General features: G+C 42.6%; 7 protein-coding genes and 1 long non-coding RNA gene across 10 annotated transcripts in view; 1 reads left to right on the top strand and 7 right to left on the bottom strand.

Moving 5' to 3' along the window:
• Positions 1-1,995: 1,995 nt before the first annotated feature.
• On the top strand, positions 1,996-16,587 carry phyhiplb (phytanoyl-CoA 2-hydroxylase interacting protein-like b; the record flags this gene model as incomplete). The annotated part of the gene is made up of 5 exons (XM_083988623.1): positions 1,996-2,206; positions 11,324-11,520; positions 12,693-12,867; positions 14,467-14,584; positions 16,044-16,587. The coding sequence occupies exons 1-5, from the start codon at positions 2,101-2,103 to the stop codon at positions 16,585-16,587; spliced, it is 1,140 nt and encodes a 379-aa protein (XP_083844749.1). The 5' UTR covers positions 1,996-2,100.
• A 161-nt stretch (positions 16,588-16,748) lies between these two features.
• Positions 16,749-37,328, bottom strand: LOC310997723 (protein FAM13A-like). Its single transcript, XM_083987513.1, has 21 exons — positions 37,220-37,328; positions 36,079-36,280; positions 35,504-35,725; positions 34,485-34,665; positions 32,270-32,432; positions 29,264-29,412; positions 27,531-27,758; positions 27,170-27,284; positions 26,819-26,907; positions 25,971-26,043; positions 25,354-25,449; positions 23,611-23,818; positions 22,598-22,847; positions 22,165-22,297; positions 21,646-21,727; positions 21,087-21,322; positions 20,829-20,912; positions 20,559-20,663; positions 19,371-19,585; positions 19,015-19,116; positions 16,749-18,560 (listed from the first exon to the last, which is right to left on the bottom strand). Exons 1-21 carry the CDS (start codon positions 37,241-37,243, stop codon positions 18,434-18,436), a joined length of 3,084 nt encoding a protein of 1,027 aa, XP_083843639.1. The 5' UTR covers positions 37,244-37,328; the 3' UTR covers positions 16,749-18,433.
• Positions 37,329-38,960: 1,632 nt separating this feature from the next.
• Positions 38,961-46,303, bottom strand: LOC310998295 (monocarboxylate transporter 9-like). Of its 2 annotated transcripts, none has more exons than XM_083988274.1 (6): positions 46,013-46,303; positions 44,391-44,648; positions 42,575-42,718; positions 41,552-41,647; positions 40,218-41,096; positions 38,961-40,008 (listed from the first exon to the last, which is right to left on the bottom strand). In XM_083988274.1, exons 2-6 carry the CDS (start codon positions 44,587-44,589, stop codon positions 39,824-39,826), a joined length of 1,503 nt encoding a protein of 500 aa, XP_083844400.1. In that variant the 5' UTR covers positions 44,590-44,648; positions 46,013-46,303; the 3' UTR covers positions 38,961-39,823. The 2 variants fall into 2 exon arrangements, with proteins under 2 accessions (XP_083844400.1, XP_083844399.1); XM_083988273.1 differs by lacking the exon at positions 46,013-46,303 and adding an exon at positions 44,768-44,941.
• A 4,256-nt stretch (positions 46,304-50,559) lies between these two features.
• On the bottom strand, positions 50,560-64,815 carry LOC310998382 (coiled-coil domain-containing protein 6-like). The gene is made up of 9 exons (XM_083988394.1): positions 64,554-64,815; positions 63,175-63,324; positions 61,310-61,438; positions 60,625-60,728; positions 59,560-59,720; positions 56,948-57,104; positions 55,843-55,943; positions 54,633-54,754; positions 50,560-51,743 (listed from the first exon to the last, which is right to left on the bottom strand). Exons 1-9 carry the CDS (start codon positions 64,806-64,808, stop codon positions 51,543-51,545), a joined length of 1,380 nt encoding a protein of 459 aa, XP_083844520.1. The 5' UTR covers positions 64,809-64,815; the 3' UTR covers positions 50,560-51,542.
• Positions 64,816-67,196: 2,381 nt separating this feature from the next.
• On the bottom strand, positions 67,197-161,911 carry LOC310998495 (ankyrin-3-like; the record flags this gene model as incomplete). Its single annotated transcript, XM_083988585.1, has 51 exons — positions 67,197-69,267; positions 70,317-70,408; positions 71,453-71,566; positions 71,700-71,783; positions 72,106-72,180; positions 72,546-72,708; positions 72,841-74,314; positions 76,620-76,763; positions 77,166-77,297; positions 77,636-77,710; positions 78,622-85,911; positions 87,141-87,222; positions 88,751-88,777; positions 89,330-89,449; positions 89,980-90,105; positions 90,201-90,429; positions 91,959-92,055; positions 92,435-92,642; positions 92,919-93,130; positions 93,399-93,553; positions 93,726-93,950; positions 94,896-94,928; positions 95,710-95,819; positions 96,587-96,637; positions 97,503-97,605; positions 100,129-100,140; positions 101,629-101,752; positions 106,288-106,344; positions 106,553-106,625; positions 108,189-108,284; positions 108,379-108,477; positions 108,597-108,695; positions 109,576-109,674; positions 109,851-110,048; positions 112,055-112,153; positions 114,595-114,693; positions 116,309-116,506; positions 116,629-116,727; positions 116,907-117,005; positions 117,232-117,330; positions 117,873-118,070; positions 118,662-118,760; positions 118,894-118,992; positions 120,319-120,417; positions 122,217-122,240; positions 122,752-122,937; positions 124,151-124,249; positions 125,249-125,347; positions 127,448-127,546; positions 127,841-127,942; positions 161,789-161,911. 50 exons carry the CDS (start codon positions 161,909-161,911, stop codon positions 70,337-70,339), a joined length of 14,178 nt encoding a protein of 4,725 aa, XP_083844711.1. The 3' UTR covers positions 67,197-69,267; positions 70,317-70,336.
• Positions 161,912-206,544: 44,633 nt separating this feature from the next.
• On the bottom strand, positions 206,545-209,945 carry LOC310997850. Its single transcript, XR_014595955.1, has 4 exons — positions 209,889-209,945; positions 209,394-209,478; positions 209,037-209,129; positions 206,545-206,670 (listed from the first exon to the last, which is right to left on the bottom strand). It is a non-coding gene; the product is annotated as an uncharacterized lncRNA (long non-coding RNA).
• Positions 209,946-215,507: 5,562 nt separating this feature from the next.
• ubac2 (UBA domain containing 2) lies at positions 215,508-223,837 on the bottom strand. Of its 2 annotated transcripts, none has more exons than XM_083987654.1 (10): positions 223,654-223,837; positions 222,570-222,694; positions 221,797-221,916; positions 221,272-221,378; positions 220,643-220,766; positions 220,465-220,512; positions 218,959-219,067; positions 217,882-218,024; positions 217,597-217,743; positions 215,508-217,315 (listed from the first exon to the last, which is right to left on the bottom strand). In XM_083987654.1, the coding sequence occupies exons 1-10, from the start codon at positions 223,682-223,684 to the stop codon at positions 217,208-217,210; spliced, it is 1,062 nt and encodes a 353-aa protein (XP_083843780.1). In that variant the 5' UTR covers positions 223,685-223,837; the 3' UTR covers positions 215,508-217,207. The 2 variants fall into 2 exon arrangements, with proteins under 2 accessions (XP_083843780.1, XP_083843781.1); XM_083987655.1 differs by lacking the exon at positions 215,508-217,315 and adding an exon at positions 217,410-217,505.
• A 4,218-nt stretch (positions 223,838-228,055) lies between these two features.
• Positions 228,056-243,793, bottom strand: part of dachc (dachshund c) — a gene marked incomplete at its 5' end in the record, with an annotated part of 23,518 nt that continues 7,780 nt past the window's right edge. The window contains 10 exons of the mRNA XM_083988252.1: positions 228,056-228,255; positions 229,551-229,655; positions 229,845-229,973; positions 230,704-230,854; positions 231,437-231,633; positions 234,524-234,658; positions 234,768-234,888; positions 236,354-236,535; positions 239,873-239,983; positions 243,145-243,254. Of these exons, the coding sequence (XP_083844378.1) occupies positions 228,218-228,255; positions 229,551-229,655; positions 229,845-229,973; positions 230,704-230,854; positions 231,437-231,633; positions 234,524-234,658; positions 234,768-234,888; positions 236,354-236,535; positions 239,873-239,983; positions 243,145-243,254 (1,279 nt within the window). The 3' untranslated portion in view covers positions 228,056-228,217. The remainder of the gene's footprint in view (positions 228,256-229,550; positions 229,656-229,844; positions 229,974-230,703; positions 230,855-231,436; positions 231,634-234,523; positions 234,659-234,767; positions 234,889-236,353; positions 236,536-239,872; positions 239,984-243,144; positions 243,255-243,793) is intronic.

Here is a 243,793-nt window from a genome sequence, read left to right as displayed (position 1 = left end):
CAGTTTGATCCTTGTTGGTCTTGTTTATGTTTCTAATCGCAATCCATAGACTTTTCATGAGCTCATCCTTTAGTTAATAGTATTTTCAATAGATGTTATGCAATCACGCCATCAGGGTAAGTCATAGAGTAAATATTTAAAAGTAGACATAACTCCTCTAATGCGTATCAAAAATAACCCCCGCTTTCAAAATAAAGATCATCTCATCTGTTGATAGTGAGTCTAGCAGCATCCTCTGCTCAGACACAGATGGCCCTGTGTTTGCAGGGAGTGATCAGCATGCTGACCTTCACTTTTAATGACTTGCATTTCCCAGGCAGGAAATTTGAGCCAGATGCAGCGTTATTTGGCCTCATAATATCTGAGCGTGGAATATATTCAGGCCTTCATTGGTGCAGTCTAATATGTTTCTCACTGAATCTGAATGCCACAGTGATTATGAGCTTACTCGGACTTTAATTCGCCTGCCCGCCACAACCCCATTTTATAATCCTGCAATGTGCATGAAAATACTCACCAGCGAGTAGTTTACTGTATCTCAAGTATGAGGAGTTAAAAATGAAATGTCTATACATACTCGCCCTCCTCCTCCTCCTCCTGCTGCTGATGCTGTGTCAGTGTGCCTCACGCAGGGATGAGTTAGGGAGGCTTCCCTACTATAATTCGTGATTCAGTACAGACTATAGTGCTGCAGTTCCTCCTCTGCCTGTTAGGAATAGCATGACTCAGGGGTCCCATAGGCGCAGCTGCAGAATCCGCTGTCCGCAGAATACATAAACAGTCTGTCGCCTCTCCTCGGGGGTGCCTTGTATAACACTGAGAGAGGCAAAAACAAATACAAAGTGACACCGGCTCACTCTTGGTAGCTCCTCCTGTGGACTCAGAGAGGAGGAGAGGAGACTGCTTTAGGAAATTTACCGATGAAGATGACACCATGATGATGAGAATTCACTTGTGAATGGCCAAAATAGTGTTTTTAAAGAGAGGCCTGCAGCTGTAGTTATGTGTGTGTTAAGCCAGTTTACCCTCGCACTTGACCTTTTGTGCCTTGGCAATCCTGTCTCTGTGGGCCACTGATAAAGAGGGTGTAGTAGTCCTAAGGGAGATAATTGCACGCACGCACACACACGCGCGCGCGTACACACACATAAAGTATGACTTCAAGGCTCCGAACTGACGCTGTTTTCCATTTTATCATGTGCCATTATGTCTTGAGCACAAGAGTGATGGTCTGTGAGGCAGACGAGCAGGAGGTGGATGCTCATTAATTATGTGGCGCATTAAGTCGGAGTCATCCCCCAGCTCATTATTGTGTCGGTCCATTTGCACCTGCGCTCCTGCGATGGAGGGCTACACCTCACCAAATAAGGACATGTGAGAGACCCTTGATGGGGGTGCCGTTGAACGTGAAACAGGGGGAAGAACGGGAGTGAACGTGCGCGGTGTGTATTTGTGTGTGTGTGCTGGACGGTCTTGCATGGAGACCTGAACCGAATAGGGGGAACACCGGGTTAATCTGGTTACATAAGGAGCCATTGAATTTGCGGAACGTCTCTGCACTAATCCGCTGAAGTATTCATGTTCAACTGTCCCGCGGCGGAGTAACACACAAGACACACACACATTACACACACACTTGTGGCTCTGAAAGGCACAGTGGCGCTGCATGCATGAGGAGCGCATGACATAAGATAAACGCACCACAGAGTGACTGGCATCTCTGGCTTCCAGGCTGCTGCTGCTGCTGCTGCTACGTTTCATTGTGTCTCTGCAGAAGCTGATATGCTTCACGTTGCAAACCCAAACTGTGGCGGTTTCTGCGCTGTTGTTCGCGCCCGTGACGATTCCGCTGACGCGCCACTAGCCGCACCACCCAGGAGACAGAGAGGAGAGCTGTGAGCGGCGGAACGAGCAAAGGGCTGGCTGACTTGCTGACTGACTGACTGGAAACCACGTCCCTCTCTTTCTCTTTCTCTTTCCTCCTTCCTCCTTGACCATCGTGGACAGAGAAAGCCTGTTGGTCGTGCAAGTCCCACGGACGATATTTGGCCAGCGACAGCTCCTCACCACCAGTAGCATCATCCAGGCTCTTCTGCAGAGATGGAGGTACCAGGCTTGGCGCACAACATCACCAGTCCATTAAGTCCCTGCGAGGGGATGATCAAGGACCTGAGTTTAGACGCCATACAGTTATGCGAACGAGATGGTAAGGATGGATTTTTTTTTGCTTTTGCTTTTCACATTCCCGCATTGTGTCGGTGCATCAGGCCCCGTTCTTTATGCCAGAGTCGGTGCAACGCGTGCACACTGTTTGTCATTGGGTTGTAGCTGCATGCTGTTACCCGTATTGTGTGTTAGAAGGGAATAGGGGCCGGTGGCTCCGCCGGTTTCCTTGGATGGATGGATGGTGCGCTCGTGCGTGTGTGGAATAGCTGAGCGTCTTTACAGTGGTGCCAACAAGGTTTTCTTCATTCATAAGATTCAAGAAGAAAGTCCCCGCGCAAAATGCCTGCAAACTGCATTATGCAAAACAATATGAAGCGATGAATATCTTTATTTCAGCACCACAGACATGGACAGAGGCCGGCTGCCACCGCGCCTAACTGCTGCTTCTGGTCTTTTACTAGGGGAGCTGGCTTCTTCAGTTTATTTGCTCAAAGCACATGACAGCTTAGCTATAGTTTTTTATTCTGTTATGACTGTTTTTATTTTTTACATCCTATCATCAACTCACTAAACTCCCCCCTTTATACTTTAAATTTGTAATTAATCAAGTCATCCACCTTAATAGCCTGTGGCTGACTCGCCAGAATTAAAAAGTTTTCTGGGTATTTACCATCAAATAAAGAGCTGATATGAATTTGATCACAGATTAGAAGGCATATTTAAGCCAGTTTTCCAATGTCATAATGGATAAGCAGTTTTTTTCTCCCCCAGAACATGAGCAGGCTTAACCCTGATGCGAATATAATGGTGTGGAGGGGGGAAAAAAGCAAGTCATCATCAGGAGAGAATGAGAGACTCAAACATGGCTGCACCCACATGTGCAGGAGCGGTGCAGCCCTATACACACCCATCAGTGAAATTACAAACCATTGATTCCACAGGCAAGACTCACAAAGATCTGGTTTTTAATTAAAATTGTAGATTGATTCACGTTCACAGCAATCAAATTATATCTCACCACCTTTTTGCGTATCTGAATGGGTTTCATTTTCTTATAGCTCTAGCCCACCAGATTATCTTGGTCTGAATGTGGTTTGTGAAAGTGTCCATGCAGTCAGTCAGTGGTCTGTCTTCATTGAGCCTTCAAATGACCCCCAGCATCTGATCTTTAGTGCAGTCGTTGAGCCACACTGACTCGTTTTCTCATCTGCTAGAGCTGCCTCTCATAATGTAATACAGCAGGATGCATTTTATATCCTCTTAGTGCTTTGCTGGCCTGATTTTAAAGCTCTAATTTTAATAATGGTGTACAGACTAGGGCTGGACGTCTCTAATGGACCCCTGTGCCAGCATTGAGCCTCCTCTGCTGCAGGTTTACCGGCAAGGTTTTTTTTTTTTTTTTTTTTTGATAAGCCTGGTGTTTGCAGCAGAACGGCCACTTTTCTATTTGTCAAGAAGCTTACCCATTGTAAATAGTGCGTGTGACACCCACAGACTCTGTTTATTGAGCAGCACAATTGGTGGTTGTCGTAAACTCTAGAGATGTCAGTTCAGATACAGAACTTTATGTCTTATCATAAGTGCAGCTGAAGGATGATCACTGCATGCCAGTGTAAGTCACTTGTGTTTCCTCTTAAGAATAATTTATTAATGAGGACAACATACTTGATCTTTATGATGAAGAGTGAGAAATTATTACTTATTGCTAAGCAGGTGATCTGCTCCCCTTGGTTTGACTTTTTCAGTGAACAGTAAGTGAAGAAACATATGATGATAAATTCACATTGGATCTTATAAGCATTCCTGTTATTTTGACCACTCCCTAAACTCTGATGTAGCAGTTTCTAAATTGACCTTCAGAAATATGGTATTGTTCATACTTTCTCTGCCACACCCGATGGATTGGACTTCACATCCCAATTTTAGCTTTCTTGGAAAAGGACTTTTATTATCGGGTCAATACGCACATTCTTCCAAGGACCATATTCATTTCAGTTTCACATAGCTTTCTAAATTTATCTCCCAAATCCATTAATATTTAATTGCCAGCAGGAGAGGCTTATGTGCCTATGCTGACCTAGCAAATGGAAATGCATGCAGCTTGGGTTCAGTCTGTGGGAAAGAGCTCTCTTCGCACACACACTGAGGACTGTTTGAGCATTTCAATGCACAAAAGGACTGTGTGGGCTACAAGTTGTTTCTCTGTGTATCTTGTGTTAGAGGGGGTGTTGCAGCCTTAATGGTTCAGTTTAGGGATGGGGTTGACATGAATGAGTAGGGGGCAGGGAATGTTTTTCCAAGAGTGATTAGCAGTGGGAAAATTTCAAAATCTTCACTTATGAATAACAAGCTTCTGCCTCTGTTGTGCAGAGATCTGGCAGACACAGAGACCTGCCTCTATTATGTTGTTGGCTACTGGATACAAATTTGTCACCAATCTCTGCCAGGCTGACTTAGACCACCATTTTGATTTTATATCCACAGTTAGCGTGTACTTACAGGGGGTAATGAAATACACACAACATGTCTCTGAAGACCTTTGCGCTGTGGCTGCTGACATAATTAAGTTGGCTTGATGGATGACTGCCATTTATGCACAAGTACTGTGTCTGCACTCTGTGAAATCTCTCTGCCCAAAATACTGCCACTCCAGCTGTGACACGCTCAGTCTGCCAGCTTGTGTTTGTATGTGCGCATGTGTGTCTGTCTGCGATAGACAGACAGATAAACAGATAGAAAAGCCTTAAAGGTGCCCCCACGCTGAGCCTGCCAATTACTTATTGAGAATTGCATTGTTTCCTCAATGCAGCGTCACAACACTTAAACAAAAGGCTTACTTTTAAATCCCCACAAAATCACAGTGAAGAAGAGAAACGGCATGACGAGAAGTTTTACGAGATTAAGTAGTAGGTATTGGGAGAAATGATTATGCAGGGACCTTTTTTATATCATTATTCCAAATGCATTTCAGATGATGATGAAATATTTTTGTAGCCAATGCTATTCTAGTAGTGTGCCTCCAGTGATGGTAGCATCAGTCCAACACCTGAGTTCTGACTGATGAAACTCAACAACTAAAGCATGGATTGCCATGAAATGTGAATAGATATTCAAGATCCTTAGAGGGGACAAAGTCTACTGTTTTTATTGATCTTGACTTTTGTCGCTGTTTTTCCCTGTGAAATGTCTCAACTATATTTGGATGGATTGTAATTAGTTTTGACATTTTGATATCCATGTTGGATACAGTTTTTATCCAGCTCTACTCTTTCCTTACTGGATCCACTAGGAGCCCACCACATCCTGCTATCTGTACTCCCAGATATAGGCATCTCTGAGTTTGAACCCACTGTATCTCACTGGGTGTTTCTTCAGTGTGTCATGGCAATGATCCATTTCTTTATTCACTCATTCATTCTTTACATTCATATTATCACAGGTGAGCAAAAAGATTGTTACTGGAGCCCCTTCTTCTTTGAATATACACAATCTTCTTGCCTTCAGTTTTCTGCTGCCATGGCTTCATTTATCAATATGCAGATGACACCCAACTACTGGTCCTTCCCAATAAATGGACCCCATGGTCTCAGCTTGTCTCTCGGATGGATGGATGGATGAATGAATGAATGAATGTCTCCTCTAACTAAACACCCCTAAGACTGAACTCTGAATCATTCCAGCCACCAGTCTGTCCATCACATTCTCAACCTTAAAATCGCCCCCACATCTCTCACCCAAACCAAGGCTGTCAGAAAGTGAGTGACTCAGTTACCCTTCTTTAACCATGTTACATCTGTCACCGTTTTGCAGTATGAGAAAAATAAGGTCCTGACTAAGATCACCAGACGACTCTTGGTACAGGCCATGGTTATCACTACAGTGAAACCTGCGCTGATGGTCCAGAATATACCATAAAGTGTCTGATCAGCCCAAAAATAGCACGTCACTCCTCTGGACCTCCACTGACCCATGGCCACCTGAATCATTACTTTCCTGCAGATTAATTCTTCTGCACCTATCTACTTGAGCCCAATCATCCAGGCTTATTCTCCTTTTTGGCAACTGCATTTCTCCAAGGAACTTCATCTAGCACTGCAATGCCTGCACACAAAACAATCACAATTCAGATCATTCTCATTGGCAACATGAACAACAAAAGGCCACCAGATTAAGGGCTGGCCCTCCTATCTTGAAGAGATTTAGTACTTACCCCTTACTTCAAGTTCTCCTACTCTACTTGAGCTTAAGTGCTGTCCTTGACTCTTAGGTCTCTTTGGATAAAAGCAAATGAGTGAATGCAAATACCTGCAAATGACACCGACAACAGCCAACTTACTGCTACAGTAATTAGCCAATGTAAGCATGCTCACATGATAAGCTAAAGATGATGGACATTACTGTAATATGTTTACATTGTCATTGTCAGCATGCCGATTTGGGCATTTTGCTCAAAGCACTGCCGAATCAAAGCACAGCCTCATGGTAGTAGGCTCTTAGTCTTTCATACATTAGTACCCCCTGTGATAACTGTTACATGGTGGACTTGAGTAGAGCTTATCCAATATGTTCCAATATGGGGCAACAGCAGGCCGGCCTTATGACATAAAGCACTGACTGAGTAAGCTGGCATTTTAGCTTGGCCAGTGTTCAATGTGAACAGTTGTGCCATGACTGTGCTGGCAAGAGGTACAGGTACCAAGCAGTCATTTATTAGCTGCTAATGTGTTCACTTTTAATTGACTTTACTGTGATATTCGGGACTGGCTACAGTGTCTAGCGATGAAAATCAACTTCAAACATTCAATCTAATTTTTTTTCTGTCAGTGGCTCACTGCTGGTGCATGTCCCTCTATAAAGAAAAGAAAGCTGAAAAAAAGCTGAAGGATTTCACAGCAGCCTCTTGTTTGAGAATTCAAATTCTATGCAAATGGGGAATGATGACTCACTCCGGTTTTCGATCTGTCCTCCTCAAGGGTCTTTTCTTTCATTTATTTGTAAGAATAGGGATGGGTCAATCGTGAATCGACAGGCCCTTTTTAACAACTAAAGTTTGTTATTAAAGTGTCTTTACTACGTCTTTGTTTGCTATTCAGGAGCGTATTGATTTGTGAAAGGTGGAACACAAACTGGGTAACCCCGATGAACAGGGCATTGTCTGTCTCACCCTGAGAGAAAGATGCTTTTCTTTTGGCAGCTTCTCCCGCTCCGAGCACGGTTCTCAGCCTGTGAGAGAAACAAAGGAGTGATTTTCAAAAGCCTGCAAACAACAGTACTGAGTGTCTGTTGCTCTGCTCATGTCTACAGTTCAAATTTAGACCCAGCACTGCAACTTAAAAAAGTAGGAGGCTCGTCTGTCTGAAATGAGTGCCCACTTGTGCAGTCAAAAGCAGTCAGCGCTACTATCGTTGGCCAGTTCTTTTTTTCCACATTGCGTACATGCCAGAAATACTTTCCAAATTGATTTTTCAGCATTAACCTTGACTGAAAGTTGAGTTGTTTTATAATTAAGAAGCGTGGACCTTCAAATGGAGCACCGTCGTCTCACATGGTGGATGCTTTTATCACCAACCACCAGTGTAATTTCGAGTATTGTCTCGATGGCCTGAATGGAAATCTAATCACTTACCTCTCACCAGTAAACCAGCGCTAAGAAGTAATTCACAGCACCAAGCCAGGTGTGACTGTAACAAATCCTACCACAGAGAGCCATTAGGATGGCCCAATGTATGCATGTTAACAAGATTTTTATTGATCCTTCTGCATCCATTGCTATTCTACACTGGCATTCGACTGCACACTGAGTAAAAAGGCAGTACACAGTAAGGTCCATTTGATAGGGTTTTAGCAGAATGGGGCTGTCCATTTGCAGGAGTGCCAATTTTTTCCGTGTGCAGCATTTTCTCTTAAGCATGTACAGCATATACAATGCTCTTACGTATCAAGCAGACTGCACTCATATGTCATGTTGAACCCCCCTGTGCATGTGTGTGCACAGCATGAGTAATCTGTGTTCCTAAGCTGCTAAGCAAGGGCTCAAAAGCTGACTCTCATTTTGCATGATCATGATTAGGCAAAAACCCCCCCACCTCATGTGTAGTGTTATAATGCAGTGCAATAAATAATAAAACCACAATAACAACAGATAGACTTTACAGTCTGATTGGTTGCATGGTTAAATTATGACTCAACAAAATGAATATTGGCTACTGCTGCGCAACCTGGATGCGAGGATGAAGAGGCAAGAGCGGTGGTGTAAAACTGGCATATAAATTTAAGTCACTCCAAGGGTTTAGACCTCCCATTTGAGACTGTAAAAGGTTTTACTCTCTCTCTTAATGCTTGACCTTCATCCCGCTTGGCTTTCGCTCCTCCATCTTTCATGGTGTGCTCTCAGGCTCCCGGAGGATTCAGAGCAGAGCAGAGCTGAGCCACTGTATCTCACAAAACTGTTGTGTTTACCTGCAGGCAAGACAACCTGTATTACATGAGGTTAATTGTATGCATTCGTTTTGAGAATGAATCATCGGCTTGTTGGCATTTATTCTATCTATCTTTATAAAATTAATGTTTTTATAAACTGTTTCCCTTCAAGAAAACATATAGAGAAAAGGGGAACTGTCTGTCTTGTGAGCATTTCCTTTTATTTAGCATCTAACACTTGTTTTTCTCTGATAACATCACATTCAGCTGGACTGAGTTGCCTTCAGAGTGTCATGTCGGCAATATCTGACTGTGTTCGGAAAGCCCTACTGTGCCTCCATTTGCAGGTTCGTTAGGAGAGCATTAGAGTAAACAGGGGCTACGTCAGCACCGAGGAGTGTTTGCAGGAGGTGGGAGGGCAGAGACCTCCTTCAGTCTCCTGTTGGAGTGTTTGAAGGGAAAGATTATTGTTGACATTTTAACATTTTGAGGGGCAGAAGACGAAGAACTTACGGTGCTTCAGGCAAAACGCAGCAACTGAGTTAGCAGGTTTTTCATCTTTGGTGTTTGTTTGGTTTAGGTTCGTGTTTACAGTCATACACTGCAGGTAGCTTGAGGATGAGGATTTGGAATAGAAGGAGTATTTTGAAAGTGTATGCTAAGCCTAATAATTCCTATAGATTATGCAGTAATATCCACATTTAAAATAAACCTGTACTTTGTGTGTTACTCAAACATGGTTTAAAAAAAACTCATATCTCACCTCCTGTGGCTATATTTCATCTTTTCCTGACACAGATCTTGGAGAGTGATAATAGGCCTTGTCTTTGTCAACAGAAAATCACATGAGTCAGACGTTACAGGCGCTGAGATCACTGTCTGGTCAGTGTATTTTCTGACAGAGGTGTGCACCGTCATGGCCTGTGTTGACCCTCTCAGTCTGAGCCAAACGTATCCGCTCAGTGGGGTTTAAGTACAATGAGATGGTCTTTAAAGTTGGACCAACAGCAGGATCAGAGTTTTTTCTTTTTACAGATCAAAGTAGAGAGGACTAGAAGTGCCCGGATAATGTCTGAGAACCCAGCATAGTGCAATTAGGCTGCGGATGTAACTTTTGGCCTGTTTACATGGTTACATATTCAGGAATCCCTCCAGTGCCCTTAATGTATAGATTAACCATGTACAGTAAATCCAGATAATATATTTAAAATGCACTGTCTTGCTGTGGTGTAAAGATTTATAACATACCACATTTCCACATTCAAGTCTATAATGTAGAGAGATTCAGCTGATCGTGAGCAGCAGTGTTGTCCAAGCACGTCACAATAAGAGGCCTTACTATTTAGGTTAAAGATGATTATTTGTGGTAATCAGCTAGTAGTGATTAGGTGGGGGGTGGGGTCTGGTCTGGTCTGGTCTGGAGGTGGTTTGGTGGTAAAGACCATATATTTGTCTCTTATGGACTTAATTTTAAAAGGGCCATAAATCATGATCTGAAAATGAGCCAAGAATATAATTGCAAGGCAACTCTCAAGGGCAAGTAGCACACTGAGTGTAGGGATGACCTTGTGTCTGGCTATTTCCCAAAGTGAATCTATCTTCAAATGCAGCTCAGTTAGATAGTTGTGTGGAGGTGAGACAGGAGCGTCCACACAGCCCAATTATGGGATTACTCTTTTATCTCGCCCTCTCTCAGCTGATGAGTGGAGATGGATGTCCCATGCTCCGCTGCTCCTGCCATTGTTTCACTCTCTATAGAGTAAAGTCGTGTTTGTGCATAACTCCCAAATTCTGCATTCTTGTATTTTACTCACTCTCGTGTTTGGACCCCAGAGAGCGCGTACAGAAAACACATTGTTGCCATGCCAAGTGGGCGTCTATAGTCTATATTCATCCTAATACTACAAAGCTCTCATTCAACCATTGACATTTTCACTGGCCTCAGCGTGCACTCTGGGTTGTAGTCATTTGCTACATGTTGTGTCACTCACACAGACCTGACTAATGGATGAGGGAAAACAATGTTGTAATGGCCTCTCTGCCCAAGGCCAAGTGGGGTAGGAGTGGCATGACAAAAAAAAGTGTGAAATTGAAGTTTACTCAACTTAACTGAATGGCTGAACTTCAATGACTTTCACCACTACTTTAATTGAATATTGCTGCCGGCTCATGTGAAGAGTGAAGAGTTGCTCTCTCTTTTTTTCCCCCTCCCTGCTGATTATAAATGAATTCATCTCTGTCCAGAGAGGAGATTCAATCAGCAGTGTTTGAAATATTTAATGGCACATATGCTCTGGGAAAAAGCAGTTAGGTGTGTGTGTGTGGTGAGGGACTGATGTGTTTCCATGGCAACATATATGGTAGCTGGCAATGCAGGCACTTCTTTGTGCATGAGTGTCGTGATATGGCCGATATACCACTGTGAGTACTTGTCTGTGGGGTAATTACTGGGAGACTGGTATGGAGGGTTTGCAGTCAGTAAAAAGAGAAGAGAGAGACAGAAGCATAGTTTCTTAAAAATAAAAATCAATCATTGTCCGCAAGACATTGTGAGCAAAGATTCAAAACTGATATTTATAATTATATTGAATTTAACTGAGCTTCACTTGCCAGAGCACTGATCTGTGTTCCCGGAGGATTCCTACAGTCAATACCAACTATATGATTTTGTTTTGGTAAATATTGTTCTATGTTGCTCTATATAAACACTGCTTATTGTTTTTTTCCTCCTTCGCAGGCAGTAAATCCCAGGACGGCAGCATCTCTGAGATGGAGGAGCTTCCTGTTCCTCAGAACATCAAGATCAGCAACATCACCTGCGACTCCTTCAAGATCTGCTGGGACATGGAGGCGCGCAGCAAGGAGCGCATCACACACTACTTCATCGACCTGAACAAGAAGGAGAACAAGAACTCCAACAAGTTCAAGCACAAGGTAACGCTGGAGTCAGCCCAGATGAACGGCAGCGCCACGGAGACATGACTCAACAAAAAGCCTCTTGTTGTAGTCTCAGAGAAAGGAAGGAATTTGTCAAGAACAAGAGGGTTTGCGAAAATGTCATTCACCGCTCAAATCACAATAAGCCACTGGAGCACAAACTGGGCAACGTGCCAGTACAAATCAAGATAAATCTTTAAGTACTCTTCAGCAAATCATAAAAATATGATTAAGCCCCTCAATAATCCAATCCTTTACTTAACCAGGTAAAAGTGCACTTGAGATTTAAATCTATTTTTTAGCCAAGAAAGCAGCAAAAATATACAAGCGCCAGTTCAGCCGACATGGCTGCAACTATTCTGCAGTGTCATACAGTATTAGTGATGATATTTTTCAATGCTAAAGATCTGTAGGTTTGATCATCTTTGGTCTGAAACATGTAACACTGATACGCCAAGTTTTGCCTTCAGATAACCTTTCTTTTTCCATGCTAGAGGCAAAAAGGCTGATTTCAAGGTGGTTTGGTTCAAAGACTGCACGGCGAGCCGTTGCTCCGAGCTCTAATAGGCTAATATCACTCACACAGCCTGAGAGCAGCAGGAAGACGGCCGCTCCTTCAGTGGTAGTCACTGATCTGGTTTGATCTTAGAGGCTCCTTTTATCGGTGCACTTCCTTTCCTCCCGTAGTCACTTCCTGAGCGCTGTGTAGTTAAGTTAAGGGTTTCTCCTCTGATAGCCGTTGCACCTGTCTTACTCTTTGTTCATTTCTTCAAGCTCACCCTCTTTATCTCTATCTGTCAGTCCCCTGATGCACTCTCTTTTCTCCCCAGCTCTCTGTGCTGGACCATTTGAGATGTTTTGGTTCTTTATCTTTCTTGTCTCCCTCTTTTCTCTCTCTGTGTTTGTTTCTTCTTACTTGAAGTATAAATCATTTGCTTGGTTTTGCCTCTTATAAATTTGTGCAGTCTGTCTACTTTCCAGGTTGAAGTTTAGAAAGTTTTACAGTTGATAATGTTAACATCCTGATTGTGAAATGACCCTACAAGCAGGTGTCCGCAAATCCCTGCATGAGGCTGAAAGAAAGCCATTAATGGAGTATTTTCTGACTCATTCCTTCCTGTCGTCATTCACCTCCCGTTGCCTTCCCTCCTCTCCCCCTTCTCTCTCAGGATGTTCCTACCAAGCTGGTGGCCAAGGCAGTGCCCCTGCCCATGACGGTTCGGGGCCACTGGTTCCTGAGCCCACGCACAGAGTACACCGTGGCCGTTCAGACCGCATCCAAACAGACTGACGGGGACTACGCCGTCTCCGAGTGGAGCGAGATTATCGAGTTCTGCACTGCTGGTGAGTAATACAGCTTACAGTGCCACGCGAGTCCATATGTTTTCAAGAAGTGTGACATCATCGCTGCCTTTGATTTTGGAAGTGACCAAGTGAAACACAGAGCACAATAGAAAAAGGGGGTTTTAGTGAGAGAGGGCTGTGATGGTGGTGCACAACACACAGTGTGAGGGTGAATGTTGAAGGGAGGCTAATTTAGACTGAGTGGATGGAAAGATGGATGGAGAGGTGGGTGGAGGAGGGGATGGGGAGGAAAAAGAAGGATTAGAGGAAGGAGGGGAGCAATGCTGTATATCTTCTGATGCTGAGGTCACTAAGTTCAACATCGCTGGCGAGAGGCTTAGTGTGGGGGAGGGGAGAGATGATGGCATGGAGTGTTAAGGGCAGAATCTATAAGAGAGGATGGGGGGGGGGGGGGGGGTAGCTGTGGTCGAAGGCACACACATCTTGTAAGTCACCACATTAGCATGCTTACTTTTTTCTGCTAAGCTGATGGGGATGTCTCAAGCTTGTCATAAACCAAAGTGGGATTGAATATCTGAACCAAATTCATCCAACCGATGTCAAAACATTTCACTCAAAACCAAAAAAAAAAATGTTGTGCTACAGGTGTTGATCATCAAAATCATTATGAACCATCGTCAGGGACCGTGTGTGTTTGTATAATCTCATGGCAATTAACCACATAGTTGTTGAGATATAGTAAGCTTGGACTGTACTGTGTGTGATGGAGGCAAAGTACGAAAAGATTAAAGATGGTTTAAGATGCGGCTAAGACCTTCCATTAATATGAATAACAGGCTAAAAAAAACTGCTGCACCACTGAATGACTTGTCCTTCAGTCTGCAGAGGTTTAAAACCTGCTTGACATTACAGTATTAATCAACCTTTCATTTCTATTCAGTTTGACCTTACTGTTGCAGTAGAGAGCGGAGTATTTCTCTTTTACCCAAATCTTCTACACTGGTGTGTGGTGTTCAAGTGCTTGTGCCAAAATTTGAACAGAGGGAAAATGCCTACATCTTTTTTAAGATACATATAGGCTTTATATATAGATATGCTTTGGATAAACTCCACACCCATTTGGCAGAGCTGCTTACACGGTGGTGGGTGAAAGTAGATTTTATTACAAGACTGACTGAAGATGACTTTGGTGTTTGATGCTGAGTCACCTCAGCCTATGAATATAAAGAAGCTGGGGAGGGAGGGGTCTGAGGATCCTTGAGTACATTCAGTTTAAAAGAATTAAACTCTTAATGAAATCACTGGCATTGAAATTGCTACTGACATTTGTTAACAAATGACTTTTGTAACTAATGACATTTGTAAATTTCCGATCCTCCTGATCATAACCTGGTCAGGCCCCTCAGGTCGTCCGGCGGTGGGTCTGTGTTGGCTGTAAACAGAATTAGATTCAGCTCTGGTCGGGGTGCTTTCAGTCACTGTGGCCGTGCTCTCTGGAAAAAAGGCTGCCTGCTGATTTCCAGTCTAAAGCACATTGAGCTTACTTGTAATAAAACGTGCTGTGTGAATAAAATTGGCGTTGTCGGCGATGACAGCATGATTAATTCTCTGCATGATTTCTGTTGTGTCTTTGTCCAGATTATTCCACCGTGCATCTAAACCAGCTGTTGGAGAAGGCAGAGGTCATCGCCGGCCGGATGCTGCGTTTCTCCGTCTTCTACAGGAACCAGAACAAAGAGTACTTCGACCATGCCAGGTAGGCAAACCACAATGACGTAGTTTTTTTAATTAATGTATTCCACTCAAGAAAAAGCTGCTCGTAGCCAGGGGAGAAAAAAAAAAGGAGATTCAGCTGAAGAGTGCAGCTGCATGGAGCAGGTTGCTTAGTTCCCTGAATCCACATTAGTACGTCAGACTACTGTAGCAGCAGACTCTGCCCAATATTAATCTGAAGAGTCATAATCTGATTCTTCCAGTGATTTCCTCTGCACACTTCCAGTACAGCACAAAAAGAAAACACTGCCCTTTTTTTTCTTTCTTTGGAAAGCACCAGAGCCTTGTGTACTGTAACTCTGCCAGACAGCAGCAGACAGTTGTTAAGGGGGATGCAGGAGAAAGAAAAGAGAGAAGAAAAAAAAACTCGCTTGTGGCAGCAAAAGTTGCACAAGTCAGTTTTGATGTAGGAGGAGTGACAGCTAGAGGAGGAAAATATAGCTGGAGTAGCCTGTTTTAGTTGTTTGCTGAGATGCTGTCACAGTTACAGAGTACACTGCTTTTTTGTCTGCCACGGTGTGAGTGCATTTTCTCCTACTTCCTGTCTAGTCCTCCTACTGTAATGGTGTTGTCTCTTCTCCAAATGGCCTCTCTCTGTCCTCTCCCAGGGAGGAAAAGCTCACAGCCCAACAAAGCACACACTCTCTGTACTAAAGCCACAGCTTGTTAGCTCCCTTTTGTTGCCTTACAGCATGACGTCATGTGGACAGTCCTATCCCTTTTGCTGAGTTGCAGCTGCCACAGCGTCCTCAGAGCGTTTCTGTTGAACTGCACCACCGTGTGGGCAGCGGCAGTACTGACGTTACGGCTTGACGAGGCCTCTTGATCGTGTGACCTGGGGTTGGAGCTGAATAATTCCATAATGCCCACAACAAAGCATCAATTATGGATATAATGACCATCTCTGGAGTGATAGCAGTATAATTGTGATTCATAATTGGAGCTGTGGAGCTCAGATTGTCTCTGTGGGGGGAAGATTCGCAGCTGCCACAGAGGCAGTCACTGCTTTTGAATGTTCAGCTGTTAATTTGCCGTCTGAAAGCTGCTTTTGCTTTCTGGCAGTTTGTTCGAGATGATAAAGAAATATTTTGTTTTCTCAGTGAAGCAATTTTCTCTCTCTAAGTTTCAAACTAGACCTAATGGTCTAACATGATTACAGCTCCAAAAACTACATTAGCATTTCATTCACAGCTCACTCTGTTTACTGCATCTTACACCATCAGATCATGTGTCATACTGTCTCTTTATATCTTATAATATCATAATGAAACTTTATAAAGTGATGCCACTGCTTTTTAGCAATTTGAAATGATTTTTATTGGATAAGGGAGGAGGCGTATTAAAACAATATGCAGCTTTGTTACAGATTGACCCTGAGGGGAAACTGATTTGATGTCTGCAGCCTTTTTTTTTTTAAATCTTTTTTTAAATCCAAATTCCAGGGAGACGCAAGAGAACCGGATGGTGCCATCAGTGAAGGACAACAGCGGCAGCCATGGCTCCCCCATCAGCGGCAAGCTGGAGGGCATCTACTTCAGCTGCAACACAGAGTTCAACACAGGCAAACCTCCGCAGGACTCCCCGTACGGCCGCCAGCGCTTCGAGGTCCAGGCCGACACGCTCTTCAGCCCGGACACCAACCTGTACTTTGGAGACTTCTACTGCATGTACACGGCCTACCACTACGTCATCCTGGTCCTGGCACCGAAGGGCTCCAGAGGCGACGAGTTCTGCAAGCAGCGGCTCCCGGCGCTCGACATCACCAACAACCGCTTCCTCACCTGCAAGAAGGAAGAAGAGGGCGACGGCGGCCTCGTCTTTCATCACGCCCAGGACGTCATCCTGGAGGTGATCTACACGGAGCCCGTAGACCTGACGCTGGGCACGGTGGCCGAGATCAGCGGGCACCAGCTGATGAGCATGTCCACAGTTAACGCCAAGAAGGACCCCAGCTGCAAGACCTGCAACATCAGCGTGGGACGCTAAGAAACGGCCAGATTGTAGGAGAGGAAGGGAAGGACTAGAGGTGACTGACCTCTACACACAGGAACACCCATGTACTGATGAAGCAGACCAACACATGCATGAAGCAGCAGATTTAGTAGGCTCCCAGACATGCACACCCAACATATCTCTGACACCGCTCTGTACTCTCAAGAGACCAACATTCCCAAAGAAGAGTGGAGAAAAATAGAGGAAGGTACACACACTCTGACACCTGCACCATTGTCTCCTCATCTTTTAAAGGGTTACCCTAAATGTTGAAAACATACATTAAAACATATCTTAAAATATCCACACATATAAGGGACTAGCCAGCTGAGAAATCTAAACCTGGGACAACACGCATTCATCCATCCACCCTGCAAGTCAACACTGGTGTACTGACCAAACCCTTTAACTGTACTACAAAAACATGGGCTGCTTCTGTTCAATTTCCAGTTTTTTAATTTAATCTATTGTCCCAATATTTTGTTAATGACCTTTGCCTTGTTATTGTTGATATGCTGTTGATGGAGCGTCCACAGTTTGTGTGGACAAGCATTTTGTTGTATCCACTTACTTTGACTGTTTGTCTTTCTATAAATGTTTTGTTCTTATTCCACAGTAGTCAAAAAAAAATCAGACTTCTTTTTACCTCCTACTAGTGGCACGAAATGGTACTACAATTTTCTAGGGCTGCAGCATCAATAGTCATCTTTCTTCATACCAAAGGTATTAAAAACCAGACATAAAACTGCTGTGGAATCTAAACTAATGCAACAACCTCTAAAATGCGTACTCACTGAAGTGTGAATTCTCCATTAAACTGTTAACCTTTAAAAAAAAAAAAAGAAAGAAAAAAAAGCATGATGCAGTTCTGTGCAGTACGAAAGCTGTCAGTACCTCTACCATAGCAACCTTTTCTGTAACATTTGCTCTTATTTTATTGTAGTCAGTGGAAAGAAAGTAGAACCATAAACTGTGTTTAGCAGAATAAATGTGAAAAAATATTTATTTTTATTGATACATTCATATATATATATGTATATATATATAGAAAATTATATAAACCAGAAGTGCACAATGTCAAAAGCTCTGATCATTGTCAACAACGGCATTTAGTGGGAATTAGCTTAATACAGGCAAACTGGGGGGATAAAGACGAGTTCCACAGCAGATATAACTTGCACTACAATGCCGGGGTTCACCAACATTCACATATTTTCCAAGGTGAACATGTAAATTGAATGGTCACGATTTAGATCAACCATGAAATTCTTAATGCATATCATAGCACAATTCAGGATTTAAAAAACTGACATGCACAAAAACTACAGGACTGTCTCACTGATTGCATATAAGCTTACAAGTTTTTTTTTGCCAAGATAGCACTTCTTAAAAAAATGCAGTTTCCACATTAACAATGGACAAACAAATGTCCAGAACTAGTATTTTGGCAAGGGAAAAAAAGCAAAGTGCCATAATATGCATACAGTATTTAATAATTACTAATATGTAACTAACATCAATTTGTTACAGCTCTTCATCCCTGACACAGTTCAGTGCTACATAACATACACTTGCTACATCAGGTTTATAATAATATACGTCATGAATGACATGGGATGTGTTTTTGGGACTAAAAAAAAACAAAAACAAAAAAAAACTGCAGTTGCCCAGCATTTCAGCCAGATTGTCACCAATGTCCATCACTGTTTCCCCTTATGTAAAGTGCATCAACATAATGAGCATGGCATGAAAAAAAGACCAGACCCATCATCTTGATTTTTTTTTATAAAGATATGACTGAGTCTTGTGAGGTTAGATAAAAGTCCCACTGTGAGTCAACTCAACTGCTCTTGGTTGAGTCCTGTTGTTTACTGAGCAGGGCCTCCAGCAGACGGACCTTCGCTTTGAGGTTCTTATACTGGCAGTACTCCTCCGCCATTGGTCCACGGTCCTCCTTCTGACAAGCCCTGTTATAAATACACAGAGGAGAGAAGATGCAAACAAAAGGCAAAGCTTCTTTTTGTAGTTTCCAAACAACCTGCAGCAGCTTCCATAACTGGTTGATAGTCCCTATGTTGCCTTACTCAGATAGCTTTGTACAGTGTGTATTGTATTCAAACTCTTACTGTATTTACTTTGGAGGACTAACATGTACAGTACAAGGATGTGTACAGTTCAGAGCAAACGTCTTCTATCTCTTCGTCTCTTTCCTGAGCTCTCTGTGCTGTATTAACGTTATGTGAGTGTGCATTACACTGTCGTACCATTACGATGGAATTTCTTTAGTGGATGTTTTTTCTTTGTTTTTCACAAGGCATTGTTGAAAACCAAATGTTCCAAGTTTATTAAAAGACAAAATAAAAATCAAAAGCCAAGTAGTTTGGATGTGCTGTGTGTGTTATTTGTGTGTGTAACCTTTACCTGCCAGTCTGAGAGTAGAAATGGTCCTCGAACTCTCGGAGCACTTGGTGCAGCTGCCGCTTCTCTGATCGAGCCGTCCGGAGATGATCCAGTAATTCATGTCTGTATGAAGAAACAGTGAAATTATTCTTCTATCTTCTAAATATACCATTCACCTTTGCCCTATAATTAACTGTAACTGTGATGACAAATAGGTGTAAACTAAAGCAAACAAAATGTCAACTCCCAGCACTTTTCATCCTTATTAGAAAAAAAACAGGTTTTCTTGTAATCATTTCAAATCAGGTGACTTAGCAATTAACTCAGAGAGAGGTAACATTAACAGTTGATGCTACACAAACATGCACCATCCATACCTGGAAGCTTCATGTAAGGTTGCCATGGAGATGATCTGCGGCTGAAAAGCCTTCATCTCCTCCAGCGGCGACACCAGAGGTGTTTCGGGCAACTCTAGAGAAGAAAGCTGCCGCGGCTCGTCTGGGGAAACACACCGGGGAGTTTTCAACCAGAGAGGCTGCTGCCTGGGGCTTCGCTGTTTGGGACAAACCTCATCTGAGCCCTCCTCCTCCTCCTATGTCAACAAACACACACACAGAAATCACTTTCATGTCAAAGCAAATAACTGATGAAAATTATTAAGTGAAGCAAGCACATAAGAGCAGAGTTCAGGGTCACTTGTCAAGCCTTTACAGAATTAATACAGTTTTTCTGGCCTGTTGTGATCATATGGGACAATTGGCACTTCAATCAATTTTCTACATGGTCGAATAACAGAAAGATCTGAAAATGACGAGTGACACCAACTAACCCCGAATATTAGTTTCAGAGGCACTTGTACTGCATTTATTTTACTGATTGAACTGAAGTGTTTCAAAATAATTTGAAGCATCCCCTTTTCTGGCCACCAGATGGCAGTAGAACAACACTGTTCTGCATTGGCCTCAGAGGCTACAATCAGTTTCATCCTCACGGGTAAAAAATTCTGTATTGAGTACACTGCCCATCCAAAAAAAGTCACCGCTTGGATTTAACTAAGCTAATAGGTAAGAGCCTCCCATTGGATAATTACTGCATGGATGATTATGTTTCAGCTATGTTTCAACTTATCTAACCCTAACCGATACAGTCTCATTTCTTACAACCATGTCAGAAGACACATCCTGTGGTTGTGTGAAAGATGTTAATCTGTTTCAGAAGGGTCAAATTATTGGCATCAAGCAAATAAAACATCCAATGAGATTGCTGAGACTACTAAAATTGGGTTAAGAACTGTCAAATGCATTATTAAAGACTGAAAGGACAGTGGGGAACCATCATCTTCAAGAAGGAAATGTGGTCCAATGTAACCACCGAGTCCAGACCTTCACCCCATTGAGAATCTTTGAAAAATAAATGCAACTCTGGATGGAAATAAATGTTTGAAGCTTATTGAAACGATGCCACAGCAAATGAATTCCGCAATCAAAGCTAAAGGCGGTCCAATGAAATATTAGAGTGTACGACCTTTATTTTTTGGACGGGCAGTGTATTAGACAGTTACTCACAATGGTGGTAATGACTGTTGAGGCAGCAGAAAAAAGCAGCAGCTGCTTGAGAAGCCGGTACCGATCGTAGAATGGTTTCATCAAAGTCCGCTCCTGCCTGGTGCTCTGAGAACATGCAGAGAGAAGGAAACCAATTAGTTACTGGTGACAATGTTCAAATAAGAAGAAAGACAAACTAATAACGTCAAGAGAGAGAGAAGAGATGGAAACTGCAGAATTGGAGCCATCAACAAGGAAATAATGAACACATGGAGGCAGGTCTGGTCTTACCGGTCGGCCATGCAGATTCTCAAAGTACAGCAAACACTTCTGCATGCTGCTCTTCTCCATCGTCATCTGGTAATGGGTCATCTCCTGCACATGTAGGCACAGGGGAAATTATAAACACAAAACCAGTCTAATCAATAAATCTCATAAATGATAATAAGCTGTTTCTGTGTTTCAGGAAGCATATAAACCAAGGGAATCTGACCACCAAACTTCTATAACAGTATGAATGTGTGCTGATGGCATTTCTGCAATATCAACCTTAACGTCATCAGGCAGTCCCAGCTCTTGTCGTCTTTCCTTTAGCCTGTTGGTTATAATGTTGACGGTCTCCTCCACATTTGGCTTGGTGTTGCTGTTGTTGTTAAGTTGCTGCAGCTCAGTTCCTGTGTGTGCTGCCTCTCTTTGGTCTATGTTGATCCTTCTGGTTTCAGCTGGTGGGTTAAAACGCCCCTGTCCTCTCAGACCACTGTCTTCTGACTGTTTCAGCTTCAGCTCTAAATAAAGAATGGTTCAGAGGAATATGATAGCATGAAAACATGGAACTAGTAAATCTAATACTTTCTTTTCTATTTCTACTAAATTATATTTATATTCACTGATGCATCATTCTAAACAGCTGAAGCAAAAAACTGTAGCTTCAAGTACATTTAACCGATAATGCCTAATGAGGAAGATTTTAAATGCATTTCTTTTCCATGAATTGAAATAGATTTAAATCATATTTACACTTTATTTTTACATAAAAAAGACAATGGACACATCTTACAACACTGCAATCACTAATACACATGTCTGTCAGTGTGGTTTCGTAACTGACCTTTAAGCTGCTTGCGACTCTTGATGAGTTCCTTCATTAGTCTGGCCACTTCTGGGTGAGCTGTCTTGTCATTATGGGCTGGCTGAAAAACAATAACAAACGCTCGTCATGAACTGGACATGGACTGTCTTTTATACAACTGGGTCCATTTTTCTGAGTCTAGTTGGCTTTCAGGTTATCAGTACCCTGTGTGCTGCAGCAGCTCTGTTGATCAACCACTGGCTTGTGTAACAAACTGTAATATTTCCAATGTACCAGCAGAGGGAGTAATGCACTGCAGTACAGCATGGTGTTTGTGGTTAGCATCAGCATCATCGGTTAAGAACGAAAACAGTAACACACCCAGTCAGTATCATGTCATCTACAAAAAAAATGTAACTATCCCACGACCCTGAGAGTGTTGGTTATTTGTTTTGGTGAAAGGCAACTCTGAGTTTTACACTCTAAGGAAATAACCTCTAGTCCAATAAAGACTCAACAGATTCCAGCTGTCCAAGTAGCTCTGATTTCCTTCCTCACCTTATAATGTTTTTCCTGTTCAAACCGGTCCTCAAAATGCCTGATCCTCTTTCTCAGGGAGTGGATGTGTCTGTTGAGCATTGAGATGGACACAGAGCCCTCATCTGGTTCTGTATGGATGCTGCAGCGAGCCCTGAAGACAGAAAAAGACACTGCACCGTTCTCACTCTGCATATCTAGTTCTTATTATAAAATAACAACTCCTATTTCTAAAAAGCATTTAATTATGAGCAATTAACAACTCCTATTTCTAACAAACATTTAACTATGAGCAAGTGAAATTCAGAAATCCTCCACTCTGCCACCTCATTAGCATGTGATAATTACAGGTCAAAGCAGGTCCAACATTGCATCAAGAACATAAAAACTGACACTATCATATGTGTGAGTCGCTGTTTCTAAATAAAGCTGGTGAGAAAAATAGCAATCTTACATGCGTATGTGCTGCGAGCATGGTGGAGAAGGGGCCGTATCTGGGTCTAAGTTGTAGCGCAGGCTGTGGCTGAGGTTTGGGCAGCGCGGTGAGGGAACAGGGCAGTCGGTCGTTATAAACCGAGAGAGTAGCGGGCTGGTGTTAGGGCCCGTCGGGCTCGACAGGGTATCAGCGCTGTCGATTTCCGTAGGAAAAGTGGCAGTGGAGAGGACAGGACTGGATTCCGATGAATGAGGGGATGGCGAGTCTGCTGTAAGAGAGTGAGCAAGAACAAAATATTAGCTACAACCTAAATCTGTTTTGACATCATGTGAGATGGTAGAGAAATTGGTAGAGAAGGGAGCTCGGACTGAAAACAGTGACTAAGATAGAATGACAGATTGCTCTCTTAATAAATACATGTGGAATCTTTCCAGGGAAATTATTATTAACACCACATTTGGCATTTATAATCCATAAAGTTCTCTCAGTCTTCTCCAGAATAAAGACATAAATAGGTGTGATAGGCATGATATCTACTTATTTATACCACTAGCCACTGTACAGTGAAGCAACAGCATTGCACCTTGGTGCACTGTTACTTATCAAGAAAAGACACACCCATCTGTGGGAAACGAAGCTCGTAGCTCAGTGTTTAGATTTACTGACTGCTCTATTACTTGAGCCAAAGTAGTTACAGCAGCTAGCGAGATGCTCTGAATGAAAACAAAACAGATGATGAAGTGGACACTATAAATAAATAAAGAATCTAATACAGTACATATGGTGTATGGATCTTGCACTGACAGGTTAATAGGTTTGATTTCCGATGAGATCCCAACCAGGCTGAAAGAACTTTACTATTACTTTGAAGAGTAACAAATTTGTGACAGAGGTAGCAGTGAAATCACTGGCAATGTGCCATCACAACTTTCACACAACTTTTTTGGTTTCTGTAAGACAAAAACAGTGGAAATTTGGGAACTTGAATATTTTCATTTCGTTGTACCAGGACGTGATTGTTATTATCTTACCAGGCTGTGAGGAGTCGACTGTGTGATTATCTTGGGCAGGCGGTGATGGTGGCAGGTGGAGGAGCAGCTTGTGGCTGAAATACAGGCTCTGTTGTTCAGTAGAAAGAGGCTGCTGCTGGCTGGGCAGGTTGTCCCCTACCTGGGGTTCTACCTGGGCTGGCGAGGGTCCCGAGTCAGCCTCCAGAGCTTGTAGCTTGAGGGAGGGACTCTGGAAACAAAAGCAGAACATGGCTAAAGGCAGACGAGCCCGAGACAAGAAATCAAAAAGACGTGTCGTAGTTTCGCGTGAAGAGGGTCGTCAGCGCTTCACATGCTGATCGGACATCTTTAAAAGTCCTGGAAAACCATTGTTACTTGCTCCAATTAAAGAAATTCAAAAAAGATCTGGATCTGAGGCTTGCTTGGTCAGAGAGTTGCAGGATGTGGTGGAATGATGGGATGTCCTCCTGGGAAAGGAATTAGTCAAAAGGCAGAATACAGCTCTGTGAGCAGGCTGGTAGTTTGGTAGCGGCGAAGGATGAGGAACAAACTTCTCAAAAAACAAATCTTTGATCTTGCCAAGCTCCCGGTCAGATGCAAAATCAGATAGAGACGGTCATTAAAAAATGGATTTTCCTCTGTCGTGGCTCTCCTCAGGTCTCTGTGCAGCCAGGAGCTAGTCAGCCGACCAGCCAACCAGGCGTTCAACCCGCTAGACGTGACTCCCGCTGACTTTGGTCAGTCAGTGAATCTGATTCCTAATGTGCATCAGCTTCTTCCAGCGTGGGATCCCTGGTGAGCAATGTGCTTTCCCATTTACCAGTATCGGCGTGATTCCGAGATCACCTGATGCGTGCGTTTGTGGGTGTGTGTGTGTGTGTGTGTGAAGCGTGTGAGAATACAGCAGCAGGCCCCCCGAAGTGAATTCCTACATCCACATGCTTTTCTTTCTGACTGGCATTCCCGGCACTTCAGCTGCTGAACAGCCTCCACATGGATTATTCATCATCCACCGAGGGAGGAAGGGGGGTCGGCGGGAATACCGCTCATGTCGATGCATGTGGTGTGGGTGTGTGTGTGTGTGTGTGTGTGCAAGGGAGGAGAGAGGTAGTGTATATGACGAGGCGTTTCCAAGGCAACGTTGTCAGACCGAGCTAAGGATTCTATTTGATGGAGCTGCAGAGAGTCACGTAGCTGTGGGGCTCAGTATGTGTGTGTGTGTAAGTGGGCGTATATGCAATAAATTCTGACGGCGCTATGCAGAGTGAGAAAAAACATAGCTTTGTAAATGAGCTGTGCCAAAAGCATCCTGGTTTCAGTGAGTGGGTTAAGACTTTCAAGCAGATTGGATTTAGGCAATTTATTTTTTGCTCATCTCGGCAGTCTGACATCACTTTGAGCATCATCATCCTCCACAGCAGCAGCAGCAGCAGCAGCAGCTACAGGGTCGTCCTCTCCTCGCTCACCCCCATCCTCGGCTGTTCATTCATAAAAAAAGAAACGCCTTGTGCGTCACAGGGAGGAGGTGGACGGACAGAATGGAGGGAGGGAGGGAGGGAGGGGAAGGAGGAGTGAAGCAAAACACCCACAAGCTTCAAGTTCACACCTAGCAATACACACATACACACACAGGTGCACATGTAAAAAAAAAAATACCACACAATCACTGGAGGTATCTGCGCTCTTGTTGTCATAGATACCCTCAACCTAAAAAAAAAGTGTTAATTTGTGGACCTAAAACCACAGAGGGGAAGGAGAACTTACGTCAGAGCTGTTGTTCCTGCCTCTGTAATCATTGTCAGGAGAACCACTACATCCTCCTCCTCCTCCTCCTCCTCCTCCTCCTCCTTCTCTTCTCCCCTGAAGGAACAGACAGTACACGGCACGCACTGATGAAATCTCATTCCCAAAGCCCACTTAATGACACACACCCATGTGTCATCAATGCACACACAAAAATGTAGGTTACAGTGACACATATATAAGATATCTTGTTGAGTAGTTTCTTTTGGCACCAATATATTTTCAAATTAAACAAATGTCCTACACATTAGGAAGCAGTTAGCATCGTTGTTATCATCAACACATTAAAGAGCTTAAACTAAATCATAACTGTCAAGGACATTGTGGTATCCACCTACATAGTTAGTTAGTATGCTTGGTGTCATTAGTGAAAATCTGCTTTCCTCCATTTGTGCTGACAATTTAACCAAACACTAATTCTAGTATTTGATTGGTTTTTAGGTACATCAGTGGATTACATTTTGCTAGTTCAAGTCTGAAGCTACAACCCTTAACACACATAGTGATCCTCACTGACGTAGTCATCCAGGGAAATGATTTGAAGTTGGCAACCGCACGCTTCACAAAGGTCTGTTTACCTTCCATTCAGATGCTTTGGTTTTGTCTTCTGTCTTGTACTCTGTGCAACTTAGCGGACTGGAAAACAAAATTCTGTCAACAACAGGCATATGCAATAAAATCACATTAAATTATTTTAAAAACAGCAACAACAACAACAAAAACAACAAAAAAAGCTTCTGGTAAAATCAGTCCTTATGTCTCCACCACACATTGTTCACTGTCGGTATTTATGATCAATAATGTATCAAATCTGTTCACAGCCAGTGCTCAGTGTCGCTCTCAGGCCAGACAGTCATCTGGCTCTGCCATTAAAGTTATTGCTTATTCATGTCTGACTCTAATGAGGCATAACTGAGATGAACTGTCCTGCGGCTCTCTGGAAGCAAACAAAAAGTCAGCAGCCACCATGCTAGGTCAGCCTAATATAGCTAGCAAGTTGGTCTGCTCCACGTGAAGCCCCGTGGCAGTCGCTGCTATGTGGACCGGAATCATATCAAAACCATGACTGTGAGCAGCACACTGCTCCCATAACCTACTTCCCAACTAACTGCAGGGCTGAGAGATGAGTTGAACTGAGAAATGAAGTACACGAGTGGAGGATGTCAGAAACAACTGTAACATCCAGAGGGATCAGATAAAATTAAATCTGATCCTTAAGAACAGCAGTAGTTGTGGAGCAGTTAAAGTACTGCTCCACAACTACTGCCACGGCCCCTTTCACAAAAGCTCTTTGATTCGTTTTATTAAATGCTACATGACAAGATCTAAGAACAAACACTGTTAAAGAAACAGTACAAAGTACAAAAAACACAACTGCAACAACATGTATTCATGTTTAGTCTTAATGTAGAAGCTTTCCTCTCACCTCTCTGTACGATGACTCTGCATTTGAGTTTTTGTCTGCCCCATGCAGGGGTCTGAAATAGGGGATGTCTGCCTTGAATCTGTGGGAGCCTGAAAAACAGTTTAATTTATGTCATACAACCCGATGTGCTAAAAGATTTTAAACAAAAATAAAAGTGTAATTGTGCTAAACTACACACTCCACTGAATATAGTGGATTATATAGTGGAGCCATGTACAGGTCTAGAAATAAATGTAACAAACGATAGGAACAGTTTACATGCAGATACTCAGATAAGTACTGGAGATCCAGTTTAATGGGCTGAAGAAATGGAGAGAAGGAAGATATTTAAAAAAAATCAACAATACACACCATTACACAGACAACACTGACTGCTGAAGATGTCCTTCTATTCTCTAAGTCATGTACTTCCACTTCCTCCTTTTCTGTTGATGCAGAGGTGAGAGGTGACATCTGTAAAAAGGTCCTGTTGATAAAAATAACATAACTCATTGAACTGGAGAGGAGTTACACAATTCCAAAACGGTGAATTTATGAAAACTGACCCACTGTGCATTTCATTTTTAATAAGGCAGAAAAAAAGTAAAAACTAAAGGGTCAAATGTTTCTGTTCAAAGTTCTGTGAATAACATTTGTGACAGTTGCTGCTGGCTAACATCACCAACATCATCTGTGTGTGGAAAGAGAGAACACTAACAGGAAAGACACTCACCCTTGTGTGGTACACACCGACCCCGGTGGCTCCCCTTGGACCTTTTGTGACGGTCCACCCTGGTGCAGATGTTGCTCTGGCCCTGGGTCAGTGGGGCAGGGGAGCACATGGCCTGCGACAGCACTTTCGCCTCTCTCCTGCAGAGTCTCCTGGTCTGGAGTCAGTTTCTGAATGTCAGCACTGACGTCAGAGCTTGGTTCACAGCGCTTGTATGCCAGTGTGTCAGGACTATGGAGAGACAGAGACACAGAGACTGAGGACTGGAGGACATGAGGAGGAAAGAAAAATATACATTGTATGAATCCTATTTAAGTTAATAAGTTGTTATTAATGAATTTATCAATGGTTAATAAATCCCTTGCTTTATACTGTATATCAGGGGTAAACTGTCCTGTCGCTCCAATGTTGATAACATCATTCATACTGTTAATAAACTGATTTGCTTCAGATGCTCTGGGGCCCTTTCATCCAGACTGCTTTGACTGAACCTTCATTGTAAAGGTCTTTCTGAAGAACAATAGGGCGTAACTAGAAAAACACAACATCCAGTGTGTCAAAGAAATGTCACACCAGAAGATGATAAATACCACTCAGCAGGGATTTGTTATAAACTAGTGGCAACCCACACATTTATTTTCAATTGATGGTTCATTTGTTCTGTATAAAACCATAACCCTAAAAGACTTATTAACTGTTAAAATTAAAATTGTCAGTACAAAAAGATACATCTATACATCTATAAAAGCTTTATAAATGGTGCCCTAAGGGAAGATGTTAACAAACTGTGAAAACAGCCAAATGAGAATGACATAATTGAAAATTGGATCAAATAGATTGCATGACATGACGAATAGAGAAATAGTGATAGATAGACTGGAAGACAGGTAAGAACTCATAAAAATCCCAACTAAAGCTGTAGAATATTAAACAAATTGGAAAGTATCACATGATATCCAAGCGTTAATCCCTGAAGAAACTGCTGGCCTCTGCAGGAGGCAGCCTGGAAATCAAACATCCAGCAGGACATGAATCAGCAGTGTTTAATCTAATGGTTCACTACGATGTGTCTCACAAAGCTCTAATTAGCTGCTACCAGCAAAAACAGGGGGCAGATGATTTGCCGCGATGTGAACCAAAAACAGCCCAGCAGTCACGTACTTGTTTAAAGCAGCGTGTGACTCCAGAACTTTGACCTGCCACAGACGGGTCAGTACAGAAGAAACTAGAAACTAGTAGTGATTGTTGATTAGGATATGAATCAAAGAATGAGCTGAGCAGAAAGCAGGCTGCATTATGAACATGAATTACTTTTCTGCTTCAAGATTCCCTCCCTCAAAAATACTTCATCTTAACAGATGCTGGTCAAAGCGGCAAAACAACAGAAGGACCACCTGGGGAAGAAAAAACTGCACACAACACAATGTATAATTACTGTATATGCTGTCAGAGCATACAGAGCTGTCAGCAGAGACACTACAACTTTTACGTAGTCATCAAATTCTAGATGCACAAATTAGTCACACCGCTGATCTCTCTGTTGATAGAAACTAGCATGCGAATAGTTTCATGCATTCCTGACCCCTGCTGCAAAGCAACTACATTTCTGCTCTGGGTCTAAGACAGCCTGGCATGAGCTCACTCACTTGTGGCAGACTGTAGACCCATGGTTGCTGTCATTGATGCTGAAGCAGACAAGGCAAGAAAACATCCTCTGCTGAAACGCCTAAACTCACAGCAGTGTTAACATACGAGCCGCATGTGGCAGTAAACAGCTTGCTGCTTCGTGGGGCCGGAGAAAGCCAAAGACATAATGGAAAGAGAGCACTGATGGTAAGTAGTCAACAACACAAGTGACACCCGGAGGCAGAGAGCTGACCCACCCCTTTCAATTACCCATGCTCACACACAAACACACTACTACACACTACCGCAGATATAAAGTCACAAACAGGAGCACGTAGTCATATTTGGGGTCAAGAATGCCAGACATAGACAGGAAATGCATCTCAGCAATCAGAATTGTTGCTGAGATGTTCAACACTGATTAGAAAATAGTCATGAGTATCTACCAACATACTCTAATCTACTCATACATTTCTTCACTTATAATTTTATAAATTTTTGAAATGACATGAAATGATAAGAATCAACTTCTTTCTTTCCTGACAAACTAGAGTTAATATGGACTGTGACACGAGTGGGACGAAGAGGTCCAGACATGCCAACGCCGGACATTTTTAGACAAAGAACAAGTGGGACAGTGACAGATCCCCGGCTGACGTACAGAAGCAAATAACTGGAAAAAGGCCCCAAAACATTTTCAACAAAGGAACCGTGAGAAATGTGGTTGTTGTTCTTGTTCATCTGCTGCGCTGCTCTTGTCATGACAAAAAAACGCCAACGTGTATGGTAGCTGCTATCTATTTATCTGGATATATACACAAACAGATGGAATGATGCAGCATCTTCTGCCTACTGAACTGAAGAGAGTGGGAAGCTGTAAAACAGAAAAAATAATTGATATTTGTAACACACACAAACACACAAACGTGGCTTGGTATAGCTTCTACTGGGCTGGCGCTCTTCCTGCACAGGTGGGACAGATTTTACAGTGTAGGATCTGATATCTGTAAGCGGTGCGTGTCCACGTTTTACACAGATGAACTTTTTTTGGGCTGTGGGCGACACGGAGATCGTGCCTGAGTGTCTGGTTTTATTTAACAGTGTGAGGGCGAAGTGATGCACGAAAAAAACATTCATCTGGCAGGTGGGTCGCCGGACTAGGTGGTGCTGTGTGCATCAACGTGAGCTGTGGAAATAAATAGATTGGCTGTGTCTGCTGGTGTACTGCTATGCACAGACCTGGACACCCACCAACCCTCTCCCATGACAGCTGGGAAAGACACACACGCACATTCCACCTGCTGGACCGGTGCAACTCCGTCCACAAGATGACTCCTGACAGGTGACGGTTAGTTTAATTATGGGCAGGTCAGTCTGACATCTGTCTGCCAGACTGCTGCCTTTGAATATTTCTGTGACCTTCATGTCTCATTTTCCCTTCAGTCCACAATAATATTATCAGTAATACCCCAGGCTCGTTTTCGTACTGCATCTTCATTAACCTGAATACCACTGAGGACAGATCTATTTCATCACATGAACAGAACCACAGCGGAGGTCTGCTTCAAATGACAACAAGAAAATGTTTCTATCTCCATCAACATCAAGCAGAGCTCCCTCCCTTCCACACACAAACACAAGATGAAGATACAGAGATACAGGGCACACAGCTCTACTCACACACATGGCTGACAGCCACGGAAATTAGTCAGCAAGTGCACGTGAACGCCATGTCGCATGCTGACTGCGGGCAAACGAATAGAGAAAGTATATAAAAGTCATTTAAAGCCTGTATTGACAACCTTGTGGCAACCGACATTAATAAATTAAAAATAGAAAATAGCACAGTAGCCTTTACATTCTGAGTGAGACAATTTCCCCACAAGCAGATGGTTTTCAGTATGTTGACTCTGTCTGGGGGACCAATTTGTCATTGTTCTACTTCTCTGGTCCTTCCAGCAACAAAAGAGTGATGCTATTTTTACTTTCCATTAGACTGAAAGGACGGTGAGCTGTAAAAGCAACCACGCTTTTTCCTGTTGACTTCTGATACTGGGTGTTACAGCTTGTGTAAGCAGGTGTTTCTCTTGTCGCTGACCAAGTGCTGCTACCTGCCTTTAAGGTAACAATTTTCTTCGCGATGTCACCTCTGCTAACGTCAAATCAAAACACTTTACAGTAGGCTATTAAATGAATGACTTGTGGTCTAATTTTCCTAACATCTCATTACGCTTGTCTGGACCTTTAAACTTTAATTGGAGTTGCTTAAATTTGAAGGATTATGTCATCATCACAGCGCTGGAATCCAGAATCACGCCTTTGATTATTGGATAATTGTAGATGATGATAAAAGCAGGCATTAGGTTGAGTTAAGTTGTACTCATTGCTCATATGCTCTAATAAGCATAAGGTATTGAGGCATTAGAGAAACCTAAATAAGTTAAATATCACACAAGGATGCAAAGTTGATGACAATACCTGTTGAGAGGAGACTTTATCCAAATTGTTTGGTTAACAGCACCGGTCACTGAGGCTGCGATGTTCCCTCCCTCCAACCTCTCCACTCCACTCTGCTCTGAATGACGGCTGCTGGGTCGGACCTACCAAGAACAACAGCAGTGAACAAACACAGGCCAGGTAATGAAACTTCGACGCAATTTTTGCCACACCTGCAGTTACTATGTTACTACTGCTGCTACTTTGTCACTTTGAAACTCCACAAAAAGGGATCAAACGGCCTCTAGAAACAATTCTGCTTTCAATTTAAAGGTGGTACATGTCTCCACAGTGGCATGCAAAAAATATATTTATACAAACTTAGTGTGTACAGCAAACAAGAAAAAATATTTATAATTCTTTTCTAAGTGGTTCTTTTAAAAGGGACTGAAAGATTGGCATTATCCACTGATGATGTTTTATTTGTTTGGTAAGTGCTGTGATTACTTCCTGCATACTGATGTAGTTAAAATGTGCAAAAGACAGATCATGATATTGAATCAACAAATATATTATGGTTCACCTCGGGGTGGTTGATGTAACGGTATGTTCAGTGGCTGTACATCATCATTTGTTTTGTGTCTGAATTAAAATAAAATAAAATAAATATTATGGTTCACCTCAAAGTGCGACAGGGCAGAGAGAGTAGGAGGAGGAGGTGAGGAGGAGGCCATTGTGTTCTCGGCTTGAACTGGGAGAAGAACCTTCTGATGCAGGAGGAGATGGAGTAACAGGCTATTACACACTGTCTGCTCTTCCAGCATCCTGGGTCCTGCTGGTACACTGCATAAAGAAGAGATGGGAAATCAATGATACACTGTCACAGGTACAATTTTAATTCAAAATGGTCCACTGTCTGCTCTCCCTCTAACAACCTTAACGGCAAATGGCTCCATCTAGTGGACGGAGGCATATACAGCAAGATGACCTGCTCTGCCTGCATATGGTGAATTAAAATCACACTTTGAACAATACATTTCACCATAACAAAACAGAAATAACAGTCAAAAGAGAAAAAAACTAAAATTAAGGCAGAACAAAAACAAACCCATAAATATCAGACATATGTGGAAGCTTCACATCAACAGCAAGTGCTACTTCAGACTCTGACCAAAAATAGAAAGTCTTACATATTAACCTATAAATAGTTAAAGTTGTATGGTAATATGTTTTGCTGTTGTTGACATCATCCATTCTAGGATCTGTTTAGGTCTTGTGTATGTATGTATACATAGTAGGCAAATGTCAACACAACATACGCCCAGGGAAGAGAATGTGAAAAATCTCAGTATTAATAGACATGTGCCTATGTGGCAGGCGGTTCAATTGGCATGACAGGACAGGAGCAGCCTGTCACATGGATTACATAACAGAAACATACAGTGGCGACAGACTGTTTAGGAAGAGGCTCGGATGACAAATACGCAGGAGTTGGGAATACATTACCAAAGAAGAAGTCACACATGCTACATGGGAAAAACATGTGCTACAATGTCTGTCAGTCACTGAAAGGGTTGTGAAGCAAATGTTAGGAATCATGGAAGTAAACAGTATATTAGACAATTTCCAATCTGGCTTTAGAAAAAAGTGCAGTGCACAGTGCAAACATTTTTCTGGGGCGGAGTTCAGCCTTTGATACAGTTTTACAGTAACACAATTCTTCTCAACAGGCCCAAGAACCGGGAACTTCCTCCCTCTCTGTCAGAACAGCTGACTCAGTGCTTCTTTAAAAACTGTACAGGTTTGAACAGCCTGGCATTTGCACTATTACATTTATATCTACAGTGTTATTATTGTTCTCATCATTGTTCAGATGGATGTTTTTTGCAGAATGAATCTCTTATTCATTCTCTGATCACTTTCATTCAAACTGTTATACCCTTCCTGTCTTCCTCTGTTGTTGTTGCACGACATGTTCTAAATCTCTGCAGCCACTGTAACCCAAACCCACCCCCAACTTTTTTCCAAGCATCTGACGCCAACTCCACATCCCCTCACTACCTCCTCTTCCTCTGACTATAATTGTCTAAGATTTTCCCTACATATGCTGAAAACTGTGACGAAAACCACATTTCACTGACATGTCATTAACTTTTATAGGAAAACAAGACTGACTGTAGTAGATGAGACTAGGAGATCAAGGGACGGCCTAACCATGTTGAATCAAACTAAGTATTTTCCATAGTGGCAGAAACTCAAACAACACAAATCTAAATAGTAGTGTGTTGCCCCAGAGAGATTGTATTTGTTTACAATGATGGCAGAGCTCTGTAAACAGGAAATGAGAAGCAACTGACAAAATCCTGATGGCCTAAGTAATATCTGTCTGTCTTTTTGCGTGTCATGTTGTGTTATCATCATAATCCACACCCATTTCCTTGAAGGAACAAACCAGACTCCACCCCAACTTAGTGGAGCAGCTGTGGAAAAATGAAGCTGACACACAACCACTGGGGCTGATGAATTAGGCCAGACATAGATGGTTACTCATGACAAACAAAGTATTTTTTTTCTACATCTGGATCTGACAAAGACGAGCTTGAAGAGAGACCACAACCGTTCCCTTCATCGTTTGCACGCTCATATGTTATAAGCTGCAGATTGCTCTTGATCAGGCCTTCAAAGAAATCTCTCCAGTTTCAAAATGAAGCATGAAAACAACTGTTACAAACTGCGTGTAGAGAAGAGCTGCGTGTTTCAAAGTTACAGTGACAAGTCACAAAACTTGTCTGCTCAAGGTTAAAGTCAGAGTGTACCCAGACTTCACAGAGGAACGAACTGTCCTTGCGCTAGTCTGGCGAGGATTTGAATGAGGCATTAATAACAACAACTTACTGGAATATACAAGGCCCAAAGATGGTGGCCAGATTTTCCACAGGCATGTGATTCAACTGGCTGTGAGCGGCCACTCTGGACAAGAAGTGGATGAGGTAAGACAAAATAATGAGGTTGTCTGCAGGGAGGTGGTGAAGCTTTTCTCTCAGAGACTGGTTCATCGCTGTCTCATCTGCAAATCCTGAAAAATAAATAAAAAACACGATAACAATATTTGTTAACATACACCACCAACACTAGAATCTTGGAGTGTCTGTGTTTTTTATGTGTATTTTGTGGTTTTGCGTGTGTTTCTGTGAAAATGGACAGCTTCAATGAAGTATCAATGTGTGGGGTTCATTTATTTATTTTTGTTTTTTTCATCTGGTGTACTTTTTTTTCTCTTGTGTATTTTTTTTAGGTCTTTTTTTAACATCTTGTGTGTATGTAAAGGTGGTGTTGAGCCTTTGGTTACAAATAAATAAACAAATGAAGTTTCTATTCTACTATGTTCTATTCAAAGGTAACACAACATGTAATCTGCATTATTTTGTACATGAACTCACATTCCTGATGGCCTCTGTTTTGTCTGTCTATTAAGGCAAGTCGTTTTTTTTATTTCAAGCCTTTGATGTGTCTATTGTTAATGTTCTACACTGAGCACAGGTGGCTGAGAATAATTTATACTGTAAACCTTTCAACTTGTTCCCCTTAACTTGGCTCTCTAAACACACAGGCCAAACAAAATAAACAATACTGTACAATACAGTTTTCATGTCTAGCATTGTCTTCAACACGATCAAAATTAGACTCCTTTGTAGTTTCAGTCAGGCAGATGCTTGCCAACAACAAGTCAAGACCGACACTTTCCCTACTATTCCACTCTCCTGTCCCAGCAGTTTAATGTAATGCTTGTAGTAGCTCTCAAGTTAATGGAGCTCTGAAGTGTCATGCTTTAATCTAAAGAACATCAATAACCACATTTAATTAGGCATACAGTTATATTCTCCACTATACAGTTCAGCATTATTTCCAAGTACCTCTTCTAGTACCAATTAGAGACAGAACTAGCTGGTGACGGTGGGGCTCTGGAACTACGGGGGTGGGCAGCTCTCGTAGGAAGAGTTTGAGGAGCGAGGCCACAGTGGGGACATCTCCCTCATTCTCCAGGTCCACCCTCTCTCCATGGTCCCACCGCTGTCTCAACTGCCTGGTCCGCGCCACCGAGCTACACAGACGGAACAGACCTCTGTGATGCATTCCTGTGATAAGGAAATAGACGTATTCAGCCAATCAGCCAATCTGTAGTTGGGTTCTTGTATTGCCTGTGTTGCTGTATTGCCTGGGCGGTCGACCTCTTGTGGTTTTATGGCATTTGTGACTTGTCTTTTCTATAGGACTCTGTCCTTTTCTATTGTTTTGTGAAGCACTTTGTAAACTTGGGTTTTTAAAGGTGCTATATAAATAAAGTTATTATTATTACTGTTGTACATGAAGGTGATGTTAGAGCATTGTTAAAAAAAAAAAGTGAGTGAAAGAAAGAGGGAAGGGATTGTGTCGGACAGTATAAGATACTAGTTAATAAAAGAACAGCAAAAGGATGTGCCACTATTACCATTCTTATCCAGGAAGTCCACCATGTCTCTTAGCACAAGGGGTATGCCACAGACCATCTGCCCTTCCTCCCTCAGCATTTCCAAGGCAACACCAAACACACACCTGCAGGCCAGTTCAGGCTCTGAAACCAGGGTGGGAGAGATGAGCTCTGGCCCGACCTTCGCGCTGGGCCTCAGGATCCTAACTGAAGATGGGTCGTTCTGCATGGAAAGAGGACATGGGCAACAGATGACTCAAATACAGAAATCATTAATACCTCATTACAGTAACAATCCTGGATGATCTAGAGGCGTCTATTTGCTTGACAAGGACAATCACCTATTACAACAACACCTGGTCCCCATTCATGCAATTTAGATCCCTTCAAACACTACTCCACACTGTTCATCCTTTTTTCCTTTTTTCTCTCCAACAAATTCAACACCCTTCAATATGCCTGCTCAATACCCCTTATCACAACTTCAGGATAGATAGATAGATAGATAGATAGATAGATAGATAGATAGATAGATAGATAGATAGATAGATAGATAGATAGATAGATAGATAGATAGATAGATAGACAGACTCAGGTCCATTATAAAATAAAAATATATCATTATATGCCACCAGGAGCTTTTTCGTTTTTTAAAACAATATACTTGCACCACAGATGAGCTGTATACAATGAAGTACAATGACCAAAACAAAGCTATCTTGACATCATCAGTGGTTTTGTTCTGTCTTATTTTGTTTGTTCTGTAATTGTCCCTTGTCCCATACTGTACTTTTCTTACTGTCCTGAAATTATGCAATGCATGTATTCAATAATAATAACAACAATAGTAAAATAAAAAAATAAAAAAACTGCCAGTCACAGTTATTGGCATATTTCCCCCGAAAACACAACACGAAATATTATATATTCAACAAGTAACAGCAGCAACTCGTGACTAACGTTGAGTGAGGTGTAGCACTCAAACACAGCTTTCTTCCATGTTATAACAGTTTGTCTTCTTTCGTGTCGAGCAGCAGCAGCAGCCATGATAACACAACGGTAAGTGAGGTAAGTTAACGTTACTCCCCCTGGCTCTCACGATATTAGCAGGAAACCCCTAGAAAAATGTAAGATAGTGACGGCTGGACGAAACCAAACTTACACAGAGTGACACTGAAGCTCCCATTTTTCAGCTCAGCGGACCGGGACAGCAGCTCTCCATGTTTCACTCGTAAACGTGTTTTCTCCTCCTCGACATGATGCTGCCTTCCCCCGCGAAACTCTCGGGAAGACAAACGCGAGAGGAATAATCGTTTCCATGGTGCTTACATCCCAACTTTTAGGCTCAGAATAAGTAAAAAATGCTGCTTTTAAAATGATGGAGCAGCGTTAGCATACCTCTGAACCGTAACGTTGGCTCCCTGAAGACGGAAAAAAAGAAGAATGTTTATGTTGCTAGTCACGTGTCAAAATGTAACCATGGCGACCTGAAGTGGGGTTGCCAGGAGAAGGACAAGCAGGAAAGATGCTCACGGTAATAAAGCACACACACCAGCTGACTGTATGAATACTCTCCTTATACTTAGAGTAGCATGCAAAAGTTTGGCCACCAAAGATTAAATGATCTCCAAAAGGCATAAAGTTACAGATGACACATTCCCTTTACATTTTAAACAATATTTTTTTATTTTTTTCCCCCCATCTTTTTTCCATTTTCAAAATGACAGAAAAGGGGCCGCAGCAAAGGTTTGGGCACCCTGCCTAGTTACTACCTATAGTTAGTAGCACCCCCTTTGGAAACTATCACAGTGTGTAAATAGTAGGCTAAATAGCTTGTCAGATACCTCGGTCAAAGTTCATCTGAGAGCTCAAGTCTCCTGGATGCCCCGGGTGCTGCTTTCCCTTTCTCACTCTGTAGAAATCAAAAAGAATACACTAATATTGCTTAAAATATTGCAAAAGAGTGTTTCATGTTTAACTTTATTCCTTTTGGAGATCATTTACTAATCTTCCACTTGCTTAACTGTTCACATTAATGGAAAATTTGACCAGACTGGAAACTTTTGCATGCCACTATCCTATCGCCAGAGAGGGGGTTGAACTTTTCACATGAGAGGAATATGAAATCAATATTGTTCATTCAATAAGGCTTTTATATTTTCATGGCAGCTGCTTTGCCCAGCTGGTTCTGATAAACATGGTGGCGAAGTTATTTTTTACCATTTCTTTAGAAGTTATAGTTCACCTCCGTGTGAACATGTGTTGCAAACATACACGCTCGATCTTTAATCCAAATACATTTTTATTGGCACTTTTAAATAAAAGAATAAATCGGAAATACAGACATAAATATCATAATACTGGCATAAAAAAATAAGAGTAGCTAAAAAGGTGACAAACAAATATACTGTATCTTAGTACTAACTGTACCTCATCTGCACCTTTGTCGATATCCTCTACAGACATGGAAAGCAAACACTAATGTCCAAGATTCACTCCTACACCTGATACTGGAGCTATCAAAAAGACATTTGTAGTGGTCTATTTAACAACATTCAAGTGATTCTAAAAGTCTGTTGCTCTTTAATTACAGTTATCACAATAATCAAGTTCCAACTTTAAAAAAAAAAGAAAGAAATGACAGCCCTATGGCCAGTTTTGTGCATATAAATGTCAACTAGCACATATAAACTTACAAATAATGCTAATACAAAAGTTTTATCAAACGATGCACACATATAAACTTGTGCATGTATGCGAACATGCATGTGTAGACACATACACACACAATGCACACATGAACATACAGTACATGTATACACAACATGATGGGAAAGGACCAGCCTGGTCGAAATGAACGGCAACAGAGGTGATGATAATCATGCCTCAGGAGAATCAACGTGCTTTCAAGGTTGGAATTGCAGTAGGCTCTCTTCAGTGTTTTTACATGTTTTTGAATCAGCCTAACTTATTCGAAAAGTGTCTGTCTGATCCATAAACAGGAGGTATGTGAAGCTCAAACCATGTAAAAAAACATATAAAATGAGTCAATGCACTTGAAAACAAAAATCTATAAAGCAAGGCTTTTGTATTGTTCCAACAGGCATTATGTGTTGACAGGCATTGACTATCATTGATGCTTTGGTAAGATAGATAATGGTGCAACTGAGATATATATTAAAACCAAAATACAAAATAAAAATGTGTTGCTAAAATTATGATTATCAAAAAAGGCTCCCTCCTTCATTCAAATCCCTGTATTCTCTTGGAGATTTTGTGTAGGCCTATTTGCAGAGTGGTTTTAAATGTTGTTAATGTGTAAAATTAACCACCATTTTTACTACTTGTTTTTCCTCCCAGCATTAAGAATGGCACCATTTCTCTTTTTTTCAGCGCTACTGTGAGGTTTACATAAACACAGTGTAGAATTTGGGAGTTGAACAGTATTGTTCAGGTTGCCTCGTAAAATGAGGCAATAATAATAATGATTAAAAAAAAAATCAACACAGGCATCAGACTTAAACCTTTGAAAGATCTGCAGTGTAAGGTCTGAGCCGGAGAAATGCAGGCAAAGTACAGAGAGAAAGCCTGTATTTCAAAACCTCTGCAAGTATTTTGGTATTTTAAAATCTGGCAGCAGAAATAAGGGGGGAAACCCCTGTTTACTCAAGGAAAAAAAATCCTGCTAGAGGCGGTTCAGGTACAGTTCATCAGCGGTAAGTTGCTGGGGCAGTAGGGACTAGATCCTTCTGAAAAGTGCGCATATTCAGGCTACAGAGGCAACTTTGTCACAGTTGCTGGTGTAATGGACGTCTGGTCGGTCTTTTTCGGCGGGTTTCCTGTTCCAGCAGGGAAGGGTGAGCAGAAAGAGAATGCATGCTCCCAGCACAACGACGCTCCCACTAAAGTAGAACGCCAAATCGTAGGACTGTGTCCAGTCGAAGAACCACCCTGGAAAGTGATGAGAAAAACACACAGTCAGCAAGGATTCCTGCCAGATGCAGCACTCGGCTAAATATTGACAAACTGGCTCCTAATTGAGAATGACAAGCCCTTTGCCTTGTTCTGCCTGTCTGCCGAATTTAACATTTTGATTTTTGAAATGTCTCTGATAGCATGACCTTACAACAAGTCAAGATTGACACAGCCAGCTCTCTTACCTACAACAGGGGGTCCAAGCATGATCCCAAATCCCCCGAAAAACATGAGGATGCCATGGGCTTGGGTCAGCCTGTCCAAACCGACGATTGTAGTGGTAACGTAGGAGGTAAGGGACCAGTTTCCAGAGAAGAAACCCAGCACGGCAGTTAGGATCTGAAGTCCCAAATAAGTCTTAGTCATGGGGATGAGGAAAAGTGCCAGACCTCCTGCAAACATGGTGAAGCCGTACAAATAGATGCCGTTGATCCACCTGATGTCCACCAGGACACCTAGCGCTAGTTTACCCACGCAGGTGGCGATGGCACCTATTGATACCAAAGGAATGACACTAACTTCTTCAATGAGTCCTTCACTCTGCGCCACGTCTTCTATAAAGAGCACAGGAGGGAACGCCCCCAGGCTGAACAGGAAGACACCAATACAGAAGGCAACCATGGCTTGGTCCTGCAGGATCTCATACATGGAGTGCATATACCTGGAGTAAGCCTGCTGTTTCTTTTTGATGACTTTCATGATGGCTAACCCAGCCAGGAAGCCGCCGCTCTTCTTCTCCGTCTGAATGGCCAGGTCCTTGGAATCGATGGTGATGAGCAGCTCTTTCACCATCAGACTTTTCTCCGGAGTGGTTTCGATGGAACCCGCTGCGATCTTCAGGTCGTCCAGCTGGGGCTTCTCAAAAAGCTGCTCCTCTGTGTTTCGCGACAGGGCGGCCTTCTGTTTGAGGTAGTACCCTGGCATGTTAAGGGGCCTCATGAAGCCGGCACATGCCATGAGGTTCAGCGCGACAGCACCGATGATTAGCAGGCAACCATCCAAGCCGTACAACACAATCAGCTCGTTCTGCGCGGAGGCGTAGATGAATGCTCCAACGCTCGTGCCTGTGTGAGGTAGAGGAACACAGGATTTCAGTACTTGCGCAATGAAAGTCATTTTATGTGAGTCCAAGTATTTCAAATGATTTTGATGCCATGAATTTTTATTAGTAAAAAAATGAGGTAATCCTGATGAAATCTGTTGCAGTCGTCTATCATCTCTGTCTTCCCTGACCATATCTGTCTTTTTTTAAACTGCTACTATTGGAGCCAAAGAGTAACCTAACACCAGCTCTATACAGCATCAGAGTATAAAGTTATTACCAGTTTGGATTCTCATCTGAACCCGATCTGGTCACTGGTCACCTGTGCACATTCCTACCTAACAGACCACTCTCCCTTTGCTTCCCTACAGATGTTTACCTTAGCTTCAAAAGGCTCCCAGGCAGCTCATACATGAAAGAAGTACGGAGAACTGGTGTGCACACTGAGAGCTCAGAGCACAGAAGGGGCAGCAGTACCTGTGGTGACAATGCCAAGGGCAAGGCCGCGTCTCTTGTCAAAGTACTGACAGGTGATGGTCAAGGTGGCTGCGTAGACCAGACCACAACCCAGGCCTGTGGTAACAGAGACGACAAGGACAGACAGGAAAAGAATTTCCATTAGTTCATTTGAAAGCGGTATCAGCTTCTCACTTCTAAAAATATATGAGAAGATGAATTAAATTGCACAGTGCATAAAAGGGAAATTGTGTTATGTTTCACTTAAATTTCTTCCAAATATGTATATTTGTCTACTACTTTGCTACTTTTTACAATGATATTTGATATAAGGACACGGTGAGAAGTAAACAAGCTGCACGTGCATGTACAGCTACAGCCAGGGTCTAAGAAGGGCATCTCTAAAAATAAATGACTGTCTTCAAATATGCATGGCCGCCCCTCTCCAGTACTGCCTGTGCAATAGACAGTGCTGACTGTAAGGGGTTCACCAGGATTAAACAGGCTGGGCTGTCACTTAATGCACGATAACAGGTGGTGTTGGGCCTACGCAGACTAAGACTGGTGAGGGTGCAGAGGTAATAAAGGGTCACACTGGGATAAGGCTAAGCAGTAATGTGTTTTTTTTTTCTGTCAACATCCCAAACGATGCTGCTATCAAATAAACGGCACAAAGCTCAAATGTTTATCTTGTCTCAGGGCCGACTGTACAGTAGCTGTGATATTCATTAACTGATAATAAAGGAAATTGTCAGCCTTTGATGTTACATAATACTGTAGTTGGACTTGACATGTGCCCCCTGCTTGTGTGAAATGATTATACAATGTGTTACGAGATTGTCATATGTTTGAAGGATAAGAAGCTTAGTTAACTGCCACAGCAACATCAAACACATTTTTTTCTCAGACTGACAATAGCTTAGCCTGCACCTTACAGTCTGTCTGACTGTCAGGTTAATTAAGTCTCCGGGCTGTTTCCAGCATTAACCTTGCAGGCTTGTCTTTAGTACACTACAGTATAAAACACACACAGTGATTCCTTACCAACCACAATCCCATAGGAAAAGATGAGGAACTGCACATTGGGCGCAAAGGCACTGAGCATCAGGCCGCCTGCCACCATTACCCCGCTGAAGATGGTCACCGGGCGAGCGCCAAAGTTGTCCACACAGGCACTGCACACAGGACCTGAGGGAGGAAATGGTGGAAAGACAGACAGGAGAAGAGGAAAAGGACAAAGAGAAAGAGAGAGAGTTGGGGAGTGGGAGATATACACAGAAAGGAAAGGTGAGTGGCAGAGGAACAAAATATTCAGGAAACAAAACTGCTTGATTTGCTGTATTGTGGACAACAAACACGGGTTTCTGGGAAAATCAGTGCTCATCTTACAAAACACTGACATATCACATTAGGTTCAAGCTGGCAACCTGTCAGACATGCTGTCACATCACTGAAGAAAACCATGTGAGGTCCAGTGTTTATATTTTACTTGAACCAGAATTATAATTTAACTCTTTGATATCCAGTACCCTTGAATTCCCCTTATAACTCAATTAATGTTTGGAAATTGCTGGCTCATTTATCATTTATCATTTATTGATCTCATTTATCACCTGCTGTTTGTTTTTTATTTCCCTATACCACCTTTAGACTACAGGTACAAGGTGTATGTACTGAGTACAACGTTCATGTTTTCTCACTTCTTCCTGACTCCTCCAGTATCCTGAGGTTGCTTGACTCATACACTATGTGACATTTACAGTTTCCTTCCCCTCCAACCGGGGGGAAGACCCTGCTGTTGTGCAGCAGTAACTGCAGTGCTGCAGCTGTCTGATAGCTGGGACACGTGTCCAAGACTTGGCCAGGCCCGAGGCCAGACTGTCCAGTCATGATTTTCACTTCAGCCCTTTGAGAAACAAGACAGCGAGAAGTCGGGCTGTCAGGGAAACTGAAATGTCAGCCAAGACCACCATCTATCACTGCTCCTGTCTGCACAACATACATTAGTGGCTTTTAATGCTCATGTTTGTTTATTCACACTGTAGCTTTAACTGCCATTTTTTTAGACTTCTCTTTTCTCTCTTTAGCCTTCAATCGAGTTCAAGAGAGTTTCTATCCACAGTCTTGCTCAACAAACATGTTATTTGTTAAATCTCCCTGTTTCCCCCTGAATCTGTTTCTCAATCTGTCCTCCCTTTCCTCCCTCCGTGGTTAGATTACAGGCTAAGTGATCCTCCTACATTCATGGCTTGGATGACTTGCACTTGCATTGGCCTGCTAGAAAATCAATAACAGCAAACTCTGCTCTGGGAGCCACAAAGTGCTCTTCGTTGTGACAGCATTGTCTTTTTTTCCCCCCTCCATCCTACTGAAACATTACAGTGAGGAGAGCTCCCAGACACCTGTGGCTATAGTAAATGAATTCCTTGGAGACTTTGAACATGTATTGTGTCTGCTGTGTTATCAGTGGCATCATGCGGTATGATAATTGAGAAGGAAGTGGTGCGACAATAGGTGTAAAGGTGAGCGTTTAGGGCTCTACTTAAGAACTAAGCAGATACAGTATCTCTCACTCAATCGCTCATGTCAGCAGATATACTGCCCTAATGACATGCTGTGCCAAAATATCAATTTACGACTCACCATATAATCACCAAATGCTGAAAACATCATTTCAATTAAAAAAAAAGTGATGAAAGATTACACAAGTTTCTCTCAATTTCCATCTATCTCTCTAAACATGACTGTCAGACCCAGAACTCCCATCCTGTTCATCTGCTATTTAGTTTGGCTCTGATTCAGATTTTTTTAACCACACAGTGAACCCATGTCAAGCGTTATTAAATTGCATGCTACTCACTGGCAATAAGTCCCACTCCAGCCACAAGGGAGCCCACCCAGGCTGTCGTGCCCTTGCCCTCCTGGAAGGCATGCAGCCATTCGGGGTAGAGGACACCCACTGACTGGGGCGATCCGTAGGCCAGGAGCTGAGCCAGGAAAGAGGCGCCGACAATCGCCCACCCCCAGCCTCCGTCCAGCACTTGATTAGATGGTGCCATGGTGCTGAGATTACTGCTGCCCTCTGGGATCTGCTACAGCTGTGACAGAGCAGAGGTTCCTGGGGAAGAGCATAACAACAAAACAGCAGAGAGAATAAATGTCAACAACAAGAGAAGATGACTGTGTGGAGCAGAGGACGAGTCACCACCACCACCACCATAACACTACAACACTTACACAGAGCCTTGATGTTGTGAAGGCTGCTGCAGCACTTGGCCTGGCCAGACAGGCAGGTCACCTGTGTGAGGTTCCTCAAAAAAGACTGACTGCAACTAAGACATAGCCAGCTGGCCCTTTTGTTCCTTTCTCTAAAACCACACCTTGGAGGAGGAGAAAGTAAGAAAACTGCACAGCTAGGTAACCCCCCCCCCCCCCCCCCCCCCCCACTTCCCTCCTCCTGCACCTTTAACCCCCCCTCCTCCTCCATGATTCAGCCGTTGCTCTTAAAAGACACATAAGGGAGGCCTGTCTCCTGTGCTGACCAAGTTTTTCAGACCTCTTTCATGAATAATTTGTGGCCCAGAGCAACTTTATACATCCCTGCAGCAGCAACAGCTACAGCAGCAGCATCAGTTTGTTTACAGTGAGGCTTCATGGTGGGGGAAAAAAGTTGGTGCAAAGCTCTTCAGATTTCAGACTTATTTATTGACAATGTGGGATTTCTGCGTGTTGCCAATAAATACTACTTTTTTCTTTCCTAAAATCGAAAACAATAATATCCTGGAGAAAATGACTCGGCAACATCACCATGGACCAATTCTCATCATGTCTCCTCGATATTCATCGACAACAACAACTGTCACGTGTCACACCTTATTTTTTCAATACGAGCGTGAGCATATTTTGATGTTTCTATTAAAAACACATGCGGCACTCACCTCAGCATCTACACAAACGGCAGCAGGCGCGTGCAGAGCTGCGCGCTCTACGTGAACTTTCCATGTAGGATGGTTTCCCGATTAAAATCGCTGCTTGGCTACTTCAAATGACAATAACAAGAACGCGGAGGGAACTGATGCATGTCAGTGTGAGCTTGAGTCTAGGCTGCCCGTGTCTACACAAAGCACCCCGCATCATCTATGCGCATTGAGCGTCCGTTTCAATCTGCTTTGTAGCCGGCGACAAAACCGGTTCAAAGCTGTTCTTGCTGGTCCAGCAGCAGCAGCAGCAGCAGCAGCAGCTCGAACGCAGCACCGGGAGGAAGAGCGCTGCTTCCTCTTGCGCGCCTGGAGCGCACAGCAGACAGAGGAGCACACAGTCTCTCCCCTCAGAGCTGAGGCGGCTGAGCTCTCTGAGCTACACTGTTTGTTTTGTTTGTTGGTTTGGGTTTTTTTTCTCTCCAGGATACATCTTGAATTTTAAATCACTGCAAACTCAAGGAGGAGCGTGCACAAGCACATGCACAAACACAAAACTGTTTACCTGACGGATGTCCGGGCCGTAAAACACAAATGAGAGTCTTATTTGGGTTGTTGATATAAAGCAACATAAAAGTTCGAATGTTTTTATAAAAAAAGAAGAAGAAGAAGAAAGGTATCTAGAACTGGAAATGAACCCACACTAGGCTACTTCTCTATTTATCTGTCTGCTCTGGTTGAAAGTTGCGGGTTCATGTGCTGACAATGTGAGCCGGGTGTATGGGCCACTTCTCTCCAGGAACATTGTTAATATCGCCATCAGGCCAGTCTGAACCGGTTGATGGATGGTAATAACAACACCACGGAGCACCAGCAGGGCGCACTGCCTGGAGTTCTGTCCTGGTGAGCGCTGGTTGATGCAACACATGCACAAAAACTATTCCATCTAAAAACGTTAGCAGCCTTGGCCTGAACAACACCAGTTTGATTAAACCTTTAAGACTGTGATAGAACGGCGCACAAAAAATCAGTAGCGTGCACGACAGTCTACCGTGCTGCCATCATGAGTTAAAAATAAACCTGCAGGGAATCCTGCAGGAAGGGAGGTAGATGTCTGCAGGATGTGCTGTGTTTAATACAGCGACTGTTACAGGACTAAAGTAGGCTATAATGGCACAATTACATCCCGGCAGAGTGTATCTTTAAAGTATATTCCAATTCTTATTCAATTTCTACACATTCAAAATTCTTTTAAAATGTGTTTTATCAGCTTTGACTAAACAGCACCTCCTTTCTGCTCAGAGAAAAACAAGGACTAGACACATATCCAATTACTTTGAAACGAACATTCACACTGTGATGTGAGAGCGGGAATAGTTGCTCCTTGTCACATGCAGTAGCATCATAAAGTTATACATCCGTGTGACTGCACCCATTCGCATAACCCCAGGTCAGAAAAGAAAGTGCGGCCATCTCTCCTCTTCTCTCTCCGTCAGAACAGTGAATGGACAGAAGAATCCAAGGAAAGGCGAACTTAAAAGGATAGGAAGCAGTGTAGGAAGGGGTGGTGGTGGGGTGGTTGGTGTGGAGAGCAGATCAGAGGTCAGCCTGGTTTTTCACAATGATTGCACCTAAAACTCTTCAGGAACTTTGATGCTTTTTCCCATAGCTAAGGTCTGCTGCCAGGAAGGGTCTTACAGAACAGATTTAGGCCCTATAATCCTCTTCTGCCTGAAAAATGAAGGGAAGAAAGAACAAGCGAGGCACAGTTAATTGTGCTCTACACTGGCATTACATTGACATGTTGCTCCAGACCAGTTTCAACCAGACATAGTGCATGTAGGGGACAGTGTGTATGAATCAGAGAGGAGGAAGGGTGGGGAGTGGATTACAGAGCCGCTATGATACACTTTGAACACCACCGACTACAGCTACAATCAATGTCAGTGCTGCATTCCCCACTGCTTGCATAAGTTATTCAATACATTTACTGACACATTTCCTAGTGTTGTATATGGCCCAGTAAGTCCACTGGGTTAGAGAAGTGGTAGCGGTTTAATAACCTTGATTTTTTTGCCCTCCTTTTCAATTTGCAGAGGTAATGAAGGCTGGAAATTAATTATTTATAGAGGCAATATAACTTTGAAAAGCCTGTTTGTTTCCTCTAATCATGATTTATTTGATAACTAATCTATGTTCAGTTGTAGCTGACAAGTCAATATCTCATGTCTAAGAGGACACGGGCCACATGAGGTCAAATGAAGTCTACTGGAGAAAAAAAAAATCCGGATCCACACCTTGTTCATCACAGTGATCCTGACGTTACAACATCAGGTGTTACCAGTGTCTCAAGGTGCAGACACTGTAGACCTAAAAAATTAATGGCCTAGATCTAACTGGCAACAATCCTAGATGTACTATTAAAATTGCAACTTTGTGTCCTCCTGGGGGTCAGTGATTCACAACCGTCAGGATTTAGACTTCATTTAAAGTTTGATAATTGCTACAACTGTTGGTGACATTGTTCATGTGATTAATTAATTATATATAATCAATGATAACAAGCCAAAGACTGCTGCTGTCTGATGTTTTGGATACAGTTGGTTAAGATAAGTTGCATGTGACTGATTTAATTGGTGACTTGCTGGAGGATGTTTTGAATCACAACATTAAAACATCAATGGTGTCCTGCAAGGATCCATGTTGGGGCCCATAATGTTTGCTCTATACAATGATATATGAAACGATTCAGCACTGTTGTCCAAGTTGATATCCATGATGCTGTTTTTCACTGCATCTGCTAGAAATCAATAACATAACCACACGCAGAAACTGGAAAGCCAGTTGGCTATGTGACAGAATATATAAAAAATGATAGTTAAGTTCAATACAATTCAATTTGAGCCTTTTCAAAATAGATTAGGACAATCCCAATAGCCTGTTTTGTAAAGTCACAACCCGTTTTGGGGGTTGCCTGTAAGAATTATGGAGTTCACCAGTGAGATTTCATGTTCAGAGTTGAGCAATGAATAGGTAACTTTGTGCAGTTTAGACCCCCAATTAGGACTCTAGTTGGTATGCTAAGGACAATTTTAATGCTCTTTATTGAGGCGGTTCTATTGGAACAAACAAACCTGGACTGAAGGCGTACACGTTTCGTACCAGCCGATTGTTATTCATCATAGTACAGCTTGATCAAGCAACACTGTTTTGCCCATGAACAAGTGTCTGGCCTCTTTTCATGTGTCATGGACGGGCCATTTCAGAATTTGGGTAAACAGGGCAAATTTCTTTTGAATTTGGAACAACCTGCTAAGACATGTTTGTTTATTTTTGCTGTAGAGCTCACATTACACACACTTCCCAGCAGTCTTTCATGGGCTGACCTGATATCCTTTTTTTTTTCTCTGGCACTTTTGTGACACCTGAGAATGAGCAACCTGCAGCTCATTTACGCAAGAGGCTTGGCAGGTGTAAACCCACAGAGCCACCCTGCAGTCTGGATAAATCTCTCCTGGTGCGCCCACCTAGATCCATAAAGCTGCAGAGGTGAAAGGCCACTTTAGCGCCCAGCATGGCCACGCTGAGCCTCCAGTCCAGATTCCTGCTTGGATTAGTTCAGGTTGCTGGCTTCAGCAGCACGAGAGCACACTGCAACATAGTAGAAAAACACAGGAACCCACTTAAGTTGTATCAGAACTCACAGCAAGTATTCTGACAAATATATAGTCATGTCACTGTTACGATGGGGTGTATATTTTCATCCTGGTGAGTTTGAACTGACCATATGTGAGCATGGGCTTCAGTTACCTGTTGAGACACAATAGACACCTAATGTGCTGCACAGACCGCCATCTCCTCCCCGTCGTCCTCATTCCACAGGTTATTGCACCCAAATTACAAAGGTTTACCATGTTAAATGATCCCGGAATGATTGACTTATGAAAAACACTCCTCCGGTCTGAAGCCAGTTGGAACCAGCTGAAACCATGCAGACTAGGAAATGAAAGTAAGATACTGGCACAAAATCATGAGTCACTGGGGCTGATGCGTGTTAAGAGGCTTATCACATGATGAGGTTCTGCTATAATAGACAGAGGAAAACTGATTTGTTTTCAGTTTATGCGTTTAATACTAGCAGCAAAGGCTTAAGGAATGAAAACGCCTGTCTGTTAGCTAGTCTGGCCAACCCTTGAAAACATTTCCTTAGAAATAGCCAGATTGACAAAAATAACATGCCAATTAGCAGGACAAAAAAAAGAACAATGCAGACGGGTGGGAATGTCATTATTTTAGCATTATGAAAAAATAAGTTGACCTGGTGCGATAGACAAAAGCTCAGATTTATCTTCAAACCATTAAATAGCTGAGATTTTTCAATATGAAATGTCAACCTATCATTAAAAGGAAAATTCAAGGGGTCATTAAGTTGGTAGGAAACAATAAATGTTACACTCTTCTACAAATATGTTGGAAATGTGACAACTGGTACTAGGATGAAGAGTCAGTGGATCACTTAAAGAACCAGTAGTAATTGTCCATTTCCACCTGTGCTACAGTTGTTGAAATATTTCAGGAAAACACCATATAAGGTTACAAAAACAACAGGAAAAAGAAAAAAGCATCTAGTCTTACCAGTTCTGAAGCGCCAGGAATCCTGGGACATCACTTTAATATGTTAACCATTACACTGGAGCTTCAACTCTTCAGTTGCCTCTGAGCACATATAATGACTTGTAATGAAAGGTGATTCCTCCAGTATAGGAAATCTTAACATTCATGGCCTTTCCAGATTCCTGTGAAGTCTGATGGTGTCAATTTATCTAAGGCAAATACATTTTCCATCAGGGGCTGTGGGAATTTGTTGAGAGGTCCTTTTTCCCAAAAGGAAACATTACAGTGAAGTTATATAATCAAAAAAAATTCAACTTGTCGACTCTCCTGCTGTAAAATCAATCATCAAGAACACACACAACAAAATAAGAGCTGATAGTTTCCATAAAATTGACGATTAAAATCAGTTGTCATCTCAAGAGCTTTAATCATACATAGAAATTTAGTTCAACAGTACCATTCATTTAGAATGTTTTAGCAGTATGTATATTTAGTGTAAAGAGCATTATGTTTTTTTTTTTTCCTTTTTCTGATGAGGAATATCCATAAGGATGATAGAAGCTTTCAGAAATACACCAGAGAGAGAGAGAGAAGAGCAGAGAAGAGACTGAGTACATGACTAAGTTGTAACACCTCAGACTACATTTTTAAACACCTCAAAAGGCGACATTTATCTGTGGTTTATGTACCAGCGTCCATCCTCCTTGATGTTTTTTTTTTTCCTTTTTCATTTTAACTGAAGAGCAGCAGAATCTTGAACGCTTTTTCAGAAATTAAAATAACTGTGGCACGTGCCCCATTTGATCAATGCCCTATAATGGAGAAACTCCTAGCAGTCCGTGACGACACCTGTTGTTTGACCTAAGCTGTTAAAACTTGGGGTCGGGGTGAATTGTTGACACTGCTTCAGAGACAGGAGGAGGGGGTGAGCTGGAGTGGTGGACATTACTGCAATTGAGTGTCATATTATAGGCTTGAAAAGAATCGACCACGTCCATCTACCAATGCATCTGTTTCCTTAGCCATACATCCATCCATTGATCCAAAACATCCAATCTATCAGAAAAGACCACCATGAAACATACTGTATGTGCTGTTTGTGCTATCTTAGAAGCGCCACAACAACAATTCCAACCAGCTAAAGTCCCAAGCAAAGAAAACAAAAACATAACATGTACAAGACAGAAGGTGGAACAGATAATTGGCCTACAAATCCCAGAAGCGATTATTTTTCTGTCCATCCATTCCTTTTTAAGAGTAGTTAAGTAACGCCACGTGTGGATTTGGCAGGCGGCTGGCTTCACCGAGCCGCCGTCTAGTTTCTTTCCCCTCTAAAACTTTTGAAGCTGCTTCTTTTGTGGAGTTGGTAAAGAGTAAGAAACTTGACTTCCAGAGCTGGTAATGATGGAAGCTGCTGTTGCGGTAGCGTCGTGGCATTCAGTGGGCGCACTCACGTGCAAAGACAGAGACTGTGTGTGGCGTTAAGGCTGGGAGGGAGGCTGCTGTGCTGCTGCTGCATGCTGCGACATAGCTGCCGGGGAGGACATGGACTGGACCATGGGCTGAGCTGGTGGGGGTAGTGGAGGCTGAGCCTGCTGGGCCCCTGAGTGCGTGTTGGGGGAGGGTGGGGGCGTTGGACGTTTGAATTTGTCGGGGCTGGTGCTTCTTCTTGGGGAGGGCCTCTGAGAAAGAGAGACAGAGAAAACATAAATAGGTGTTATTTCAAACAACAAACATTATTTCAAACAACATGATAATCTGTTCACATTTTTAACAGAGCGTAAAAAGAGGGGTAATTGTAGCAATGCTTGGGCAGTGTTTTCTAGAAAACAAACCACTGAGGGAAAATAACATTGTTAGTACCAAGGTCTCTCAGTGATGCTGAGCTACTGGTAATGACCTGACAGCTGAAATTCCATTCACAGCAATGAAAAGAGAAAAGTGGTTCACAGAAAAATTAATCTGTCTAAGGTTCTGATCTCCCACAGCGAATTATTGCCCCATTTAACTCCTGGGTGGGCTGCAGGGTGACGGAGGAGATGTGGTCTGTACTATCCACATGCATCAAAAGAGAATGAATGACATAACAGGGAGAGAAAAACCAGAGACTTTGTGATGCAATACCACGGAGGAGTGGGAGGAAAGGATCAAGCATGAAAGAAACAGTTTGGTCAAAAGTTAAAAGACTAATTGCTGTAAATTTATTTACAAGATTACTATACAGAGCAACTAGATCAAACTAGACGTGACATAGCAGTGAGACAGTTACTCATTAAATCATTCAACAACAAAAAAAATGGGGAGAAAAACATATTTATGAAAAGTTGGGAGCACCACTTCATGAGCGTATGTCTCCATCGACCAGTCAAATTGCAGAAAATATGGTCACATTATTGTCAAAATGTCATCACTCCCTTATTTTTGTCCCAACAGGTATTTGGATAAATTATGTCATAACTAGGTAATAAATTGAGTTGCCACTAAATATGCAAATTGTGAGGTCAAGCTGACCTTTGATCACCGACATCTAATAAAGAAATTCCTTCACAGTGTTACTGAGAGACTGTAATCCCGACAACAGGGTGAGTGTAAAGACTGAAGAAAAACCTGGAAAAAAGGATGCTACGGCCGCCACAGAAGCACCGAGAGGAACTTGATGTGCCTCAGTTTGCAGTGCACCATGCCTTAGCAAAAGGTTAAAGAATTAGTTAAAAGTGTTTCAGTTTCAGTCAAGACTCAAGTCACAGTGACCCAAATAACACCTCGCTGGCAGTGTTCCCATGAGAACGGGTGAGACGGATACTTCATGATCTCAGGAGTAATGAGCATGTACAGAGGAGCTGGGTCAGAGAGGACTCTTCTTCTACACTCTTGTTTTTAATCACATCATCAAAATGGCTTAAAAGCAGCAGACAGCCATCTGACTAACAGCAACAGGAGCCCGGCCCAGCAAGTGGAGTCTTTCCAAAACATGAAGTGCGATGTCATTTCAAGATCAACATTGGTGACAGTTGTGTAACCTGCAAAAACAACCAACACAGTGGCTGACCTTCATTCAAGCATCATTTGTGTAAAAGGAAACAAACTGCAAGTTTTTTGTCTTGCAATATTTGCACATAAACAAAAAAATTTTGTTATCCAAGTCTCTGAAGATGTAAAAAAAAAAAAAAAGAAGAAAAAAAAAAGAAAAAGGTGCATTCTTCTGCTCAGAAATGTGGGCTTTTCTTTTTGGGCATGCTGCTCATACCCAGTACTGCAAACAGTGGTCTACTTTGTTCATGTACTATGCACAGGGTGGACTGTAACAGGGCTAAAAGGTGGTGTAAAAAATCCAAAGAATGTTCCTAAAACCTTAATGATATTTGCATATCCCTTGTTTTAATTGGAAAAAGTAGAATTTGAAATATCCAAACAGGACTTGCGTCAAAATGAACATTATAGTGTCAATTACAATGATTGAGTACAATCATGTCATTCAGTCTCATCTCTCTGACCAAATTCATTTTCCCTCTGAATACTGCACTCACCATTTAGGTTGCACTTCTGCCTTGAATAAAACTATCTGGGAGTTCAGACTTGAAAAAGTGTTATGAAAGCAAAGGGAAAAATCCCAGTGGGCCTTCACATCAGTGGGCTGGTGGACGATCAAAACAATCTATAAAGGTTTAACTGGCCTTGTCTGTCAGTCTCTCTACTGGCCTTCTCTCTGTGCCTACCATGAGACTTGACAGTGTTTATATGCCTGGGGTCACAATTAAAATTTTATTTCTTCACTTCTTTCTGTTGAGTTGACTCCTTTTGCTTTACACCCATGGTAAATGTGGAAGATGTTTGGCAAAAAATTGTAGGTAGGTCAAGGTGCAGGACTGGGTCAAACCTTGTACCAGACTATCGATGACCAAGGTGTGACATTGAAACATATCACATAACATAACTATTTTTGACAGCTGTAAACACATTACGTCACTTTTGCCCTCTGCATTAACTCAGCTGGTTCCATACTCTCGTTTACACTATTTCAATAAAGATTAATTTTGAATGAAGCTGTTCTCATTTACAAGACAGAACAAGTTTGAAATAGTGACCAAATATGTGACTGCATATCAACTAGTACTCACGTCTGGGTACACTGTGCTCTAAAACACCCTCCCTAATAGAACTCGTTGGTACCGGCTCATTTTGAAAGAGCAAAGGCCAATAGGAAAATTGGCTGACCAGTGGCGTTCAGCTGACCAATGGCGTAAGTTGATCAGTCAGCTCGTCTCAGTCAGGCGTACGGTGCACAACATTTGCATTTATGGCTGTCGGCCCTGCTGTTGTGGTGCAGCCAAAAAGAAATTTTATACAAAAATGATATCTGATTCCTTCATCAGCCGTATGTTCATATTTAAACTCAGGCACCTAGGATAGTGCTTGGATCGCTCTGAAATAAATACTTGTGCTCTGAGTTCAAACTCAACACAGCAGGAAATCCTTTTAAGAATCCTTTTAAGAATCGAAACAGATGCCTGTGACATCATGCAAACTTTAGGAGATACTTAGTCTAAGATGTGTGGGTGGATTTTATTTACCGCTACGGCGTGAGAGGAACTTCCGTGGACGTGCAGGGCAGGAGTGTTATAGTGGGAGATGGCAGCTCTGGACAGTGTAGCTGGAGGGGTGAAGCCAACTGTGTGGCTGCCATATGAGAGACCTGTGACAGATAGGAGGAGAAAATAAAACACACTGTACGTACTCTTCTATTTAATTGAGAGTCAAAGTACAGCAATTCTCGTCTCACTTCGTCACCTCTTTACACCAGTTACATAATTGCTTTGTCCTAGACTGATAGCTATACGGTAAGCAATTTATACTTGGCCGACATAACAGAAAAACAGCAGAGCTGTGGCACCTCAGGTGTGTTTTTATCACAGAGCAAAGGCTGTAATCTGATGTCTTGCTGAAACAACAAACATGACTCAAAAGACCTTGAATGGCTTCATTTTCTCTGAACTTCATTTTACCTTTAGGGAAGTGTCAGACATTCAGAGTTTAATTTAACTTTATTATATAAATCAATAACTGTCAACAGCACAAATGTGTGATTTTTACGTTTTGTGTCTAGCAGCAGCAGCACCTCTAGTGCTCCACCTGTGAAACTCTTTCTGACAAGCTGTAACACATGCTTAGCCACTCAGTATGAATCTTAAATCGCTTGGCGATCGTTGGCAACATCAAACAACTGCAGTGATACAAACAACAGCAGGAATACAACTGCTCCGAGTGAAGCGTTTTAAGGACTTCCTTTAATATCTGATCAATCTAAAAAAGCCTAATCATGTTTTTGTTATTTGATTTTGAGTTCAATAAATCAGCAGAAGAGCTGACTCCATTCGCTGTGTCACTTTCTACCATTCATTTTAATCAGAAGAGTGAATTTGTTAGAAGAATAGCAAGCATGATGACTTTTCATCTTGATTTACACAGAAACAGGATTTGTAGACATGTTATGGAAGTAAGCAAGAAATGTATTTGAACGGACAGGGAGAGACCGAAACCTTTTTTGTTTTTGACTAGACATTTAATTATGGTTTCACTGACCTTTGAGATAATATACTTGTCAATGAACATTTGTTCCAGATTTGATACAGATACAGAGGATATTAATGATAAGTGTACTGGCAATCATTCATATCAATTGTATCAAAGGTGCTTTATATTGTTTTGCTGGCCACTTTCGAACAATATCTCCTGTGAACTGCTGTTAACCAGGACAGAGGCCATTGATAACGTGGTACCTACCAGGTGATATGGGTCGGCTGGAGCTGGGGGAGGGGGTGTAGGGGATGGGGCTGGACACAGTCCTTGCTCGCAAGCCCTGTGCAGACATCTCGTTGAAGTACCTGAGAGAAACAAAAATTTGGCAGATTGTTATGACAAGTTACATTTTTCTGCTAATACATTTGGTTTAAAAAATGTTTTATAATTATATAAACACCTTTGATAAGCAGCAATAAAGGTAATTCAAAAACAAGAGCATAAACAACACAGTAATGCACCTTAATAAAGATAAACAAAAAGGATGATAGGAACACTGATCCTTGCTAGAAGAGCTTGCACTGAGGGAGACAGAACAGTTTTTGTGCCAAGCTTAAGAGCCATCACAGCAAACACAGTGCTGGCTTCAGGCAGGGAGACTATCTGGGTACAACTTGTGCTGTTTGGCTGATGACAAGCAGTCCCAACAGGAATTGAGGAGAGTTTGAATGGACTATTTGCTCAAAAAAGGAAGACAGCCTTCAGCTGAAATTATCCTGGTAGCTCGGCTTCTTCTCAGTATTATTTCAGATTACAGAAAACTGGTTGCATTACACTAAGCTACTGTTGATGATTTTCATGTTTTGTTAACACTATATTGTGAGGCAATCTTAGCAGCTATGGCCTTAATCAAAACTGCATTCACAACATTTATTTTATGATAGTAAGAAATATAAACAGAGGGCTGTGACATACCAGCAGTCATAGTTAATGGGCACATGTTGTCAAAAAGCCTATACAACACGGGTAAATACTAGCTATTCCAAGAATGACTGTTGCATGCTGAGGTGGCAACTCCTGCCTGTTGTTATTTCCATCTCTCTTTCTCTCTTTTGTTCCTTCATCTTTTCATTCTAACAGGTTCAGGCCCCCCTTCATCCAATCAGCAGCGTCAGCAGTGTAAGTGGCCAGTGTAGCCAAATGCCTCTCCAGCCACTCTGCAGCATTATGCCCCAGTGTACAGGCCAAGCCATTTAACAAGATGAAGTCTCTCTCATCCATTTGCCTAGATTTACGAACACGTGTGTGCACCCCAGTGTTGTGTTGCCATTTCAGTGACTCTGCCCCGTCGCGTGTCCCCATCCTCTACCTCTCGTCGTCCATCTCCAGACTGGATTCGCTCTCTGACAGTTGTCTGCACAGGGCCTCCCTGCGCTCCATCTCTCTCTGAAGCTTCCTCTGCAGTCGGATGTTTTCCTCCCTCATGTGTCGCTCCTCCTCTATATACTGGGCACGCTTCTCTGTGTCTGGGTGGGCACATGCAGAAAAAATGACATCAATTGAGAGACATTACATTATTACATCAGTATATATGTATATCAACACAAACAATGAAAGCACTGATGCATAGCATGTCAAAATAGCTGCTTTTGTAAAACAATATAAATAAACACAATTTAAAAATGTCTAAATAATGTTTGTGCAGTAACATGATTTATTTTGAAAACAAAAGACTGCAGGCGAGTTGATGACGACCCCTATTAACACAATGGATTATCAGTCAGGTAGCATCATGATGATGTAATTTCTCTCCAGTAGCAATGCTGTCTTCCTACTTGTCTCAGCTCTGACTAGTGCTTAAAACTGGGCCGAGTGCTCCCCCTAGTGATAATAACAAGGCATAGACTACATCATTTGAAGTGACACTCCCAGGTTACTGTTTAAACTCATCTCCATCAATTCATTAATTTCTTGCCTCAAGCTGAATCAAAACATCTGACTGTCACGACAATGAAGTGTCACTAAGACGCTCCTGTTTTCATATCCAAGCTGCCTTTGACTGAACAGCTTTTCTTGTTTTATTGGCTCTGTAAAGCTCAGTGTGTCAGCAAGCTGTTTGTAATGCAATGGCCTAATACAAAATCCTCTTCCTAGCACCTAATGCTTTCCTGAGTGAGAGTGGGATCATATTGTGGGGAAACAGAGTAGAGTGAATGCTAAGTGACAAGTTTAATTAGAGAGAGACCAGGAGTTTGTGTTATTGTATCTGTGCAAAGGTGCATCATGTTACAGGCCTCCATTTCTTTTAAGCTATGGAAATAAGTATTCATATAAACCAGACAAAATGTCTCTCTCTGAAAATTGGCAACAGCTGTCTGTGGTCTATAAATAAACTAAAATATCAATGCACAGTCACAAACACCAATATAAAAAGACAGCACGTACTGATTCTTTTACTTGAATAACTAGATGGTTTTGTGAGGATCCAGCATCCTTCTGAACTGACCTGACTGTCTGTGGCATTTCAGTGGCTCCCTAAAACAAATTATTCTCACTAAATGTTTTACTAAAGTTACATCACCAGGAGGCAGGAGCTGTGAGGATCTTTTTGGTTTTTCTATTGTTCTTGCCTTTCAATAGTCTCACCCACAGAACTCACATGATCCATTAAAATGACATCATCGCCTCACAGAACAACACAGCTTCAATCTGCATCATAAATCCTCTGAATTTCATTCACATTTCAAACTGTATTGAAAACTACCCTCAGGAACATACAACTGCCAATCAATCACAGCAAACATTTGTTTACCTTTAGGGTCTAAGTGTGTTTTCAGCATCTGATCAGAAAAGGCACAGCTGTGACTGTTTTGTAAACTTCTTCCTGGTGCATTAAATGGTAAATGCTTTTTTGCTTCCATCAGCCACTCAAGGCATATTGTAAACAACAATTTTCTATCTATCACACAAACACACAAGATACATCAGTCATACATCATATCTTGTCCGAGGATGTGGACGGATAAAGGTTCAAACCACCAGCCATCCCATTAATGGACAACCCACTCAACCTCTAGAGACAAAGCTGCCTACCATTAGTGTGTAAGACAACCTAGAGTTGTATCATCTCACCCCCCAAAATGTTTTATTTACAGTCTATACTGTCACATAAAAAGCAAGAGAGAAAGCTTAAGGATGTGTAGAAGCCATGAATCAGATACTGTGGATGTGACTGTTTGTCCCCAAAGCATCCTTGAAAGAACCAAGGACAGGATCGGTGCCTGCGTGCAACTGCATTCTGCGTTTCCACGCAGTATAAATATAACACACTGCAGAGTAGGGCTGAGAATGTTGTTTGACATTATCAACAGCTGAGCTCTTTAGCAAATGACAATAAACTTACAGAAACGGTCCCTTGACGTTTTATCGAGTACGGTTAAGTGTAGTAATTGCATCCATGTCCTTTGTTTCTAGGTTACAGCTTTCCACGGATGGATTTGAGGTGTCACTTGCTGTATTGATTGCAGTACGTAACGGTAGTAATAAGGGTATAACTCGATAGATGGGCTTTTCACAAGAGAAGAACAACATCAACGGTCTGAGCAGTGAGAGAATATTTTAAGGGCTAAGACCTTTTAGAGAATCAACAGCATCAGCACAGCGGCTTGTTGCTGACCTCTGCACAGCTCCACCTCTGCACAAACTCTTAGGTGTCTGCAGGTGTAATGTGACCAGTGAATAACAAGGAGGCAACGGCGGCTGTAAACTGTGTCACCACAACAACCAGACAGTATCCTGTTCTTTCTGCCCCTATGTAAAACAAGCCAAGCCTGCTGGATGTAGGTTGAATTTTCACTTCATCGCTTATCTTATCTGAGGATCAGTTATACCAATCACATCCTTAATCAGCACTTAATCAACATCTGCCACTTCAGGGCCCACGCCCTCCCGGATCATGTGACAAGTCGAGAGGCCACTTACGCTGCAGCTCAGTGGTGCGCAGGCTTTTCTTAAGCCTCTCCACCTCATTCTTCAGGAAGCGGATATGCCGCATCATGTTCTCTGGCGAGTCTATCTCCATGGAAACGTCTCTCGGGGAGGGAGGAGCTGATACAGGCTGGTCCAACTTCTCCTGAAGGATTCTAGTTTAGGAGACAAACAAATTGCAATGTTGGTATAATTTATCGCATTAAACGAAGGAGAAGGTGACTAGCTTCTTGATACACATCTATTTGTGATCTCTAGCTCCAACACGGGTCTGAACAATAGCCTTGATTTTAACTGCAAGTCAATCAATTTTATTCTCTAATTAGAACTTTTAAACATTTCAAGCCTCCCTCATTTACAGCATACTCGGAGTGAAAATGGCTCGGAAATTACTGACAATTTACATACACAATCAGGCCTCCGGGATGTTACTCCTCTAAAAAAAAACCATCACCTTGAAAATGTGTAACCTAGCACCTGTCGCTAGTAAATTTACTCTGTTATCATCAGTGTAGCTGAGTCATTTGTTTATAGAGTGATGTGTTTGTCAGACAAAACAAAGGGTCAAGAAATATTGGGTATAATAGCACAAAAGCATTATGACTCCTGCCAAGAAAGACTGAAACATGACAACAATTTTATTGTTTTTTTCTTTACCAAAATATGGCTGAAATAATTTGATGTTGGGCATGTCAATATCTCGTGTCTTGTTTTGAGCCAGGCTAAAATGTTACACAGTAGATAGTGTCACTGTCAACCCCTCAGGTCTCAACCCTTTAAATAGTCTTAAACTACTGTCCAATTGAAAGATTTGTTGAGGAACAGATGACCCGGTGACAAAAGCAACAAGATGTGGCTGAAAGCTGAAGAAAATTTGAGTCAATAATATTTTTTATTGAATAATTCTTAAGAGGTTTTGGTTTTTAAATGTGTTTCAGTACAAATAGGTAGGAACAAAAGCTTTGAATCCAGGCCCATAAAAAGCAGATTATAAAGTGTCTACCTGTTCTGGACACTCAGAGGTTTCACACACACACGCAGTATAAGATCATTCCTCACCTTTTTTCAGCCTCCAGCTTGTCCATACGTTTCCACAGTCTGTTGACCAGGGCTTCTTGTTCCTGCTCTAATGTGTTCTCAAGGTCGATCTTCTCCCGCCTCAACTGGAGAATAAAGGCAAGAGAGGAGAGTGACGTTGAAAGCCATTCACAGACGGCACAGAAGTACAATGTACTGCAAACCAAGCATTAGACCCAATGTGGACATATGAGAGAGAGACATAGAGGTAGAAGAGCAATAAAGCAGCCATGTATTAAATAACCTAAAAAATAAAATAAGCTACTCTGTGGCGTTTCTTCTGGTGACATTAGTTCACAGTTTTTTGGTGAATGTGTCATTTGGTTACATCTCCATCTGGGCAACATGCACAGTGGCATGACATAAGCATCGCTCTGACACATACATTCAGGAGGGAACAGCAACAATGACTGCATACAAGCACATCTAGAGAAAAATCCATCATCAGAGCATGGAAACATTATGGTGTGGCTTCAGTCAGCACACACAGGTTTGACCCAGCCACAGACCAAAATGTTCTTTCCAGCTTACTCTCAATAGGAAGAATGAAGGGTGGTGAAATTTTGGCATCTCGCACTACTACAACAACTGGACACACAAATTTAGGGATGTACTGTTCCGCACTGGATCCTGAGATCGTCTTGCTGGGCCATGTTGTTGATCGTACCTGTTCCAGGGTTAGCTGCTTTGAGATGGTTTCATTCTCCATCTTCTTGATCTTTTTCATGAGCTTGTTGACCTGGAACTCCTGCTCCTGCTCCAGGTGCTGCTCCAGCTCTGCCTTCTCGTGCTGGAGCTGGGGTTGGACAAGGAGGAGGAAAGTGAATTGACAGAGGGAAAGAAGAAGAAGAAGTGGGTGAATGAAACCACAACGATGAGAAAGAAAAGAGAGGAGGAGCAAGAGAACAAGAAGAGGCTCGTGGTGAGTCATATAAAAACAATTTGATGACCACAGTGAACAAACACAGCGGTGTCAGATCGTCACATTCAGCTTACTCATTAAGAGTGCAGCGCAAAGTGGGATGCAAATGTCACAATTCCTCCTGAATCATGGTTAAACTTCTCGAGAGGGATAAACAGTGTAAAATAATGATTTGGCAATAAAGTAACCACCTCTGGCAGCTCACCAGTACAAAGAAAGGGTGCGGCTCAGCACTGATTCAAAACGGGACGGCTGTGTGATAGATTATATAAGTGATTACTCATTACAGGAAAAAGGATGCAAATTCATTTATGGGAAAAGTCTGGAAAGGGAAAGAATAACACTTGTCATTATTCTACTAACAGAAACAATGGGAATACCTAAAAACATCTCAGTTAATCATAACTCACAATGACCGCATTGACACAGCGGTAACTAAAAGAACGGGCCATCAAGTTCTGCCACTCCTAGTTGAGCCATTATTTTACTAATTAGCAAAGAATTTTTTTTAGTAATTCTTGTGTTAAGGAACCTCCCTTCAGAAAATACTGTACTGTATACCAAGTCTTCACCCAAGTGCACTGTAGAGTGGCAGATATGCTCAAGGGTGTGAAAATATACCTGTTCTTTTTCAGCCAATGGACACCTTGAAGAGATATTTTATCCCACCAGGGGATTTGTGTCCTTCAAATAGAGGCCATTTGAAAGCAACACCAGAAGAGTGGCAATGCGTGCATGTGTGTACAGTACACACTGTGTATCGAATGGTAACAGTGTGGAGGTTTTCCTTTCATTACTCCATCCACTTCAGATGTGCTTCTCCAGAGGAATATTTACACACCCAGTAAAATAAACGACCACATTTGCTGAATTCTTCCTCCATCATCATCACGAGAGTAAAGCACATGCACAACACAGGTGTAACACAAGCGTACACACACGACTGTTGAATTGTCAGCAGCACCAAGTCTACAGGTAGCGGCAGGCACAGCTCTGTTTCATGTCATGTGAGAAGACGAGCCAACAACCAACGAAACAAATCCAGTTATATGACCTTAAAGAGAGTCTGGTGAGGCATTTGCATGTCTCTCTTTCAGATTCCCACTTCTGGACATATCACCCAACCATCAGTCAGCCTACAGCTAGTGAGTGTGTGCACGTATGCGCTGGGTGCACAGTACTGCTGTTGGGAAAATAAGATGTGGAAAACAGACTGAACCAAATAACCAACAGACGGGATGAGAGTAATTTGAGAGTCATTTGGTGTAGCTAACAGCCGCAGTGAAGTCATTTTGAGTATTTCCAGGCTTCAGGGCAAGTACCTGGACAAATGATGATAATGCACTGCACTGGCTTCCACACCCAGACACACACCCAGCAAATGCATGCTGGGAATGGTTAGAAACAACATTGCTGCCAAAAACTATGCTAGGAAATCATAAAGAAAAGAAAAAACTACCACAGTGAAACTTGTTATCAGTATGACAAGCCCTCAGACAGGGTGAAAGTTCAAACTGATGTTAGGCTAATCTCCATTGTCTCTAGTTATAAAAAAAAACTACAATCAGTTAGGTAAAGATCTGCTATTTCTGAATGTGGTTCACACTCACTTGCATGAGTTTCCTTGACAGTTCATTAGTGAGAAATTCCTCCTCTTTCTCATAGTTGACCGCTAAGGTCTCCTTCTCCTTCTGTAGAGCCTGGATCTTCTTGAATAAGGTGTTGCTGATAAATTCTTCCTCTTGCTCTGCTCTTGCTTGCTGGAAAGTGGAAACAAATGGGAGAGAGTGATAGAGGCAAATGTCAGTAAATCAGACTCTTAGGGTCTTGCACACCACAAAAAAAAAAGCTTTTCAAACAGATTTTCACTTTTATCCTGATTAAATTATAACAGCCAACAAAGCATTTGGGCATAGCACAAACACACATACACACACACAAAAAATCTGCTGCAGTGAAGTCTGTCAGCCAAAGAGGAAGCTGAATTTTCCCTAATGACTCAAGAGATATTGCAGTAATCGGTGACTGACAGTGAGGGAAAGAGTGAAACATGGGGGCACTGAGTAAATGTGTTGGGGCAGATACAACAGCTAGCATTACAGTGGGGATGATACGTCTGTCTGCCCTTGTTAGTCCCAGTCTCAAATTATCCACCCTCACTCTCCGCTGACCTCAAAGCTAAAGTCTGTTTTGCAAGCATGGAGAATTTGACAGTAGCTGAATAAAACAATGAGAAGCACAATAGAAACCCAACAGCTAGTTAAGCCTCACACACATTTTAGGGGGTGGACTGGGTGCAGTGAGGCTGACTTAATGCCAACATATGAGCCAGGCATTTAGCTTGCTCGCTAAGTTTGGCCTACGCATCTATCCAACAGATCGGTTACACATTTTATGAAGCTGGGGCTGATTAACCGAGCTTGAAGACATATGACGCATCGGTCTTTGCCAGTGCTGCTGCTGGGTTATTTATTTCAAAGCCCGTTGCTGTCTCCTTGTTGGACATCATCACATAACGTGGTGACAATGTCTAGCAGTGAGTAATCAGCTGACCAAATAGCTAACATCAGTGCAGTAACTTGCATCGTGAGGTGCCCACCTATTTTATTTTATTTTTTATTTTTCTCATATACCGTATTCCAAACTGACGTTAGCTTTGGAGCTAATGTTAGCCAAGATTAGCAAAGGAAAACAAAACAAAGCAAAGTAGCTGTAGCTGGCCATCACTGCAAAACCCACCTAGCAAACGTTAGCACGCTGCATTAGCAACATACCCAGCTAGCTGGCTAATATTAGTGGAGCTAGCAAAACACCTGAAGGATGTGTTCACATATAAATACCATGAAATGCTTTAAACGTGTCAGCATTGACTATTTAGCACCAAACATAGCACTCCAGACACAGACAACCTGCTGACAAATACGATACAGTCCAGTGTCGTGAATGTTAGCATCTAGCTAGTTAGTTAGCCACAGCTGCCGTTACTCACAATGGTGACGCTAGCTTTGCGGAGGTCCCGATTCTCCTCCTGCAGGGCTTTGCACTTGAGTTTGAACGTCTCCAGCTCAATTTTAAGAACTTTATTCTCTTGCTGTAAAGAGGCCAGGCGGTTCGTCAATTCCTCCAGACGAAACTGTGAAATGACTATGCTCGGTTTCCCCGAATTTGAAGCGGAGGACGACATCGGGGTGGCCGAGCTGCTCCCCGCTCCGTCGGTGTCGCTCTCGCTCGCGCTGTCCGCCATGGTTGTGCGTGTGCGACAGTGTGGAGAAGAGAAGGCGGCGGCGTCTGAGGGGCGTGCGCACTCTTTTTTTTTTTTTTTTTTTTTTTTTGAGCAAGTAGCAGCCTATAATATAGAGCCTACAGAACCAACAACGTATACATTGATGCAGAGCAGCACATCAAAAACACATACATTCTTTGGGATCCTCATTTGGGAAATACTAGTTTGCCTTGTATTATGTTTGTCTGTTTACTTTATGGTTTGTTATTTATTTTGTGAATATAACCTAGAAAAAAGGAAATAAAAAATGCAAGGTACAATATTGCAAAGAAAATGAAATGACTGATTATGTATGTGAAGGTTGATGCCTTGCAATAAAGTATAAAAAAAACACATACAGTCAAAGCATTTATATTAATAATAGATCATTTCAAAAATACAGTAGCCTTAATAAATAAGTCAAAGATGGGTACAAAAAGGATGAAGAATAAAATAAAAAAATATCCAGGGGAAAACTTTTCAGGTAATATGTTGCTTTTTTGTTGAGTTTAGTTCGAGTAGAAAAGGGGCACACACTTTTTTTTATTTTTTATTATTGAGCAACAGAACCAACAAAGCATTGAGAGTGAAAGCATTGCCTACACTGATGCAGGACATCACATCAAAAAAACACAAATAATCAAAGCATTGTAGGCTATAATAGATCACAAAAAATATAGTTTAAAGCAGGGGTGTCAAACTAATTTTATTTCAGGGGCCACATACAGCCCAATTTGATCCCAAGTGGGCCAGAGCAGTAAAAATAATAGCATAAAAACCTTTAAATAATGAGGACTCTAAATATTTTCCCTTTGTTGTAGTCACAGAAGTACAGGTGTAGCCCATTATTAAGATGTTTACAGTTAATGAACTATCCTTTTATGTACAATTTCTTGAGAAAATAAGTGAAATTTCAACAATATTATATGCTTTCTCTGTCCTCTATGTCATTTTTCGACCCTATTGGCCCCTCTGACAGGCCGGTCTTGGGTACAAAAGGGATGAAGAATAAAATAAAATACAAAAAACAGTAAACAAAACAACAACAAAAAGAGGGTCAGTCAGAGGCTTTAGGGAAAGACTTTTCATGGTGAACCAACAGGAAGTTTAGTTAGTAGAAAAGGGGCACACGCATAACTGGACAATGACTCACCTGACGCTGCTGCACAATGACACGGCGTCGCCACACGGCCGCCACCTTGCGTCAGTCAACTCGCTCCGTAGTGCATGCCCAACTAAAATAACCAGAACTTTCTCAGCTTTTGACCGATTTTCAAACGGTTTGTTTTGTTATATGGACGTCACAGAAATGCAGGTATGATAGACTAGCCTACTGCATCTATAGTCTACTTAAAATCACGAATGATATCATATACTTTTTTATTAAAGTGACACTAAAGTAACATTAGCAAATAGTAAAAAGTAGGCTATATGGTCAAAATTTCACAAAGTTATGTATAGTTTTTTTTTTTTTTTTTTAGTGCAGATGACTGGATCACATCTACTGCAGCCAGAGCATAGAGGGCAAGTCGACTGACCCAATATGGCCGCCTGTGAGTTACGTCTGCGCATAGACCGATCCGATCCTCCCCTTATTGGCTCACGCACCACAGCAGACTGTGACCTTGCTGCTCAGGCGTGCCGGCATAGCGCCACCGCCCGGATGTCTTCAGTAGCCGACCGCCCAGTGAGTGCACCCTTGCAAGTGGGGCTGCTGACCCTGAAGCACATAGTATAATTGAACTGAAGCAATAACTCTTCATCTCTGATTGACTTATTCTGTCTGTCTTTTAAAGCAGCCTTCTTTACATGTTGCGTAGGTAAATTTGTGTTAAATCAAAGTGAAAAAGAATAAGAAAAAAAAGATAAGATCTGTAGTGACTAGTACAGGATTTACCATCTATGATAATTATTCAGTAGATTGCAGAGCATTTCCCAACTGTAGTCCACCTCTGACAGGAAACTATCATGCTTAATTGAACAGTTCATTTAGTATTTATATTAATATCAAGGACTGCAGGAGCCAAAGTAAGTGTTATCATCATCTGAATTAAATATCCACTTAAAGTGGGTTATGTGATGTTAGTGAATCATAAGAGACAGCGCTGCTTTGAAAGAACCTTCCCAGTTGATCATTAATTAGTCAACAGAAAGTAATATCCTCACAAACCCTTGTTGCCTGGCTCCATAAAAGCAGTCCAAGCATATAAACATGCAGCCCTGGAGTGAGGAAGATGCAGATAACCCTAGTTGAAGGACAGCGTCTCTCATGACATAACCACCCAGCTTCCATTACACTACTTACATAAGAAAACAATGTTCAAGGACACAAGGACAAAGCACAGAAGCAATCGTACTGCGAAATCAATGCATTTTTATTTTTTTTTATTTTTTAGGTTGTTTTTTTCAAAGACGTCTGAAACATTTGTGGTGGCATCATTGCTGCTATAGCCTCTAAAAGACCTCGAATAACCAAAGTGCTAGAATAGTTACATTTCAATGGCTTCACGCTGTTAGTAAGAATTGTACATCAAAAAATCTGCTCAGGTGAAAACACATATCAAACAAAATTGACAAAAAATTGATAGTTCAACCATATCAAAGGATCCTCTACCCCTTGATTGACATAGTAGTATAAGGGGATGTGGTACAGCACCCTACCTGACTTTCTTTAACCCCCCCACCCCACACCAAAATTACATAGTTTTCATGTCCACAGCATAGACATCAGCATACTGAGCCATCGCACCAGTAGAACACCACACTTGAACTACATGGGCATCTAATGAAAACCAATACAAAGATAATTCCTAATGTAATGTAAAGTAAAACTTTGCCAATGAGCTAGTGAAAACAATTCTATTCGACACTGCATATACAGACTCTCAAGCCTAAAAAGATCACACAGTTTCAGAGTTAAACACAATTTATTTAATGCTTAAATAATTGTTTTTGACCATCCAGTGTTTTTGTCATACAATATGCTATTTAGAGCTACAATCAAATAATGTCTTTATGTGTCCTTAATGTGAGTAGGATTTAAATTAAGGAAATACTTCACCAAAAAATCCAAAATGAAATGCCCCAGTTTTCCTTTAATACCACAGCAGCCGTTAGAAAACCAAATTGACACACTGCTAAAATGATTACAAACAGTCTAACAGTGTACAGAGACTCCTACACCTTATAGCCAATACGCACGATACAGTTATAATTTTACAGCGAGCCAGCCTACTAGCATTTACATTCAGATAATTTCGTCCTTGTAGCAGAAGCTGCCCTCCCGTTTTACATACACAGACAAGACATCACACCCTCAAGAAGCTATAGAACTTTTTTCATTCTCACCCCCATCATGATAAATGCTTTAATGGTATCCTTTTTCAATTTAAAATATAAAATCGGTGACAAATGTTTGGGCTATATGTGTACACAGATAAAGGGTTTTTATTTGTCATTTGAATACAGTGTTTGCAAACTTGTAAAAATTGTACTTAAAATAATGTGAACAGCATGCATGAAAATATGAGTACTCTGAAAGGCTGCTTTTTTGCAGGATTAGATCCACTCCCACTTTGGGAATTACTGAAATTTGATTTTCTGGAAATTTCTTCTGTTAAAATCAAACCAGCTCTTTTTTTTCATGTACAAACATTATACCTGCTCTAATAATTAATTATACAAGAACCTGTGAAGTTACACTCAAATCTTTAAAAGTGGAACCGTTTCAATAAATTTTTGAAAGCACTTGAAAAGGTTACTCTCCTCAGTGCGTTCTCAACCAGTATCCCCCCCCCCCATTTTTTTTTAAAGAATTTTACACATTGTAATTTTATATACAGAGAAAAGCTTTTGTGTTAGTTTAAGTTTTAAAAAGGAAGAAAAAAATCCCAAAACAATTTACATCTTGACAACAATGGGTTCAAGAAAAAACCATAAGGCGAGTGTTGAAGTTGAATCAGAAGTGTTCCATTAGATTTTTTTTTTTGTGTTATTGTGTCTACTTCATTCTTTACCATCCACCACGTGGACTGAGTTCTTGTGCCATCTTTGGTCACAGTTGCACCTGTGTGGTTGTCAGTAAGGGAGTCTGTCTGTCTGTCTTCGTTTTTCACAACAAACGATGCTCCTCAAAAAGGCTCTCGCATCACCAGTGGACCGATGGCACGTGTCGTCTCGCACAAAAAACAGGAAGCAGAATCATTGTCCAACGCGTCCACCGCAAGTCAGAGAGTGAGAACCTCCTGGGTCTTTTTGATTGACAGGAAGTGAGTTTTTCATGCTCATGCGTAAGTCAGAAGGGTCGCCTCCTCTCACATGAAAACCATTTGTTTGAAGCAGATAGTTGCAGACTGGACCCTTTTGCCTGAAGGCCACAGTGCAGCTCTTCAGCCCTCTGAACACTTCTTCCCAGGAAACATCGAACTTGCTTCCTGCACATCTGCAAGACACAATATAGTACATAAGACATGGAAGCACCTTTTATTTAACTGTTAACAAGTTTATAGATTACAATAGCAATAATTTTTTGATCAAAATCATTTTTAATGCCATAAATTTCCTCAAATTAAAAGGTATATGATTTTTAACCGAAATATCTTAACTTACATGTGACAATTTTAATCAAAATGGTGATATAATGGCTGATATAATACTATTTTTCTTTGGGAAAACTCTTTTCATGGCAAAAAAGTGTTGTGGTCTGAAAAGAGGACATGTTAACCAGAGCTGATGGTCCGTGGGTTGTTAGCCATATTATATCTCAGTCAGTTTTGTACAGATGGAATGATTCACCGCAAACATAACATACGGGTGAACAGCAGTAGGGATTAGCAGACTGGCCGGTGGGATAACCAGCCCTTTTTGGACGCACAATGCTGCTACGAGTTGGGGATTTAGTGAACAAAAACAGGCGAAGGAGGGCATCAGTGGGGCAATATAGTGCTGAGGTGTGTGCCGTCCCATCGGCCCTGGCTCCTTTGTAACTGTTCCCTATTCACACACACTCAGTGAACACAGGGGGCAGAAATGTTGCCAGAGGATCAGCCCATCATTTGGAGTCAGTGGGAAAGGGCAACTACCTGAGGGGAGGGGGTGTAAATTAAAGGAATAGTTTGATATTTTGAAAAAAAAAAAAAAAAAATGTTTTTCTTTTTTTCTTCTTCTGGGAATATTAAAACCACTCATACCTCAGTTATAAAAAATGCAATATCATGATTGATTAATAATGTAATTTTGATCACAGTACTGTTTGTATATATGAGACACAATGTTTTCCTAGTGGTGCTTTAAACTTTGAGAGAGAGAGAGAATAAAAAGGGGATGACTAAGTGTTGAATAATTCCTTTTAAGTAAGGCGTTACTGAGTGCAATGTACTTAATGAGAAGAGAATAAAGTACCGGTATATACGCAGACTCAAGTACAGGGCCTATGCATCAATGAGGAGAGGTGCTTGTTGTGTTGCAGAGAGAGGCAGGAAGATACTTTACCTGTTGGAGCACAACTATCCCTATGAGTGGAACTTCTTATCTCCTGACCTTCTGTCATCCTTCCGCCTGCTATTCCGTGAAACATCTCCTTGCTGGAAAAACAAACACAAAGAAATACACAGTTGAGACACAGTATAACTGTCATCTGGAGGGAGGAAAACAAGAGGCAAACAAACACACAAGCCTGTAACAGCAGAGTGAGATAAAGGAGGAAGTGAACTAGACACACTGTACAAATCTGAAACTGTTAGTAGCATCTTTATTGTAAGGAATTTGATTAGGACCAGAGCCACACACCAACCAGACAACCTGGGAGAAGAAAAATGATATTAAGTGTTAGAAAAGCAAAGAGTCACACTGTATTTTCACACCAGAGTCAAGGGACTCATTAGTCATACTGTTGACTAATCAGTTGAACTCTTCAAAACACCATTAAAACAACCCAGTCAGCATCCCCCTTTGTTATGCAAAAACAATGGACACCACACAATGTCAAAACACAAAATGCAAGGTTGCACTTCAAATGGTGACATTTTTGCCCAGAAGAGAAATAATGAGGAGCGTTATCCCAAACCAACTAATCAAGTCACAACATGACCTGTAGCACTGGGTGTAAACATGATCACATCTAACTGAGTCAATTTAGACCAGTTGTTTGACTTAAAGCTGCACACAAAGAGCAGTGACATGTCTGTCTGAGGTCTTCAATACCTTGAATTAACATCCGATGTAAATAAACTGTGCTGGGTCTTTCTGTAAACCCAATTTCTCCTAAATAAGCACCAATAATATGTGCTGTGTGGACTTTTATATACGTATGTTTCTATTTAATAAACACCACTTATTTCAAATCATAAGAAATAATATCAATGAAATACTGCAGGTTTGAACACTGCTTGGCCAAAGGACATTCATTTCTGATGGACCTGCTAGTGGGTCTCTAAGATACACACAGATAAATTTGGTGCTTTTTAACTCATACTCTTGCACGGTGCAGCTTTAAATCAAACATCTGCATTAGCTGTGAACATCCCACAAGCTGATTGTTTTTGGACAGGAGGATAACAGCATCCCAAGGCCTCCCATTTAGGTTAGACTTTGAACCACGGCACACAGTTAGGTGTCTTCTTGCCAACCTCAGACCCGTCCTCCCGCAGAAGGGGACTGCCCTGAAGGTCTCGGTGCCACCCGTGACCTCGTTGGTTTTCCGGTGTGGGTGTAGAAACCCTCCGAATAACCTTCCTGATCACCTGATCAATGCAGAAGAGTGTCGACAAAGGAAGAAAAGATCTCATCTGCTTTTGTAAAAACATCTCTACCCGTGGTGCGGTTTTAATTCAGAGCTGAATGGACAATGGAAATGAATATGAAGTTGTACGTTACTTTTCTACTGATGAGGTTACCATCATGGTCCATATAGTGTTCCTCTGTAATAGACTCGCCAGGGATATTCTTTGCTTCTTCACCCTGTAAGCATGTGTGGTTAGGACATGAACATATGCTCACAAACGACGGATTCAGAGCTAATGAAACAAAACTTCACCATCACCACACCGAAACGGCATCGCGAGAGAGACGAGCATCCATGTCAGAAAGAAGCTGAGCACTAGGTTAGTCTTCAAACAATACCACGTATATCCACACTTACAAAGAGGAGTAGAACTACCTGCAACCAAGCACAACTACTATGTTGCAAACCAGACTGATCGGTTTAAACCAAGGCAAACCAAACCAAACCAACTCAAACAAAGGCCCAGCCAAGCTCTTCTACACCAGCCTTTCAGTGTACCTTTAAAATGAGACGCCGTCTGAAGATTCTGGTGGTTACAGTCTGTTCTTCCTCTGAACCAGAATCTACACTAACCTGTTGCCGGGGGAAAGGTATTATGAGGTCGTTACATAAACACATACACGGAGTCAGGAGGAGGGAGAAGCACATGTAGGCATGAGTATTAGTTATAAGAGACACAAAGCCTTTATGTAGGCCTACTTCATCTCCATCATGGTCTGCTGGACCAAAACAAGAGAAACCTGAAATAAAACATGTTCTTTAGCACAACTCATACAATAGGTTTAGACAATTCACCTGTAATAACAGCACCACAGTGCAGTACAGTGCTTTAGTAGATACAGAGAGTAAAGAGGATCATTTTCTACACTGCACTACAACTACTGCTTAGAGTATTTTCATTTGATTGTGCTCGTCTTTGTTATTGCTCGAAACATTACCTGGACTTTTTTCTCCGACACCAGCGCTCCCTCTTCTTTTTTGCCGTTCGATGACTCCGAGGAGCCGCCCTGAGGTGAGTGCTTCGAGCTGTCGCCGTTCGGTCGGGACCTTCCTGATTCGCCCCTCGACGAGGATGTGATGGAGTCACTGGAGTTCTCTTGGCTGTTGGGTAAGAAATAAAAAAAAATGTGTTGTAGTCACAGGATACTGTACAAAAAAAACACATGATCTCTGAACCAGTATAGATTTCAAATTCAGGTTGGCAGCATATTGTCGGATATCCTAGAGGCTCACCTTTCCCGTCTGTCCAGCAGGTCTGAGCTGACACTGCGGCCTGGCGTTGGCGGCTCCACATTGACGCTGGATGAATCGCTGTGCCAACCTGAAATTGAACACAAGTCTTGTTCTGCCTGTTCAACCTGATCAAGAATCTCCTGAGCCCTGGCCTCGGTCATCTCTTCGTCCTCCTCCTTCTCCTCTGAGCCTTCTTCTTTCTTCACCTCCTCCTCCAACAGAGATCCCAGTGCCTCGGATAAGCTTTGTTTCTCTCCGTGTCCCTCCTCCTCTTCCTCATTGGATCCAGATTCGCTTGACTGAAGTTCGCCAAGCGCCTCAACCCAGGCCCGAGGGGAGAGACGGGCTACAGCCTGGTCATCGGCCGCCTGGTCCTCTTCTGATGCCCCGCAAATATCTCTTTCACTGCCACACAACCCTCCGTCATCCTTCAACTGCAGTTCTCCATCTGTGTCGCCCTCGTACACCATTTCCTCACTGCCCTCATCCACTTTTTGTACCTCTGGTTTTTCATCAATAATCTCTCTGACAGTCACTGCTTCTGTCGTGGTAGACCCCTCTCCCTCTTCATGCCAAACCTCCATCAGATTTTGCTGTTCCTCCGACAGATTCTGCACATCTTCCCCCGCCTCCGCCTCCTCCGCCTTACATGCTGCACCCTCCTTCTCATCCTCAACCTGCTCATTTATCACATCTTTCTCTTCCTCTGCAGATCCCTCCTTCTGTTCAACCAAAATGTTATTTTCCTCTGCCAGCTTAGACCTATCTTTCGTTATCAACTCACACTTTCTTTCCACATTTTCAATCAGGTCTCGCTCCACCCACTTTTCCACTAATTCGTTGCCCTCCGCTACCTCTGTTGCAACCGACTCAACAACCTTCTCTATTTCTTCTGTCACTTTCTTTTCCCCTCCTTTCAAACCTACATCCTCCTGTATCCCATTGGGGGCACCGAACCGCACCGCTCCGTCTCCTATTTGCGCTCTGTCGGGCGATGAGGGGGTTATAGATGACACTGATGACAGCGAAGGGGAAGACGTGGAGTAAGCCATGTCAATGTCTAACTCGCACATCGCTGGGAAGGAGTGCGACCTGGGCTTGTGGCTCAGCTCCATTTCATGACAAGACCTGTCCTCCTCCTCGCTCAACAGCAGCTGGTCGTTCAGAGCGATGTGGGGCTTTCTGACCTTAGGAGGGACAGGATCAGGGAGTTCAAAGGCTGGGAAGGAAAGGGCAAGCTCACAGGGTCTGGGGGGGCTCCTAGGGGGGCTGTCTGGCTCTCCGCTACCGGGCTCTATCTCCGGGCTCCAGGGCAAGGGCTGAGGCTGGGATTCGGCCAGCAAAGGGGTGTCTGGCTCTGGCTGATGGTGGGCAAGGGAAGGGTTTGGGGTGACGGGGAGTTCGGGCTCCAGGAAGTGGGGGTCGGAGTGCAGTGCAGCGGGGGACTGCAGCTCCGCTAGAATGCTCTGATAATCTGTAGGTGACAGGATGACAAATGTAGAGACATATACGCGCACCAAAGCATGCCACAAAAGAATATAACACCGAAAAACAGACACACACACACACACACACCTTAACACATACACCGTATGAGCTGACAATGGCACAGGGACTGAAGTGCAAAGCATGTATCCAGACACCCACTAGCTGAGATGGTGTGTAATAGCAGTATGACTAAGCCAAACTTAAACATATGCAGGAAAATATAATAAATACATATGGGACAATCTATGTATAATTTTTTAAATGTCAAATTGAACACAAATAAAAAATATAAAGATGTATTAAAGATATATAAAGAAATACATTCAAATTGATAACAATCATAAAAGCAATGTGATGTTTTGTCAGTAATTGTTTTTGCTTTTTAGTGAGCCTTCATTCAACAGCTGTGGTGAGGTAAGACGTTGAAAGTGGGACACATTAGTGACATAAGGCCACATTAATCACGTAGCGTGGGCTGTTACGATTGCAAGATGTTAGATATTTGCAAGATGTTAGATATTTGCCAGGGTGTTCTGTTACATGCTCACATGAGATAGCTGACAGATGAGAGATGTGGGCAGAAATTAGGGTGGAGGAGGAGAAAGATACAGGACAGAGTATGCTAAATGAATATTTCTGTCGTGGAAGGGTCAGTGGGAGTTCGAGCGGGAGGTGGAGGAATGGAGGGCGAATAAGCACACTGGCAAGCAGGACAGGGAGACAAGGAGCGGAGCGGAGGGGAGGAAGGACCGGGGCTCGGACAACGGGACCCCGAGGGAGAGATGGGAGGGAGAGGAGACAAGGACACAAGGGAGACGGGGCGGGAGGAGGAGGAGGCCAGCTGTGTTACTATGGACTCTCTGCTTGGAGAGGCAGGGACAGAAGGTGAAGCTTTACCTACGGATGAAGAGGGGAGGGGTGAAACGGGTGTGGTGGTGGTGGGCTCAGATTGGTGAGGGGCGATGGAGGAGGGTTCAGAGGCGGCTGGTTCAAGAAGCTGCGAAGTGTTGGGGGTGGGAGAGGATGGAGCTGAGGTAGGAGTAGGTGACAAAGGTAAAGGTGAGGTAATGAGGGGGATTGGGGAGGATGGGTGGGGCGAGAAAGGAAAGGCGGGGGATTGACGAGGGTCAGCAGGGGGACACTGAGGGGAAAGGAAGTCGAACCGCGGCGGCTCAAACGCCGCCGGAGGTGCCAAGTCTTTGAGCGAGATGGAGGACTCATAACTCGGGGAGCGACGTGGGGTCAAGGGATGGCAGTGGAGTGCTGTGTTAGGTGAGAGGGGAGTGGGTGGGGGCGTTGGGGTCTGTGTCGGAAAGAGGGGGCTGGGTGTCTGCAGGATGAAGGCAGATTCATTGCTTCTGGGAGTTAAAGGGATGATCACGGAAACTATGGGAAAGGGATGAGGCCAGACATGCAGAAGAGATAAAAAAAAAAAGACCAAACGTGCATTGGAGAAAGAGGGAAAAGAATACATGAAATATGGTTTAATTTGAAACATGCGTGCACAACAAGACAATGAATGAATATGAATAATGAGTGATTTGTGGAGGGGGGGGTGGCAGGTGAGGGATGGATGAGGAGAGGGCACACGGAGATATCAGCAACTATGACTCTTAACTTGTTAAGAGCTGTTATGTGCTGTTATCAGCAGTGGGTACTGCTGTGGGGAGGTGATGGGAGGCAGGAGGAGGAGTAGGAGGAGGAGGAGGAGGAGGAGGCAGTCTGGTTTCACAGAGGAAGAGATTCTCTCATCTATCCAAGGAAGGCTCAGAGGAACTGGAGGAGAACTAGGAGAACTATGCTAAACGAAGAGAGGAAAGCAGACTCTACAGGATTATATAACTTCTACTGAAGTCAGACATTAATTGAAAAACATTGAAAGAGGTATGCAATATGCTGCATGCATTAGAATGGGATTTTAACAGCGGATATTGCTCATTTGTGACAACTGGATACACTTTTGTGATTTGTAGAGGCATATTAACCCCCAGCAAGACCCAATTCATATAAATGGTTAAATACATGCCAATTCACGTGAGTGCTTTACAGTGAAAAGCAAGGCAGATCAAAGCAGAGTACTTGGTGTATAAACTGTAAAATATGAGATCAGAAATCAGGAATGGACTTGGGAAACAGCAGGCGCCAGTTGTCCAAACAAAATCCATATCTAACAGTAAATCAGTTTATCTGGAGATGTGCACTAGGACTATTTGCATGTGATCCATGCATTGGCACAACACAAAAGGTAGCAGGGAGAGGTAAGAGGTCAGCTAGACAAAGCTAAACTTTACCATCAGCCTGATCCCGGAAAACAGCGTTATCATCGGCAAAACATCTCGTGCCTGAAATGTTACCATAGTCAAATATTGGGCCCTCCAGTAAAGTCACAATATCCATCCGATTGACTTTGGTCAGCACTGTAGTTAAGGCATCCGCTGTGGAGTAAAAGAAGATGACAAAAAAAATGTAATTAAGTCACCTGAGAAATTATAAAACAAAGTTTGGAGATCAGAGAAAATCTGATTATCTCAATATTTTACTAGAACAAAATATGCAAAAACAAACAAACCATAAATGCAAATATGGTTGTTTGATGTCTGAACGGTTAAGATATGAGCATGAGTAAAAGATAGATAAAAGATAGATAAAAGGAGAGTGAAGAGGATAGACAGGAAAAGAGACAGGAAGAGCTGTCATGGACTACACAGATGTTTCGGGAAAAAACTTAGCAATTTTGTGAGCTAGCACAAGTTAATCTTCTGAAAAAGGAGACAGACAGCAGAGAGAAAGCAGGAGAGGAGAAAAAACAACATTTTTACACATAAAAATAATCTTACTTGTGGCGTTTTTCCCTTCCCGACTGACCCATTTCTTAAGTAGCATGAAGCTCTGTGCTGTCAGAGAGTTGGGGTTCTCTAGTCTGATGTGGTTGATCTCATCCACTGTGAAGTTCATCTCCCGGGCCAGCTCTGTGATGGGATACAAATAGCAACTCAGACAAATTCTCTAACTTTCAAGGACAGTTACGTATTTAATTGTCTGCCAGAGTTTACTCAGAGTGCAGTGCAAACACACAGTGGTGAAATTACCATACAGATATGTGTATTACCTGATAAACAATTCATGATGTAAATTGCTTCATCACTCATTTTAAATTTCACTTGTTTTTTAGGCTCCTCTTTTGAGGGCTACATTTAAAAGTACAATGCTTTGTAGGACATTCTGTTGGCCTGAAGATGGCAGTAAATGCCAGGAAATTTGAGAATGCGAAAGAAAGTGAACTTAAGAGTCAGAGAATGTGTCCCACCTGTCCAACTGAGTCCCAGGTGATCTGCAACGATAGCCATGCGCAAGTCTGTCCGCTCACAAGGACTTTGGGGACCTGGGGAGAAAGAAGATAATGTCTTATCAATACCATTCACATTCCTCTCCCCCTATAGAGTAATTTTAGAGAAAAATAAAGGTGTACGTATTTTTCCTTTTCTGGCCACCTCTTTATCAGAGTAAAGAAAATGAATCAAGATTGTGTTAAAAGCCTATGTGTTCATTTGCAAAAATAGCAATAACAATATTTAGCATATTACTGTAGTCTAGGTTCAATAATTTCCACAGGATGACAAGAAAAGGATATTTCACACTGGAGACATTATGAGCAACTTAAATTATGTTCATAGATTAAGTGGTGTTCTGTGACTGTTTGTGGTATGTATCCTCTAAGCAGGCAGTAACTGTCATGAGAACCACACAAAACAAAGCATAACAGGACTCTCAACGACAGACTCGTAGTTCTACAAATCTAGGGTGGAAAGGTCTATGTTAGGATCTAAAATGTTGACATGCGAAGACGCTTTTGTGTGTTCTTTGCCAACACCAGTTAGTTTAAAAGACAATTGAGAACATGGAAATTTCTATAAGAACAAACTACTATAACTTGATAGCCACCCCGCACAGACAGACAGACAGACAGACCAGGAAGTTGTCAAACAAGGGACTGGTTGTGCCAGTGGACCAGTCACTACTACTGGCATGCTCACGCTACCAAACGGGGGTTAAAAGGGGTTGAAAGAGGGGAACAGAGGGAAGAGAATCTTGCAACAAGGACAATACAGTACACAGTACATCAATGACAAAAAAATAAATTTAAATGACAGCTACTGTTCTGAAGAGAATATGTAAACACGCCACAGGCATTCCAGTCAATCCATTAAACGATCACAACGATGTCATGCAACTAAAAGTGAAATATATAAATATATAGATGTATTTTAAACATAGTGTGAAAGTTTTACAAACTAGGCTTGATCTCCGCGATGGGAGGCGTTCGAGACCCTGTGAGTCCCTGACTGCCCTCCTTCCCACCAGTCCGCCTACTCCTCCTGCTCCTCTCACTGCCGGAGGCCCTGTCCGTCGTCGCCACCTTTGCCCTTACGGACGCGGCCCCGGCCTCAGCCCTCGAACCTCTACCAGACCTGGATGAGCGGGAGGGCTGGGAGGGCTGGGAAGGCTGGGAGGCGTCCGACAGAGAGGTGCTCCGGGAGGTGCTGTCCTCCTCCGACTGCTCTGTCTGCGTCTTTTTCTCCTCGTCTGACAGGCGGTCCACCAACTTTAGCGTCTCCCCGCTAATGTCTTTAAAGTATTCGATGGTGCGCTTACAAATTTCACTAGGGTTTTCCTGCCTGTCCTGTCTACGTGCTCCCTCATTTGTGACATTGCTGACCTGATGCCTGTCCTTCAGTGGGAGCCTTGAGGGCAACTGTATGGCTGTTCTCTCTGAGTCCAATGCCCTCTTTGGCTGTGAGGTAACCCGAACTGAAACAAGTGTGCTAGCTGCGGCTGCGGCTGGGCTGCTCTTTTTAACATCCTTGATCGGTATTCTAGACCTGGGCTCTACTTTGGCTATGGCTGGCTCTCCTCTTTTCCTGACCTCAACTGTTACTGCTCGTTTGGGCTTCTGTTTGCCTATGGCTGTTCCCTGCGTGTGAAATGACCACCCTGATGCTTTGACTGGTAGCCTCGACCTGGGCTGCTTCACTTCACTTTCCTTAACTGTTTCACTTTTCTGTTCTTGTGCCTGATTACTGTTGTGTACATCTACCCTCTCTTCTAAATCCCTACAACACAGTGTTTCTATCCTGCTGGCTTTCTGAAGAGTGGGCTCAGAGGAGGACTGCAAATTAAACACCACGCTACCACACTGAATATAATTGGCCTGAACACTTGAGGACTCGAGGTTATTGTTGTTGTTGCAGTTTTCAGAAGGGTAATCTCTTCTCTCTGATTTGGGCTCAGCATGTCTGCTAGACTGACTCTCTGTACACTGACCCTCTATGCTGATGTATTCTGGCACCATCTGACCCTCTGACAGCTCAGTTTTACAATCTGTGAGATCCCCTGAGTCTTTTTTCACAGTTATCGAGGCAGCTATGCCCATCTTAATTGGAGTGCGTAATTTGGGATCAACCTTAGAGGCTGTGATTGTACATGAGGAGGCGGTCTCAGCTATGGCTTCACAGGAGGGAGCATCAGTACCGGTATAGCCAGTGTCACTGCCAGGCTGTGCAGGGCTGCATTTTGTTGTTGCTGCTGCTGGTGTTGTTGGTGTAGTGCTGCTGTCTGTGGTAGTATCTATAACTTTCACATTCCCATCTACTGTGGCCCTCTCCCCTGTTTTTGACTGAGAGGATACTACCCCCAGGATCTTGCCCCCTCTCCCCTTTTCCCCTGTTTTAGGGTCAGAGGAATGCTCACCAATCTGGAAAAATTGAAGCCTCTCTTCAACAAAGTCCCTCTTGCTCATGTCAATAGCACCACTGCGGGTCATCTCAAACATCTTCCCTTCATGGAAAGGGAAGGGGTTAGGCTCACTAGTCGGTGTGCTCTCATCAGTTGGTGTTCGAGCGGGGGTTGTGTCAGGTGTTGTAGCCTGTGATTTGTCCTCCACCGATAAACCAAAGGGCTTGGGATCCTCCTCTTTTGATTTAGCCTCATAAACTCCCTCATTATCACCCCCTTTGGTGGACCAGGGGTCAAAGTCCAGACCTTTAGTGGCAACAGTTTTGAAGGTTGAATTCAGCTCCTCTTCAAGTTGGTAGGCAAAGTAGTCATCTCCAAAGCCCTGCCTATCTGGATGTCTTCCCTCGAGGGTATAATCTTTTTCATCTCCACTGCTTTTTGCTGAGGAAGTGCTGGTTTTAGACTTTCCATTATCCCCCATTTCTTCACATTTCTCTTCCTCTATCACTTCGAGCTTGGACTGACTAAATGAGCGATCGGTTGTTTTTCCATCATTAGAGAGACTGGATGTTTTAGGGTCCTCACTCAGTCCATCATCCTCATCCTGGAGGTCGTACCCATCTAAAGAGTCTATTTCTGTTGCATCCGTGTCATGGGAGAACTCAGCAGTGGTTGCTATTGAGCAGTCAGTGATCGACTGGTCATTGCCATTTTGCTCAAAGTCAGCATCCTCCCCCTTTACTTCACCATTGATCCCAGACTCCTTTCCATTTCCATTTCCGTTTCCGTTTCCGTTTTTCTCTGTTCGCTTCTGTTTTGTTCGTTTGTCTCCTTCCTCTTTCATTTTGAAGGTGTATCTTTTGATGGGGATGGGATGGAAGACAGACTCATCATCACTCGAGTCGCTGTTATCAGCTCCGGGGGGAATCGGGGATGGAGGCTGTACCCTGATGATTGGCTCAGCTAAGAGGTGCCTATCATGTTCCTCTTGGAGGTTCACCTCCATCATCTCTGTCTCTGCCTCAGATGAAGCACAAGACCCTTTTTTCTCAGGGTCAGACTGCTCTGTCTCTAAAGGAGGAGGAGGCGGAAACTCTATATAAGCCACTCTTTTCTCCTTTGACTTCTGTCTCTCTGTATCCTGTTTTCTACTGTGACTCTCTGAGGAAGATGGCTTAGTTTTTACCTTCAAGGGCTCCTTGTAGATGAAGGTCTTTCCTTCTTCCTCCTCTGACTCCTCTGGGATAGGGCTTGGCATGCCAAGCATGGAGCCTATTACAGACTCTGGTGTTCTTGAGGTCAGACTCATTTCCTCTGAGCTGGGGGTCTCAGGGGTAACAGGACTTTTCCCAGAGCTGTCCATGAAAGTCACTTGCTCTAGAGTGTCATCCTCTGGACTTCCTTGAGGAGATGGAGACTGTTTTTGTTTAACAGTGTAAAATGCACCCCTAGTCTCATGCACTGTCCTACTCTCATGGCTCACTATCTTTTTGTATGTTCCCAGCTGCCCCGAGGCCGTTTCTTTCTCATACTGTTTTCCTACTTGGATGCTAACATACACAGGTAAGGGCTTAATGTCTTTGAAACCCTCTGTGACAACTACAGGAGTTATTTGGTCCAAATACTCTACTTGGTCAACACCATTACAGACTACATTTGACTGGCTACCATCTGATGAGTCTGTGGATTTCTCTATTGATGAGCCACGAGTAGACTTGTTGGATTCAGAGCTACTGTGTAACCTATTACTAGCTAAAGAAGGTATATGAGACCCTACCTTCTCAAATGGTTCAACAGAGGCATCTAATTTTAAAGAGGTGGATTTGTGATTTTCTGAGAAATTAGACGATTTTCTAACAGGAATTTGTGATTCCGAGTTTTTTTTTAGACTATCATTGCTATTTGGACTTTCACGAACAACAAATTCTGTGTAGATTATTTTCTTTGTCGTTTCTTGTCTTTGGGAGTCACTATTATTGCCATCTTTCATAGAATCGTGGATTATTGAATGTGGTAGTTTGGGAGATTGGGGTTTATAGCTCCCATACCCTTGGCTCTCCCATGTTTTGAATAACTTTTTATCCTCCTGATCTTTTCCACTGTTCTCATGCTTGGGTGAAAACTTACTTGAGTCACTATCTCGACATCTCCTCTGGTTTCCTGGACTGTCTGGTGTTTTTGGAACATTGGGACCAGCAAACACTTGATACACAGGTAGTTTACTTTCCTGGAGTTTCCTAATGGGAGGATTTGAGTTTGGGCCACCCTGAGAAGTCCTGTCTTGCCTCTGAGCCTCTTGCTCAAACTTTAGCCTCACTGCGCTCACTTTCGAGGAAGACATTTGAAATGGTTTAGAGCCTTCACCTGTGCTTCCCTGTGATTTGCCATCCCCCTGTTTTCTTGGGTCGGAATCGCTGAACTGCAGCAGTACCCTCCTCTCTGGACTGCTGGGTAAGCTGGCACATTTTCTGTCACTGGAGCTGAACCTGTCTCTAAGCCTCTCTCTGCTCCACTCTTCTCCACTACCCCCATTCCTGTAGGGTGACCTCTCTGGACTACTGTGTGTAGAACTTGGCCCTGATCTCGACTCCCTGAAGTCTGGTCTGCGAGATTTCTTCTCTGGAGATGAGAGCTCATCATTAAGCTGTTCTGTTTTGTCACGAAAAAACTGAGATACCTCACTGAGTTTTTCCTCTGCCTCCTTTACAGTCCTGTCCACTCTGTCCTCATACATAAGCTGTTCTCTCTCCTTAATCTGTGTGTCATCTGACACACGCATCCAAACAGATTGCTTTGGGCTGCCAGGCTCAGAAGAATACTGCAAAAGTGTCAATTTGTCATAGTTATCATCAACACTGGCCATTCTTCCAGATTTGTCAAACACATTTCTTGGTGACCTGAAGACATACTCTGTCCTTGGCCCAACTGATCTACCCTCACTATGGCTTCTGTCTGGCGAATGGAAACGAGATCTATCTCTCAGATATTCCTCTGTGTCAGAATGAGACTGGTCAAATTTCTCAGAGAGTAGCATTTTTTCAGCAAAATTATAAGATTCTCCCCTAAGCTCTGACGACTCATCCTCATTGTACTCTACAGATTGCTGACTAAGTAGCTTTAGTGTTTTGTAGGAGTCATCTGCCATAAGCTGCGCTGAACTAGGGCGACTGTCTTCCTCTTGTGACATCGGTGTGTTCACTCTGGGGGAGTCGAGGTACACTGGAAGTGATTCCTCAGGCTCCTCCTCTTCATGTCTGTTCCCTGGGTAGTAATACATTTCCTTCTCTGCATGGTTTTTTGTCTCTCTGATGATGACCTCTGTTGGTTCAGTTTTGTTGCCTTTTTCAATATGAACCTCAATTATTCTTTCAACCTTGGGTTTTGAGTTGATGTCTTCAAGGACTCTTTGTGATTCCTCATTTCCAGCCTTGTGTTCAAACAGTCCAGCCAGTTCTCTTGAAGGGTCCTTGCCAGACTGAAAAGCCTTCATTATGTCATGCACAGACATAGTTTCCTCACACCTTTCAGATGCTGCTTCTTTGCCAGGTGGTTTGTGGTACACCATCCTGGTGGTGGTAGTGATGTGAGTCTCCTCCTTTACTCTCATCCCTTTTCCCATTGGATCCTCATCAGGGCTGACTTTTATTGAATAGCATTTATTCTGTTCTGGATTTAATGTAGCTTGATTGAGATGCCCTTTAGAATCTGAGTCAATATATCTGACGGGATGTGAATCCTCCATTGCAAGTTGCTTGTTATCCTCTGGGGGCTCATAGCTCCTAATGACATGGACAACCTCAGTCCTAGTCTCAGTGATCACTGGGGGAACTGGGATGTCCTGAAAAAGGGCCTTGGGGCCCAGGCCTTCTGCACTCTGAGGGGCAGAGGGCGTCCTTTCACTCCTGGTCTCAAAGCCACTGTCTGAGAGGGGGCTTTTATCCTGCTCATGTGAGATATCATCAGGGGATTCAAGCACAGTGTCTGCTCCAAAAAGGGCATCTGCTACTTTACTGATCTCTTTTTCTGAAGGTGAAGAACGCATGTTGGGTGGAGGCATTTTGAGCTTGTGCTCTTGAACTGCTATTGTGGGTTTTAGCACACGTTTTTGCTTCTCCTTGCCCTCTCCTTCTCTCCTGCCCTCATCTGTTTTATGCTTTGTGTCATGCATTTTTGAGAAAGAGCTGCTACCAACATCATTGGTCAGGTAGTCAACCACTTTGGAGAGATTGAAATCTCTATCTGGTATTGTTTTTGATTTGACCTGAGGAACCACAGTCTCATATCTTGGTGGATAGCTCCAGTTGCTCGGTGGTTGTTCCACTTGTACTTTTGAGAAGTGAATATCGTCCAAGGGACCCCTTGCCAGAGAAACCCTACCATCCTTCACAGAATCTTTTGTAAGGATTTCGCTCACTTTAACCAAATCTTGTTTGACTTTCTCCACAATCCTATACGGCTCCTCGTCCTCTATCTTAGCCTCTTTTGGAGAATCAGACTGAAATCCTTTGTTGGCTGTGGAATTTGGGTCTGTCTGCAATATGGCTGACATTCGTATCAAGTCCTCTTTCATTTCAGCTACGTCCTTCAGAATCTCTTGGCTGGATGACAGGGGTGATGTGGTGTTTGCTTTCAGGCCAGCAGAAAAAAGAGGGGTTTTGACGGGGGAAAGAGTTCTAGCAAAGGAAGACTGCAACTGAGGATTAATCTCAGCAGGCACCGTCTTCCGTGGGGACAGGAGGGCAGCAGCTGACTTGGACACCTCGGGTAGCTTTTTAAACTGGGGCTCTGGCAGGACATTAATAACCGAGTATACTGGAACAGTCATTGTGCTGGATGTGACAGCAGTGGTGGCATTAGGAGGGGATCTTAGAGGGACATAAAGGGAACTGGAAGCTGAAGATCTCATGGACTGATATGAGGAGGATGCAGAAGAGGATAAGGACTTCAATGTGCCATAGCCCGCAGAACAAGAATTAAATGTTTTTTCAACCTCATCAAAGGCTGCATTAACACTTGTAGTTGCAGCATTGGTGGTTGCTTGTATTCTCTCTTGCAGGCTGCTGGCGAGAAGAGATGTTGGGGATGAAGAGCGGTAATGTGTAGGCGAGACAGTTCCATTGATCAGAGCCGCAGCGCTTGGAGTGTTGTTGGTTTTAATTGGTGATGACAGAGATGAGAAGAGGTTTCTTGCAGGGCCAGTGACGTCTGCAGCAAAAGAACGGACAGAGGAGAGACCAGGGACTGTTTTTATGGGCGAGGAGGAAGATGCTGTGCCACTAGAGCCCCCTACAACAGTCTTGTATGGTAGGGGTGAACTGAACATACTCAGAGAAGATTTGGGGGAGGTTGGTGGGGTCATGCCCATGGATGTTCTTTCAAGAAGAGCATTTCCTCCCCCAGAGGCAGTAATTGGAGAGGTCCTAGAAGACAATGCAGCCAGTCCTTTCATAGATGTAGGGTCTGGGGCACTTTTCCCTGGCGAGGCCAAGGGACTGGGGGAGACCTGGGTAGGGTACTGGGCTTGTTGAACTACAGTTTTTATAGGAGAGGAGATGGTTCTGTAGGATCGGATGGGAGAGGCCATGTCACTAACTGACTTAACAGAGGAGGCAGGTGATCCAGGGATGTTGGTCTTGATTGGGGAGGCAGAGTTGATGGACCAGACAGACTTTAATGGAGATGCAGAAGGTGTGTTGGATGACGAACTGGAGAGGGAGCCAAACCCAGACTTGGCTTGGCCAGGGACGGCGACAGGAACAGGCGACCACGCCTGATAAGATCTCGTTGAAAAGACAGGTTTGTGAGGGTAGCTAGAAGGCTGTGTTCTCGGCGAGCTTCGATCAGTTGTTTCTTCAACAATAATTTAAACCAAAAGCAATAAGGGAGTAAACGTAAAATGTAACGTAAAATAATTTAAAAGAAAACATAAAAACCAGAAAGAGAAATTTGAGTCAGTCAGAAACAGAATTATTCACAACAGCAAGACAGAAGTTTAAAACAACACAACAATTGAAACAGGGAGACTTTAGTCTACATGAAATGTAAGAAAGGTCCCTGATCAAAAATCCAAGATGATATGAAAAGTGATGATCTTAAATCAGTGACTAATGATAAAATATACCTGACTGAGAATGGAGTATGTATATGAACAAAAATGTTTGACATATGGTAAAGGTGACAGAAAATGACATGAAAAAAAAATCCATTGACTTTTGATGTGCTCTCATCTATTTGCCTCCTTGCAACAGTGCCTTTTACTGTACATGTTTTATTGACATGTGTTTGAATTTCCATTAGGTTCATTTCCAATGCCAGAGATGACCCCACGTGTGTATAGCATCGATAATAATACCACTTTGGTTGTTGGTTTTAAAATAAAATGTGAGGTTGCACTTTACAAAAAATGAGTCATCATTGTTCAACATGACATTGTCTTCATGTAAGCCTCAGATGTACAAGGCTGAAATGATAAAACAAAGCATACAGTACCGCAGAATTCGTATACGACTTCTGTGTATTGATAACAAGTGCAGAGTGAAAACTGCACCAAAAATATAAAAATGTTCACCCAGAAATGTACACCAATATTTAACAAATACCAAAGCACCCACTCTAATATATTCTTAATGTAGGGCCAATCAAGTTACTATAAAGTGCAACCTGTTACCACATTAATATACACAGCCGCACACAGTCTTAAAGCCAATAAGAGTGAAATGGCCACTAAAAGAATGAGAACAATTCAAAAAAATATTTTTATTCAACATGAATTGAAACATTTTTTGTTCAAATGATAAATGAACAGACACACATTGATTCCCAGTGTTTTCACAAATGTAAAAATAATTTAACAGTAACACTTTTTTGTCAACATGGGGTGGGTAAGCAAAGCATAACACACAGTAAACCATGCAGATGTTTGATGAATGACAAATGATCAGAGAGTATGTGTAGGGTGGAGTGAATAAATGATTGATGTAAAATCTCATTCTATTCTAAGGGTATATGAAAAAAGGGACCTTTAGAGACTACAGCTAAATCAATAAAAAATTTCATGAAAGTAAAAATGGAAAACTCACTCGCTGCAGGGTCGGTCAAATAGCTGTAGCGCTTACGCAAAGCTAAGGAGGCAAAGGTATGACGTCGTTCTGGCTTTTCAGTCTGAAACAAACAAAAAAGAACAAAAGATGCTTTAACATAAAATATGGTGAAATGTAGCTCTAATCTATCAGATTTAGGTCTAAATAATGATGTTAGGTTTGTAACCTTAGATATTGCATTGAAGGGATGGTGGCCTGTTTTTAGTGCATCAGTACATGCTGTTAGTGCTGCCACAAGGAGGCGCTGCAGATGCACTGAAGGGTCTCCTCTAGAGATTAATGGACCGTTTCTTTACGTCTATTCACTCACTGCATTTCTCAATGTCACTGCAATGAAATCACTACTACAAGCAATATGAGCGTTGTATGCAGTAAGCTTTAAAAATGTAACTTCTACTCAGGTATACTTGCTAATTAAGCTTTTTTTTTTGTTAACATAAGGATGACATCCTCAGATCATCATCAGTTATGGTGACATGGTGCACCTTTTTAGAATTACAATAATAGCAGCAGTTGGATCAATTTCAATTTTGGCACAGTGACAAATATTCAGTCCCATCTGCAGGAATTACAGTATGTTCATATTGGACAATTCTGGATTTTTTGCCCTTTCTGTAACAAGGCGAAGGTAATGATGTAGATTGTAGGTTGACATGATGAATGTACAGTAGCTCTACTGAGTCTCTCTAATACCAGTAGTTTGTGTGCTTTGTGTTTGCCCCTTCCAGATGATCATTTTGATTTTTTTTTTAAAACTCTGACTGACTACAGTCTTTTGGAAACCTTAACCATGCCATTTTCCTAACTGTAGTTACATTGTGTGGTTATGGTTGGAATAGTTTTTGTGTTGGCACCGAACATTAAAAAGTCTGCCATTGAACAAAATCTGGATTTAATAATCTGGCTGCAGGATTGTCCAATGTCAACATTCGGTCTGGTGAGTGAATTCATTTACGTAGCAAGAATGTAACACACATAATCACTACTACTTTTAATGTAAATGGTCAAACATTAAAAAACAGCCTTATCTCCCTTTGGGAAAACTCTTGTAAATGTGTTGGCATGCAGCTCAGAGTGTTAGTATTCTCTGTAACACACAAGCCAAGGACATGGGTGAAGAAAGGAAACCCCAGGAACAACGACTAAGTGGACAAATGATAAGCGTTAGGGTTTCATCTGTAGCTTACAAGAGATACCATAGTCCTGTATGAAACGCTCAAGTTAATAGAAAGGATGGAGCTATGGTGAATTCCTGTTGAATATGTATGTGAAGGAAGATAGAGATGAAAAACAAGCCGAGGTGTGGCACAGTAATTGGCTCCACTGGACTTGGGATGAAGACAACAATAAATAAATCCTTGCTGATTAAAACAATTGCCATTTCCACTCATGCACCACATGGGGTCACTTCAGCAATGACGTAGCTGTCTAAAAAAAAACGTGCAGTCAGAAGCATCTTTCACTCGCAGGTGCTGTACGGAGACAAAATATTTGCAACGCGCATATTTACGCCAGCGTCTGCAGTAAAGCCAACAGAAAAGGACAACAAAGAAGAAGCAGTTCCATGTGATGATGAAGAATCTGTTTACCTCATCATCAGGATCAGACTCCATATCCTGTGGTATTCCAAGATGCATTGCAGGAGAGGAGAGAGATGACACAATGGAGAGCAGGGAAGTTATAGTGAGCGGGGAGGTGGAAATAAAATTCAGGGAATGAAAATGGAGCAGCAAAAACAACAAAAGGCATCAGAAATAATCTATGAGATTAATAAAAAAAAAAAAAAAAGAGCAAAATAACAAGAGCAAAAGCAAAAATAATTACAGTTTCTTGTGATCAATCAACACCACAACAAACAAATGATAAGTGTTTTTTTTTTTTTTTTTTTTTGCATAATTCTTTTGTACCCACGGTGAGCCAGGCAATACAACGAAGCACGATGTGCATGTGTGGCTGTATGTGTACGATGTGGGGTCTTATGACTGGCACAGGCTTTAACACTAATAAAAGACACAAGCAGCAGGCAGTCACTTCTAGACCAAATGAACTCGAGAGTGGCTCCTCTTGATGTCAGGGCAACACTGCTCCCTGTCTCTCTCGATGTAATTTACATGTGGATGACATGACGTGACCTGTAAGGATGGACTGTTGAAACATGGAGAGCCTACCTTCTTGTGGGTTGGCAGTGTGATATTCAAATTGCATATGGCAGTCTGTGGAAGGCCCTTGGTTTTTGGCTCTCTCAGGAAGGAGAGGCGGCCACATGGCTCCTGGCCCAAGTCTCTGACCTGTAGAAGATAGCCAAAACATCACGAGTTGACAGTACAAACAATTTCAAACGACCCTGCAGAGTAAAGTCTGTTGCCAAAAACCCACTAGTAGTGGAAAAATTTATTTTTTTCTACGTCAACCTATTGCACTTAAAAAGGAAAATGTTTCAGAAAATATAAAGATTTAACAGGTATAATGTGTTTCATCTGTCAGTTGGTATGCACATTAAAAGGATGAGGACAAAAATAACAGGAGAGGAAAAAAAGACACAAAATTAACAACTTGTACTTGTGCTCTGTGGGAAACTTTCACTTGGTTCTACAGTGTGACACTGTGTCATTTCAATTTCACTGGAACAATGCATTAGTCATGGCAAAAATAAAACTGTTATTGTTATAAATGTGAGCTAATTAGGAAAGGATGATCATTTCTGACATAATTTGATAAGCAAGGCACATTTACAAATTAGGTCAGAACATGGACAGTCGATGCTTTTAGAGGAAGAGAGAGAAAGAGAGGGTGATGAGTGGAGAGAAAAATGCTTTACCTTCACATTGAAAGGAAGTCTGTTTTCCTTGAAGGAGTAGAAGTTAAAAACCAACTGCTGGCCACTTTTGGTGAGAGGGGACAAGTTGCCATAGCAGTCCACATGGATGGGCTTGCCTTCGAGAACCTAGAGAAGTTCATGGACCAGAAATGTAGTATGCAAATGAGGGTTGGTGAAACTGATATTGTATTGCATTTCAGTAACATGTAACTCAAGCCGACCTCGATATCCTTGCTCCGGGCCACTTCCTCAAAGTTCTCCTGCTGCTCCAGGGTTTTGTCCACCTTGTCGTCCGTCATGCAGAAGCAGCGCAGCCGAGCCTCGATAGCGTCGTTCATCTTGGCGAACACCACAAACTTGGCCAGGTACGGCACGCAGATCAGCTCCCGGTATAACTGAGACGCTAGACTCACCGTCTCAGGAATCTGGTGACAGTCTGCGAGCCAGAACCTGTGAGAGAAGAGAAGAGGAGAGGAGAGGAGAGGAGAGGAGAGGAGAGGAGAGGAAAAGGAGATGAGTATTTGTTACTCTGCACTGCACAATTATGGCTTTTTTCTATCAAACCTTTCATGGGGCTGCAACACTGCTTTAAGTGCAATAAGCAATAATTTAAATAGTAGATTAAACCAGCTGGGTCGTGTTTCTGAAGGGTGAACTCAGACACATGACAGCTGTGTAATAATTAACAAAGGCTGCTCTGTTAATATCGAGCTGCATACACTGCACATGATCCCAATCTAGTTTAGATGATTCTAGGAGAATCCCAGGCAGAGGTCACATTAGCAGTCTTATAACCAGCCATGCCTCAGCAATATATTGCTGATGTGACATTGTGCCACTCTGGTTAATGTGTATGGAGCAGAGAAAAATGTACGGTTCAATACTAAAGAGAGAATAAAGGAGAAAAACAAATCTACTGTCACATGTTTTAATCAACTCGACAAACTAGTTAAAGTCAGCCAATAACACTTTAGAGTCAGACAAGATGGGGACTTGCTTTCCTTATGTGTGGAGTGAGAGACAGACGAATGGGGATAAAAAATGCTGAAGTCAGGGGAACGAACGGCTGCTCAGAGAGGAAGTCTGAGGATTCAAGGAGCAGATTTTCCCTCGTGATAGATTTCAGGATTCCCTGCCAACTCCCTGCTGCTTTGTGCTTCTGCACCGCACCTGCCGAGATGTCTTCCAGCAGTGATAAGTCGTAGGGGCAGGACTGCAGCTAACTATTTTTTTTTCTTCAGTTGATTAATGTGTCCATTATTTTCTCAATTCATCCCCAGGTCCATAAAAATGACAGAAAATAATTTATGAGATGTAAGACTAATAAAACTCAATTGACTTTATCGATTATGAAAAAAGGTGAAGATGAATTTTCTTTTGATCAACAACCACAGTTCTGATTATTTCTCACTCTTGAAAACTGTTCTTCTGCATAAGCCACAAGTAAAAAATCAGAGAAACAAGACTGAGACTTTGCAGCAATGAGTTAGATAGATCTCTACAGTAACTCATTAATATGTCACTTTATACTTTATGCAAAAAGTCTCTAAGTATTCCAGCTTTGAAAAAATGGCCATAATGTGTTTGTTCCTTAACATACAGTAATCATCCACCTGAATATTATTTAACCGTAACCCTATTTCAATCAATCACTTAATTGTTAAGCCCTTATAAAAATGCCCACAATGACTTTCCAGGGTCAACAGTCTTCGTTAAAAAACATGAAACAACAGAAAAATGTTTATATTCATGAAATATTTTTAATAGTTGAAAAACATTGATGATTAATGGCTGACTGATTGACACTTTCAGCACTACTATACTGTGTCCATTTAGTCACCTATTTTGCTTCAGGATAGACAGTTAGCTAAAAGATTTGTAAATAAAACTTTGCACATTTACATACACTTAGCCTGTTGTCTGTTTCCTATATAGTGTGTTTGTTCAAGGTGTGTATTATGCACATGTGTGTGTCTCACCTGGCCGACACATTTGTGGTGAAGGAGACACAGTCAGTTACAAAGGACAGTGGTGTGGTCCCTGTGATGTCCTCCCACTGGGCAGGGGACGTCCCTCCTGTGTGAGACCAGACAACAGATGAGCTCACTCACTGCCTGTCCAGCCGAGCCAGTGTTTTAGCTTTAGTTTCATAATCCGCATCCTTTTATCTTCTCAGCTCTTCATCTTCCCCCTATCGACCAGTGGCCTTTGACATCAAAGTATGCCTGATGTGCCCACGACTTTTGGGAACATAGTGATTCTGAGTCACTGACTGACTAGACTGTTTCATGTATAATAAATGGATGAACAGCTACATCTGTCACAAATAACATTCATCAGCATCTAAGCACACAGTGACTGTCAAATGAAACCCGAAGCTGGACCTGCAGAGGAAATTTAAATGGTGGCACCCCGACAGTTTTTTCATGCTCCAGTGAACTGCAGGTCGACTTGCCTGTGATGCTGCACAGCAGACGTAGGCAGGGTGCAGAGTCGCCTCTGTGGCCGCTGGGATGACCTTCAGCCGATCTGGGAGGGACAGGGATGGTCATTGTGATCGGCTTGTGGAACTTCCTCCTCCTGGGCTCCACGGTGACGATGGGGCTGAAGGTGGCTCTGTTGCCGAGGACGGCCCTCACCATGTCGTCAGGCACAGGCTGAGCCTAAATGGGACAACAGGGTGACAAAAATGTGTCAGAGAGCAATGGTGCAGAATTAGTGTTTGTTCGTTATACTTTGAGAAGAAGCTCGCTTTAAACAGTTCCTGCAGTTTCTCTTAAAATAATAAGGCCAGGCGTGTCAGGCGGAATCAAATATTCAACCAAAAAAATAGGTCAGGTATTAATAAATAATACGCCTGTGGACAGTATTTGCAACGAAAAAAGAGCAAAGTCATGAAATAGATTCAATTTGAGCTGATCAAAGGAGTCTCTCTGTACCTGCAGGCCAACACGAATCCTCTTGGTGAGAGCGCCCTGTGGGAACGACGCCTGGACCATGGGAACCGTGCTGCTGGACAGCATGCCTCCATCGGGGCCCATGTGGTTCGACTCCTGCTTTATCCGCGACACAACAGCGAAGTACTGCGGAAAATCTCTGGTGACAATGCGGCAAATGCGCTTCTTCTCCAACTCAACAGGGCTGTCCAGCTCTGTGACAGAAAATAGTCCTTTAAGTTTGGCGTTAAATGCATTTAAATTATACCAGTGTCCAATGGCATTATGGTCAGTGAAACTAAACAGGCTATACACCGTGAAATAAAGAGTTCTTTTAAAAACCCTTCTGGCGTGATTATCTAGGTCACCATCTGAGATGGCCTTGGGTTATGTGGTATAGGTTTATCTAAGTGTTTCAGTAATACCATGGACCAACAAACTGTCTAACTCTTACTGACTGAAGCTGGGCTGTGCTGCCTTTACCTTCGTCCATCCCACTGAGCAGGTCAAAGAGGTCTTCTGGTCTGGCGTCAGACTGGTGCTCCTTCCACGTATCGCCGTTGTCACTCCTCAACACGATCAGCTCCCTCTCTTTCCCCCGCATTGAACCAAAATGAGGGATCTCCACGATCACAGGGCTGCAAGAGAAAAGACAGCACAATAAACCAGTCAGAAGAGCTGAGAGTCATGATCCTTTAAGTAGATATTGAATGCACCCTTTGATTTGTAAGCGGCCGTAAAACAGCGATGCATCAACACAGCACACAGAGAGAGACAGAGAGAGAAAAGAGTGGTAGCTAAGCAACCTACCCGAGGAACTGAGCCCCGGCTGGACCGACCTCCACCAGCCGGCTGACCAGCCCCTCTCCCTCCACCATGGGCGGCGGGTAGGCCAGCTTGTGCCTCTTGGCCAGGCGACAGGTGATGCGTGTGGGCGCCGTGCACTTCCTGGGAGGGATGATGATGCGCATGCCGTTGTGGCGGCTGCCTCGCATGGAGCCGCCGCGGGCGTCCACCATGAAGCTGACCAAGAACCTGAGTGATGAAAACGAACGACGTTAGAGAGGGGGGAAGGAAAACCCCTGACAGAGAGAGAAAGATAGACAGAAGCCATACCACGGACACAAGTGAGGAGGACGATTCCCATGCTGTGATCACCGTACACCCAAACCAAGTAAGGAAAGGAGAAAAAATAAAATAAAACCAGAGAGAGAGAGAAGAAAACGCAGAATGATAGAAAGAAGAAAAAAAAGGTGCTTTGAGGTCTGAAAATTGGACGTTCTCACCTTCATCTGCCTCGGTTCAGAACATTAAAGACAGTCAGAAACTAAACAGGGTGCTACTGCTAATGAAGAAAGCTGCAGAAAGTTTAGTTTCTAGTTCTGAGGCCAAAAGGTGAGACGACTGTCAAAGTTCCAGTTCCTCTAAAGCAGCACTCAGTGATCAAATATTTAACACCTGCACAGATGCTTCACCAAGATAGGGTTAATGTGATTAATATGTAATGTGTCCTATTCTTCAAATAAAGGGCATGTTTTTGGCATCCCATTAGTATAACCACTGACACATTAAAGGGTGAGGATGAAGTGGGGGGGGGTGCTCTTCTTTCCACTACACCTGTTGTTTGTGTGTTATGTACCGTTCAGTTGGTTTTCTCTATACTGTAAATAAACAGCAGTGTCCCTGCAAGGTTTAATTCTTAATGTGCACTGTGAGAAAGAAACTGTGTGTGAGAGAGAGAGGGAGAGAGGGAGGGAGATGGCACGTCAAAACTCCAAAACACGTCGACTAATACACTTCTAACGTCTAGGCAGTGCAAATGAAACACCAGACCACACGGATGAGACGAGCAGAGACTGGAGGAGGCTAAGAGGAGGAGGAGAGACAGTGGCGAGGGGTGAGACAGGGAGACAGAGGTGGAGGAAGGGAGTGACATCACTGCGGCATCATGGGGGTGAAAGCAGCGAACTCAGTCATCACCTGGAGTCATACTGAGGGAGCGGGGAGGAGAAGCTGCAAAATAAACACAATGGAGACAATGCAGGAGGCAAACCCCCAGAACCTAGATTTAGTATCAGTTTCACAACCACTGTTTGGATCTGTAAAAAAAATGACTGAAGATGAAAGGAGGGTTAAAAATAAAGGGAAACAGAAAGAAACCATAAAAGACACTGAGGACAAAATGACAATGAACAAAATAATATATAAATAGACGAGACAAACACACAAAGCGTAAGAATGAGTCAAAAATAGAAAAAGGACACGACAGATCCCCGTACTTCGTCTCCGAGTATGACAGCAAAGTTAAGTTTCGTGCGAAAGATGGCCCCATTTATTCAGATCAGGCTTAATATTTTATAACGTCATATATTCAAAGTGTGTGAATGACATAAGAGCAAAATCTTATCAGCTTTTCCAAATGACACACACATGAGCCACTGTGTCGTGAGCTCGCACACAGCCTGTGCTTTGTTTCTGGACCATGTCACTTAACTCTCTAGACTCATGGTATGACACGAGCACTTTAGAGGATGAACTGTGTTATTTTGTTGCTGTAATGTAATGTGTACAGTGTCAGCACTGCGGCGATCCCACAGCCCTGCACCATGTCTGCATTGCTTTTGCAGGGTTCGTTGAATATTGACTCTTAGGGAGAACAAAAGACAGTACAACAAGATTTGTGCAGTAAGCATATAAAATGTGCGACTTCTGCAGTAGTATATAGAAGTGTATGTGTGTAAATGCTGGTAAACATATCTCAACGGACCAGGTGGGACATTACGGTTGTTCTTACCCAGAGTGGATGGGGCTGGACACGGTGTTGTGGCTGTGTTCCATGGTGTCCGGAGTCCAGCTGTAGCGTCGCATACACTCCGAGCTGTAGTCTCTTGTCACAGCCAGATGCTGGAAGAAGACAGCGGCGAGAAGAGGCACACGAAGAGGAGATAAGACAGAGGAAGAGGAGATTCAATATCGAAGGAGAGGCAGATAAGAGTCCGAGGTGGAAGGTGAAGGAGGCGGGAGAAGGACAAGGAGAATAGAAAGGAAAAAGGTTGAATGGAGGAGATAATCGAGTGAACACACGGGTGAGTATAGAAATAGAGGATGAAAGGAATGAGGTGCACAAAGAAGACAAGAGCTAATTATTAATCATGGACATAACACGTAACTTTGACCTTATTTTCTATTTTTTTCATAGCCTTCAACACATGCATGGTTTATAACTGCCTGGTAATATTTACAGCTTCCTGACTGACTCATCTTCAAACAGCATTTATCACTGTTACCTACAATCTCAACAAAATGAGGACAAAAAGGCATGAAAAAATAACACAGTAAATGTGCTACTCTAACTTTGAAATGTGTAAATATACATTGTGCAACAATCACAATGCTTACGAAAACTAGAAACTGGAAATCTGACTTATTAAATGATACAAGTGAACACTGAGTCATGGGAACTTATGTTCACTAAATTTAGCATGGGAACGACCATTCACTGCTAGACACAGACCACCAGCAATGAATGAGATGAGAATGGCACAGACCCAAAACAAACACAATATGTACAAAGTGACCCAAACTGAAGAGAAATGGGAGCTGAACCACTGTGATGGGAAAAAACAAATCAAAACTGACGAATGAGTCAGACGTTCATGAAGACTTTATACCTTATTCAGTGGATCAACCAAGTAGGAAATGTCTTTACAGACACTCTGAAGCTTAGGGGAGAAAAGAGACGGTTCGAAAGTCACATTTTGATTCACTAAAGGTTCAATTTCAGTCAAAAAAAAGAAGAAGCAGAGTCTAATCTGTGTGAAGATGAGCTGGTACTACGAATTCAGTCATCTAAATCCAGGCAATCCCCCATAGTACGCCAGCACTGAAAAGTATCACCTTGGATATAGTTTCAGGTAGATACAATATGATATCAATTTAATGGAACTCTGCAGGATCAGACAAAGGAGAAGTAGTCGAATACAGCGCATATTTTGACCAAGTATAGTTTGAGATCTTGGGTGATGTCGTCTTTGGAGTTGTAGCTTATATCATATTAATTTAATATTGTTTACAGAGTAAGAGGTTACAGTTTCTGCTTTTGCTCCTGACCATCAAAACACGGCGCCCTGGACAGGCAGGACGGTGAACTGTGCAGAGTACTGCAGTTTTCCACCAGAAAGCAAAGGGGGCCTCCCAAAGCCCTTAGGTTTGAATAAACTCTTGGTGGAGATGCTGTACAGTTACACTCACCCTCAGCAGTTTAGCAAAAGCAAGAAAGGCATCAACGCTGCTTCTGCTATGACCTTTGTGCTAGACAAGTAAAGCTTTCCTGCACTTTGCTTTAAATCCACTCAGCCTGTGTTTCTTACCAGGCGACTGACAGAGAGGAGGACAAAAGCGTAAAAGAAAATAGGATCCAGGAACGAGGAGGAAAGGTTAACGCTCGAAAAAACAGACGGATAAAGATTCCAAGGAAAGAAAAGGTGAACATACGCCGAGATTAAGAGAGAAAAGTTGGGTATAGAGGGTAAAAATAGTAAAGAAAAGACAGGAAATATGATGAGGATAACAAGAAATTGATCTTACTGTGTCCTTCGTTGGCGCCAGAATCTCCTCAATCATCATGCTGTCTCGTGCGAACGAGCTCCGGTTGAGAGTGTTCGACCTATCCGAACTGAAGGAGCGGAGGCTACATGTTACCACGCAACCCAGCGCGGGCAACAACAAATGACGGGCAGGGGGGGACCACAACATAAAACAAAAAGCAAGGAATCCATTATTACATGCAACCTCCAGGGAATCAGGTTTTCTTTTGTGACTTATTGGACAGAGAGAGTCCAGAAGAACTACATATGGAAAATAGAGAGGAATGGTGGAGACTGCAGTCCAACAGGGATAAGATACTGCAGCAGCAGGTTATTCAGAGATGGAAATGAGTGAGGTCAGTTTGTTTGCATTAAGAGATAGTCGGAAAGAGGAAGAGGAGAGGCGGGCAGACTGCGAGGAAACACAGACAGCTGCTGTGTTCACTTCTATATAAAAGGTGTGGTTGGTGGAACATAGATACTAAGTTAACTAAGTGTATCTAAATGATGAGGCATGGCAGATTAGTGTGGACTGTACAGACGGTTTGTAGTACACCTGACTGACAGGTGAGACAAGTCTCGTATACATGACAGTGAGAGAATTAAGACGGTTAGATCCGACTCTGGCTCAAAGAGTAACAAACGCTCTGTTCTAAGATTAGCAGGTGACCCAGACCTGTTTCACAGCAGCCAAATACAAAAAGGGAAGCTGCTCTTTTCTATCAGTCCTGCTGCAGTCTTTTTTATGGCTGTGTGTGTATGTGTGTGTGTGTGTGTGTGTGTGTGTGTGTGTGGAGACGTGTGTCTATTTTTGCAGCCTCTCAGACTCGATGCGATGCTGTAGATTCCTTTTCTTTTTTTTGGTCCTGTTTGGCACAGAGGGGCTGAAATGTCTGTGTGACGGCACAGTCACTGTCCAGTCTGTGCGTTTGTGTGTCTGTGTATGTGTGTGTGTGTGTGTGTGTATAGGCGGGTAAATAACATATATGATGAGTGTGCATATGTGTGTGTGTTTGTGCACTGTACCGAGGCTGGCGAAATAACACAATCCCAGCGACAAAATAAACAACTCTGCGCTTTATTTTGTCAGAATGTGTGTACTGTACGTGTGTATTGATGTGTCGTGTGTGTGTGTGTGTGTGAGTGTGTGTGTGAGACAGAGAGAGAGTGCAGAGGGGTGGGGTGGTGGAAGGGAGCGGGCGAGAGAGAGAAGGGGGAGAAAATGCAGAGCTCAGCGTGTTTGAGTGGGCACACTATTCAGCACAGAGAGAAGCCCTTTATTCAGCACCGCCTGCCTATCCCACCATCGAAGTTACTAAGCAACTCTGTACGGCCTGAATGGACTCGCTGGCATGCCCCCCCCCCCCCCCCCCCCCCTCACCCTACCCTTCGCACCCTCACCCCCTCACCCGCTCCCCTCTGCTCTCACCAGGATACTGTTTGTTCTTCACAGACTCTTCTCTCTTTCTCATTCTGTCCATCCCCCTCTCCTCCATAAACATCCGTGCTTTTCCATCTCCTTCTTCCTTCCTGTTCTCTTTACTGTCCGTCATTTTTTAATTAATTTTTTGTCATGGCACCGAGCACATCTCTACTTCTTCTTCATGATGCTATCCCATCATCTCTACCCAAATTAACTCTCATCCTATAACCCACTCAACTGAACACTTTCTTTCACTTTCTCTCTACCTTGCTGCTTTCCTTTCGTCACCCTCCTCCCTCTATCCACGCCAACTCATTCACCTTTCCACTGATCAATCACTCTGCCTCGCTACACTTCCATTTCTCCAAAATAACTTGTTTTTGTGCTTTTATATGCCTCATCTCCATGTAAAGCCCCATGTTTCTTTCTTTTTTTTTTTCAAGAAGACACCTGTGTTGCCTCAAAGAGACAACTGTTTGAGTCATTGTGTGTCCATGTGAGTGTGCGACGTGCATGAAATGTGTCTGTATATGTGGCCAAGTGTCTGTCTTTGATGTATGTGGAGGATTTCTAGACGCTGGACGCAAAAAAATTCCCAAGCAGTCTCAGGCCATGAAGTTTCCATCTCTGCAAACCATGATTTAAAATCCAGAATCATCCAGGATAAAACTGGGACATCTCCAATTACTGACATGTAAATAGGATGAATAAAAAGATGGATTGTGATATTATTTTTTTAAATCCCTGGAAGTTACACTTGACGGCACGACAAAAAAAATAAATACATAAAATAAAGTTCCATTAAGGAACAAGCCACATCAAAAATTTAGGGAATTATTTTCTCATTCTCAGCAACACTGTCTCTTTTCCACACCTGCAGTAAGAAATAAATACATTTTCTTTCACTTCGCAGTTATGATGACTTTTGTTAGATGGGTGGGAAACTAAGGCGAATGGTGGAAAACAGCTAAAAATGGATCTTAACACAACATCACGTTACAGCACCAGAGTGACAAATCCGCTACCACAGACAGAGACACAGCAACAGTGGGTGACTGTGGATGTACGATGGATGACTTGTGGTTTGGGTTAGAGGTTTTATGGATGTAGAGTTAGAGTTTAACAGTAGTTCAGGGTCACGAGGGAGAGACACCAATCACGGCTAACGTCGCCTACTTTACTACAACTACTGCTCTTTTCTTACCTGATTCTAGGGCTAGAATGAGGGACAGGGTGCAGGGAAAACAAGGAAAAGAACAAAATAGTAGTAGTGAAAAGCAAAGCATTTGGAAGACATAGAAGCATGATGTGGCTTTCTTTTTTTTCCCGCATATATGACATTGATGCTGTGCTTTTGCATGGTTGCAAACAACTTGGCTCGAATGTTTCCAGGTTTTACATGAGTGTGGCTAGTGTGTGTTTCGTGTGTGTGTATGTATGCAGCCCAGTATAAAAGCAGACCATGCAATGTCGATGTCATAAACAGAAAGGCAAGGAAAACAAAAGAACTTGCTCAGCATCATGCATTCACTGATCAATAAAATAGTTGAGATTTTTCACAGCATTACATTCACACTCCTGCAAAGAGACATGTCAACAATTTTCAAATATATATTTCAACTTATAAACAGCTCTGTTTACTGTATATGCATTCACAGTAAAAGCAGCGGTAAAACCGTTTTAGTTTCTGTAAATGTTATTTATAGTAGATTACTAATGAATTTAACTGTGACACAAGCAATAATGAAACATACTTTATCTAAAGCATTATCTACTTGATTGTAACCATAGCAGTAAAACATTAACAGTTACACTGTGGTTATAATGGAAATAAGTCCAACAACCTCTACAGTAGTATATTTCTTTCCATGTTAATTCACATAATTACATTTCTGAGCTGTCTCACAACTTTTTTTTTTCCAATATCAGCCCAGAAGCCTCATCAAATGACTTGTTTACATGGAATCTCTCCATCTAATTCAGTGTTTCCCTTGTTTGCGGTGGCCCGCTGATGTTAGCAGCTTCCTGTCACCGTTAGTGTGATTGTTTTTATCAATCCAGGCGTCACAGTGCATCTGCCATCTGTCAGTGTGGGCTACAGAACAGTCTGGGGCTGCACAGCACTTGTCCCCGTGTGCTGCTGATGTGTTTTCAGCGGAGCCTGCCAGTTTTCCACTACATACTTTGTTCAGCATTACAGGCTGTGGCTCAGGGCCTGGGCTGAACCTCGCAATGCAGCTGTTCCCTGATCGTATCATAGGTAGCAAAGTTCAATAGATACATCTTATATCTCCTGTGATGTAGCCTACCAAGGGTCATTTATAAGCTTTGCATGGTGTTTAAATGAGGCCACACAAAACGCTGAATCATTTTGTCAGGTTGAATCATTACATGGCAACTTTCCAGCTGCCTTCTCTGGTGATTTCCATTCTTCTGTGTGTTTGTGTGAATGATGAAGTGGCTGCCCATTATATGTTCCCTTCCAGTCTATCGTGCACTACGCAATCTAGAAAAACCATATCAGATGTACACTATGTGGCATCATAAATGTGTGTGTGCCTCAGCATCAATGGTAAACATGATGTCACCAGCTTCAAAAAACACAGCCTGGCCTCTGTGTCATAAGACAAATAGTTGAGACAGCTCTGCACCTGAGCACATTCATGATTTATTTTTATATATAATAAAAATAACCGGTGCTTACCTGGCTGATCGGGCTCCTATGCTGAAACCCATGTACCCCTCCTGAGGGAGGGAGTCATCCCCCAGCTCTTTGAGGTCCTGAGGCCGCAGGTATTTGTCCGTGTCCCCGGTCATCGCATCCTCACCTGGTGAAGGGGGATGAAATCACAAGATCCCCCCCAGTTAACTAAGAAAAAAAATAAGCCATTCCGGGTGACAGAGAGAGAGAGACGATGCGGCAACTCAAGAAAGAAAAACAAGCCCTCACTGCCGACATCAGTCTCTCACTTATTTGATTATTGTACTTAGAGGAGGCCTTGGATAATTTATCAGCACCACTCAGTCGTTAAAGCCAGCATACCTCCCCCTGCAACTGCAGAGCCCAACCGCAACTTTTTTTTTCTCCCCCTTTTTGTCTATTTATCTAACTGTGGCACCAGAACAGCAACAATAACAACAATATGAAGCTGAGACCCTGAGCAGCAGCCGATGCTTTAGAGGTGAGACAGTCTTAATAATAGAGAAGATGCCATCAGAGGCAGCAGCAGCAGCAGCAGCAGAGCCACTTTGCGGTATATCTGGAGCTCTCCTGTAAAACCAAACGCAGCTCCTTTCACAACACTCAGAAGACACACACAGAGAGAGAGAGAGAGAGAGCAGCGGAGGCTCCAGCAGCGCAGACCAAAGCCCAACGCGCAATAAAAGCAAGAGAAATATAAAGCAAGAAAAAAAAAGTGCTCGACCGCAGCGCACCTCGATCGGCGGACCGGTGGACGATGACACGCCGGTCAATGAAGCCGGCGGAGCGGCTACAGTGCTTCTCCTTCTCCCTCATGTCCGGCTCTGTCCTGCCTGCAACACTCTGCTCCTTCACCGCAGCCCCTCCCCCCTACCTTCAGCACTGCCGCACTCCGATCAGACACCACCACCACAGCACCACTTGTCAAGGCGCACCACAATAAAAGCAGGCATTTCCGGTGTCATCTTTCAAAATAAAATCGGCACTGAAGATTTTTTTGGTTTTCATCATCAGAATCAGACACGAACTCACCCATGAAAATGGAAATGGCAAACACCTCCTATTCAGACTAAACCATGTGACCAAAGCAACAACATAAAAGCAGCGTGTTTACATGATTAGACAACTGAAAAATCACTAAAGAATTGAACTAAGAGTAACATCATTGTTATTATTTCCATGTTTTCAATTGGTTTCACTGGTTATTTAGACATTAACACATTTATACTGACTTAGCCTATATCACCCTGTCTCATCACTACATCTGCACCCTGCAGGAAATAAATAAATCCAGAGCTGAAACACTGATTTTCATTTCCGGTACATTCCAGAGTTGTTTTATTTAGAGGTGCAGTGAATTATTTAATGACCCAGCTCATTGGTTTACCATTTACTGGGTTACTTTTATTTCCCCTCCATCAGTCTCTCTCTCGGTTCATCTGCATATAGCTACAGTTTGTATTTGTAAGTATAAGAGAGTGATGACAAATTACCCCTGATTCCAGCTGTGAGAAAAAAACACTGTGACATTAATTGCCTCAGAAACTCTTCCCTCTGCACATTTCAGGTCAGTACATTTCTCAGTCAGTGGTGGATGCCAGAGCGAAATGCAGAATCAGGGGCTTTTGTTCTAAGACAGACAATGATCTATAATAACACACTGTGTGCAATCACGTGAGCCATCAATTTCTAAAACTTTATAAGGAGATATAAATACATACAGTAACCTGTTTTTTTCTGAGGCATGTTAAGCTTTTATTTTGATAGTCAGGTTAATAACGCAACTTCCTGCGATTTTCGAGGTGTTTCTGTCTGACTTGACACAACAGGAAAACAATCGGGCTCCCCGCTGCTGTCACACACACACACACACACACACACACACACACACACACACACACACACACACACACACACACACACACACACACACACACACACACACACACACACACACACACACACACACACACACACAACTCGAACCGATCTCCTAGATGTCTCTTGACAACACGAATAAAAAATAAAATATATACGTCTGACTGAGCTGAAAATAGACAAAATAAAAGCCTTATAATAGTGTTTAAATTCCACCGCAGCTATTATGACACTGTCAGTGGATCCTGTATCCTTTTACACCGTTGCTATCAAAACAAACTGTTAAACTGTTCCTGATGCTCTACAACCAGAACTTACCTTTGACCAGCTCAGCCATATTCACAGATCACAACTCTGCTCGTGTCCTCCGTGTTATTTCTCTATCTCTATAAATCCACACAGCGCTGCCGGGATGGAAAGTAAAATCCAGGGAGAGGTGAAGCCTATCAAGTAGTCCATTCAGTGCTTGTTGCTGATGGAAAATGTTGCCCTCTTCTCACCCCGACCGACGCACTTAACTCCACTCGGACCAAGTTGCGCTTTTTTCAGCCGCTGGTGCGCACAACTCCACCGCCTCCGCTCCGCAAAGTAATACAACTCAAACTAAGCTAAGTTTCTACAGTAAGTCTCCTCGATGCAAAATAAATAAATAAAAACAAAACAAACACACAACGTTGGGAAGAAACAGCAGAGATCCTATAACCATCTGACCATTGAGCGGCCAGGCTGGGGTTAATTCTCCTGCAGGCGGCTCAAAAAAAGCTCATCTCATTGGATTTAAAGAGAGAAAGTCTCGGTGCGTCTCTGGCTCAGCGGCACCGACAACAAACTCCGCGCTGGAAGTGTTTACGGCTGTGTGGAGAGCACAGTCAGCTGACAGGTCTGTTCGAGCAAATGCTTGGGAACCTCAGCGAAGAGGGAAACAAAAAACAAAACAACTTAAAACTTTTACCCCATGTGAATGATGGAAATCACTGAGGGAGTCTGGCTGCATGTCAGACTGGATTCAAGTACTGATGAAATAACCACTTCATGCATCTTTTTGTTTTGTTAATTCTTGTGCAACATTTCTCTGGTCTAGTCCTCTCTTTCTCCATGTTGCACACACTGACTAAAAACTTGCACAAGACTAAGGAAATTCAGAACAATTATGCAAGAGGTGTTTGACAGTTAAAGACTTCCAGGATACAAAAACACCACCTGTAGTAATAATATCCTCTAATGCCAGCGCTATAGGGATTACGCAGATACACTAAACTGTGATGACAGCAGGCCAACAACTACGAGTTAAGTTGTTATCTGAAGCTGATATAATTAGGAGCTATAGTAGTCTATATAGAAAGCATGAGAAGAGTATGTGATTGCACAAGAAGGCTACACACACACCCGTCACACTCACTTCAACCTACAGTTTAATAGGATTGGCCTCCCCCCATATAGGATTAAAGAGGGATGTGGAAACTCTTTACTGCTTCTCTCACACATGCACACACAGACTTGGCAAAAACAAACACACACACACACACACAACTAGATGTAGGAGTGCAGGTGTGAAAGCAGGAGCCATCTGAAGCCCGTCTGCTACTATTGGGTAAAGGGGAATATCGAAGGCTGCACTGCACAATGCGGATGAATTATGAACGCAGTATAAACAGTTTATGTTGTGCACATGAGGCCATGGATACTTGTGTTTATAATTCCTGTGTGGTGGTGATAATACACTGAATTATTAAAGAATTGCCGATGAGGCTCTTCATCAAACAGCTTCAGTACAAACTCATCCGTGTGCACCTGATATGTGCCTGTACGCAACTTGTTGAGTCTAGCTGTATCACCTGACACAGAAACTCCACACGCACCCACCCACACACACACACACACGCACCCCTGCTGTCCTCCCCCCACCCTGACCGTCCCCTAAGCAACGGCCCATGAACGAGCTCATCAATTTTACAGGCCTGTTGTTGGCTGTGTGGTTCCAAAACAAAGGGCACAGGACTGAAATGGGCAGCCTGAAACAATGTGACTTGTACCATAAACTTGACAGCGCTGTTTGGCTCTGTAGCGCGACAGCAGCTATTCTACTGGTGCCTTTTGATCATTTTTTAATGTTATGTAACCTACGTACAACAGAGCACAGTTGTTTCGTGGAACATGTGCAGAACTCTTCATAGTCTATGATCTAAATCATGGAGTGAGTCATGTTGTCCTTGTTTTCTTTTCCTTTACAGCAGCCTCTACAAAAGAGACTGCAGGCTTTAAGCGAGAACGATGCTTCAAAAACTGCCTTTGAGTCAGATTCATGGTTTGCAACTAGTTAAAAATAAATGTTTTTTTAAGTTGCAGAGAAAATAGAAAACTGTTTGTGAAACAGAAACGGGACAATCAAAGCTGCCAGACAACCAAAACCAGATTTGCACAATTACTCTTCGCTGATTGATTTCTTACATAAAAAGGAAATAACTGAGGCTTTATTCTATGTCTGGCAATGGCAGGCTTTGAATTATAGTAAATAGCCCAGAATCAAAACTCTCCACCTCTGTCTGACCCTCTTGAGATGAGAACAATGATATATGTATCTTATTCATATTCCTTTGACCAGCATAAAGGCAAAAGTGCAGCAATGAAGGGTGAGTATGTCCGTAGTTTGCCCGGAGAGTTTCTCTAGCAAAGCTGAATGGTAGAACAGCAAAGGTTAGCTCTCTTCACTGAAGCAGGTTAGTTCTACTGCAACATGTTAAAGGCCCAAACAGACAAACTACAGAAGAGCGTGGTGACAAATACCTTCATCAACATCAGATATAGATTCCTCATCGAGAATTTCTGGCACATTGGCCTGGACTGTGTGATTTGGATACACATACAGTGAAACATGCACATGTTAATGGAAATGACAACGCATAAGCACACAGTGACAAGTGTCTCTCTGTGTGTGTAAATCATGCAAGGTATTGATATTAAAAACCAATCAAATAAGTATAGGGGATTTCATTCTAATAAGTAATGGTTGAAAATGAGCAGATTAAAGAAATTAGCGTGGCTCCCATACCTTCATCGTCTGACATGTCGAGGAACTCGTTCATGGTCTCTGGGACATTGATTTTGTGTTTTTCTGATGCACTCTGCAAAAAAAATAAAAAGACAGTTCAATAATTCACTTTTAATTCTGTCAGAACAACATTATAAAAGAAATATACATGGTCTGGGGAAATCCTTGAATCTTCAAACCAGTTCCAAATATGATGCAATGGTTACAATGCTGTAATGGATTTTTAAAGGAATATTATAGTATGCACTGTGCACTGGACTTCCAGCAAAGCAGCACAAGCTCAGTCAACTCAGTAAATATCAAACAACTGACGTCAGTTAATGACAATTTCAGGATTTACATAACAACTAGTGTAAAGCGTGACCTTCACGTGTGTTTCCCATTTCAGGCATTTAGATGAATCTAAGCCGTGGCCTCTGTCAGAGTAATGATACAACATGTTTGAAGGCCGTATCACCTCACATAACTAGCCACAACCGGCTGAAGCTTCAGCAGAAGCATAAAACAACAGCAGAGGCCTCTGCACAGTAAATAATAGATCAATCACACTAAGGAGGAGGGAGACGACCTTGATCTTTAACTTACAAGTTGCATCTTTGTAGATGGCGACAGCTATGACTAATACACTTTGTTGCTGATTGTGCAGGATCCTCAGTGACCTCTGTGTTTGTCTCCCCCTCTTTGTCCTTTGTCCCCCCCTACCACTCCTGTCACCTCTCCATCAACACCCTGCCTCTCTTTCTTTGCCACTTTCTCACTCCCCCTCCTCCTCCCCCTCCTCCTCCCAGACACGTGTGTGGGTCAGATAGCGGTTAGTGACCTCGGCTATTTGAGGAGAAACCTTAAGCTCCAATCTAAGCCCCCTCTCTCTCTCTCTTAATCAGGACAACTTGACACATGTGACACAGCGTGACTGACTGACTTGCTGGCTGATTTTGCAGGATTCACACACTGACTTAACTTACAGTACGCTGCTGCTGCTGTAGCTGCAAGCTGTAGCTACCGGCCAAGTTTTAATTTGGCCAAAGGGTCAGTCACACGGTTCAGTTCAATACAGCTGCTCAAGAAGGAAAACTAATGTCTTTACCTGTTTTAGTCCAACACAGCGACATAAACCTCAAAGGACTGCAGACCACTTTTAAAGCATATGTTTCCAGCGAAATGCAACAACCACTGAAAATTATACTATTTGTACAAGTTAATCAAGTTAATCAATACTTAACTTGTAGTTTTTGATTGCAAAATCAGAAACTCAAATTGCAACTGCAGCAACATGCCAGAATATCCCAAAGTAACAAACACCAACAATGACGACAGGCTCACTTCTGAAGCTAAATTCAAATTAGTTTTCATATGGTTAATAAACTGTTAATAATAGTAAGTTGGTTTGTTGTCTTTCAAATTCTTTTTGTGGTGTTACATTTTGTCTGGTACTAAAAATAAAAGATCAGAAAAATTTAGATACAATTTTCCTTAATGTCACATGCATTTTATATTGGCCCGGCTCCAGAAATCAACCTATTTCCAAGTTATAGAAAATATTCATTAGAGTGAATTATTTTGAAATGTACTGGTGATGTAACAGACGTTGTCTTTAACCGTATAAGATCTCAGTGACAGGAGGACAGTGTCTCACCATGGTAGTCAGGTTTTCATCCGTCATGGGCCTCAGAGTGTCCACCACAGAGATGTACCCGAGTCGATGGGCGATGGCGAGGGCAGTGTTCTCATTCTGACCAGTGACAGACCCAACAGGAAGTTATTCACAGGAGACAAAGCGCATTCATTGGCAGTGTGTGTGTGTGCCAGTGTGTTTGTTCACTGACCACGGTGAGCTCGTTGGCCGAGGCCCCGTGCTGAAGCAGCAGGTTGATGATGTGGGTGTGGCCCTGCTGAGCTGCCTGGTGTAGAGGAGTGTATCCGTTCTAGACACACACACACATAAAAACACACAGTCAGAGACAGAAAGGAAACATTCACATAGGATGTATAAAGGTTGTATGTAAAGAAAAGATCTGAGTGCAGTTGTACTGTATGCATCTACCTTGGTTCTGCCATTAACTCTGGCACGGTTCTGCAGCAGGAAGTTTGCCATCTTTGCGTTGCCATAGTGACAGGCCACGTGCAGCGGCGTGTAACCTATCTGCATGAGGCAGAAGAGATGAAGGAACAGACGCAGACATGAAAGGAGCGAGTGGATGAGAAGAGGAGGGAAAGACAGTTACATATGCTGACTAATAACAGGCTTCATCTCGCTACACACAGGGCTCTTATTTTGAAAAGTGGATCAATGAAGATCGTTCTGGTTTATTAAGGAAATATTAATTTGTCTCCACGTCTCAATATGCTGTCTGCGATTCCAAATATAAAGTCAACACTGTATCATATTTCATGTCCCTGTTGAATTATGTGCACGGTGCATCATGGTAATGGAGAAGATCAGTGAGTGAATAACCTATCGCTGTAAACAACTGTCCTGTCAGCACAAATACACGTACGTACACACACACACATACACACACACACACAGCCTATAACCTTGCGTTATCCCAACCTTCAGCTACAGTGGGCTTGTCTAAACGAACGTGAGCAGTATGTTATTGGGCCTGTGTGTGTGTTTGTGTGTTGGCGAACGCAAAGTGTCAGAGTTTGACTGAATAATAGATCATGTATGTGTTCATGTGTATGTGTGTGTGTGTGTGTGCGAGTGTGTGTGTGTTTGCTGCAGTGTGCGATGCATCCATAAAGACATGCACACCCTCAACTCAGGTATCAATCCTTTATTTATGTAGAATCTGAGATGATTGTGAACGAATGTGTGGGTCTGTGCCCAGGACTGGGTGAGAGTGTTTTTTTTCCAACGCCATAAATAGACTGAAACTCCACAAGAAAATCCAGTTCAAATAGAGAGAGACAGGTTACGCAGCAAAGCTCAACTGCAAAAGGAGATTTAAAGACCTTTATCTCGCCATGTATTTTTAGTGTGTGTGCATCTGTGTGTGTAATATCTGAGAAAGCTTTACCTTTGTTTGTGGGTTGACATCAGCCCCGTGGTTGAGAAGGACTTCTGCAACATTGACCTTGTCCTCCTGAGCTGCCAAATGCAGTGGTGTAAGTCCACTCTACATATGAGGAGAAGACACACAAAAACACGTGTGAGAGGACATAAAAAACTGTCAAAGAGTGATCGGGTAAAAATCAGTTTGCCATTGATGAAATCAGTCAGATTGCCGTCTTGAGTGGTTGTGAATGTGAAAAGCTTGTCTACATTTCTGTGTAAATAAATAAATATAGTAACCTTATTGCACACGTTGACGTTGGCGTTCTTGGCGAGCAGCAGTGACACCAGGTCCACGCTTCCCTCCTGCGCTGCCAGGTGAATGGGGCTGATGCCTTGCCGCGTCACTGCGTTGGTGTCTGCGCCGTACTCCAGCAGTGTGGTCCCAATATCCATTTGGTTCTTTTTGGCAGCGATGTGGAGCGGTGTGTAGCCGTTCTGAGCCAGGTGAAAGATATGCAGAGGTTAGGAGGTTGGACAGAGAGCGCTTCTTTGATTTAATAGTTTGGGTCTTATTTATTTCTGGTTAGGTGTCCTCCTCTATAATGTAGTTTACTCTATTCTGAATCCAAATGCAATAAACATCATACATTATAGACCAAAGTGTGTGTGTATGATGGACACTTTGGTTAGACCAGGCTGTCATTTTCATTATACCCAATAAATGTAATAAGATAAAGAGACAACTGAGTTCTGCACCTCAGAGTGTTTTATCATCTCATTTCAGATGCAATCATATGCAGCAACAACCACATAAGTGATTCATAATAACACACTGCTGGTATTGGGTGTGACAGCATCAGTATATAACAGAGACTGGAAGAAGTCATTACAGAGATATTGGGGTAAAAGTGTTAAAATGCAACAGTTGTGTCTGCATATATACACCAATGTAACCTGGTCTCAGCTGTGATTGACCAACAGAGACCATCTATAGATAATAATAATAAACATTAAATATTAATATCACCTCCATGTTAGCTAACTTTAAAATGATTTTATGTTTATTATGGGTTGGGAGTACTGCTCCCTGAAGACCTCACACAAAAGGTTTCTCTCAGCCGGCTGAATGCATAATATACCAAAATAAATAAGGAGGGAGAGTGAGTGAAAAGACAGTGGAGCAGCTGAAAAGGGGAGAAGAAAAACTGCTCTGACATTCTTGACAAAAAAAAGTCATTTAAATTCATTGCCCTGTTAGGAAATCCATTGATGGGAAAGTGAGCTGCAGGTGAGCTTTATTCACAACCCTGGGAGGGCTTCAAGTCCACAGAGGGCTTCAAAGTGAATAAAAACAAGAGGTGGAGATGGGAAAAACAATGAGTCACATATTTCTAGAGTCTCTATAACCAAACCCTCCTTCTGTGTATGAAATCTGATTCCATTTCTTGGATTTTTCTCACACAATTTCAGATTCCTCTTGAACATGTTTTCAGCAACAATGTGAAAATTCGCCGCTTGCATCTGCGCGCAAGTGCTTGTCGACAACTCCTCAAGTACACACGGATTGATCCCTTTCCAAATGCACTTAAATTAGAACAAACACACCAACTTTAGCATCCAAATGAAAAATTTATAGAGGAAGAGAGGAAGAAAAGAGGCAGGGAGAAATGACTAAGAGAGTGGGAGGGAGGCAGGAAAAGTATAGAGGAATAAATAGAGACAGATACAGATTAAGGGAGAGAGCTAGAAGGAGGAAGAGCCACTGACAACAACAAAAGAAAAAAAGAAGAGAAAGACAGCGCACAAAGATAAATAAGTCTTTCAAGCTTTGGTCTCATCTTGCCTGATGTCTGTCTTCTTGAGTGTCAGTCAACGGCCCAAAAACAGGCATTTTCTGCCATGTTTTGCTTGCTGGCTCCGACTCACTCTGTGGTTTTGACAGACTACCAAAGCCGAGCAGGAGACGAACCACAACTTGACCATATGTCAATGACGGCGTGTGTCGGATATTTCAACAACAGCAGTAATTTAAGTGTTGTGTTTTTGTGTTTTTATAGCCCCTGGAACAGACTTCACAAAAAGAAAAACTGGGTGGTTTGAAGTAGTGACCGACTCTGGAGTTATTTACGACACGTACATCACCCGTCCACTCACATGTGCTCTCTCTGGTTTTGTTTTATGAGAAATATGAAATACAACATCCTGTGAAACCACCGAGCTCAATATGCTGACAGTATAAGCTGGATTCTGGCTACTCGAGAGATTTCATGAACTTTGCTGAGCTCCAGGAAAAAAAAGCTGCACATCCACACACAGTGTCAAAGACTAGACAAGATGGGATGGGAGAAGATGAGTTTTAGGTCTTTATACATGTCATGTTTATGTACATTAATAAAAAAAAAAAAAAAAAACTGTTAATGGTCTGGGATGAGACTGAGAGCATGATGAGCAAGGTGAGTTGAGTTTAGTAAGTGTGTGTTTATGTGTGTTTGTGTGGATACCTTAGCGGCAGCGTGTGGGGAAGCTCCCTGATCCAGCAGCAGCAGTGCCACTCGCTGATTATCGTAGTGAGCAGCTACATGCAGTGGAGTTAGCCCACTCTAAAACACCAACACACACAAACGCAGAGAGACGCATCCACACACACACACACACATACGCGCACACACAGACACGCAGGCATGCAACAAAGCACCAAGTTAGAAGATCGTGAACACATACACACACACACGCAGACACTCTGAGGACTCATATGAAACAAAGAGAATGTAACAGTATGAAGGGAGATGGACGACGTTGAGCTGATGGAAGACAGGAGAAAGGTTAGAGTTCATGCTGGAAGGATCTGGAAGAAGGTAGAGGACAGTGGCATTATCAAAAGAGACATGATGAGCACGTCCTTGCTGTCCCATGAAATGTGTCTCCAATATGTCAACTTCTCACCAAGTGTTACCAAAACCGTTTATTATCCTAGGGAGTAGGATTTGTTTTCTCAGCCATTAACAGAGCACTTACCACACTACAGACCAAAAGGGTCAAAGTCAATGCAGCAGAATCAGAGATACGGCCGTTTTTATTAGCTGTATTCGCCTAAATTGTCCAAATACAACACTGGTCCTACAACAGACGATACATAACTTTTTTTCTTTTTCAATTATGCAGTAGCTTAGTGCTCTGTAAACAATTTCAATGTGGATTTCATCTTTAATCTTTTTATTTTTTCTGAAAAGTAGCAAAAATTGGAGAGACAGGGTTTTCACAGGGCAGCGACGATGTGACACTTCATTAATATTTTTAGCAGCAGCCGGAGGAGTAGTAGGATCAGAGTGCTAGCAGCAGTAGCAGCATTTGTTGTGATTGATTAGGTGTAAAGATCCCCTGAAGACAGATTGTCAGACAGAACAATATGATGCTGAATGTTAGAGTATGTCTGATAAATTCATATCTACGTCCTTTTTCCTCAGTGAAAAATCCAAAATCTTTTCATTTCAAAGGTTTAACTTGCAGGCTAAAAATGTCTCCTAATTTAGTGTGCGCACACCGGAGGATTTCCAGTTTCCACATCACACTTGGTTGTGCTGTCACAATTACACGCTCGTAATTAGCCTTAAACCCAGATTTAAGGTGAGCACGGGGGACAACAAATGTAACAAATGTGAATACAGCCTTTAAGAGTCGAGATCTGCACAGGGAGGCTCAAACATCAAAGGGAAGTGCCTACATCGCCTTTATTTCTGTTTTTTATTACTTCTACTTTTTTTCATTTCACTGGTAAACAAACAGCTATGGTACCATATGCTCCTGAGCTATACCCAAACTATTCCATGCACACAATAAACAACTTATATCCCACTCAGCAGCAGCCAGGACTGAGTCAGCAGGACGCTCGCTGAGCCGCTGGAATGTCCGACTCATTCAACAAACACTTGAAACTACTCTGAAAAAAAAAAGCATCAAGAATACATCGTGATAATCTCATGAGCTGTTGTGTAATAATATTTTGGTGTCAAAATTTGAGGGGAAAAAGATGTCTTTGTCGCGTGTCTTTCTTCTGATCTTGTAAGAAAATCGATGTCATTAAAACGGCAATAAAGGCCCGATCTTTGTGTTTAGACTCGGTGTTACAATGGGACTGAGTTTAGCGTGACACCAACAGGCAGTGTGGAAGCTTCATTATCATACCTGACTGCCATTACGTTAAATGCTCTCAGATGGTGGCACAGACACACACAGAGAGTTAGCTAGCACTATAATCAGTGCCAGTAGGCCTGTGCTAAGTAAAGTGTGTCAGTATGTGTGTGTGTGTGTGTGTGTGTGTGTGTGTAAGAGGGTGTATGCGGAGGTGGAATGAGTGCATGTCATTAGGGTAATAAAAGCAAATCTGCCCTAAAGGTTTTTCTTTTTTGCAACAGGACAAGCATCTGTTGGCTGTGCTGTCTTGGGATCAGTCCTAAACCTGACACTCTGCCTCACAAATACCCCCACTCACCCCAATGCCCAGCTGCAGCTCGGAAGACGCAACTGAAAAGGGGGTCTGTTTACTCTGTTAGAGACAGGTTGGATGAGGCCAGGAGACAGAAAGACTTGCTGAATGATAAATGGATTGATTGATGAATTTCATTTTGGCTGTTTGTTGACCAGATCTCATCAGGAAAGTTGACTGTCTATTAATCTTTACACAGCTTCAGGATGACTCAACTGCTGCATGTACGAATCCTTATGTTTTATACTTTGTTATTTAAGGCTACATGCAGCTGCTAAAATCAAATCTTCTTTTCTACTTTATCTTTTTGATCACAGACTATGGCTCTGATCCTGACACACCTGTTGTGTGTTGCTGATGTAGAACTTTTAGCAGTCTTTCTTTTCTGTGCATAAATGTTAATCTGTCAGACGACTCATGTCTTAAAGCAGCAACACATCTGGACAGATCCTTACTGTACATGGTGGTCAAAATAAAAAAAATCACTCCCTTAACTGTGCTGTTGACCAGGCCTTCTTCTTCTTTTCTTTCTTTTTTCTTTTTATGAGGACAACTCACCTTTCCAGCAGCGTCAGGAGAAGCTCTCTTTTGTAGGAGCAGACTGGCCACCTCCATCTTGCCGTACTTTGCTGCCACATGTAGGGGACTGAACCCTTTCTGTTGAACACAGGAAAAGAATGCATTATAATGAAGAATTACTAAGAAAAGATGGAGAGTAGAGTTGGGTATTCAGACAGGAAGTGAATATTTGCAATGTTTTAGGTCAGTCCTTGCTGACCTGTGGTCGACGTGCTCTTCATAACAACATAGTTTCCCACATACTTGTGAAGAACCTATTAGCATCATCAAAGCAATGTCACCGAATCCAATAAAATTAATGTGAAAATGTTTTGAATAAAACATGTGAATCCTGTTTTTAGCAGCATCACTGATAAATAGAGACATTTTGTATTTGTCCCATAAGGGAAATTCACTTCTCCATCATTATATACTGTAATACATGAGCTACTTTTGGACGACCTTTGACACATGACAGTATCACTCACACACTGAAAACTAAAAATTATGTGGAAATGGTTTCAATTAGGCTTCATTGCTTTGTGTTCTATATTTTAGATGATCATACATTCATATTGTCTGTGCAGAACCAGTTCAGTTCAGAACAACACATGGACATGCGGTTGTTATAATGTATCTGATATCCTGAGAAACTGAACCAAAAGGACATTAATTCCTTACACACTCCAGATCTATTAACGGCTGTTGTATAATGTGATTGTGTTAATCTTGGCCTCCATCCTGTGTGTATCTGAGGATATTTAAAGACATTAGGTCATATTTTCCAGAGGAATGTGGGACTCCCACCGATTCTCATTCCACGCTCTGAAACACATGACCTCATTTGTGTGACTGTTTACAGTTACTACTCGTACAGTTTATACAGTAAATAATTATTTTAGAAAGAAGACGGACTGGAGGATATGAAGGCTACTTTAATATATGTTTTTAAATGGAGAGAAAAAGATACATTTTATCACGTAAACATGACAAATGGGTCAACTCATGTATGACTACCCAAGTTGGTATGACATAATTTCCCTGAACAGCTCACTCAGGTGATATCCCAGAAGATGTGGTGAATGTGTGTGTAAGACAGCGAAACAGAAAGTGAGCAATGGCACTACAGAGTTTACCCTTCATTAATCTGCTCCACTGACAGAGGTCACCTTGAAAGACGGCCCCCAGCAACATATCACACACATGCACAAACCAATTGCATGAAGTCGACGCTACAGTTCCTTTTGACCTCGATCGGTGCCGTTAGTGAGAAGAAAATTGACAATATCTGTCTGCGGTTTACTGCATTGATGGAGAAAAATCTCCTGGGATAGTGTTTTAAATTCCTGTGCCAACACTATACTAACACTACCACCGAGCTCAATGTGAACTCAGAAAAGTCAATGCAACAGCAATAAACATGGTTGAACTGTGGAAGTTAAGTTAACTATAGGCAGGTAAAGGATCTCATCACTGGAGACGATGAATCTTTAGACAATGATGCTTTAATTGTGTGGGTGGCTTTATATCAGGAAGACAAGTTCTAACACAACAGCATCAGATGCTATTGGAAACTGGTGCCCACTAGTGGAGAAACAAGGTATTGAAATAAGTTGACATAATTGAACTGTGATGCTGAGTTCTCCAGAAAAAATTAAGAGAAACATTCAGCTGCATCACGTTATGTACTCATGAGACCCTCAGTCAGACTTACCTTGGTTGAGGAGGAGAGTGAGGCTCCGTTCTCCAGGAGCATGGCAGCAACGTCTTGGTGTCCTTCGCGGGCGGCCAGGTGTAGGGGCGTGTAGCCTGAGGTGGTGGCAGCGTTGGCAGAGGCGCCGCACTGCAGGAGCTGCTGGACAATGTCGACTTTCCCCAACCGACTGGAGATGTGCAGCGCGGTCTGGTCGTCCTGCAAGGGGAAGTGAAGAAGAAGTGACTTTGGGGCTCAGTATTTTATCATTGTTTTGTTTACCCCCCCCCCCCCCCCCCCCATCTGACACTGTGATTGATAATGAGGCTCGGTGTTCTAACCTTGGACTTGGTCTCCACCTTGGCTCCGTTCTTGAGCAGGTATCGAACTACGTCTGCCTGCCCTGCCCTGGCTGCCATGTGGAGCGCTGTCTCACCGCGCTGGAGATCACACACACACACACACACACACACACACACACACACACACACACACACACACACACACACACACACACACACACACACACAAACAGCTTTTCATATGCAGTGAACTCTGATCATTTCAAGTATTTTGAAAACAAAGGTAATTTTGACAACATCATAAATCCTTCACTCACTACGTTAGTGGTGTTGGGTGATGCTCCGTGGTGTGTCAGCGAATGGACAATGTTCTCATGGCCCATGAAGGCTGCCACATGGATGGGTGTCAGGCCAGACTACAGGGACACAGATATGATCGTTACAATGAAACATCATTTTAAATATAAAATCTAAAAATAACACAAGCTCCATTTAATTTATAGCGAGAATGTGTATGAAGTGGTAGAGCTTGAGAGTGTTTAAAAGTCAGCAGTGTTTGAAGAAACCACCTCTGAGGTCCTAAAGAGGCAGTCAAGCAGAAGAGCAGAGTAAATGAGGTCCAGTGTGGTGTAGTAGTAGTACCTCAGTGACAGCCTGGATAGATGCTCCATGTTTAAGCAACAGCTCCATCACTTTGACTCTGTTCTTCTTGCAGGCGATGTGAAGTGGAGTGAAGCCATTCTGCATAGAGACAGAAAGGCAGAATAAATGTCAAAGCCCATACTGGTACATTCACAAAGTGTAAGGGATGGACTCTAAAACTGTGTGACTGCTTTTATTAGGATGACAAGGAGAAGCAAAGGATCTGCCAGGAAATGAATGAGCGGAACGGAAAAATGTCAGCTCCAAATAAGAAAGCATCTCTCACAATTTGTTTGACTCCCTCTAATCCGATTTTTGTGTTGGTGGAGTTTAATTCTTTACTCTACAAACAGTGGGGTCAAAAGGTTGGAGATGACTGAGTAAGAGTTTTTGGACCCCACTTTATATGATCCAAGGTTTCTCCATAACCAAATTGCCTCTACTACTATTATGATGACATTATTCAAGGAAACCTTCTTTTTTTGCTAAGCATTGCATTTCTGTAGGAGAAAGTGAATACTATGATTTTTGAATCCAGAAAAACATAACAATATTCAACCTAAATAACAATATCTTTTGTGAACCGATGATAAAACCATTCAGTCAGTAATTGCTGAATGCTTTGGTCCTTGTATCCCTACCAGGGCCTTGGCGTTGGGGTTGGCCTTCTTGTCCACGATGAGCTTGGCCACCTTGTAGTGACCACAGTGGGCGGCGACGTGCAGCGCCGTCAGGTAGTCGTTGGTGACGTCGTCCACGGGCACGTCGTGCTGGAGCAGAAGCTGGACGCAGTTCAGGTGGTCCCCCTGAGTGGCCATGTGGAGCGGCGACAGGCCGTTCTATAATCGGGAGGGGAGAGAGGGAAAGAAAGAGAGAGAGAGGGGGGAGAAAGAGAGAGAGGCAGACAGAGAGAGAGACAAACACACACGCAGACGGACACATAGAAAAGATGGACAGACAGACACAGTAAGTTAGGGCGTGGCCATGCGCTGCACAGAAAGACTGTGAAGGAAGTTGTGGAGAAGGTTACAGAAGCATTGTTATAACGAGGTCATTACAACAATGTCTATTTTGTTACACTGGTCGTCCCGCGCGGTCAAACTGTGGGGCTACGCAGCGGGAACAGGCTGTTCTGGAGAGGTCGCACAGACGTTATGGAGACAATGCGACAACACTACAGCAACAACAACAGACCTGCTCTCTGATTGGATAAAAGATCTCAAATGGTCCTGTGTGGTGAGGAAACCTAGTTCATGTAAAGAGGTGTATTAAAGTGTTATTACCAAAGTTTAAAGTGAAGTGTGATTTATTCTGTTCTGTTTTCTGTTATAACAGCCAGTGGGGAAAATGTGACATGTGTTTGTGACCTTCCCTGTCCTATTGAAGTGAATAAAAGCAGTGTCTCCTGCATTAATTGTCCCAATAGCTACCTTGGTCTTGGATAGGATAGGTGCTCCTCGGTCTAGTAGAATTTCTACCACCTGCTCGTGTCCGCTCCGCGCCCCACAGTGAAGAGGTGTCAGACCGTCCTGTGGAAGGACAGAGAGGTAGAAGAGGTGGAGATTAATCACAGCAGGGTAATAAAACTTGCAAACACTGCATAATGTGAAAAGAATCAAATCCAGATAAAGAAACAGCAACAAATGAGGTCCATGATCTCACCTTGGTCTTTGCATCAATTTTGGACCCTCTGTCCAGCAGCAGCTTGACCATGTTACTGTTGCCCCTTTTTGATGCCACATGAAGTGGTGTGATGTCATTCTGGATAAATATGAAGAACAAATAGGTGTTGAGAGTCAGCTGTCAAATCATATCAGATGGTTTATTATTCACATCGAGCATGTCCATCTACATAGTTTATAATGAAACTAAATTAATTCATTAGATATATTAGAACCCATGTAATTGTGTGCGTTTGCAAACAGATCACAGCTCTACACTCTCCTTATTAACGGGACCCAAACGTCTAGAGGAAACCTGTAATCAGTGTCAAAAGCAGCGCAAACAGCAGCACGCCTTCACACAGCGGCTGATATAAATACAGACCACTGTTGACTTCGGCTAACTAGTGTTTACTGTGGGCACAAACACATTTTCAATTGTAATAATTAATTTTAATTAGCTCTAGGTCTACACAACAATGTAAATACCACAGTAGACAAAAAAAACGATTACACTCTGCTTATATGTTTCATTATGTCAAAGTATTTCTTAAAATAAAAATGTTACCGATAAAGAGATGCATATATAACACAAATTTCCTATTCTCAAAATAACGCTTGCTTTTTGAACACAAATATAATCCAGTGCACCGCCTTGGTCCTCATTTAACCTTCTTCATCTTAAATTATGCAATTTAAAAATCCTGCAAGCTTCCCTCTTAGAGAGCAACATCTGTGTGTAACTGTATAACACAGAGATGCCTTCTCTGTTCCTACATACTCAAGTTAAGAGACTGAATGCTAATTTTCATGAAATATGCTGACATTGGATTCTCTTTCGCTGTATAATGTATGAGAGAGAGTCGTGCAACATGTTTTGACTTTGATTATTTACAGTGTCTCGGCTCTGTCATTATTTGTTAAAAGCGATGGATCAGCAGCTCATCACAGTTCATGTGGAGGCTTCTGGTTTCACGTAGGTTTTCTCTTTTGTAGCAGCAGGTGCCTTGAACTTAACATGCCAATGTTTACTAATAATGATAGCTCTGAGTACATCCAACATGTTTTATTTGTATCTTCAGTTGAGACTCTTAATCTGAAGGGTTCATAGTAAATGCACAGTGTAGAGTGAGCTACCATGAATGAGTTTTGTTTACAATGAGCTTGAAATGAAGGAGTGTAGGTCTTTCAACATGTTAAGTAGGAAAAGCTCAAGTGTTAATGACAAAATAAATGGTGTTTGAGATCCACTGAGCTGCTTCAGATTCAAGGTACTGTGCTTACTCACTCACTGTCAAACTCAAAATGTCTGATTTGAAGGAAGAACACGATAGGCCTACAGAGTGTGCACTGTGCACCTTCACTCTTATTTATCTTTAATCCTGGTAGTACCTCTCCTAAACAGCAGATGGCAGAATAAACTCACCCGAGCCATGAAGTCGACGGCAGCCCCTCTGTTCAGCAGGAGCGTGGCCACATTAATGTTGCCATAGTGAGCCGCGATGTGGAGGGGGGTGAAACCACTCTGAGGATTGAAGAAAGCCATACAGCACGCACATGCAAACAGACACACACACATACACACACGTTACATTAGAAGCTATGAAACACGCCACTTGTGTACCATTCAGAAGTGTCCTTGAGTGTTTACAGAAGTCTACAGAGGCCTACGGTTGACAACGTACAATCACACTTTATCAGACGAGGACTCATTCGACTAAACACTTTAACACTAACACCTGACTTTTCTCACAGTGGCAGAAAAAGTCCTTTTATTGAAGCATCAGACATGGGGCCAATGGTATGCTGACAGCAAGAGGGGGGTTTTAAATTCAGGATACCATGTGGGCTTCTATATGCTTCCATGATACTCACATACCACCAACCATTACAACAACACACTGGGCAAAGTACACGTAGATTATGGAGCTCTGGGGATAACAAACAATTCAATTTAGGTGTTATTACTATGAATCTCACTTACAACATCCTGATACTTTCAGTGCGCAAAAAAACAAAACAAAACGTCCTGCAAATGAACCTAATGTCCATTTGTTAGCATCTTAAATGAGAGTAATTTCCCGGCAAAACCCCCGGCTTAGCGAGCAACAGCTGACAAAGCAACAAAAGGACACTGGAAACATTCTGTTCAATGAGTGAGGGGATCTCACATTAAGTTCTCTAATCACTGAAATCCCTGTTTCAAATAACCAATGATGGAGTGGGAAGCAGGTGTCTTGTCTATCCACATATCTGCTGATATCTGGTATCCCAAACTGAAAACACCTATGTGTAAACAACTATAGGAACAATTTAAATAGATATCTTTAGATCTTGCAACCATGTGAGTAAAATAAAGTAGCCTGAAATTAAATTAAAAAATCATAAAAATCTGCCTTTTCGTTGTCAATCTGCAGACATACAGTTGCTGAGCTCTTGTGCAATTACTTTTCCCTCCATCTTCCATCAGAGTACAGAGTTGTTTACCATAACACACGAGCTTCAGATCCACAAAGCCATTTCTGGATGAGTCATACCAGAAAACGAGCAAGCCTGCCAAAGCCAGAAACGATGCCAACCAAAACAGGCACACCCAGAAGGTGGCCACCCGACTTTGGTGTGACGAGGGGGGGCTCCTTGTTACCATAGAAGCAGAGTCAAGAAAGCTTGTTGTCTTGGTCCCATGCAAAATGCTTTAGGTGCAAGGGGTTGAGGACTAGAAGTACTAAACTAAAAGTCTACAAGGGTTAGACTAAGTAATAACTAGCTAATTACACTATATGTCTCTGTTGCTAGAAGGCTGGGTTTCCTTTACAGCTTAATGGGGATTTGGTTGCCATGCAGGTTATGGACAAACCGCTGCTTTTCAATGAATGATAACCACTTTTCATGCTTACACTGGTTATCATGTTAATCAGTTTCATGGACGGCCTGCGTTGGGACACATTAGGACAACACTTTGTCAACAGTCCCAAAGAATTTGGCAAAAAATAACAGCCGGCGATTAAGCTTTGGACACCATGAAACCATTAGAATCAAGGAAAAAAAAACCTTGATACCCAAGCCTCCAGCCTCAGGATTAACTAAATCAGTATTAGTGAAACATGCGCTACTCTGGCTCCCTCCATGACTAGAGATATCGACTACATGAATGAAGCGATGAAGAGGAGGAAGACGACATTGAGTTAAAATGGAAAAAGGGGAAGTGGGAGGGCTGCAGAAACACTACTGCATCAAGTCAGGAGCACTAAAGTGTGCTTTTATTTTCAGAGTTTGTATGAGCTGCGATGGAGAGACTAGGTAATGTACAGAGTAGAGGTGTACCTCTGTTGTTCTATTCACCATCATCTACAAAGTCAAGCCAAGAGAGGAGAGAATGGGCAGTTAGTCAGAAAAAAAACAGAGAGGGGCCTCCACTGACTTAAGTGGAGGAGCAGAGAGAGGGGAGAAGGAGTTCAGTACAACATTATTGTTAGAAAACACCTATTTAAGATTTAAGTTTGAGATGTTCAGAATCTCAAACTTAAATTTCCAAACAATACATTCACACAAACTTGTGGCGTCTATACAAAATTTAGCTCCTGTTAATGTGTTGATAAAGTATTCAGATACGTATGTAGAAAGTCAAATTGTACTAATGTACTGCTCATTTCCCCTTCCTGCCAAAAAGAGCATCAAAAACAAATTCAACCAATAAAGAGGGAGAAAAAAAGCAGCAAATAACAATAAGAAACTAAGAAAAAGAAATGCATTAATAATCAAAGAAACAATTCAACAATCAAAAAGATCAAAGAGATAAAAGAAACAAAGCAACCGACTGAAGATCTGCCAGCAGAGACTGATAAACGCCGTCACACACCTTAGACTCAACGTCTGCGTTGTGGTCGTTCTGCAGGAGCAGGGCCGCGGCCTTGGTGTCATCCTTGCGGGCAGCGATGTGCAGGGCAGGCAGGCGTACCTTGCCCTTTGTATCGTTCTCCAGTAGCAAGGAGACCACCTGGTCATGGCCCTGCTGGAGCGCCACCGCCAGAGGCGTGAAGCCATCCTGCAAAGAAGAGGGGACGGGAGTCAATGATGGTATGGATTTTTTTTCTTCTTTCAAACAAGTCAGAGAGTACGTGTAAAGAGGTGATCTTTACATATCTATGTCACGATTATAAAATAAGTTGTTTCTTTTTCAAATTATTCTTTGGAAACTCTACAGTTTCCATCTGTCCATCTGTTTCTGTAAAGTTCAACCTTTAGACAAGGTAAGACAAGATAATATGACATTACTTTAAAACACATTAGATAGATTTCCATATGGGGCATCAATGTAAGTTATATAATGAACGGATGTGGTGGGAAAGGTTCCTGTTTAACACCCACACACACATGCACATTACCCTTGATGCATAATTTAGCTGAAAGCTCCTATAGTGCGTTTCTTCATACTGTGTATCTGAATATGTGTGAGCACACATATAAAGGCTACGCGTGTATGTGCTTGCAGTCATATGTCATGTTCACATGTGTGTACTACATCTGTGTGTGTGTGTGAGTGAGAGTGTATGTCCTGAAGGGCATCCCCTGTTCTAGCATGTAGACTATCAATGTAAACCAATGGACTGCAGACTGGCTTGGGTATTCCATTAGGTCCATCAGCTGTTCACGTGCTTCTGTGTGTGTATACGTGTGGTGACTGGTAATTATGTGTGTGTGTGTGTGTGTGTGTGTATGGTTTCCACAGGCTGAGCGTAAATCAGAGCAGTAATGGCAGCAGCAGCCGTGGAGGAGAGGCAGCAGGCGGAGCAAACCTCGCGTGTGACCCACTCAAGGTCACTCTGCCTCCACCACCATACACTACCAATCAATGAAGCTCTGCCTAGTCCCTCATGAAAGAGATGGGGAGGGAGGAAAGGAGGAAGGGAGGGAGGGAGGAGGGTTAGAGAAGGGGCAGGTAGAGGAGAAGAGAGGCAGACAGAGCAAGAATGTGAGACAGGATGTGAGAGGATGAGAAAAAGACGGATCAGGAAGTGAAGAAAGGACAGAGAGAAGACGATATAGAAGATACAGAACGAGTGGCATCGGGGTGACAAAAAGGAGGAGGAAGGAAGGAAGGAGGAGGGGAACAGAGGAAGAGAGGAGATGAAGGTGGTTAGTACAACAGATGTAAAGACTACACATGACGGTATGACTACAGAGAGGTGGATACAGGACTGACACAGATACACATATGACAAAACACACGCTCGATAAAACATTCACGCGTACAGTACCTCAGTGGCCATACTCTGGCTGGCGCTGTTCTCCAGAAGGTACCGCACCACCTCCAGGTGATTCTCCTGGGCCGCCATGTACAGCGGGGTGAAGCCATTCTGCACACAGCACAAACACACAGTTACACACACGCATGTTGAAACTTTGATGGCTTTTTTTTTAGCTTTGTTTTGCATATTAAAGGGGAACTATGCAGGTCTGGTCGCTTTTCTGCTGTTTTGCGAACCCTCCTCCCGGCCATGTGCATTTGTATTCAATGACGCCGGCGAGACAGCAATCCATGGAGCGGTGGATAAAGTTATTTATCATATATGCATTACGATGCGTATATTTGTGGAGTCTTATCTGGCATAAGCAAGAGATTACAGGTTACAGGGTGTGTTTGTGTCGTGGTGCCGTCGAGACAAGAGCTAGGACACCGGGTCGGAGGCTCTGATCTTGCAAAGTTGGTTTTCGGCCAAGAGACGCTGGGTGGAAGGCAGAGCTAGAGCCTCCATTCTCCCTCGTAACAAGTTATAAGTCATTTATTTAACCATCGCAATTACTCCGAAGCGGTTTAATTAAGGTAAAAATGTAGCGTAGTCAAGGTAAAAATCCTGCATAGTTCCTCTTTAACCACATCATAAAACAATATTATGTAAGATGTCCCAAAATGCCTCAAATGATGATGCTCTACTGTATCTATATACTATTGAATGATATCAATATATGTGAGGATCTTGAGATGGAGAGATACACAGACAATAAATCTCATCTACAGAGCAAAATGAAACAAGGTGTTTGAAATCCGTCCCCTCACCTTGATCTGACAGAGTTAAATACAACATGCAGGGACAGCAGTTTCCTTGACAGGCAGAAGAGGCCTAGTTGGCGTGGAGCCAGATTCTGTCAGCGGGGATCATTGCACTGAGTGATTCCCTCAATGTCATCGACTTCATGATACAGTATCATCCAAACAAAAAGTGTGTGTAGCAGCAGTCCAAGTGCATTGAAGTTATTTAATAGGCCAGAAATGTAGCTCAACAGGGGTCTTACTGTCATTTTGACATTGTGCAGATGTGCATGTGAGCGTGCACGCTTGGAGTGTAACGACCCACCTGAGATTGTGCGTTGACATTGGCTCCGTTGGTGACCAGCTCTTTGACGACTTCCGTTTGGCCGGCCAGCGAGGCTATGTGCAGAGCAGTGTTTCCTTTCTGGATTACATGGAACAACCATAGGAATGCGCGTTAAGCTCCGTCCCACCTGTCCCACCACATTGCTTATATATCAGTGTGTGTGTGTGTGTGTGTGTGTGTGTGTCACCATAGTCTATCACATCAGTATCCATGTGCCGCTGTGAATCTCCTCACACCGACCAAACTTTTGAACCACTCGCGTTCCAGCCCTGGCATCCCCCCCCCCCCCCTCTGCCTGCTTGCACTGCCAACAATGTGTCACTTCCGATGCCGCCGGTCCCGCACGCACAACGAATGAACTCTGGCTGAGCCTCGGCCCCATAAATAAAAGGCAGGATAACAGGAGGCTTTTTATGAACCTGCGCCGGTCCTTGTGAAGACACAGTCAACCCCTTGCCTGTCTCCTGGCCGTGTGACTGTTATTTGCAATGAGTGCTGTTGCGCAATACTGATGTTCTGTCACATGGCGTGTATACTACAGATAGCCACGTTGACTGAGGCCAAGGCGGTTTAAATAAAGATACAGACACGAGACTGTTTGGTGTATAACATCGCCGGGGATGAGAGCTTGTGTGCTTTTACTGATCCTAAAAGCTTTTCTAGAGAACAAAACGTTAAGACCCATTCTACAATCGGTTTGTGTTGTAGAGATGCTGAGCGCAGACTTATGCCTCATTAAACTTCTGAACACACACAAAGATAATTCACATGTTAATTAGCAAAGTATTCACCGACAAAGTATTTCATTCGTTTCCCCAACAATATAAGCTCTTGTAAATCCATATCTGCTCAAAGCAACTAACGCATGATTAAAGTTTTATGGGGTTATATTTAGTTACAGTACTGAAAGCACTTGGTAAAAGTTCAGAAAACAATCTCAGCTGTGGTTAAATATTGAAAAACTCAATGACAATTTGAAGCACAAGGCAGAACACAGTTAAATGACATTTACCACCTTCTTTCCAGTTTCCCCTCAAAGATAACATAACATATAGATTAAAAAGTACCAAGAACTGTTCGTCCAGTCCAGATTGACAACACCACTGACAACACAAATCGGTGGAGCTATCCCTCTCTAACTTGACTCTGCTTCACAAATCAAATACAAAAACAGTAAAACACCACAAACCGCAGCCCCAGAAATCACAGCGGAGTTAAATCAGCATCTCACTGACAGCCTCAACATGGCAGGCTACACTAGAGCAGCGTTTGTTATAGTGGCTAATGAAGCGAGGACAAGGCCTCCTGTTTAATTCACCCACAACAAGAGCAGCACAACATTAGAGGGGTGGGTACACAATTAACTTAAACACCAAACACCCACACAGCCTAAGTGAAACACACTGTGTTACTACATCTAGGTGTCCTCAATGGCACCGCCCCCCTGACTGCATTAAAATACAAATTGATAACCATTAGGGTGCAAGGCAGCGGATTCCCAAGACCTCAGACTAAATCCCCCAGCATCCTCGGGGTCACAATAGAGAGAGGCTTTAATTGGGGAGATTTTCTCCTTGATCTTGAATATTTCATTGTGTCCTGTGTTTATGTCAGCACTGGGGCTCATGGCCTGTGGCAGAGGAGCTGAATGAGACGACTAAATAGGAGTGAAAGCCTTCTGGGCGCAAATCTGGATAATATTTTCAATGGCTCTCCCTCTCAGCTCCTTTTAGCATCAGAGTAGAAAACGCTTCAAAAGGAGGAGGCTCTCCCTGCGTTTATTATTACACTAAATGATATCATATTTTACAGTTCATAAAATAAACACTACTACTTCTGCTGCTGCATTTGTGCACCTTGTATTATGTTACATACAATTCCCATTAATACATTCTACTGTTAAAATTACACTGAACTCCATTTGCTTTACTCCGACATGCAGAATATGTTATTTTTTCTTCCTTAACTCCCTCACTATTTCCAGCGGTTCTCCCCACGGGGATCATTAAATATTGATCCAATATTAAAACCCTGACAAAGGCTGCACACTGGCAGTCCTCATACTGGAACTGCACATAACTGCTATACTGCAGTCATGATTTGTGCTGGATCCAAATATAGACCTCCATAACCATCAGGTGAGTCACAATAGGTGACAGTGTGTGGTGGGCTTTTTACCTTCGTGGCTGCATCCACAGTGGCTCCGAGCTTCAGCAGTTCAGCAACAACCTCCACATGTCCCTCCTTGGAGGCTAGATGAAGAGCGTTCAGACCATTCTGAGGGAAAACATAATATATAGTGGAGTTAGTTTCACTCATGCACTTAAATATATAATGCCATTATGTTTGATTGTGTTTCACAGAGTGGTTGAAATCATGAAATATTTAAAAAGCACTTAATTTCTGCTGGTGCAGTAAGACATGAGCCCTTAAGCTCTTAATTTGGAATTTAGCTGATGCAGCAGTTTGTTAAGAGCATGTTTACTGTATGTGTGTAGAAGAGTAGAGTCAATATTCCTCTTAAACTCAACCTCACATGGACATTTTGAGTTTCTTCATAACACAACGTACCTGATTGCAAATGTTAATTTCAACCCCAGTCTTGAGGTAGTCGAGAACCTTTTCCAGGTTCCCTGCCCGGGCAGCTCGCAGGTAACTGGCATTACTGTCAGACTGCAGAGGGAAAAACACAGCGAAAGAGAGGTAGACAAGAGAGAGAGAGAGGGAGAGAGAGAGAGAGAGAGAGAGAGAGAGAGAGAGAGAGAGAGAGAGAGGAGGTGAGTATGTCAAGTCAGACACCGGCCACATGCATCAACTTCAGACTGTTACAATTTTGCACATAGAACAACAAAAGCACATACAAATGCCCAAACGTTACTGTACCAGGTAGTACTCTGACATCGTTTCTCAGACAACCAAAACACATCGTAACGGGGGAAACACCAGAGTCAATATCCACACACACTGTGGGTCCATTGTCCCAATAAAATCAATCTATACTGTAAGTCCCATAAAACGCAGAAAAAGTAAATCCATGAGAAAAGACCAACAGAGCCACAGTTCGAGTCCTCCTCTCGTCGTCCATCTGATCCCATCGGACTGTTTTTCCAGCTTTATGAAATCCAAATGTCCCTGATTCCCAAAGGTAGGACGTGCGGTGACCGGGTGGTCCTAACAGCTGCTACGGAAACCTCCTCTCTCCGAGAAAAACCTCCTCTGAATCCACACTAGACGTGGACTTCTGTGAGTCTATGTCGCCGTGCTACGAGAAGCAGAGCATCTTCTCCTCTGCTTGGCTGTCCTTTATTTCACTACAGAAATAGAGCTTTGCACACCAAAATAAATTGATGAGGCAAGCATGTTTTGCCCCCATAACAAATATGGTGTGCATGTGTGTATGTGTATGTGTGTAGGAGAGAGGAAGAGAAAGGGAGGGGAGGGGAGGGGAGACCAAAAGAGAGATGAGAATACACAAAGGAATAGAGATGGAGAGAGCTAAAAGAGAGAGGAGGAGAAGAAGAAGGAGGAGAGGAGGAGAGGGAGGTTGTTTTTCTTCTCTGTGTTCGTGGGAGCTCTCAGGACAACGGGTTTGACATAAAAATGACACACAGCAAACTCGGCACATTTTGTCTTCCTTCTTCGTACTGTAGCAACCTTGCAAAGAGCGTTTTTGTAAAACTCAGCAATGGAGCTGCTGAGAGCAGGAGGGAGAGAAGCGGTGACACGCTGCTTCATAATAGGAGCTGAAAAACCAAATTCCCCTGAATTATCAAAAGCCCAGACCTGCTAAATTTAGCCCTGCGTCCAGAGACATTTAGGATAAACTCAGCGGGGCCAAACGGTATGAGCACTTATCCAACATTGTGCTCTCCACCTCCCCCTTGGCCATGCTCTTCCAGAAATAACTCTGACGAACACAGAGGGATCTGACCCAAAGCCAAAATACGAGTGAACAAGACATCCAGCATCAGATTGTTCCACTAATAGGTCCAATAGAGCTGCGAGAGGAAAATATTTGTCCGTCTCTGCTCATGCATGTACGTTGGGGTAAACAAAAATGATGACAGATGTTAACTGGAAACCGCGTCATTTCCTGATTATAAGAGGCCGTTAAGCTGAACCTCATATCTCAGATCATATCTAGTGAAGGATTCTTCTTTTTTTTTTTTCCATACCCCCGTCGTCTCCCCCGGGGGCCGTTTGATGCCATTGAACTGGTGATATTTCTGTTCTTGTGGCCTTGAGTAAAGTCACGATAGGACAGAAAAGTGTGAACCAACATAATCACAGAGGAACAAGTGTGAGCCACGGGTCGAGAAAGAAATCACGTAAAAAAATATATATATATAAACGACCGCTATTAATAGCCACATATAAAATCATCAGTGGTGGACAGTAACGGAATAAATTTACTTGAGTACTGTACTTAAGTACATATCCAGGGGATTTGTACTTTACTGGAGTATTAGATTTCTTTGGTACTTATTACTCTTACGTGAATACATTTCCAAGACAAATATTTTTACTTTTACTCGAGTTAAATTCTAGGAAGGCTGAAAAGTACTTGTTACTTTCAGGTCTGCTCTTTTTTTTCTTTTTCTAAAATACTATTGGACACAAGCTGTGTTTGTCAAAGAAGGAAACCCTAACCCCTAAAAGCAAGCACATCAGTGCAGGTGGTTTCAAAGAGTTAATTCTCAGAAACAAGAGTTAAAAGGTCCTTAAAGCAGAAGTAAGTGATATATTTGTGTTAATATAAGTCTTAAATAGTTATATCTTCCGACAGCAATCACTTACATAGAGTGTTTGGACAGAAACACGGGTCTGTCAGTCACTCTGCTCTGCTCTGCTCTGAGTCGAGGAGAAAACATTTATCGTATCCTACAGTTTTTATCCAATGAGGAGAGAGAACGGCATGCAGGGCTGTGTGTGCAGCCAAGGGACGCCGTGAATGTGGTGACGTCGGGACGAGGACCGTTATGGTGCGTTCAAGGCAACCCATAACTCGTGTTTATCCGACCTGTGAAGTCGTACCAGTTCGATCTGGTGCGAGTTCACGGGTCGGAAGTTACGAGTGGCCGTTATAGTGACTTTCACCGGTAAAACAGGTCGGAAAAACACGAGTGGGTTGCCTGGAACGCTACAAAGTCGTAAGTTGTGACTTGAAGCTGTAATTTACGGTTTCAAAAGCCTGCCTGGAACGCAGCATTAGCCAAAACGACCGGATCGCTTACTTCTGCTTTAAATTCATTTTGAAAGAATTATAGTAATTCATTGATGTGAAAAATAGGAAATTTACTCTTACTCTTATTTTTACTTAAAGTAAATTTAAAAGCATGTACTTTTGGATACTTAAGTACCTTTAAAAGCAAGTACTTTTTTACTCTTACTCGAGTAACATGTCGACTGAGCTACTTTTACTTGTAACTTTTGACCAGTAGTATTTGTACGTCTCAAGTACTGGGGTCGAGTACTCCTGCCTTTAAAGAGGCATCATAAAAAGCTAAAGATAAGTTCTGCTGTGGAGGAATCACTGCTGCACTGAAATGGGCCACTGACTGGGAAAAACACAAACAACCAGCTCAGTGGCCTGAATCTCCGAACTGCAAAAAAAAAAAGTTTCAGAAACATTGTGGATAATATGCAAAGTGGCATCGGAGCTCATTTGCGTGTGTGCTAGTTTGTGTTACATTACTCAGAGTGTCAACGGCGATAAACAGCAAACAGAGGGAAAGTTGAATCCGAAAAACACAGCAGTGAATGTGATGAACTGACGGACGGCTGATAAAGAGCTGTGCTGTATATTACTCCCCCAGACTGAGGTCTCCTACATGGACACCAAGAGTCAGTGTCCTTCATGGTGACCTGTTAGAGACACTCTGGCTCTTGTCCAGTCTTCTCTCCACCAGCTCTCTGTCTCACCTCCACTGAAGTTAACTCCCGGCACTTTCTCTATGATACTCCACTCCCCCCCCCCCCCCCCCTCGCCCCTACCACTGTCTGCTACTCTGTGTCTGCATGTCGTAGGGCATCGGTATGATTCACAGTGACAGTTGTTTACAAGCGCTGCCCTGCAGGAGGGAAAACAATGTCTTTCTGATGAGAAAGCAATGCTCGCAAGAAGGAGGGAGTCAGATCGGAACAAGACCACAGGATCATTTCCCCCAAAAGAAATTCGAGACACATCTTGTAACACTCACGTTCAGTTAATCATTTTACAACTTTAACTTCTTCTTATGCTCCTTCTACTTCTGCTTCTGGTGTTTTTCAAAAGTTGTTTGCCTTGGCAGTTTTTTTTTTAGGAAGCTCCAAAACCCCTTCTATAAATAAAAACGTTCAGGCTCTGTTTAAAAATGTAGCTTTTTATTTGACCTGCATTGCAATCCGATGTCCAAATTACATGAGCAGCAGTTTTTTATTCTAAAGTAAATTGTGTCAGAGCGTCGTTGTACATTGCTGTGTTAGCACTATAAGTGTTGTGTTGCTACAGAGACGCCCTGACCAACAAATCATATTCTCACGACATAAAGTGACATGATTGTTTGGAACAGGACACAACGGAAATCATGTCATCAGTTTTATGTTTTTTGAAGTGAAAATAAAAAGCAAAAGTGACCGTTCCAAAAAACCTGTCTGAATACAGCTTTAACAGCGATGGTAGATTTTTTTTGTTCTTTTTTTTTCTTCTTGTATTGTATCTTATCATAATTCCACCTTCCTAAAAATTGTGTTAATTATTAATAAATAGACTTTCTGCAAGACTTGAAATGACGGAAATCTGACTTCAAACCGGTCATAATTTCTCACTCTGTATATCATCTCCACTCCCAGCGCCGTCATTAATTACTCAAGTCAAATGATATCCACATAATACAATATCTGTGCAGCATATGTGCATCTTACATAACCGACATGTGTCCTCAGTGTGCGCCATACTGTGTACAGCCTGACAGTGCGACCTATGACACTAAATGCTCGACCTCACAAAAACCATTTGATGTGAAAAGACGCGAGTGCTGTGGACAGGCAGGAAGCATTACAAACCACTTATATATGATGGGATATAATGGGAGTCAAACAGAAGGGCATCCAATACTGTAGTCCTTTTTTAATCATTCATAATACTCAATAGAAGACAACTGGTTTGGTTTGTACTGGCAGATGTGATAGCACAAGCAGCGATGAAATATTGAGACACTTGCAGAAATACCAACACAAGTTCACTTCAGAGAAGCTTACAGTCAGCTACTTCGCTAAAAATACAGACGTCTTACAGTATTTTCAAAGTTCAAGTTTACATGTTTTTTTAAAGGATGCCATTTTGCATTAATCTTTTAAATAGTGCTCTTTGCTTCTCCTTCTCCTTCATCTGCCCAAGTGTAAGTGCCATCAGATTAAGTAGTCTTTACCCGTAAGTCACTAGTCATCGCTCTCGTCAGTTTATCCCTTAATGCCTGCACTGAAAACCGGTGACCAACATGTCCGACCTTCCATCCGTACACCCATCTACGCCCAACATGAGGGACCTTGAAGTCTTTGTGAATGAAGCATTACAGAGGACAGGGCAGATTAGTAAGAGAAATATCATTAAGCCTCCACAGATCAGAGGTTCAAAGAAAATGGGGCCATTAAAGACTAGGTTAAGCCTGAAGGAAAGCATTAATCTAATGTTAGATAGAGGGGAGAAGGAGAGAGAGAGAAATCTGACACACAAGTGACAACTGGAAAAGCTGTGAATTACACCATCATTCCCAATTACAGACTTACAAAGTCAAAATTGCAGCTAATTTCTGGGTAAGTCGCTGTGTGTAAACTACAATTAATCATCTCAACTCTAATTAAAAATGCCCTCTGGAAACTGACTGGTGTCTTCAGATGCTCATTAAAAAGCAGAGGAAAAACTGAAATACCACACAACAATGAAACACAAGTACTGCAAGCTCAGGCTGTCCCATCAACAAAATGTAAACCCCAGAATAAAGCCTAAGATTTAAAGGCTGACACTTTAAATTATCCCTCAAATTAGATTTTTCAAGAAGTGTGCACAGTGCAGATCATCTTCAGATTCATATGACACTTTATAAATGACTTTTGTACTGTTATATCTCATTTCTCATTGACTAACATATAAGACACATTGTTGCTGACATTAGCCGATATATCTGCATGGCTAATTCAACAAGGTAACAATGCTACATTGCAATGCTCCTTGCTCTGGAGACTGTCTTTGAGCAATAAAAATACAAATTCTGAATAAAACATACGCCCTTGTAAAACTGGCTACCTTCACCCAATCAACAGAAGCCAATTAACCAGGAATTTCTTTTAGCCTTCCCTCCAGTATTTCCTCCTCTCTGTCTTCATTCTAGCCTGGGGAAAGACTGTAGCTCGATCAAACTTCAATATTACACACTAATTTAAAGCTGGTTTTGATTATACAGTGTGTTCACAATAGAAAAGTGACAGATTTAAGCATGCTTTATGAGTGTGTTGTTAATGAACATGCTTGTCTCAAGATTAATTGGACAAAGAAAATGGATGAGCAGTGGGAATAATGTGCTTACCATATAGACTGTATATGAAAAGGTGCTTACGCAGCTCCTATAGTATACACTATGAAGAAAGGAATAGGAAAACAGTATCTTTCATGATCTTAAATAGAGTACAAGCAGTCGGGTGGTTCACGTCAATCCCTTGTTTTAGATGTGGAGATTCACAGCATTTTAGATCTGTAACGCGCTTGTTCTCATTCTGCTGAATCTGTACTTGGCACTTCATCTCCCCATGACATCAACTCTGTGATAGTCTAGATGGATAGAGGATATTTAGTCGTATAAAGACCGATACCCCCGGGGATGCAGACTAGTCTACGATGATGTCAGTCTGGCACCCTGCACTGTAGCATGTAACAAACACAGCAACTCCACAGCATTTTGCACCGCGGGCCATGTCTAAGAAGAAGGGGGGCACATTTAAAACATTCATATGTATACACACTTTTTTTTGTGCAAGGAAAAAAGTATGTATACACACAAACAAAAGACAAAAACGGGGAATGTTGATGTAATCGCCGTCAGCTCTGGTTGAACGGAGCAAGCTTAGAAGAGGAGAGCCAGACCAGCAGCGCCTGCATTGTTTCACTTTATCCCCTGCTCTCCTGACAGCGCTGCACAGCTCTACCAGCACAAAGGTGGTGGGCCACAACACCCACCAGTGCCAGAGGACCTCACCCCACCAACCCCCCGCCTCCATTACCCTCATCTTTAAACCGTCATACTTCCCCCAACCCCCCTGCTCTGCTGAGCCCCCCCCCCACATACACACACACACAATATCCTGATTCCTCTCATTCTCTCAAGGCTAAATATAGAGAAGCTATTGATGAATTAATGCCCCCATTTCACTGTCAACATGCTCATGCTTAGAAAATCATTAAGCCTCAGAGAGGTATGGATGGAAAACACGCTATTGGCAACACAATGAATGGTAATCTATAAGAGGACTGTTAACATTTTAGAGGACTCCTCGGATTTCAAACACACAAAATGTCTCATATTCAGTATACATCAACATCTGTCATAGCGGTAAGTACAGTATCATGTGGCAGTTATCTTAAGCGGCCGCATCACTCTGACACGTCTCGCTCCTGGAAGGCACCGCACATTTCAGGAACACTATAAAGAGGAGTCAAGTGGTTTAATGTGTCATGTGTTGACTGTGTCCCGCCTCCTAATGGCCACTAGGAGGAACAACTGGGACTGTCACAGTGTGAGTAAGGAGGCGAATGAATGAATGAATGAATGAATGAATGAATAAATAAGTGAGTGAATTAATGAGCAACTGAGTAAACAATAAATCATTTTTGTCACAGTGAAGAAGAAACTCACATAACATTATCCAGTTCTACAAAACCTTTTGGAAACAAAGGTTGTTTCAGTTCACACCTTCATTTTCTCTATTAAAATCCACTGTTACTACACATGTGCAGTGCATGCTTCAGCATTTTATTAGCTTAAGCTGCTGAAAATGAATTCCTCCAATAACCATCAAAAAGCCTCTTAAAGGAACAGTTTCAGATTTTGGAGTGTATTCTTTATTCAGTATGATTTAGGTGTCAAACTCATTTTAGTTAAGGGGCCACATACAGCGCAATTTGATGTTGAAGTGGGCCAGACTAGTGAAATAATAGCATAATAACCTATAAATAACTTTAACTAAATAAATGTTCCCTTTGTTTTAGTGCAAATAAACCTCCTTTTGCAAAACATGTTACGGGCAGCCTGACATTTCTTGAGAAAAATACAATTGCAATTTCAACGATATTATGCCTCTTCTGACTTCTATGTAATTTTCATTCTTGGCAAATTCATCCTACGGGCCAAAAGAGGGATGAATTTGCCAAGAGTGAAAATTACATAGAAGTCAGAAGAGGCATAATATTGTTGAAATTGCAAGGATTTTTCGTATGTTTGACATCCCTGGTTTAGACCAACAACAAAAGACAGTTAACATCAAGTAGGGGAAAAATACAGCCTGAATGTTATATCTTGTGTGTTATATACAGTATCTGTGTCTGGAAAAGTGATTAAATGTAGCCTATTTCCCAAAATATCAAACTATGCCATCAAAGGAAAAAACATATAAACAACATGAATGCACTCTGTACATTCTGGATATACAGGTGCATAGGTATCTACCAGTCTAAGGACCAAAAGCCATGTGTGTATGTGTCTGTCATTCAAGATCAAACACCCACTGCTTCAAGCACAGTTCAGCTGTGTTAAGTGCAGCAGATCAGCTGACTTTCCAAGTTCACACACACACACACACACCCACACACACACCCAAACACTCATTCAGTCATACAGCATGATATGACGAGTTTCTTACTACTGAATTTTTATAACCTGGTCCCCCCATATCCACAAATCTCGACAGAGGATCTGAGTTTTCAAATTTTAAAATATCGATTAAAAATGTACGAGTAGCTACTCACTTGTGTTAGGAAGACAGCACCCTCTTCCACAGCCATGCTCACGTTCTCTCCCTCTTGTGTGAAGAGAAGTGACACCTGAGCCCTGAGTGGTCAGCCAGCCAAGCAGCCAAACCGCCAACCGGTCATCTATTCAGACACTCAGCCAAGCTCTGTCCTTATCTTAACCTCAGGACATCCATCTCACTCAGAGGAGGCAGCAGGGTGCCAGAAGCCCAGGTGACAGAGTACAAAAAAAGAAAAAAAAACACAGGCGCACCAACAGCTGCTACAGTAGAAGTGGAGGATGCAACAGCTCCTTCCACCTGCACAAGACAGAGGTATGGTGGGAGGAAAGATGGTGTGTGTGGCGGGGGGGGGAGAAGAAAAAGAAGAAGCCGCGTGGAGAGGAAAGAAGAGACGGGGGTCTTTGTAACTGCAGCGATGAGTAAACAAAGCACTGAGCGTCTTGCAGTCTTTCACGCTGCAGAAAGGACACACGCTAAATCCCTTCTGCTGTCTCTTTCTCCCGCCCCATCCCCTCTCTCTCTCTCACTCCCTCTCTTTTTTTTCCCTTTTTTTTTTTTAAATGTGTCAACACGGGTAAATCCCTGCTGCCTCACAGAAGCTGGCCCCTGCCCCAGAAAGCACCTTCGAAATGGGGAGGGCGCAGGAAAGAGCACCCTGACTTACCATAGTAGCTGAGGCTTCTCCCTCCCTCTCTGCCTCCTTCCTTTTCTTCCTCACCTTCATTTACTATGAGGTGGGGGGGTGGGTGGGTGGGTGGGCTCGGTGGTGTGGAGCAAGAGAAGGAGGAGGAGGAGGAGGAGGAGGAGGAGGAGAGGGGGGGGGCTGTCAGTGTGATCTTGATATCCAAGGTTGAGGAGACGAACTGAACTGAAAATAGCAGCTGAAACAAATACTTGTGCCAAAATGACTCGAGTGGGATATGGTAACCCCCCTCCCCAACCCCCCCACCCCCCCCAACCCTAACTTAACTCCACCCCTCCCTCCTCTCCTCTCCTCTCCTCTCTATCCCACCCACTCTCCCTCTTTTCCCTCCCACTCATTCTCTCTGGTTCACTCCCCCAGCCTCCCTCAGTCTCTGCCAGCACACGGCTCTTTATTGTCATCCTGCTTATCAGCTTTTTTTTCTTTCTTTTTTTTACCCCTTAACAAAGACCACTGTGAGTGTGCATGTGTGTGTGTGTGTGTGTTGAGAGTGTGTGTCCAGGCTGGGTTTTCTCCACCTGCATGAGGAGGGGGGGGTGGGTTGATCTCAGCGTATGGAGGCTGACAGTGTTGATTCTCTATGTGTCTGCGGCGCGGGGAGTTTACGAGTCCAGTATAAGCAGAGAACAACAACAATACAACAACAATAACACCAGACGCTATTTTCGGGGGCAAGTAGACCGGTGGGGGCCGTCCTAACAATCAATGGGGACACTTTAACAGAAGGATTAGGGGCTTTTCCTCTGGTATTAGGGACACCCTCTGTCCTCCCACCTCCCACCTCTCACCCCTCAGCGGATACACCCCGCTGTACTCAGCTGAGTGGGAAGCGGGGATGAGAAGCTCGGCCCCCACTGATTCCTCCTCTCCATTCCTGCTCAGCGCTGAGGCTCAGGAAGCCGAGTTAAACTCTCTGCGCTCTTGGAGAAATGTACACAAAGACCCCGGATCTGATCACTATCTATATGAAAAGAGGGGAAAAGGCTACAGAGGTTAAAGCGTAGTAGCATGCAGCAAAAACCAGTGTATCCCTGTTGCATGTTTGATCTCGGGTTGATACACTTGTGGGTGGTATGTGGTCTGATTATCTTATCTTGGAGGACCACCCACAACTGTAAAGCGCTCGCAAAGCTCTACTTTCTTGTCTCATTTGCTCTGTTCACACATAATAGGTCATCGGGGGACGGTTTATCAACACTGAACAGTAAAAAAAAAAAAAAAAAAAAACAGTAGGGAGAGTCACTCATAATTTTTTTAATCAGTTCAGTTTTACTCCATATTTCTCTGTTAGCAACTCCCACAAAAACAGGACAAAACAAACAACGTGTTAGTCTGTCTTCCTGTACTTTCTCACATCCTTATCCTGTTTGCGTTCACTCAAAAAAAAAAAAAAAAAAATAGTACTCAGTAATTTCCCAAAACAGCTGCGCACTGTAGCTTTTACCAAAAAAATCAAAACAAGAGTAAATAGTGCATTTACTGGGACTATTTTTAGACGTGGATTTGATGTGATAGCTGTGGAAATCTCTGTCACCTGGTGCAGCAGCGTGGTGGGGGCGGCTCACTGATTTTGGACTACACAGGAAATGTTAGTTTCAGTCTTTCCAAGGAAACACTTGTTGACAATAATAAAAACAGAACAGATGTTTGGGTAAGGACAACAAAATGTCAAATTAACTATGCTTCAGGATGTAACAACAGCCTTGACTTCTACACCTTTACTGTGGTGCAGAATAGTTGAATATAAGCACAATTCATTGGGATACTACTTGGCTAAATACACATTATTATTGTTGTTGGTGGAAGAGCCGCTCTCTCCACAGCTGAGTAAATAAATGTTGTGGTCACCGACTTCCAGCATATGGAAAATCCCAGGGACACACAGCTTTGTGGTCACTGTGTCCGTCTGCCTGCAGCATTATGATAATACAGAAGTTCATCAACATCACACCCATGTTAGTTATTTATAGCGTGAATAACAGTGTACACGTTCACACAGGCAGTCACATGCGGCTCATCCATCCCTCAGCCACCGCTTTCACATTCTGTCACCGGTCCAGCGGAATGGCACCACTTGCATTATGGGTATTTTCCAGCGCTATCAACTTTCAGGAGAGGGAGAGAGAAAGAGAGAGGAGAGGAGAGGAGAGTAGGAGAGGAGGGGGGGGCGAGAGAGCGAGTCAGAGAAATTCAAAAGGAGGACGAGGCAGAGCGACAGCGTGGTGTACGTGAGAGCTGGCAGAGGGAGTGACAGATGCTCTGGACCAGAAGAGGCGAGCTGAACATGTGATTGGTCGGTGGAATCGCATGCAGGGCCTCCTTCACGCAAAACGCCGTGCTCAGCAGCATGGTAACGGCGCGGTTGCCATGGCTACGGCAGAGGTTACAACAGAAGAGGAAGGGAGTCAAGCCTACTTCAGAAAAATGATTTCTTTTGACACAGTTTTGTCTAATTCTCATGCCACTGCCATCCAATAATCACACACACAAAATTAACTGAGCACATTTACATCGCAATTAGATGAGGGATTTAATTTTTTTTTCTTGTGCTGGTATTTGTGTATCTATTCAATTTTAAAATAAATATTTGAGTATTGAAACGGATACAAGATGTAGAAATGAAATCTTCTGGCATCTACAGTGGGTACGGAAAGTATTCAGACCCCTTTAAATTTTTCACTCTTTGTTTCATTGCAGCCATTTGCTAAAATCAAAAAAGTTCATTTTATTTCTCATTAATGTACTCTCAGCACCCCATCTTGACAGAAAAAAACAGAAATGTAGAAATGTTTGCAAATGTATTAAAAAAGAAAAACTGAAATATCACATGGTCATAAGTATTCAGACCCCTTTAAATTTTTCACTCTTTATTTCATTGCAGCCATTTGCTAAAATCAAAAAAGTTCATTTTATTTCTCATTAATGTACACTCAGCACCCCATCTTGACAGAAAAAAACAGAAATGTAAAATTTTTTGCAAATTTATTAAAAAAGAAAAACTGAAATATCACATGGTCATAAGTAACCCTTTGCTGTGACACTCATATTTAACTCACATGCTGTCCATTTCTTCTGATCCTCCTTGAGATGGTTCTACTCCTTCATTGAAGGTTACAAAAGAATTTCTGCAGCACTCAAGGTTCCTAAGAGCACAGTGGCCTCCATAATCCTTAAATGGAAGAAGTTTGGGACGACCAGAACTCTTCCTAGACCTGTCCGTCCAGCCAAACTGAGCAATCGTGGGAGAAGAGCCTTGGTGAGAGAGGTAAAGAAGAACCCAAAGATCACTGTGGCTGAGCTCCAGAGATGCAGTGGGGAGATGGGAGAAAGTTCCACAGAGTCAACTATCACTGCAGCCCTCCACCAGTTGGGGCTTTATGGCAGAGTGGCCAGAGGGAAGCCTCTCCTCAGTGCAAGACATATGAAAGCCCGCATAGGGTTTGCCAAAAAACACATGAAGGACTCCCAGACTATGAGAAATCTGTTCTGGTCTGATGAGACGAAGATTGAACTTTTTGGCATTAATTCTAAGCGGTATGTGTGGAGAAAACCAGGCACTGCTCATCACCTGCCCAATACAAAGGGCTGCAGTGATAGTTGACTCTGTGGAACTTTCTCCCATCTCCCCACTGCATCTCTGGAGCTCAGCCACAGTGATCTTTGGGTTCTTCTTTACCTCTCTCACCAAGGCTCTTCTCCCACTATTGCTCAGTTTGGCTGGACGGCCAGGTCTAGGAAGAGTTCTGGTCGTCCCAAACTTCTTCCATTTAAGGATTATGGAGGCCACTGTGCTCTTAGGAACCTTGAGTGCTGCAGAAATTCTTTTGTAACCTTCAATGAAGGAGCAGAACCATCTCAAGGAGGATCAGAACAAATGGACAGCATGTGAGTTAAATATGAGTGTCACAGCAAAGGGTTACTTATGACCATGTGATATTTCAGTTTTTCTTTTTTAATAAATTTGCAAAAATTTCTACATTTCTGTTTTTTTCTGTCAAGGTGGGGTGCTGAGTGTACATTAATGAGAAATAAAATGAACTTTTTTGATTTTAGCAAATGGCTGCAATGAAATAAAGAGTGAAAAATTTAAAGGGGTCTGAATACTTATGACCATGTGATATTTCAGTTTTTCTTTTTTAATACATTTGCAAACATTTCTACATTTCTGTTTTTTTCTGTCAAGATGGGGTGCTGAGTGTACATTAATGAGAAATAAAATGAACTTTTTTGATTTTAGCAAATGGCTGAAATGAAATAAAGAGTGAAAAATGTAAAGGGGTCTGAATACTTTCCGTACCCACTGTATTTGTGTACATGTGCCCATATTATATTGGCATATATATATACAGTGTATATTATCATATTCATCTTCGCACTGTTCATTTTTTTAATTTCTCATACAGTAAGTGTCTTTATTGATTAAACTGTCAGATGGGAACTAATGAGAACTGAGTGAGCTACAGCACTTCAATTAAATTAGATACTAATATATATTTGTATATTACAAATACAACAGTCAAGACAAAAGATAAAAATAACATTCCCACATCAAAAGCACTATAATATTTCCTGGAAGTCGTGAGTCGTTTTATGCTTGTGACACACATCCCTAAAAACATATATGCTTATATATTCAAAGGGAACAGAAATGGCTCAGAGCGAACCCAGTCGTCTCCTGGCTGCCTTTCCTCTCCCACTTTCACAAATACAAGAAAGCGAACTCAGCCATCTCAGAGGAGCTGTAACACATCACACTATCCTCATTCTGGGGAGTATCCTCGGTATTTGTAGAGAAGATACAACACACACACACACACTAACACTAACACACATAGCAGACGGATATTTACTGCTCCTGCTGCACAAAGCTCGCTCAAGGGCACAGCTCTTCTCTGTCACCTGGGACATGAGACCGCTGGGGAGGGAGGGGAGGAGAAGAGGAAGTGAGGGAGGGGGCTAAGACGGGAAGGGAGGAAGAGTAGGGAAGAGGGGAATAGAATAGGAGGAGAGGAGGGAGGGAGGGAGGGAACTTGAAAAGGAAACTGGGTGAACCCTTCAACTTGAGCAGCAACAGAATAAGCAAACCTCGGATATAATGCATCGACACCATATGTTTATCAGATTCATTACTCGGTAGTTAAATAAAAACATACAATATGGAACGACATAAAACATCTCTGAAATGCATTTTAAATCCCACCCCACTCCTATTTGAGTCCCTGTTTCGAGGCTGCTGGAGGCAATCAATTCAATTATTCCCAATTTTATTACCATAATCTACCACCGCTGCTCACATGGAGTCTCCTGTCTCTCTGCTGTCTGGGACCAGAGGTGGAAAACGCTGACCCCCCCGACGTGGGGATGAGCTTGAATGTCGCATTGGATTTCATCCAACTGATTAGTCAGCTGTACAGGTGAAACCTACACACTAGAGCAACGCGCTGGATCAATCGCTGTCCCGCCAAAAAGTCACCCGGCGACAACAGGCTGAGAGCAAAGGTGAGAGAAGGAAATACATACAGTACAGAGGAGGGGGAGTGGAAAGAGGAGGTGGGAATCGGGCTCAGAGAGAGAAAAAGAGAGGCAGAAAAAACTTGTAGAGATGAATGATGCTCATAATGATCAGTTTGCTGTGAATATCTTTGGTTTGGCTGAGCTACACTTGGTCACTTAGAGATTTTATGTTATGTTTTGATATTTCATAGACAGAACAATTAAAAGATTAGTCGAAAAAATAACAAACAGATGGATCAATAATGAAAATGAGAGGAATGAGAGATGGTGAGACAGAAACAGAACAAGAGAGGAGGACACACAGACGGCTACAGAGGCGTAGACGGAGAGAAAACAGAAGGACGAGGCTCTTGGCCAGACAGTGACAAGAGAGCAAGGAAAACTAAACAACGTATCAAAGTTTAGTTACAGTAAATCTGGCACAAAGTCAGAAGCATCCAACTCCTCCTCCTCCTCCTCCTTCTCCTCCCTGTTTCTCCTCTAGCCTCAGTTTGACCTGCAGCAGACTCTATTCAGCAGTCAAACACTGGACTCTGGTGGACGGTCTCCTGAATGACAACCGTATTAAACAACAAAACTCACAGGCATCACAGTCTCCACATCTGGACTGTTCTTTTTAGGTTTTTCATCCTGTATTTTTGTGTTTAAACTTAATTTAATGCTGGTTTGATGTCTTTCTCTGATTGAGCTTTTATAATCTGCCTTTTTTATAAATCTTAAATGTATAAACAGAGTGTCCATATACAACTGTGTAGACCAAGAGACTATTACTTACTAAGAAAGAAGGATGTCTCAACTCTCTTAACCTTTTGCCACCACAACTTGCTTCTATAAATGTCAGAAAACCGATGGCTGGGCTGGATTATAGCTGCTTTAATATAATACACAAATGAAATTGTGAATTTCTTTGCACCACTGCAAAAAAAGACCATAAATGTCACAGATTCCTATAGGCACAAAGTAGGAATTATTAATACAAATTAAATATCTTATACTGTACCAATTGGACATTCAGGTTACAACCATCCATGCCATGATTTCAATAGACCGTAGCTCACACTGCTGAGAATTGAAACCACCTCACATTTATGAGTAAAAAGACGTCCATAAAGCATCTTAAAACATCTTCTGTGTCAAAAAAGGCAGTTGTCTATACTGAGACATTTTCTTATGGGTAGGTTCCTACTCTTTGTGACACAGTAATGGGACATAAAAATGCAAATGGCAAACCAGTAGATGGACTAAAATGACTTTTCCCAGTAATAAGAGTCAATCTAGTGTGAACAGCAGCAGTGAGCAAACAGGGTATTACTGTAAGTACAACTCGTCTATATGGAAGAGAGAGGAAGGCACATGCGATAAACGCATTTATGAATTTCATGGAAAGAGTGTGTAGCTACAATGTGAGAGAGAAAGAGGTCAGTCCACTGAAAGGACTTCAGAGGAAAGACAAAAGCTTATAAAGTTGATAACATCAAGTCTCTGAAGCACAAAGCTCAGCGCCTACTTCCACTTCTTCCCGTTATAATAAAAAAAAAGTACTTTATAATGAAAATATGTTAGAGCAGCACACACACACACACACACACACACACACACAGAAAGGGATACATGCATGAGCAGGAACATTGATCAGTTCTTTCATGTAATATTCCTCCTCTCCTCACTTTCTCAGGGTGTTATATAAATTCAAGCAGCCTGAACTGATATGACATAATTAATCTAATCACATGATTGACTTTTTCCTCTTGTGTCAGTTTGCGCGGGGGCCTGCGGCCGCTCAGGCGTTCAGCCGCCTCAGATCTGTTACCAGGATGTTGGAATGATGTGCCACTGATCCAGAGACGGAGAGACGTTCTAGTAACGTAGGAGACAAGAGAAATGGCTCTTCAAGTGTCTTTCAAAACAGTATCCAAAGGTGCATGATTAAACCACTTCATCATCTGCAGACATCCATTACTGATGAGCGTCCTCCCCCTCAACTTGTTCAGATTAATTTCTGCCGGAGAAGAAGTGGTGGAGGTAGATGGACGGATCTGAAAACGCTTTAAGAATCCTCATATTTCCGTCCTATCCACAGTCTCTTAGGTCCTGTAGGTTTCCATCTCTCTCCATTATATCTTTAACAGTTCCCTTTCCTCTTCTCGTCCATCTTTCCACTGTTGCTATAATTCTATTTTTTAGGCATTTCCACAGATATCAACAAGTTACCTCAGTGTATTCGAGCTTCTACATGTCCTATCCGTTCCACTGGATTAGCAGCACAGCTGGGCTACAGTCAGTGAGAGTGCCTTGGACAGGGTGAGAGATTGAAAGTCCATCTGGCTCCTCGGTTCAACAAGACGTGGTTAAACTCCAGTCACAGTGACTTTTCAGAGTTATATAATCAACTCTGATGATGAAGATTCAGAGGAACCAGCGTATCTTGGAATATCAGCTCGGCTCACGCTCAGACCAAGATAATTTAAGTCAGTAAATTCAAGTAAGTAGATTACATTTTATGCGTGTGTGAGTGTGTGGATCTTCCACAGATACAATATAGTGTATCTACAGTGTGTGTGTGTGTGCCTGTGTGCACGGTGGTGATAAATATCTCTCTGCAGCAGATAGTGAGGCTGTTCTCCAGACTTTATGAGGAGGAAAAGGCCAAGTGTTAAAGCTGCTTCTCCACATTATCATAGAGCCACCATGACAGAGAAGTACATTGAGCTCAATGTTCCCTAAAATGGAAATAAAGAAAAAAAAATACTGATACAATAAAATATAACAATATGCCACTCAATATGTTTACATTATCAAAGGAAAATGTTGCCTCTTTTCTAGTCAAAACCTATGTTGTAATCTCCAAACTAAATATTTCCCACAGCAAAGAGCCAGAGAAGAAAACCAGGCATTCATTGTCAAATATAGTCTGACGGTGAAACAAAACAAAATCTGCTGTAAATGTCATTTATGTAGCTCCTACTATAACATTTTGATAGCTCATAAAGCTATCTATAAAACAGAGAGAGGGGCTGTTATTTCAGCCCGCGGAGCAGAGCTGAATGAAGCAGAGAGTGCTGTAACTGTTTTCGCCTGATCTTTGGCAGCCAGAGAGCACCAGACGAGAGCAGACCACGAACCATCTGTCCCCCCCTGAACCCCCCTCGGTCTCCTCACAGACACACACACACACACACACACACAATCACACAATCACACAATCACACACAGAGACAGACACATGCAGGCAGACAGTCACGAACAGGCACACAAGCCTAAAAATCGGAGCTAAACACACACAGGCACACGGACGGCTCTGTAAACATGTTAAAATTAGGGGGCGATATTCTAATCCTCCGTGATCAACCTCTGACACGAGGCCAACATGGGCCAAATGCTCCGAGCAGACATGGTGGACGTCTGACAGAGAGGTTGGAGAAGTGAGGAAAGACGAGAAGTGTTGCACATGTGATTCATCCAGTAACAACTGCTGATCGTTTTATTTAGACTTATTAAATCTGTGTATCCTCCTCCACTGATACAGAGGTTATTATAGATTACAGCCTCCTATACTGGAGTAATGGTCCAGTCCTTCCAGATCCTGGCATTTCTGCTTGGCAAACAGAAGGCCATTAGATGCTGAAACAGCCCAGCTGCCCCTCAGGCAACACAAAGTAATAGGCTGTTGAATGGGAAGGCCCAAATCCATAATAGCAGCAGCGCTCCCCAAACATGGCAACAAGACCGGCAATGAGATTGTTGAGAGTAAAGAAATTCACCTGTGTTTTGTCACGCGCTGAAATGGTCAAAATCCCCAAAAGAGAAAACACAATAATCAATACAACACCAGGATTCGTAAGTATAGTAACAAATCTGTATTTCAGCTGGTGGGATGACAGCATGAGTCCCTTTATAGCAAAGATAGCGCCACAACATCAATCCCAGAGGTCATGGGAGTTTAAGAGGCCAACTAGGTCAAACGTGGCCTGCAGGAGGATTTCAGTATATTTAAGGGGACAGAGCAGTGGAATAGTCATTCTGTCTGTCAGCTTGGAGCTTCTCATTTAGATTAATAACACCAGCAGATGTCAGTGCAACAGTCCCAGTCGCTACACTTTAGCAGGAATGGTCCCAATGTGACTATCTAAAAAGGAAAAAAAAGGGGGGAACAAAGGAGAATCAAAAGCTTTCTCTGGTGCTCTCTCCCTTTGTAATGCAGACTACGCTTATGAGCAGTGTCTCTCCATCAATTGTGCTGTGTTTAGCACAGGACATGGGACACGGAAATCGATAGAGGGAGGGGTACAGGATGATCCTGGACGTCTCTCTCTCTCTCTCTCTCCTCCTTCTCCTCTCTGGGTTGATTTTGGTTGCTATTTTCTTTCTGCGGGACAATATGAATCTGATCCACTGGCATATAGTAGCAACAGTCAACTGGGCTTTGCGTTACGCTGCAGGGCTCGGAGCGTGCAAAAGCTCACGTAGATCGCACGAGGATGGAAATTTTGCAAAACAGCTGCAGCGTCGCACAAGAACAACATGTGGCTGTTCCTATACTGTAGGTGCAGGGCTCTTTCAAGGTGCACCTGTTTTTTAAATTCAGTTATAAATCAGTCTCATGCTGTGTAGCTCACAATACACAGTGGAAAAGTCACAATGAGAGGGCAGTTTTTCCTTTATGATTTAATACACAATTTCATGAAACTGGAAGGCAAACACACAGCAAGAAATGGCTCGATTATTAAAAAAGAACCTCCACTGAAGGTTTATGAACCTTCACTCAGACGAGTTCACAGTCAAATCAAATGGGTGGAAAGAGTTTCCTATGTAACATTGATGAATTGTACCTGAGTAAAAGTCAAACTAAGCTGCACAATATCCTTCAAAAATCAGCTTTGGCTCAGTATGATGACAAACTACTATAGTCTTCGTCCCTCTGTGCACTCAGATGTGCTGTAATTGTAATGCAGACATGCACTCTGATGTTGTTTACCAGTGCTGTAAGAGATTTGACCAATGGACTGGAAGAGTGCAGCATTTTCGGGAAATATCCTTGCTTGTTTTCTTGTTGACAATTAGGTAAATTGAGAAGCACTCACAAAGCCGCTGTCAGCAACTGCTTAGGTTCAAGCACTAAGACTGGAAGCCTAAACCTGCAGCTACCAGCTTCTGTGCTGCTCACAGCTCAACAATTTATCTTGTTTGTTTCATCTGCATAAACACTGAAGCACAAAACTGACACACTGTATTTTTATGGAGTGTTGTTTGCCAGAGTTTTTCTTGGCCAGCGGAGCCTCCGTGTTCATCTCTTGCCTTTAATGCATCTCAACACGGCAAGTCAAATAGTGGGTGAGAGGAACTTGATGATATACTGTGGTTTGCATTATCACAGTGTAACTGTCAGAGCAGGTGAAATGCAACAAGCAGTAAACGAGTGCTGGCAGCCTACTGTCCTGCAAGACAGACAGTTTTTTTTTGTTTTTTGTTTTTTATCGTGGTCGGCAGCACTTTTACTTCAGACCAATGTTGGTCCTGTAGCACTAAAACCTGTGACTGACATCCTTGCGAGCCTTCCCCGCCCCCCTCTGTATCAGGGCGTGTGGGGCGACCCTCTCTGACCCCCCGTGTCTGTCCATCCATCACACACAGCCAGAGCTGAATGCTCACCAAGGCTGCAGCCCCGTGTGCTCACACACACACTCACACACGCACGCACACAAACAACAGGGATACTTACAGTAAGCAATCTCCAACAGATATTGTGTGTGGAGCAATACACTTAGCGCACACAGCAGCCCAGGTGCACGCACGCACGCACATACACACACATTTATTTTGCCTACTATGGTACATATGCATGCTCCGGCAGCTAGCGTCAAGGTCGCAGCTGAGCAGAGAGACTAATGACCTATAATAAGACACAACCTTGACTGATGGGTACAGTCAGTTAGCTTGGATATAGCAGCCAACAGAGCAGCACACACACACATACACACACACACAGAAAGTGAAACAAATAGACACACAGAGTGCCCTGTTCTCTGCAGCTCAGCACCATTGTTCTGGATCTGCTCTCTTCAGGTGGATTCTGATCTGCCATACTTCATTTTACCTCTCGCTCCCTGGCTGTCATCTCATCTCTCCTCTTTGTACTCGAGTGATTCTGTTCTTCTTTTCATACTCAACTCTTTCTGGCAGAGAAATGTCCCGAGAAAACCCGTTAACAAAGTGTGAATTGATGATTTCAGTCGCTGACATGTTTGTGACACATTTCTCACTTGGACTTGCTGTTGACACGCATGTATGTCCCCGCAGTACAGGGAGGAGATCAATACATTTTAATAGCAGATTAAGGATGGTGTGTGTGTGTGTGTGTGTGTGTGTGTGTGTGTGTCTGTGTGTGTGTGTGTTCCCATAAGGACACTTGGAGGCTTTGACGTTGTCAGCAACAACACACACGATTGAAGCACATTTTGTTCAGGCTCCGCCCCTACATTCAACTCACCTTGAAGGGTGTCCTACATACACATTCAGAAACATATAGGCTGGCCATAAAAAGTCACACACAGACACATGTTTGTGCACAACACACACACACATACACAGTTATACTACACACACACACACATAGATCTCTACCCTCCACCCATTCAATCAGCCATTTGAGCCATAGCTGCTCACTGCACCAGTTGTAAAATGGCCTGTGTCTGACTCATAGTGGCGTCATGTTGACATTGGATTTTACTGTAGAATCTCAACCCTGACAGCACGACATAATGTGATATGAGCAATGACTTTTTGCAGGCATTCAGTTGTTGACTGTAACCAAACAGACACTGATCAATAAAGCCTAGAAATCTATTCTCAGACACTAAATTCAATCAGAGATATCATCAGATTATGAAGGTTAAGACAGCACTGATATAAAAGTCACGCTGACCACGCCAGAGTACCAACAAGCTCAGCTTTTTTTTCTTTCTGTTGCTGTCTACACTCTGTCATTTCTGCTTAGTTCCAACACTTCTTCTAATTGGACACTTCAGCAACTTGTGTCCTCGTACGTGTGTCCGTGCCTTTTTTTTCTTCTTTTTTTTTCCTAACGGCTGGAGCGGCCATTTGGCTGTCAGGAGGGAAGGTCCCAGAAAAGTTAAAAGTGCACTGTGGGTGTCAAGATGGCTGACAAACAGCTGACAGCATCCCATTCAGCACACACACACACACACGGTGACATCAACCTCGTCAGCAGCAACACTAACAACAATCTGACTCATATTGCTGCGTCTCGGTGCATCAGATCAAGCTGACGGTTTGCAAAGTGTGCAATTAGAACTTCATATAGACAGAGTACAATGTAGAGTCCTGCTTGTGATACTGTGGTGTACGATTTCTCGTTGTAGGATCTAGTTTTAGCGTTGTATTGTAGGATATACAGCACTAAAGTCTATCGCAGAAACTAGGGCTGAACAATTTATCGTTATTGTATCTATCTAGATATGAACATTCAAGATATTAATATCGAAAAAGCAACGATATAAACGGTACAGATTTCCCCCCTATTTATTGGTGACTTTATGTTAATGTTGATGACTGGCAGTGAGTTCTTGTCAATAAAACTGCACTTTCCACATTCTTTGATGTTTTTATGAAAAATGCTTGGTTTTCAGCGAACCCGTAGTCATATCGTATCGTATCATATCAAGATATCTGGCATAAATATTGAGATATGAAATTTTGTCCATATCGTTCAGCCCCAGCAGAAACTTGTAAAAATGTTCATAACCAGAGCTCAAGTTAACGTCAATAGATCCTTTGTTTTTGTTTTACTGCTCAAACTTATTTTTCTCCCATTACCAACTCTAATACATAAACTCAGGCTACCTACAGGTAATAAAAGGTAATCCAATTAAATTGCCATCTTCTCTCCAAATTATTAACAGCTACCTCACTCATTCCAACAAGTAGGCTAAGACAACATTATGCATTAGGAGTATCTGTGGTAACTACATCCGTGGACTTAAATGAATGTAACTTAATGCAAAATCTGGATTTATTAATCATGATCTTCATGAAAAAGAAAATCTATCTAATGTAGATCACCACATTAAGCTGATACCTGATCTCAACTTCCAACAATATTAAACTAAGAAAAGCATCAAATGCTCACATTTGAAAGATGCAAACAGCAAATGTGACAACAGACACACTAGCAGCATAATGTTGCAGCTCTTCATATTATTACTCACTTCCCTCCAGGTAGGAAATGGATAGGAGTGGATCATACTACTACTATAGATACACAGTGATCCTTATGATGATATCTCAGAGTGGAGCGTTTGTTTTTTTTTGTTTTTTTCAAAACAACAGCCAGAGAGGAAACCAAAAATACCCAGCGTGTGATTGTCAATGTGGCAATACACATCATGGAGAGAAGCTGGCTAGAAGTTGCTGGAGGGCAGTTCTATTTTCAACACGATGGGTGTTTGTGAAAGTGTCTGCCACCAAACAGAGGAAGACGACGACGATGAAGACGAAGGGATAATGTTGAAGATAATTTTCCTGCTGTTCAGTGATGGTGCAGAAAAATTACCAATCACAGGGGGAAGAAGAGAAATAATCAGGTTTCGGTTTATGAGCGAGCTGGTGTTGGTAATGAAATGACTGTGCGAGGTGAAAGCTGATACAGCAAAGATTAAGTTTCACTGTCATCATCAGTGTAATAAGTGTTGTCTCTCTCTTGCTCAACGTATCACAATTTACGGTGTGTCACTGGTTTCCTCATTCAATTCGGTACAAAAGGCATATTTTATTTTACATTTTTTATCCAATCTTAATTAACGATAAGTTCGCAGGTCATTATCTTGCGTATAAATTGCCGGACAATAGTAAAAACCTCTAATGTGACATCTTCAAATGTCTTGTCCAACTGTTGAAAATCAAAGTGGACAAGCTGGAACTTAATTGTCTGGTGGTAATCGATTAATCTGTTATTGATCAATTCAGCTGTTTTCCTTCCCATACTCCAAACTCCAAACTCCATAGTCTGGTCTCCTCTCCTCCTGTGTTTTTGTCCTTGCTGTACAGTATTAGTGATGGATTTCGGGAGGGAGCAGTGGGCTCGGAGGGCACCTGGAGCCTGAGCACAGCATCAATCCTGAAACCCTGTTCTGCCCTGAGGGTAAAACTCATATCACAACATGTACAGACATTTCCCCCCCACGTAGAGCTGACTTTATGGAATTAAAAATGTTATTCAAGCCCTGCGTTATGAAACAATCAGTCCAAAGACTCTTTAAAAACAGAGATAATGTGAATCTAGTTCAGTTCCACGTTCAATGAAAAGAAACAAAAGATGAAAATCCACACTGAACTGCCTGAAGAAAACTTTGTAATAATCACAGTAATGCAAACTATGATGTTTTGGAGCACAAGTGCACACTTCTTTCCCTACTTTGCTTAGTTTCTATAAGAAGCAGGAGGAGGGCAAGAAGGGAGGACAGAGGAAAAAATTTAAGAAACTCTGTGGCTTTGAAATTGACGGGATTTGGGAGGAGCACAAACGCATGCGAGACATAAATCAGCACTTTGCTCTCTTCCCTGCCTCATCCTTGACTTTCAGACACAGAACCATTTGATACAGTGATCCAGTCAAACCACGGCAGGAATCCTCTGCGACCTCTCTTACAGTAAGTCTGTGGTAAAAAAAAAACAACCGCGTTATCTCTAAGAATTTTCTGCTGCTCTAGACATCTCTCAGCGAGGAGGAAGAGTCTTCATGGGGATGATGAAATGCACTTCCATCCCACAATATGCTGCGTGAGCCCTGACAACAAAGTGCAAACATGTTTGGCAAAGCTGCTTGTGAATAATTCAGTATAAAATGATAAGCAGACAGAACTCTTTGCCACTATTCTGGCTGTTCGCACAACTCCTAATAAAAACACAAGAAATGAAGCCAATGATTTCTCTGCTATGTGTGTGTGTTTGTGATGTAATGTATTGTCTAAAGGTCCGTCTATCCAGTGATCTGACACATAACCATCTGAGTAAAGAATACCAATCCCACCTTGGAGCTATGATCAACCTTTCCCCATCAGCCAGCATTACAGTATAGATTATAGCATTCTGCGCAGGCCTGCTTTAAAGTTGTGCACTACTGACCAGCAGATGACAAAAGATATCATTTCACTTCTTGATTTACCTCCCACTATTTTTCACGGTTACACCTGAGGCCATGCACACACACACGCTGCAGAATTTCCATGCTAAGATTACAACGCAATTAAGACTGCAACCTTTTCACACTAAATTACCTCCTTAAAGGTGCGATGGAGTCGTCCCCTCAGGGCCAAAAGCAAAAAAAAAAAAAAAAACTCACACTCTATATGTTCGGACAAAATGGTATTAAGCGGCAGTGTTGTTGCTGAGTCTATTAGCTGGACATTGCAAGATGTTTATTGTGCTTCAGAGGGTAAGAGTACACATTTCAGAGAAGACGAAATGCAGCGCAGCACGAGGCCCATAACAGCTTAATCCTTTACAGGAGAAAGAAGCTGAAATAGTGGCATGGTTGGATGGATGGAGGATGGAGGAGCTACAGAACCAGGGTGTTGTGACGGAGAGAGGGGTGCATCCATGTTTAGGAGTTGGGCTGGGTAGATGGGATGGATGGGAGGGGGTAGGGAGGGTGAATATTCTTTTTCTATAATACTGAATCTAGGCTTTTTTCCCCCAAGGGAGCCCTGAACACACCCCCCTCCTACCACCCACCCAGAGCTGCCACCAGCCGCCCACCCTCCCCTCCTCCTCCTCCTCCTCCCAGCCCCTCTTCCACTCTCCCTCTCTCTCCGTCCTTTCCTCTCCCTCCCCCCACGCCAGAGAGAGCTAACTGAAGAGGTGTGATTACCATCGATCTGTCCTAACACAGCCCATTTCCTCGGCTCCTGAGCCTCTCTGAGCTTCGGCCTGCGTGGCGGGGCGGGGGCTGCCACAGGGGCCCGGGGAGGGGACCACCACCACACCACCATCCTGCCCTTGCCCAGGGACAGAGGCCTTTTTCTGGGGGGAGAAAATGTGAGAACGCTAGGTGACGAGTGCACAGCAGCTGTTGACGGAGATAACGAACACACAGTCCGAGAGTCAGTGATATTAAAACAAATACTAGCTTGTAAATGTAGACTGTTAAAATTGGGTGTTTTTCATTGTTTGTCTCTTTTGCTGCGAGCGCCGCCGCCGCGTCAGGAGCTATTGGAGACGCTAAACCGAGCCGGTCGGACGACCAAACGGACGATAGCGTGGTTCTAGTTATCGCTGCGCATGATGGTGGCGTGGCAGGTGGTTAAGTGGAGGACAGGGAGACGGAGTGGTGGAGGTGGAGGCAAGCAAAAGAAAGTAATTATCAAGCCGTACAAGCGTGAGTCCCAAGGGTCAACAGAGTAGTGTGTGTGTGTGTGTGTGTGTGTGTGTGTGTGTGTGTGTGTGTGTGTGTGTGTGTGTGTGTGTGTGTGAGAGAGGCAGCAAGACAGCACCATTGCAATAGGATAAGCTTTATCTGTGAGTGTATGAGGTGCACCTGCCATATATGCATAAATGTACACACACACACACACACACACATGTCCGTGACACACCATTTGGCGCGTTTAAGAGCCTGATGGAAGAGGTCTGGCATTGATGCACAGTGGGGGATTAATAAGTGTGATGTTGCAGGAGTGGGGGTGTCGTCACACACACACACACACACACGCACACACAAGGACACTGCTGCTTCACTGACCTAAAGACAGACCTATGCATCAGATTAAAGGTGAGAAAACACAGTAGCCTCTTCTCTCTTCTCTATGCATCTCCTCCACACCTGCTCCCCTCTGGCCTCCTCTTTCTTTCTCTCCCTCTGTCCTTGGCTCATCAAGTCTCGGCGCCTTTATCTCCTTTTCTTTCTTTCCTGCTCCTCTGTCTTGCCCCCCCTCCCGCCCTCCCTTCCTCCCCCTCCCATATCATTCAGCCCTGTAATCACATCATTAAGCAGCATTACTGTATCTGTAACTATGTGTGAATAATCTCACGGTGAACTGCACTTGCTGCGTTAAACTCCTTCTCCGTCTCACCTCCTGAGCGTCAGAGGTGAGTTGGTCCCGTTTCAATGAATGAGGTGAATGATGGAGAGGGAAGTCTACTGAGGACTGGCTCGGAGACGGAGAGGGAGAGGGAGGCCGTTTTGGTATAACTTGGTGTTGTTTCAATTGGTGTTGTTAAGAGATGCTTCTTTCTTTCTTTCTTTCTTTCCAACATCTGCTCCACTGAATCTTATTATCCTCTCATTTGGCTGCTTTATGAGTTGGCATCCAACTTGAACCACAATGTTGCCTCCTCATTGGGCGTCTGATGGCCCTCAGAAAGCACACTGCAGAAAGTACAGCCCCGTATCCTGCTGAGAGGAAACATCGTCCTGATGCCAACAAAATGATTAAAACTCATAAATTGCCTTGCATTAACATACAGCATTTGTACAGCAGTGCCATTACACCACAAGCACTGGTTTACATATTTACATGCGTATTATATTCTCTGTTCCCGTAGCTGCAAGCTATGGAGTCTCTCTGCACTTACATTAGGGCTGCAACTAATTATAATTTTCATTACTGATTAACCTGCTGATTATTTCCTCACTTGGTCTATCTATAAAATGTCAGAGCGGTAAAACTAATTTTCTCATTATTTTCACAGCAAGGCTCACGAATGTCATATTTTAGAACATAAAAACTGACTCGAACCATAATATTGAATTTAAAAAATCACCATTGATTACTTTTCTCTTGATCGACCAATCAACATATTACTTGAGTGATCAATTTGACTCTGTCAGCACACACCAGTGAGGTCATTATAATCATTATATAATGAAACTCTCTCTATATATAAAATACATTTGAATATGCAATTAATGTTATAGCTAAACATTAATTTCATACGTCATTCCTGTTCAGTCAGAACCATGAAACTAGATTTTCCCTCGTTTGTAGATGTAAGAGACTGTGAGTGTGTGTGTGTGTGTGTGTGTGTGTGTGTATGTGTGTACATGTGTGTGGGTGTGTGATAGCCCACCCCATTCAAATGGAGCCAAGCAACAAGCACCAGAAATACTAGAAATGTGAATTTTTGCATGTTGTAATGTGAAATGTGAAATCCCATCAAGCGGTCCCACACAAACAGCGGGACGACACGTCGGAGAGAGCAGGGGAGAGGAGGAAGAGGGAGGGCGCACGTGGAGTGGAAGAGCGGCAAGAAAGACGCCACTCACCTTCAAATGACCTTTAGGCTTACGATCATGCTCTCTCTTCTCTTCTCTCTCTCTCTCTTGCTGCCTCTCCTATTCTCTCCATTCCTCCTTATCTCTCACTCTGCTCTCTTTCACACACATGCTTTCTCTCTCTCTCTCTCTTCATCTATTAGTCCTTATCTTCTCCTCTCTCATTCTAGCTCTCTCCAAGCTTCTCACCGCTTTTCTCTCTCTCGACTCTTCAAAAAGCACACACACGCTGCTTCATTCAGTGCCCCACGTGACTGGGAAGAGGACGTCAAATTTTAGCGTTTAACACACAACCTAAATAACCTGATGCACAACAAACAGGAAAACAGCTGTCAGTCGTGGGAGAACAGGGACCACGACGAGACGACATGGATCTTTTTTTTCTCCAGACGTAGGACAAACAAATCCCTACATGCTCTGGTTTCCAGTTACGAAGGCTCCCTAAGAGATTCCATCACCACAAACACACACACATCCACCGACACACACACACACACACACACACACCATCCCCCAGCAGGACTCTTAGTGAGGACCCTCAAAGTGGTGGATCAATAATTAGAACAATCCTTATTACATGCTCTCATTTCCCCTTAGAGACTGAAGCTAATCTAGAACAATAGCATCATATAGTGGAGCTCGTCACCCATTGGACGATCCTGCACGTTTGTGGCCATGTGAAACACAAGAGGGGATTGAATATGGACTGATCAACTTATTAACTGCGTGAATGGATAATACAATACAGCCACATAGAGAAGATGGAGCTGAAAGACATTTGATTTGATCTGCAGATTGATGAATTAAAAAAAAAAGTGGACCAGTGGACCAGAGTTTGCCTGGTACTCAAACCTTTTTGGATTTGAGGTCACACAACAATTGTTAATGGAAAAATGGAGGTCATGTGATTCTTGTTAAGTAGACACGGACTTCTCTCACATTAAGAGGTACCCTAGTGTATGTTTCTCAAGGTGGCAATGCTTTTAATGTGAAAGAAGCAACAGTGGTACTGTATTATGGGTGAATAAGTATGTTATTATCTATTTAGCACTTTTCTACATCAAAAGACAAAGACAAAGCAAAAAGATAAAACAGAATAGTTACTTACTAAAATAAATACTGTAGACTGTAGGATCCTAATAGTAATTTAATACTTTTTTTTTAATTGCCTTTATACCTTATCAAATACAGCGGTTGGCTACATTGTTTTCTTGTGAATCCCTTTTACTTAGGCAGGAATCTGAGAGTTCACCACATAGAGAGGTGATCAGTGAATGTCAATACACTGAATGGTCAATGTGAAGAGATACAGACCAACAACTAGTATCAAGATGCGATATGAATTCCTGAAAAACTACACAATTTCACAACAAACTGCTTGTTGGTTCAACTGTCATACATCATTATTCCCACTGAGGAAATGAAAACGCGATATACGCCACATTAGTTGTCATTATTTCCAGGAACAGAAGCTTGGCAGTCTCACACTGGCCGGCCGTCCAATTGGTGGCCATCTTGATGGCAAAAACACTTTTGTAATACTGGGAGGAGTTCCCAATGCCAATGCAATTAGCTGAGGCACGCATGAGCGCTGAATTCATTAACCTCCATCTTTTATGGGCTAGTGGGGAGGGGGGGAGGCGGCGATGGAGTAGGTGGTGGGGAAGAGGAGGAGGAGGGACACAACATGTGTGCCGGCTTTGTTTCAGCCATAGCAGGAAGTGAGAGGAGAGAAACGAGAGGAATGAAATGAGAGCGAATGAAAAGAAATAGAGGAGATAAATCTATTAAAATGTGCGATGATATTATGCATCCTGCCTTCATCCCTGCCTGGAGCCTGATGACTCTTTTCCCCATGGTTTATTTTTCCTCTTAGGCCCGGGCAGACTCTTGCCTTGCCACTGTTGCCATGGGCTTGCTCTGAAGGCTGCACGGGGCTGAAATCCAATTTCAACACTGCCATTCGCCTCCCAGCAGCCTTTGCAAAAAGTCGCTTCGCTTTATAGATTCACCACTATGATCCGGATTCAGAGCTCCTAATGAACAGCCACGATTGTGACGGATGATGATGACATTCACCGCTGATGATGAGTGGGACGTGCCCGTGATCTTTGGAATCAGATTTTCCAAATGCGCTCCCGATGTGAGGTTTCATAAAATGGCACAATATTATTTGACATAGTTAAGACACAACTGGCAAGGCAGGCACAGAATTTCCTCAGAAGATAAACTCTATCAGATTAGACTGTAGAAGAGCTAGCACATGGCCCACATAAGCCCCGCCAGAAACAATAGGTACTGTACTAACGCACAGTCTGTGTACCGGAACGGTGTGTAAAATTGGGACACAGCAGTAGGAAACCTGCTTAGCTCCCTCTCCCTCTCTCAGGGAATCCATTGGGGGCTCCTGGCTCTAGATAATGTCATTAGAAGTAAAGCAGCTTGGAGAATTTATGCAACAGTCTAACAGGGGTTTCCCATTCAGATGACCACTGCGGCTACTGAGTTTCCACGGGTCAGACTTCTTTTTTTTTGCCTCGCTAACTCTAATGCAAGCAAAGAAACAGAAACATTAACGCATGCACCGCTGAAACAAAAACACAGACACAGAGAGAGATGTGCTCCCCTCGCAGTCTCTCAGGTTAACATCCCATCCCTCCCAGGGCGCTAAAGGTAGGAACTGTATCTCCCTCTGTGGTGCCTCTCTCACAATACACACTGCAAAAGAAAAAAACACACACACACACACACACAGCACTAAGTTGTTAGGCATCTGTTGCAGGGAATCCTCCCCAGACACCCTGGACTCCATTAGACCAACGCTGAACTAAGTGGCGTCTGATAAAAGCAGCAGGCCTCATGTCAAACTATTTCCCAGCTCCCTCACGTGCACTTTGTTCATCTCTATTTGCATTCGTGGTGTCCAAGATCACTCCCTACAGTGTACTGTGTCCATCCTCCAACATTTTTGTGCTGTCTCTCTGAATTCTAAGTGTGAAATTTAGGCATCATATAAAAGAGGGTGCCCTCAAAGGCTCACATAATGAAACAAAGCGCTCCTTCTAACAATCCAACAATTATAAAAGTAGTTTGTGTGTGAATGAAAGAGGTTTTCTGGACACAGCCTATGTTTCAATAGACTGATAAAACAGGATTGTCTGTCAGCCTTAAAAGAGTGCAGTTTACTCAAAGGTATACAATACTCAACTGTAAAAAACAAAAAACAAAAAAAACTATGCCATACTACTGAAGGGGATTTGAAATATTTATACACACCTTTTAACTAACCATGTGTCTGAATATTCTGCAGGATTTCACAGAAACTCGACTTGTTTGGTGACTAATGCAAAAAAAAGCACCGGTGGGAGGACACCACTCCACTTTTACAAGTGTTCTCTACAAACAGTTTTGTACCTGCTTTACCTAAATATAGCATTTGTAGAGCTCTGACTCAAAGCAGTTTATTGCACAATTTGCACCAAAACAACCATATCAGTTTACAAGAGCAGCAACATGGCAGAAATAAAGGGTCTGAGGTTTAATAATAGAGGTGTAACTCTAACAGCGTGTGATTTTACAGCCATTAAAAACACATGGAGAAAACAGTATCCATATCATTCATATTTTTCTGTCTTTAATGATATCTAAGGCGCTGTTGTCTGTGACTGAGATATCATTTTATCTCTTCTACAGGCTCTGTGTGTTGGTGTCACTACTAAGTCTGTCTCTCTCTGACACAGTGAAAAAGTTGGAAAGCCACCAACAGGGGTAAACAGCACATAACCAAGGGCAGCCAAAGAAAACCACAGGAATGAAGAACTTCGGTGTGTGTGCGCATGTGGGTTTGTGTGTGTGTGTGTGTGTGTGTGTGTGTGTGTGTGTGTGTGTGTGTGTGTGTGTGTGTGTGTGTGTGTGTGTGTGTGTGTGTGTGTGTGTGTGTGTGTGTGTGTGTGTGGAGAAATAAGACTCCTGTGCATCTGAGTGAGAGTGACCAACAGGCAGCGACGGTCCACAACCCTCAAGTAAACAACAATTGACAAATAAATTAACTTTTAGTGTTGATCTGTGTTGTGCGGCGGTGTGAGAGCATGAGCCAAACATCTGCCAAAAAGTGAGGAGACAAAGACCCAGAAAAAAAAACATAAGGACAAAAAAAGAGTTAGAAAGAGAGACAGAGGAGGGTTAGAAGAGTAGATTGGTGCGAGGACAGAGGGAAGGACACCGGGCAGGGAAGAGAAAGCTTATTATACTCATGGATGGCAGTGTGCACAATTCAGTCAATACAACCCTCTGCTCTCTCCTCTCTCCTCTCCTCTGAAACATGAGCCATCATAAGGACTATAAACTCTGCTGCACAGAACAACATCTCACACACACATGCACACAGATAAAAGCGGCGTGCCACTAACGATTTAAAAGCACATTTGAATACGAAGAGAAGTGGACCTCTAAAGCCTCTTGACCTTTGTAGATCTTTTTTTCTTCTTCTTTTTTCTTTTTTTTGGTTCGGAAAAGATTCAGCCACAATAGCTTGATTCTTGTTTATGCTAAGGTCAAATAACATTGCCAGCAGCATAATTCAAAACCGGGCACCCATGGGCACAAAGTACAGTAAATGTCACTGTTATTGAACAGATCTCTCACGGTCAAATCTCCCCACATTCAATACGCAGGTTTCAGTGCAATGCGCTCTACTCAGACAGTGAAGAATTACCATTGTCATTACTTTAATACGTAACTTAATAGACAACAAGTTAACCTTTGTCTTAGTTCAATCAGTGGCAGCTTTTCATTTGCTTGCTCATCCTATTAAATTATCTCCTCGTTTGGCACGACTTTCCCCCGCTGATCTGTCCAGAGTGAAGAGCTGACATGTAAGAGAGGAAGAAGAGGAGGAGGAGGAGGAGGAGGGAGACCCACGTGCATTCTAAGCTCCTTCTCCTTCATATGAAAAGCTTTGTCATCAATAAATCAGTCGTGTATGCATTATACATGCCTGTCTGTGCATCCAAGCACACACACAGACATACACAAGCCAGAACCCACAAAAACCCACTAAAGCACTCACACACACACATATCCTAAAGCATGATCAAGTGAAAAGAGAGTGAGAGGTGGCTTTTCTTTTCTTGTGTTCTTCTAGTTATTTGCATTTAAAAAAAAAAAAAAAAAAAAATACCCTTCTAGTCTTCACAACTCCCAGCACACATCTTATCAACAAAACCCCACAACATGTTGAAATGACATCTGACAAATCAGACTCTGTGCAGGATGACTGAACAACTGACCGCCTCATTTCTCATTGAAGCGGCGTAGGATGAGCACATACTGGAGGAAGCGCAATGTGACGTAGTTTTGTTAAAGACTATTATATAGAAACAATTTTAGGAAACACAGAAAAGAGTCAACGCTCCATGTGTCCGTGCGTACAGCGCCCACCTCATCGAGGAGACCGGTAGCTGAGATCACCGCGCACAAACAGGTGAAATTCTGTTTGACTTTCAGCAATGATATGAATGAGAGACCCAAACGCACGCATACACAGAAACGCACACAAAAAAAACTCATTTGCACGGCAACAGTAAACACACTGGCATCACTTTAACACCATACACCGAGTATACAAGGTTAGAGATGCTGTTTAAAATGGACAGCGTGTCTAGAGTCGCCACGTGTCTCGGTTTATGTGCAGATGTGAGCGCGTGCATGAATGTATGGATATAAATATATATGTATGAGAGGAGGCGACCTCCAACCCCAGTTGATCTAGGTAGTAAAGCCGAGATGTTGAGATGCACACACACACACACACACACACACACACACACACACACACACACACACACACACACACACACACACACACACACACACACACACACACACACACACACACACACACACACACACACACACACACACACACACAGAGTCACGCTCCACCGGTGCTAGCGGAGCGGAGCAGATGAAGCCACCAGCCAGCCAGCCAGTCAGCCAGCCCCTCGTCTGTTACCTTTCTCTTTTGTTCCCGGGACAGTGCTCTCCTGCTCTTCCTCCGCTTCTCCTTCTCGTCCTCTATCGCATTCACATCCACTTCCCCCCGATTCTTCTTCAATTGGGAGGCCGCGTGAGCCATGATAGGTAATAAAAAAGGCTTGAGCACCACACACTACACACGCGTGCCTCACCTGAAATCCCAGAGAAGTTCAGGGGCTACAGTTGACAAAACCGGGATCTCAGAGGAAAAAATCGGGGTAGAAAAGGAAAGGGGGGGAAAGGGAAGAAAAATGCCCTCCTTGAAAAGGAGAATGGAGAAGAGTAGGGTTTCTTTTACGGATGTGTGTATATCCTGTATGTCCTTTCTTTTGGTTGTTGCTCTGGTCTGGTCTGCTCTTTCCCTCTGTCTCTCTTCTCCCTCTCTCTCTTTTTTTTCTTCTTCTTCTTCTTCTTCTTCTTCTAAAGTGATGGAAAGATGGGAGAGAAGAGACAGGCAGCTTCTCCTCCTTGTCTCCTCTTCTCCTCCTCCTCCTCCTCGTGTGTCATCCACTGGCAGTGTGAGAGGAGCGCGCCCAGGAGAGGTGAGGACAAACCGGATGGAGAGGAAAGAGACACGAGCATCACCAGCACAGAGGTGGAGGGAGGGAGGAGAGAGAGAGAGAGAGAGAGAGAGAGAGAGAGAGAGAGAGAGAGAGAGAGAGAGAGAGAGAGAGAGAGAGAGAGAATAGAGAATGGAGGTGGAGAGATGGAGGGAGGGAGGGCGGGTGCGAGGGGAATGGTAACCATGGAAATCACGCTCTGTTTCGGTCTGTCCTCTTAAATGTTTCTTTTCTCTTTCTCCTACTGCTTTTACCTCACCTGGTGCTCCACCATGCAGACGCGCATGCACGCATGTGTGTGTGTGTGCGTGTGTGTGTGTGTGTCTCTGTATCGAACACGTGTGAGCTACAGCGTGAGAAAGAGATACAGTGTGTGTGTGTTAGGATGTGAGTGTGTGTGTGTGTTAGGATGTGAGTGCATGAATGAAGCAAAGGCACCGAGGAAGGAAAAGTAAAGGACATGGTGGCGCGGAGCAACAGAAGGGTGAGTGTGTGCAATTATGCATGTGTTTGTGTATGTGTGTGTTTGTGTGTTTGTGTTTGTACACCCCCCACCCCCCACCCCCCCACCTATCTACTATCACACACACACACACACACACACACTCGTACTGTACACATACAGTCACACATTACCAGCTGGAGGTATGAGGATGGGAAAAAATGCAAATGACTCGATAAAGGCAAAGAGGGAGGGGGGAGAGACTGGATACACACACACACACACACACACACATACAGACACACACACACACTCACACTGGGAAGACGTAACCATAACTGATGATATTCAGTAATGGCCGTTTGATTGTTTCAAGTGTGACAACGAGCTTGAATTATTCAGATGTTCATACCTGAAAATGACTGAGTCAGGAGCTGAATGAATGGCAAGTGAAGGAACCAAGCAGACAACAAATGATAAATGATTAAGTAAATGAGTTAATGAATTATTGAATGACTAGACAGATAAAAAATAAATTGGGGAAATAAATGTTCAATTAAGACATACATTTCTGTGTTCCCAGTCCCGTGCCTCTCTCATATGTCAGTGTGGTCATCCCACCATCTGGGTTCATTGACACCATGATGGAGAGGTCAAACAGGACCAGGGGAGCTTTTGTTTCACCAAATCACTCGAGTCTTTGTTGAAAACAGAGGGACACAGGAGGAGGAGGAGGAGGAGGAGGAGGAGGAGAAAGAGGAGACAGAGGAGAGAGAGAGAGAGAGGGGCAGGAAAGAAGATCTACACAGAAAGTGAGAGAGCTGAGGGAACACAACAAAAGATCCTGTCTGATTCTCCGTAACTGAAGGAGCGAGGAAAGACAAACAGAGGAGGAAGAAAGGGAGAGCGAGAGAGAGAGAGAGAAAGAGAGAGTGACAGAGAGAGAGAGAGAGAAAGAGAGAAAAGAAACACCAAACGTCTCATTTAGGATGTCCTTCACATCGGCCGTGCTCACGTCTGACATGGCAGCGGGAGACAGACAGAGCATGCAGCGGCCATCTTTGTGTTTCTCTCCCTGCCTGCCTGCGTATCAGAGGCACCTATGAGCCAGAATGGGTCCTGTTGATACTCAGAGGCTGCCTCATCACATGCCTGTCTGCCTTTGACAAAACCTACTATATCTGGCCGGCCGCGCCTGTTACTGTACATATGGACTGAATTGGAACCATATGGAGAAAAGCTGAGAATGAAGAGGGGAGATGATCGGGCACCGCTGCAGCCCCCCCCCGGGGGACGGATGACAGGTTTAGCTGGTGGACACCAGTCATGTAACGACATGAGCGTGAAATTCTCTTTTCTCTTGCTCAAATATATTCATCCTCTCCGCTTCATTTTTCTTTCTTTTCAACCACAAACACACACCACAGCCACCGGCGTTGGGGGGGAGCGGGGTGGTTGTGGTGGGGGGTGGTGGTGGAGCTGACTTACAGCCCCCATCATGCATCAGGGGGTGTCACATTATGCCAAATTATCATGTGGTTGCTAGGTGAGGGCCAATCGGATGGCTTTGGGGAGGACAGGATGGATGGATAAGGAGCATGGAGAGGTAAGAAGAGGGATTGGGGAGCAGGGGGTGGGGGTACATGTGCACGAGGGTATGTGTGGATGCATGGAAAAGCACATGATGCACACGATAAACAGATACTGAAAAAAAAAACCTTTGTCCAAGGAGGAATCATGATGAATGAAGGAGATGAGACATTTTCAAATGTAGAAAAACCTATTACACTGTGCAAGAAAGAAGGAATTTAGTAGCTGCCAGTGTTAATGACTTTTTAACAATTCATTCATTGATAAAAGTCCATTCACAGTATATGATAGCCAAAAGAAGACTGAAACCTCCCGTAGCCATAGTAAAAGCCAATGCCAAGGTGTCCTATATTTCAAACACCAGCATTTTGCAGGCAAAAAAAAAAAAAAAAAATCACGGCTACTACTACAGAGCAGAGTTGGCTGGTGGCCGATGAACTCTAGAAGTGGACAATTATTGGACGTTTTCCACTGTTTCCCAGGCACCGTGCCACACAGATACAACCACAATAAAACAAACCAGCGATGGACTAATGAACCACACAAAAATAAGAATCTGTAACGTTTAATAGTCTGTTACGTCGCAAAAATATTAAATCAGTTCATTAAAAGAGAGGGCATCCATATTAGTAGCGGCCATTCGTTATTAGAGCTAAATCGTTTTTTTTTATTGATTACTGTAGTTGATCTTCATTAAGGCATTCAGAAACCTATTTAATTTATCAATTCATTAGTTGAGTAACTATTTAAGCAACAAATGTAAAAGCATGATTGGCACTGGTTTTAACAATTTTGAATAATCTCATCTTCTCTGATGTTGGTCTGACAGAACAAGCTTGTAGGTCAATTTCTGATGCTTGGAAATTGGGATGAATATTTTCCATGGATAGATATTTTCCACCATTTAGAATTTTAATCAATAATGAAAAAAACTGAAGTGCTACCACCGACAACAGTATATTGAATTTCTGTCTGTCATTCTGGGATATGACCAGGATTTCCAAATGTCAAAATAGAAATGTTATACAATTGTCACAGTGAAAAACACAAGTTCAGAAGCCAAACTCTCTAAATCCTCTTCATATGCCCCTGAGACCGTTTTTGTTTGGGTCAGTCTCTTATCTGATTTGAGTTGCGACTCCCACGGGTGCAACATGACCAATCACAGCATCAGTGTCGTTGGCCTTTTTGACCTCTGCGGCGTGTGCCTCCCATACATCGACAAAAACAAAGCAAAGAAAAGACGGCATCTGGAAGGGCGAGGGCCGGACAGGTCACTGAGAGGTTACAGCTGATCTGTGACAAGCTCTCACCTGGACTGAACTGCCCCTTTAACTGTCCTGTCCATGTTGTCTGCACCAGCTCCAATCCACTGGTTGTTCATTGCACATACGGATTTACAATTATTCATTTACATGCACAAGGATACAATCATCATGCTGCAGGAATTGTCACAAACTGTGCTGTCATGTACAACAATGTATAACATCTGTTGTGAGCATCTGAGAAAGGGAATAATGATAAACAGTGTGTCATCTGTGGTCCATGCACGCTGTGCTCATTCTTTGTACTCTGCTGCCCTCTAGTGCTCAACAGCATCAACAACACAACCTCCACTATGTAATGCATAAAAAAAGCAGGTTGGTAATAACAAACAAACAAAACACATACTGTCTATTAAAACCAAATAATCGTCAAATAGCATCAACTATTACTCAGAAAAAGGATCTCTCTTTTCAAAATGTCTACTTGGTCTCTTAATACTTTAACACTCAAAGCTGCACATCTCTACCAAGCTCCTGCTCCTTTTTCCACAGAGAAGAAAATCTACATTTCTGCTACACCAGTGCAGACCTGTCTGTGAGTTAAAGCATTCTGTGAATTTCATCCTTTACCCTCTCTGCTGCTCTGACTGGACTGGAAACGCCTTGAGGAAGAAGAAGTAGAAGAAGAAGAACGAGAAATACGAAAGGTGCAAGGTCAAATGCCAAATGGTTAGACTGACAGGAAACAGATCCACCTACGCAAAACCCACCACACACACACACACACACACACACCAGGCCTGAGGGCTAATGCATCAATATGGGGGGGGTGCGGTGAGACGAGGAGGTGGGGGTTGAAAGAGAAATTGAGTTTGAGATACTGTATCAGAAAACCACAGTATTCAAATGGAAAAAATCATAGAAAAGAGAAAATATGGATGAAGTTATTTTCTACATTCAGGTCATACATGCAGTATAGAAATCTAGATCAAAACAAATTACTTATAAATAAAAGTATCAATTCGTATTCAGTTCACCTTTAACTCTGCCAGCCACGGAGAGTCGGACAGTGTGTCAGGTGTTGAGGGATGTTTGCAACCTGGACATCAAGGCAATAAACAGTGTGTTTGTCCACTCTGAATCAACCAAACACAAAAATTGGGTCTCTCTCACACACACGTGGTTCATTCCTGCACACTCAATTTATTTATCCCCTTTGTTCCTTTATTCCGTCATCTGAATGCTTTTAATGTCTGTCCCCTCCGGATAAGCGAGACGTACCCTGAGACGTGCGCTTTAACCCACTTAGCCACCAGTAACCTACCTAAATGTGTGTCACGACCAAGCAGTCCCCCTTCAAAACCAGACCAAAATGTCCTTCCATGCTTTCCCCACTGAGGGGCAGACAGACATTCACGGTGGAGAGGATAAGCACACTGACACACATACTGTACACACACATATATTCACACTCGCACACAGGCAGAGTGTGCACTTTGGTATCTGAGGTGGGGTCTTAAGGTGGACTGAACTAGTTCACATGGCTTTTTTTTTTTGGTCATATGCAAATGAAAGATGACAGAATTACACACACTGTTTACACTCACAAATAGAGATGATGTGGGTCACACCGAAGCAACTAAATTAATTAATCAATAGTAATATTCTTTGTGTTACTGAAAATGTCGTCACAAAGCAAAATGGGCCTACTGTACAAATGGAGCCCTGATTTCACCCCCTCATAGAGAGAGCAGCTCCGTTTTCCATCAGCTCCAATATCAAAGCATGCTTTTTAAAAAGAACATTATGAATCATGCAGGGTTAACAACAGTGGAGCGTGCAGTGTATCTGCTGTCCACTGCTCTATGTTATATACATGCCTCACATCACTGGCACAGAGAAAGAAAAAAAGATGAAAGAGCCGATGTAGAACAGCAGGTTACCCCAGGATAAACCACTGGGGAAAGTGGGATTTACATTTGAAACAAAAGAGATTGGATTCATGTTTCACACGACTTTACCGACCCACAATTCTCAAACATTAACCACATTTTCAACTGTTTGATGACAGAAAAGCAGTCATAGTCGTATTTACATCTCAGAAACCTACATCAAGCACAAACTCAAGTATTTTTATTCTGAAAAACACAAAAAATGTGTTTGTTTAACCTGACTACAACATGAAAATACAGAACAAACTGCTCAGATCTATGTGGCACCATCAGCCTTTTCACCGTGAAGTCAGTGTTGTGGAACACACCCAAGTCAATATGAGGACAAGAGGAAATGTAATCAATCATTTTAATAGGCTGAAGCTTTTTTTTATGACTATATCTCTGGGCTGTTGCAGCAACTTGAGTGAGCTATCCAAACAACAACAAGAGCAAACTCAGTTGCCTGTTGATTAAGAATTTCCGATAAACAATGGGGAGTTAATTTCTTGGCTGAAACAAGTGGCGGTCTCTACATAACTGGGACGGCGGCGCAATGAGCGAAAGTGATCCCTTTTCCGTTTTACACAGAAACGGCAGCAGAAGAATAAACAATTTCACGGTCTGTTGGCGACAGTAATACATGGCCTCGCACAATCACACCCGGTGTCCTCCTGTTTTATATCAGCATACCGTATACTGCAATAAGCCATTTCACCGGGCCTTTAAAAAAAATGATATTACAAAAGAGTGAGAAAAGGAATCAGTCATCTTGTGATCCACTGTGAGATACAACTGTCCTCCTCCTGCACACGTCTCTATTAAACGCACCTCTTCATTCTCAATACTTCACTGCTGATTTACAGTAAGTCCAGTTATGTAATTCTTGTTGCGGACAGAATAATTATATTTGTGGGCTGAGGAGGAAGTTCAATTTGGACATTAATAAAACACCATTTCCTGTTGGTGAGCATTACGGACCGGGCTGAGTGGTTTCTAATTGAAAACATCAAGCAAAAATCTGTGGCACTTTTACTTTGACGTCCTTCCTGAGTGCAGCGGAGGAAAGAACAACAACACGATATGAGTGAAGGTGAGATTCATCTGGACGGATGCTGAGAAGCAATAAAGAAAGACAGGTGAGTTTAGACAACCTGTTGATGGCCGGATGTGGAGGCGCTCACAGGAGGTCATGACCCCCTATCGCTTCAGCCAATCACAGAGACGCCAGAGTCGGCATCAACCTCTGGGATGTGGCCTCGTCACTATGGCGACTGTTTTCTCTAACAATACCGCCCCCCCCCCCCCCGAGTGAGCAGTTTATAGTCTCTGGTGGTGGGATTTTCCAGGAACTTCGCGCACAGGACAAAATCAAGGAAACAAAAGTTGCCATGGTAAAACGTAGGTTGATTTTTGCTGAAGTGGGAATCGTGAGGATGTGAACAGACTGAGTGTAACAACTGTTTCCTCCATAAACACAACACTTACACTAAAATGTTGTCATCAGTGCATGCAAATATGGTTCAGAAAAGGTGTCAGTCGCATTACAGCTGAACTATCTATTGTTAAATAACATTTTTACTCTCACAGTGTTTGAAGAAAAACAGATTCAGTAGAAAGCGCTCATTCTGCCCAATTAAACCGTTCCAACTGAAATAATAAATGGATGAAAATTCAATATTATAAATCTCCAATTCAAAATCTAAAGCCCACAAGCAAACAAACATGTTTGGGTGTGAGGAAAACAAAAACTATATCTGTGTCTTTGGATTCCCCCTTCAATTAGACAACTGTACATTTTGTACAAGAGAAAGCCAAATTATGTAATAAAATTGTAGCCTACATAGTAGAGTTGTGAAAAACGGTAGTATTTCTCCTCTTGTTTTTTCTTTTTTCACAAACCCTGTGACTAGAACATCACAAAAACTGAAGGGAGCTAAACAAGGTATTGTATTTGATGATTATGGGATTTTTTTTTTCCATAATGAGACAAAAATGATGCAACCCAAACAGTTTGGGATTTTTAGGCTGTACTTTATGTGCTGTGCTCTGTGATTTGGAGGCTGATCAAAGGCAAGCACAGTGCCTTCTTCCCATGCGAAGCAGCAGAAGCCACCAGCACCATATGTGTGTGCCCATCAGTGGGTCCACATGCCATATGCCTGAATGTGCTGGTGTAATGCTTTCTCTGTGCCAATCATCTCACTGTCCGCTCAGAAATGGGGGGTGTTCATTAGTGCAGTCCTGGGGTTGGGGGGTGTGTGCATGGCAGTATGTCTATACAGTATATATGTGTGTGCGTATACATTCATAAATACACATAGAAATATATATTGTGTGTAGGGGTACAGTATATCTGTTGCACTATCTATAGATGTATATACATAATTCTGCATACTTCAGCAAGGACTCTGTACTGTATACGTGTGACATAGTGCAGAGGAGTGTAAAGCCGTGTGCTTGTGCAGGCATAACCTCATCAGACCCTGTTACTGGAATTGCAGGAGCTGCGTGTTTGTGCAGCCCTGTTACTCTCCCTAAGCTGCTGGGCAGTGGAATATCCTCCCCAGTGTCGAGTTTCCCCGTCATGATGGGATCATAGAGATGTGCCAAGAAGCGCTGTGTCTGGGGAGCCTCGCTCACTCTCGCTACAGCACACCGGCCCCATATCAAAGTATCAAAGCAACCAGCTGGAAAGCGCTACCTCACCCACAAAACCCCAAAGTCCTGTGTTACTCTGCGAGTACACACACATACGCACGCACATAATCCAAGCACAGACGAATAACATTTACACACTTGCACAGTTGCACACTCGTATGCGATTGCTTTTTTTCACAGATGAAAGGTCAACCGCCACCTGAGCATTTGTAGGCTGCACTTTTGAGCCTGGAGATATTTATGATAGTCATAAAGCTCATTTATACAACTGTCACTCAAATGTATTATTCAGTAAAAGACATATATCTATCCGTGTCTTTAAGGGTTGTACTGGACCAGCACACCTTAAGGCTTATTGGCTGACGTGCAGTATAAGTGATTTAACAAGATGCATGTAAGTGAACATATAAAGACAGTGAGTCAGCTGTAATAAATACAATTCCTGTCAGTCACTAAAATGAAGCCAAATCATTAAAATCTAAGATCGATGCACTTTTCTCTATTTTGAACAGTTTAGACTCACTACACTCAGTTTCTCAGTGATATTGTGCTGTTCTATTAATCATACAGAACAGGTTGAATACACACTTTGGGGAAAGTCCAGTAAACAGAATCTCCCATGAAAGGTTTATCAATAAAAGTGCCTCCAAATCAATGTAGACAAATTCCATTCAGCCCAAACTACTGCTACTGAGTGCCGAGGGGAATAAGACCGACCAACTGGATTTAAGCCTGAGGTTTCCCGTCGTACCCTCTGGCCTAGTAACAGTAACAGCTCAAACGTTCGTACACACGCAGGCTTCATTTTCAGTCGAGACCAAATGTCGGCCAGAGGTTCTAGCCGTCCAGACAGCTGCTATGTGTGACCGACGTTTGATAATGAAAACGTAGCGCTACTGCACTTAGCTCACTCCATTTCTCATATTAACGTTGCCAAAAGGTCGAAATGCCGTCTGATATGGTATCTGGATATTAGGGAGCATGGAAAGGTTACACATAGAGCTTATTGAAGTTTTAATAAGATGCAAATCAGTTAATCGTGTTTGCGCAGTGACAGCAGAGCGGCATACTGAGTGCACTACGTATGTACTGTAAGCGTATACACTGCACAAAGTCTGGGTCGCAGCCGGCATCCAATCACCTCATCTTTCTCACACCATAGCAATGATCACCACGACAAGCACACTCATGGGATGGTTTGGATCCCGGGCACGGGGGTAGGGCAAGATCGCAGTGGTGTAAATGTCAAGTCCTCTCACTAACTCACACATATTACAAAGTTCGTCCCATGTAGTGCCCTCTAATATGCATGCAAACCAACAACATATGGGGAGAATAAAAGCAATGTGTTAATACTGCAAATCAAATTATGCTGCTGTGACCACTTACTGTAGAGTACTCAAACACTGACTCTCTATCCTGACCAGAAACCCAATCTATATTCAACGTGCTGATGGAGTTTCATAATTGTGGAGCTGAAAGCATCATTTATCTCATCTTGGGTATAAGCTGGGAAAAACAAAACCAATGTCTTTCAATTATGCTGCCAACATCACAGAGGAGCTATCATTCGCTCTATCTCCAAGCAATAACACATGCAGGCCGAGGAAGAAAGGAGGAGAGAGAACTTATCAATGTTCTCCCCCCCACAATAAGCCATAAAGCTGCAAGATCTTGCCAGGCCTGATAAGCGACATCCAACACTCTTCTGTTGCGCTCTCTCTCTCTCTCCGACTCATTTCACCCCACCCATCCTCTCCCTGCTGCTCCATCTTGACAGCTGGGGCCCCGGTCCCACATCAGTGGAAATTTCCTGAAATGTCACTCCAGTAGACGGCCTGAGTGATTGAATAGCGTGGGGAGTATTGCTGCATTGGCCGTACACATACATAACATTACACACAATGGGCCGCCCTCCTCAGCCCCGGCGTCCCATACTCCCCACACGATGGCTGTCACCCCAACTTCAGCACTTGGAGGCGAAATCTGTTCAGCCATGCATGTATCTTTGTGTCTCGAAACCCCGCTGAGCCTCGCCTTCCCCCTCCTTCATATCTAGTCCTCACCTTCTCGTCCTTAGAGTTCAACCTGTCATGGTAACTCAGCCAGGGGCAAGGATGAAAAGGTGATGGGTCAAATGGCAAGCAGGAAGTCCCTTGGCCAGGACCTATCAATCTACGCCTTTAAAGGTTAATGTAATACAACTCTGGGAAAATGGCTTTAAAAACATCAGGATCCAATCAAACTATCCATATATAAATGCTAATTAGGAAGGATGGGGAGGGGAAGTACTGTATATTATTGAAGCCTGATAGTCTACAGCTCTGTTTGTTTAGAGCATCAGCAATGATATTCAGTAGGTACTGTACAATGTTAACCTTGTTCACTGTCTTACTTTAGAGAGCTGTGGTATGCAAACACTTGTCTATTAGCTCTAAACAAGAGTTGTTTTATGTAAATTTTGACCCTGTGACGAATGAGACAGATGGTCACCCATGATATTCCTATTCATCTTGAGGTGAACATGAATGTGAGCCCCAGATTTCATATTAATTGTTTCGATTGGTTGGTGAAACATTGGACAAATAAATAGAGCAAAACATATTTCCATCCACACTAAAAGTCTAAAAGGTCTAAAATTGAGAGTGAAACAAATACAACTATCTTAGAATAATACACATATTGATAAACAGATGAGTTATTTTAGTGGTGTTTCACCTATTTAGTGATCACAATTCACAGCAAAGCAAAGCTGCATGTGTCCTGCCTACTTGACCTCACTTTTATTTAAATTTGTACTGGCTTAACCAACTCGCAGATAAATAGGTTACCGGTGTATTTTATTTAGCCAAAACCTCAGCCCTAATAGCCTTATGTCAACCACTCTGCAGGAACGCTCACAGACGACCAGTGACACGTAAGAAAAAAAACAAACAAAAAAAAAACATAAGTCCATGTGACTGTGCTTTTAAACTCACCCCTTCAACCCTTCGCATCTTCAATTAATCCTGACTGTCTCTGACATTGTCTGCAAGCGCGCCAGGTGCAAAGAGGGAAAGTGTATCGAAGGCCGACTGGGGACAGGACAGTGTGTGAGTGTGCGTAAAGCCCTGCCCAACCCACTTCAGCTTCAGCTCCAAGCAGCAGTAGGGGTTACAGGCAGTTAATCAGACAAGTGCTAATCTAGTTAGGAGATCAACAAATGAGCCTCTCAGCACTGAGAAGGAGGACACAACCCTGCAGACAATAGAGTGGGTCAATGCCATTGTGTAAAAGAACAACGGGAAGGCTAGAGAGGGTGTATTACTGTCATAATTCAGATCAAAATGAGGGTCGAGTGTGGAGCAAGAGCATTTAGCTGTGCCCGCTAGTGGGAGTCGTAAGAACCATTTGTACAGGACTAATTGCTGAGGTGACTTCCTGAAAGCGACACATTCGAAGTCGTCCGAGACTGACAGATTGAGCCTGTGTTCAAGCACGATTTCTGATGTTATAAATGTTTTAAAAATATGAGTAATGGCCCTGGATGTGGTTTGGAACCAGCACAAACACCTGTTCCTTCTAATTACCAACGTCAAGAAATTACGCCTTTGCAAAGGGCCCCGGCTGTGCGTTGGGGCTATTAAAGGTAAGTGGCGGCGGCTGGCGAGCACATATGACAAAGCCAATGACCACAGAAGGGCTTCAGGATCTCCACACCTCTTTTCGGTCTCCATGGAAACAAGGACAGGAATGTTCAGGGGCACACAGGAGCCGCGAATAGACCGCCACACAAGGGAAAGAGAAAAACATGCGTCCTGCTACTGGCATTTCACAGACTCCGGTCCAGACGTTTTTCACACCCCCCGGAATCAAAGTGTTGTTTATACGCTATAATTTCAGAGTAGGCCATCTCGCTGCACACCTGATGCCGCCCGTCTTTCACTGCGTGCTTTAAAAACAAAATATGTCAGACACAACAGCATCTGTCATACTTAGCTCGGTTCTGTGCTGCCAGTCCTTTTAATCCATATCTAACAGAACCTAAAAGATGGTTCATATTATTGTGTGTTCAAGCACATTTTGGCTGCAGCTGGGAAAATAAAAAGATTTTTCTTTTTTCTTTTTTTTAATATCTATTTTCTTCAGTTCCAAACCAGGATGTGGACATAGCGCGGTGATGACTCAGTGCTTATAACTGTTCCATAAAGTAACTGTTATGCTTCCACGAAGAGCATCTGTAAACTGTTATAAACACACTAAGACAGTGTTTGTTAAACTTTGCAGTCGCAAAAGTGGGAAATAGCTTTTGCTGTCAAACACGTGCAAACAGTGGCTGCTCTGTAACAACTGAGGGAAGGGCATCTGTTCCTGGTTTTAATGCATCAGATTAAACACATTGTGCAGTTTTTCATCTTTTCTTTTCTTTTTTGAGCAACACAGAAAACAAACAGCTGGGCATGTTGATAAAGTATTTTTTTTTTTACACCACATTATTATACATTCAATCATATTTCCTAATTGATTCTGTTTTAGGCTTTGATTTCACTCTTGCAATTGCAGAGATATGTTAATTGAAATTGGGGCGGGGCGGTTGATGATCAGTATCATGGGCCAGGGGACAGATCCAGACAGAGCAGGTGAGTGACCGAGACAGGGGCACAGACACATGGGGACGGACTCGGTGCCCACTGGCAGTCCAGATGGACATTTTTTCTCCGACATGCACGGCGACAAACACGCTGCACATAAACTCTGGGGGCCTTGTTAGAGTGTGCAGGTTCCAGATGCCACGTGCTGCGCTGAGTGGCCCGTCGGCTTCGCCCAAGGAGTGACAAGACATAGGATTCATGCATAACACACATACTTCTCTCCTCTACGGCTCCGTCAAGCAGGGACAAGCTCATATGTACACACACACACACACAGACACACAAAGATAAGAGCATTTCAGCAGTGGGCTGTCTGTTTTACATTCTGTCTCCAGCCCCCTGCTCCCTCACCTCATCTTGTACCTCTCTCTGTGGTGAGCTGCCCAGTGATCTGGCTTGTCGGCAGGCAGGGAATGATGTGAGCTTTGATGTTGAGACTTGTGTGTGTGTGTGTGTCGTGTGTATGTGTGTATGTGTTTGTGTGTTACTAGGCTTCGTGGTCAGAAATTCTAGCCTCCTTCAGGTTTTCACAGTTACTTCCTTCACTCTGAAGCAGCTGTGAGAAAACAAGCAGGGTGACAGTGAGGGAAGAGAGACGGAGGAGAGAGGAGAAAAATGAAAGAAGACAGTGAGAGAAAAGGAGAGAGTGGTGCAACCAGGAGGCAGCGACTGTGAGAAGAAAAGGAGGTCAGACAGTGGATAATGTTTTATTGCACTGAGCCAGAGAGTGTGAATGCCCCGAGCTGGAAGGTTCTGCTTTGCGTTTTGAGAGGCAGATGAACACGGACAGATGGACGGATGTATGAATTGATCGAGGGGAAGTTGGAGCCGTGTCACTGAGAGACTTATCACATGTGACTCTGAGAACATTTTAAGATACTTCCACTTAGAGACATCAACACCACAGGAACTCTGCTGTTGTTGTTGTTTAGCGGCACCGAGCCACAGGCTGTCATCGCAGGGTAAATTGAAGCGCCTCAAAAATGTTCAAACACGAGATGAAAAAGAAGAGGAGAATTCTTGAATCGCCAATCAATTTCATTACATTCTCTGTCACACAAACCGCTGCTGGGCTCGGCCTTTTCACTCACTGGCTGCATGATTTTCTTTTCTCCTCTCTTGCTTCTCGTACTCTCTCTCTCTCACACACACACACACACACACACACTCTCTCTAATCATCTCTCTTAGAAGTGTTGAGGTTGTGCGGTGCCTTTTTGAATAGCACACTCTAATACAGATTATCAGAGGCTTGACAGCTCCAATTAGCTCGTATTATAGATGTAATAATAAGGTAAAGCCCCACTGCAGAATGTAGATCATTCCTCCTCTCCAATCTCATCCCAGATGACACTGGAGAAAATCCCTTCAGAATTTCACATGAAACACTCTTCAAGCTAAGCTGATCTAACTACAGAGTTACATGAATGTTTTCTTCCAACAGAGCCACCAACGAGGGCAACTTCCTGCCTTGGCCTCACATGCTTCTTGCTCTTGTTTGCTGTGATTTCCCCCCTCTCCCCCTCCTCCTCCTCCCTACCCAAACAGTTCAACTGCTCCGGAGCTGATTTCAGAAGCGGTGAAGAAGTCACGTTAACTTCATTTGTCTCCGTCTACCACCCTGTCCACCACAGATCTTCAGCTCTTAGCGCATCACAGGCCCCATGTAGGGTCGATACTAATGCTGTCTTCATCCAACTCTCACTGTGACTCTGCTGGTAAAGCGGACAATTAGCTGCCAGTTTCAGTTAGGACATTTTTTTTTCTATGAAATGTATTAGAAGTTTAAGCACACACTGAATCGCTTGTAGAGAGCCATTATTGCAGTGATGCTAATCAGAAAACTGTCTGGGCGTTGGTGTTATTAAATTAAACACAAGCTTCCAATAATGCAGCTCTGCAGCAGATAGTAATCTGGCAGACAACACTCCTCAGAGATCACCTGATAGATGATATGTGGATAATTAAAATATACAGCCTCAAATATCTTTTCCTCGGGTAAGAAATGTTTTGTTTTAATTTGACTTTTTTTGCCATCAGGGCCAATGAACTGGGGCACTAGGCAAACGAACCCTGGAAACGCATTAGTGGTCCAGTTGCTCAAGAGGAAACTTTACTCTTCATGCCTCACCTACAGGGTCAGAGACAGATACAGTAAGTCAAGTCCAAGGCAGGTTCATGACAGTGGATCCTCGGATGATAACAATCCTACAGGGTGACTGCATGTAACGCTGTGAGATGGGTTTGACACAGACTTACAGACACTCTACATATGTCAGGTAGGAAAAGCATTTATTGCACCAAGTTGTAAATGGGGACAAAAAAAACACAAATGCAAGTTAAAACATGTCATCAGCTTGCATCATCCTTTCCTCTCACTTGTGTTTGGAGAATCTAGCAGGATAATGAACAATCTGACACTTCGATGCATCCAAAAAGCTCAAAAGAGGAGAAAAGTGTGAAGCCAATTCTACAAAATGGGTCTGAGGTAAGTGTGCTGTTCACCATCACCATTACAGCTTCCCGGTGTATTCTGCATCATTTCATCCACAAAGAACAAAGAAAAGCTCACAACAGCCTGTAACCTTGACCAACATCATCCACTTGTTCCTCCTACAGACGAGTTAAAGGTGTCGCAATACAGAATACTGTAACTGAACATTGGGATTTGAAATAGTTTTGTGAAAATGGGTGTTTGCTAATAATAAGGAATAGAAAACAGAACATCCATTTTATGTTAATGAAATGTATTACATGTTAAATATTAATATATTTTGTCTTTTTATGTTAAACTGAAGTAGGCTCCATCAAGGAAGGATGAAAATTGTAAATGAAACATGGGATATCAGAGACCTGTTGCCCTGTTCTTTGGCTTGACAAACTCTTCTTGTGGTTACTATTATGCCAGAAAGAAAAATGCAATCTAATGGAGTTTGTGGAGCTGAGGTTACTGATCAATAGCAAATCATGTGTTCCAGTGAGCTCCAGGGGTTTGAGGCCAAAGTGAGGGATACATGTTTACATGATATTTTGACTCCTTGAGGTCCAGGATGCTGGTGCCTAGTTGAGACAAAAGCTTAATTGTATCTGTCTGCCTCCTCCTCTGTGTCTATGCCTTTGACATACATCTGTAATAAAGAAGCATAAAGAGACACAAGCCCTGACGGATAACATTATCAATCACGGCCACAGTGAAACATGGGTCTTTCCAGAAGCACTCAGTCCCTCTCTGTCTTGGTCAGCGAGGAGGATGTCTCCATTGTTTAATGACACTGAGGGAGGAAATGGTTTCTCTTTGTTCGCTTACAACTCCATTACTTTCTGTATGGGTGTGCTGTACTGTACCGGGCTGACAAGACTACATCATTTAGTAATTTTGACTCAGTTTTTTTGGCGCTGATCTGGTCTTCCCACTCACTTTTATATAACACCCTCCTCTGCGACTGTATTAAAGAGGGCAGTGATTTTTTAGACAGGCATTTTGCGTTTAACATTCAGGTACATGTTCTAATATAGTCACCAAAAAGCTGCGCAAATACATGCTGGCTATTACTTGGCTTGCCTTCCTCTCCATTTCACTGTTATTTGTTCATATTTGACAGTTTCATCCATCTTCCTTTTAACATTTTTTTGTTGTTGTTGTTGCTCATGCAGGTAATATTCAATACCGGGGATGTCCACATTGTTGAAGTGTTTTCCCCCTGCACACTTTGGAGGTGCTTGACTTCAGTTGTGCTGGGTAATTGATGATGGATGAAGCAATCATAAAGAGTCCCCAGCTGGTAAATTACGACTTGGCTTATTCTCTGTGGGTAAACCAGGCCATCTGGGATGAGCCTTTAACTATGAAAGCATACTGGTCCATACTGGACAGCGAGGAGATCTCGCCAGTGATTTATTCATGACACAAGTGGGTGAAGACGACTCAGCCCATCTCTCTCCTCCCTTAGCTCCCCCCTTTTCCCCTGCTGTCTCCTAGACACCATCACATCATCCTTACATCCTCTCGGCTGTATCCCACCACATTAGCCCTCCCTCCCTTCCTCCTTCCTTCCCTCCTCTCATTTTCTACCTACTCATATTAATCACATTAAATCACGAAGAGTCGGAGGCAATTCATTTTCACTCCCTTTGCATATACCGAATGTGTAGAGACACATAATGTGAGCAGAGAGACTATTTCAACAGCATGATCATATAAAACAATTAATATACAGTTTATATGCATGCACACAGTATACATGTGGAATGATGGCAATATAACCTCTTGTAAGATGTCCATGTTGTTGTTCAGGTCGTTCCATTAACAAACAATGCCACACATACACACACATGCACATATACAGGTCCAGAGGGTATCTCATTAGCAGACTCACACCCTCACAGCTGGAGGTTGTCACATCGTGTGTGTTGTCAATGACCCACGGGGCAGGAGAAGCCCTGTGACTGTTAAAAGAAGCAAGTCCACACACCAACCTTCTACAGAACCATTGGGTCATTCAACAACGTCAACACTCAGCGAATGGAAACACACAACACACACTGTTTGTACTGTGCACGCAATGCCTGTGCAACTCCCAAATGCCTCATCTAAGCCTGGGGCAATGCTACTCTCACGCCTCAGCTTATTGCGAGTCCAGTAAACAGTGTTCAGTGTGTGTACACAACGATGGCGACTGTGGCTAGAGGCCACTCAGCACTGTGGCCACGATCGATGAACAATTTCAAAAGCCATAATTTCCACCCTGTTTCAGGTAACTACGGTGCTTTCCAGTGCAGACAACACAACTTTCAAAGAAATGCTCTCCAGATTTGTCATAGAAAATCCACTGTTGTGTGGTACTGTATCAACAGAGATAGAAAACTGAGCTTTTAAAAAATGCCGACTGTTAACCTTCACAGATTCACAGCTGATCTGATAATAACAGTGAACGTCTGAAGCCAACTTTCTGTCAAGGTTCTCCTCATGAATTACTGCTAGCCATTTATTGTAGATAGAAGTGTGAATCACTTTCAATCAAATCACAACCTGATGCTCGAGTTGTCTAAGAAAAAGTCAGGACATGCTTGGAAAAGAGATTGTCAATGGATCTTAAATAATTGTATAACGATAATATATACCTTCATTCTGTTACCATGACTTGAAGTGAAAGATGCCTTCATATCAATGATCCTCACCAGTGAAAACCTTCTAAGTGGCATCCAGCTTTTTCATTTAATGGGCCATTACATCACTGTTGTTTGTTCAGTGGACGTCATAAATGTAGGTCCTCAGTCAAACAAGAATAACACCCTGGGATGTGTGTTGCTGGGTGAAGCGTTCGTTTTGTAAAATGACAGAGCACATATCACCACCGCCAGCTCCTCATTAAAGTCAATGATGTGGGGCAATGGATGGTGTGTCAGAGAGAGGATGTAGTAAGACGAACCCTGCAGGATTTCAACATGGCAATAAAGACTGAAATTGTCGGATCATTAATGATTAAAGTGTGAGGCGAAGTAACCGACTTAAAAAAAAAATAATAATACACAATGTCGGCACTCAAATGGAAAGCAAATAGCAAGCAGACAGGCACCTTTTACTCCATCCCCCCGGGGTGCATGGGATATCATCAAATCAAAACCACATTGGTCCGTCTGCAAGAGAAATTGAGTTATCAATATCAATATCAAGCAGTTCCCATCTGTCTGGCTCCTTCACTCTGTAACTGTGAGTGGAAAGGAGAGAGGGAGGCAGGGAGCGTGAGAGCAGAGGTGAGGTGAACATTTCTGTTCTCACATCGAAACCAGGATAATTTCATGAGTTACGTAATGCTGTGATCGAGAAAACTGGTGCCGCCGCTGTCACCGAAGCCCCTGGGAATGTGGATCTCATGCCTGTAGGGGTTTATTTTGGGTGCACATGTGAGCGTTGACTTGCATACATCCCTATACTCACGCGCTTCTCCAACAGCTCCTCACCTCCCACACTTTCCTTTGCTTAACAGCTCATAATCCCCCTGTGTTTCACCTGTCGTGATTCCCTACACTTTGCTACTCTTTTAAAGATGTGATTCTCCCACTCTTCGCCCGTCTCTCATCCATCATCATCCTCCGCCTTGCCTCTTCATACCTACTCGTTCCCTCAAAATTCTCTTCCCTAATGCTACTGTACCTCGGGACTCGCATTACGCTGCTGTCATCCCTGAAGTGAAATCTAAAAAGGGGAGCATTTAACACGGTTGTTGCAGACGGCATACCTCCCTCTGCCCCCGCACATCTTGCCTTTGCTGTTTCACAAACCCCACTCATCGGGTTGGCCCTGTAGAAGGCAAACCAGACAGCCTGGGGAAAACTATTAAACCATGAATAAGGGAAAACACAACATTGTGAAGCTCCTGCTGTTCATGCAAAAATCTGATATGCATACAAGAGTGTTAATAGCAATCCTTACCCGATGTTTCATTGATCCCCGAAAGGAAATTCTCTTTTCACAGCAGGGCAAAAAGGCCCAGAATAAAAGGTCTGATATTTTGGTGAAAAGGAACCTTTTTACCTCAGTAGGATACTACTTTCCTTTTCTACAAACTTCCCCTCTACAGTATGAACAACTCTGTCTTCTGGAGATCACAATGTTTATTACCGGTCTCCAACGGCAAATAAATTCAACCAGTTTTCTTCTTTGTCAACATGATAAGGAAGCACATTAAAGCTGGGGAAAGAGTCTAGTTGGTGTGAGCTGAAACACTTTGTAAACATGTATCTTAAACCATCATATTTCCTTAACCTTACTGTAACTAAAGTGCTTAATTAGCGCCTAAACCTAACCACACAAGGGAGTAAGGATCCTCTCCAGAGGGAAGCTGCTCTGCTTTCTACATCCACCATCCATCCCAGCCACCTCCCTCTGACTTCCACACAGTACAAAGAAAAAAGGGTCCCAATTGAACATAACCCAGGCAGCAATTATGTCTCTGTCAATGAATGAATCAATGAATGGCACTGAAAAAAACTATTGCTAGTGAGTGCTACATGACTCCAGGATGTCTTCCGTGGCCGTGTTCTGGCAACGGTTTAGCATGAATAGAGCTAAATTGGCAATCTGTCCATACCACACCTCAAAACAGAGCCTCTGTTCTGTGGCTATCCGTCAGACATTTTGAATTTCAGAGGAAGCCAGATCCCGCTGTTAAGTGCATCTTCAAGCTGAGAGCCAGCTCAAGGGTCTTAACACATGGCCTGTTTGAAAGGGACTGCAGCCATTTCCTCTGTCTGGGATTACACAGTTCATCTTTCATTTTCATTTACCTATTTTATTCACTAGCAGGCTTTCGTTCTGCATCCCATGGAGGAAGCAGGAGTGAGCCATCTGGCTTGGCTCCACTGTGGCTGTATTCCTGATCTAACAATACATCATCTGACTCAAATAAACAACACCTGAGAACCAAAAGGGACAGCGAGAGATGGAGACCCGGCTTCCCTTCCTTTTAATACTGTTGTGTTTAATGAGTTATTTTAATTAGGCTACAGATACTGCTGGATTTTCTGTCACTAGCACCGTTCAAGTTCTTGTGGAGGCCACTGCTCTGAAATCTGAAGTCAAGATCTAGACTGCTCTCACCCACCACACGGCTTGCTGTACGCATTTATTGTGAATAAACACAATAAGTCTGCACAGCAAATATGATAAACAGGAATTTAGGTCACATGATGTCTTCTCCCGTCTGCTTTACTGTGGGAATTGGTGTGGGAATAGTGTGATCTTTGTCAATTCTCACACAATAGTCTGGATAGTTATATTCTCTCCGTCGTGACCTTGGCCTCAGCAGCTCATGCATCCATTTCTGTGGTGATAATTGTTTGTGAAGAACAATTAACAGCCGGTGCATCTGCGACTTGGTTCATTTAAGTATGGGCTATAAATAAATCGGTGACTTTGATGTGTTTGCATGTTGTGTTTCTGTCAGTTTTCCTACGTCCACACAAGCAGTCGGTAAAGACACTGATGTTAAATAATTGAGAAATAGGGTGAGACAGCGATGCGGTCACAACAAGGTCGGCAGACACCACAGCGAGCATAAACCACTGTTATTGCTTTTTCTACAGAACAAAAGCTTTTGTTATCCCGCTCTGTTGCATTTAACAGTTGCTATGGCAACAGCGAGCCAGGAGAGGCTTAAGGAGGATCCCAAACTCGATAAAAGGGGTTTCTAAACCTGACACTGGAACTCTCTATTTGACTCTCTCTTGGTTTTCCATCAGTGACTCGTACTGTGCAGCCTTTTGAAGAAGAGAGGAGAAGAGGAGATGAAGAAAGAAAAAAAAAAGGCAACAACAGAGAGAGATGCAAAGAGCCTTCCGGACCAAGCTGTGGGAAACGGAAGAGGTTGCAGGGGTTCAGGCAGCAGCGACTGCCAGCAGAGGAAAATACCAGTGGAGTGGGTATGAAGGCGCACATTATTACATTGTAGACGTCCCAAAGCAACACCAGTCTGGGTCACCAAGCAGCCAGGGATGGAAATATTGTTGCTTTTTTTTTTTTTGCATTCAAATCTGGTAGTGAATCAGCTATTTTATTCATGTGAAAAGGGCAGTGTTGCTGTAACATGATTAAAATACATGCTCAAAATAAAATATTATTCAAGATTCAAGATTATACATTTCAGACTCAGGCCTGATCTTCTTTTAATTACAGACCCGTTTCACATGTCCAATAGATAAAAGCATTGTGATGCCACAACAACACATTCTCAAAGCAAAGGGAAGAGAAACTCATTTTAAATTGCGTCAAGCTCTCACTGGTATCGATTCATTCTTGTCAACGGAGCGTAAAGAAAAGAAAAAAACTCACCAAGGCATTTCTTCAAATTGCTTGCTCTTGTTGATAGAGAGGAAGCAAGGAGAGAGGTTTGTGGATGGATGGAGTGAATAGTGGCGAGGCCTTGTTAGGCCTTTTTGTTGATTAGGTCTGGTTCAACAGCCTTGTTAGTTGGCCAAGGCTGCTCTATTTCTATCTGTAGTCCTTGTGTGTGTGCGTGTGCCTCTCTTTGTGTGTGCACACTTGTATACTTGTATTCAGACTAAAGGCTGCCCGAGCGTATAAATGCATGTGTCTCCGTCTGGCAACGGCTGCCTCAGGTTTATATTCAAAAAGCTGACTCGCGATTACCCCGGCGAGCCGTCGGCAAGTCAAATAACTGGTCAGCTTTTTCACAGTCAAACAGACATTCATGCAGGTCTCACAAAGACCAGGCTATGCTTGAAAAGTTTGTACGATGTGTCTTCTGACCACATTTGACTAAAATATTCATAACTGTTTCAAAAGGCAGGTACAAGGCGGCACATTTCATACACTCTCCTGAAAGACATTCATACTGTGACACTAAAGAATGAAAAAAAGAAAGCTGGAAGGAGTTGTTCAAACCCCGATTCTCTCACTTCCATCCTCCTGGCCGGTCACTTTGTAAAGAGACTGCGATGTCAGGTTGTTGGTTTAGGAAAGTTAAAGAAACCGTTGGACACAGCGTCCCGAATTCTGACAAGGGAGAAATTTAGGGGCAAGGGTTTCTCAAGCTGTTTGATCATCTGAAAGGCACTCGTGATGAGGCGTACTCGCCCCTCAAACCTCCCCGACAGCAAGTTGGAGATCAAGCGAGAGCTACAGAGCGGAGAGTACGAAACACTCCTCCTTCACACTTTCTTCTCCCCTTCTTTCCATCTACTCCTCTCACTGGCCAGCTCACACATCACTCGCACTTCTCTGTCTTCGGTCCGTCTTTTCAGCTTTCTCTATTTCACCTTCTCCTGGGCCATCCATATCCCTCTCTTTCTTTTTCACCTCATCCCCCTCTCCTTCAGTGGAAAGAGCGAAGCAGAGACAGTTCATGTGAAGTGATGGAGCTGTGACAGGCTGATCCCTCTGCCCTCTCCCCAGGGCGTGCAGCTGTGCCCGATCTCTGAGACGCCTACCTCCCCAAACACACATCCACGCAGAAGCTGCAGGAATACACCCACCTACACACATGCATGCATACATTTATAGAGCTACCGAGGGAGTACACATGTGCTCGCACTCACACCTCCACACTCAAACTAATGCAGCACATGTACATGTGTGTGTTTGTGTGTGTGTGTGTTCAGATTTATGTAAGTAAGCACATTTCTTTGCAGCATCCAAGATGAGCTGCAGGAACAGAGACTGGCAAGGAGGTGATGTGTAGGGGGATCACAAGTCACAGATGTTTTTGGCCTGATACCAATATCAATATCAAGTTCTATTGATTTTTCTGGTATATTATGTGTGTATCCTACAGCAAAAGCTTGAAGAAGATGCATGACTTCTTACCTAAAAACAAGTTGCAGAGAGTTACAGTTATATTCAATGTTGAATCTTATCCAAATTTGACATTTGAAAAGTTTTTTTTAAAGTGCAGATCCTTTGACCTTTTACATGTTTCATTTTTTCAGTATCCTCCCAGAGAGTTCAGAGAATCAGTGGCATGCATATTGCAGCCAGTAATCACAGATACACTGGTTGTTCACTTAGCAAAAGAGGTTTAAACAGATATTTCTTTTCATTATGAATTGATTTTATGAGCATTTTCTGGATCTGTTTTACTAGTGAAGCTGGGACCATGGAAATGTTCGAACATTACCATTTTATAATAACTACCATTTATCACTTATGAAAATATTTGTTAATAATTTTTCTACTGATCAAATAATGGATTGAATGTGTCAGCTGTACTTAGCGTTGTACTGTATTTACTGTATAATCTCCCTAAAGCACACATTTTCTCCACATGCTCGCTCCCAAAACGGCCCATAAAGCATGAGCTGGCCCTCTTAAGGGTTTGATCTGTGCCAAGTCCATTAGGCTAATCTGAAAAACAAAAGCACCACTTTGTTTGCTCTCTCTCGCAGTCTCTCTCTCCACACAGACATGCATACACGTGCATGAGCACACACACACACACACACACACAGCACATCTTCCATCAGCACATTCACCAGTGCCCTGCTGATATCTGGAGGATGTGATGTGCCATTTTTCTTTGAAGGCACTGTCACAGAACGGCTTATTTCACCAGTCCTCCAGACGCGGGGCTATCTGTCTCTGGCAGGGTTTTTCCATCCAAGACAAAGAACAGAGCTGCCCGAGCCTTGCTGCCTGACTGACTGGCTGACTCATTAGGAACAAGACAACAGAGGAAACACAAAGGAGAGATGTACACAGTCCAGTGAAAAGTGAAAGAATGGAGAAAATGAGCTAAAGTCCTCCGTCCCTTTTTTTATTATTTTTTTTCTTTGTTCATTTTTACTGCTGATTTATCTATGGTACAATAAAATGTGTTTTTATCACAGGCCTACAAAAGCTTACATGTCACTTCCCCCAAAAAAATTGCAACAAGTAAATTAACTCTGTGTGTTGCTGCTTGTGGTTGTATTGTGAGTGTGAAATATACTGTGAGGAGTGAGCAGAGCCAGTAGTAGACATACTGACTGTGGAGAAATATGATCGGCCGCAGTGGCTTGTTTGTGACAGAATTTGGGAGTATCAGTCATACCACATTTCTCAAGTGTCTCCATTCATCAGCATGTTTGACAAAAACACTGAAAAACAGCTCTGCTTAGCTTTGTCTGACAGAAACACCGTGGTTCCTTACACAATCATCTTAAGTGTAAACATACAGCACATCTTGCTGTTAAGGCCAGGCAGATTATTTTTGGAAGATATAAATCTGGTGAAACCGAACTGAACTGAACTGAACTGAACTGGTGTGTGAGCGTCACTTATATAACATTATGTTTACTTTGCCGAGGAGGATTTATTTGGAAAAAGTCATTGATGTAGGCAAGGTGCACTGTTCACCACATACAGTAGCCTGTAGTCCATTGTCTTATGTTATAATGTAGATTTTAATTTTAATTCACAATCTTAGATCAGTTATGGATCAGACCCTTTTATAATCAACAACCTCCTACCTCCCAGTTTACATCAGTGGTACTGTATGTGAACGTAACTGTTATTGTAAGTCACTAGATCTGGGTAAATGAAGCAAATTTTTTTCCTGATAATATACACACCCCCCTCACTTTAGTCGAGCAGTAAGATTTTGTTAAGCTTAGTTATAGTTGTTAGGATTCTGGAGTGGAGATACTTCTACATAAGTCCCCCGGGGGCTTTTTTATCTCGCAGGCACATTTCTCTCCCTTATTTCTGTCCTCTTTTGAGCAAGGAATCCGTTCTGAGTCAAAATCTAAGCAGCTGAATTAACTTAACATACCGAAACCCACAACACAGCACAGCAACCCAGATGTCCAAAGACAAGCAGCACACAAACCTACAACCCATGAGTACAAATGGTCAATAAAAGGGCAGCACTTGACCCAAGAGCAGCTTCTGTGTGGAGGGAATGTATAGTATACATGCAACTGAATTCCTCTTTATCCTGCGGATGTGGATATACTATGTGTGTATTTGTGTGTTATGTAAACCTCATTATCTCCATCACCACATCAAATTCGTATCATTAAGCCTCTCTGAGATCATAGAGCATTTGGAGGAACATCAAAGTGCTACACAAACTCTCCGTCACTCACAAACACACACTCACAGAAGACTTAAAAAAAAAAAAAAAAAAACACACATACACACATAAAATGATAAGCACAACCATAAAAAGGCAAACACAACATTGTGTTTGGTGTTGATTTACGACGACCCCCGTCATCAATCATGATAAGTCTGGGACCTTGAGTCAAAAGATATTTGATTGTATCCTTGAGCTTCCCCCGTCACAGCAGCTGCCTCATGAAAAATATATTTCTGTTCTGGCCACCAAGTTCACCAGTCCACCCCCTCTTCACTCTCTCTCTCCCCCGCCTGCTCTGCTCTCACCCTCGACATCTTTCGCTCAGAACAGAAACTAGTTTCCATGGCTACAATCATTAACACATCTGGCTGGCATAGTGATTTTGCGCGCACATGTGCACAAGCTGAACCACAGACACACGGGACACACATAGACAGGCTTTAGCACATGTACACGGCGCATTACAAAGAAGGAACATACATATGTAAAAAGCATTAATATGCATTTATTTTTTGCGGCACTATTTTCAGTTTCATGGCTGGAGCTTGTGTGAGAGAGATAACAGGCTGAGGCTTGTTGGGGAAAATACATCAGTGGACAACTTTGGGCCTCAGTGATAATCCTATTGGTGAATTTAACCCAACCTCCTTTATCTTAATCTGTCGGGAAATGGAGTTGGAGATGGAGAATTGAATCTTCATAATATTGGGACGCTCCGAACTGATTTTTTATTTATTTATTTTTTTTTGCTTAAATTTCCTTGCTTCTGCACACTGAAGAAGAGACTGGCCCACACTTCCCTTTGTGAGGCTTGTGAGAAACCAATCTCAGTGTCAGGAGTTTAAAAAATCATGTTATATTGGCTAAAAATACAGAAAATAAACATTATTGATGACTGTTACCAATATAATGAAATATTTTGCAATCCAAGCCTGTCAGTGCTCTTTGGGGAACTGACTATGTAATAAAAAATGTATTCAGCCTTAGATGTAGTATTTCTGCACTTTCTTGTCACTTATCACTGACATTTACGTCTGTATGCTTAAATCTGATAATATCAGCTCAGCAAAATTGTCAGTTGGACGCCATTTATTTTTTTTATTTTTTTCCCATAACATCAAAGAAACAGTCGTCATCAAAGAAATCCCCCATATATTTATTTCTCTTTTGTCAGTGTGGTGGTTTTAACAATCTGTTCTCTTCATATTTCAGCTTTTATGACTCTTCTGTGGATGTCGAGTAAAACAAGGTTCGGTGATGACATTTATTAATTTCCAGCAGCCTACACAACACAATGTATGAGATTCCACTGTGTCAACATTTCATTACTGAAGTCAGTAGTAAGAAAATCTTATTGTTATTGAGGGACCAGACAGTTTACCCGTGATAAGGCTGGCACATATAACAGCAGCTATAAATTATTTAATGGGAAACACAGAAGACATTTCCCTCTCAATAACAGATCCGCTCAGACTCGTAAAGCATGTAGTCGTAATCTGCTTTGCCTTGGTTTTCCACCATCCTACAGTACAAACACCCTGATATCAAGGGCCTCCTCGAATCCAACTTCAGCCCCAACTCAGCTCAAAAGGTCTGGAAAATACTCTCTTGTCTGGGAACATTTATTATTTGTGTATGATCAGTGGCTTTCACCACCAAAAAACACATTCATCATAGGTTAGGGACTCTGACTCACCAGCATGGGAGCAACGCTCATATACCACAAACAGAAATACTGGAGGTGTTTAACTGTGAACCACAACCTGAAAACCACCTATAAGTGAACACATGTAAGTACAAGCACGCACACACAAATTGACGTTCCACTTCATCGTCCAAACATGTTTCTGTGGCTCCAAACGCCTTCAATTAAAAACAATAATAACAACTCCTGAGGAAAACAACAGGGCAGCTGTGCATATGTCACATCTATGATATGTGGTGTGTGTCTCCGGTGCACACATGCACACACGCACACACATAATATCTGACAGCGCTGCCTATGCGATGTATGCATTCTGCTGCCCCCACCCTAACCCCCGAGGACATCCCCCTGCCTCCCATTACGCACACTCTCTCACCACTTTACATACCGCCGCTCTCCCAGCCAATCACCCAGAGCAAAACAACCAGACCGACCAGTCGCAACGTCAGGATTATAATAACTGGTGACTGACAGGTGGCATTTCAATGGGCTTCAGTAGCATTCCAGGTGAGGCTAAACAAATATTTCTTCCTCATGTCAGACTAAGAGCCACATGTAAGCTCGCGGAAGACAGAAAAAAATGCAACAACACCTGAGCGTAAAATTCAAGGGAAAAAACAATCAAGTGTACAGGCTGTACTTTCACATAAATTGGCTTGTACGTTACACAAAGTGACTCAGAAGCTCAGCTGGTAAATCAAGTTTTGTTCAGAATAAATGATCGAACTGAGAAGAAATCTATTCAAAACCAATAACACATGGTGAGACACACCTTCAGTCACTTTGTAATGGTTTTTCTCAACCCCCCTCATTAATCACACCTCACCCGACAGCCTCTTACTTTCCATACAATCACAGAAAACACCTTTTGCTGAGCCTCAACAGAGCAAAAGGAAGCACACACCAAGACAAAGAAAGAAAGCTCTTTCTCTTACCTTTTTGCCTTTCTTCTTGCGATGGGCTCCTTTGCCGCCTGCTTTCTCCTTAGCCTCCTCACTCATGTTCAGAGATCTCCCTCTGTTCCTCTCCTCTCCTCACTTTTTTTTAAAATCCAGCATGAAGGAGCTCGTGGAGTGGAGCGGCAGCAGCTGCTGTCTTCACTGGTGAAACGTTGCCACAGAAATGTCCATTTAGAAGCAGGATTCTTCCATGCAGAGTGGGAGTGCGCGTGAAGAGAGGAGAGACTGGGAGGACTGTGCTGATGCTCTCCTCCTCCTCCTCCTCCTCTCCTCTTCCTCTCCACGCTCACAGACACACACACTTGCAAGCACGCTCGTCGAGGTCCACTCCCACTTGCTGCCTTTGCCGTGCACAATTGGCGACTCTCTCCAGCGCACTGAGAGACAGGGTGTGGAGGCAGCAGGAGGAGGAGGAAGATGAGGAGGTGCTGAAGGAGGAGGAGGATGTTTGGATGATGATGATAAAGGAAGGAAGAGAGAGAAAGACCGAAGGAGTGTACTCCAGGCTAGTTGTGGTCCTCCCCTACCTGAGCGTGGAGACTGGAGACGCTCTTCCAAAAGAGAGAGACAAAAACACACACAAAAAAAAAATGGGAGGAGAAACACAAAAAGAGAGAGTTAAGGAGAAAAGGTTGGTTAGACAGAAAGAAATAATGAGTGAATAGAGTGTGAAATGGTGTTACTGGTGTTAGTGAAAGAAGGAAAGAGCGTAAAGACACAAGGGGGGCGTGATCCACACAGTCTCTTCACCCTGCCGCTGCTGGATTGTTTCTGCTGTTGCTCCCTGCACGGACGTTGTGATATGAAATGAGACTCTCCACTCCTCTGACAGGCCAATGGAGAGAGGGAAAAAAGAGAGAGAGAGAGGGAGAGAGAGAGTGAAAGAGAGAGAGAGGGGGTGATAGGACAAGCATGACATAGACAGAGAGAGAGAGAGAGCAAGGGAGAGAGAGAGCAGATCATTAACACGATGCATCAGGTCCTTCCAGAAAAGGAAGTCTCCCCACTAGCCTCTGCCAGCAGGATCAGCTTACTGGAAACTGGAACAGAACAGAACTGCGCTCGGCACTGAATGACTGAATGACTGAATGACTGACTGACTGACTGACTGGTTGGCTGAGTTGATTGAAGTGTGTGTGTTGGGTGAGACAGAGAGAGACAGGCAGGGAAAGGGAGAGGGAGACATGCTCACAAAGCTCTTGATATCCAAACAGTATATCCAACCAATAATAACCACCTAAATGTTGAAGTCACGACTCAAAAGAGAGACAGAGACTTTGAAAACAGACCACGCCTCCCCCATCCCAGCTTCCAATAAGCTACGGCTGTCCGCCAATGAAACATCTAGGAGAAGGAGAGCAAAGTGAATTGGTGAGGAGGAGAAAATGGGAACAAAAAGCCCTGGGTGACACAGAGAGAGAGAGAGAGAGGGAGATCAGAGGGGAGGGAGGGGTGAGAGACGGGTGAGAAACGGAGCGGAGGGAGAGAGAGAGAAAAAACAACGACAGTGGGAGATGGGGAGGGGTGAGACAACAACAATGTGATATCAGTGAAACAGCCAAACCAGGCAGCATGGAGAGGATGAAAGAACAAATGAGAAGACAAATGAGGAGCAGACAGGGCACGGACATGGACAGGCAGGGTTTGTTGTGATTGCCCTCCAAACAACAGGTTCTTTATTCTGGGGGTTTATTGTTGCTAACCACCTCTCCCTCCCTCCTGCTCCTGACCAGCTGTATGCCATCACCACCATGCTGTCTAAGGACAATTAGGTCCCATCTTTTACACTTCCATCGAATATTATTTGTCATTTTAATATCAATAAAAAAAAGATATATTTGTCGTTTTAAGAGGCCAATACCATCTCAGTGCAGTTTTACTACCTCATAAAATGGAAACACCTTTACGAGTGGGATATGCCCATATCAAGATATTTGAGTATTTGGCTGAGTTTGGGAGGATTTCTCTCCAGCGAGGGTTTCCTAACCTTCCCAACACCGTGCTCTACCTCAGTGAAAGCTGACAACAGATAACTAGCTTTAGCTCCAGTGACATATGATGTCCTCCAGTCAAGAAGACCATCATCCTCCTCTCTGCCGTCTTCCCTTCACTCCACCTCCATCCCTCCCCCTCCATCCATCCATCTATAACACAAGTCCTCAGAGTGAAAGCAGAGAAGGATTACACACTGCTTCACGCATTAATCTGTGGCTGGATATGTCCTCTTTACTCCATTTTGTATGATAGAAAGTGAGTATGTGGTGAAGCTGAAAGGTGCTTACAGCGGATCTACACCCTCCACCATGCACGTTTGTGTGTGTGTCGGAGCATGGGTGATTGTGGTGTGTGCATGTTTCAGGGCGTGGTCGCTCTTACTTGGTGCCAGCAGTGGTTATTATTGATTGTGCCAGGAGGCAGCTCCATCAGCCAGCCATTTATTGAGATTAATAAGGCTCACACCTCACACTGGGAAACACCACAAAGTCACAGAGAATTTAACACCGTTCGCACCTGTTTATGGCAATATAATAAATATGTCTTCCCACTACGATTGAGTCTCATTATAAAGGAAACACTTTCAAAATGATTTTATGTTCAAATAAACTGTTATCACAACATATTGGCTCACTGTGCTGAAATGAGAAATTTTGCTCACAATAATTTAGTTGTCAGTTTGTTTAAGTGCGACAAGATACTAATGCAGTCCTGCTATAAACTTTCCTTTCATGAAGGTTATAATGTTCAGGCGTTAATGAATTTATCACCTACAGTTTATTACCTATTGTAACAATTAAAATATTTGTGGTTTTGGATTATGTAGTCAAACCTCCTTCAGCTTTATTTATCTTTCTTTGGCTTGCTTGACGACTATAACTGCTGACCTGACAGTGTATAAACACAAGTTACTCAAAAACCAAGCTGCACTTTTTGTAGTGGGGGAGTTATATTTGGTAAGAGTGTTGTATTTACATATCAAAAGGAGCATTTCTCTACTTGCTCTACTTGGATCTACTAAATGGGCTGCCGTATCTGCTCTAACGTCCGTGATAATACGGCATCAGTAAAGAGAGGTAGAGAGAAAATAGATAATGATCTGACAAGAAAAATTGTGCAATTCTTTTCCTCCATCTGTATCATCTCTGCTCTGTTCCTATCAGCTCCTGATTAGACCATTAACAGACACTCTACTGAGCCATTTTCATAAGCAGCCTACACTGATGTTACATATTCCCTTGCTGAAACACCACAACATAACAAATGCCTCACTGGTCTTTCCTCATTTCTTTCTCCTTCAATGGTGACATATTCTGGATGTAAGATGCCACTGTGTGTGTTTGTGCCTGCGGTCTATGGGGGGTAAGTTATCACAGTAAGGAGACACTTATGAGGTTATCTCTAGTACAGTAGGTTATCTGTAAAGCTATCGGTCACTCTGGTGATCCATGATTGGGTTACAGTTACCATGTACCCAGTTCTAATGAGCTGCTTGTAATTACAGTCCGAGAAAAACTGCTTCGATACACCACAAATGCATTATAATACCATATAGTGATGAATATCTTTATCTTTGTTTATGTTCTGTATTTTCTTATTTAAAAGTTTCAGTTTATTTAAATGCTGTCACAAGATATTATATCATGAGATGTGAGCATCTTATGATAACGTACAGTTTCCGTTATCTGTCATAATTTGAATCCCGTCCCTGTGCCAAGGACCAGACAAAGTCATGGGATCAGACGGTGATCTTTTGGCGGCAGTTACATTTGCCATTAGCACGACTTTGATCATCCAAACACAGTCAGACACATGAAGTGATGCACTGAAATCTAATTTTGTTCTCCTGCTGCTTTCAAACCTCCATAACCAGAGATGGGGAGTGGTCAGCCCAGAACCGTGGGGGATATTCACACACTCCACCACAGTATGAGAAGATGGAGTACAAAAGGTATATAGAGATCTAAAGAGTTTGAATGGAAAGGGGAAATCTCATCTTTGGGACAGCATCATAATAATTGTAGTAAGCCAACAGCAGCACAAGCAGCTCTGAGTACGCTGAGCTAAATGTTAGCTACAGCAGGCTAAGATGGTTAAATACAACACACTACTGCCAAAAGAAAAGTAGAAGTGTTTATAATTTACAGATAAACACATCCATCATCTATCATGCCTGGGCATTAACATGTCTATTAAACATAAACAGTAGGCTACTTTGCATGTGTCCTGTGAGGGATCATGTCAGTCAAGATTCAATAGTCCACATAATTGCAGAAACCACACTAAAGAAAAGCGTCAATGAAATGGTTTAGGCTTTGCTAATACGTGTAAATCTGGAGAGGACTCTGCACCAAAACTGGAACTCAGACATGTCAGCTGCCCAGACTGCCATTAAAGCCACCCTGTAAGCCTCCGCAGAGAAGCGTCTTCTCACATCCATCATGCTCGGGATCGAAGGGTCTCTGATCAATGTGCTGAATGCAGAGGCCAGATAGGGCCTGACAGACAGCTCTACAGGGGGTTCCCATCCCAGGCTCATGAAGGGAGGGGCTCCATACAAATCAAACAACCCCTTCACTAGAAATCAATCATCGCATAAGATGAATGCTGTTCCCTTCATGAACACGGCTCTGCAATGAATCATACCAAGCGTAGCATCACTTCGGCAGATGTCTTATCCCACAAAATAACAGCGGATGCCACAATCTCGTCTGAATCGACATTTCAAAATTGACTGGTATATTTATCAGGAATCAATAATTGCACACGAGGTTATCATTACCCCAATCAGTCTGCCTATGACAGCAGCTCTTCTTTTATTGCGGTAATCTATAGATAATGTGCCAAGTGAAATGGGACACCATGAAAATGTATTTTCAAGACTTTCCCAACCACATTTGCAAAACAGAATTTTCTTTAAAGATCAATGTGTTGGTCAGAGTAATATCCTACTGGCACACTGCGCTGTTATGTCAGACTCAGCCACCTTTGGCAGCAGCTCCTGGTCCGATGAAATGGACATTTTGGCATTTTCTGCACTGGTGTGGTACTGTATGATAACCTCTGGGCCAGGACAGGTGAAATTATATTATAAAGATACTAAAATAAGGATAGTAAAATAGAGCAAGATCACCCCCAAAAAACGTAACTACAGATTCATCTAAAAACTGCTGTAGTCCATGGCTGCACGCACGCACACACACACACGTTGCTAGCCCACATTAATCAATGTAATTAAACATTTCAAAATTCTGCTTTTATTAATCACTCCAACAGACCCATTAGCTTGAGTAAAGCTTGGTAAAATTAAACCTGGAAGCTGAAAGGGCAGTTTGAAAAGAACCAGGTGCTATAGCAGCCTAGTTAACTCATTTTGGTACAATCATATGCGTTTTCAACAATCCATTGATTTGAGACAATGAAACAATGAGCTGGGAGCTATTACTACATCAAAGCTAAAAACAGAGATCAAATAATTTTTTCATGTCGCGGCTTCAGGACACTTGTGTCCGTACGGACGAGCAGTATGGAGGTATTTGGATGTTTCATAGTGTGTGTTTTGGACGATTCAAAAGTGAGCACAACCCCCCCCCCCCCCCCCGGAAACTCCAAAAGCATTTTAATAACTCCAAGAAAATTGGTGGATTATCAATTTTGGGTGAAGTATCCCTTTAAGCTGCAGGACAGTGAGAAACACCTGTCGAATCTCAAGATGTCTAACATCAAAATATGAAAACTCAGGTGCCACAAACTAGAGAATGGGTGGAGATTATTCAGCGCTGGAAAAACCTTGGACACACGTACTGCATGCACAGGGATCTTGTGCTTCTGCCCATGAGGACCCGACACTAACTCCAGCCAAAACCTCCTAAACCATAAACAGCTCTGTGAAGAACTGTCCACATGCGGAGGACCACACACTGTTCCCTTTAAACTAGACCCAGCCTGTACAGAGAGTGAGTGAGGGGCTCAGTTGGGCTGTGTTTTTCCAGGTATAGTCTGACAACAATGAGGGTTAAATTCAGACCTACTTTTCTCAGAAATCAGGTCAGGTCCAGACAGGTGCTGTCTGACTGATAAAGAGCTGTGGGGATGGAGGGCTCCATTTTGCTAACGATTTCATTCCAACGTTTAGGGAGTCATTTACGTTACTAACCAATATTAACACACAAAGGAGCTTAACAGGCAACCTGATTCTTTTCAGCAGGAATACAACACAGTGAATGGGTTACTTCGCTTTGATCAATTCGGATTTATTTGGAGAGTGGTTTAGAGGAGAGGAGAGGAGAGGAGAGGAGAGGAGAGGAGAGGAGAGGAGAGGAGAGGAGAGGAGAGGAGAGGAGAGGAGAGGAGAGGAAGGGAGGGAGAGATCACTAGCTTTTTTATTGTCCTTTCTATTTCTTTTTAAGCAGATTATATGAATCTAAACTCTCCTTTTTAAAAGACTAAGCAACCCAGAGAACAAACACCTTAGTCTCGCTCATATTTGCAAAGCTTGAACAAATATTAAACGTGCTTGACACTGTACAACTAAGATCACATAGTCTGTGATTAAAAACAACCCTGTTCATTATAGTCCTAAGTCCTATAATGGTTCATTCATCTTTATATCTATGGTTAAAACAGTTGGAAAAGGGGAAACACCCTCACCATCCACAGGACTGTGACCTCCTGTCTGACTCCGTCACCTGAATGTAAACAAATGCTGATAATTTTGATTTGCTGAAACAACAGTGACAGTCACAAAATCAAACATGCAGATACACAATGAGATGCAGGGAAACACATCTCTTTTAATCAAATTCATGCTCAACCTACTGAATCTCTTCCCCTTTTTACATTTTCTCATTGTGGAACTGTGTCACAATAACTCACTTTCCTCACAGACAGTTAATCCACCTCCGCAAATAGTGTAAAGCTTGTACAAACACATCAACCAAGAGCAAATAAATGACTTTTTTTTTAATTTTCAGTGACACATCTTCTTTGAAGCAAGTAGTGCTCCTGAAAATCAGCACTGTAGAACGGTATGATTCTGTCTGTGTGTTGTTCCTGGTGCCAAACACTCCCATCACAACTGGCAGCTTATTGTGAAAATTAATGCAGCATGCAATGCAAACATGACAAAGAGCCGACTATTGATTTTTGCATTTTGATTTTCCTCGACGCGCCTTGCAGTTTTATGGTTAAGGGTGCTGATCCAGACCTTTTCCACATGTCTCTGCAGACATGTGGAGTATATATACACTTATAAATATCTGTATTCATCTTTCTCTCTATGTGACTGAGGTGAAAGGGCTTTAAGGGAAAGATGTGCATTTGTCTTAATATTGGCCTGTATCTGGTGTGAATGGTAAGAAGTGCTGAGAGGTCTTGCACTTGCCTTGGTGTTGCTGACACTGCGATGTCTGGAGGCTGCCTGATCTCTCCAGTCAATCCAGCTGCCAGGGGAAGCAGAGGAGGGGTGTTGGTTTAAGTATAAGAACAGGCAGACAGTACGCTTCCTAAGCTGTGATGGTACACCATAAACTGCTCTCTTTAATTACACTAACTTAATGAAATATTATTTTTACACTGTGAAAACAAAGCAATAGCAGCACAGAGATGATGACATGACATTTATGGTAAACAGAAAGCATAAGTAGGTGAGATTTGAGATTCAGTGCTTTTAAATCAAAATTTAAATTACACTTTTCCATGCAACACGTGATGAGATGAAAGGACACAGAAAAGATATAAAGCTTCTAATTTCAGCATTTTTAACATGATGAAACCTGGTTTCAACTCAAAACAGCCACAGGTCACTGAGATGTTAAATAAGACTAGAAGGCTTTGACAGGAAACAAGTGCCTTTGTGATCAGCCTGTGCTCCCATATGATTGATGAACTGGTTCAGTCAACTGCTGCAGTGAAGAAAAACTACTGAGGCTCCTGTTATGGAAGTTAAGTTCACTTCAAAGTGACACTGTTGATTTACATGACTGTTTCTGGGTTTTTAGGTAATTTCTTCATCCTACAGCTCCTGTCAGTTCACAAAACAATACTGTCGAATTCAATTAATCGATGGTTTAAGGTGCACACCCTGACATAGCAGAAAGGATGTGAGCCTGAATTTGGCTCATGCCTATTGTTCCATCTGACCTCCCTTCTCTGTCCCAGTTTCCCAGTTGTTCATCTTTGTTTACTCTCCAGTGAAGCAAAGTGGCTCTGTGATCTTTATATCAGTCTGTGCTTGGGGTTCAAGCTTTATTTAGCTAAATATTTACACACACTACTAAAAATACCTGACTAGTTATGGAATATTAAGAATTTTAAGTGTTCAAAAACCTCAGAAACCCAGAAACTAAACGCCTAAAATGAAGTTGTGCACAACGGTTCAAGCTCTTGTTGATTAACTATGGTAGTTCAAAATAAGTTCATAACTTTTTGCAATAAAAGCTTATTTGTTCCTTTGCAAAAAACAAAAAAAAATCTAATATTGGGGTACATTACTTGGCTTTTCATACAATACGGTTCCTTAGAAATAAATGTTCAGTGGACATTATAAAGTTGATGTTGTTTAATGAAGTTACAGTATATGTTACATAACTCCCTTGTAATGAAAACTGTGCAGTGGGAGAAGAATATACCCAAAAAACAGTCACCAAGAGTTACTGTCATAAGAATACTCACTGTGCTAGTTGTTCATAATGTTGATTATCAGTAAGTCCTTCACTACAAATTCTGTAAAATTGTAATTGTAGAGTCATGGTATGATTGCATGAGATTGCATCTGGATTGTGCCATCCTATCCTGGGAATCAGATGATAACTCATTCCTGTGACTCAGCACACAGGACCATTATCTACCATTACAGCTTGACGTAACTTTGTTTGAAACAGCATGGAATTACATTTACCTGCTTAAATGGGCCATTAATGTCAGGGCAGCATTCCCAGAAGATGGAGAACCGGCGTGAGGGCTGAGAGCTCTTTTTTTCTAAGCAGGGGAAAGAGAGCGAAAACAAATGCAGCACTCATGAGAGAGGCGGTGAGAGGAAATACGTGAGCTACTGTAAGCCTTGTCATCTGGGACTAAATTTGACGCAATATAAAATAATTCAACTTGTGAATTAAAATAGATATTGCATGTCTGGCAGAACTAGAAAGATGTGGTTATTTTTGAAATACAACTAATAGGCCATATCCTGTCGAATGACTCCTATTTGGGATTTTGTAAATATGAGGTGTGTCTTATTACACTTATTAAAATGTCATTTGTTTTCCCCTCAGGACCTGCTACTACATCACTTTGTCTTTATGTTGAAGAGATGTGTTGAGAAGTCTGATTATGCTATAAGTCTGTTAACCCTCCAGCTCTAAGTGTCACTCATTGTTGTCTTGGTTAATATCATCACAATTTATTCTGCTATGTTATCTCCCTTGGCAACCCTTCGGCAAAGGCGTACTTTTGCTGTGCTAAGCCATCTACATATGCTCACTCTGGAAAACAGGGAGTTGAAGGCGTAACAGAATCAAAGTCATAGCTTGTGGAAGAACAAATAGGTTAACAAACCTCCTGAACATCTTTAAAGACTATGCCTGGCATGGCAGCAATGCCCATGAAGTGCCCACAAAGTGTATTTGTTTTGCCACAGTCAGGAGTGATGATCAAGTCTCATGGTGCTCTGTAGTCTAGGTCGACATCTTTTTGTCTCTGTGGAAAACCAAAAGACAAAGAGAACATCAGAAGAAATCAAAGACACTGATCAACGTGTGTCTGTTAATTTCTTGTAAAACACAAGCATTTCCCCACAGAAACAACAAGACCAATGCAACTGCCTTTACAGGCCCTGCAAACACCTGTTGGACCTGATGAACTATGGATATATAGGGCATTTAATAGACATTAGTGCTATGTCCCATACTACATCATTTTACTACCTTGGGCTATTCAACTATTTTTGTGGTAGGTGGATATTCTTCTTCAATTCGTGCAACATTTACACAGATGGATGCCAATCAAAAATTCATAATGAAAAAACAATACATGTCTTCCAAACTTTAATTCATCATCCATCATCCTGCATCTTATCCTATGTCACCACCATGCCTTCAATAAAGGCCTATTACAGAGGTCAGCTGCTTTGCTTTTTGAGATATCAGACCTCTTTCACAGCAGACATTTTGACTTGACATCAACAGGTGTGATTAATTACAATAATTATTTATTACACCTGGGGTTTTCATGCTTTGACAAGTCTCCAGCAAAAAAGAAAAGAAAAAGAAAAATCTCATGTCAATCTTAACAGCACACTAGCCTTTAGCTAAGTTATAGCTCAATAGCCAGAGTCAGAGCAATTGATTTAACATGGTAGCCTATAGCCTATCAATCGCTCTGGCCAGAGTTTTCGAGCTTTCCGGTTGTCTGCACCGTAAAGAACATGATAATTTCTTTCAAGTTTGGTTAAAAACGTTCACAAACTTGACCAAACTGAAGAAACTTTAAGCTAATACCAAGAGCGAATACCTACCTCAACTGCTGCTGTTGAGACTTTTTTGCTAGCCTAATGTTTGGTCCATTTTCTTCGAAGGAGTTCGTGGACGCCTTTAACTTTCAGCCAAACATTTCTCTTTTCCCTCGGTGGCAGCAAACGGGGAACAGTAGAAACCTCTTTGGACATTTTACCTCTGCAAACACGTTAATTTTGCTATAAACTTACAGACCTGTGAAAAAGTTTGACGCTCGCTTGACAAGCAACCTCAAAGCTACGAGCTACCCTGAAGGCAACACTCACCTTGCAGGCCACCTGGCCCATAGACCACCTAGCTAGCGCGCTAACTTGCAGCAAAGTCTCTGCTTGCAGTCATTATCCAACTAGCCTGTTTGTTTATTTACACCGGCAGGCATCTACTGTAGATCCTCCTGATCTTGCTTTAATTATGTGTCAAATGAATCAATAACCGACCACCCACTTTGTCTGTTTGTAAAACACCATAGGAGGTAAAGGAAAAGAGCCAACTTGTCTTGGTTATCAGCAGTGTTTCCCATTTAAAAAATTAAAAAGGAAAAAAAAACAACGTTTTTTTCTCCTGAAATCCTGTGGGAAACACTGTATCAGTGATTTATGAAATTAAAAAATATAATTTAGATTTGTTGGTGTGCAGCTTTCCCATCGTTTTTCTGATAGGCTACCTGCATGCCAACTTCACATTTGTCTGTACTAGCTATAGGCCTATGATAATTATTTAGCCCAGTGCTTTACAAGACAGGCTGGCACAACACAATGAATTAAAAACAAGCACTACACTGTTCATTAAAATCATAGAATGCCTTTTGATTAAAAAAAAAAAAAGTTTTGAGGCCAGACATAGGTTAGGCCTAGATTATGTATTTTGGTCTGAAACTGTGGTAGTATGCTATAGGCCTATCATTTTTTGAGTTATATCTGATCTTATGTGGTACCCATCATCATAATGTGCAACTAGGCAGCCTTTACTTTGCATTGTGAAAATATTTGTTTGTGCAGGGCATGTTGTTCATTTCTACAGTTTATTCTGTGCAACTAAATTTAGCCACACTGAGCAATCTCTGCTTCTTCATGTCCATCTGAGTGGCCTACTATTCACTCATGTCTCATTAAAACACTCACACACATCATCCTAAACAATGACTAATAGGTCCTCCCCTCCCTTTCCATGTCCAAAATTGCCATTAACACCTCTCCATTACCATGGCATCCAAAGTTTTGAGTTTAATTTTAGCATGGTGGTTCACAGCAGGTCAACAGAACAAAGATGTTTTCAGTGGCAGCACACAACAAAAGCCTGCCCCTCTTTTAATGTTCACTCCACACCTGCACTGTACCACTGCATCTTCTTCTTCTCCTTCTTCATCGCCATCATCATCATCATCATCATCATCATCATCATCATCATCATCATCATCGTCATCAACTCTGTGCAACTGAAAACTTGTGGCATTTTGATGTTTACAGTAGGCCTATAGCCTAATTATGGGTTTAACATTCAATTGAAAAAAAATCTTTGACAAATACACAGACTTTCAGTTAGCCTATTCACTAAACTTCTTGATCAGACCCAGTGCGCCATGCAGTCTACATCTACAGATACCAGACCTTCCAGTTAGACATATAATTTGCTCTAAATATATTATTTAGGTGTCTGAAACCTACTATTAACTGCTGTTTCCCCTTCCTGGTGTGAATGTGGCTGAAATCAGGTTATAGCCTACTGTAGATGGCAGCCCTCAGTCTCATCACTTCAACCAATATCCATTTTTAAATCGTCATGATGACATTTAGCCAGTGGTCTTGTTTTTCTGTACTGCTATCTACAATGTGAATATGTGAGAATATGAGTGAGACAAGAAATTGGTTGCACTCTCTGCCTGTCACAACCTGTGCCATCAATCAATGCTCAGCATGGCGTTGATTATCAATACAAGCATAGGCTATTTGCTTTTCTCCCTGCCTTTGACAGGTTCACAGAGGTTTGTAGTGCATCTGACCAAAAATAACTGCTGGGCAACCAAATTACCCCTATTTTTTTATTTTTAGAAGGAAAATATAACCACTCTCTGGGTGTGTGTGTGTGTATGTGTGTGTTTGTTACCTGTATACCCACACAAACACACACTGAAACACATGGTTGATTCGGGGCTGCTGTTCTGCCAGCAACATCATCACTCTCCTTCCCACCCTTGTCTCCATGGAGACGAGCTTCCAGAGCCGTCTGGTTGCAGACCGTTGTGAATCAGCACAGACTAAAAAGGGAAGGGGAGGGGAGGGGAGGGGAGGGGAGGGGGCTCTTTGTGCTTAAACATGACTAAAAGAACACGGTGAGCTCTGTGTTATCTTTGCCACGACACAGAGGTGATCAAAGTGCCCAACCATTCATGCATGCAGATGTGAAAAAGAAAGACGATGGATGAAGATGTTTGTATTTGAGATTTGCTCCGTCTTCAGTGTAGACAAGAAGGCTAGCAGGTGACCACATCTGTCTGTGTACATGTCGAATATTCATCAGCTTTATTTGATTATTTTTTATTACTTTGCTCTGTTGATGGCCCTGGTCATTCATTTTCAGACACATTAAATGTAATTTCCTCTTTATCTCCTCTGCTCAAACAAAATTGACAACATGATAAAACACAGTCTGTGCTTTGTTTTATTGGTTTTTATCGGTATCAGTCGTGCTGACACCATCTTGCATGGCTTTATTAACAGCATCTGAGAATTTGTTGTTTGAGTCATATCCTTGCTTGTCCCTGCTCTCTTCCTTTTAGACCAGAAAACCAATATTATAGTTGAATTTTAGCCATTTTAGACTTCCACATATACAGGTCAATGAATATGTAAACAAGTGATCAAACTGTACATTGGAATATTTGACTGGGGTAAAATAGCTTGTTTACTGTATTGTTTCTTGTGTATGTTTTGTATTAAATATTGCCCATTTCTACTCCAGCATCTGTATAGGGCCTACTGTAACTGTAGCTAACTGTGTGTTCAGTTCATGCTAAACTTGGTCAGAGGTCAGAGGATGCTGAGTGTCAGTAGTTCACATATTATGTTTTTTAGTATTTACCTATGGCATCTTTACTACCCATATTACAAACAGAGCCCATGTCTAGACCTGCTACTTGCTGAAGTAGCTGATGAGTTTAGTGGTAAATGGCTGGAATGGATGGCAAGGCTATGAATTTTAGACCAAGGATGCCCAATTAGCACTACTTAGAAAGTCTGATGGAGCACAAAAACAGGCAGGGTCAGGTCATGAGTGGGCAGAGAGCAAACGAAAGTGCAGAAAGACGGTGGGTCTGCTAAAAAAAGGGCCTCCCTCAAGGTTGTTGAGTCAAGGAAATGTCTGCCTGCTGTGTGTCAGTGGTGCAGAAAGACAATCAGAACCAACTCTAAGCCACTGTGATATATGCACTAACAGCCGGGTGCTTCCACAGTCAGGACAATGTTGGAAGTATTTAGTGAAGCCGGTCTTAGTCCGGATGTAATGGATCTGCTGGAACGTGCGTGCATGTGTGCGAGGTTCACTCAGAAGATCAACGGAAGAGAAAGCTTTCATCAGCTTAACACCCTCACCTTAACTCGAAGTCTCAATGGGTACCCTGTGCTCATCACATTTATAGACACACACACACAGGCATGCACGCACAGATGCATAAAAATAAACACACCGACACAAGAAGCATGCGTTCATGCCATGCCGTGTGTGTGTACAATTACAGAGGAAGTGAACCTCATTAAAGGTCAGAGGACAGAGAGAGATTCCTGGCAGGGTGGCGAGCGCTGTACCGGGGCAAGGAAAAGAGCAAGGTATAGTTTATGGAGCAGAGGGAGAGCAAAAGACGACTGTTTCCACTCCTGTCAACGTTGTGCACATTTAAGTTTTACTGTGAGTGTCTGCGGTGCATCAGAGTTTCATTTGTGCAAGAGAGAGAGCAGGAAATGGAGCAAAGAGAAGCAACAGTGAGAGAGCATAAAGGCCACATTAGTTCATTTAACTGATGACACTTTGTTGGACAAGTGACAAGCTTTTTTCAGATTTTGCTGTTATATAGTCTTTAAAGGGATAGTTCAACATTTTGGCAAATTGGCCCATTGCCATTATCCCTATAATCTTAGCAGTAAGTTTGTTACTTTAATTGTCGGTGCAAGCTATTTTTAGAACGGCGGAGCAGAGCCGTGAGCTGCTCAGAGCTACGCTATGGAGGCTCATGGGATTTCTTGGTTTCCCTCATCAAACTCATCAAATACACAATCCAACGACTCCAAAACGCTCTCGTGGACAAGTTGTGACCTGCACATTCACCATGCTATTAGATAATAACAGAACGTTATGAGACGGAGTTGTTTTAGAGGCAAATGCAGAGACTGCTTGCCGAAAAACTGCCTTCGACGGGAACGCACATCAGCGGTTTTGCATGAATTTACCTGGAAAACAACTCTGTCTCGTAACGTTCTGTTATTATCTCATAGCGTGGTGAATGTGCAGGTCACAACTTGTCCACAAGAGCGTTTTGGAGTTGTTGGTTTGTGTATTTTATGAGTTTGATGAGGGAAACCAAGAAATCCCATTAGCCTCCATAGGGTAGCTATGAGCAGCTTGCAGCTCTGCTCCGCCGTTCTAAAAATAGCTTTTAAGGTAACGAACCTACTCCTAAAACTATAGGGATTATGGCAATGGGCCAATTTGCCAAAAATGTTGAACTATCCCTTTAAATCTCACATGATGTTGGCAAAATGTTGGTTTTAATCTATTTAGTTAGGATTCACCTCAAATAAATCTCCTCCCATTCATTCAGCACAAACTATGCCATCTAAATGCTGTTTATGTGATCCTGACGGTGGAAGGACAGATACTCCCAAAGCTTTCATAATTTGTAGGCACACAGACAGGCACAAGTTTGGGGTCAGTGATAGGTGATGGCCAAGAGTGATGGCTGCTTACCTCATGGTGATGCTGATTAGAGGGTTGGAGTACAGAGAGCTTTTAAGGAGATATTTGACTGCAAATGACTGTTTTTCCAAATGAGCCTCTTGTGGGTTTTTTATAAATGTGCTGGGGCAGGTCTGGGCACATATCTACTGAAGCGAGAGATGTCAACAAACAAAAGGAGGGGAAAGGAAAGGAAAACAAGCTGCCCATCTACAAGCTGTCATAGCTGGGAGATGGAAAAACAGGTTTAACACAGCAACAAATCCTGAAGTGCACCTAGCCAAGCCCTAATGATTAAAGAAGATTCCCACATAGCAAAAGGACTCCGCCGCGGATCCGCCGCGGATGTAGCGCGGCTTCCGGAACGGACCCGCGAAACGGACCCGTATCGGAGTCCACTTGCTCTCCGTGACGGATCCGCTACGAAGGCGGATCGCGGACCCGTCCTGGATCCGCGCTGCATCCGGTCCGCATCCGCGATTTAAACCATACCTCCGCGGCGGGTCCGTTCGGGGCCCGCAAATCCGCCGCGGATCCGCAACGGACTCATAATAACCCTCTGGCCCGGATCCGTTTGGGACCCGCAACGGACTTATAAAATACCTCTGGCCCGGGTCCGTTTGGGATCCGCAAATCCGCCGCGGATCCGCAACGGACGCAAAAAAAACCTCTGGCCCGGGTCCGTTTTGGACCCGTTCATCATTTTCAAAATCTCCATAAAATAGCTTAAACTAAAACTATAACTATGCCTAGCCTAGACTTCTACACCAAACTTAAATCTGCATTTTTAACCTAACACCATTGTCAATATACAGAAAAGGTTCAAGTCAAGACATCAATTTACTGTACAAAATGAGGCTACAACTTCAATGAAATGTGAAGCTAAATTATCAGAAAATCAATAACTGGTGAACGACAAGAAGTTCAATACAAATATTGTTTATTTTTTTTAAAGTACATGCTACTGGGGTTCTCGCGTGGATGGAGGCGGGACACGTCTCCTCGCTGCACAATCTGCCGCAAGGTGGATGGCGTGTTTGGTCACCTCGTCATCTGTGGCTGACCTTGTCACTGTATTTTTTCTTACAGCACCTGTAATCAAACAGACAGATATATAGGGAGTCAAGGTCATACCATGTTTGATTTCGAGCAAAAAGAAAAACAGACATCAAACGTTAAAAAAAAACAAAACAAACAGCTGATCGCTTATGTGACAGGGTGAGGGTAAATAAACACAGCTGATGTGAGCGCAGACCTGTCAAAATGCCCTGTCCTACGTCAGGTGTAACTTAATATGAACGCAGCTCAAAGCGCCTCTCACGGTGACCAAGCTCAGATAAATACATTGGATCAGCTGTAGTTTATCGCGTGTCTTCCCGCATAAAGCCGCAATATACCGGAGCTCCTAAAAAAAAAAAAAAAAAACGCTACGTGCGGCAGAGCTGAAAACAGCTGAGTTCTCCTCTACTACAGCTGAACAGCTGACATGTGGTCAAGACGTACAGTGACCTGTCACAGTGTCACCTAAACTTCAACCTCAGACTATCTGCTTCCTAGATGATCACACAGGGAGAGCATGAATGTGTGATGAGTCCTGTATCAATGTTTAGGCTTATTCGTCAGTGCTTTATGTTGTCATGATAATTAATAGGCCTATATGCTGAGAAATAAGATTGTAAATAAAACAAATCCTACAGGGAAGACCAATTTATGTTTAACAAATCAAATATTGTTTTGGTCATAGTAACTGATAATAAATAGGCTATGTTTAATTCTCTCTCTCACACTTTGAAAACCCCTGGGGTTAGTGTGTCACTATCAACCATAGAACACTTGATTTGCCGTGGTAGATCAGCCGGCGACGGCAGGCAACGCCGGCACATCGGCTTAAGTCTTGATCAGCGGAGCAAAGATCTATTTCCGGCTGCTGTAGCCGTGGCAAAATCCACCGTTGCTTAAAGTCCCTAGTGACTTTCTCCGGCCTGGTTTCGGTGCTGACGAATGTACGGTTAGTTGGCTGGGGTCACGAAAATAAAGCGTTTTACTTCTCAAAACAATATGCGTTCAAAAGAGTGATACATTTGCATCACAAAACCGTTGTCCACAAAAAGGTCAGACCTCACAATCGCTTGCTGCTATTTTCTCTCCCTCGTATCACTGCGCGCTGCCGCCTGTAGACGGCTGTGAGCGTTTCTATCAGCTGTTTCATGGAGTTTATTGCTCGGATAGTTCACGTAAACATATCTGATTATGACACAAGTGATGAAGCCATCCCTTGTTTTAGCACAGAGCCAAAGGGAGAGCTTTATGAACCTGATGTGATGCTGAACCTCATCAGATGGAGTTAGAACGGGCAGACACAGAGAGGAGGGACAGGGAAGCGACAAGCTTAAGTTAGACCACAGCTGCAGCTGTGAGAGACAGGGTGACCGGGTGATGATCAGTAATGCAGCGCAGTCCGTGATGGAAGATCAGCCCGACAAATGTACACACACTATCAGGACGATTATTTTTTCTTGCCGTTATAAAATAGCAAGCCTACACACCAGCCACGTCCACTCTGTTAGCTGGCTCAGCTGACCGTTTGGTCAGATAGTAGGCTAGTTAGATCTTCACATGTTGAACAAAGTGCATCCAAACACCAGGCTAAAGAAAGAGCGAGGATCCTCTGACAGCTGCAGGTGAGCTACACGTCAGCTGGCTGCAGAGGAGCGCTGTTCTTTTTTTTTTCCAGCAGCACCGTCCTTGGAGGTGATGCACGCTGTCTGTATATTTGTTGGTCTGATCTTCCACCATGGACTGCGCTGCAACGATGCTCTAACCTCTTTCCTACAGTCTATGGAACTCCATCTGATGAGGTTCAGCATCACATCAGGTCCATAAAGCTCTCCCTTTTAGGGATGGCTTCATCACTTGTGTCATAGTCAGATATGTTTACGTGAACTATCCGAGCAATAAACTCCATGAAACAGCTGATGGAAACGCGCACAGCCGTCTACAGGCGGCAGCGCGCAGTGATACGAGGGAGAGAAAATAGCAGCAAGCGATTGTGAGGTCTGACCTTTTTGTGGACAACGGTTTTGTGATGCAAATGTATGACTCTTTTGAACGCTTATTGTTTTGAGAAGCAAAACGCTTTATTTTCGTGACCCCAGCCAACTAACCGGACTACATTCGTCAGCACCGAAACCAGGCCGTAACTCCGCTCACGGGACGCAGTCCGGGGAAAGTCACTGTCACAGCACGTAACTGCTGATGGGGATGCCATATAGATTCATATCAAAAGACCCGAACTATCCCTTTAATGAAAAATAAACACACACTTTGATATTAAGATCACTACCATATTATCCTACAACTTAGCTGACTGTAAAGTAATTACAATGAGTAGATGTTTTAAAGTTTATATAAAATACGAAAGATAACATCTCAACATACTAAACCTAAGTAAAACTTACCACATACTCTCTCAATAGATTCTCCGGGTCCTCATTCAGGTAAACGCAGAGGGTCTTTAGGACGCATTCTCTTCCCAGATCCACGTCGTCATCCTACGGCAGAAAAGCAGAGGCACAAGTTGTGTTGTTTGAGTTCATGTCTGTGAAAATTCTCATTTGTCCTGGTAAAAGGCAATTTTGTCTTGAAGACAATCAGTTGTTACACCCCCAACCCAGAGAATATATTTACTTCATCCATGGGTGCAATGATGCCCCCTATTTCTTTTTCATTACCGAGTAATTGTTTAAAAATTATATACATAAATGAAAAAAAAAACAATAAACTCAGAAAACAACAAATGATTTAGTAATACTCACCACTACTGCAGAGCCTTTGACACAGCACCCTGAGACATGTCAAATATTGCACAGCAACTGAACACCCTTTACACTGCCACATTCACTAGAGAAAGAGAGACAAATGGAAGTTGGTTTAGTTTGTGGTGCCATATTATTTTGTGTTGTACTGAAGACTGATTATTAGACATATCTCTCCAAAATAGTTTCAACAAAAAAAATGAACATTAGAATCTTAAAGGCAATAGGACTTGCAGTAATTATCTTTACTCACAATATTAAAAAAGGAATAATATCATTAATATCATAAAAGAAGGTCAGACAACAAATGTAGCCTACAGGGACATCGATCTGCATCACCTGTTACAACAGAGCTGCGCAAAAGAGAAAAAGTGATCGCCCCCGAGAGCATTGTAATCATATCGGTTAACAAGCGTTGGTTATCATCAGTCAGAAAAAAAAATTCAAAATGTGCATCCCTAAAACCAACAAAAGCAATTGAATAGTAATACTCACCACTACACAGCAGCACCCAGAGACATGTCAAATATTGGCCTAGCTGGAGGATTATCTACACAGTAAAAATAGAAAAAATGTGGAAAAAAAGTCAAGTATGTGGGTGTGTAGACAACATAAACTCAAGGCAGGACATAGAAAACACAAAATAGCTAACTTTAGTTGACTTAAGCTTAGCAAAAATGACAGCCCTCATTATTTAAAAAAAAAAGTTAAAAAAAAAGAAAAAGAAAAGCTGTGTGCCCGCCCCTCCTCCCGAGCGAATTAAACATGGCCTATTTATGACCAAAACAATATCTGATTATATTTGATTCATTAAACACAAATTATTGGTCTTTCCTGCTTGATTTACAAGCTTGTTTCTCAGCATATATTAATCATCATAAAGCACTGACAAGCTTAAACATTGATATTGCCAGTGTGCATGGCATGTGTGAGTGTGTTTGTATGTACTGTTGTGAATTTCCCCGTTGCTGTTGTACTGTATATCAGCACGGGTGTGCGGCCTCGTGCCTACGACCGAATCACAGCCGTGCTGATATACAGTACAACAGCACCGTTAGCCGCTCGGCTAGCGAAAAGTCACGGAGAATTAAGACATGAGGAGTAAAGAGAGGCTTAAAAGAGTCATTCTAAACTCCGTAACGTTGGAGTTGGTTGCCCTCTTCATAAACATTACGGTGTTTTTTATTTTTTAAATAAAAGCCGAGCGGCTAACTAGCCGCTAACGGAACGGCTAGTTAGCCGCTAGCGGCTAGTTAGCCGCTAACGGCTAGTTAGCCGCTAGACGAGCGGCTAGTTCGTTTTAAAGAAAAGAAGATAATTAAAAAAAAAAAAAACACCGTAATGTGTATGAAGAGGGCGACTCGTAATTACTGGGAGTCGGAACACCGGGCATAGCCTACTTAAATCGAGGAAATGGGAGGTCGAGGTCGGAGAAATAGCAGCTACATAAGTTAGCGCTAGCATAGGCTAACGTTACACAGGATAACAGCTGCAATACATTAAAACAGATAACCATACCAAATAACAATGTGTGTTTTTTTAGTCACACAACCACAACATATTCTCCCGAAATTGCTATCCCATTTTAAAACAAAATAGCTACAGACGTGCATCATCACATCTCAGCTAGAAGCTAACCTAGCCTGTTGCACAAAACTACAAAAGTTCTAACAGTGCTAATATCAAACAACGTCATTACAAGCATTAATATACATGACGATTAAAAACACAAAGGCCAATGTTTACTGTGAATGTCGCAATACATCAATAAATCAATAAACTTACTAGAGGTTTCAGCACAACCGTGTCCCAGCAAAGAAATGATGACTCCTCTGGTCTCGGCTCGGTGTAGACTAACTACTGTTTGACCGTTACAGTAAAGGCGCGTCCGTGTCCACACATCCGACACGGGTCCGTTCGGGATCCGCTGTTTGACGGTAGAATAACGGCTCTGCCTGGAGGCGGGGCTGATCCTCTAGGCGGCGCCCAAACGAATGTGACAGTCACGCGGGTTTGGTGACTCGAATGCGGATCCGCGTCGGAGTCTCCTGCTGTGTGGGTTGCTTCTTCTTTTGATGTAGCCGAAGCAACCACAGACTAAACAGACCACAAGTGGCATACAGGAGCCAGCACGCAATGGAAGTGAAATGCCAAAGCCTTGAATGGCCTGAAGGCAGGTACATTGTTGTGCCCCATTAAGTATAAAGTTCCCCTGAAAATGGCTAGGGGAAAACATCAGTGGCCTTTGCCGCTTGCTGTCTGCCCTGAGAATGGGATGCAAACATTCCCACATGTGGTTCACAGCGCTCTCAGACACACACGCACGTACAAAATGGACAGCCATGAATGCGCACACATGCAGTACACAATACCCAGTGAGCGTGAAAGACATGGACAGACTGTTAGAGGGACTCAACTAACAAATGATGTCATTATCTAAGCACACTGGCTTGAATATTATTACCATATCAGTGGGAGGCGTTTGGTATTCTTGCTTTCAATAGGCATGGACTCACTGGTAGGAAAGAGGGGGGAAAAAAGAAGCCATTGTTCTGAATTTTTCTCATACATCTGACATTTTCACTGTCAAACATGCAAAGTCAGAGTGAGAAAGTCAATCAGCTGCTTTGGTATTTTCTGCCACCCTCTGAAGCACCACCAGGAATACCTGGGCATATTTCTATAAAAGGCAATCCCGATGGGCACTTCCCTGTGCTGCTCATGTTTTTTCTTTTTTTTTGAAGCATTAGCATACGGCAGGCATACAAATGATCATGCAGAAACATGATGAGAGCAGGAGGAAGGCTGTGATATGGGATCTCCATGGCAACCACACAAAAACAGCATGCACTCACCATGGCAACAGAGCTGGCGAGGGAATATAGCGGAGACGGCGTTGGAGCTGGTGCTGGCCTCTGGCTGTTTGAAGTGATACGTGCACGCCAGCAGCACAGCATCAGCAAGTGACTCACTCACACTAAAACATGAATACTAATACAGTACATTACATCTGTGGGTAAATACTGGTACTGACAGTGACACAGTAGGTGTACATTTCAAAACATGTATGTTTTTTCTATACAGTGGTGTGTATACAATATAATTATTAGAAATGGATCAAATTACCATATTAAAACATGAAGTCATTTGTAGAGACAAACACAGAGAAGTAGCAATTTCCCTGAACCCAATGGAGCATTTTGGCATCTTTCAGCACTTTGTTTTGGCTTTTCTACTATTAAAGCTCTCATCAGGCTGGATTTAAGCCACGATGACAGCTTGTTAAACCTGACTGATCAAAACCAAACAGTAAATGAGTTAAATTATCCATTAGCAGGTGAACAGAGCATTTAGTGGCTATGTATCCTGATGTTTTCCACAGACATTAGTGAGAAGTCTGGGCTTGCATTTGGCTCCATGCCAGAAACATGACCTCACATGAATGATAATGTTGGCCTGGTGTCAGCTCAAGGTGTAAAAAAAACAACCGTGGGCTACACGTGACGATCTGTCAGCATGGTGCTCAGATCTTGTTCCACCCTCCCAGAGTCTGCTCTGTATTTTGACAGTTGAACTAAAGGAACATGACAAAACATGTGAGATAACAAACTTGAGAGCTGTGAGCTTATGCATGCATACTATGGATTTTTGTTATCTTCCAACAGCCAGGCTAATCTGTGGGCTAAGCTAAACAAAACCGACTGCTGGTGTAACTTTATTATTGGACAAACATAAGATCATTATCAATCTTATGATGTGAAATTGCCATTAACATGTGACATGAGGTCAATTAGCCCAAAATCAAAGTTAAAACTTTTCTCAAGAAGTGCAGGAGCAGAAACACAACAAACAGACACCACTTTGTTCCTGTACAGTGGTGGTACGTCATGGTATATTGGTACAGTAGGCCTTGTTAATAGAGCCACAGACGGCTAACCCGAGATGACAAATAGCCCCCCACACAACTGCTGATGCTTCAAGGCCACAGTCAGCTGTACTGTAAACGATAATGGCCTCCCTGCCAGAGAAGGAGAAACCCCCAGAACATACATCATCATTCTGACACTGTTGTTGCACACAGGGAAATGAAATACGAGTTTTGAACAGCAGGTTGAATATGAAATTATGCGGCATCACATGAGAATTGTCACGACCCATCAATATCAATATTTTACCCTAAATAAAAATGACTAAAACATCATCCTAAAGCTGGAAAAAATTAAAATCATTACCCCCAAACGAGGCATGATTAATGCTGCACATTAAGTGGGCATTTCACAAAAGAGTCCCCCGTAATGAGGTTGGTTGTCAGTGAAGTTTTTTTTTTCCTCAATCACTGTCTTTAATTAAACACTGAAACACAAAGAGACACACAGATATTAATCACTCCAGTTTAAGCTGCTTTTCAATTCAGCAGCCATTAAAAGTTGCGCCGCTTGACTGGATTCGACGTCAGCTGTGATCGGATTGAATTGTGTCACCGTGAACTCTTCAGACCCTTTAGAGAGAGAGAGAGAGCGAGAAAAAAAAAAGACCATATATTTCTGTTTCATGTGTCTGTGGGAGTTCAGATGAGATCTCAAGTGCCACGTCTCAAGCGCGAGATGAAAAAGAAAGCAAACTCAAAGTGTCATTTTGTCATCTGTGTTTAAGAGAATAGTTGGCAAACCATATGTTTTTGAATTCTTTGACTTGGAGGATGTGCATAATTTCTCTACATTGGTATTCAGCCACCCTGGAGCGAGACTGTCTGCTGGAGCTGTCTGTTCACTAGAATAATCAGAGCAGGTGGGTGTGGCAGAGGCACTAACGCAATAGACCTGAATCAATGTCTCCATCTAGTGACCAAAGGAAACTTAACATTAGAGCAGGCAGTTTTTTGACACCAGTGAAAAATCATGTTCATACTGCTTTAGAAAGGATTTTTGAGTATTTTACTGAGCAGTTTAACTCTTTTTTCTTCCAATTTTTAGATGACTGGTCCTCCATAGGCAAGAAATGTGTATGTATTACTGTCATTATGGAAATCTTTCAAACTGAAATGTGTTTGTTGTTTTGGTTTATTTTTCCAGATATTAACTGCATTTTCCTGTAATACACAAAGCATTATGCAAAATCAAAACTTTTCCCTTTCCCTTTTGAGGAATAGCATTTTTTCTTCCTTTTTCGTAATGAGCATCCAGTTTGTTTTTTTACCTACATAAGTTTTTTTTTTTTTTTACTTGCAGAAAGCTATGGGTACAGTTAGTTCATTCAGGAATAGTTTTTCGGTGGGCTACATTATTCTATGTTTGGATTCTGTTTAAAAGCATAAAAGGCTCTAACACAAGCCTTTGTCAGTCTGTGAGAAAAGACAGACTCGGACTAATGCACAAGCAGAAATGTCCTGTTTTATAAACACTGGTTTCCGCAGCAGAAATCAGGTAAGTGGTTACAGATCACTTACAAGGAAGTGACAAAACAAACAATGACAGTTGCTGTGGAGTTTAGAAAAAAGATGCTGGAAGATCCCCAAAAAGTGGTTCCAAAGTTTTTTGGCTTTTGACTGTTGAAACTGTTGAAAAAGGTTACATCTGTTACAGTAATGGACCCATCAATTTTAGGCGCCAGAACTGACAGACATTGAATAAGGAAACAAAACCACACACTATGATAATTCTCTGACCCCCTATTTGTGAATCATCAAAACTAGAGGGTGTCTGCATGACTTCCTCCACTTTCAGTGTTAGAATTTGGGGATATGAACAACAAACTGAAGAAATACTTAGTCAAAGCAGTATTTGAATTAATGGTATCAGGTTGTGATTGCTAATAATTACTTTATCCAAATATAACATGTGATTTATGTTCTCCATAAATCATACTCCTCCATTTAGTCCTCTTTAATTTGCTGAATGTCCTGTAGCCAAAGAGCATGATATTTTTTTTTTTTTTTTTTAAGAAATGCTGCCATTAACAACTTTAAAACTTCCAATTTCATGTTTGTCCCTCAAGGACTCATACATGTACAGTATAAGAGGCTCATCAGAGTGAATAACTCCTACGCAAGGCAAACAATTAGTCAGCAAGTTGATTTATTCCACAGGTCAAATATGATTCATTACAGTTCTTCAGAAAGTTGTCCATGCAACAACTCCCTCATCACACCCATAAACTATTATTCACTCTCAAAAATACATACACACAAATGACAGACTCATTTCAGTGGTCATATATTATCAATATTATTATGCACAAAATATAAAACTAGCATATTTCTTTGACATCAATACATAGTGGCTGCAATATTACTTCTCTTGCACAAAATGTCTGCACATGTATATACACAAAGTACTTCCTATGCAGTGCATAGTCTCCATAAATTTCTCTTGTCGTGATATTGCATAATAAATATCATCAGACTTGTAAGACTTGCCAAGATCCAGACACATGTGCTGGCAGAGAAAAAAAAAGGACTCAGTTAACTCAGTTAAGACAGAATAAATAAAACCTTGAGGAGTGTGTGCAAATGCATTTGAGAGCATGAAATGATGAAAGAGACAGACGGTCAAGGCTGTGAAACACGACCTCCTTGACAGGCTACTGTGCACCTGTGTGTAGGTGCACTAAATGTCTGTATATGTGTCATTAACAGAGGAAGCCGCCTCAGAGACCCTGAGATAACCCATCTGACCTGTATCCTGCCAAACAGCCCTGTCGGCTACAGACAGTGGACTTGCAGAGTTACAAAGGCGCCAAAACTGTTCAGCTCCAAAGAAATTTGGCACCTGCGGTAGCTGTCAATCAAGCTGACTGCTTTGTTAAAACATCTCAAGCAGGAAAGGGTTGAGCCCCGCTACTTCCATCAAACACTGCCAACATAAAGAAATAACATCTGTGTAATACAACCATGTTTTGCACGTTGTACCGTTCATGGATTCTTTAATCATTAATTCTCAAGTTGTAATCATGACCTCTGGTGGGATTAAACAGAACCTTTGAGCAGATGGTGCGTGCCTGTTTTCACTCCTATTGTCACAGCAAAAAATAAAAATGTGTCCAAAACCTGAACAATGTCTTAATGTTCTCTGATCCATTCTCTCTCAAAAAAAACAACAACCTTGTGGACCTTTTCTTTATCTTCTGTGTCATATGTATCATCTCTGACCAGTTATCAGGGTCTAAGATGCCGGATACACAACAGCCAGTAGAATGGCAGTACATTACAGTGGTACAGGTTATAGAAAACTATTTCACATAGCTATAAGTTAGTGTCCGTGTGGAGGGTCGGTGGGATTTCAGCTGATTTGTGTGTTTCAGCATCAGTTGTTTTAAAGAAATCTCGCATGTTCCTACCGTGTCCTCCACTGGACTGAAGACTCTGATGTGTTTAAGGTGTACTGTGATCCAGGCTCTGGCCTGTTTGGTTTCTGTGTATGTTTCATAGGAATCCCCTGGGAGTTAGAGGTCTAACTCGTCTGCCTTGAGCAATGATTGCCTGTTTCACACTACGATGACCATCAGCAAGAGATGACGCAAATGTCTCCCACTTTGTGCTTCACACTTCTTCATTAATCAGCCAGCGATCGGGCTCCGTTCAGGTCGGGTCAGCCTAACACTGCTTGGGGGAGCAGTGACACAGCAGATTAACTGTACAGATTTCTGTTGTCTTCTCTCCTAATCTCCATCACTCACTGTCATTTTCCCCAACATTTTGTCTCCGTTTTTTTTTTCCTTTTTGCTCCTCTGCTTTGGTTGCTTCTCTTCCTGCATCCTCGCTCTGTTCTCATTCACCTCTTGTTTTTCTCACTGAGCTCTCTCTCTGTCTCTCTCTCTCAGTGTTGCAAGAGGAAGTTGGTTGCCATGTTGATGTCGTTGTTTGAAGCTCTGAGGGCCTCAAGGGCATCGATCCTGGAGAAGCCCATTTCCACCAACCGTGCGACCTGTGGGACACGAGAGAAAACAAAACAAAAAGAGAAAACATCAACTAGGGAGACAGCAGCGGTAGATAAATCATCACCTGGGGAATATTTCATAAGGATTTCCTGCACAAAGTAAGGTGTAGGTTGGCTATAAACAAGTTGGGTCGACAGATTCTGAGTCATGCTGGTCATAAAACATGTGAGATGATATCTAGAAATAAGAGAAAGTGAATTAACACTGTGTGATAGCGTGAAGCTTCTTGTGTGTTAACATGTAAGGGAACACGGAGGCGAGCATCCACCTGCTCCTCTGCAACAGGAGAGTTGTCCAATAGCGGCGCCTGTGTGGATGGCTGTGTCTGCGCCTGGGGGCGGGGCTGCATCGGCGGTCGGTTCTGTCCTCTTTGTCTCAGGGAGGGAAACAACCTGGTCCACTGTAACAACCCAGGCTGCACACACACAGACACAGACACACACACACACAGGTATGAGGACGTTGCACAATTCATGGTTCATGGATTCATGTCATCTGATGCTTGTGAATTAATTTCTTGGATAAGTGCAGTGATAAGTTTGTGTCCATCTACCTGTGGCTGTTGTCTGGTATTCCTCCTGGCCTCGTTGTACTGGGCCAGCAGCAGCTGTTGGTCGAGCATGTCCATCCTCTGCTGCCTCTGGATGTCCAGCGTGGCACCCATGCCCAGAGGTGTCTCACTGGTTGGCTGAGAGCCTGGATGACCACAGATGTTAATAACACATTGATGGGCAGATTAAAAAAAATGTAATACAGTATTTAAGATATGTATATCAATGGGTATGCGAATCTGTTCCAGGTAAAAAGCATAAAAATATTTTGTCTTATCATTTCCAGCATTTCACAGCGATGCCCTATCTTCTAAACATAGAAACATAACAAATACCAAACCAGCTCACCGTGAGCACTGGCTCCGGTTAAGTTTTCGGGACGAATGTGGGAAGCCAAAGCTGTTCAGTGCAGACTATTTTCAGACTGTTAAACACTCTTTCACAGCTGAGAGGCTTTAAATGACCGTGTAGGACATTAGAAATTGGAGAGGTGGAGCTGTTTAAGGCATGACATTTAATGTAAACAACCTTTTAAGTGAATGTTTTCCAGAGAAGAAAGTAATGTGTGCAGTCGAGCAAAAAAAACACATCTTCAGTCATTCAGAAACTACTTTTCTTAATGAATACTGTGTGCTTTTATACTACTATTTCATGATGGCATCGTTGACCCAGAAGTCCCCCCCTCCGATTTGTGAGACAGGAGGAATGGCGTCTATAAAATTATGAACGCGAGTTACTTTGGCTAATTAGCCTAATTGTAAGTGTAGCAAATGGCCACAAAAATCTCATAAGACAAATTGAATCTGGAAAAACAGGATGACTTTTAAAATAGCTGATTATTTCATCCTTCACTTAACTCTTCCTCCAGGTTTTTTTTTAACAGAAAAGAATTTAAAAAAATGGAAATTTTGCATATGTACATTAATGCATCATGTTCAAATGCCTTAAAACGGATTTTATGTTATTATTTGTCAGTCAGACAGAGTGACAACAACTCTGTGTCTGGACGTGCAACACTGGGCACTGTCAAAAGGATTTGCCCAGGATTTGTGTAGGTGATTACTAACGGCTAGACTCACTTGAGAAGAGCGGCTCCAACATGTACCGTCCAATACGAGACACCCAGGCAGGTACGAAGAGGAGCTTCTGTAACCGCAGCACATTGGAGTGGTACAGTGCGCCTGAGATCTGAAAAACACATCCACAAAAAACACGTATATAGTAATGAAATCAGCTTTACTGTGTAGGTAAATCCATAGTATACCACAGAGCAACATGATCCAAAACTCAGAGATATCAAAACTGTCAGGCTTCATACACATTTTAGCCAACACATTTCCATGATTTGGCAGCAAATCATCATCTTGATAGCTGTACTTTCAGATATTGTCCCACCCTCTATTAAATACAAAACCAGGCTCCCACATGCTTGGGTTTTACACCACTGACTTGTATCATCAGAACAAACATGTGCTGTGATTTTCAGCCTTGTATCTATAATATTTAGCCTACCCTTTACAGCAGGGAGTGGGACAATACCTTACAGCTGAGAATATGTCAGGTATTGTCCTCCCTCTATTAAATATAAAAGGAGGGCTGAAAGGAAGGCTGAAAAGGCACAGGACACATCTGTTCTGTCCGGAAATATGTGCTTCTCTTCTATAAAACACATTCTACATCTCGAAGGCGACGTCTTTCCACATACGTACTTCCTTCTCCTTTCAAACGGAGCAGAGCTCCGTGGGAAACAGTAGGAGAGGCAGGAGGAATACATGAAAAATCAAGCGAGTCGCACATAATACGCGCCACTTTAGGTTGTGAGCGCACATGACGTGCATCTACATCGGCAGTAATGGGTTTGTGCGCGCTGCCTCCCCCATATTAGATATGTAAAACGTTTCACTGCATAACACACAGCTTAGCTTTCGATCCGAAATAAAAGTCTTCATAGTCTACTGCACCTTGCAACGCACGTCACACCTGACCTGACGAGAACAGTGGCTGACTGATCGGATCAATGCGTGAGATTTGTCGATATAACATTTTTATTTATCAATTTTAAATCAACTGCGTAGGCTGTTATTAATAAGTGAGAACAATTTCATGACTTTTCCAAATCTTTTGGGGTATACTTAAGTTTCCAAGACTTTTCCAGACCTTTTCAAATTCCATGACTTTTCAAGGTTTTTTCAAAACGTACATACCCTGCCTGTGTTGAATAAGATTGAAAAGAACACTTATCGTCATTATTGATTCATCTGGGTTTTTTTTTATTCGTGTATGATCATTTTGATGCTAAATAAATAGCACCACCTGCTGCCAGGATTGTTTACTCTCTTTACCATACTGGTTTTGGGGATGTATGGGGAGTTGGTTGGTCTGCAGGTTTGACTTTAACGGTGAAGTTGTCCTTGGTTTAAAGAAAAGTTTGAGAAACACTGCTCTTGAGCACACTGTTTTGATTCTCTGGCCCTTCCCATGTCCTGCAACTCCTCCAGCCATAAATCACTTAGTGCAGTTTTAATTATCGGTACTCCTCTTAGATACACAGAAATGATTAATTAATGAAGAATTTGGCTACTCACCAGTCCACTGAGTGCAAGAAGCCACATGAAGGGGCTGGAAGTCAACAGCTGGGGGAGGGAAGGAAAGAAGAAACAATGAAAATCAGACTAGTCGGTGGAATTTATTTAAACTCTGGAGGGCAATAAGAGACAAATATATACACACACACAGCCACACCAGCAGAACATGGGCTTATACCTGCAAGCCTACGATGTAGACCAGAGACTTGTTGGTGATGTGGATGTGACCCAGGACCTGGGTGACTGGCATTCTGGGGATGGACAGGTAGAAAGGCACAAACAGAGAGAAGACTGGAGCGAGCCTGTGAGAGGAGAGGTGTAGAGGTAAAGAGGGTGGAAATAAAACGCACAAATACAGACACAGAGAGAAACAAAAAAATATGAATAATTCAAATTTATCAGTGTAATTATCAGATTGTGTTCTATGCAAGAAGGAAAGGTAATGTTGAGTTTGGTGTGCTCAGCTTTTGGAGAAGGTGACTTTCAGTTTTTCTGAATAACAACTAGTCAATTCATTAAATTTCTTAACATGTTTGTCTCAGTGGACAGACAGTGTGCTGCTGTCACAGTCCAACACCAGGTAAATACCGTGTACACAAATAAAATATGGGCCGGGGATTAGGAAATGAAAAAACACTGAGGGATTACATGGTGATATGTTTTTACACTTTAGTGTCATGGTTTAAATATTTTCTAATGCTTCACAGACCTAACCGAATACAAGACTATCTCTTAATTGCAGAATCCTTTGGGACTATAAGAGTGACAAAGCAAAGCACTGTGGATAATAGTGACCAAACTACTCACAGTCCTGCAGGCAGTTCCTCAACTTCATAGTCAAACAGAAACTGGAAGGCCTGGGCCAACAGGAAGTCCATTAGCGCAGATAGACACCAAGTGCCCAACAGGAAGGACTGTAATTAAGAGGTGCCCCGTATATAATAGTTAGTGCAACACAAACCTAGAAACACAGTCAGTGTCAAATGTCAGCCACGCAGCAAGTTCATGAAAACTGCTTTGTGCCAGATGAGGAAGTTACTTTAAGTATTATCTTCCCGAAAACACTACAAAGGTGAAACTCATACTGATTCTTGTTGAGGATCGTATTTAAAATCCTGTTGGGAAAAGTTCTTAATTTTTCTTTTGTGCATGAATGCAACTTGAGTGGAAACAACCCACAAACAAATCCAAGTGTGAGAAATTTGGCACATCAAATCAATTCAGTCCAGATTTTGGGGCATTGTAGCTCAGTGATGAATACGAGCTATAGTTTATTAAGCTCGTCCTCTGTCTCTGTATCTCTATCCATTCATCAGTGGATGTGGTACTTACAGCAAACTTCCTGGTGCCAAATCTCCGCTCAAAGATTCTGAAGTTATAAATGAGCAGGCTGCTACAAAAGGAGTCCTTCACGTCTAGACAGACCAACCTGCCACACAACAACCTCCACACCTGCAGCACCAGGGAGAGCAGAATTATACACATTATGACTTTGCATAGTGTCTCTTGTAAGTAACACAGTACATATATGCTATCCAATGTCATATCTCACAAATTAGACCGACAAAGAACTGCTAGATTATAATACTGAGTCATTTTCACAACAATTTGACAAATTAATATTATGTCAAGGTCCATTTAAAAGCTTTTTTCAACTTTCAACTGCATCTCATGGCCAACATCAGGTAACAGAACAGCTTCAGGCATCTTTATTCAGTATAACTGGGAACTTTGGTCATATGATGACATGAGTAAGCCTCTGACTCCGTCCCTGTTAATGCTGTTACTAGTTTTCTTCTGGTAATCACAAACATACTAGATCACACTGCACTGCATTGACTTTCTCTGTTGTCATGTAATTAAAGCTCCTTAGGTTACAATGGTCACACAATGATAACAGTACCAGTACTATAATGATTAGTCAGTAACAAATCTTCATTCACTGATGAATGAGATGCAGCTGAAACCTCCACTAAAACCTAGTGCTTGGACATAAAGTGAGTCAAAAGTGAACCTTGATGCTCTATATTTTAACAGATTTTATGTTTTAAAAACATGTCCACTGATGTCGCTCACTAACACAGACACAGACAGTGGAGACATACCTGGTGCTGGTGGGTGACAGCCTGTAGGTTGTATACAAACAGATCTTGGTACTGTGGCAGCAGCAGGAGCATCACAGTCAGCCCATTGAGCACCAGGAGGAGGCCTTTAGACAGAGGAGCCTTATCTGTGCACAACACCAGGAGTGTAAAGTACTGTAAGTGCTTTTATTTATTTACAAATTAATATAGTATATGAGTAATAACAACTTAATACCCCTGTATGTGATAACAGGACCTGTTTTGATTACTTGTTAACTGTTAACTGGTTTCAGATGGGCCTCTTCTCTGCCTGTTTTTAAATCCACCTCTTCTCCTTGGCCTTTGACCCCCAGTAAGATGTTGATTTTATTTTATTTTTATCTTATCTTATTGTTTATGTTGTATGGCTATTATTTTAACCCATGTTGTATGCTTTTTAATCTATTTTATCTGCATTTATATGTAATTTTTTTGCCTTATGTGAGCTGTGATGTCTTTTATTTCTTATGCTTTTTATTTATTATGCAGCACTTTGGTCCACTGGGTTAGGGTTGGATAGGACTGGATTAACTTCCCTGACTACCTATACTGTACATGTAGACTCTATTTAAAATAGCCTACAGGGTTTTTAAATGAGATGATGATGAGAGTATTTGTACAGCAGTCGCTGATCTGACTACTTCCTTCACCCCTGAGGAAGAAGTGTCACTGTCTTGACTACGCCTGTGTTGAAAAGTGAGTTTCATTAACACAAGCTAATGTAAATGTCCTGTATATAATGTAATGTGATGTATTGTAATAATGTAATGTATGTAATGTCCTCCTCCTCCACAACACGGAATTAGCTAGGTAACAAGATCACAAGATGCCCTTTCTGGTATATTTCGGTTATTTTTATAACGATGACACCTTAGCTAAGCAAACCGGCTAAATTGGGAAAGCAAAGCGTGTGTTATTTATTAACTAAAGAGGGAAAACCCTGGCTTGGAGTAAATGAATGACAGCGCAATGCTAACAGCGGCTAACTTAGCTGACAGCAGCAGCCGAGAGACTAGAGGGCTGCGACATCCTGGTTCAGGTTTATCGGGTAAAAGCGGACACTTACACAGGCCCCGAGAGCCGGTGGTGGTAAACATGGCGTCCGGACGAGTTACTGGATCCAGACGGAGACCGTAAATCCCAAGTCAAGGCAAAACCAACACTAAAGCACCGAAATAAAGTTGGGGTGAGGGTCCATGCTGTGAGGAGAAAGAGACAGGGGAGGGGAAGGGGGAAGGAGGAATGTCCTAACTACGGCAACCCGTCAGGACCAAAAAGTGTCTTTTCGCAGACCAGTGAAATTAGAGGAAATGTGACCCGTAGAGGGCGCTGTTGTTCCGCGGTGGAGGACGTGATGAGGATCCCTGGATGTTGTTTTTTACTGATAAAGTTACATAAACGACTCATTTCCTCGGAGAGACTCGTTAATATTGACAAGCAAAACATTTTAAAGTTCAAAAATGTGATAAGCAATTAATGGGATCAGTTGTTGAGTCTTCCATTCACAATTTTCCGTTTATTATGTGCTACCAATTTCCTAATAGGTAGTACAGGATCAAAAACTAATTATGAGTAGGAAAATAATAATAGAAAAATATAAAAGTTGATCATTAAAAAAATGACAATAATCAGTGGTGTTCAAGGACCCAGCTCAGGTTATCTGTTTAGGCCTATGATACCACAATGTAGTGAAGGTAAAGTCATGCATTTAAAATCTAACTTAACTTAACTTGGACCAAAATATACTGAGAGGAGTCAGAATGGCCCATTTCAGAACAATGCACTGAATATTATATCATTAGATTGTAATTAGTGATGAATTAGTACATCACTTTAACGTTGCAGCTGGTAAAGGTTAGGCTAATTTTAATCAGGCCTACTTTACAAACTGCAGAATAGCCTAGGCCTATATAAAAGGAAAGGGAGTGTCTGGAAATATCTGAATCTGAGGGAGCTGGCCTCTGGATGCACTTAAAGTAATTTTTTAACTGGCTTGAAGGCAGGTGGATGTTTTGGTTGATTCATTTGCCCCAGTTTGACCCCTGATGCTGATGACTTATAATGAATATTTGATCTTTTTTCCCCCCGATATTTTATTTTCATTGTGAATTGTTAGATGGCTGTCTGCAGTCCTGTTAAGTGTAGGTTACTGCTTCCCATCTTGGCTAGAGTGTTCTTATTAAGAAAGAAAAAAAAAGTCTCAGTTTTTCACACTTTCTGGATGAATAAAAGTTTTTTTTTTTTTTAATCATTCATAATAATTGTAAATGCAGTTATGTTGATATGTTATTATCATACTTTATTTGTTGAATCTATTATTCTTGTTTTATAAGTAGCCTACCTCAAAACTGTGCTTGAGTAAATGTTATGCTACTGATAATAAATACATAAGATAAATAGCTTAAAGGAACAAATGCATTTATTCAGTAAAAATAGAACCATGAGAGAACTGAGGAGTAAATTATTTTAAGCAAAAAAAAAAAAAGTTTCACATCCACACAGCAACATCAAGAGGGTCATCTCTGGTCCGTAATCCAGGTTGAACGGCCGCGGCACCCCTGCAGCTGCGACTTAGTGTCTTGCTCACAGGCATTTCAGCAGGGCAGCTGCTGCAGCCAGATGATCCTCCTGATGAAGGGCAGCCTCCTCACACACGACGCCATCCTCCCGGTGTCTCACGCACCTCAAACGGGGAATAATCCAGCTCCTGAAGCACTGGTTTAATCACGTCTGATTTTTAGCCTTGTCAACTATGACCATTTGCTCAGTATGTAAAATGTGTTTATGGGTTGGATATGCTATACAAGCAGCGCGGGGAGTGTTTCATGTCTCGAAGCCATGTGGTCAGCTTTCTGACAGAGTGGTAACAGCGTTAATTATCCTTGGGGCCTTGAGCAGGATGTGGCTGCACAAAGTCCAGTTTAATGACTTTTTCTTATGGTCCTCTGGCCTTATGCACACTGTGTCATATCTTGTCAAGGTCCAGACTTCCTTTGCAGAGGCCCTGCTTTGTCTTACACTACAGGCTGCCAGTTTTATTCACATCAAACTGTGTGTACCTTCATGCCTGGCTGTGATTGCTCCTGAGCCAATTGATCCAATGCTTATGTTACTTCCAAATACATTTGAAAAGATATGGCGAACAGCTGTCTAATAGTGTTGCATTTCCCCATCATCCACAGATGCAGTAGCGTGTTAGTTCCCATTGGTTAGTTCCCACCCATTAGGTCTATTTGGCTGCCGGTGGTCAGATGTGACTGCAAAGCAGAGCTCAGGAACAGCTTGCTAATTGTGTTTCAGACCTTCTCTGTCACTGATGTAGGAGTGAGGTCTAAAAAGGTTGCTTTGCCCCTGTTCTCAATCAAAGATAATCAGATTAAACAGCGCAGAGATGTGTGTATGCGTATGTGTGTGTGTGTGTGTGTGTTTGTGTGTGCTTACCAATAAAGAGACTCCAGATTTGGAGACAGCCTTGACTCCTGCTGTTTGCTTTGTTCATTAAGAGGAGATGAGCAGATGGTTTGCTGGTCTGTTGTGCAGTACACACATGCGGGCACACACTCCTAGAAACACACATGCATGCAAATACACGTACACACGCATACACACACATGCATGCTCCGTCCTGTCACCTTAGCTTTATCCTCCATTTATCTTTTCCATTACACATCTCTCAGCAGGACAATGCTACTCGGTGAATTGTCAGGGATGTGTGCATGTGTGTGTGTGTGTGTGTGTGTGTGTGTGTGTGTGTGTGTGTGTGTGTGTGTGTGTGTGTGTGACAGAGAGTTACTCAGAAGCGTGGAAGTGGAGTGTTGCTGAATGAAGTCACAAACCTTTTTAGTCAAGACAGCCTCTGAGGTGGTCATCTGAAAAGCTGATGACTCATTCACACATTCATTTACGCGAATCGTTGCTATTCACTTGTCACCGACTCTGTATTCAGGAAGAATTGCTTATAACAGCGGTATTGTTTTAGTCCTGCATCACAGCTTATCTGCCTGTGTCCAGGAAATGGCACGCTGCACATTCAGACAAGGTTGCATGAGCAAAATCTGGCCCAGCGCAAAGATTTATTTTGGCACAACAAATGGATTCAGAACAATGTGAAATATACATTGTTATTTTGGACTTAGGAAAACTTAATATTGCCTGCCAGTGAGCATCTTCCTTTTCTCTGAGGGGAAATTATTTGCTTCAGATATGCTCAACAACATCTTGATCACTGACCCCGGACGTAATTTATTCCATATTCACTCTTTTTATCCTCTGCATTAGCTGAGGAACACTTGGTTTTCACGTCTAAAGCTACACACTCTGTGCTAAAACTACACTGTATCTTTATAAGTATAGTTTTTCAAATTCAAGTTTAACTACAATTGATTTTGATATTTACAATGCTTAATCCAAAATGTATAAGAAGATATTATTCATAAGAAGATATTATTCCTTAGTTGAATTAGATATTGTTCCACCTCCTACCATAGTAAGATTATAAAAGTGACAAATGTACATGCTGAAAAAATACAGTTTCTTTTTTTTAATCATTCTTCGTCTCTTTCTTGTCTTGTCTCAACTATTTATTGATGAAAGTTTTGCTTTAAAAGTTTCCAACCCTCCTCTGTCCTGAGGGGAAACCATGATAAAGATGAGAGCAGCCACTGAGCAGCAGCGGCAGCGGCGCATCGTCAACATCTTTCACTAAAGGACAGCTTACATGTGACCCTGCTCAGCACCTTCCTGTCTGTCTGTCAATACTTACGTGCATGTTTTTGGAGATGGAGCACGAATCAATGTCACACCACTCCCCTCCACCCTCATATATGTATAGACATGCAAGCACATGGTCCTCCCCCTCCTACACACACGCACAAAACAAATCTCAAGGGTTTACTGTATCACAGAATGCACCACCATTGTGTTTGTCACAAAGAACCAATAAACTATGATAGAAATCCACATTTCTGAAGAGTACGATGTATTTCAGAGGGATCAATGAACCTATTCACATAGAAAAACAATTAAACAAATGATGCATTCAGGGACTTGTGGAAAAACACAAGAAAGAAGCACTACCACGGTTTAATAAAAAGGATTTGTATTGTTTGTATTGTCAAACTGCACTACTGCATAACATACACAATACAAGTCATTTACTGACTGTACAACATGCCATTATGTCCTTAATGATAATAGTAATAACAAAAATGATGACTATATATATGTACACAACTCTGTTACAAGTAATATTCAGCATTTGTGTCCAGATAAACAGCACTGACAAAAAACAACTATGGTCATTTTTATCTAGGATCTAGAAACCTTGATTGAAAGAAACACAGTCAAACACATCATCAGAATAAAGTACTGTTCCCACTACGGCCAAGATTCGATGATAAATGGAATAAATTAAAAAACAAGAGAACAATGAGAAAGTTCAAAGGTCACCCTTGAAATGTAGGGGGGGGGGTCCTCATGAGGAGGTGGAGCTGTTGATCTCAGATGCCACTGAGCATGCCTGTCGATTGAATTTCTCATAAACGAGGAATCTTCGTCACTCCACTGATCCGTCCATCCATTCATTCTTCCATCCATTCATCCATTCATCCATCCATCCATCCACAAAGTCTTCAGTACATCCCAGAGGTCTGCAGGAACACTCTGCCCTCTGAAATCCACAAAGAAATACGGATCAATAAAGAGCAGTGATAAATCTAAATATTTAAACAACTTATGTAGTCTTTGTAAATGGTCAAATCTGACAGTTTGATTCTTCAGCGACTGTAACAGTGGGTGGGAAAAATGTTGTAGAAATGTATATAAATACTGAAGAAGGTCCTTTATAACCAGATTAAAGACTGAAAAATTCAGTAAGTCTGGGTTGAAAATGTTTTTCGGCCCCTGATCCCTGTTTTTGGTGATAAAACTTCCTGGCACAAAGAAACCACATCCTGCCCTGCTGTCTGACAGACAATTCCCCTTTAAATGATTTATTACTGGGTGTTAATTATGCAAATGATGTCCAAACAAACTCGTCACGAGGACAATTAAGACAGCCGTTAATTAGTGGCCAGTTTTCTTCTTGCTTCACTGACATTCAATTAAAAATTGCCTTTGAACAAGCACGCTGTCTGGTACGGCGGTCCTGGCACGGCGTGGAGCAGAGGTGGGCTGGAACCATGCACTCTTTTGATGAGGCCGGGCTAGAGATCACGGCCATTTCTTTTTCTGTCTGTTTAAGATGTTACATGTGGGATTTTCTCATTAATCTATCCCTGCGAAGACAATAATGTTGGCAAAATAAATATATTAAACGCCTGTCTCCATTAAAACGGTAGCCCCGGCGAACTGCCTCATGCTTCATTTAATTTTGTTCAATTTCTCAGGAGCGGTCTCCCTGTGAAACCTTTGAAAACCCTTCCAGTAGACTGGTCAGTTAAGCATCAAAAGCAGTGAGTAGGTGAAATAATGAAATCTGTCGTCCGAGCTCCAGTTGATAGGAGCTAAATAAATCTCCAGCAGCAGGTATATCACTGTTTATTTCACAATTCTTACTCTGAAATGGCTTGTTTCAGTTAGGCATAGGAGTCAGGTCTCGACTACTAATGAGTGAGTAATCCCCACAAACTGTGTGCGGTGCCTTTAGAAATACTGATACTGCTTGTTTTTAAAGACCTCGACTCAAAGATCACAAACCCAATCCCTCATATTTAAAAAGAACATCTTCCAAAAAAAGAAAAAAACTTCATTTACTGTCTTCAGGTAACAGCATGGCCCACATATGAGTATGATATGAATTTTCATCACTCACTAACTAATAATGTTTTAATGTTTAATTTCCTTTAAGTTGTCATTTGGTGACAGATATCTAGGCACTGACATGAGCTTTCTTAGTCTCTGTCCACGGCCAAAACATTTCCACTGGTCACAACTGTGCTGTATTTGTTATCTCGACACCTGTACCTTGTACTGTTGCCTTGGTGTCCAGCCTGTTGTCATCGTGGTTGCTCCCATCCACGTCCTGGGTCACGGATTCTGTGTGAGGAGGGGCCGCTGATGATTGATGGCCTGTAGTTTGGTCATTAATTAATAAGGACACTTAATTAGAGGCTAATGAACAGTCGAGGCTATGTTGCACTGACGACTGGGTGACATTTAATATGAAAATGAGGATTATGCAGGCTGCTAAAAAACTTTTTGGGTCCAATTATGAGTGGAAACAGAAAGATAAGACATGATAATGTTTGAGGCCTGTACCTGTGTGTGTGTTGGCGGTGTGCAGCAGGGTGTGCTCGGCCTGATCACGGAGTTTGACCTCCTCCTCCAAGGCCTCCTGTAGTCTCCTCTTACTCCTTTTTTCCTTCTTCAAGCGCTTCTGGATCAGAACTAAGAAGAAGGAGAAGAAGAAGAAACTTTATTTATTTACGTGAATGAGATATTAATAGTTGCTAAGTGAGGCCAGTGTGTTCACAGCATTTTCCCTGCATGAGCTCAAACTGTGTTCACAGAGGACGTTTGACAGGTTTGTGACAAAACTCAGACTTCGCTGCTGCTCTGAGTGATCAAAGACCTTTTTTGACTTCTCCCTGGGACGCTGTGGTCTGCAATAGGTCAACCATATCATGTGGATGGCTGCTTTGGGTCAAATATTTAATGTCACCTCCCACCAAAACTTCCCCCATCTGGCACGACCTTATCAGGGCAACTGTCCTTGAATGGCATTTGCTCTCACTGTGCTGTATATGACAGCTTTTGTGAACATGCCAAACTCGATTTAGTTTGTAGTATACTGCCAACCTCAGTCTAATTCACCTCTGCAGATGCTTTAAGTGGGTAATATACAGTAGGTGTCCTCACTTCCTGATCTGATTTTCAAGTTATTGGACGTCCTGTCAGCTTAGAAGTGGATTAGACCGACGTGCTTTTGCTGCACAGCAGAATTGTCAGTGTTTTGGATGTAAAAATCAACACGATGCAAGTGGTTATAAATTCATGAGAGGGAAGTTAAAACTGACAGTTTTGAATGGAGTCCCTACACGGTGGTAAAATATTTGCCAACTAGAAAAATCTCCATAAGGAAAATCTGCAGATTCTGTTTCGGCTTAATGTGATTTACCTCTGTTTTTCTGTTCGATGCTCAGCTGTCGCTCCAAGGTCTCTCTGAGTTCCCTCTCTCGGACCAGCTCCATCTTCAGCTCCGTCCTCTCTAGCTGGTCCTGCTTCTCCTGCGCCCGGGCGTTTTCTATGGCAACTCTCAGCAGACCCTGCTTGAAGACATACAGGCACACATCAACAGGTTACACACCAGACAAGAGCCAGGAGACCTATCTGTCTCCGTTAATAAAGCAACAGACAGAATCCTCACTTCATCTAGTCACATAATCTTAAGTAAATATCTTCAACAAATGATTTAAAACGAGCCACAGATTATTAAAAAAAAGCATTTAAACCACACATCACAATGAATTTGTCTCTTCCTCAGGCAGTTCCTGCGTTTACTCAGGTGAACTAAAAAAATTTTCCACATGAAAATCGATGTTGATCTTTTAACTCCATGCTAAAAATGGAAATACCATTACATCAGGGTCAGATGAGATTAAAACTGTGTTTTTTTTTGTCCTGTGAAAACCAACCCAGCGAGTGCTTTCACAGCGACTTTGTCATAACAAAGACACATAAAATCTGAGAAGCAGGTCAGCACACGCCCATCCCAATTACTGCATATCTTAAATGTCTGCCTTGTCTGCTATTTACCATTTCAGGAAATCCCAGAGAGTGGCTCATCTCCCTTCCTATTCATGCCGGAGAATAATGATAATAATGATAATAAAGCCCCGGCAGAGCCTCACCTGGATGTTCGTGAGCAGAGTCTCTATGGAGGACAAGCCTTCGGGGAAGATGAAGGGAGTGTGGTGGAGACCTGCTGCGAGCTTCTGTCCCGCAGGATAAGATACCCTCTCGCAGCCCTCCCTGCCTGATGGGGGTTTCTGGTAGACTTGTCTATCACAGCTCTCCCTGGTCGTCTGGGTGGCCAAGGAGCTGGTGTCTGGAAGGCAAAGACATTTTTAATGTCAGCAGGGCCATATGGAATTCATATGCCACGTATACTTCCTAATACATTCACTTTAATTTCTTGTAAACATTTCAAGGCCAAACGGCAAATAGGTGTTTACACTAATTACTGTTTGTGAAAGTGTGTGTACATAAACACAGAAGTCCTGGTTTGGGGTTTAGAAAATGTGGTTACCCTTTATTAGATGGCACTCTGCCTATTGATAATGCATCACAGCTTGACATCTCCCATAAAACAGCTAAGAAGCTGCATTATGGATGACCATCTGTTTGTAAAACCTGAGAACTGCGTGTTCCCGATTCGTGACACTGAGGGAGATGAAGATTAGCCATTTTCTGCATTTCTCCCCCCCACCACCCCACCACCCCACCCCCCGCCCCCCCACCAACCACCAACACATCAGGCAGTTGCTCACTTTATACGCTCACTGTCATCCGAGCCACTGAGGACGGAGACGTCCTGGGAGTCCGGCGGGTTATTGGAGCAGAGACGAGTGTGAACGTGCGATGTGATATCTGGCACTTTTCTCTGTCTGTGACAAATGACAGTGTTTTCTCCACTTAGCTGACCACAGCATCTTCTGCTCCAAATCCACCCACCTCCCCTACTCTGCCTCGACCACACGTCTTGGCAACTGTCACATTCAAGGTGTTTCACAGATGAGAAGCAATACCCCCCCCCCCCTCTCTCTCTCTCTCTCCTCTCCTCTCCTCCTCCTCTTTCTCCCTCTTTCTTGCTAAAAGCATTGCTCTGTAGAGAAAGGTAATTAGCAGGTGCTGGCGAGCTCAGCGGAGGGCATCCAACTACACTCCTGTGGCTCACATACAGACACACACACGCACGCACATTCGTAGCCGCTGAAGTGCGCAGTCAGCAGCGTGGGCTCCCCAGGCTCCTTGGATGTGACTGATCCTTTATTGAGTTACTGTTTTACGCCTACTTTACCTCACACTCACACACACACGTTTGGCATAAATACACACACACATACACACAGCTGCCAGCTCGTTTGATCATTTACCCATCTCCCTAACCAAGGTCACTGTCTGTTTTTCTCTTTTCTCCCAACTTCATCTCTCTTTTTCCCCCCTCTCTTATTCCTCTCCCACCCGTCCCCAGGGCTAATGAACTTCACCACGTGAAGACTGCCAGTCAGCGGAAGAGAACAGGAGGGGAGGGAGGGAGAGAACGAGAGAGACAGAGAGAGAATAAAATTCTGCTGATGTTTGGTTAATGGGAGTGAGGTGTCAGAGATGGCCTCTGATCTTTGCTGCATGGATACGTTGTTCAAAGACCACTGAAACAGCACACACAGCCAAAACCGGCTCGCATACACACACTCAGACTCAGAGATTATCATGCAATGGATTGACAGAATGACAGCGCTGAAGTGCTCTTTGAAAGTCCGCTCAATCCATGATAAACCTATCCTGTGATGTTGTAGGTCAAATACAAAAGCCTGCAATCCAGCAAATGTACATGTGTTTCATTTGCATGCAGGAAAATCAATTGAAAATCAATTGCATAAATGTGATGCGTGATGCATGCATGGCATTCACGTTGTTGGTGCCATCACTGTTTTGTCAATATGTTCACAGATACCTGACAGCATCTGAAACCTTACCTGGGAGGCCATTGTGATTTTTAGATTCGATTACTGAATAATGTGATTCAGTATTAGAATACATTTACACAGGCGCGTGCACACACATACAAACTCTCAGTTTCTGTCCCGCTCTCTCCCTCTCGCTGTAGATTTCTGCTGACTGTTTGTCCTTGAGCAGTCCTCATTAAGCTAATGCAAACCTCCCTGACAGAGAGAACCAAACAACTGACGTTGCAGCGCCGTGGCAACGCAGGCCCTAACGACAGGGAGGCAGTCGTTATGCAGATGAGGTCCAGCTGAGAGCACGGGAGGCCGCCTGGCTCGTTAGGCCGCGGCCCGGCAAATGGCTCGCTAATGTAACACCGCTTCCTGGTCTAATGGAGCCCTGTTTTGCAGAATTATTTGTCTTTGCTCTCTGCGGGAAGCCAGGGGGGCCACCGACAGCGAAGAGGAGAGGAGGAGGAGGAGAGGAGGAAGGGAGAAGGGGTGAGACAGTGAATCCTTATCGACCTGTTACTGAGATATTTCTCTCTTGTCAATCTGCTAGAAACCCTTTCTCTTGTAAATAAACACTATTAAATAAACTATCACACTGTTGCCACATGCCAAGTGTTTAAATCCAGAGTGTAAACGATGACAAAAATAGACAGACTGGATGGAAGCTGAATGCAGTCTTTATTGGCAGACTTTGCACAAAGCCCATTGATTGGTCTGAGAAATAATCATTACTCATTAATAATCATTAAATGATTAATGACCGCTCCAAGAAATTCTCAGAAAACAGCAAAAAACTTGACCTTTGAAGTCAAGTTGACACTGAGAGTCAATAGATTTGTCTAATTTAAGACAACTCGTATTATCTTTGAAATAAGTCTAAAGCTTAAAGAGATAGTTCAACATTTTGGCAAATTGGCCCATTGCCATAATCCCTATAGTCATAGCAGTAGGTTTGTTACCTTTATTTGTCGGTGTAAGCTATTTTTAGAACGGCGGAGCAGAGCTGCAAGCTGCTCAGAGCTACGCTACGGAGGCTAATGGGATTTCTTGGTTTCCCTCATCAAACTCATCAAATACACAATCCAACAACTCCAAAACGCTCTGGTGGACAAGTTGTGACCTGCACATTCACCACGCTATGAGATAATAACGGAACGTTACGAGACAGAGTTGTTCCCTTTAAACTGGTTATGTTTTTGAAGAGCAAACAAAAACCAGTGCTGACCCAGGTTTTCATATGAACATAGTTGTGTATCTTACCTCTGTCACTGTGGCTCCTCTTACTCTCCTTGCTGTACTCCACTGGAGTCACATCTGCCTCTCTGGACGCCTGCACCACGCCGGGGGAGTGTCCCAACACACTGTGACTTGATGACAGGCCGTCATGGAGTGGGTCTGGAGGGAAGATATCAAAAGTCAAGGAGACTATAAACTCCTCACAACATTATTATAATTTAACAATAACTTGTTTTTTTTTGGATGACACTGTAGGCTGGGTACATACGTGTGGTTTCTGCAGTGCGTTCTGTGTGAGACGGTGAACTCGACACGCTGCTGCTGTGATTGGATGACATCTGACCTTCCTCCAACGAGGGAGAGGGTGACGGGCTGTCACGCATACGTTCCTAGAAACAACAATAATGATTACAGATAGTCAAACTGAAAACTACCAGGTTCTGTCCCAGGAGTAAGAAAACCTCATTCAAAATGTCACTGACATTTGAAACTCTGCCAATACCTAAAAATCCATCTCTGGAACAGAGCCTCTTTAAAACGTATATTGTGTAGCTGGATTCATATAGGTTTACATAGGAATGAAATGGTTAAAATAAATAAATAGCAGTCTTTCATGATCACTATTCCTAATAAGGCCAAAATGTTTGGGTTAAATGTCACATCTAGATGTTTTTAATTTTTTAATTAATTGATTACAACTAAAAAAAAAAACATGAAGATTTCACTTGAATCTCAGGACCATGCGTTTTTTTCCCTAAACTCCAATGAAGCAAGTGAAACATCCGATCTACTATTACAGCTTTTGGTATTGAGGAAGAATGATGTTGCAGTTGAATACATTTGAATATGTAATTTAAAAGTTGTTTATTATAGTCAAGACAAACAGCATTAAGCTGCTGACCACTAGTTAGCTTAAACTTGTCACTGATCAAATAGAGAGAGACAGATAAAATAACCAGCATCACCATTATTATTCATATTTATTATCCACGGAAAGAAAAGTAGCCTATAGCTTTAAGGCTAGACTAGCGCTATGTATCTTGCCAGCTTGCTTGACATTGATATGGGATGGGCTCATTTGCTTTTTTGTTGTTTGTCTATATTTGTATGACAATATATTTATTATATTGAATTATGTTCTTGGGAAAATGGAAAGGTCTTGAAACTTAATTTTTATCCTTTGCTGCTTTAAGAAAAAAATGTGGTGCTCACTTCAATAAGCCTGGTAAACACCTTTGGACCAAGCCCAGTGTTTGAAAAACAATGGTTTGTGTTGTTAAAATTATGACCGGACACAAAACTTCCTGCTACTGATGAGGACATGATGTGATATAGCACTTTGTGAGGAGTCAAAAGCATGAATTTGTTGGAAATATATTATCTTTCCAAACCTCTTTTAATTAGTCTTAAGAGCAAACTCGCTGATCATGTTTTTAAACAAAGTGATCAAGGCTAAGAAGGTCGCAGTTTCTGTCTGTACGCAGGATATCTCAAAAAATTATAAATAGATATGGGATTGGCTATAAACCAAGGAACAACTGATTACATTCTGGTTGTGATCCAGAACGTGGATATCCACCAGCAGACAATTACCGGGCAATTTGTTTTAGTCCTAACCATGGATGGAAATTCTGCATGTAAACGATTAAAAGATTAATTCACCTTGAATTGTAAGGGACAACAAATATGCCTTTGGGTGTTAAAAGCAAGTGGGAGATTTATTTTTCAGTTTTGGAACAACACTTCTATGTGACTATAACTTTAATTTAATTTAAAGGTCCCCTGTGTCACGCCGACTCCGACAATTACTGGCCGGTGGTCAGATCCACGGCGCTGATGGAGGGCGGTGTTCACCTTAATGACGGAGGTGGGAGCCCTAGCAGGGGGGTTGGCGGCGTGAAGTTGCGCCACGTTGGCCATGCTGGCCAGTGTGCTCAGTCGGTTCATCTGGCCCATCGCCATGGAAACGGAGGCTGGCGCCAGGCTTGCAGGGATCAGAGGATGTGACATCATCATGAAGGGCAACTGATCCAGAACTGGGGGAGGAGATTAGAATAAAATAGAATTTAAAAAAAGGTAAGTATTGAAAGAGAAAGAGAGAGAGAGAGAGCACAGTGGAGTTATTTTTTGTTAGACTATGGTAAAGGTCAACCCTGCAGCTCCGTTTAAAGGCCATCAAAGCTTCTCTATACATGCACCCAACATGAATCGGGTTTTGTTTTCCTTTCCTTTCATTTTTGCTTCAGCTGCATTTACGTATCACAACTTAAAGTCCTCCCTCGTCTCAGGCCTGTGGTGTGTAATGAACTGAAGGCAGCGCTGGTTCTCTGGACTGGACTGAAACTGGACACCGATATCAATCTCTGCCTGTACATCATGACTCAAAAATAAGTCTTCATGTGCCTGTCAAGGGTTTAGAGATGCTGAGTGTGGAAAAAAGATGAGTGCAGGAGGAGAGATGAAGAGGGGCTGAAGTAGAAGAAGACAGGACTGAGAAACACTCGTCCTGCTCTTTAGAAAATGCAAAGATTTAGAGAGTGATGCTTTAAAATGTTGTTGTGAGGCTTTAATTGCTTTTCGTGAGAGTCACCTGCAAACACACAAATTCAGCCTCTTTGGAGTCGACTCACTGACTAACTTTCCTTTAAATTTCCTGGCGATTCTTGATGATTATCCAACACACATTCAAACACTTCTTATCTTGGCCAATCTCGCTGCTCTTTAAGACAAGCATCCCCTATCTTTAAAGAAAATCCTTCCTCTCAACAGCACCCTAGTGGGTTGTTGCAGTCCCTCTATTCATGGAGGGGGGGGGGAGAAAATGACATAAATATTTATCATTTAATAATAGGAAAAACAAAAACAAAAGAAACACAGGGAGGAAGTGGAACAAAAGAAGCTGATGGCAGTCCTGGTGCTGGGCCAGCAATGCACGCTGGGTAATTATAAACACAAAGGAAAAAATCTTGGACTCCATTCCGCACAATTGTCACAAATAATAGAACGAGTGCATGGAAACAAAAAAGGCTATCCAAAGACTAGAGATGAAATAGAACAAATAAAGGAGGGAAAGGGAAAGAAAGAGTAGAAGGAGGAGAGAAAAAAAACAGAAAGAAAGGAAGGAAAAGAAAAGGCAAACTAAGAAATAAAGAGTGAGGCGTTGACTTTATGAGTCGGCCTCGCTGGACATATGTGCAGTGCTTTGTGCATTTGGCAGATTAGTCTCTCACTTGCCCAGAGCAGAAACCAATCCAAACAAAAGATCTGTCTGAATGGAGCTAAATAACCAGATGCTCCGACAATCAACTAGCAGCCAACTCCAAATATTAAGCCTTGGTTAGAGACCAGCCCACCCCCACACACCCTCCACCCCCCACCCACCACTCTAATTTTTCATTTTCACTCTCCTTCTTCTTAACTCTGTTTTTTTTTCACTTTCTTTGCCCTCCCATCACTCTCTCTTATGTTTCATTAAAAAACATCAAAAGTCAAAGTGCCTCTCTTATGTTTATCCAAACAAACCATTACTGTAAACAAACAGTTACTGTAAATTTCCCAGAAGATCTTGTTAAACGCAGAAATGGCTGCTCTCCGCTCTTCCCCGAGCCCATAAGGTGTCACACTCAGCATTTGTGAGTGTGTGCATGTGTGTAATCTGAGATTGCCTTTGTAGTGGTTTTAAGATCTGGTAGGGGTCTATCCTTCCCATAAGGCTGTGGGTGGCGGTATGGAAAAAACACATCGTGCTTATGTGTGTATATATGCCTGCGCTGTGTATTTGTGTGTATCTGTGTGTGTGTGTGTATCTGTGTGTGTGTGTGTGTGTGTGTTTCCACTTGACTCTATCATTAACAGTGATTAAGCTTTACAGGTTTATAATGGCTGGTGGTAACCATGCCACCAAACTGCGCACAGATGCTGGCCGTCGTAACTGAGTGTATACAATGGTAAACAATGCCTAAGACTGGGAGTGTTTACAGACACGGCTACAGAGAAAAATTTACTACACACACACACACACACACATTCACAAATGGCTGAAAAGGAGTGACAGTTTCACTTTGGTCTCCTGAAAAACACAAGGACAGTTTCTTCTTTTTCATTTGGTGTCCTGAAGCCTGGCAGTCTGCTCCACATGTTAAGTGTATGTGTCCCAGGTTGATAGCGTATTCCACACAGACCTCCATAAGCCCTGTCATCTGTCTAAACACAATGATGTCGCTTTAACCTGTCGATAACAGAGGGGGCGGTGCGTCCGATTTGTTTGTGCATGTGTGTGTGTGTGTGTGCTCGCGCCGGTTTGTGCTGCGCGAAAGCGTGCACGCGCATGTGTGTGTGCGTGTGTCCGTTCTGCCATCGATTGTCCAGCGTTTGTCGTTTGCATTCAGGATAGTGAATTAGAGAGAAGACTATTGATTTGGTTTCAGCCTCTCATCTTATTCATCTCTCTATCATCCTGGTGCGCTCTCGCTCTCTCGTCCACCGGTGCTTCATTTTCCAGCGGCTGCTCTCCTCCACTACAAAGCTACAAAGGGCTGCATTAAGGGGAACAACATATAACTTAAGAATTACACTTGAACGTGTAATGAGTGGCCTGAAAAGGTTTCAGCTCTAAAAATGAGATGAATCAGTGTTTTCCAGCTTTGAAATGAACAGTTAACTGTAAATGGTAACACGGTGCTGACTCAACTCTTTTTTCTTGTAAATCCTGATCTAATATTATATGATCTGACAGACCAATGTCACGTCGGGCATGAGTAACGGAGCTGGTTTGGGTTTAAGCTCTCTTGATGTGATGACTCAGATGTACTAATGATTTGCCGGTAACATTTTGAGGCTACAAAACAGATGACCAACTGTGTTTTTCAAGATACGTTTCCTGAATCTCACTGAATCCCACAAGTATGCAAACAAATCCCAATTTACAGGAATCTATCACAACCTGGAAATACTGGAAAAATAAAACAACAATTGGTGATTAGGAAAAAAAAGAGAAAAGAGAGAGGGATCTGCTCTTTATGTTGTGGTGGTTTAGATTAAGCGACCCAGATGTTTATTTCTCATTTCAAATGAAGAGCTGACTCATGGGTGCTGTAGTTTGTTTTCCTTCATTGTCTCTCAGAGGAAACGAACATGCAGCACAGGTGATGTCACATCCTGGTTTTTAATCAGCTTGGTTCAGCAGCCGCACATAAACACAGCTGCTCAAGTTGGGATTGACTTGGCATCACAGATGCGCACAGACAACAACTGTGCAACATGTTATACGACCATAATTAAACATAAAATGTGTGTGTGTGTGTGTGTGTGTGTGTGTGTGTGTGTGTGTGTTTGTGTGTGTGTGTGTGGATGGACAAACAGATTCAGACTCACCCAGTCCGGCGTTGTGGTCACCGTTCTCTCCGTTTGGCCCGCCATGATGTTGGTTGCTGTGGTAACTTGCCATCGCCTCCAGCTTGATCTTCTTGGCCAGGGCAGACAGATCTGTGCGTGAGAGAGAGAGAGGGAGAGACAGAGAGAGTGAGATAGACATAGAGAGGAAAAGAAAAAGAAAAAGAAGGAAAGAAAGAAAGAAAGAAAGAAAGAAAGAAAGAAAGAGAAAGAATCAATAAGAGCCAGATCAATGGCCCCGGTGGAGGATTAGAGCGGTGGGTAGGCAGGAGGTTGTCATGGGAAGACAGAGGCCAGCCATTCATTCTGACTGCACCGCTGCACTGGCCGTTTAGTCTGCCAGGGAATCAGCGGTGATAGGAACAAGCCAAGACATTCATCTCTCCCACACAGGGACATCACATCCCACAGCACAGCACACAGGACGACACTGAGCGCCGGCTGCAACTCCACCTTCCAGCCAGAAACTTCTTCTTTATCAGTACAAATTAGACGCATTAGAAAAAAGGAGTGTGGCTGTTTTTTAATAGGGGTTGTGCACTTTTGGATAATGTGAAATGGAGAGCGACACAACGTAGCAGCAGGGCAGAGCCGCATTATAATTTGAGTCTTGAGCCTCAGAAGGTAGTTTGACCCGTGGAGCAACCTTTAAAACTCTTTCTTATGCCTCTGAAAATTAAATATCTCTCGCACTAATACAGACAAACACAGTGAATTATTAAAGTTGGACAAAACGCGCAACTGTGCAAACAGCACTGAGGAAATGCAAACAAACCATAAGTCTTAATTTCCTGATCTTGGATACATCTAAACATTCGCAACAAACTGAGCTGCTGAGTGTTTTTTTTTCTTTTCTTTTTTTTTTTGTTCCTTGCACAATGGGCGTCTGAGGTGAATAGTCTGTCCGTCCTGGACGTCGACAACCACAACAAATTGTTCCTTTTCTTCTCATCTTCTCCCCTTCTCTTTCCTGCCCTCTTCCCTGCTCTCCTCCCATCCCCTCTCCTTACTTTACCTTTTCAAATGTCAGCATCACAGCGGGACATAAGCCACCGTGTTGCCTGTGTGTATGTGTGAGTGCACGAGGGCGAGAAAAGAGACTAAGGAGGATCACATCAAAGATTTTTCCTGCCTTTTACGCTCAAATGTCCTCCCTCTCTCTGTCTCTTTCTCCCCTCTCATGTGGCCAGTTCTAATCAGTAGCGCTGACATTGCCGCCGTGCCCTCTCCTTTGGTGGAAAAAGACTCTTTTCCCACTGAGAAAGATGCTCTTGAACGCTCACACACACACAGACAAACACACACACACATACTCAAACACCTTTGAACAGTGAGAGGAAGTGGAGGCTAATAGAAAATGGCTTCTTTTGAGGCGGGGAATGAAAAGATCAGGTTGCAGTGAAGAGCACAAAGCCAAGGGCAACTTTGAGAGCGGTGAGGTGCCAACAATTACTTTTCTCCCTTTCTCTGTGCTGCTCTCACAAACACAAGCGCACAGACACGCACACACGCACACACACTCGCATGCAACCACACAAACACGCCACAATAGGGACTCAAAACGCGCAACTTTGTGACAAGAGCAAGCAGCACTATGGCCTTTAGCAGTTTACTGGCTGTTCGCACAAAGCCAAAATGCAAAACCAAAACATTAAACACACAGATTCTGACTTTACAAACAACACGTTTTCCTTCATGGACATCATTTAAATAACGAGACTTAAAATCAAAAACTTAATCATTAATGATTGAGGAGACAATGAATAGATTACATTGTCATCTGCATAAGAAGAAGTGGCTTTAAAAGTGGTTTCACGGGTCTTGTTCACCTTTACAGAGGACTTTGTGTTCTGACAACTGGAGAAAAAATACCCAGCTTGCAAGTTATGAGTTGTTTCTTATGTGTCAGCAGGGTGTATGCTAATTTTATTAATCAACACACAGGTTGCCTCCCAGAGCCCCACCTCTTCAGACTATTGACGATGGGTAAAATGTGTCATTATGTTGGTCTGCAGGAGGAAAAAAAAAAAAAAGACAACCGCCCCATGGTGTATCTATTCTACATAAGCATCCTGGTCTTTCCTTAAAACTGATGGGCTAACTTGTCCTTTTGTCAGTAGCAGAAAACACAACACAACAAAATTTTAACTTTGCCAGCAGCTCCTCAGAGGACTGAAGTAACACAGTGTCACTGATTCACTCTTTAAAGATTTCTACTGTCTTTTCCGTTCAGTTCTGAAGAATTTCAAACACTTATATTATAAAAAAAATATATGAAAAGGAGGATTTAGAATCAGAGAGGCTTTTCTACCCCTACACTGAACACATATTTTAAAATTACATGATTTTTGTTCTTCTTCTGATTGAAACATGATTTAATCTTATCGTACTTGTGCTGAATTACATGTATTTAATATTTGGTAACATGTGAATGAAATAAAAGTAATTTAAGTTTTAAAATAAGTTATAGTAGCAGTTGCATAAAGAGTGAAAACTGTTTAACATAAACAAACAAAGCTCTGCAAAATGAAGAGTGAAGAATATGTCTTTTGTGAAGTTACTAATTGCACAGAGATCAATAAAAAATTATCAACATCTCTATATTACAAAGCATTTAAATCAAATTGTATTTTGCATCTACTCTGAAATTAATTGAGATATTATTCCATATGTCAGTAACTGAATTTTTTTCCCCCAAACATGTACCATTTACATTCTTATATTATATTATATTTATCCTCATTGCAACTTTATGTTCCTAAAATGTTGTGCAGTTGAATCACAGGCCCTGATGTGTCATCATTGCACACGCGTGTGTTGATTCTTTGATCTATACGTGACAGTAGAAAAATGTGTGTTTTCACCGAGCTGCTGTGACTTCAGCACAGGAGAAAAACTTCGGTGTGATTCGGTTTCAGGCTGTTCTCCTGCTGCATATATCTCCTCCCTGACAGCTTTTTTATTAATATGCAGAGTGAGGGCACAAGTTACTAAATGGACTGTAGACTAAGAGATCCCGATCAGCACTTTTTTTTGGTGGCTCTGTGATTCTTGTGGAGCAAAAAAAAAAAAATCATGGAGAAAACAGAAAATACGAGGTAGAAAACAGTGAGAAAGAATCTGTTTAACCTGAAGGAAAAGTCTGTAAACATCCTGAAAAATGAAATCTTGCAGAGTCTTTCCTGTAGCTACATAGGCGGATGTGTACATACTGTATATGTAAGGCATGTGCTTGGTGAGGCCTGGGTGGTCACCTGCAGGAGGCATGATCCCAGCGTGCATCAGACCGCTGTGGGACAGCATGTGGTGAGTCCCGCCCTCGGTCACACTTTGCAGCCTCTTGGGCGGTCGTCCAGGCCTGGAACTGCAGGCAAGAAAACAGGCTCAGGTTAGTCATTAGGGAAACTTTAAGACTTCGCTCCCCTCAACTCCAGTCAGTTGTTCATGCTGAGACTGAGATGGGTGGCCTGGTTAGAGAAACTGTCCTTCAGTCTGAAAACCTCTGATCCTGCTGAAATGTCAACAAGCAAAACACTGAAACCTGACCGCTTCCAGGAAGACTGCTGTACAGCAAATCTGTCCTCCCTGTGGATACAAGCAAGCAAAATAGGAGTTTCCCTATGGCATCAATAAAGCACCTCATTACTGTTCAGCTTACTCGTTCATTTGTTTGCTTATTAAATGTGTTTGCTCGCCTCCTACTCTCATCCTCTCCCCAGTTTTGGTCATTCATTTCCCTTTTTTTTCCCGCCATGTCACAAATTTTCTCAATAAAGGCTGTGACTACAAGCAGATTCACATGGTTTGATTGAGCCAGGCATGCTCAATCAATCCTGGAGGAAGTATGTGAAAAACTGTCAGACATCACTTTGGCTCTGACTAAACGGTGTGAATGTCCTGACA

Source organism: Trachurus trachurus (assembly GCF_905171665.1).
Source record: "Trachurus trachurus genome assembly, chromosome: 15".
In the NCBI taxonomy this organism is placed as follows: Eukaryota; Metazoa; Chordata; class Actinopteri; order Carangiformes; family Carangidae; genus Trachurus; species Trachurus trachurus.
Note: the sequence above shows the minus strand (reverse complement) of the source record. Positions and strands in the feature narration are given on the sequence as shown.

Bases quoted from the DNA above. Each gene is read 5' to 3' on its own strand.
- LOC310997723 (XM_083987513.1), bottom strand. From the start codon at position 37,243: ATGGGAGCTTCAGTGTCACTCTGT. The intron at 22,848-23,610 runs GTAAGATAATAA...ACTCTCTTACAG, and splicing joins AGTCGACTCCTCACAGCCTG to CAGACTCGCCATCCCCTCAT. The intron at 22,298-22,597 runs GTAAGATTGCTA...TTCTGTCTTCAG, and splicing joins TGCTCGCAGCACATACGCAT to GGCTCGCTGCAGCATCCATA.
- LOC310998295 (XM_083988274.1), bottom strand. From the start codon at position 44,589: ATGGCACCATCTAATCAAGTGCTGGACGGAGGCTGGGGGTGGGCGATT. The intron at 41,648-42,574 runs GTAAGGAATCAC...CTGTTACCACAG, and splicing joins TTCCTATGGGATTGTGGTTG to GCCTGGGTTGTGGTCTGGTC. The intron at 41,097-41,551 runs GTACTGCTGCCC...TACCTCACACAG, and splicing joins CCTTGGCATTGTCACCACAG to GCACGAGCGTTGGAGCATTC.
- LOC310998382 (XM_083988394.1), bottom strand. From the start codon at position 64,808: ATGGCGGACAGCGCGAGCGAGAGCGACACCGACGGAGCGGGGAGCAGC. The intron at 55,944-56,947 runs GTAGAGGATGGG...TGTTTCTCTCAG, and splicing joins CTGGAGATGGACGACGAGAG to GTACTTCAACGAGATGTCTG. The intron at 51,744-54,632 runs GTAAATAAAATC...TCTCTTTCTCAG, and splicing joins GTTCCTCTCACGCCGTAGCG to AGGCCCTCCCCAAGAAGAAG.
- ubac2 (XM_083987654.1), bottom strand. From the start codon at position 223,684: ATGTTTACCACCACCGGCTCTCGGGGCCTGT. The intron at 221,379-221,796 runs GTAAGTACCACA...TCTTAATTACAG, and splicing joins TTGGCACCAGGAAGTTTGCT to TCCTTCCTGTTGGGCACTTG. The intron at 218,025-218,958 runs GTGAGTCTAGCC...GTGGTCATCCAG, and splicing joins GTTGGAGCCGCTCTTCTCAA to GCTCTCAGCCAACCAGTGAG.